The sequence below is a fragment of the Podarcis vaucheri genome (assembly GCF_965113315.1).
Source record: "Podarcis vaucheri genome assembly, chromosome: 9".
NCBI lineage: Eukaryota > Metazoa > Chordata > Lepidosauria > Squamata > Lacertidae > Podarcis > Podarcis vaucheri.
Genome location: NC_138767.1, coordinates 14,713,277 through 14,993,162, shown reverse-complemented (window position 1 = coordinate 14,993,162; position 279,886 = coordinate 14,713,277). Strand labels below are relative to the sequence as shown.

Here is a 279,886-nt window from a genome sequence, read left to right as displayed (position 1 = left end):
TATGGCTCTGAATTTCCTTTTCCCAACCTGTATTTATTGATCTTTCTTCTTCTTTTTGCAAGCCCAGTCACAGTCCCCCTCCCCCAGAAGTCAGGCCCCATAAATAAGAAGACACAGAGAGTGTTATGGGATTAAATTAGGCCACAACTTTATTAAAATTCAGGTGTAGGGGAACCTTGGCTTAGGCATTGGGCATGCATCCCTCTCAGCCCCCAGCTGAGAACTGAGGAGAAGAAGAGGAAGAAGAGGAGGAGGAGGAGGAGGAGGAGGAGGAGGAGGAGGAGGAGGAGGAAAGGAAGAGGAGGAGTTTGGATTTGATATCCCGCTTTATCACTACCCGAAGGAGTCTCAAAGCGGCTAACATTCTCCTTTTCCCTTCCTCCCCCACAACAAACACTCTGTGAGGTGAGTGAGGCTGAGAGACTTCAGAGAAGTGTGGCTGCCCCAAGGTCACCCAGCAGCTGCATGTGGAGGAGCAGGGAATCGAACCCAGTTCACCAGATTACGAGTCTATCACTCTTAACCACTACACCACACTGGCTCCCAGGAAGAGCAGGGATTGGAGGAGTTCAGGGGGACACCACAGGACATAAGTTTACGCGGCAGGCCCCTCCAACTCCTCCCGTTCTGGGCTTCTGACCATGTACCGAGCACTTATGGTCAGTGGTACCTAGTATAAAAAACCCCTCTAACAGGGCCCTGCTAACACTGCTGTGTGAGAAGTGTGCTACCGCGCTACTCCTCAGTTACATCAATGGATTAAAGGATTCCGCCCAAGGCGGAAAACACCAAAGTTGTGACAATTGCTACGGTGAAGGCAAAACCTGCAGAGCAGGGAAAATTCCTTCCCGGCTCTGAGAAACAACAACCATGGTACGACCGTAGCAACACCTGCGCCCTGTAAGGAAATGGCATGGTTGGCCTGCAAATAACATTACGCTTTAAAGGGAGTGATGGGTGGGTGACGTTCTGACCAGAATGGCTGACCAGCATTGCCAGCAGCCTCCTTTTCTAGTTCTCAGCTCCGCCCCCAGGGCCGCAACTGATTGGCTAATGGTGCAGGTCACCTGGGTGACCTACAGCCTATGGGGATGGCCCAGGGGTTGGTGCAATGGGCGGCCCCATGGGTCAGGGAAGCCCGCTCCGGGTCGCAAAAGCCGCCCACGTCATGACTGGTGAGGGGTCATTACTGATGCTTTTATCACTGTTTTCATTTCTTTTGTTGTAATTTTGCATGATGCACACTGCCTTGATGTATCTTTATGAATGTGCGGCTTAGAAATACTTAAGTAAATAAATAAATGGGCCTGACAAGCTTCAAAAAAAGGTCCATGAGGCATGTAGTGTCAATTCTGCCCTCCTACATCAAGAGGCAACTCAGAAGATACTTAACCAGACGAAATGAGTCAAGCAGTATTTTATTTTTTGTCAGCAGAAGCCAGGTGAGATATGACATCCAGTCTTCAGCTGCTATCTTGTCACATACTTTGCCCTAGGAAGAATAACAGGCTCTACTCTCCATTTTTCAAAACATGAGTTAATCTTGCCCCTGACAGCAAGCTTCTATAGCACTAGGTTTAACAACGGCACCTGGTTTGGCACGTTAGTAATGGATCAAAACGAGGCAGCCCTCTCCTACATTCAGAGTGTTTTGGTGCAAAGAAATATGAGCCTGTGGAACTGATGGTTGTCTGAATGCACTGGTTTTACAGCTACAGATATGCAGTAGATCAGGCAGTAGATATGCAGTATCAGGCAAACATTCACTGAGATTAGCAGCTTTTGTATTTGTTTCAGGAAACAAGGATGAGCTAAACAGCCCTACAGAGCCCATCTGATGTTCTGGACTACAACATAAGCTGCTGAGGAAGATCACCTTGTGGAGGTGCCCCTAATAAAAGAGTTTCCCAAACCATGGTTTGAAAAACTTCAATGTCATTCAGAATCTACACAGCTAAAAACAGCAACATGATGTTGCCGGCATGTCATTGGATCTGGGTTTGTGTTTACATATCTGTCAAGCAGTGGCATTTCAACACAGAAATTTTTGGAGGCAGGGATAGGGAACCTGTGGCTCTCCAAATTCTGTTGAACCACAACTCCCATCATCCCTGATCACAGGCTGATGGGAGTGGGCCTGCAACAATCCATGGAGAGCCGCAGGAACCACACATGGAGAGCTCTCCATCCATCTTCCGTGAGGATAGTATTGCAAAGGACTGATCTGGCCTCCAAGTACAACCTCAGTGTTAAATGAATTCATCCAGAACTGAACTGGCTCCTCCTTCTGCTTCTGGTTCAGAACAATATTTGTCCATTTTATATTCCTACTGGGTTGTATGAAATGTTTTATCTAACCCAGAAGACCTGTAGTAGAGCAGAGTTAATGTGCATGTCTGATTCTTATGATTCTTCTGAGACAAATAACTATTGTGACTTCATCTAAAATGAATTTCACGGGCTAATATAACAGCACTTGCTTTAGAAGTGGTCCAGGATAACTTCCCTATAAACTCTGGGTTAAAGCCAACGCTAATCCTGCTCAAAATATGCCCACTGATGTTAATGGACATGACTAACTTAGAGTAATTAATTTCAATGGGCCTGGGTGTAGAACTTAGATCATATCCACACCATACAATTAAAGCACATGTGTAAAGCACATGGGAACAGATTAAGGAATCCTGAGAACTGTAGTTTGTTGGGGGTGCTGAAAATTGTAGCTCTGCAGTGAGTAAACCACAGTTCCTAAGATTATTTGAAGGAAGCCTCTTGCTTTAAATGTGAGTTTATTTTGCTTTAAATATGTGGTGTGGGTGTGACATTAGTTGGATACAAACCTCCACAGTAGTAGCTGTAACACTGTGATCAATTTTAATTTCCTCTAGGTCATAATGGCTAGTAACCATATAGTTTCAACAACCTCTTATGAAAAGGTAAGTAGTGTCTTGTGCTTCTCTTCCTCCCCCCACTGCAATTGCAAAGAGGGGTCCAGACCACGAGAACGAGCAAAGGGCTAGTAGTGTTTGTGGTATGGACGAGGGGGTCAAGGAAAGCATCTAGGTCAACACAAACACATATAAAGCCAGGAGCTAGCATTGGGTTTGCACGTGCATGTTCCCCCCGGGTAGTGGAAGAATCACATGCTGAGATGCATTTGTACATGAAGAAATCACTGCTTTTCCTTTCACTCATTCAAAGCCCCACCTGGAAACGTGGTCCTGCCTCCCCTAACACACTGAAACCTTCTCTCCAAAACAAGTGCTGCTTGAAGTAGCTCAAAACTGCCAAGGAGCTCAATTGCATTGCATTTCAAAGGAAGCCCTCGTAGTTCGCTGTTCCCACTTTGTTTTGCAGGTTGCCATGGAAATAAACTTCACTGGACCTTGTTCCAGCCATTACATCAATGAAGCTGGTCTTCTGCTAACAGAATCAGACAAAAGGTGCTTTAAAACCTGGGCTGTTTTTAGCAATGCGGCACAATCCAACTAGGGACGCGGGTGGCGCTGTGGGTAAAACCTCAGTGCCTAGGGCTTGCCGATCGCATGGTCGACGGTTCAAATCCCCGCAGCGGAGTGAGCTCCTGTCTTTCGGTCCCAGCTCCTGCCCACCTAGCAGTTCGAAAGCACCCCTAAGTGCAAGTAGATAAATAGGTACCGCTTTATAGCGGGAAGGTAAACAGCGTTTCCGTGTGCTGCACTGGTGCTGGCTCGCCAGAGCAGCTTCGTCACGCTGGCCACGTGACCCGGAAGTGTCTCCAGACAGCGCTGACCCTCAGCCTCTTAAGTGAGATGGGCGCACAACCCTAGAGTCGGACACGACTGGCCCATATGGGCAGGGGTACCTTTACCTTTACAATCCAACTAGGATCAGGATGGTTGTGTGTGCTGGTGCGTGAATTAAATTATTATACCTGAGCTCTAAATCTTCACTAGTGGGTACACTAGTTTTAAGAACATGTTTAAACCCTGAAACATTCCTCTCCTTAGTAAAGTGGCTGACACATGTGTGAATGAGCTCAGTGGAGAAATTGGGTAAGAACAGACAAGGAACATTGTGTTGGAGCCTGGGGGACTGTGAATGTATGATGCTCTCATGCTACCTCGGACCACCGACAACAGAGACAAACACTCACAATATTAGCCTGCCAGGGCTAAGACTGCTACCTTGATCCAATGAAGAAGATATAGGAATGAAAGCAAGGTTGAAAGTATGATATGGTTCTTGATGGGGCAATGGAACCGTCCAACCACATGCAGATTATGTGGGAGTCTCGGTCCCATCTCGGCCAACACCAATCAGAATGAAGCCTGCTGTTCCTTGAGGAGTTGCCAACCTACTTGCATCAGACAAGCTCTTGCTCCCTGTCAAACTGTATGATATGTCTTTAGCGTGGGCACCAAGCAATGAGGGATACCATACCTGCTTCTCTTTCTTCTGTTTGCAGGAGGCCTGTTGGAGTGACTTGCTGACAAATCCAGACATTTATTTTTGCCTTTCATGATTCATCTCATCTGCATCTGTTGTTCCTCTGCTTGCCAGTGGTTGGGAGATAGCTAGATATCCCTTTCCCAAACCCATCGGCAACCAAGTCTTAGGCAGGAAGTGGGGCAGAGCAGCAGCCAACGTCACTTCTCCAGGTAGAGGGAAGGGACTGGCCCTGGTTAGGGGAGATGGGGTGTCATGTGTATGTGGCACCTTGCCTACCCAGTTCCCTCCTTGTCCATGCTCCTGGGCCAGCTGGAGTTGGCCTGCATTGAGGACAGGCATCTGTGGCAGCAAGCAGCTGCCAACACCTGCAAAAAAACCATTCAGCAGTGCCAGGTAAGCAGGAAAATTGAGGGGCAGGTGGTGACTGTACCTTCTACCCTGGAGGACACATGTCTCAACTGCTTTTGGAGTAATGTCAGTGTATAACAAACAGCATAGACGTTGTATGGCATATCTCATGCTAAAGACCCCATTGAATTGACTGGGTTCAAAACATAGTACTGGTACATCATGAAACTAAGTTTATTGTTGGAACACCAGAAAAGGCATACAGATATGAGAAGAGGGTATATAAATAGCTAGAAGACAGGTGGCTACACTCAGCTGCTGAGCCAGCGCGGCTGGCTGAGTCCTTAACTGTGGTTGCAGCTTCAAGGATATTCTGTTCAGAACCTTGGCCAGCTCCCAGTCTCTCACTTGCAGAATCAAATATGACTCTGGAGCCACTGCAAAGTTATGGCAGTCAAGTTTGCTGCACCTGCCAGTATTCTCCCACTGTTCCCGCAAACATGTATATTGCGAATGGCAAAAATTGTGTCATAAAGTTCATATGTGTTCAGTTGGGGATCCCAGTCAATCAGGGTTCTCAATCCAACGGGTAGGTTGAGATTCCCTAGTGTGAGTATACATAATGTATTATTATTTATTGGGCTTCACCATAAGGCTAAGAAATGGAATTTTAAAATGCAGAAGTTAAAAAATACAGTATTAAAAATACAGTATGCTATATGTGGGTGTTTAGGAACACGTGTCTGCTGTTCATACTTACGAGTTTGGTATTAAACCATGAGTTCTTTTAGCACTGTAGCCACAGAAGATGTGATTGCTTTAAAAATGTGAAATGGACTTTCTGACAGGCCGTCTCAAGATCTAAGAAGGAAATAAAACAAGATTATACCATCTTACACTTTTAATGTTAAAAACCACACAAGTATCACTTGGCTAGGAACTACTTTCACACGTAAAGGTAAAGGTACCCCTGCCCGTACGGGCCAGTCGTGTCCGACTCTGGGATTGCGCACCCATCTCGCTTAAGAGGCCGGGGGGTAACGCTGTCCGGAGACACTTCCAAGTCACGTGGCCAGCGTGACGAAGCTGCTCTGGCGAGCCAGCACTAGCGCAGCGCGCGGAAACGCCGTTTACCTTCCCGCTAGTAAGCGGTCCCTATTTATCTACTTGCACCCGGGGGTGCTTTCAAACTGCTTGGTTGGCAGGCGCTGGGCCCGAGCAACGGGAGCACACCCCGCCACGGGGATTCGAACCGCCAACCTGACGATCGGCAAGTCCTAGGCTCTGTGGTTTAAACCACAGAGCCACCCGCGTCCCTTACTTTCATACATAGTTTCCTATAAATTCAAGTCCATTGGATATCCTATGGATTCAAAGATCCAGTTAAATTCGCTTACTGCTGCCAAATCTAAAGTTTGATGTCCTACAGAAAATCTGAACTGACATATAAGAGTCTCAAAAAATGGAAAACGGGAGGGTTGGTTACGGGGTTGTTGTTTTTTAATGATCCTGAAGTTCGATCCTTGGTGTTCTGCACCAGCAGTTTCTCGTTCCTTGTTTGCAATTCCTAATTTCTTATTCAGTTCCACTGAGATTAAGTTGCCAGGATTCTCTGTTTAAAGTGGTTTGATGCTGCTTTAAATGGATAGTGCAGATGGGGCTTTGGTGTCTGATGCAGTGCCTCTTCCAATGTGACCTTGTTTATTTATGGATTTTCTATTTAAAGTGTTTCTGTGAATGCCTAGACAGTGACCATGTATTAAAATTATAACATTCCCAGGATGGATCCATGATCAGGATCATATTTGCTGAGAATGCCCCAGGAACTGTCAATTGAAGGATTATACAGAAATGTTTTGAATAAATATTGGGAGATCCAGACTGACCACTCTTCACACCACATTTCTATGCTTCTTTGATCCTTAAAAAAAGAAAGAGTAAGAAGCCAATCAAAGAACCAAAATATTACACAATGGAAATTGTCCTAACTTTCCTGCTAAGAAAACTAGAAGCAGAGTGGTGCTAACCAGGAGAAGACTTCTGGCAGAGATATGGACTGCACTAAATATATTTGTTACAATCTGTTAGAAAATGATGTGAAAAAATGCAAATATATTGCCAAGGGAATTGTAGAGTATGCCTTACAATGACCACTAGGGGTACTAAAGCATCAGGGATCCGGGATGCACATCTTTCTGAAGGAAGGGGTTTCTTCTGAAGGTAAAAGCTTTTTAGGAGTTTGCTGGGGAGGACTATAAGAGTCAAGGGTCAATTAAACATAGAATCCGTGCATTATGATTTCTGATTATTATGAGTACCGATGTAACTGGCGTAAATGCATCTTTTTTAATTTTTAGAAAGCTAGATCTTCATTTCACTGTCAGTGGAAGTTTTTACTGCCTCTAGAAAAGACTGGAAGACAACTGGTTTTGCCAAAATCGAATGTATTAGCATAAGCTCATTACTGGCCAGCGGCTTGGGGGCATCTTATAGGTATCGGCTGGATATGCAATAGTGGACTGGACAGTATAAGCCAGCAAGGCACTCTATGTTTGTATCATTCTCATTTAATAGCAAACTCAGCTAGCGAGTGCCAACAGGACTGGAGCAAAACGAGGCCACTGAGAAGCAATCGGAAGTGGAGGGAAGAATCAGCATGCTCAGAGGACCCCTGAAGTTATTATTTATTATTATTAAACTTGTATACTGCCCTTCATCTGAAGATCTCAGGGCAGTTAATAGCTTAAAAATACAAGATAAAAATAAAATACAAGCTAAAAACACAAGCAGTAGAGGAATCTCACCCCCTCAAAAGCAGCTCGTTGAGGGCTGAGCATTGTCAGTAGCCACATCCAGAAAATAAAAGTGAAAAACTGTTAGAGGAGAGAAATGGAATACCCTGTTTCAAGGGAATGTTGCTGGAACCCTGAAAGGGGGCTTTTCTCTTAGGAAGGAGGATACACTGCAACATTTATGTTATGTGTCCCAGTTTGGTTTTCCTGTTGTGACATGAGAGCACAACAGCTTACAAGGCACTTGAAAATACATGGCTGTTGCTCAGCTACCTCCTCTTCCAGGCAACCTGACACCAGGGGAAACGCAATTTGTTCAGAAAGATGGAAGTCAAATAGAAATGGAATGACTTGGTAGCTCCCATACTAATGTGTTTGCGTAGCTAAGGGTGGGCTTAGCGAGCTTCAGATCAGTGATTTCAGTGTGAAACATTGATTTAGTAGCTTATGCAGAGCTTTGTTGCTTGGAAAACCTAAAATATTCATCCCATTGCTCATATTCTGTGCTGATTCGCTTTGTAGCATCAGTTCAGGACATCGGTATCCAGCCCTTGCTGGATGGGGTTGCACTTCCCTTTGAAGACCAGCTCTGTATTCTGGGGCCACTGCTTGGTCCAGCTTTGCTACTGGGGCTTGGGTGAACTGGCATCAGCATGTGGCACTGTTGGAGAGCTGCTGCAAGATCCACCACCAACATCTGCCCTGGATCCCTGTCTCTTTCCCATATTCCTATTGGCACTGCATTGGCAGGGGCTGGCACTCAAGTTTTTAATTTTCCCATCATGCTTCCAAAGTATCTGTTCCAGGGCATTTCAGGAAGTTTATATGGTTAGTAGCCAGACACCCAATACTTTACCAGGCCTCAAATGATGCTGTTATTGCCACCGCCAAGTAACCCAGGGGTCAGCAAACTTTTTCAGCAGGGGGCCAGTCCACTTTCTCTCAGACCTTGTGGGGGGGCTGGACTATATTTTTTGGGGGGAAATGAACAAATTCCTATGCCCCCAAAATAACCCAGAGATGCATTTTAAATAAAAGGACACATACTACTCATGTAAAAACATTCTGATTCCCGGGCCCTCCATGGGCCGGATTTAGAAGGCGATTGGGCCGGATGCGGCCCCCGGGCCTTAATTTGCCTACCCATAAAATAACCCCACCCCTTCCTGCACACAAAGGAGGAAGCTGACCAGAGGGCACTTGAACAAGCCCCCCCCCAAAAAAAAAACCCAGCTGGAGCAAAGAGGTGTCGGGTGGCAGATTTAGGGTGTCAGTAAATTGTTAGCTGTTTAATTTACTTCAGTTACCAAAATAACTTGGCTCGTCCTTGAACGATACACCTTGAATTTGGGGGTGGGGAATCATGTGTTTCTCAGCCAGCAAAATGTCTTGGGGTGTCCCCTCCCAGAAACAACCTCAAGGATACCACACCCATTCATTAGTATTGGCAATTTCATATGTTCTCATTTCAACCCTTAACAAGATTAGGAAAACAGTAACATTGGTGGCAACATCAGAATAGGCCTTGTCAGTTGTGGCTTCCTGCTTGTAGAATCCTATATATATATATATATATATATATATATATATATATATATATATATATATATATATTATTAGGTTTTATCAATAGAAAAGTTTAGAAAAGTACAAAAAACGAAAAAGATACAGAGTTACAAAATACAAAAATACATACATTAAACACAAAAATAAAAAGAGAAAAAACACATATAAAAGAAAAACAAAAATTCCCTCTTTCTTAGTTTCTCATCTTTAGTTAACTTATTTTCCTGACTTCCTCGCGTCTCCCATTTTTGTATCCCTTTTAGAAATTGGTTCAGCAAGTTAATGTCCTATTAATTTATCTATTATTGATCCCATCTTACATTTTAGTAGAATCCTTAATTTGGAGGGTATTAGGGATATTTGTGGTCTCTTTTACTGGGGGTGGGTTGAGTTAGATCTGCCTGTGTGTGTGTGTGTTTAATTTTATTTTGGCTTTTATACTTTGTTTCAATGTTGGGATCCCTTTGTAAGAAAATTTGGGATTCGTGCAAAAGGCAATGAAAGAAAGAAAGAAAAAGGGAGAAGAAATGATGCAGCTGTAAAAAGAAGCAGGCAACCAACTCAACCGAGAAATGAAGATAAAATAAAGAAATCTTCCATAGCGTATATCTGTCAAATTAACTTATTCCACTAAGCTCCTTCAAACCCAGGAGCAATATGAACCTAAAAAGTTCCTTTCCCCTCCTGACAGGGCACCTACACCTAACTTCTAAAAGTTGAAATTCAATCCAGTTTTGGCTTTGTAGTCCACCCCCATAGGCAGAGGCATTAGCTTAATGCCATGTAAGATGCAGCTCTATAAAATGTGTCACTGCATGGTTTGGTCAGGCGAGGAATGATGGGAGGGGAAGAAAATTAGATTTCAGAAATGAACAAGAGCTAGCGGTGGGGGGAAGAAGCTGTCACTATAGTTCTCAATTTTAACGTGGATAACATTTAGAGCAGTGCAACCTTGAGCAGAAAGGCTGTTCCCAAGGAGCCAGCTGAACCAGGAGAATTGCCATGGGAAGGATGCAGAGAGTGAGCCCCATCTCAACTACTTTCAGGCATAAAGATCCACAGCAGGTTCTGAACTGCATTGCAGAGACTCTTATGCATGTTCTAACAAGGGCTGTCTTAAGCATATGCGGTGCCGGGGTGCAAAGATCCGCCTGACGCCTCCCCCCCCCCAGGTTGCCCAGTCCCAGGCGTGCAGGAGGGCGGAGCCAGCCGGACACCTCAGCATCTCACTGGCTCGGTCGCCCCCAAACTCGTGGCACAGAGCCGCCCGCAGCAGAAGAGCCCACCACGGCGCTTCAACTGACAGGTGAGCTCCTCCCCGGACTCAACTCTCAGGCCCCGGACTCTCGGCCTGACACCCCTGAGAGCCTAGCACCCGGGTGCCCCACACCCCTAGCGCCTATGGGCAAGACGGCCCTGGTTCTAATGCTTTTCCATATCTCAATCAGTGGAAATAAGGGGAACCATCTCTGGGCCAAGCTAGATGTGATGCTCATTGTGGGAGTGCAGTTAACATAACAATTCTTGTAAGGTGAATAGCAGTTGGGGTGGGGGCAACAGGAGGGAGGCAAACTCCTTTTGGGGGTGGCTTTCATGAGGACAATTGCAGGGTTAAACTCTTCACCCTCTTCCCATGCAGTCCTGATGCTGCTCTCTCTCTCTCTCTCTCTCTCTCTCTCTCTCTCTCACACACACACACACACACACACACACACACGTACCACTACTGCTGTTGGCACATCAATTGAGCCATCATGTCTAGTTGTCTAGACCTGCATTGGCTTCCCATCTGCTACTGGGCCAGGTTCAAGATTATTGTACTAGTCTACAACTTAGCTTCAGGGTGCCTTACCTGACATGTCCTAAGTCAATCACTGAGATCATATTGGAGAGCGCTATTAATGGTTCGCTGTGGACCAGAAGGATGACTCATGTCAGTGTGGAGTCATACCCTCTGTAGAAGGCCCAACAAAACTTTTTTTTTTAAATGAAGTTTTTGAGCTACTTTTAAGAAAATTCACCAAAATCTACACTTCCGATATGGGATTTCCCTGAACATTTCAGCAGTTTCCTCCCAGACACTGATTCAGGAAATTCTGGACATATGGCAGCACTACCAACCCTGTGGAACTCCTTCCCAGGAGAATTCAGACTGGCGCTGTCCCTAATTTCAGACATATGGTCAAAACTATTTTATTCTAGGATGCCTTTGCACCACAGGTGTTATGTTTTAATTTCTAGTGTTTATGTTCTGCATTATTATTAATTTTTTGGTAGGTTTTTATTTTGTAAATGGCTTTGGGGCCCCAAAGCGGGGTGTACATTTTTACAATAAATAAAAAGTTTGTCTCCTCTCCTGGGCCAGCCCAGAATAGTCTTTGATTTGCTGCTGTCTCTTTGTGTGTGCGTTGCCATTTACTGTACTGTCTTAAATTTCTTATTGACTGTTTTAAAAATTATTACACTGGCCATCTTGAGGTGGGATGGAAATCCTGCCGTAAGTAAATAAAAATGAATGAATAAATGAAAGATGCAGTGAAGGAAGGATCTGTATCAATGTCAGGAGTGGAGTCTACTCTTTATTACCCTTCCAGTTCTGCTCACCTCTCTCTTCACAAAGTCTTTCATACTAAGCAGGTGGATGGATATCTACAGATCAAAATGTAGCAGCAAAAGCAGTGATTTGACATCAAGATGCACCAAACAGGAAACTACTGTAGTTGCTAATTTGGGACAAATCATATTTTCTTAAGGACGGTTTGGTGTTTCTATGGCGATGTGAAGTGGGCCTTCTTGACTGGCCTCAGAAGGCTGAGGTCACCTGGCATTGGCAATGCAGCTAATTCCCACACTGCTGTCTGTATCAATGTGTGCGGAACTAAGTTAGGACATGTGACAAGAAGAGGAACGTAGTGACCCAGAAAGAAGGAACAGGTTAAGGGAACAAGGACCAGGAAGTGACTCAGCACAAAGAGTACAGAAGACAGAGCAGGAGGGACAGAGAGTTAGGAGTTGAAAGCAAGCTTATTTAAACCAAAGCTTTCCATTTTGCATTCCTCCTGCTTGATTCTTAATGATAACCTACACCGCTTGAAACACCATCATCTCATTTGGGAGTTGGGTCAACTCTAGTTGGCTATGGGTTGTGTTGTCAATTCCTCTCATACGACCTCAGGCTTCTGACAAACTGAAGAGTGGTGCAAGGGGAACATATTGTTATGAGTTTGGGGCATAGCCTTAACGTCTAGGTCCCCTTCTAATTCCTGGAATAGCCAAGCTAGCTTCCTGGTGAGGTGATGGGCCATTAAGGGTATTAGGAAGTATTACTGCTTTCATTACAGCTATGGAGACAAGTCATTGCGCATAGCGCTGTGGTCTAAACCACTGAGCCTCTTGGGCTTGCCAATTGAAAAGTTAGTGGTTTGAATCCCCGCAACGGCATGAGCTCCTGTTGCTCTGTCCCAGCTCCTGCCAACCTAGCCTTTTCAAAAGCACGCCTGTGCAAGTAGATAAATACATACCACTGTGACGGGGAAGGTAAATGGCGTTTCTGTGTGCTCTGATTTCCATCACAGTGCTCTGTTGTGCCAGAAGCGGTTTAGTCCTGCTGGCCACATGACCCAGAAACTGTCTGTGGACAAATGTTGACTCCCTTGACCTGAAAGTGAGATGAGCACTGCAACCCCCATAGTCGCCTTTGACTGGAATTAACCATCCAGGAGTCCTTTACCAGGTGCACAGCCTGGGAGTCATTTTGGACTCACAGCTGTCCATGGAGGCGCAGGCCAATTCTGTGTCCAGGGCAGCTGTTTACCAGCTCCATCTGGTACATAGGCTGAGACCCTATCTGCCCGCAGACTGCCCGCAGAGTGGTGCATGCTCTAGTTATCTCCCGCTTGGACTACTGCAATGCGCTCTATGTGGGGCTACCTTTGAAGGTAACCCAGAAACTGCAATTAATCCAGAATGTGGCAGCTAGACTGGTGACTGGGAGCGGCCACCAAGACCATATAACACCGGTCTTGAAAGACCCACATTGGCTCCCAGTATGTTTCTGAGCACAATTCAAAGTGTTGGTGCTGACCTTTAAAGCCCTAAATGGCCTCAGTCCAGTATATCTGAAGGAGTGTCTCCACCCCCATCATTCTGTCCGGACACTGAGGTCCAGCGCTGAGGGCCTTCTGGTGGCTCCCTCACTGTGAGAAGCCAAGTTACAGGGAACCAGGCAGAGGGCCTTCTCGGTAGTGGCACCCGCCCTGTGGAACGCCCTCCCACCAGATGTCAAAGAGAAGAACAACTACCAGACTTTTAAAAGACATCTGAAGGCAGCCCTGTTTAGGGAAGCTTTTAATGTTGAACAGACCACTGTATTTTAATACTCTGTTGGAAGCCGCCCAGGGTGGCTGGGGAAACCCAGCCAGATGGGTGGGGTATAAATAATAATTCTATTCTATTCTATTCTATTCTATTCTATTCTATTCTATTCTATTCTACCTTTTATCATGGCTACTAACCACTGATAGCCACTTTGTTAAATACTCCTTTAAAGCTGTTTTGAGTTGGTGGTCATCACTGCCTCCTTGTGAATGAGTTCCATAGTTTAACTAGCGCTGCCCCCATGGACAGAGGGAAGCAGACCTCTGTGGGTGAAGGGAGCAGGTGACACAAGCGTGTCTTAGGCAGAGACCGCAATCCTAAACCCATTTACCTGCGAGCTTGAACTGCTGGATTCAATGGGACTTGCATCTGGACAGACATAGTTAGGATGGCAACCAAAGGAACTGAGATGCTATGCCAATTGTCCCAGAACATGGTGCTTATCTCTTTCAGCTTCTGTCACACTATCAGTCTGCACAGCACCCCTGGAATGGAGGGTGAGCTATAAATAGCCTCGATAAATAAAATAAGCAAACATATTTTGCTGGATCTGCTGAAACGGGATGGGGGAAGCAGAGGCCTTGCCCCACAGTTCAGGAAGCAGCGTAATAACTGCATCAACTGCGATTGCTCCAGTGAAGCAGCTCTTGAGGCCACCCCTTTCTCGAATTGCCCGCTGTCCATTATGACAAATGGGTTACCTCGGAAAGTTGTTGTGAGGATTAATTAGATAGGGATTATGAAGCGCTTCACATGTTGGAAGTTCTTTAAAAATGATAAATAGCTGTGTTTAATCTCAGTAACGGCAAATCTCAGGGATTTGCTGCATGCGTACACACACACACACAGAGAGAGAGAGAGAGAGAGAGAGAGAGAGAGAGAGAGAGAGAGAACTAAGAATACTTGACATCTTATTTTCCTCCCAAAGAAGCCAAAGGAAGACTATAACACAAAAAGGATTATGTTTAGCTTCTCAACTGCCTCTAGGCTCCCCTCCCATCCAATATCTCCATATGTTTTCATTTTTATGTTAATTTTCTTTTCATTCATTCTGGTGCCTCAAGCTGTGCACATTCTTCAAGGAAATTCTGGTACTCACAGACGCCAGAAGCTCAGCAGCCAAGAATGCTATTAAAATGCAAGCCTTCTTATTTGGGTTTCTGTCACCCCCTCCTCACTACCGCCCTGCTTTGCCGCTTTTGCCCCAGGTGCTTCGCTATGGGTTTTCAAAACGGAGCTGCAATAGCTCAGCCGTAAGATCAGAGGCTATAAGTCAGGAGTCTTTGATCCTCCATTACTTGTTAAATATTCCTAGGAAACTGTGCGTGTATTTATAACTGAAATAAGAGCACGCTAAGAGTAACAATTGTGTATAATTCAGAAGCCAGCGTGCTGCCAGCTGAGGGGGGAGGCGTTGAGTTGATATCTTCATAGACTTCATAGACTTGTTCTCCCCTCCCAAACTATAGAAATGTGGAAGGTGCAGTTTGCATTAGACCAGTGCTATGATGACACTGTGGGACGCGGGTGGCGCTGTGGTCTAAACCACAGAGCCTAGGACTTGCCAATCAGAAGGTCGGCGGTTCAAATCCCCGCAACAGGATGAGCTCCCATTGCTCAGTCCCTGCACCTGCCAACCTAGCAGTTTGAAAGCACGTCAAAGTGCAAGTAGATAAATAGGTACCATTCCGGCGGGGAGGTAAACGGTGTTTCCATGCGCTGCTCTGGTTCGCCAGAAGCAGCTTAGTCATGCTGGCCACATGACCCGGAAGCTGTACGCTGGCTCCCTCAGCCAGTAAAGCGAGATGAGCGCCACAACCCCAGAGTTGGCCACAACTGGACCTAATGGTCAGGGGTCCCTTTACCTTTACCTTTTATGGTGACACTGTAAGGCACACTAACCTAGAGATGGGCAAATTTCTTATTTTCTCCACAGTTCTGCATCCGTTTTCTAATTTTGTTTTTAAAGTCGGCATGGAAATTTGTCAGCATTTTAGTGCAAATTTCTCCTGAGATACGAATTTTTGTATGCAATTTTGCCTCGTGTGCACACTTTTGGAAGCAATTCCCCCCCACCCAATCTAATGCTTATTTGTATGTTGCTTTCACTAATATATGCTTTTTAAAGCACACTTTATTATTTATGTACCACATAAGCAATCAAAACCACTTAACATAAAATAGTATGAAGTATTTGTAAGAAAATACAGATAAATTCAAATTTTAAAAACAAGTAGATACACATTTTTATTAAAATAGATACAATCAGCAGTTCTAGAATTTACATAAATTAATTACATATCTTATCTAAACAAAAATGGCTTTTGCAGGCAAAAACAACAACAACAGTGAAAGTACCTGCCTGCTATTATTCAGCAGGTGGTTTCAGAGATTAGGTGTTGCTGTCACGCTAAATGATGAATTCTTTGTTTTCATTTTGCCATCAGGTGAAAACATGTCTTTTTTGTCCAGGCTTTTAGGGAAGGCAGGTGTGTAGTGTGGATGCAAGCATCTGAATAATAATTATACATTTATTTATTTATTTATTTATTTATTTATTTATTTATTTATACCCCGCCCGTCTGGCTGGGTTTCCCCAACCACTCTGGGCGGCTCCCAATAGAATATTAAAAGCACGATAAATACATCAAACTTTAAAAACTTCCCTAAACAGGGCTGCCTTCAGATGTCTTCTAAAAGTCAGATAGTTCTTTATTTCCTTGCCATCTGATGGGAGGACATTCCACAGGGCGGGCACCACTACTGAGAAGGCCCTCTGCCTGATTCCCTGTAACCTCACTTCTCGCAGTGAGGGAACCGCCAGAAGGCCCTCGGCGTTGGACCTCAGTGTCTGGGCTGAACGATGGGGATGGAGATGCTCCTTCAGGTATACTGGACTGAGGCCATTTAGGGCTTTAAAGGTCAGCACCAACACTTTGAATTGTGCTCAGAAACGTACTGGTTGCCTGCTGTTACTGAACTGTATTTTCGTGATGTTTTGTTGATGGATGGCTTTAAATGATGCTATTAGCTTTGTTTCCCAATGTTTGTATTTTCCAGTCTGGGGCCTTCAGGCAAAGGGTGGGTGTCGCAGTATCCCAGTTTCCCTGGGTTGTGTTTTGTTATGTATTCAGTAGTCTGTGTTTGCCTGAGCTAGAGTCTGGACTGAGGAATCTGAGCTCCTGTGTTCTGATTTGATACATGATATCCAATCACAGAACATTTCAGGATCTGGGCCTCTGCCATTGGCCCTTAAACTCTGAGTCATGATTCGCAGCTTGTAGGTTTAGAAAGCCAATCACGGTGGGAGTGGGTGTGGCCCAGGTCTTCAGAAGTGTATATAAGCAGTTGCTTTGTGCCTGTTGTTCAGTCGTTCAATAAAGTTTCTTGTTGTCAACACTTCAGAGATCCAGCCAGAATGAAGTCTGCACCTCTCCTTGCCCACCCGCTCCCCATTTATGAACTTACTGCCACTGGGTGAAAGCAATTTATTTTTCTTCAAGCCTGCCCTCCACTAAAACCAAATTTTACCCTTATGTCTCCCCAAGAACAACTCAAAGTAGTGTGTGCCTTGGCTTCGGACGTCGGTGGGGTATAAATGGAGACCACAGGGGTTTTTGATGAAGCAAAGATAAAAGTTTACTGAGGAGCACAAGGTTCTGTGAAAGAAGAGGGTTAACAAGGAGGGGTCACTAGCATATGAGTGACTTCCCCTGTGGAGCAACAGATCTGTCAAAATGAACCTTGAGTGAAAGGCGATCCCCTTTCTGTATCTCTAAAGCCATTGTCTTACACAAACTCCAGCAGATGCTTCCTTTGTATACTGTACTGAGATCCTGTCTTGATTCTGATCGTCATTTGTATGAGATCGTCCTCTGATCAGCAAGCCAAAGCAAGTTGCTGACCAGAAATAATAATAATAATAATAATAATAATAATAATAATAATAATAATAATAATAAAAAATTTTATTTATATTCCGCCCTTCCCAGCCGAAGCTGGGCTCAGGGCGGCTAACAACAATCAAATAATCAAACAGTCAAATAGTCACACAATCTAAAAATATTTCCTTATAAAAATTAATTAAATCAAATTGATGGCAACCAATTAAGCAAAATTCTGTGTAGGTTGCCAGAGGAGGGAGTCAGGCTGCGCCCTGACCAAAGGCCTGGCAGAACAACTCTGTCTTGCAGGCCCTGCGGAAAGATGTCAGGTCCCGCAGGGCCCAGGTCTCTTGTGACAGAGCATTCCACCAGATTGGAGCCGCAGCCAAGAAGGCCCTGGCTCTAGTTGATAGCCTCTGGTCCATGACTTGCAACCCCCCAAATTAGAGGGTCTTAATTTTCAGCTACGAATAATATGCACAGTGCATGCACACACACACACACACAGAGAGAGAGAGAGAGAGAGAGAGATCAGGTTTAACAATCCCCAAAGGAGTATATAAACATTTTAGCTAATGCAAAGCAGTATATTTTAGTACTGTTGTGACCAGGCGTGGGGGGGGGGGGTAGGCTGTATGCATGAGACCTTTTCTAATTCCTGAATCCATCAATGGTTAAAATCTAATGCAATTTTACCCAAATTATGCAATTCAGTTGCTGGAATGCTAGGTCAGCTTCCTGGTTTAAGTATAGCTCTTTAAGGTAACAAAGACTGTAGTTCTGTACCAGAAGCCCAAGGAGTTGGCTGAGAGACAGAGCCATGCCAGATTTTTGCTTGAATCCAAGGCTATAGGAGAAGCAAGACATTACTGGATGTGTTAATGCTGTGAGCCCCTCCATCGCAGGCTCAAGTTGTATATATGTGTAAATAAACCATATATCCTGAAGATGCCAGAGACTAAACCGTGGGTAAGTTCCTGGAATCTGTGGAATTTCGCACTGCTGAGAGATTGGGAGGGAGGGGTGTGAAACAATATCAAATAGACCATTTCCTTCACGGCAGGTAATGGATGCTATAAATATATAAATTTGTTGCTAAGGTTGATAGTCATGATGTATCCTTTTCAAATATCGCCTCAAATGAAAGCACTGCTCTTTCAGTCTTACAGCACAAAACTAACCATCACTACTCAGAATTAAGTCCTACTGAATCCAGTGGGTCTTAAGGTAAAGGTAAAGGGACCGCTGACCATTAGGTCCAGTCGTGACCGACTCTGGGGTTGTGGCGCTCATCTCGCTATATTGGCTGAGGGAACCGGCATACAGCTTGTGAGTCATGTGGCCAGCATGACTAAGCCGCTTCTGGCGAACCAGAGCAGCGCACAGAAATGCCGTTTATCTTCCTGCCGGAACGGTACCTATTTATCTACTTGCACTTTGACGTGCTTTCAAACTCCTAGGTTGGCAGGAACAGGGACCGAGCAACGGGAGCTCACCCTCTCGCGGGGATTTGAACCGCCAACCTTCCGATCGGCAAGTCCTAGGCTCTGTGGTTTAACCCACAGCGCCACCCGCGTCCCCCAGTGGGTCTTACTCTAAAGTAAATGGAATTAGGGTTGTAGCCATAATCTGCCAGTGGCCCCCTTTTTGCAAAATACAGATAATAAAGCAGGCCTAACTTGCAAATAAAGATTACTACTGCCTCCCATAGTCCAAATTACGTTTTGGACAGGAATTCCAGTTTCCATGGCTATATTCGCTGGAGGTTCTGGGAGTTGTAACCCAAAACATATTGAGGGCACCAAGGTTGGGGATGGCTTGATTACTGAGATAATATATGTGGTCTCCTTGAACACTTGAAATCTACTTGGTATAAATGCAAAGTATTGTCATAATTAGCTATTTAAAGCCTGGTGCTACTAATAAGCATCCATGCCTGCTCATTCAGACTTGTTCCCTCTTCTTTAGAAAATGTTTCCTATATATATAAATATATTTGGATCATTAATAGATCTTCACAATATTAACACAACTGTGATTTCAGTCTGGTACATTGTGTTTCCCTGAGGGTGGGACAAAAAACAAAGCGTAACTAAATATAATGCCCTTGCAACTCTTTCCTACTCAGTGATGAATTCATGCACTGCTTCAAATTGAGGTTTTTGAACACTCATTTGTAAAAGATGCCAGAGAATTGTTTCTGTGCCTTTAATGTGCAGAGCTGATGAAATCCAAGCTTGTTTAGCAGAGTGAAGCGATAAATATTAGCCCTGTGCTTTTGCTGCCATAATGATCTAAGAAGAATGGTTTTTGTACAATTCTCTGCCTGCGCATGATGGACGTGATCAACATTTAAACTGCAGGGTGGCTTGAATTAGTTTCAGAGAGATGTGTGGGACAATTAACACCACTTGGCTTTTAGAAACAGCTACTGAGAGATTGTTTATATTGCTGCATGCCACCCCAATATCTGAGCGGTGCAGGAACCCAGGGTTTCCATGCACTTCCGCAGGGCTTGCATTTCATTTTGGAATGATGTGTGGCAGAGACTGGTGTCTTTTTGATATACGGTTTATTTACACATATATACAACTTGAGCCTACGATGGAGGCGTTCACAGCATTAACACCCCGAGGGCAGACCGAAGAAAGTAGTTCTTCACACTGTTTTTTTGTTTGTTTAGTAGTTTAGTCATGCCCAACTCTTCGTGACCCCATGGACCAGAGCATGCCAGGCACTCCTGTCTTCCACTGCTTCCTGCACTTTGGTCAAACTCATGCTGGTAGCTTCGAGATTACTGTCCAACCATCTCGTCCTCTGTCGTCTCCTTCTCCTTGTGCCCTCCATCTTTCCCAACATCAGGGTCTTTTCCAGGGAGTCTTCTCTTCTCATGAGGTGGCTAAAGTATTGGAGCCTCAGCTTCACGATCTGTCCTTCCAGTGAGCACTCAGGGCTGATTTCCTTCAGAATGGATAGCTTTGATCTTCTTGCAGTCCACGGGACTCTCAAGAGTCTCCTCCAGCACCATAATTGAAAAGCATCAGTTCTTTGGTGATCAGCCTTCTTTGGTGATCAGCTCTCACTGTTCTTCACACAGTAAACAGCTAAACTATGGAACTGGCTTCCATGAGAGGTAGAACGATTAGGGTTGCCATACGCCCAGAATTTCCACGGAATATGACATTTGGAAAGGATGCCCCAGCGGAAATTGCATCCAGATTTATGGCAGCCCATATCGGAAGTGTAGGTTTTGGTTAATTTTCTTTAAAATAGCTCAGAAACTTTGCCCAAATAAGAGCTCAATTCATAGAGGATAAGGAAATCAGTTTCTAGCAGTCATGATTGCTTTTCACTACCTCCACTGCCCAAAGCAGCATGTCTCTGAACACTGTGAGAAGTGAGGTTACAGGGAACCAGGCAGAGGGCCTTCTCGGTGGTGGCGCCCGCCCTGTGGAACGCCCTGCCATCAGATGTCAATGAAATAAAGAACTATCTGACTTTTAGAAGACAGCCCTGTTTAGGGAAGTTTTTAATGTTTGGTGTTTTTAATATTCTGTTGGGAGCCGCCCAGAGTGGCTGGGGAAACCCAGCCAGATGTGTGGGGTATACAGTGGTACCTCGGGTTACAGATGCTTCAGGTTACATAGGCTTCAGGTTACAGACTCCGCTAACCCAGAAATAGTACCTCGGGTTAAGAACTTTGCTTCAGGATGAGAACAGAAATCCTGCTCTGGCGGCGCGGCAGCAGTGGGAGGCCTCATTAGCTATAGTGGTGTTTCAGGTTAAGAACAGTTTCAGGTTAAGAACAGACCTCCGGAACAAATTAAGTACTTAACCCGAGGTACCACTGTAAATAAATAATGATAATAATGATAATGATAATGATAATAATAATAATAATAATAATAATAATAATAATAATGATTAGCTGCTGAGAGTCACAAGCGGGGAGAGTGCTGTTGCATTAAGGTCTTGCTTCCAATCCAGTCCTAATTTATACAGCTGAAACCTCAGGAGGTTATGGACTCTCCTTCCTTGGATGTTTTTAAGCAGAGGTTGGATGGACATCTGTCATGGATGCTTTAGCTGAGATGCCTGCACTGCAGGGGGTTGGACTAGATGACCCCTGGGTCCCTTCAAACTCTATGATTCGATTAAATGAAGAAGGCTGGGGCTAGAAGTGGGCTTTGGTGTTGAAGGACTATATGAGTTCTGTTCAGTTCTGGTGCTGGAAACCAATTCCTATGCTTGTTGTTGTTGTTGTTGTTGTTGTTGTTTAGTCATTTAGTCGTGTCCGACTCTTCTTGACCCCATGGACCAGAGCCCTTCATGGATCACTGCCTTGCCATGGCGAAGGGGCTTGAATAACTCAGAGAACCTATGAACTATGCCAAGCAGGGCATCCAAGATGGACAGGTCATAGTGGAGAGTTTTGACCAAACGTGATCCACCTGGAGGAGGAACCGGCAAGCCACTCCAGTATCCCTGCCAAGAAAACTCCATGGACAAAGACAACAGGCATATTCCTATGCTTAAAATTATTTAATTCACGATTTATGTGGTTTTTGCACAAGGCTCTGGTTGGTGAATCTTGGGCTTTTGGTACGAAAAAAATTTGGAAGTCTGCCTAACTACCCTGATGTATATGGCCCTCCAAGCAGGTTTTTCTGAAAGCTGCACATTTGAGATATATGAATAATTTCTTCATTATTTAAAAATGCCAGGAAATATGTTCCTCTGCATTGCTACACCACAGGGTATAATTTAAAATGTAATTAACTCGCACTGACTATTAAACATGCTGCCAAATAAACAGCAAGCACACCTTGCTTCCTTGCCCCCCACCCCTGGACCATGTGTTATTAATACAAATTATTTTCTAATTTGGTGTTTATCAGGGATACAATAGCAGCGCCTGACAGAAGACACTTTTTAATTAAACTTGACCTAACTAGGAACATATTTTGGTTAATAAAGTCCCTGATTTGGTTTACTAAGTCCCTGATTTGTTGCTAGAAGGAAAATCCCCTGTGAATATTTAACAACTAATTAGTTTTTGGACTTAAGAGCAAGAAATTTTTCGTTTTAATGGAGTTCTGTTTCTTAAAGTGCAGCAATGAAAACGCTTTGATCTTAGCAGCTTTCCAGAAATAACCGAAAAGCATACCCTAGAAGTTTAGAAGTTTACAATTTGATACAATTATGAATCTTCTCCTCTTTTGGAGAGATGTAAAAAAAAAGGTTTTGCTTTTAAGGGGGAAAGTACATTGTATTTAGGTAACTCCGTATCTGTGCAAAAACATGCCTATCAAAGCAGCAATTCTTCCACTTTATCTCACACATTTTCTAAATACATATTATTTTGGTTCAATTACGTTGTTTTGGCATGGGCTGCTCAGGAACGCTCCGTAACATTATCACGAGTTTCAGCAGCTGAATGTTTTCACTCTGGGCGTGAGAAATTACCCCTCTCAAAACTCCATCAATCTATACAACTGTTACAGTAATCATATTAATGTAAGCATTTACCTTGTACACTTTTGTTGCTTCACATACATCGGTAGTAAATTTTGCTTGACACACATCAGCGGTGGGCCTTGGGGTTTCAAATTTCAGTGGCACCTTGTGCAATGCCCAAATTTGGCTGACACCCCCTTCTCACCTTCCATTCTACATTATAGTTACTCCATCCCCAATGTGACCAAACCGGTTGTGGTCCCCTAAATCCTCCTATGCCTACATTATCTCAGAAAATCTCTTCTTTACTCACCTAGACACTTATAAGCTGCATTATCTGTTGAACCTTGACTGGTTAATTCAGGCATCACATGGGTAACTCGACTGGTTTTTCCACAGGGTTCTACAGTATATAGATTGCTGGTTGGCCATCTAAATGCAGGCCTTCAGCAGGGATTCTCAGAGGCCAAGCAATAGAGACTGGGTTACACTTAAGGGAACTATGTACAGATAATTCATTGCACCAAAATGCAACCCGGCACCAACAAAAGGCTTACTGTTTAATTAGATTAGCGCTTTTAAGAGTGTTAGCTTTAGAACATTAGCACTTTCGATAGAATGAGAAAGTGGGCTTACATGAAGGGTTGGAAACAAGCTGCCAGTTTTGTTTTTGTCTGTTGCAACCCTGGAAATCCCACTCCATGTGCTTCTAAAACAGGGGTCACCAATGCAGATACCAGAACGTGGTACTTCCTCCCCTCAGAGGTGTGTGTGGATTTTAAAACGTGTTTCTAAAAACCACCATTTAATTTAGAATGCTTTTCTTAGAAGCAAGAATCGGCAGGCAACATGGCACCCACAGGCCCCTGTGTACCCACCAGTACGTCCTATGTCACTTACAAAAAGAGTCGAAGAAGATATCCCCTCAAAATTCCACTACAGTGGTACCTCGGGTTACATACGCTTCAGGTTACATACGCTTCAGGTTACACACTCCGCTAACCTAGAAATAGTGCTTCAGGTTAAGAACTTTGCTTCAGGATAAGAACAGAAATCGGGCTCCGGCGGCGCGGCGGCAGCAGGAGGCCCCATTAGCTAAAGTGGTGCTTCAGGTTAAGAACAGTTTCAGGTTTAGTACGGACCTCCGGAACGAATTAAGTACTTAACCTGAGGTACCACTGTATTGTGATGGCCTGGGATTCGGACTCAGAGGCTGAACCTGAGGAATCCCAGCCTGCACAGGAGTCCCTGCTTCCAGAACCAGCTGAGCCGGGGCTGGGGCATGAGCCTGAAGGGTCCTCGCCTGTGCTGGATCCTCAGGTGCAGGCACCAGCTGAGTCTGCTCTGGCTCCTGAGGTGATGGAGGACCCATTGCCTGCAGGTGCCCCACTCTCAGCCCTGTCAGAGGAAGGTGAGGTTGCCTCTGGGTCCAGTAACCCTCCAGCCTCTCCTGAGCTGCAGAGGCTCAGGGCAGAGAGGCAGAGGGAACTAAGTTCCTGCAGGAGTCCTCGCCTCCAGGCCAGGAGAGACGATTCACTTGTGGACTGGGGCCGCCCTATGCCTCGGGGCAGATAAAAGCTAGCCAGCCCCAGTCCAAGGTTGCGGGAGCAACGTTGTTGGTAGCCTGTTCCTGCCTGCACCCTGTCCTGCTCTTCTGCCAGAGTTCCTGACCCCACCCGACTCCCCGCCTTGGACCCAGCTACAGCTTTGACGGACAGCCTCTATACCGCACCTTGCCTCTCGGTTAGCCCCCGGGACCAGCACAACTATGCTCAAGAGAATATTTGCTCTTCCCACTCAGTTCCTGTTTGCATTCAACACCTTTATGCTGAATATGCCCCTTTAAACATGCCCATATTTAACCGGATGCCAGGACTTGCCACCTAACGTACCTTCATTTATGTGCAGAATAAGGACAAACGCAAGAAGTCTTAATATTCAGCATGAAATGAAATGGCCTTTCAGGAGCATACCCCAAAGGAGACTTGACAATGTAATTTGAAGTTAAGAGGGCAGCCAAAGGCATCCACAAGCCTTTGCTGTTTTTTAAAAAAAGCAATTCCTATGACAAAGCTAATAATAGCAGTAAAAGCTTGCAGTTGGGCGATTTGCTTGTAGGCAAGGTACTGTCAGATATAATTGAATTTGCTTTCTCTGCTGTAAGTTATGTATCTATCAGAAAGAAACATACAGCTCTTGATGTCCATAAGGCAACACAGTTAGACTGAAGAATTGAAAAAGTGTTTTGTTTCCCCAACTCCCAACACAACATTATGTTACAGTACAGTGGATATGATCTACTTCCCTATGGAGAATTTTAAAGAACTCTGCATAGAAGGCTGCTTTAATAGTAGTAGGAGTAGTAGGAGTAGTACAGTGGTACCTCGGGTTAAGTACTTAATTCATTCTGGAGGTCCCTTCTTAACCTGAAACTGTTCTTAACCTGAGGTACCACTTTAGCTAATGGGGCCTCCCGCTGCCACCGCACCGCCAGAGCACGATTTCTGTTCTCATCCTGAAGCAGTTCTTAACCCGAGGTACTATTTCTGGGTTAGCAGAGTCTGTAACCTGAAGCATCTGTAACCTGAAGCGTCTGTAACCCGAGGTACCACTGTATACCCTTGCCAGTCTGGTGCCATTCAAGGGTTGGTAGACCACTTCTCCCATCAGCTGAGAATATTCGCAAATTCTTGAAGACCATTGTGATTTTGAGGAGCTTCAGGAGGTATACCTCAGTGCTCATTTTATGCCTAGAAATCCTGTGAGCCTGGGGCTTTTAAACTCTGTTTCTTTCTTTCACAAACTGTTTCTCACATCTAGTTATGGGCTAAGACAGCACTGTGTGGGGATTTTGCTTCTGCCATTCCCACGGTGACACCTGGAATAAGGAGTATTGGATAGACTCGGAAGTTATCTATATTGGCTGCCTGCCAAGTCTGAAGTAGACTTTCACTTTGGTGGGAATCGACTTGTCACCCAAACACCAGGTGCGGCCTAGGCAACCCTAGCACTACATAAGCCTCTCCACCAATTCTGCTGGAGAGTACCTTAGCATATGCACTAGACTGCAGAAAACGCATTATACCACCAGCCAAGCTCCAGCTCCAGCTTCTGTTGCTAATGGGGTTCCCAGAAACCACAGGGATGTAAACATAATCATGATGCTTTGCTGCTATTTAATAAGATCTTTATCCTTCATCCTATTGGTCTGTTCATTCTATTCTGGACCTCTCAGACCCTCCAAATGTCCCTGTTTTCCTGGGACAGTCCCGACTCCTGGATTTACAGAAGCCATCCCAGAATGTCCTGCTTTTCCTTAGGACGTCCCAGTCTTCATTGGAGAAATGATGGCGGGTATGAACCTCTGTCCCTTGGCAGAAAACTGGGGCTGACAGAACTTATTGGTGAATGCCCGCCACTGACTGCAGTGAGCCTCATCTGCAGTTTCAAAAAGGAATCTTTCCCATCTCTACCTTAAGATGCCAGGAAACCTATACATGCCTACTTAAAAGTTGAATTAAACAGGGCTCATCTCAAATAATTTGGCAAAGTATCAGAGCCCTCAGCAACTAAAAAGTTATACAGTGGTACCTCGGGTTACATACGCTTCAGGTTACATACCCTTTAGGTTACAGGCTCTGCTAACCCAGAAATAGTACCTCGGGTTAAGAACTTTGCTTCAGGATGAGAACAGAAATCAAGAGCCAGTGTGGTGTAGTGGTTAAGAGCAGTGGACTCGTAATCTGGGGAACTGGGTTCGCTTCCCCGCTCCTCCACATGCAGCTGCTGGGTGACCTTGGGCCAGTCACACTTCTCTGAAGTCTCTCAGCCTCACTCACCTCACAGAGTGTTTGTTGTGGGGGAGGAAGGGAAAGGAGAATGTTAGCCGCTTTGAGACTCCTTTGGGTAGTGATAAAGCAGGATATCAAATCCAAAGTCGTCGTCTTCTTCTTCTTCTTCTTCTTCTTCTTCTTCTTCTTCTTCTTCTTCTCCGGCAGTGCGGTGGCAGCAGGAGGCCCCATTAGCTAAAGTGGTGCTTCAGGTTAAGAACAGTTTCAGGTTAAGAAGGGACCTCCAGAATGAATTAAGTACTTAACCCGAGGTACCACTGTATTCTGAAACAGAATCAACCTGACATATTAGTGGATGGAAACCTTGGTCACATCCAGACCAAGCAAATGTCTTCCCCCAAATAATCCTGTAGCTTGTTAGTGGTGCTGGTAATTGGCAAATAAATAAATAAATAAATAAATAAAATCCTTTAAACGTGCTTCAAATGTGTGATGTGGATGTGACACAAGTTGGGGTCACTGGCTTTCCCTAGAGAAAGTCTTCTGTAATACAGATTCCCCAGTTCCAAGTTGGTTGGCAATGCATATGTATCCCATACTTGCTTATGGAAAGGAATGTGTGCATGACTGTACAGGGCTTTTGGACTGTGGGCATCGATTGCAGTTCTGTTCCTGCAAATGCTTTTTACTGACACATAATTATTAATGAATACTGCCAAATAAAAAATCTCTTATTAATGTTTAATAAACATATCTGCTTATAAGAATTCCAAATATTATAGAGACTATTTATAGGCTACAACAGATTGCTCAAGTACTAAAACCATCTCTGTTAAAAATTCATAGTGCAGGGCAATTTAGACGGCAATCATCCTACCACTGCTAAAACAAAGGCACTCAACACATTTTGGAAAAAGTATCCTCTTCCCCACGCTGGGGAAGCTTCTGTGTCATTGGGCTCAGAAAGTGATTCACACAGGTATGTCAACCTAAAGATCTGTGAAAATCGCATGCAAGAATTGAAAACAGAAGTAAACACAACTGGCAGATAATCCAACTGCTTACACTTTTTAAAAAGAATGTAGTATTAAGAAAATAAATCCGTTTTTATATTTTAATGCATGGTTGTGTTTCATGTTTCCTTGTAAGGCACTCTGGGTATTTAGTGAGAGAAGAGCAAGATATAAATATTAAACAATGACAACATAAGGATTTGAATGCTTAAAAACCAACCAGTTGACTTCAAACGCTTCCAGAGGACTTTTAAACTGACCTCTTATTGGACTACAGACACATGCTTATAACTTTTTTGGACTCGTTTGAATTCATTTCCACCACAGCTGCTTTCGTCCAAATGTAATCCTCCAGTCTGGGGAACCGAGCCCATGTTCCACAAGCTGCCTTGTGTCAGCACAACTGCGTCAGTGGAAGTGGGAGAGAAGAGCATGTGAATAATGGGATCAGGGCTATGCACACTTCATATCTTACACACACACACACACACACACACACACACCTGAAGAATATTGGCAACTGTAGTTTGTTAAGGGTCTGGCAATTCTAGTTCTGTGAGGATTCCTGCAGAAGTGCATTAAATGCATAGCTTTAAATGCATTAAATGCAAGAGCATTAAATGCATGGTCCCAGCCTTTGACAGTGCAGATGTCTGCAGCAGTGTGTGGATGTTTAGGACATGAAGTTGGGATGTGTTTGACATCAAAGTCTGGGCCAGTCAGTTCTAGATTTATGTATAAGCTAAACAAGCTATAGCTTAGGGCCCCATTCTCTCCCCCCCCCCATATATTCTTCTTTACTATTAATATACTTCTTCTTAATTGTATTTCAGTTCAACAATTACTTTGATAAAATACATATTTTGTTATGTGCAAATGGCTTTAGATACCTATTAGGTCCATAAATGACCATATAGCATATATTCAACACACACAAAACAGCGACAATTTGTTGTTGACAAAGGACAGCTGGACATATAAAGGGCCCCAATGCCTTCAGTAATGTAGGGCCTCATCAAACTTAAATCTGGCCCTGGGGCCAGTAGTTTAGCCCCGCCCCCTTTAGTCATCACATGAAGAGTGGGGAAACCCAATTAGATGGGCATATAAATTATATTATTATATTATTTATGAACAGTTCTTTTTTATTTGTAGTGGCTTATAGTAATATTAGTGATTAAGCACGCTACCTATTTGCTGAGCATTCACCCTGGATCTCTGCAGAAAGCAAAATAGGAACTCTGCCGGTCAGCTGATGGGCTGGGGATTCCATCCTGCTTGGTTTCTCTACAAACTCACTGACCACCTTTGACAGGTGAAGTCGGTCCACAGGGGTGGGGGGAGATAAAGATCTGGCCTGTAGAGTCAAAAAGGCTCCCCACCCCCACCCTGCAGGCATGCCCCAAAGAGAACAAGAACCACAGGCAGTTTGATCCATTACATGAACACACATCGATGGACAACAATGTGTGTCATAACACCTGGTGTATTTGAATCAGCTGAGTCACAGAATAGTGAGCTGGCAAGGGTGGTGTAGGGTTTAGCGTGCTGGACTTTGTTCTGAGTCCACATCCCTAATCAGTACATAGATTTTAATTACCGTATTTTTCACTCTATAAGACGCACCAGACCATAAGACACACCTAGTTTTTGGAGGAGGAAAACAAGAAAAAAAGTATTCTGAATCTCAGAAGCCAGAAGAGCAAGAGGGATCGCTGCGCAGTGAAAGCAGCTATCCCTCTTGCTGTTCTGGCTCCTGGGATAGCTGTGCAGCCTGCATTCACTCCATAAGACGCACACACATTTCCCCTTACTTTTTAGGAGGGAAAAAGTGAGTCTTATAGAGCAAAAAATACGGTATAAATGCAAAGAAGCTTGCAGCGAAATGTTACCATTTAAACAGCTCGCACGAAGGAGGAATCTCATCCAAGAAAAGTAACCAGCCACTAGTGATTATTTTCCACTTTCCTGCTTTTGCCTGTGCTAACCTTCCCTGTTTCATCCTCACAATAACCCTGTGAGCTAGGTTAGACTAAGAGACAGTGACTGACCCAAAGTCACACAGTGTGCTTCATGGAAGGGTGGGAATTTGAACCCTGGCCTCCCAGGTCCTAATCCATGGATCTAACCATTATACCAGGATGCGGGTGGCGCTGTGGGTTAAACCACAGAGCCTAGGACTTGCTGATCAGAAGGTCGGTGGTTTGAATCCCTGCGACGGGGTGAACTCCCGTTGCTCGGTCCCTGCTCCTGCCAACCTAGCAGTTCAAAAGCACGTCAAAGTGCAAGTAGATAAATAGGTACCACTCCAGCGGGAAGGTAAACGGTGTTTCCGTGTGCTGCTCTGGTTCGCCAGAAGCGGCTTAGTCATGCTGGCCACATGACCTGGAAGCTGTACGCCGGCTCCCTCGGTCAATAAAGCGAGATGAGCGCCGCAACCCCAGAGTCGGCCATGACTGGACCTAATGGTCAGGGGTCCCTTTACCTTAACCATTATACCACATTGAAGCATTATTTCGGCCTCCCTAACTGCCATCTCTACAGGCAGCCTCGTTGCTGTTTCCAATGGGGTTGAATCTGGCTCCTGGCCAAGTAAGTAGTTTGCCTGGTAGGTACCCCCAAAGTGCTCTTCATTATTTTCCTTATGTTTCCAGAGTAGATAGCATAAGCCAGCTGCTGAATAAATCACCTTCGGCTCAGCAGCAGGAGTTAAACAGGATGTTGCCAGCCCTAAGGGGCCAAAAGAAAAGCTCTCTGATGATCCCTGCCTCCTCCTAGGTCTTCTAAAATAAAATTTATTAGTTTCTTTTTACTGCAACTAAGCGTGTCACCAGGCCTAAGCACGTGCCACTGAAACAGAAAGATAGTCTTTCCCTGTGTACCCCTGCCTCTGCGCCCCCTTTCCTTCATCTATTGTTTCTGCTATGTCAGCTTTTAGTTTGCAATCTACTTGGGGCAGAGACCTGTCATTTTTGCACTCAATAAAATGTCATGCACACTGATGGCACTGTACAATGGCACTGACGGCACAATAATAATAAAACATTGAAGTTCACTTCTGCTATTATTTAATTTCTATTGTGGCAACAGACTTTGGAGTAGAAGTCATTGAACTGAATGCTGCTTATTGCTGAGTATACACAGTTGGAATCAGGGTAGCTGCTCATTATTCTGCTGCATGCCGCCCCAATCTCTGAGTGGTGAGAGATTCCAGGGTTTCCAGTTGCTTATCCTGGGTCTGTGTTTCCTTTTAGAAATGAGGCACAGAGGAGACTGTGGTGTCTTTAGGATATATGGTTTATTTACACATATGTATACAACCTGAGCGTATGACGGAGGGGTTCATGGCATCAACACCCCACAAGGTTATTGTTTCTCCCATAGCCACAACCTTGGGTGCAAATAGCGATGGAAGCCGCTTGGGTGCCTGGAGCTGCACATTCGGGGCAAAGTGAGCCTCCCATAGGGGCAGGGCGCACCGCGGGGCCTCTGGAGTCTGCCTGCCTCCTCCCATTCAGCCGCCCTACAGCTGAGGGGGAGGCAGCAGGTGGACCATTTGGGCAGTATGGAGCCTGCAGGCCCCGCGGTGAGTGCTGCCTGGCATTTTGTCACCCCCCCCAGTGGTGACACCTGGGGTGGCCCGCACCTACCGCGCCCCCTTTCCTCTGCCCCTGGGTGCAAATAAACATCAAACATTGTGCTCTGCCTATCTGGCCTTCCAGCCTACTGCTCCATGCCTCCAGCTTCTAGTCACATAATTCCTAATGCCTCTAACCTCTATACTCTCTCCTCTGGAGTGTGATGGCTTGATTAGCTTTTAACACTTGCTGGATAAATTGATTGAATTCTAACACTTACTGGATCCAGGAATGATAGGTGCCTTGCACTCACAAGCTCATAACAATACAAATATGTAAATAGTTTGTCCATGGTTTGAATATTTAAAAAAAAAAGTAGGTGCTTTTCTAAAGAGGCCATTATAGAATGTTGCTGTTTTGATAGTTAGAAACCTCTTGCTGCTTGCTGTCCAGCCTGAATTATGACAGCGCAATTTATATGGACAGCGCAATTTATATGAATTTATATTTATATGGACAGCGCAATTTATATGAAGGGACGCGGGTGGCGCTGTGGGCTAAAGCCTCAACGCCTAGGGCTTGCCGATCGAAAGGTCGGCGGTTCGAATCCCCGCGGCGGGGTGCGCTCCCGCTGCTCGGTCCCAGCGCCTGCCCACCTAGCAGTTCGAAAGCACCCCCGGGGGGCAAGTAGATAAATAGGTACCGCTTACCAGCGGGAAGGTAAACGGCGTTCCGTGTGCGGCTCTGGCTCGCCAGAGCAGCGTTGTCACGCTGGCCACGTGACCCGGAAGTGTCCCCGGACAGCGCTGGCCCCCGGCCAATAGATGTGAGATGGGCGCACAAACCCCAGAGTCTGTCAAGACTGGCCCGCCCGGGCAGGGGTACCTTTACCTTTACCTTTAATTTATATGGATGTATTTTTGTATATGTCATACAGCGCTGCTATCTGCAAATAAGAGAAACATACTGAGCAGCTTAATTGTTAACAGGGTTTTTTTATGCCATTGCTCTTGGACAGAGGCAAGTATTGTAAGGCCTCACTGAGTGAGTTAGATTCTGCGTGACAGGCTAAGCTATTGGCTTGCCTATTTTGCTGAATTAGGGCCAATTTTTCTTCCTGCCAGCTCAGTAAAAGGGAGCGGGGATGCTGGCAGGCATATTCCTAGTTAGAAGATTCCTGCTTACAAGGGCAAAATTATGCAGTATTCTCCAAGGGTTGTGTGTACTGGGCTTATGTTTTCAGCCCTGTAGGCCCTTCTTGGTGAAAAGCTTGCTAGACCTTCAAAGGAAACTGTATTGAGCTATTTAAAAGAAGCATGTCTTTGGAAAATATATGCATTTTATTTTGGGCAGTACTTCAAGGCCATGTCTCTAAAGTCTTGTCCATTCCCATTTCCTCTCCAGTCGAATTCCCAAGCAAGCGATATTGGATGTAAGTGGGTTTAACTCCATCAGTTTCAAGTTGATCCCATTTTGCATTATTTTGTATCCTTAGAAATCAAAACGGGAGAAAAATGATTAAACAGGGAATGGCAAAAACCACCCCAAAGAAATGTATATTGTTTTTAAAAGAGAAAGAATAATTGTACAAAGTGGCTCGCCTATGATCGGTTACTGGGACACCAGAAGCTGCATATACTGAATCAAAACCATTGGCGTATGAAGCTCAAAGTTGCCCACACTGACTAGCAGTGATGCTCCAGGGTTTCAGATAGGGAATTCTCAGCCCTATCCAGAAATGCCAAGAATGAACCTGAGAGCCTCAGGATGCAAGGCAAATGCTCTACTGCTGAGCTATGGACTCTTCTCAACATCTGTCTTCATGGGAGAAGATAGGGGGCAGATCCTTGTGCCTGAACTAAGTTTTGTGCCTGAACTAAGTTTTGCAGGAGGGGAATTTGAGGAACCGAGGCCAATAGTGGTGATGAGAAACGAAGTTCTAGGCCTAATAGACAAACTAGAGACTGACAAATGGCTGGGTCTAGGTGGCATCCACTTGAGAGATCTCAAAGACCTCAGATGTGAAATTGCTGATCTTCTAACAAAAATAGGGTTGTGAGTTGGGGGTGGGGGTGGTTTAGCTTGCATGGTTCCTGAGTTCCTTCTAATTCCTGGGGTCCTGGGTCCATTAACACCTTAAAGAGGATTCCACTGTTGAACCAACTAGGCAAGTTTCTTGGTGAGTTAATGGTCCTATATATGGTCATTAGTATAACAAAGGAGGGCAAATGGGTGGGCACCTCACCTGGTTGGTAATGAGAAAGACAAAGGCCAGGGCAGTTGAGTTCTGCTTGATTTCTGCTAGAAGCCAAGGGTGTGACTGGGAAAAGCAAGACCTTCTGGGCGTGATAATGCTGTGAGCTGCTCCATCGCCGGCTCAGATTGTATGTGTAAATAAACCATATATACTAGAGACACCACAGTGTCTGCTGTCCCTCATTCAGAGAAAGCAGAACCCTGGGTAAGTTCCTGGAACCTGTGGAATCTTGTACCGCTGAAAGATTGGGGTGCTGTGCAACAAATATGTAACTTGTCCATAGCCGTAGCTAGGTGATCTTGTGCCCCTGGCAAAACCGTCCAGATTGCGCCCCCTAGCCACGGAGAAATTAGCTCTTCTTTCCACCTCTCCTCGAACCCCTCCCCCTCCATTCAATTCACCCTCTATTAAAATAATGAGGCAATAATCAATATTTGTATTTATAGACATATTTATGTACGTATTTTGAAGACAATTTAGCATGTCCCCCACCTTGCCACCCCCTAGCTAGGGTCCTGAACTTGTCCCTCAGATCAACCTCCATACCTAAGGACTGGAAAGCACCCAGTGCAACACAACTTTTAAAACAGGAATCCAGGGGGATCCTAGAAATTACAGGCCAGTTAGCTTAATGTCTGTGCTAGGAAAACCTATGGAAAATATTGTTAAAGATAAAATAACCAAGCATAGAGAAGAACAAACTTTGCTGAAGCTGAACCAGCATGGCTTCTGCAAAGGTAAGCCCTGTCTCCCTAACCTATTAAGAGTCCTTTGAGAGTATCAAGAAGCATATATTTGGAGCTCAGAAGACATAGCTGTCCTGAACGTAGTCTTGGGCAAGTCACTTGTCTCCACATTGTCCAGTTTCCAAAAGTGACCCTAGGGAATGCCCCTAGGGACCTTACAAGCAGGGTATAAGTGCAAGAGAGTTCCCATGTTGCTTGTTCTAAGCACTTTTATTCAGAACTAAACTGTCCCTGAACTTAGAAATTCCATTTAGCTATAATGGCTGAGAAACATTGGCTTGCATGGGCAATGCAATTATAACCAGCTTGGAAATGGGAGCAGCTTGAAAGAGTTTGTAGCGCATCCCCATTCCTTGGATGCATCAATTTCTCTGCTTTTAATCAGGGGTAATGCTAATAATAATAATAATAATAATAATAATAATAATAATAAATAAAATAAAACTCATAATACATAATACATATTAGGGAACAAAAAGAAATCCACCCTGAAATTGCTTTCAACTCTGTGGAAGTTTTATCAGACAAACATTTCCAGGGGCGGGGGCAGGGGAGAACTCCCACTAAACCAAAACATAATAGGTGGGGTTTATTGTAGGAATTGCCTTAGAGGCCTGGAATAAAATGTAAAATATTGAAAACACAGACATAAAAATATGTTATAACTAGATACACATGTATTTTGCTGGCGTCTAATAACTTGAGTCAATTCCTAAAAGGCATTGTCTCCACACAGCTCATACCTATATATTTTGAATCAACACTAAAAGAAAATGGGTCACACAATGGTGACTCAAAAAGAGAACAATTTATCACAAACCAAGTAAGTGTCACAAGCAGAAGAGAAGCAGAAAACATGTGACCTTGTGATGTTAAAAAATCAGCTATATAAAAACTCAAGAAATAATATGCTAAAGCGCAAAATTACCGTACATGCTTGCTACGGTGACAGCGTAACTGTCTGTGGCCATGAACATGAACCCACACCCACACCACCTAAACATTTTATTTATTAATTTAACATATAATAGCTCAAAATCGTGATAAAAAAGTATTCCATCATGAGTCCTTGGTGATTTATGTCCAAGTTCTTCAGTCTAATCGTATTCAATAAAGTCAAACCAGATTTTCCTAAAGTTGTCCCTTTCCTTATGTTGTCATCTTTCTCATGTCCTATTTGTCAATCTTACCATTAATGCCAGATTCCTGCTTTGCCATTTGTTTCAGTTACAACAACATGTGGGAAACACCCTGAAAACGAAGAGTTTACAAGTTGAAGTTGTAGCTAGTAGCACTAAACCAAGTCTGGTCTAGTAGCAGAAGGCTTTGTTGCCTTTTCTCTCTCCCTCCAGAATTCCCACCCAAGATTTTATCAGGTTTCCAAAACCCAATAACATAGCAACATAAGGATGATCCTACTGGATCAGGCCAAAGGTTCATTGAGTGCAGAATCCTGTTCTCCTAGTGGACAATCAGAGGCATATGGGAAACCCCAAAACAGCAGCAGCAATTTCCCCAATTCTGATTCGCAGCAACTGATGCCCCCCAATTCAATACCTTGCATTTCCCCTGTTCAAAGAAGGCATCAGTTTGAGACATTCTTGTTTCACGTCTATTTACAGGAGGACTCAAGCCCGTGACACAAATGTGGCTATGTTAATTTATACGTACAGAAAAGTAAATTTAGGGTTCTGAGCAGATAAAGGTGGTGCGTGGCTGGGTTGTCACCCGGGGGCTGTTTGACATCATGCTCAGCAGCCCTATAAGCAAAGATGCTTTTTCTAAATAAAAAAGTGGGAAACAGCATCACCTTGCCATACACAACAGAGGTGGGCAGCAAGCAAAATAGCTCCCATCTGGAAGTAGAAGGGATGGAGAACAGCAGTCAGGAATGTTGCGTCCAAGGGATGAGGAGAGAGAGAAAAGAAGATGTGGGGAACAAGGGGGAGAAGTGAGACAAAGCAAGCCAGAAAAGGAAGTTGGTAGCACTGGCTGACCTGTGTAGACCATCTTTATGCCCACTTACACATATCTATCTATATATTATTACATATCATATAGACAAATGATCTGCTGGTGATCGATTTGATATTACTGAGGGCGTGCATGTGCATTTTTATTGGCTTTATGTCGTTTCATAGATGTTTTTGCCGTGCCTGTTAGCTGCCTTTGGGGGTCTCATTAGGGATGGAAATCTGCTGAAGAAAAAGCGCGTGCATTGCTTCAGAATCGGAGAATTGAAAGGGATCCCAGGGGTCATCTAGTCCAACCCCCTGCAAATCAGGAATCCCAGCTAAAGCATCCATGACAGGGAGTCTCTGAGATAGATAGATGGGTATGAAACCCAGCAGCGGCGCAGAAACAGAGCTTCCCTTTGCAAGAAACACAATCCCGAGCGAGTGCGGGACTCGCAACATCCATTCAGACGTGAGAGAAGTTACTCGGAACCCACCGCCCCACAACAGCCTGTTTTTCTGTCCCCTCTCAGGAGCTGGCCCCCTAAAAGTGTCGTGAGGAGAAGAAATTCCCTAAAATTGTTGGCGCTGAGGTTTTCTTTTTTGTGGTGAGGCGGACCTTCCTGGAGGAGCCTCGTCCGCCCGCCCGCCCGCCCGCCTCGGGGCGTCTCTGTGAGGGAAGCTGAGGAGGAGGCGGGCCGAAGGGAGCCGGCGAAGGGCGGCAGGGAGGAGCGCCGGAGGAAGGAGCCAGCGAGCGCTTGGGAAAGAGGGAACCGCGTCGGGCGGCGGCGGCACCCAGAGGAAAGGAGGCCGGAGCAGGCGAATTAAAATGGCCACCAGCCGCTGCGGGAGCAGCTGGGAGCGGAGCAGCAGCGGAGAAAGCAGCGCCTCCTCCTCCTCCTCCTCGTTTCCCGGGATTGCCCGCTCGGCCCAGGCCGGGCCTTGATTGATGGGGGAAGCGGGAAGCGGCGCTGGGAGCTGCCGGCTGAGGGGACGGCGGGCGGCGCTGCCTTGAAGCCCACCTCCCCTCCTCTCCCCGCCTGGGCTGCAGCCTCGCCGTAGGAATAAAGGGAGAGAGAGAGAGAAGGAAAGGAGGAGGAGGAGGCGGACGGCCGCCCCTCCCTCCCTCCTTCCCTCGGAGCCTCGTCGTTGCTGTTATTATTATTATTATTATTATCATCATTTTCAAAAAAACTGCAAGCCCTCTTTCCCAAAGCCCTCGCCGGTGGGGCGGATCCCGGACGCGTCTCCAGCCTCTCTCAGCAACCGCGCAGCGACCACCCCGGTGAGCAAGCGGAGCTCTGGGCATTAACCTCAGCTCCCCCCTTTCCCACCCCCATTTTCTGTCACCCTTCGGCTCCCGAGGACACTGAGGGGGTGTCTCTCTCCCCTCCCCCGGCTTCCCTCCCTCCCTCTTCCTTCCCTTCTCCCCCCCTCCCGCCTCGCTTCCTAGGCCGCAACGGCGGCTCCGAGCTCTCCTCCGCCTCCCCGGCCAGGGATGCTGCAGCGGGAGCCGTTTGCTTTCCCCCCTCCTTGCTGGCTTTTGGCTATACGTCGCTTTCCCCGCACCCGCCACCCTCTTCCCCCCTGCGCCTCGATTTGAAAGAGGGACGGGGTGGGGGGTGGCGGACAGTTACCCGCATTGCTTTAGCTCGTTTTTTTTATCTGTGCATGTTTATCCTAGGCTGCAATATTCAGGAGCAGCAGAAATCTCTTTTCTTCCTGGCGACGAGAACCCAGACTTCATGATTATTTTTTTCTTTCCAATGGTTTGCTTCGTTCTGGGTGGGTGGTTTTCTCTTATCTTCCCCCTCCTCCTTCACCCCAGATTTTTTGTGTCCCCCCCCCCTTTTGCTCCAGTTTTTGGGATCTGCATGGGATTGTGGGCCTTGTTTTCTCCAGCAAACGGTGTTTTGTGTGTGAGAGGTAAATAAACGAACCGCAACAACTACCAGACTTTTAGAAGACATCTGAAGGCAGCCCTGTTTAGAGAAGCTTTTAATGTTTGATGTATTACAGTATTTAAATATATATTTTTTGGAAGCCGCCCAGAGTGGCTGGGGAAGACCAGCCAGATGGGCAGAGTATAAATAATAAATTATTATTATTATTATTATTATTATTATTATTATTATTATTATTATTATTACTTGCCTTCACTTTAACCTATGCAGGCAGGTTGCAACACCCACTACCCCACCCCACCCCCTTGTCTCTGGAAGCTGCTTCTGCTTTCTGGGAGAGGGACAGAAGGGCCCACGGAAACGCTGGCAGCTTGTCCTCTTCCTGGCCCTGCAGTGATTGCCTTAAAAAAAATTAATAAATCCCTCTGTTTCTCTCTCCCCCCCCCCACACCCCAGTGTGCTGTCTTTACCTTTGTTAATGGGGTTTGTTGCTTTTAGCTGCTGGGAAGGGAGATGGGGGAAAAGATGGGCAAGCAGAACAGAACAGAAACAGGAAATACAGGGCTCCCCCCCACCCCACTTTTAAATCTCTCCCAACCTTCTGTGCCCTGCGGTAGGATGAAGGGAAAAGAACAAAAGGCATCCCATCCCTGTCCATTAGGGGTGGTTTGTTTTTGTTTTTATAAAGTGCTTTACGTGACAGGTCTGTAGGAAATGATAAAAGATGTATTTGTCTGAAAGGCTCTTAATGTTGGTTCAGGAGGATGAAGGAATATTTGCGTGTAGCTGAGGGGGCAAGGAAAGACTGGCTAGTCATTAGGAACTGTAGTCATTAGGAACAGATCTCTCCCCCCCCCCCCATGTTGAGTTACGTTAGGATAAATGACTCTGCTAGTTATAGTAGAGAATCTTTAATCTTTAAACCTGTCAATCTTGAAGCAGTTATTGCTGATAGAGATCTTTCCGAAGATTTCAGGAGTTCCTTCCCCTCTTTTAGCCTGGTTTACAGCTCTCTCTCTCTCTTTTTTTTTTACTACTGACGTAAATATAACAAAGAGTCTTGGGGCACCCTAAAGTCTTGACAGATTTATTATGGCACAAGCGTTCATGGACTACAGTCTACTTCATCAGATGCACAGTGTGTTATTCTGAGTTGCATATATACATGACTGGAATAGCATATTGTAAAAAGTGAGGTCAGAGGGAATTTAGGAATTGTATTGTGTACTTGTTTGTGTGTGTTAAGTGTATCCATAGAAGATTCCTGCAAGTTTGTTTTGCAGTATGTGTTTCATAAGCTAACTGAAATGTTTCATGGTCCTATGTAGACTGCAGTGACCCGAGTGCAGGATTCTGTTTAAAATCTTGCTTGGCTTAGTTCCATTTTATTTTATTTTATTTTTTGTATATAGTATATAGACTGATGGACTCCCCTCCCCCATGCCTCTGCTAATAACTGGTATTGGAAAGAAAAGAGATCAGTCATACATTATTCCCATGCTCACCATGCCTCTGAGATAAATACAACAGAGTTCACTCTTACAAATAATTGTTTCAGAACTTCAGCTGCTCATGTAGCGATAAGAAATGCATCTGCTATCCTTGACTGTTAGAACTGGAGGCTGTGATAAGCAAGTCAGCAGTTTTCAAAATTCGGTGCATGAATAAAAAGGAGAAACTATTTTTGAATGGTCTTCCATAATACAGCTCATAATACAGTCTTTGGGTATAGGTTTCTGGCATATTTTGGCATATGTGCTAATTTATTGAAAATTGACATTCTCCATGCTTATTTCTCAACTACTCTCAGACATAGGATTTTACTAATCATGTTGTTGTGCATGATAGTTTCCATCACTCAAAAATATGTGCCGTAAATTAAAGTTGCTTATCTACTCTAATAGATCTTCTTCTGCAGATATATTGACAATATTCCTAAGCTCAGTGCATGAAAAATTACTATTTCCCACCGAAACATTATTGACTACGCTTGATGGTGTTGAAAGAGGAAAGGCTTGGTTAAATATCAGGAAATGTGCATGAAGTTTATATTTAGGGTGGCAAATGATTACTAAGGGAAGTTTTGAAATTCTTATGTTCTGTAGCTATAGTAGCTTCCTACTTAAGGATTGGGTTGTTCCCTGTATGGTGGTTAACCAACACTGTTAAATGCTTCAGCGTAGGAAGAAGCATTTATGTTCGGTGTTTACTATCACAAAAATACAGATATCTATTTTTTCATGAATATGTGAGGAGAAGCTGTTGTGACATTCTACTGCAGGCACCCCCAACCTTCAGCCCGCCAGATGTTTTGGACTACAATTCCCATCATCCCTAACCACTGGTCCTGTTAGCTAGGGATCATGGGAGCTGTAGGCCAAAACATCTGGAGGGCCACAGGTTGGGGATACCTGTTCTACTGAGAGTACATATGAGTAAAATAGGCATGGGTGCATGCAAATGAAATTGGTGGAACTATCCCAGCATTCAGGAACAAGAGAGTAAGCTATAAAAAAAACAATGAGTGCCTTCCAAAGTGCTGCTGGAAAAGCTGGTCACTGTTGCACATGATTTTAAGCAATAGACAAGCAGCATTCTACAGCACACTACCTGATCGCTCCTGCTTTGTTCCTCCTACAGCAGAAGTGAGAGCAACAAACCACAGACTTTGGTTAGCCATGTCATTTGAACCCAGAATTGTGCTTTGTTTCTTGGCTTGATGATTGTGGTTTTCTTAAGGAGAAACAAACCATGATCCAAGTTCACGTGGCATGGTAAGCCACGTTTAATGGGTGTTGCTCTCATGCTAGGGGAGGAGTGAAACAGAAGCAATTGGGCCATGTGCACTACTTGTTCACAGTAGCTCATGGTTTATGGCTTAATGTAATGTGCAAATAATAAAAAATAAGAGGAGACTATAATTTAAACTCTATGTTGAACTAGAAAGTAAACAGACAAATACTTCTATGTATGAATATTTTGATTCCCCCCCCCCTGATTCTTGTATAGCACTATCCTACAATAATTTGGAATAAAACATCAACTCACTTTTGAAACATCAGAGCTGAGGTTTACGTGCCCAATTCATTACCCCAAGGCAGACCTTTGGCTTACCTTGCCTTAGGTCTTTCCCAACCCTGCTACTTTGGATTCTTTCAATCTTGCAGCCCTGGAGATCTTTAGAAGCTGAATTTGTAACCTTCTGCATGCAAAATGTTATTGTATCATTGCGGTGTGGCTCCTCACCTCATTCTAATACTGTGGTGCTAGCAGTTTGCTTTTGTTTACCAAAGTCAAGCGAATCTTTTCAAGCAAGGTATGTTAGTGCCTGGGTAACATAGATGTAGCAGCTTGTAGTATACGAAAGCCCACTTTGGGGCATGTGGTAGCTATATTGGAATCAGCATTCACCTGTGGGTGTATGTAGTCCCACGTCTCAACTTGGTTGCACAACAACAAGAGAAAAATATTTATAATGTAAAGGTAGTTCTTAGTGCCTGTTCTATGAAAAGTTGGAAGTATTTGTCAGCACATATTGACATGGTAATGCAAGCGGCATTCAAAACTCCTATTGTTCTAGGCACATTTTGTGACGGAATTTCATTGGCTTTTCTGCCTCCTCACTTCCAGCTACTCTCTGAAGACTGGAGAAGAGACCCTCCTAAGAGTATTAGGGGGGTGGGCGGGGGAAGGACTAGACCATGTGAAAATGAACATAATATTCTAGCTGCAGTTCATTCATTTTCAGCTTTGTATTCTTGTTATAAAAAAGTGCGCCTAGACATTCCGTTGTTGCTCCGATAACCTAGGTTTAAGGTGCCATTTAGCTCCTAGCTTTCATATCTCAGATTCTAACACTGAATGCAAGTGATTACTCCCACCTCCACAAATTTTTTTTCTCTTCATGCTTCATTCTAGATAGATTAGACTAGGAGTCCCTAAACTTCCTGTTCCTGTTGGCACATGTGGAATTGTGTGTGTTGTGGATCTTAGTTAGAAAATGGCTGTTCCAGAGCATGGAAAAAGAAGAATATAAAAGGTGGATCAGAATTGTTCCCCTTGCACTTGCACAATTTTTATATGAGATTTCCCCCATCAAATAACAGGCCACATTCGTCTTCATGGGCTGATCTGTAAAAAAAAAACCTGCAGATCCAGCATTTGTCAGCACTGTCATGGCACAGAACAAATCATCCTGGGTGGGATTCATCTAATGAGCTCTGTCACTGAAAGCCCGGCAAAGGGACTCTTGATTGCACAATGAAGCTTCTCCCCCTTTCCTCTCTCTGCATGGCCTTGTGCCCCCTGAAATTGGCTCGGGGTGGTGGGTGGAACTCTCAGAATAGTGCAGCGGGAAGGGAAGGAGAGAGAAATTGTTCTGTCTGGCAAGCCAAAAAGCTGATAGAAAGGTTGTTTTTTTTGGGGGGGGGTGATGCTTAATACCACCCCATGATTTTTACAAGGCATGTCCCCCAAGCCACCAACTGAATAAAGCTGGCGTTTATTTCTGTGGATAGCATTGGAACGGTGTTTACAGTGGTAAAGAAAACCTCACCTTAGACAGGGATCTTCATTGATTTTCATGGTTGTTACATGGGATCCCCCCCCCCACCACAGAATGCATCTGTGGACACAGATATGAACTGTGATTTGATTGTGGTTTTAGAGGGATTCCTTGTGAAAATCATGAGGATCCATGAGCATGAAGTTCTGTGACCTGAATCCATGTTTTTGTGCTATGGTGGCGCTGACAAGTGCTGGATTGGTGTTTTGTCTTTACAGTGCAAGCAATAGAAACTAATGTCAGTTTTAATTTGTGGTGAATGATTTGGTGGGCATGCCTTATATGGACCTGTGAGACTCCATACCTTGGATCAATGTTTTTCTGCCATGATGGTGCTAGTGCTGGTGATACTTAATTCCATGCACACACACATGTGATTGTAACTTCAGAGCACTAAATTTTTGCAGAACTGCAGTCTTTACCTGTACAGTTGTGAACTTCATTGCTTTAAACAGAATTTCCTCTGACACTTGAATATAATTGCGTCTGACTTTCTGACAGTTTGTTCTCAGATCTTCTGCTATAAATGTCACTTCTTTTGGGGCAGTGAGTGTTGGGCATGTGACTAATTTCTGTTTACATTTAAAGATTGAAATTGCACATATTGATAGAGAGAGATGAATAGTTTGGCATAAGACCCTTGCTTTTCTCCATTCTGTTAATTTAGCATCCACCTTCTCCCTCCTCCTCATTTCTGTCTCAGGAATAATTGTGAAATTGACACCACTGGGTTGTACAAGAAATCTGGAAATAAATGATGCAAGCAAGAGGTGTCTGTGCACGGCTGTTGGATGAACCTGCAGGCGTTTGGTTGCAGCTTTCTGCATTTGCTAATGATTAGTTCAGTGATAAAGGCTATTTTGTTTAAACTCTGCTCTTTAGGGTTCTTGGCACTGCTCACAGAGCCACATGATGTTTGTTGCTTTATTTCCATGACCAAATTGTGATTTCTAAGCAAATAATTTACAATGGAAAACCACACCACAGTTTATGAAATAATCTGTGTTTGGTTGCCCTAGCTATAATTTTACCAAAGTATGCTAACTTCAGTCTTTCTCTCCCCCCCCCTTCCTCGCTCCCCATTAATGGAGACTGGCAACTTTAAGGAAGTGTTCTCTGAAGTGTCATAATCACTATTTTAGCTGCCTCAGAATCTGGTGCCATTACAGATATTTGAAAATGAAGAAATAACCTTTAATGAGAAGCAACATAGGCAAGAGCTACACAGATAAGTGTTGCCTTTTTATGGCAGAGAGAGAGAGCTCAGATAGGACCACTTACCTCTATGCTATGTCCAAATTCTCATTCATATTTATATTGACTGTGGGAGGGGGTATGCATGGCCCCAGAGTTGCACCTGTGGCTCTCTGCATTAAAATTAGAATGGAGTGAACAGATGCCAAATTTGAAGACAGTTCTTTGAATGCATCCCAGAACAATTCTTCATATCCCTCTTAATTTTTTCAACTAGACCCTCCCGTGTTTTGTTTTTATGTGGCACATATGCTAATCAGGATATCAAGGGTTGGGACAGGGATTGATGCAAAGTTTGTAGTATATTATTTTGAAGCTAGTGTTCAAATCCCACTGAAAGGGGATTTGAGTGTGGCATTAGTTGGAACATGTTGGCTGTTTTATGTACAGTGCGGTGATATAGTATACTTAAACTTAGATACTGAAGCTAAAGGAAATTCAGTTTTGTTACTGTTAAGTTTTCCTCTTTTTCCTGCTACTAGGAAAGGTGCCTTTTTGCTAAGTTCTTAATATGAACTATGGAATGAATTCCTTACTATGGGTATAATTGTAGCATTGACATTGGATTTTAACTAATGTGTTGGTATGGTTCTTGCTCACTTAAACTTTTAATATGCTCCAAAAAATATTATGTGTCACTTGGGAAGACAGGCAAACTAATATCAGTGTAATGGATGAAACTAAGATCACCTGTGTTGAAGCAATGATTCTTCAACATCAACTTTGTTGGACTGATCATGCTGTGTGGATGCCTGATGGTTGTCTTCCAAAGCAACTACTCTATTCTGAACTTAAAAATGGAAAGCGTAATTCTGGTGGTCAACAAAAGAGGTTTAAAGACTGTCTCAAAGCAAATCTAAAAAATGTAGTATAAACACTGACAACTGGGAAACACTGGCCTGTGAGCGCTCCAGTTGGAGAATAGCCTTTACCATAGGTGTCATGGACTTTGAAGACTCTTGAACTCAGAATGCAAGGGATAAACGTGCTAAGAGGAAGGCATGCTTGGCAAATCCACACCATGATCAACTCCCGCCCGGGAACCAATGTCCACACTGTGGAAGGACGTGTGGGTCCAGAATTGGCCTCCACAGTCACTTACGGACTCATTGTTAAAACCGTGTTTATGGAAGACAATCTTACTCGGCTACGAGTGATCGCCAAAGAAGAAGAAGAAGAAGACTTTGTAGCGTATTCTTATTTGTTGTGGTCTTGTCCGAGAATTGCTTTGAGCACAATGTGTTTGTGGAAAATGCAGTTTATAAATAAACGGAATATGACTAGGAATACCATTATGCTCCTTTAAGCTCTTTCAGTTCTTGAAACAGGACAAGAAGCTGTTTACAGCCTTGTTCATTCAATCAGATTTCTGGATAAATTTTTATTTGGCTTCTCTTTGCTATAACTGTCTGCAGAGTTGAACACCTTTTTAGGATAAGATCATTACTTTGGACTTAGTTAGAATACCAGCATGGTCCTTGGTAATGCATTCCCTCTATATATTAATTATGGATATTTAAAGTATGCCCCATTGAACACCTCTATAAAAAGAGGGGCCAATTTGAAAAATAGTGGGTGAAGGGCCAGTGGTTAGCAAGAAAGCATCTTTACAATAATTTATTTTCACGCATGTAGAGAAAACAAGTGTATGAACCCCTTTGACTTTTTTTAATTTTTAGCTTAGTTAATACCTCTGGCTTACTCCCTCAGTATTTTAAAAAGCTACTTTGTACCATCCTTAAGTTGTATAGAGAAGAGAGAATTGAATCTGCATGTACAGTGTTTCAGTGTTAAGTAATCATTACTTCATTACGGAAATTCCAAAAATGTTCTGCAAGTTGGCTGTGAGTCCTGGAAGCCCTGCTGTGGAACTGTGGAAAGATGGAATACGCTTAAGATTATGTATGTATGTGACCTAATTCAGTTTTTAAGAGAGTCAGCAGAGCAGTTTTTGTGCTGCTTTTAAAGAATCTATAAATTATCAGAGCGAGTACACTTTCTGCATATCATTAAGACTCCCTTGGAGGACAAGGGGTCACATAGGTGTGCTATAGGATACTACAGAGAAGTGGAACAAATTCTTTGTATCTGCCTGCACTGCAGAATATGTAGGACAGATCCTTGTCCAGAACTAGCTTTCTCAGAAAGTGTTTGAAGATCTGAGGCAAGCGGATAAAGTCTAAAGTTTAGGCCTTATTGACAAATTTAAAAACCACAAACTTAATTGTGAAATTGCTGGTCGTAACAAAAATATGTAACCTGTCCTTCAAACAGCCTCCATACCTGAAGTCTGGAAAGTGTAACACCTTTTTATGATCCGGGGGGACCTGGGAATTAGCATGCTACTTAACATCTGTTTCTGGTGTAAACTATGGAAACTAAATATAACTCAGAGAAAAGAGTATCTAATTGATCAAATAAAAACAACTTGTGCCCTCGTAGTGGGGGTCATCACTCAAGAATATGCATAGAGTGGTACCTCAGGTTACATACTCTTCAGGTTACATACTCTTCAGGTTACAGACTCTGCTAACCCAGAAATAATGCTTCAGGTTAAGAACTTTGCTTCAGGATGAGAACAGAAATTGTGCTCCTGCGGCGCAGCGGCAGCAGGAGGCCCCATTGGCTAAAGTGGTGCTTCAGGTTAAGAACAGTTTCAGGTTAAGAACAGACCTCCGGAACGAATTAAGTACTTAACCCGAGGTACCACTGTACATGCTTATAGTCTATCAGAACCTAACATATAATTTCAGGGTTACATGATAAGTAAGAAAATAGTAATGGACCAGCTGAAATTTGCAATTCTGCTTGAAGAGTAATTTCTATCGCTACACTTTATGAGCCCCCCCCCCAGATGAATATGTGAGGCTTCCCCCCATGAAACAAACATTCCATGGGCACTTTTTAATCCTTATTCAAATGTATGTGTGTTGCTTCTTTATAGATAGCAGGTGCTGGAGGTGCAGACAGACTCGCTAATGGTATAGAAGGAATAACTTCTGTCTTTGTCTGTAACTGAAGGTGATGGTAAATGAAAACTGCTTCAAGGATTTGCAGTTGTGTCTGATTTATAGTTCTCCTTAGATGAAGGAAGCATGTGCAGGAAAGAAAATGAGTGGGAAAGGTGACATTGGATGATTAAACAGAAATTCTATTTTGGGATACATTAAAAAGGAAGGTGCTAGAGATGTAAGATACATGAATATTCTGTATTTGTGTATTTTTATATATAATCCTTTAGATGAATATTCTGTATTTGTGTATTTTTATGTATAATCCTTTTTAGTGGGTAGCTAGAAGATTAATGGCTTCTATAAATTGTTTGAATGCTTGGGGACGCGGGTGGCGCTGTGGGCTAATGCCTCAGCGCCTAGGGCTTGCCGATCGAAAGGTCGGCGGTTCGAATCCCCGCGGCGGGGTGCGCTCCCGCTGCTCGGTCCCAGCGCCTGCCAACCTAGCAGTTCGAAAGCACCCCCGGGGGCAAGTAGATAAATAGGTACCGCTTACCAGCGGGAAGGTAAACGGCGTTCCGTGTGCGGCTCTGGCTCGCCAGAGCAGCGTTGTCACGCTGGCCACGTGACCCGGAAGTGTCTCCGGACAGCGCTGGCCCCCGGCCAATAAATGTGAGATGGGCGCACAAACCCCAGAGTCTGGCAAGACTGGCCCGTTTGGGCAGGGGTACCTTTACCTTTACCTTTTATAAATTGTTTGAATGCTTGGGGAGGGGAACAACAATATGCACATGGGGAAGACTGGGACTGCTGTTGCCAACTCATCTTCTAGCTACCTTTGGTAAAAGTGGGGTGTCCATGGTTTTAATTTATTTAAGGTATTTTTGTTTCTTCTGAAGCTGACTTTTGAAATCAATTCTGTTTGGTAATTGGGAACTTCATAAGAATGCTTTGTCTTGATTAGCAGAAGGAAATCCCAATAAAGTGTGATATATTGAATTTCTTCAAACAAATATGAAAGAAACTGTCCTCTGGTTGATTAAGTAAGATTGAGCAGGCAATTAGATGATGCTGACTGTATTATCAAGATTGAAATTGCTCTTCAGTGCTACCAAAAAAGAAAACTGCTAGTGGTTTCTTCCTCTTTTCTCTCCTGGGAGAAAGTGAAAATACTATCCTGTGTATCTGCAAAATATATTTACTTATTGCCTAAAATTGCTGTCATTCTCTGCTGAGGCCAGTTTACATAATCACTTGTAGTAGTGCAGTAAGATTATCACTTGACAGTAGTTCTGGATTACCCAATAGGCAGACTAAACACATGGTTAGGGCACCAGCATATCAGGGGCAGAAAAATGATTTAGTTTTTGAAATAATTGACACTTGATATTTCAGAAAAAAACATGAAGTAGAGTATAAGGAAGTTTAACAAAGTTCTGGGAAATAACATAACTTTATTTAGCTGCCTTACTGAGCCTCTTGAGTTTGCCGATTAGAAGGTTGGTGGTTCGAATCCCCGCAACGAGGTGAGCTCCCGTTGTTGGGTCCCAGCTCCTGCCAACCTAGCAGTTCGAAAGCATGTCAAAGTGCAAGTAGATAAATAGGTACCGCTCTGGCGGGAGGGTAAACGGTGTTTCCATGCGCTGCTCTGGTTTCGGTGTTGTGATGCGCCAGAAGCAGCTTAGTCCTGCTGGCTACATGACTAGGAAAAACTGTCTGTGGACAAACGTTGGCTCCCTCTGCCTGTAAAGCGAGATGAGCACCACAACCCCAGAGTAATCTGTGACTGGACTTAACTGTCAGGGGTCCTTTACCTTTACATTTTTTTACATTCTACTACACTCTCTCCCCATTTCTCTGTTCTCTTTTTGTTACTTATCCCCCCTAAACCAGGGAACGTACTACTAATGTAGATCAGTATAATGAGAGGAAGTCAGATCCTCTTCAGATGTGATCCCTCCCCATAAATGTTCAGTGCATGTGACTTTAGGACTAGGCCCTTGGGCATAAAGGGTAATGTCTGGCAGGTATTTGAACTTAGCTTCCCTTTCCCCTTACATTGCACCCACATTTAAATAACTTTGTGTCTCATGCTGTGGACATTACCTTTCATGTGTAGGCAGGAGGAGGATGAGATGTCACCAACTTGAATATTGCTCCCAAAATCAACAACCAAGCCACAAAAACCCCCACTAACTCTCTGCCTCCCAGGGAGGCCTTTTCAGCCATGGTGTCTATTCTTGGAGCAAACATTGTTTTCTTTTAGGCACCAGGTAGGAACAAAATAATAATAATAATAATAATAATAATAATAATAATAATAATAATAATAATAATATCATCCATGCTTTTCAAAAAAATTAATCAATATAAAATGTTACTGACTATTCACTCTTTTTTACTGTGTATTTACACGATTGTATCTGTATAATCTTGTAAACTACCCTGAAATCAAATTTGGTGAAGGATGGTGAATCAGCCAGTCAACAAATGTATAGAGAGGTATGTGTTTAGATGGGGTCGTTATACTTGTTTATTGGACCAAGCAGAGCGATTTGGAAAATTTTATAGTCTAGTGTTTGCTGGACTATTGCATTTTAATCAGCAGATGTAGAATATGCAATTGCTTATCTCACTGGAAAGAAGTTTTCACAACTGTTTCTTACAATACCAAACTCTTAGGTTTATACTGACACAGGATGTGAATTAGGTGTAAATTGTGAGGTAGAGTTTGAAATAGATTAAGAAAACTGTTTAAACTTGAAAAATCGGTATATTTCACAAAAGCAGTTTCCAGCTTCAATTTTGTCTGATGTCCTTATGATGAGAAATAACTAACTGAACACATTCCATGTGCCATTTCTCAGTCTTTTTGAGTTTGTAACTGAGTTTGTGTGTGTGCATGCATGCTTGTGAGGCGCACACACACAAAAACAGAGGGAGAGAGTGTGCACATCCCTGTCTTTCCTTTATCATTGTACAGTGGGCCTGCCACTTATAATATGCAGTGCTTTTTTTCTAGAAAAACAGGTGTCAGTACTCACCATGAAGTTGTTACAGTAAGTGTCACACTTTTTCACCAAAAAGAGAGAGGTGCCAGTACTGTGTACTCTTGAGTACCCCCTGGAAAAAAAGCACTGCTTATATGTAATTTACTTTCGAAATTGCGACCTTAGGCACATGGCTGAAAAATATGTACATCGTAGGCTGCCTTTTCATAGTTCAAACCACGCTCAAGTCGGCTTGCAACAAGGCAAGTTCTACAACCAGCAAACACGAGGAAATATTCCGGTTGGAATGGTTCGGTCAGAGAGTGTAGTATAATGCTAGATTATCACTGCAGGAACGGGGATCAGGGAGTCGCATTGTTTATTGTTATACTCTGAATCCAAGGGGCTAAAGCAGTGCATAAGCAGCAGATCGATATGCATAAAGGAAACCTTAAATATATAATTCAAGAGCACATACACTTTGGCCTCTGCAATCATTCTTTGCATTCCGAGAATCCCATCCCCCCCAACAATCACACAGATAGAAAACTGAAATCAAATCTTGGGGCTAAAGCCCTGTTAACGCCCCTGAGATCTTATGATGAGGGGTAGTATATAAATCTAATATAGGGTTGCCATACGTCTGGAAATTCCTGGACATACCCAGAATACTGCTGTTGGAAGCAGTGTCCAGGCAGAAATCCAGGTGGAAAAAAAGCTCAACGACTTTTTTTGTCTGGATTTTCGCTTAATCTAAATTATTATTTATTAATAAAGCTAGCACACTGAAGAACATGACACCTAGTATAAGGGGGGAAGGAATGTATTTATACAATACACAGAAAAATTCCTTATCCCCAAGGTAAGAGTCACTACGTAAGGTGCAGAATATGGATTATGAAATCCCACTTTCCCCGGGAGGCAGTCTGGGTCAAACCAGTCTCCTGTGTAATGAGTTCCAAATGTGGCTGCTATAACTACAAAAGTCCTGTTCCCTATTTTTACTGCCCATGTTTCTCAGAGCAGAGGACATGCAGCAATGCCTCTGTTGTTATATTAATGATAATAGCACAACAGTGGAAATAGTTAACAAATTCAGTTATTGCAGAAAAACAATAGCATACTTTAAGTGTCTCTAAGGGACAAGAAGATTCTGCTCATTTCTACACAGTATGTTGGGATTTTATCTCATGTAGTTTAGTTTCTGATTTACATGTATCCCTCCCCCCACTGTCTAGAGAAATATGTATGTCATGATCTTTGATTGGGTGTTGTTATTTAATATGGCAAATGGGGAGCCATCCATAGGGATGCATGCTCCCAGCCTGTTGCAAATTCCCTTTTCTGTAATGTTAGGTCTCCCAAACACGGTGGATGATCAGGCGTTCCTTTCTGCTCCCCTTCATTTTTGATCAGGCATTCCCCACTCTTTGACATGTGTAACTGATCTGGACCGATTATATAATACAACTATTAAGGAATGTGTGTGGGCCCATGGCTGTGTTCCCTAAAAGTGGCCAGTGTTCTGTCTTCATCAAACTCTTGGTAATTTTTTTAATCATTGTGACAATTACATCTGCAACTTGGGTGGAATCTACACACACACAAACACTGCAAAAATGTTTTTTTAAAATTTTGTTTTGAAAAATACATTGAATTTTGCGTAGCTTGCTGTCACCATCTAGTGTCACATTTGTATATTGCTCTCTACAACACATTTGAAACGTTTTATTTGCAGCTGTGTAGCTAGCTGAGTCTTAGGACTGAAGGAGATTTGAATCAACTAAATGGAACCATTACTGTAGTCCATAATACATTGTAGTGCATGTCGGTAGTTTAGGCTCATGAACATGCAGTATTCCCTTCCTTGTTAACTTCAGTCTTTTGCATTATTAGTAATCAAAACCTTATTTACTACTATTTGATTCTTCAGCATCACTTACCTACTTTGACAGGGCGTTTGTGTTGCAGCCCCTGCTCAGAAATAGCATTTGCCTTGCAGTGTTGTTCTAGAAAATGTCCCTTACTCCAGAGTGCCTTGCATTGCTGTTCAGACCCCAAAAGCTTTTAAAGAAGCTGTCAAATTAGAAATGGCAGTGCCAGATGGAAATGCTGCACCTACTGTGACTTGCTAAATTCAATAAAAGGTTAATGGTACTTTTTGTATTGTATTGGCAGGTTTGGTGATGACAGTGTTGTCAACCCCACAGCATGAGAACAGTAGAGCCATTAATAAATTACATAGTACTGCCAGTGTGTAATACTTTACAGATATATTCTCATTCTTCCACTTGCTCTTATGTGGAGGTGGAATGTGTCATGAAACCTAAATTTGCGGTTGGTCACTATGCTTCCTTTAATAACAACACCATACATCATTTAACCCTACACTTTTCTGGACTTTGAAATCACTTCATACTTTCAGTTAACCACATAACAGTCCCATAGGGCAGGGATTGCCAACCTTTTGGGGCAGATTTGCAGACTGCATGGTGACCCTAACTTCAGTGGTGGGAACGGACCATTTGGGCGGCACGAAAGGCCTTTGCTTGAGTCTGTTAAGCCCACCTAGTATCTTCATTTGGGGGATTTGAATTGGGAACTTCCTGCGTTGCATTAAAAATCAAATAGAGTCTTATATAGGCCGTTCATGCCAAAGCTCATTGTTCAGAATTCAATAACTATTACCATTTGGGTACAGATTCTCACATTATCTGAATCACATAAACAAGGATCCCCTGGGATTTTCTGCTCGCTTATTGATTGATTGATTGAATCAGGATTGTTAAATAAGATGGAAGGAAAACTGGTGTAGAAAGAACTTTTGACATAACCTGGAGTGTAGCAAATTTTAATGCAAGTTTGGAGCGAAGGGGGCTTGTGATTTTAGATGGTAAGAGAGCCTGTTCTAGCTAATACTTTCTCATCCTTCCATCCTGGAAGTACTTGATTAAAAGGTACCTTTGCTTGGGATGCCTTCCTCAAAGAGCATTTGCTTGTTGTGGTTATTCAGAGTCATGGAGAGCAATTGCACATGATCTTACCCATTGTTCTTGTTGCTGTTACTACTACATCATATCTTCGATAGTTGGCTGCTAGTATTGAAAGAGGTCCTAGAGTTGTGCTCTGGGAAACGGTTTTCCATTAGATCCTTCATCCTTGGCAGGCTTTTAAGGGAAAAGGAAAGTGATGAGCACAAAGAAGAAATGTGTATAAGAAAGGGGAGATGCACTTGGAAGAGGAAAAATAAGAACTAAGGCAATAAGGGGAGGAGACTGGGTCCTACCCACACCATGTATAATTGGTGATGCACATGCTATTTCTGCCCTTTTCAGCAGTTTGTATTTCTGGATGCCTAGAATTTAGCAATCCCTGTCATAACTCTGAATAGTCACCATAGCAGTTGTAGATTTTGTTATTACAAAAATAGGAAATTGCTTCATTGTGTGCCTAAAATCCCTCATTAGTCATCGTCACATTGATTTTGAGAGATAACTTCTTCATTCTTTTGCCCAAGTAATGACAGAAATGTTTCTCTTACTTTCAGGCTAAAATAACTTTTTGACTGAAGGGGTAGCTTTACATTGGAGTAGTGATATTTCAGTAAATTGCTGGGATAATTTTTTTTAACTCCATGCTGAATTGTACCCTTTTAAAAATTAAATTTAGCTATTTTTCTTTCTAAATTATTTTGCTTTGTTTAAATGTCAGTGGAAGACCCAGTTAATCTGTCAGGAACAAGTAATGTTTGAAACATCTCTGAAAGTCTCATTGTGAGATATCTGAGCAACTACATATTTTCCAGTTGGCCCAATAGAATGCACCTGGAATTCTTCTAAATGCTTTTTCTAACTTTGCACAAATGTTCTACATTAGCAATAACTTTTATGTTGGTCTAAGTCTATTACTTTTTTTTTACTGAGGGGAGAGAGTTAGTGAGCCTATTGCAGCTTCAAATATTGTAACTTTAATAAGTGCTACTGTGATATGGTATATCCTGTGAGCCGGTTGTTGTCTCTAAAGTTTTATTATACATCTTTTCAATAATTTGACTCTTAACTTTTGAGAAGAAAGCATTTTGCTGCACTTTATCCCTGCAAATTTTACTAAACTTGTTTCTTCTAACCATGTACTAACCATTCCAACCATGTTGGAATGTGAAAAAAATAAGTTGAGAGAAGGCAAACAACAACAACAAAATTTAGAAGAAAAGTTATATGGACTTGACTAATCTTATTCAAAATTTCTTGGCAGCAGAGCACCAGGAAATAGTGTCATCATAAATGCTGTTTCATAGACTCTACCACCAGAAAGTGAGCACCTGCCAATCTCTGTCATGCCCCCTAATGTAACCCCCCTTTTTTTTTAGTCTGGAAAAGAGTGTGCTTTGTAATGAATGTCTTACGTTTACTTGTTGATATGTTACTGATTATACATCATTTGTGCTAGCAAAGCTAAGTCTTCATATAGCCTTATTTTTCTGAAGATGACAACAGTTCTGGAAGCAACTTTCTTTGTTTACAATACTGTGGTTACTAATAATCTAGCCTTTTTTGTAGTACCTAACCCAGTGAAAGTACCCCCACCCCCAATAAAATCCTGGGAAGGAAATGATTTCATTCTCTTGAGGTTGGCAACTAGAATTTGAAATGATATAAAAGTCAGTGGCACAACTAACACAGCACACTGTCAGAATCCAGAAGGACTCCCACTGTGCCACCCACACAAACCCCATCCACTCTGGAGAGTCAAGAGAACCCCTAGAACAGCATTCAGTGGGGGGGGGGCATTGTTCCATCTGGCAACCAGAAATGCTTGTGCTAATTGAGCCATCAGTGATAGCAGTTTTGCTGTGGATACAGAAAGTGAAATTTTAGATTGCAACACTCGCTGGCCCTTCACCACAGTTGAGCAATGGGAATTGGGCCACTAGATTGCTCATGCCCTTGCTGTCTTTAGTCATCATTTGGCATTTCATTTGTCTCAGTATGCATGTGGCTGCTTTTTATTTATTTTATTACATTTACACTCTTTGTTTCTTTAGTCATGGCACCTGAGGCAGTGTTTAGTGTGGCACACATGCATTTGTGGGGAGCTGAATTTTGGCACAGTTCAGTGCATGAATAATGCCCTGTCTTTATTCTGGAATTGTTTGGCTGCTCAAAAGAAATAATACCTAATACAAGTGTAATTTGTGCTCTTGATGTAAGTCCTTGCTGGGCAAGATCTATAAGAACAAATAGGTTTCTCTAAAGGTTGCTCTACATTAGACCACTGCCTTATACTTATGCATTTGGTTGAAAAATATAGATCCCAAAGGCAATCTAAGATATATGCTGCTTTTGTAGATTTTCGTGGTGCATTCGACTCAATTGACCGCCCAAAGCTGTGGAGGAAACTCGCAGAACTAAAAATTGATCAGCGCTTATTGATTCTAATACAAAATCTATACTCTTCCAATGTCTGTCAAGTCAAACTTAACACCATAGGTCATCTTTCATCAGACATCCCAATCTCGAAAGGGGTAAAACAAGGATGTATTCTTGCCCCCTTTCTATTTAACTTATTCTTATCAGACTTGCCAGATCACCTTCAAAAAATAGAATCACATGCCCCTAAACTTAATCAGAAACCAGTTCCTCTCTTATTATACGCAGACGATGCAGTCCTACTATCATTAACGAGCTTGGGTCTGAAACGTCTTATATCTTCTCTGACCCTTTACTGCGAATGTAATAAACTCTCTATAAATTACGAGAAGACAAAAATTTTGGTCTTCTCAAATGGTTGGAAACTAGAGAAATGGAAAATAAGAGGGCAAGAAATCCAACAAGTAAAAATCTATAGGTATCTGGGAATCTTATTCCAGAGCAATCTAGGGTGGGCAAGTCATCGCACAAATGCCATAAAACAGGCAAAGTGCACCTCATCAGCAGTTGCCCGTTTTTATTATCAGAAAGGTAATCAATTTATTCCTGCGGCCAATCAGATTTTTCAAACAAAAGTGCAAGCCCAGATATTCTATGGAATCCCGCTATGGATTCAAGCATATAACAGTGATTTAAATAAGATTCACTCCAGCTTTCTGAGACGTATTCTTGGACTCCCAGCTGCGATCAAATATGAAACAATGTGTGCAGAAATAGGCATACACACAATGGAATACTGGGCCTGGTCCACCTCAATAAAGTACTGGTTACGCTGCCATTTTCGCTGCTCTCCATCAAGCCTGCTCGCTGATCTGCTCAAAGACCCCTATAAATCAAGATGGTATCAGTACCTCGAAAAAAAGATTGAATCTTTAGGCATCGAGCTGGAGCCCCTGTATAATTCCAATGAGCAATACATTTTCCATAATATCCTAGCTAGACTAAGGATGTGGAGAGACAAAATATTATGGCAGCTGTAAATAAAATTTGCTCCCCCATATTCTATGATTTAAATATCTTAGATAGCAGAGTCAATTACGTCACTAAATTAATAATCCCAGCCCAACGTAGGGCTTTTATGCTGGCCCGGTTGAATGTCTTTCCCTCAGCATTTGTCTGGGGAAGATATCAAAACATCCCAAGAAACAAGAGATTCTGCAGATGCTCTATGAATGTCCCGGACACTGTAGAGCATATTCTCTTTCATTGCCCATTGTACAGTACGCTCCGTCAACGCGTGCTGTCCCCTCTTTTGGGTGGTCTGGAACCCCAGCAAGGTGAATGTGCGGGATTCTGCCTATCCGACGTTGACCAAAGGGTAACGGCGGGGGTAGCCGAGTTTTTGGCTGCAGTCCTCCAAGGAGCAGGATAACAAGGAAAACCACTGATTTTATATGTATGTATATATATGTGATTGTGGCCAACTGCTGCCTTTTTGTATATGTTTCAAGGCTTTTGCATGTTGTTTTCCTTCTTGCTGTTTTTGTTTGCATGATGCCTAATAAAGGTTTGATTTCATAAGTCCTTGTTTATCGCGTTACTTTGGAAGTTAGGAATCCTAGAACTTTGGGTTCTGCAAACACAGCATCTCCACAGTGTTCGAAATTAGCCAGGCACCAGGCACATTTTGCACCAGGCTTTTGATCACTTGCGACCAAGTCTAGTTGCCTAGGCACCAAGATGGCGCCTGACATCTGCACCATTTGGAGGTACATGCCTAGGGATCATTGGATCTGGTTTGTTTTCACACAAATGCCCTATCCTGTAGAATTCTTTCAGTTATATTTTATCTACACAATTGGAAAGAATTTCTGGAACCAAAATGCTTTTTCTGTTCAGCCTGAGCAGGTGAACTCGCCATTAAGAAAAAGAGGTTGGAATAGGCCAATATATATGTGGACTGTCCCTGGATCAGTGACGCTTCTTCTTTGAGTTCTCAAAGCTCTTAACCAAGCTCAAGGTGGCCATCTGAACTAACCAGATGTTCAGTTGAGAATCACAGTCAGCCCATCCTTTGGAAAACAAGACTTTAGAGCCGCCTTGCCAAAAAATGGCAACTAGGCATTCTGTTTTGGTGACTGTAACTTTGGTTTAAGCAGCCATTTGGCACCTAGCTTATACATCTGAAGTTTCCAGCATTGCATCTGCCATAATGCCAGAGCTATCGTTTAGACTAGGGCTGGGGAACCTACAGCCCTCCAGATGTTATTAGACTCCAGAGCCCATTAGCTGCGGGCTGTGTCCAATGCTTTGGTACGATGGCTGTTGTAGCCCAACAGTGTCTGCAGGGCCAGAGATTTCCTGCGCCTCTTTCTAGACTGTAAAATTCTAATAAAGCACATTACTCCTGTGTGTTGGTACAGTGCCATAGACACTCTTGACACAAGTGAAGTACAAACTGTAATGACACATGAAGAATGCATAAGTCAGGCATTTCTAAATGGCCCTATATGTGAATTTGAGTGGCTTTTCTCCTCCCACACTTTGTCCCCCCCTGTTCTTTCTAAAGGCTACATTAATCAGCATATGTTAGTTGACACAGGCAGGGAGGGGGGACCTTGCCTGAAGCAGAACGGGTTCATCATCCTATGACAAACAAGTCCGGCAGTACTGCTGGATAGAACAGCAACCCTTTGCCTCTGTCGTCAAGCCAGCTTGCACACTGGTACAGCAAGCTCCAGGAGACTCCAGTGCAAAGCTCTGAGTTTCGCCTGGATTGCCTGAAGTATTTTTGCTGCATGTGGGGCTACCAGCAGTAGATAATAACAAGAAACAGGCTGCTGCTGTTATTTTCTTTCAAAAAGAGAAGATTTAAAACTTAAAGATGCCTGCAAAGAACCTGAAAAGCACCAGGTGGGATAATTATTTTGTCTCCTTTTGGTTTGGAAAATTTAATGTCAGATGATCATTGTGTGAAATTGTGACAAACATGTTGCCAGTGTAACATTTTGGAATTTGTTAGACAGTGCAAAACAAACACAGCACAGGTAAGATGGCAAACATTTATGTAGGAGGCAAAACGCGTAGCTGATTTCATGCTTCTTTTGATGACAGAGCAATCATTTTTACGCCGTAAAATATCCCTGCAACAAATGCTTCCTTCTGTTTGATCTTGTGCTGAACATGAGTAATGTTTTGTTTCATTGCAATGAAAATGGTGTTAAATGTTGCCAAGGTTTTTCTGCTTTGCATTTTTGCCCGGGAAATGAAAATTGGGTCATGGGGGAAATGAACATGGTGGGGTGTTTCAACAAACTATTTAATACAGAGTATATGCTAATAATATTTAAAAATAAAACTTGATAGATAGCTTTCTAGTTCTCATGTTTCATTCCTTTTAATTGAATGTTTTACACTTGGAGCAGTGATTCATTACATTGTTTACAAGTGGTACAGCATTCTTGTCTTCAGAAATACACCGCTGCAAGTGGTCTGTGAATTACTTTGCATTTTGATTTAACAATCTTATTAATATAGTTGTACACTGTTATGAAAAAATAAATATTTTTAAAAGCTATATAAAGTGAATAGCTTATGATTGATTAGCGTTCTTTTTAGATTCCTAGAATATGCCTGTTGTGAATGAATGCCTTGTGTGGAGCTGTTTATAAATCACACAGTTTCTCTGTGAAAGTAATCTTTTGTGAGAAACAGCTGGAGAAACATGGGTCAGATGTTTACTGCAGTAGATGTCTTGGTGCAAGTGGTGGTGGTACTTCTGATTTGTATTGATCCTCTCTCTTCATTGTTGAAAACATAACAGGGAATGCCAAATCAGAATTTAACGCTACACAGGCTTAGTGTTTGTTTATCACAAACTGGATAAAGTGTGCTCAATTTGTAGAAATGTTAAATGTGAAATATCCTGTCGGATCACTGCTGGATCTCTTCCAGATTTTTTGATCCACTGTGACCAGCTTGTTTATAGAATCTATAAAGCTGCTTGGCGACAGTTCCGTTGTACATCCTAAAATCCTAATTGGTAGCTTAGAATTCTGTGAATCCTAGACACAGCACAGATGTTTCAGTTTGTTTTTTAATGAAGGTTACATAGTTGTAATGCATCAGTTGAAACGGATACACATCTTCCCTCCAGATTGCAGTAACACTATTGGGAGCCCATCCCTTGTATCTGGTAATTGTTGGTGAAATGTGATGCTTTCTCGCTGTCTAGTGCTGCCTCCCCCAAAGTGGTTCTGCCCAGATGTTTTGGACTGCAACTCCTGTCATCCTTGAACATTGACCATGCTGACTGAAGCAGATTAGTTACCGTCCCAAACATATGGAGGGCAATAGATTGGGGAATGCTGGTCTAGAGCCATTGTTATTATTGAAGCTTTTCTCCCTGTGAAGAGAATCCAGTGTGGATTATCTTGCATTTTAGAAAGTTACAGCAGAACCTCGACTTAAGTTACCCTCGGGTAACGTAAATTTCGGGTTGCGAAAGCGGCAAACCCAGAAGTATTTTTCTGGGTTTCGCCACTTGGCATGCGAAGAAGCACTCCATGTGCCATGCGCATGCGCAGAACATGCACCTCCGGTTGTGGAAACCTTGGGATCTGACTGGAGCTCCAGAACGGATCCTGTCCGCAACCGGAGGTACCACTGTATTACAGCCATTGAGTGCCTTCTATCAGAAGTCGCTTAATCAGGAAAATGAGAATTTTTGTATGTTTTTCTCCCAAATGTAAGGTGATATCCCACAAAGTCATTTTTAGTGCAGACCCATTGAAATAAATGACCTTAAGTCCATATATTGCAATGGGTCTAGTTTGACGTAACATTGGAGATCATGCAGACTGACCATGTCTGTAGTAAAATGGAGTGGGATTTTTAAAAAAATGATAGCCTAAGTTTGTAAGTTTTTCATATGAGCATTGCTCTGGGTCCTTTGCAGCACAACTATAAATTTTGGCTTGGCCTTTGCAGTTCAACATAATTACTGAAATTATATGTTTAAGGAAGAAATACTTTGGGCATGCACATCTGTTTACTTGAAGCATTTGGCACTTTTATCGAAATAGTTTTGATGGTTTGTGTTTTCGTGCTGTGTACTACCTGTGAATTATGGATTCTTAGGTATTATATATATATATTCATTCTTTAAGCCATCCCTACAACAACATTTTGGAACAATTAGTTTCTAGACATCTGTTTTTCAAATTCAACATCTGCTAAATGCAGTTAAACTGTTAAATCTTTTGAGATTCCAGTTTCCATATTTGGTCTAAAGAAGAGAACACTGAAAATTTCAACAAGCTTATTTGAAGGCCATCTTTTATAGTTATGTGAGATGCAAGGTGGACCCTGTTCTCATTCTACATAGTATGGGGTCTGAATTTGTGTTAAAGGGACACTTCTGAAGTACTTGGGACAGCAGTGAGAATAAATATTTGCTTCTACTGTTACTGTTATAAAATCCAAGAAATATATGTTTGTTTCATGTTATCGTATTACTAATGTGTTTTGAAATGCCTGAGTTATTTCTGTATGCCGGCTAAAAAGCTGGGGAAAGTCTCCTGATGAATGTTTGGATAATTATCTGCTTGCTTGCTTAAATAACACCCTTTGAAAGTAACAAACCAATTCTGTAGTCCTATAATAGGTATTGTTAAACTAAATACAGTGTGTGCTGTTTAGTCGTTTCCTAGCCGTTTTTGTTTTTAACAAATGTTTTGAAAGCAGCAGTATTATTTACCCCTAAATTATCATATATCGTAATGATTCATGATGAATGTATATTAATCTCCTACATTCCTGCCCATGTATCTGCATTATTTAATATAGCCTGGAGGTACTTTATCTGAACTAACTGCTTGCCATATGTGTTAAACCTTTCCAGTGACAACTTTTGTTTGTTTGGGTATATATTGTGAGAGATTTGCATACAGGTATTCTAGGGAAGCGTGTTTCTATCTGGGACAAGTTCAAATCTTGATATGCAGTGAGCTCCATATTTTTTGACAGGGATGTCAAAAAGGACACTCATACACCATTACACAGATTCTGATTGAACTAAGCAAAAAACGAAGTGCCTGAACTTCTGACTTCATTTCTCTGAACTCTGTGGGTGCCCTTTGCTCTATTGGACAGTTTCTTATTGATGTCCAGTTGTAACATCCAGTCACAGTACAGTGAGGTGTTGAAAATTACATATCCTCCATGTTTCTTTTTATGTAAGAGGAATTGAGCGACACTTTCGTAACAAACAGTAACTTGGGATCTGTGTGCGTATCACAAATGTGTGAACGCTCAGAATATGTGTTCCTTTTGTAGAATTCAACATGGTAAGAATCTTGGCTTCCATTCTAAAGTAAACAACCGTTTATCTTCCACTTAAGCTTGAAAGCATGTGGCTAAATGCCTTGTAGTCCCAGAAGCCAGAGCAGGGCTTAATAGCTTTTCCAGTTCTTATGAGAGTTTCAGTGTTCCACATAGCTTGGTGCCCTTTCACATGAATACTGGAGGCACAATAAATTGGCAACCTAAGTAAGCAGTGGTGCAGGATAGAACTCAATGGTGAAGAATTTTGTGACGGAACTTTTTGGGTTTACCCATATATATACATGGCATATGCCCCACAATGTATCTTATCCTTTGTTAACTTCAAACTAGGAATTAGGTCCTAGCAAATATTTTGTCCTGTCCACCACCACCCCACTGGGATTCCCAAAGTAGAATGGATAGTTTTTTTCAGCTTGGCTTGTGATGATTAATCACTTGCAATAACCTAGTACTTGAAGACAGTTTCAAATGACTAGGTTGCTGTAAATAGAAACAGTATACATAACTGGGCTACTCAGTCTTTAATTGGTGGCCTCTGTCTAGTAACTGTAATCTGTGTGTGTTCGTGCACATTAAGTAAGCCTTCTTTCAGCCAACCAAGATAAATGGGTTAGGTAGGGATATGTGCTTGATAGACCTACAGTTATGTGAGCTCAAACTCAGTAAAGCTTGGTGTCTTGAATCTGGAACGCTCAGTTTAGTGTATACAGAGCGCTTAACTCTTTCAGGACTAAAGTTTTGTAGTCTCATCCCCCTTCCAGAAATAGGATAGGCATTTCTAGTTCTGTGTTTTTTGGACATACAGGCAATGATTGCTTTACGTGCATCCAATTGATGTGTGACCATGCACATGTGCATTGTGGTGACCTGGAAGTGGCTGGAAAAGGGGGTGTAATGGGCTTATGCACACTCCATCATTGCACACCATGACCCAGAAAGCAAACCCCCATCCCCCAAATTGGGGGTTGCATGTATACATGAAAAACAACTCTAGCCAATTTTGAAGGGATAAGAGATGTGTGGGCTACTGATTTGGGACCAAGCTGCTGTTCCTCTCAGGAGGAGCAATATATAGGCACTCATATATTTTTTATCTCTAGGCAAAAAGTAGCTTTGGGATGAGAGTTTTCCATTGGAGGAAATGGCACAAGGGGAAAGGATTAAAGCCCATCCCCTGGATTGGGCCTACTCACACAGGCTACTATTGTTGCTGAGTTGTTGTTTTTTTAAAAAAAGTTCAGAAAAACAGATGCAACCATCTGCAATATAAACATTGCATATCGCCATATTTCTTCTAGAATGGCCCCAAATATGACTCTGGTTTGGGGCTGTGATCAGCTTACTTTCAGGTTCCTTTCCAGGTTTACAAGGATATGGTCTTGCTTTATTGCCACATATGCAGCTCCCACAATGGCTGTGAAAGGAATACTTAGTCATAAGTGAGATAAGATTTGTCTCATTTTTTCTTGTTCTTTTTGGTATTTGGATTTTGTTTTTCCTCTCTTTGAGGGATAGTGGCATATGGAGGAAGACCCAAGTTTCAGGTTTTGACTTAAAATCTCCTTTGGAGGAATTCGTGGTGTTTAAAAATCACTTGCTTTTAGAACATTGAAAGAAACTTGGGTTGTAAATTTATTTTGGGAAGTTCATGCAAAGGCAGCATTGCTGCTGAGGGCATCCTCATATATATTTGCATGCTCCACAATGGGATTAATATTGGTGGATCCACATTGCCCAAAGACATTTTGAGCTTAATGGTGTAAAAAGCCTTAAAAAGTGGAGATGTTACCTAATTATTGCATGTGCATTTTTTATATTGCTGTTTCTCTCAATTGGAAGCCATACTTCAGAATTATGCTTTGTAATTTTTGGCCAGTTATTCATGGCCAGTGCCATATGTAGGAGGAAGTCATAATGTATATCAGGGCTGTCCAACAGGTCGATTGCGGGGTGTCCCTGGTCGATCCTGGTCGATCTTTGAACCCCCAGCAAAAAGCCCCCCCCCAATACAACTCTGACAATGGGTAGGTCACTGACAGTTTTTTAATACTGTGAGTAGATCGCAGGCTCTTGGAAGTTGGACACCCCTGATGTATATGTAGCTGACTTCAATATATAATAATGATCCAGATTCTTCCCCCCTTCCCCCTCTTTATTTTTGACCACACATAAATTATCTATAGCTAAGTGTGTTGTTTTCTTGTTTAGTTTGCATTTTTTTTTTCAAATTCTGTTACTCTGTTTCCCCCCTGAACAGAATAAAAGGGGTCTTTCAGAAACCAGCAAAGATGAATATGGTGAAAAGGATAATGGGTCGACCCCGGCAGGAGGAATGTAGCCCTCAGGATAATGCACTTGGATTGATGCATCTGCGACGACTCTTCACGGAATTGTGTCATCCACCTCGGCACATGACCCAGAAAGAACAGGAAGAGAAGCTTTACATGATGCTCCCCGTTTTTAATAGGGTAAGCCCATCTGAATTCAGATCTGCTTATTGGCTCTTATTATGTGGGTTCTAAACAAGCTGGGTTTTTTTTTTTAATGGAAGATGGAGAACATGGGGTAGGGAGAGGGGCAGGAGGGAATGGATTAAAAGTTAAGTAATGGAATGCCAGTTTTTGCCTTCTCTGCATCTAAATCAGTGTAATATCACAACGTGTACATTGCCTGCCTCTGCAGCCATAACAACTTAACTTCCTTATGCTTGGATCAAAATTCCCCAGTGGCCACCTCCAAGTTTGTTACGTCCAGGACAAATTATATGTGGAAGTGATCTAACAGCAATGTCATGATTTTTTAGTAGATTTGAGTTTTCCCATGAATACAGAGAATTTGAAAGTGGGTGTATGGGACAGATACTGGGCTGAGAATGACTGAAATTTAAGTCATCACTGTTTCTGAATTGGGGTTGAACCTTTTGAACCTAAATCAAACCCTCGCATAATAGAGGTGGAGGGTACCTCAGAGGTCATTTAGTCCAACCCACTGCCCACCTGGAAACAAATTGCTTCGGCATCTATGATCATCCAGACTTTGCTTGCAAATCCTAATCACAGATTGTCCGCACCACCTGGGCCATTCTGTTCCACTTTAAATATGAAAGTCAGCTTAAATACTATGACCATTTCCCCCCCAGAAGAGGATTTTGTATCAAATATTGCTCACAAGTCTAAGCTCCTTTGTAATAGTCCTGAATACAGTTCTGAATTCCCCCCCCCAAGAGTTTTCTACAAAAATATGTATTGATTATGGGTGTGTGTATGTTGCTTATCAGGTTTATGTGGTTCAAGGTTTCCTGTAATAACCACTGAAGAGTCCCTCCTGCAGCAGCTCCACAGTTGCTGGCATTGAATTTCATGCACTTATCTGCATGCAGTTCCTTGTCCCTAGGGCTGCCAGGTTAGTGCTTAAATACAAGGCTTAGATGAAGCCGTTTATGTATTGTGATAAGATCAGGTCTTGTATTTAAGTAGTTGAGTGATAGCTTTATGGCAGAGGAGAATCGCAGTGCTCCATTTCCTTTCTGCATGTGCCATAGAAACTGAGTGGGCTGCCATAGTGCCATAGCAGGGTGGATCTCTCTGTCTCTCTTCTTACCAGCCCTTGGCAGAGTAGTAATTTTTGTTTCAGGCTAGTAACTTCCATGGATTTATTTAAAAGGCCGTTGTAACAGGGTGGATTGAGTTTTGCTTTGCTTTTTAAATCAAGGGCATTTTAGCTCCACAAGGAAAGAAGCTGATGTAAATCATAAATTTTAAATCGAGTTTCCAACTTCATAATTCATATATTTTATGAATGACCATGTATACCATGTAATAATTAAAGTGTATCTGCTTGCAACTACTAGGGACATAACCCCAAATATTTGTTCATGCAGCCCATGAACTTTCTGCATGCATCTTCTTAGGAGAGCAAATTTGAAATTAAGGATTACTGTTTGGTTTTCCTCTATACATCTTTAAGGACACCAAATATGAGTTTGAAGATTAATCCACAGAACGTTGTACAGGAAAGGACTGGTTTACTGAGCAGCACGTTGTTGATATTAACTTTGGTTTCATTGTCAATTTATTCATAATCTTCATTAAAAAAAATCTGTTTGTGGCTTGCCACTTGTGGTTTTACTGTGGGGAGACAAATCCTGAACTATGGCTAAGACGTAATGCTGAGCCAAACAATGGCGTAGCTCCGGGTCGTGTGGCAGTTGCAGGACTGGAGGAGGACTGAAGTGGTTCTGATTTTTATCTTGCTCATTCACACATGGGTATTGTTTACCTTCATGCTACATGTGACCTGGGTCCTTGTCAAACTGCGTAATGCATGGAAAGGTCTCAGGAGGCTTGTCATCAAACAATCCATGTTGCATCTTTAGTAAAATTGTTGTGTTTCTGAACTCTTCTAAAACCGTTCCATTTATGTAATTGTAGATTATTTTTCTCTGACAGAGCCTTTCATACAGTTGGGTGCTCTATGGGGTGATTTTGGATTGAATAGCAATGAGCTAAAGCGGCAAGGATTTGTGTGTGTGTGTGTGTGTGCGTAAGTGTAAAATGTGGACATTGTACTGAAAAGGTCTCTGCCAGTAAACAATGCTTTGGTTCATAACGTGTTGTGTTTTCTTGTCACTGCTTTACTTGCACAATCCTGAATACTTAATGATGCATTTTAATGTTCCTGAAGAGTGGCATAATTGTGCGCATAGTATGAGGGTGCCGAAATGATAGGCTTGCGGGTTTTTTTGTTTTTATTAAAAAATAAAAGCCTCAAAGTTTCTTAAGTGATTAGCTTCAAATATATGGCATGTGTTTACTCTCTTACTGTAAGAACTGCAGCAAAGTGCTTTTGATTTAAAGATAGAGAAGATCAATATGATGAAATATGGAAAATAAGCATGCCCTTCGGCTGCAAATGAGTGAGGAGGAGGAAGACTATTTCAAAGCCCAGACTTCCATTTTTGTTGGATCATGTTTCAGACAGATCTAGGTGGTTGCTTCTGTTATAACAAAGTTATTTTCCAAATTACTGTGGTGTATTTATTACATTTTGCTGTTCAGTATATTGGTTTTCTCTGAGTGGTGCATGATCAAAAGCCATAGACAGCCTTAGTGTAAGTGTAGGAACACTTGTATTTGTTGGTTCCTGTAAAAAAATTTTTTTTGTTCCTAGCTATATGGAATGTATTTTCCACAACCACCAAGTATAACCAAGTTCAGCTGCAGGTTTTACTGGATAATATGTTTTATTTTATTTTTTCCAATAATGTTTATTAAGTTTCTTACACATATAACATATACTGTAAAACAAATGAAACAAAAATAAAAAAGAACAAGAGAGAAATAAAACAAATACAACAAATGACAACAAAGAAATATAAACAATACGAATTGATTAATTAAACTTCCAACCTCATAAACATATTGCTTGACTTCCTCTATTCCTTCCCATCTGAATTTCCTTGTAACTGGATGTAGCAGTTTTCCAATATCATTTTCAAAAAACAATATTCTAATTATAATCAAATTTATTAACTTTTCTTAACATCATAGATCTCATTTATTTAATGAAATCTTAATTTAATCCTAGGCCTAATTGGTACTTTCAAGTAATTTCTAATTTTTAATATTACAATATTTATTCAAATAGTCTTTAAATTTCTTCCAATCTTCTTGATATTCCTCTTCTTTCTGGTCACAGATTCTTCCAGTGAGGGATAATATGTTTTATTAGGCATTATGACAGGACAGTGAATGATCCTTGAATGGAGCAAGGATGCAGGAACACAAAGGAGTGGGATAAGTGGCAGAAGTGAGTCCCATTGAAGTTGATGGGGTTTACTTAGAAGCAAGTGGGTATAGGATTGCAGCCTTAATCTTCAGTATACCCCCTAGGTCTTTGCACTCCCCACATATGCATAGGACCAAACTAAATAAGACATAATTCATTTTATTTATTAGAGTATTTATAACCTACCAACTCATTAAAAATTATTGTAGTGGTATACAATAAACTAATTATAAAGTTAGAAGCTAATAATAAAACCATAAAGTATAGAACAAATGACCTACACTGAATCAACCAGATTCTCTAAAAATGCTTAGCAAGCTAAACTTTTCAGCAGGTCATGAAATATCAGAATTGTAGGTGTCTGTCTGATTTCAATAGGGGCAGTGTTCCAAAGGACTGGTGCCGCTAAGCTAAAAATGCTTTAGTTTGCACAGAAATTAAACACGTAGTAGCGAAGAGATAGTCAGGCCCTCCCCAGATGATCTCAGTATGCTGGTCAGTGTATAAGGGACAGGGTGGTCCTTCAGGTATGCCGTTTTGGATTTCATACACTAACAGTAATAGTGTTTACCTTGAACTTAGCAGATTTATATGGCAAGGAACTGTACAGTGGTGGCATTGCATATGTGCTGTATGGCACCCGTGAATGCATGGTATCTAACCATGATACTAACACCAGCAAAATTACCTTTTCTCAGATGCTTAAAGATCTGGGGAAGTGGAGCAGTAGTATTGCTGAACTGTAGACCCGGGGTACAAGATACACTCATTAGGTGTTCATATTGTGTTTTCTAAACTTACCTTTACTTGTTTATTGTACTGTTTTCAAAACTATTTTTAGCTATAATAATAATAATTTATATGCCATCCATCTGACTGGGTTACCCCAGCCACTCTGGACAACTTCCAACAAATTAAAACACAGTATGACATAAAACATTAAAAACCTCCCCATATAAACATTCCTATGGTATGTTTGTAAATCACTTTGGGATGTGTGTCAAAGGCAATTCATGAATTAATAAATAATCAAGTAATAATAATTGTGTGAAATGTAAGCATGTGTTGCCTTTATCTAGAAATTTTGGAAGCCAAGCAGATAATACACACACACAGAGGGGCAGCTAATGGCTCCTACTTCTGTATATGTTCGCTTGCTGTTTCCTCTAGCTTTTTCTGCCTTTCTCCAGGGAAGCTTTTAGGATTCTTGCCAGGCAGAGCTTGACTAGATGTGGCTACTTTCTAAACTTACGAGTAAATCATGACATCGCATCTTACACAGGAGTAAACTCATAAATCGCGACTTACGCAGGGGTTCGGTTCCAAGGGCTCTGTGTATACTTGGACTGCCACCACGTGGGCATCCTTACCGTTCCAGAACCGGCATCCTGAGTAGACCTTAAACCAGGGGTCAGCAACTTTTTTCAGCCGTGGGCCGGTCCACTGTCCCTCAGACCCTGGGGTGGGCTGGACTGTTTTTTTTTTGGGGGGGGGAATGAATGAATGAATTCCTATGCCCCACAAATAACCCAGAGATGCATTTTAAATAAAAGCACACATTCTACTCATGTAAAAACACCAGGTAGACCCCACAAATAACCCAGAGATGCATTTTAAATAAAAGGACTTTTGTAAAACAGGCTGATTCCCGGACCATCTGGGGGCCGGATTGAGAAGGCAATTGGGCCGCATCTGGCCCACGGGTTGCCTACCCCTGCCTTGTTGTTGTTTAGTCGTTTAGTCGTGTCTGACTCTTCGTGACCCCATGGACCAGAGCACGCCAGGCACTTCTGTCTTCCACTGCCTCCCGCAGTTTGGTCAAACTCATGCTGGTAGCATCGAGAACACTACCCTTGCCTTAAACACACATATACCCCCAGCAAGGCAGAGAGCTTAAAAGCTCTTTCTGCACTGAGTACGCTTGGGCTAGACTGGGAAAAGGCTCCTGCCAGCAACCCCAGAGACCGGCTTCCAGTCATTGTAGTCAGTACTGAGCTTGATGGACCAGGGGTCAGAGCCAGTGCAAAACAGCTCTCTTTCTTCCTGTGACCCACAGATACAGACCCCTCCCTCACCCCTCCAACATGCAGTTGCAGCAGTCATGCTGTGGGCTTTTGGTCACTTGAATGTTACATGGTTTTATTGTATTAAGCTGCATGTGACGTCTAACACCCCTAAAGGTCTGTGACAAGAAGGTTTCTCTTGAGACCCAGTGTTGAATTGGATACAAGGGAGAAGCCCAATTGCATCTCTGAGGGGAAGGTATTCAACAATCAAAGTTCTGTACAATGACTTTGCACTCTAAACATCTAATGCTCCAATTTAAAGAGGTGACTGGACTTGTATGTCTGCAAAAACTTATCTTCTGGGGAGAAATTCAACACTGTACTAAGATTATCGTTCTACCAGCATATTGATGGAATGGTGCCCCCTCTCCTCCCTTGCTGTTCCAGGGATTCTCACAACACCCCTCAAGCCAGTATTGGGAGGTGTAAGAGGTGGCAAGAAGCTCTGTTGCACTTGCAGAAGTCCTTCTCCAGGGCTTCTACTGACGGGTCACTTTAGTTGAATCCTGCCATAAATTCTGTGGTGTTCATAGTATTTTCTTATCTGCAGGTATTTGGAAATGCACCCCCTAGTACAATGATAGAAAAATTCTCAGATCTCCTTCAGTTTACAACACAAGTGTCACGATTGATGGTGACTGAAATTCGGCGGAGAGCCTCTAACAAGTCTACAGGTAAATTCATACCATAGCACCTAGTTTATCTTTGTCCAATCAGAAGTTGAATATTCACATAACAACATTCTTCGTGAGATGACTGACTCTTGGCTGTCACTGAAGATAGTAAATGATTCTCACCTGCCTTCATCAAAGTATGAATGGGACAAGCGTGTAATTAGACATGAAAGGAAAGTGAGACTTGATTGTCTTCATGCTGATTATGCACTTCATAGCAAAACTGGATTCAAGATGGGAGTTCTTAAGCAGCTGGAACATGAGAAGGAACAATTTGCCTATATATGGTATAAGTAGAAACTGGCTTTAATATTGTATAAGTAGAAACTGGTTTTAACATTGTGTTTGCTTATCTTCTTCTATTGTTGTTGTTTTTGTTTGTAATTAACTCCAGAGGCTGCAAGTCGTGCCATAGTCCAGTTTCTGGAGATCAATCAGAGTGAAGAAGCCAGTAGAGGTTGGATGTTGCTTACTACAATTAACTTGTTAGCTTCATCTGGACAGGTTAGTTATGCATGAACAGAATCTGGTACTATGTAGCGTGTACCTATAAATACTCTTAGAGGTATTTGTATTTAGCAAATGAGGATTTTGAAACACAAGAGATATATATTGTTTGCCATTTTTCTAAGCAGTTGTGAGCGAAGTCATCCAGTGATAAAAAGAAGAAGAAATACCTTGTAAAGTCCTGTTAGGCGTCTCTGTAGGTTGGAGGTCAAAAGGTTATGGTCTGATCTAGAATCCTCTGTTGTGTCTTATGTGCACATAACTTTAGGCCAAACCATTCGTTTTAGGAAATATGTTTGGAGTTCTGACATTCTATATAGAGTATGCAATATATGTGAAAACAGTATATATGTGAAAACATTGCACACATGAAACTGCATACTCTATATAGCATGTCAGAACTCCAAAGCTTGGGGCTAGAGCGTCATCATGCATGGAAGGTGAAAGCTGATGTAGACAGCAAAGGTGGAATGATATTCACTGAGCTTCATTGAGTAGCATGTGACAGGGAAAGCTAGTGCTGGTGTTGGGAGTTCTTCAACAGACTAGGCAACAGAACACATGGAAAATGGCCAGTGATTAATGAATATAATCTGTACATGATCACATTGATTATTATTATTGGGGGGATTATTTTCCCAAACGCATTAATGATTTTAGCCTGAGATGGTAGGCTAAAAGACAGCAAAGAGAAGGCTTTAGTAGCGTAGATGAGATATGGTCAGATCATGCATTTTACAAAGAAGAAAGGGAAGCTTCTAGGTGTAGAATCTGACTATGGCGGGAGAGGACAAGGATGACTCAAAATATTACCTCAGTGGTGTGCAGATCTTAACGTCAAACTGGGAGAAGCTCGTTTATCATTGTGTGCAATTGTTAACGCAATGATTCAGGGGCTTGTTGGGTTCTTTGCGATATTTAAGATAATAGGGCACACTGTGTGCACTAGATTTTGACGGACGTTGTATACCATCTCTTGTATACCCTATCTCAAGATGAGATGGGGGTGAGCATTCAGAACAAGAGTGCTCTACTGTGTGATTTCTCCTACTCAAATTACAACCAGCAGAAGCAGGGTGAGCATAGCATACCTCAAGTGGGCCCCTGTTTCGGTCAAGATCATCCCATTCCCATTGCCTTCTGTCGTACTCTCCTCTAAGGGAAGAAAAAAACTAAAATATGATGAATGAAACAGGTGCCAGAGTGCTCCATTGAGGGGAAAAATGATGCTCTGTGTGTATTCTCCATCTAGTTAGAAGTGCACTAAGCTTCTCCCATTGGTACTCTTTCCTGGGTTGAAGCTCTTTTTCCACTTGGGAAATGGGATGGGGCTGCTCAGCTTGTTCCTCTGTGTGCGTGTGTGTGCACACAGTTTATCAATGTTGCTAAAAGCTTTCCTTTTTTGATAATGATAATGGTTTTTTCTTCTGAAAATTTTCAGAGTAACTTGCTTCAAGAATAGTATTCTACGACTTCCACATAAAGGTTCTAGAAGCTGTATAGCTGGATAATTTCTAACAGAGTAGGTGGAATTCAGAACAAACTGCATTGTGCTAGGAATGCTACGCTAACATTTTGTCTCTACTCTTTTTCTTCCCTCAGAAAACAGTGGACTGCATGACGACTATGTCAGTGCCTTCCACGCTTGTGAAATGTCTCTATCTGTTTTTTGACCTTCCACATGTGCCTGAGGTGGCTGGAGGAGCCCAGAATGAGCTGCCTCTAGCAGAACGTAGAATGCTATTGCAGAAAGTGTTTGTGCAGGTAAATGAGTTGTAACCACAATACTACATTTCAAATTCTGTTTCATCTCCTAAAGGATTGGGAAAAAAGGTTCTTGCATTGAATTCTTTTACACTCACGCTTATACACTCTACAATTCCTAGGCCAAATCAAGGTGTTATATTATCCTGCTATTCTATATTACTTTTTCTCTGTTACCTACCTTTTTTTTTTTTTTGGCGTCTACATGTTTTTCCTTGTTGCAACCCCCCCCCCCAATTTTATTTTTATTTTTTAAAAATAAAGCTGGTTACTGATGAGAGAAACTTCCATAAGTGCATGATGGTGGCATTTGGAAAATTAATATTGTTACACTGAACTGATTCCAAGGAGCTGCTTAACTCTACCTACTTTCTCCACAGCTTAAATGAAAATTACAATAAACAGAATGCTTATGGTAACAATTATATGAGCTTCTTATAATGGCCTTTTGTTTCAGATCTTGGTGAAACTCTGCAGTTTTGTGTCTCCGGCGGAAGAACTTGCTCAAAAGGATGATCTTCAGCTTCTATTCAGTGCAATAACCTCATGGTGCCCTCCCTATAACCTGCCTTGGAGAAAGAGTGCAGGCGAAGTCCTAATGACCATATCACGTCATGGCCTTAGTGTCAATGTAGTGAAATACATTCACGGTTGGTATATCTTGGTGCTGTATTATGATTTTGTTTTTCTCTCAATATAGTCATGTAATAATTTCTATCATCGCTAGATTCTCTCTCTCTGTCTGGGTGACCACGCTCCGGTCTTAATCCCTAATTTTAAATTCTCATTTGTGAAATAAGAATATTGATGTGTTAACTCATGTGCACATAACTGAGGTGGTGGTGCCTATCCTGAAAACAGTGGGGACACGACTGAAAAAATTATAGGACGGGCCTAACGCTCAATCAGGGCCATCGAACCTGCTGTCCCCTTTGTGACATGTCTAGCATTCATTGCCATCCCACCAGATGTTTCATAAACCCTCCTATTTCTGTTGCTTGAACAAGGTGACAGAAATAGATGATGTGCTTTCAGTAAACCAGCAGAGCACATTGATCAACTGCATATTGTGTACATGCTGGGGAAACTGAATTTGGTTTAAACTGGTAGTAGTGATGACGTAAAAGGGATTGTAGGAAGAAGAACCTATTTTTTGTACCTCAGTATTGGCTAGCAAAATGCACAGTTGTTTCTTACATGAATGATTGTGGGCTTGCCACTTCCACTGATGTTGAAAGCTCCCAAGAGTAGTTCCTGTTCCTTATCTACGTGTAATAGAGCATTAGATTCTTGCAGAGACAGCTCTGGGTAGTTGCTTCTGTTTTACTGCTTCCTGTCTCTTCCGTGGAACATTTGTAACAGATTGAAGGGAATTATGCCACTGCCTTATGCCATTATAGTTTTGTAGTTAGTATACCATACAGAGTTCTGCTCAAATACATCCACTCATGCTTAAAATAAAGTCCAGGAATTGTAATTTAGTTCTGCTGTAACATGGATATATGGCACCCAAATTATATTCATGCTTTGAATAAGAGCACACTTGTTGCAAATAAAAGCATTCAGATTATCCAAGGCTTTTCGTTTTCCCAAATGTAGACTCTTCAAGCGATAAGGAGCTACACACACACAGCAGATTTCCTTCTGATAAGTAACACAGTCAGAAGCCATTATCTTTTATAGTGCAAATTGCACTTATGCTAGGACATTCCCGCTATTTCTGTATGTATTTGTTTGTGGAGTTCTTGTATTCAATATGCGTATGGCATGGTTGCCTTTGATTTGGCCTCGTCTTTTGTTGCTCTGGGAGTAACAGTACCAGAGATGTCATGGGCAGGGTGAATTGCATGGTTACTTTCTAAGCCAGAATGGTTGGCCACTGGTGCTTATGCTTGGAACTCTGTTCAAATGTTGGGTAGAGTGTTCAGGGTGTTTTCTTTTTCAACATGTTGTTATAATTATTTCTTAGTTATAATCATAATTTCTACAATTATATAGACAGCAGTTTTTAAATGCAGTTTTTAAATGAAGAGTAGTTTACGGGGGGGGGGGAGACAGAGAGAGAGAGAGGTAATAATAATTATAATATAATATTTTATGGGACATGGGTGGCGCTGTGGTATAGATACCACAGAGCCTAGGGCTTGCCGATCAGAAGGTCGCGGTTCGAATCCCGTTCCTCAGTCCCTGCTCCTGCCAACCTAGCAATTCAGAAGCACGTCAAAGTGCAAGTAGATAAATAAGTACCGCTCCGGCGGGAAGGTAAACGGCGTTTCTGTGAGCTGCGGGAAGGTAAACGGCGTTTCTGTGAGCTGCTCTGTGAGCTGCTCCGGAAGCTGTACGCCGGCTCCCTCGGCCAATAAAGCGAGATGAGCACCGCAACCCCAGAGTTGTCCACGACTGGACCTAACGGTCAGGGGTCCCTTTACCTATTATAATATAATATAATATAATATAATATAATATAATATAATATAATAATAACATTTTATCTTGCCTTGCCAGTTTTCACATTTTGCAAGATATAGTCAGACACTCAAAGATGCATAGTGAAGAAAATGTGTTTTCTTAAGAGATACGATTGAGGTTCTTATTTGTGAGTTATTTTGCACATCCTGACAAATGGCAAGAAGTGGATGTGATTTGTAGCTCTGTGTAACATGGTGAAAGGGGAAATTGCACATCTGCTCTAGTATAGTGTGAGCTTTGCAAATGTATGTAGAATATGTGCAGGTGTCAAAGTTCCCGTTTTGTACATTTCCTAGACATGTATAATATAGGTGTCCCAACCATCTGTTTTTATTTTCTTGCAATGTGTGAAATAGCTCTTAGTTCAGTACATAAGATCATTCTTGAAAATGGATTGATACCAACTAGTTGATAATCATGTATGAGAACACTTGTGCTTGGTAATTTTTGTATAATATGAAAAATGCTGGGGGTTTTTTATTGTCTTTACAGAAAAAGAATGCCTGTCAACATGTGTTCAAAACATGCAACAATCGGATGACCTTTCTCCCTTAGAAATAGTTGAGATGTTTGCTGGCCTTTCTTGCTTCCTCAAAGATTCCAGTGATGTCTCCCAAACACTCTTAGATGATTTTAGGATATGGCAAGGATACAACTTCCTCTTTGATCTCTTACTCAGGTATGCAAACCAGGTTTGCAAATTTATTTTATTGCTTCAAATGCAATTTTCATCCTAGCAAGATCTGTGTTGACATATCATTTTTGGAGCTGAAAAATTGAATGCCACCAATTCAGTAGATTCTTACAAGTTACAATGCAAGGAGGGGTATGTCACAAATTGAAACGACACTTTATTTTAGGGTTTTGGTTTTAGTCTTGCTAGTCTAGTAATTAATCTTTTGATGTGGTGTAGTGTTGGCTATTGTAGGTTGTTATTTTAAGTAAGAACCAAGTTTTATGGAGAACTTCAACACATGAAATTGGATGTGATTTTTTAAAAAATGTTCCAAATTTTGATTTGAATGAATGAGTGGCCTTGTTTTGAGATGAGTGTGCATTTCATCCCTGCAGGTTAGAACAAGCAAAAGAAGCAGAATCTAAGGATGCTCTGAAGGACTTGGTGAATTTGATAACCTCATTAACAACATATGGTGTCAATGAATTAAAGCCAACTGGTGTTACTACGGGGGCACCTTTTCTGTTGCCTGGATTTGCCGTCCCACAACCTGCAGGCAAAGGTGAGCTTTCTCTTCTTTTTAAGAAGTCCTTTACATGCAAAATTTAATCTGACATTTAATAGTCCTGAATTTGCTTGCAGTGGCTTGATCTGGAATTGATGGTGATCTCAGATTCTTAACAGTGTAGAATTAGGAAGGATCAGAAACTTTCTCAGACCTCCGGTCCATAATGTAGTGTGAGCCACTTGACCCTTTACTTTACCACAAGCTCACCTTTGCTTCTTGAGGCAACCCATAAACCGATATTCAGTTACTATTTTATATTGCTTAGCACTGTAAAATAAAATACAATGATGGTGGTATTGATTGGATCTGTCTATGCGTAGCCTACATAGGATACCATACTCTGTAAGAACAATACATTATGTTCTTTCCCACCATTCTTTGCCACTGGAACCCTCCAACACATCCTAATCATCCTAGGGGCTGCCTCCTGTCCACTCCCCCTTCTGGGAATGGTGTGGCTATTCTTAAAAAAGAGGCACCTCCACTACTATCATCTGCAGGCTCTGTTCACATGCAGTTATTTGCATTAGAGAATAAAGTGTGACGAACTGTATGCTTGAAGAATAATCTTTATGTAAAGATCTGTAAAGTTTCCCTTCTTCCTGTTGTAGGTCACAATGTGAGGAATATCCAAGCCTTCTCTGTCCTACAGAATGCTTTCCTGAAGGCAAAAACCAGCTACCTTGCACAAATTATCCTTGATGCCATCTTAAATATCTACATTGCCGACAATGCCAACTATTTCATCTTGGAATCCCAGCACACTCTGTCCCAGTTTGCAGAGAAAATTTCCAAGCTTCCAGAAGTACAGGCCAAATACTTTGAGATGCTTGAGTTTGTTGTGTTTAGCTTGAATTACATACCTTGCAAAGAACTGATCAGCGTCAGCATCCTCTTAAAATCCAGCACCTCTTACCCATGTAGCATCATTGCAATGAAGACACTACTTAAGTTCACACGGCATGACTACATCTTTAAGGACGTCTTCAGGGAGGTGGGACTCCTGGAGGTGATGGTGAACCTTTTACATAAGTATGCAGCTCTTCTGAAAGAGCCTACACAGTCTCTGAATGATCAAGGTAATTATCTTCTCTTCCTCCCCCACCCCTGACCAAGGTTTCTTTCAAATCCTGCTTTTATCTTGTTCTTTTTTATCACCTCTTTTTATACTATTGGAAATGCTTACCTGTCTTGCATTACCTTGCAAAAAATATGCTATTGCCCATAAAACCTATGTAGGTTCAGATTTATCTTATTCCTCAAATCATCAGCCCTCCTCCAAAACCACCTTTTGAATTCTCCCCAAAGGAGGCATTTAGTTTTCAGCAGAATCTCACGAGACATTGGTATTGCTTACAAGAGTAAAACAACCTGCTAGAACCTTTTAAACTCTCACTTAGTTTTGAAACCAAAATGCACATGAGTGACATAGTGATGCACTATAGACTTGCCGCTGAGTTGTATCCCAATACTTCACACTGGATGCAAAGTATAGGCAGGCTCAGTGTACCAAAGTGGAACGCCCCCTTCTTCTGCTGTACCATGATTAAGCATTTTTAAAAAGTGATTGTTGTACACCAGCCAGCACATATAATATAGGAGCGATACTCTGAATTAATAAGCAGTTTGGTAATAGCATGGGCATATATACACTGCATTTTCTTTCATTGTAGCTTTTCGAAATTGTTTTCTAGGGGACTCAAGAAACAACAGTTCATTTGAAGACCAAAAGCAGCTTGCTTTGCTGGTTATGGAGACCTTGACAGTACTGCTTCAAGGATCGAACACAAATGCAGGTATTTGGCAAATGGCTGTTACAACGAATGAGCCTATGTCTCTTAATGCTGACAGCTGCCCTTGAAATGCACTTAAATCATAAAGACCAATATAGAGTTATGTAATCTGTTTAGATGTGGAAATGCTGTGTCAAGCAGGTTTTTTGACCTTCTTGGAAGGAGGATACATTAATAGAATACTGAATTTGTTTAATTTGCTTGGCCAGATTTGCTTGAATTTCCCTTAGCAGAGGATAAGATTATTCTAGAATGGTGCCTTTCAGATATTTAAATTTGTAGTTTTAAGATGCATTTATTTGAATAAAATATATTTAGTGATGAATTATTACTTTCACCTGCGTCTCCTGATAACTGCAGTCTATCAAAAGTTAAATCAATAGCCTTTTCCTATAAATGGTTGCTTCTTAGTGTGGGGTAGGTTTGTATTAGCCTGCTCTTGACAATAGGAAGAATATGATTACTGGCATGTTACTGCAGTCTAGCAACTTCTGTCCCCTGACAAAACATGACCTTATCACGGATCATGATCTTCGTCCACGCCTGAAATACAGTGGTACCTCCGTCTACGAACTTAATTCGTTCCAGAGGTCCATTCTTAAGCCGAAGCGTCCTTAAGCCAAGGCGTATGCTTTCCCTAATGGAGCCTCCCTCCACCGGCGCCCTTCCCCCGTTCGGCTTCTTTTCCAGGGCAAAGTTTACTGGCCGGAACACCTACTTCCAGTTTTGCGGAGTTCTTTGCCCGAAAAGTTCATTAGGAGGACTGTTCGTAGATGGGAGGTACCACTGTAATTGCTTCAACATTTCTCCTTTCCCCTTTCTTGGATGTGTTTTGAGAGTGTGCATGAGTGCCTCCTTCCCCAATGGAGCCTACTGTAGCTTCACCTGAGCTCATTCAGTTCTAGTTTTGCAATACTGTCTTCTAAGGTGGGGCCAAGTGCTTGAACAAGGGCAAGAAGAGATATGGCAAAACTGGACACATCACTGGAATAAAATGGCCATCTTTGCTGGGGCTAATGGGAGTTGTAGTCAAAAACATAGGATGTCAGCAGATTGTCAAAGGCTGGGGTAGAACTTTGGAATGAAACTGAAATAAGAGTCTGGTAGGACAGGGGCATGTAGCTGAAACTGGGCTGTAAGTATCTGTTGGCTTCTGGAGTTTTAACTGGTGCTGCTTACTCTGATCACATCATCCCAGTTTTGGTCTTTTTTTTAGAGACTTCCCGGACTGACTATTCATTTAGAGTTCAAATTCAAAGCCCTAAGTGGATTGGGACCAAGCACATAAGGGAATACCACCACACGTACCTACCTGCATAGTGAGATCATTGGCAGATTCCCTGTTTTCAGCTACCATCTGTTAGAAGAAAATTTCCTTTTAATAAGAGAAGTCTTTTTTTGGTGGCAGCACCCCATTTGTGGAATGTCCTCCTTGAGGAGATTTGCCTGCTACCAGCCCTTAACTTCAAGGCACCAGGCAAAATCTCTTTTCATCAGCCAGGCATTCTGAGCACCTTGATTATTTTAAGCTGTGATTGTTGTTTCTGCTTTTATATGCTGTTAGGTTATTTTTAGGTTTCTGGCGGTTTAATTTTTGCATGGTTTTAACTTTTGTAAGCTGCCAAGGTGCATATTGGATTTGAGAGGATATAGAATGTACTGTATAAATGTATTAAACAAATAATAAATATTTGCACTGTAGAATATCTCAAGCTTGAATGAAGTTGCAGAATTACCAAGAACATGCAGATCCTATTTTATGTTTGCTTGTATTACAGCTATTTAGTGCTTATCCTCTTGAGTGGCAAGCTAAGTAAGACCCTTTATATCCAATTTTAAATGTTTTCAGTCATCTCTGAGATCCCAGAAATTGCAAGCATTTGTGCCAGTGTGGTTCATTAGAAAGTGCTGCCTAGATCTACCTGGTGGCATCATACCTATTCCACTGTCTTTGTTTTCATTGTAGGCATTTTCAGGGAGTTTGGTGGAGCGAGGTGTGTACATAACATAGTAAAATATCCACAATGCAGGCAACATGCACTGATGATAATCCAGCAGTTGGTGTTATCACCAAGTGGCGACGATGACATGGGGACTCTCTTGGGATTAATGCACTCTGCTCCACCTACAGAATTACAGTTGAAGACTGACATATTAAGGGTAAGTACATTAATGAAAAATGTATGGATGTTTTAACACTTCTTATTAAATTACTGTTTCAGATGCAATTATATCTCACTTCACATCACTGATCTCAAACTTTCTTTTTTGTGGGGGCAGATAAATTGAACTGATCTTATTCATGTACTCAGGCAGCACAAATGAACATGAAAATAAATACTGAAAAGTTATTTGAGAGGAAAATAATAATAATTATCAAATAAATAAGAAATCCACTTCTTTCACCTTCTCTGTAAAATATAATTCACATTTATGAACCTTCGAGAATTCACTTAGCCAACATCTTTTTTTGCTTAAGTGATTCCCCAATTAAGATTCTGACAGTCAGCAGAACTGACTTGCAGCCATTTTCCACCGTTGTTGCAGTTCTGGACATCTTTCATATTGCATTTTCTTTCAGTCTACAACCTGGGATGGTTCACAGAACTGCAACTGTTTTACTTTTTCACAATTGTTATTAAAATGAAAAGCTTCCTTCAGCCTGGTTTTTGCATTCATTGGAGAGGTGTGTGTGTGTGTGTGTGTGTGAGAGAGAGAGAGAGAGAGAGATAGAGAGATAGAGAGAAATTCGTGTTTCTGTTGAATCTTGAAGCTGATTTACAAGTTCATCACTCGAAAAAGCGCTTTGTATTGATGAGGCAAGGCTGACTTTTACTCACTGTTTGGGGAAATTTAAAAACTTCTCTGTGTGCATATGCTTCAAATTAATCTCGGAAGCCTTTGTCACTGCAGTGTTTAGAACAATTGACCTTCATGACATCCTGTTTGTTCTGTCTTGTTTAAATATCCGTGTAGGCCCTGCTGTCCGTGCTGAAAGAGAGTCATCGCACGAGAACGGTTTTCAGAAAAGTTGGTGGATTTGTGTATGTCACATCTTTACTTGTTGCCATGGAAAGATCCTTGTGCTCTCCACCTAAGAATGGCTGGGAGAAAGTGAACCAGAACCAAGTGTTTGAGCTGCTCCACACTGTGCTCTGTACCTTGACTGCAGCAATGCGCTACGAGCCAGCCAACTCACACTTCTTCAGAACGGAGATCCAGTACGAAAAGTTGGCCGATGCTGTGAGGTTACTTGGCTGCTTCTCAGACTCCAGGAAAATAAGCCCTTTTAACATCTTCCCCTCAAACACTCAGCCCTTTCAAAGACTGTTGGAAGATGACCTCATAGCCATGGATTCGGTGTCACCCACATTAAGGCATTGCAGCAAACTCTTTATTTACCTCTACAAAGTAGCTACAGACTCTTTCGACAGGTATGATTGGTGAGGTTTGGGGTGGAGTCGGAAACACAGTTATGTCTGGGAATCGCATCATTCATTTTTACCTGATGTTCCCTAAGGGGGTTGTATGCTATTATTTTCTTCTGAGATTGAGAATTGGCAGCTATTTTTAAGTGCCTGTCGTGTAGACAATGATTTATTGCTGGTGCATCCCTACTTTGAGGTTGTGCATGTGGAAATTATGATTCATAGAAGGGGTTGGGGTAGGACCGAAGGTCTAACTTTTGGCAGTAATGACTGTTAATGACCTGTCCTCTTTGCAAGCAAAAGTAGATAGGGCTGCTGTACTTCCATTAGTTTACAGAAGAGAGGATTTTGGCAAGTTGAGCAGAAGTTGCTTCTGCCAAAATTCTGTCTCCTCTGCAACTCTCAGAGGCAACAGGTGTTTTATCAACTTTGGTATTGTAAAGTAACCTGTATAGTTAGCTAACCATTTTAAAAAAGATAGCACCATTCCCTGGCCTTAAACTTTGGATAGCTGTTTTGTTGGAACAGTTTCCCCTTTGTTTGTTAGTAAGTTTTGAGACTCCTAAGAAAAGTTGTAGGTTTATTTTAAGGTATTTTGTTTAAGGGCAGTAGTTGGTTCTTCATTCTGTTGTATAAGGCAAATCAAAACAGAGCCCATTTTAATACAGGCTCAAATAAAATATGGGACATTTTTTTAAAAAAATATGTACGCTTTTAAATGATACTTTGAATTCAATGAATTTTAAAAGAGTTAATACCTTATTTGTATCTTAAAATATTCAGTAGCATTGGGTCTCTGGGATTGTTGCTTTTGATATATAGTGGCTAGTACTAGGATTATATAATCAGTATATTTAAAGTTAACACTCCATAACATAGACCCATTTCCTTTTGCTGAGCTTGTTTACTACTTCTGTCTTGGAAAATAATAGGTTAGGCTGGTAACTTCCTGAGCCTTGATGCTTCTTGTGTAGTATGTAACACTAATAGCTCTGTTGCTTTTGATGGAGAGGGGCACAGGCATGGAACATCCTTCACCCATTATTCCTTATTTTATTTAATTGCAAACACATTTTGTGACTTTAAAACTTCATGCAGTTTTGAAATTCAGCCTTAAAATTAGCTGTACTCTGGGTTTCTCTTTGTTAAATATTGCCAATTGATTTTAATGTTTTTATAAGGTATTACTGGCATGATCTTTAATTGCTCAGTAAAATAGTAATTTCAGATTTCTAGTGGATAGAATTGGGGGCACTCCATCTGATACTGGTTAATACTGGAAGTTAAGAAATCTGGGTAGGCTTTGTTGTTACATAAGTATTTCTAATCCATTTTGTCTTTCCCATTCCTCATTATCTGTCTTCCCTTCATCCCCTTTGTTCTTAAAACTCATTAATTTTTGCAGACTTGCTTGGGATATTATGTTAGTCCTGATGAAATTTTAATCATATCTGGTTATCAGTATGTATTCAAACTTGGTCTTCTGTTAACAGTCCCTGATCTGCATCAGTTTGTTTCAAGATATTAGGCTGTTTAGAAGCAGATAACTCAAAATATAAACAAACAAATGAAAAGGAAAATCTATTCCTTTAAAAAAAAAACCTATCTGTTTTGTATGTCTTAGTTTTTACTTTGTGTGCTCTTCGTCCTTTGCTCTGGCTAATTCTGCAGTATGTATTTCTACTGGTGAAACTGTAGGACTAACAAAGCTTCTAGCCTCTTGTTTTCTTTTCTAACCTCTCTATCCCCTCCACGTTTGTTTTGTCTGTAGTCGTGCTGAACAGATTCCTCCTTGCCTGACAAATGAGACTTCTCTCCCCTCTCCTTGGGGCACACCAGCTTTGTCGAGGAAAAGGTACTGATCCTTTTAAAGAGAAGTTGTGCTTTCTACCGTCTTCACACCTGTGTTCTCTGTGTTTCGTTAACTTCCTCAGAGTGAGGTCTGTTACTGTGCTTCTCTGTTCTTCCAAGAATTGTCAATTGGCTGGCAAGTTAGTAAATTCACATGTAATGAAGCCCCATTTTGAAATATTTGGGCAAATACAGTGGTACCTTGGGTTACATATTCAGGATACAGGCTCCGCTAACCCAGAAATAGTGCTTCAGGTTAAGAACTTTGCTTCAGGATAAGAACAGAAATCGGGCTCTGGCGGCGCGGCATCAGCAGGAGACCCCATTAGCTAAAGTGGTGCTTCAAGTTAAGAACAGTTTCAGGTTAAGAACGGACCTCCGAAACGAATTAAGTACTTAACCCGAGGTACCATTGTACTTGGTGCAGAATAAAGGAAATCAAGAAAGTCAAGGTTCACAACATTTTGAGTGAATTTGTTGCCCTGAGACAGCATACAGGGTGGTTTTTAAGGCATGGTCTATGTGCTGTAGAATTACGTTAGTGGTGGTAGAATGGACTATACCAGTTTGAACTTCAGCCTGGGGCATCAAAATGTTGAATTCTGTTCTGATAACGAAATTCGCTGTAAGTAGAAAACTAAGCACAGCGGGGAGCAGCTAGGGCCGGAACTTTTTTCTTGATGTGCTATGGTGTTTTCTTTTTGGGTACTTCTAAGGATCATTTGATGTGGTGGAGCATTCAAAAACTTTCAGTATATTTTTGAGTCACTGATTTAAAAATTGTATACTGCCTCGAGTTTTCTTTTTAAATAGCAGCAAAAAGCAGTTAGGTATAATTTTTTTTCTTAATGTTTGATCTAAGCTACAGAGTCAACCAGTGCACAGGGAGTTAAAGTCCTTTGTAAACCTGGCATTTCCCAGGATATAATTTCCCTTTTGCTCTCTCGATCTTTTACTACACTCTTGATACACTGTTCCTTCCTGCTTCCTTAGTCCTTGAATGAATTCCCCTCATTGTGTTCTTTTTTTTGATTACCTTATTATATAATGCATTTGTAGTATAATCCTAACTTGGAAGTTCTGCTGACTGGAAGGGGCTTCTGGGAAATCCTGAACCCTCGCTTCCTGTGTTGACTGGCGTGGGCCTGCCAGGTTTTGGAAGTGGTATAATTCATTCCCCCTTCCGTAGGATTACTCTGACTTTCAGTCAATTGAAGCAAACATTTAGCTTCTAGATTCTTCTTATTTTCTTTGTGTTGAGAGTAGTTTAAAACATGCTTGAATGTCTTTAGAAAGTTTTAACAATTTCTGCTGTTGTGCTTTTTTCTGCTACATTGTTTGTGTTTAGTGTGTGTTACTGTATAGGGGCTCAATCTGCTTTGTAATAATTCCCTTGGATGATATTACAATATATCCCATCAACAATATGTTTTTGTAGACTTGAACGTTTCAGCAATACAGTTCATCATCTGTCTTGCATGCTTTACTTAAGATTTCTGCATTGCAGGGGGTTGCACTAGATGGCCCTTCTATGGTTCTGTGATGGTTGTGAAACTTTGTGGCATGGGTTTTTCCATTGGCTTGGAAACAAAGAACTATGAATAAAAGGAAGGCATGTGATGGCATACTTCCATACTTGTGAAAGACATGTTTTAATGCAGCACCATCCTTTATTGGCAATGATTCAGGCTGTGACATATAAATTATAGTGGGCATATGGAAAGGTCTTTTCTGTGCAGTGTTTTGAGCAACAGCTTGAACAAACGAAACTTGCAGATAAACCATTTCCCGTCTCCTAACAGTGGTTAGCCGGTTGGGAGAGGGCTGTGTTTTTGGGCCTCATCCCTCTTCCTGTGCGCGAACTTTTCTTTCCCTTTCTGATTTGAAATTGGATAGGATTCAGCATGCTTAGTGCCGATGGGGGATGTGAGACTGCTTCATGGTTACACTGGGTGGTGGAAGGGAGAGGAAATTCACATGGGAGATGGTGGGAGTGGGTGAATGCATGATTCCACAGCATTCTTCCGTTCTGGTCACGCTTAGTAGATTAGGAATGTTACTTATGTGCTGAACGTATGAACGGACTGTAGGATTTTCCATTCTTTGCTCACACGGCTATCGCACAAGCCAAGCTTGACTTGTTATTTGCCGGTAAGATCATCCTCACCTAAAATATTACATAAAGATTTATAGACAGCTGGAGTAAACATGTTTAAAAAAATGCAAGCATGTCTCTAATAGATCAGGGGAAAATATATCAAATGTAATAAGAGGTTATTAAAAATCTCTTCCTGGGGAGCTGCATGGGTTTGTGTTTGGAAACAGATTATATATTGGAATATATATATTAATCTGTTTGGAAACAGATTATATATACTGTTCCTTGGGGGTGGGGTGGTTGTTGTTGTTTTTCTTCATTCATGTTACTGTGGTATTTATTAATTCCAATAAATTATAGATGACTACTGCAAAACAAAATATTACCAGCGATATTTAAAAGCACAGTTGGAGAGGTAGAGAGCTGAGGCAACAAAATCATCCGTGAAGAATCTTTAGTTAAGATTTGTATGAAACCGTTGCAGAATCCTCTTGGGGTCTTTAAAAACTCTTCTTTCAGTGCACAAAGCTCTTATCCATTGGTAATTACAGTTGCGAAGTGTTCTGAGTCCCTTTTGGCTGGGCTGGCTTCTGCTGTTTAGTCAGAACAACCCCCCCCTTAGGAAAGACATTTCCTTGTTTATGGGGAAAGTTGTGATCCACAAAAGTAACAACTAAAAAAAATGTATGCGTGCTTGTATTAAGCCTCTTTGGTTATTACCAGAGTATCATTATCTGCTGCGCTTTGCAATTCCATTCAAAGTGCTGTGTGCCGATTTGTAATTTTCCCCAAGACTGAGCAAACGTCACAGTCTTGATGACAGAGAAAGGGTGTGCAGGTAACCCTGCCAAGAGCTGTTCATGCTCGAATGAGAAGTGGTGTGTGGAGAGATGATGTAGGAGGGGACAAGTTTGCGCTAAATCCTTTTACAAGTGGTCGATTCCAGAGCACCTTTTGAGGAGGCAGGGTTATGGGGCTTTTCTGAGAGAGTATTTTAAAGCAGACTTGAGCTAACTAGTTATGAAGAAAGGCACACATCTCCTGTAATTAGAAAGACATAAGGGGACTCTCTAACAGATGCAAGTTTATGTTTCAATCCAGATTGGCCACTTGACCCAATGTTTTCTTGGAAATTTCACCTCCTTAGGCCTAAACCTATTTTGATGCATGAGAAGTTACCAGTTAAGTTTACAGTTCATCAGGGCTGCCAAATATCTCAGAGTCATACGGCTGAGAAACCTAATTTGTGGTTCTTCTTGTTTGCTATCTGGTTTTTGCCATAATGCCTGCAGGCTTTATCTCTATATCCACAAATGCTACTGGTGTAATTTTCCATTAAGCTGGTATTCTAGGAAGAGCTAGCAAGCAACATCTATGCATGTGCCACATCTGAAAAGAAGATACCACCTGGAGCACATATTATGGAAAGTGAATACTAGAAAAGCCTTGGCATATTTAATCCAAATGCTGTATTTTGAGAAAAGCTTAATGTTGCATGTGTGTTAAAGCCCTATTATTTTTCCTCCTTACCTTTAGGCACGCATATCATTCTACTTCAACACCTCCAGTATTTCCTCCCAAAAACCCTACTGATTTGAAACTGCACAAAGGAACTGTGTCTCTGCAGAGTTCAGATGCTGTCATCATCCATCCTGGAGCTATGCTTTCCATGTTGGACCTCTTAGTCTCTGTTGGGTCGAATACACAGCCAGAAGTGAGAACCTTTTCAAATATACTGCTTACCCTATAGGGTTAAGTTAAGAAAGCTTATAAAGGAATACATTGGGGGAGTTTAAGATCTGTTTTAACCTAATTCATTGCTTTACCTTAAAATTAACTCTTGAGCTTTACTAGGAAGCAGTGAATTTGAATCTTAGACACTGTACAGTTATTGGCTTGAATCAAAAAGAACAGCACAACCAACTAGTTCCATCTGATCAAAGAAGCTCTGGATTTTTCATCTTCTAGAACAGTAGCTCCCTGTGCTACATAGCAGACAAAGCACTTTTGAAATGGGAAGCTAGGGTGTTTCCAAAGTTTATGGCATGACATGAGGACCTGCTGGGCAGTTTGAAATATTTGAGAATTCCTAAAGAAGCTAATTGGATTCCAGCTGTTACCTACAAAATACATGCCAACTTGAGAACTCTGCCTTATGAGATTGAAAGGTGCTCATCATTTGTTAGTCCCTGATAGCTATATTTCAAAAAGCCAAAATCAGTAGTAGCAGAAATCTGACTTTTCTAACAAAATTGTTTGTTTGTTTGTTTTAAAAATATAACAAGCATCTACACTAAGCATAGGTGAGTAAAGTATAGGACAGAATGCTTTTGTCAGCTGATAGTATGAAAATATGTGAGTTGGACATTATTTCTATTTATAAAACACTACCATAGTTCTTGTTCTTGGCGAATTTGATCAGTAAAATGTCAAATAAAAGCAATCTGGGTTTAGCAACCAGAATCCCAAAGGCTATTTTAAGTGCTCTTAAGAGTTTGTGGTTATCCTGAGGTTGTTGTTTTGTTTAACCTTTTCTTTGTTTGAGCAGCAGACCACTGTGCAATATCCTAAATTTCACACACACACACACACACACACACACACACTTGCTGGAAATGGCGAGTGACACAGTTTTCGTGAGTGTTTTCTTACAGATTTGTTTTGTCTTTGTCTCATTTATGCTTGTGCAAAATTTGCAGCATGCCCTAGATCTTCAGCTAGCAGTGGCCAACATCTTGCAGTCTCTAGTGCACACCGAAAGAAATCAGCAAGTCATGTGTGAAGCTGGACTCCATGCACGACTTCTGCAGAGATGCAGCGCAGCTCTTGCTGATGAGGACCACTCTTTGCACCCCCCACTCCAGAGGATGTTTGAAAGGTTGGCCTCTCAGGCGTTGGAACCAATGGTGCTGAGGTAAGTAGAAGAGGGGGTTTACTTCAAATTCTTATAATTTGATTTGATTATTTGATTTCTAGACTGCTTAATATTTTAAAAAATCTCTAAGCGGTATACAGAAAGCTGAAGCAACAACAGGCAACTTAAACAAGAAATTTCAAAAACACACAGCTACATATAAAAATGTTACATTAATACAAAGTTGCTAATAGAGACGAATCAATATCCATTCATTTTCCTTTGACACACACCCCACTCAGCCTCCAGGTTCTTGCCCAGAGTCCAAACTAGCTCTCAGCTCACCCACAAAAGTCTCACAATTAGAACAGTTCCTGGAAACAGCAGACAGCAGGTATTTTGAGTTTCCCAGGAGGTCCAGAGGACGGGGACCCCTCACAGCTCTTTCTTCACCCTCTGTCCTCTCCTCCTCCTCCTGCTGCTGCTGGTTGATCATGGACATTAATGTATTTTATTGAACTGACACATGGAGGTTGGGCTTAGGATTATTTAAAGAGAGAGAAGAATGAATCTGGTATTAAACTTCCTGTTTAAGTACGTTCTCTGTTGCTGTTTATCATAGCTCCGAGACAGTGAGAGAGTTCTTTTGCACGGTGCGAAACATATTTAAATAGGTCAGCATTCTTCACACATGACATGGGAACAATCTCCACATTTTTTAAAAAAGTATTATACACTGTCACTTTCACAAACACTTGTTTTGCTTTAAGCACCTTGATAATGAAGTTGGTGATTTGTGAACAGGAGAAGCTTCACGAACTGAAGCAGCTGCTGTCGTGCTTTACTGTTCTACCCTTTAGGGTGAGGGAGAGCGGGGGAAGCTAAAAGAAGCACTACAAAGTTGAACTATGATGCACTGAAAACTATTTTAATATTTCAAATGTGGCCCTGTAAAATGCATATATGGGAATATGTTCATAAATGTTAGGTAAACTGAGCTTGTAATATGTATGCAGTCTTAGTTTGTCTAAATTGATAGCATTTGAAATCAAGCACTTGAGGGCAATGTGTCTGTATCTTCATCTGTTTCTGCACCTGTACCTACTTCCTAATACGAAAAACCCCACATAATTACGCCAAGAGGATTTTGGCTCCTCTGAGACATAATGCCTAAGACCACATGGACATTGGTGAAGTAGGTGTGGATTTCTACAGTTCTGTTTTATATTTAAATAAAATTTAGGGTTCTTTTGGCCTGTATTTTGCTTTGTTTACTTTCTAAATAGTTTTTGATGAAGCACATTTTAATGTATGTACATGTTCAAGTGGCAGCTGTTGCACTTAATCAAATAAAAAGGAATGCAAATAACTTTGAAACCTTTCTTATTTTCCCTCTCCATTTTTCTCTAGGGAATTTTTACGTTTGGGAAATCCTCTGAATTGTGGAGCCTGGGATAAGAAGCTGTTGAAACGATACAGAGTGCATAAACCAAGCTCACTCAGTTATGAGCCGGAGCTGAGAAGTAAGTGTTTTTATGTTTGAAATAGTTTTGAGGCACTCATTAGTAACCGCCAGACTGACATCTGGCCATGCTTCAACAATGTTTCAGAGAGCTAACAAGTGAGATTTAATTAATGCTTGTAGGTAATGACAAGGAGTGAGGATTTCCCTTATAGAGCCTAACGATGGTTAGCAGTTGGCAGCAATTCTGACCCTAGATGTGGCCAGCTAGGACACTGGATCTGAAACAACTGTACAGCCCTGCTTTTAAAGCAGCTTTTTCTTTCCTGATTAAAGATCTGGTGCTGTATGCACAGGTGCATGGCGGTTTCGAAACTTGGCTTTTCTCACAAGGAAAAAGCTTTCCACCCATGGATATAAAGTTGTAAATTTGAGCAAACGTCTCTTCCCTGCCAGTTAGATGATTCAATCACTACCAAATTTTCCCTCTATAGGACGCACTTTTTCCCCTCCAAAAATTAAGGGGAAATGTGTATGTGTCCTATGGGGCAAATGCAGGCTCCCTGGCTTCAGCAATAGCAACGCGAAGCCTCTGAAGCTTGCACTTTTGCTGAAGCCAGGAGATTCTGGTCTTTGAGGCTGGTGGTGGGGGAAAGCAGCGCTCCCCCCCCACCAGCTCCACAGGCTCGGGGGGCAGTGGGAAGGCGCACGATGCTGGAGGGAGTACTGGCCGAGTCAGTCCCTTCTCCCTCCTGTGGGCTTTTGCGGGAGATGGGGGAATTCCCCCACCTCCCGCAATAGCAGGGAGAAAGTCTGGGAGAAGTGCACAGGCTGTGTGTGTGGGGAGGGGATCATATTTTTTCCCTTGATTTCCCCCTCTGAAAACTAGGTGCGCCCTATGGTCAGGTGCGCCCTATAGAGTGAAAAATATGGTATTTTGTGGATGTACGCAAAGCTCAGGCTGTGTGAGGCAACTGCCTTACTGTTACAGAATGATGGACTCATTGCTAGATACACTGGTTCTTAAGGAGAAAGAGGGGTGATGCTTTTGGTTCTGTCACACACGACAGTGGTGAAGAGGAGCAAATCATGCTAATGGGGGGGGGGTTGGGGGTTGGGGCTGAGCTGTAAGGATTTGCTCCTCCAGCTGTTCCTGATCTCTTAACAAAGGTTAAAGGGCAGGCTGCACTACACTTGTGACAGCCTGCTGTCTTGAACTGCTAAGGTACGGTTATTACAACCTGCCTTTTAATGCTTTTCTGTTTCCATTTACTGCAAAGTAGGATAGTTATTATTTCATATAGGTAAACCTCTGGCCTCAAATAGTGAATGGTATATGCTACTGGGTGCTCCCAAATTTCCATTGGTTTTACTGATATTACAGCAATTAAGACCTACTGTTTTAATTGCAAAGAAGAAAGGAAGGATTTTATTTTCTCTGGTCACAGCCCAGTTAATCTGGCATAGCAGAAGACTGCTTCACTATGTTGAGCTCATTAGGACTTGGTTGATTTAATTTTAAATACTTCCATTTATGTCAGCTACGTTGTAGTTAATTAACCCGTGTTTAGAAAACCTTGCATTTGTGTAGATAAAGCTTCTGTTACAGAAGTTTCACAAGCAGTTAATTTTGATGCACATTGTTTGCAACCACCTGGAGTCCATTGGTGGCTGCACCATGTAAACTGGTAGTCGTGTGAATCAACAGTGGGTTGAATGGCAAACATATTTTGGGACTTTGTAGTAAAAGACAAAATGTACTTTTGTCCCTTTTATTGTATTAGGATTCTCTTACTAACAGTACTAATCTCATGTGGATCTTCTATTTTTTTTTTAATTTAAAAAAGTATTTCGTTTTTTAACTTCTGCTATAGATAGCATGATTACATCATTGGAAGGCCTGGGTACCGACTGTGTGTTCAGTTTACATGAAGATAACCACTACAGGATAAGCAAGAGCCTTTTAAAACCAGCAGAAGGAAGCACAGTACCCCTGACGAGGGTGAAATGTTTGGTTTCCATGACAACCCCACATGATATTAGACTTCATGGCTCAGCAGTTACTCCTGCATTTATTGAATTTGACACGTCTCTTGAAGGGTTTGGGTAAGGTCTCGTGAAGGCTCTTTTCTTACTCTCTTCTTGTTTCAGAATAATGTTTGCAGTTCCTAATTAACTTCTTTGATTTTCAAAACCATTAGTTGTGCCATGGAAGACTGCCTCTGATATAATAATGCACCCAATTCAGATGATGAGTTCTTTGAGTATAGATGATCCCACCAAGCAAATGTGGGTTATGTAGGTTAGGTGTTTTGTGTGTATTTAAAAAACCCTTTCTTAGCAAAGAAGTGGCACCAAAATCCAGTTCTCAAAAAAAAAAACCAAAAAAAAAACACCTTCGTTCCCTAGAAAATTTTTGTCAGAGGAAGTGGAATGTAATCAGGCTTGGAGAAATATAATTAATAATTAAAGTAGCAGCTTTGGAAAGGCAGTTCAGTGATCATGGAATAATCTCAGCATATTTGATTATTGTAGATTAAATATACACCTTAGCTTTCTTGAGCAACTTGTCTGTTTTACTCAGTTTTTGATTCTTCTAATCTGTAAAGAGGCTTAATCTGCAAAGTTGATATCTTAAAAGTATGCATTAATATTAAATTCTGTAATTCACTTATTGAAGTATTTATACAAGGAATTATCTTCATAAAATGAATTCTCGTTCATGCTCTTGAGAAAAGGAGCCATGCTCCTAATGCTGGCTTGATCATTAAGGGATCAAGAGCATGTTGCACAATCTGTATTTTCCTTCTTTTACACACCCCTTTGCTTAAAAGAGAGGGACGCGGGTGGCGCTGTGGGTTAAACCACAGAGCCTAGGACTTGCCGATCAGAAGGTTGGCGGTTCAAATCCCCGTCACGGGGTGAGCTCCCGTTGCTCGGTCCCTGATCCTGCCAACCTAGCAGTTCGAAAGCACATCAAAGTGCAAGTAGATACATAGGTACCACTCTGGCGGGAAGGTAAACGGCGTTTCCGTGCACTGCTCTGGTTCGCCAGAAGCGGCTTAGTCATGCTGGCCACATGACCTGGAAGCTGTACGCCGGCTCCCTCGGCCAATAAAGCGAGATGAGCACCGCAACCCCAGAGTCGGCCACAACTGGCCCTAATGGTCAGGGCTCCCTTTACCTTTACCAAGACACTAAGTACATCTAAAATTGGTATAGTTAAAATTTGTTTCAATGCTTATAATTTGACTCTATAGCCACTTACATTGTTATAGTGCTCAACTAATCATATTTTGTTTTTAAAAAATGTCACACACAGTATTTTATAACACTCTTTTTGGAATTAAATGCTTCAGATTAGACACAATAAGTTTAGAGACATCTTCACTGATCATTTCTTGAGTCAACCACGACTGGACGTAATGGTCAGGGGTGCCTTTACCTTTACCTTGCTTAAAAGACTCTCTCTGTTCCCTGCCATGGACTAAGTGATAACATCTGATGGATATTGACTGGAAGTACTGTTCCTAACTCATTGATCTTTATTTAACAGCTGTCTGTTCTTACCAAGTTTGGCCCCTCATAATGCACCTACCAACAATGTGGTCACAACTGGGCTTATTGATGGCACTGTGGTCAGTGGAATTGGAACCGGTAAGTCCCATTGCCATAGCCAAAAGGGATGGATTTGGTGCGTCTGTCATCTTCTGAAATCAGCCCTATAACTACTCTTGACTCAGTTTACTTTTAATTTATGTAAATAAATCCTCTTGAATGCACTAGGAATCCATGAGATTGCGACAGGGAAAAAAGCTATGTTTATTGTAATGGAGCTCCATCAGACTACTGCAAAATGTTTCCTGCAGCCAAAATTGTGGAGGACTTTTTGATATGATGAAAAGTAATGCTAAGCATAGGCACAGAAAAAAATAACCCAGTGGCAGAAGAGCCACTTAGTTCTTACATGGAGCTGGTTGCCAGGGGCGATTAACCTTTTACATCCCAGGGCTACTTTGGTGATCAGCAGTGGACATGGCTATTTATTATATGCACACACTCCCTTGCCACACTGGTAGCACGCATACTCACTACACCTGTACATAGAGCTGTGTCTACCAAGGCAGGATGAGCGCTCTTGCAAAACCACTGCCATCCTAATTCATCCCCCTCCCCCTTTGTGGGTGGAGGGAGACACTGCCTTTTTACATTTTGCAGAAGGTTCAGTAAAGAGTAAAATACAGGACTTCCAGCCCCCTCAACCCTGTCGCTGAGCCAGCAGAGGAATTTTATTTCCTGATCATAGCACAGAGCATCACCAATGCCAAGATAGAGAAGTAAGGCTGTGGGGGCTGGTTTGGCATTAATTAATTAATTTCCCAGCTACTCTGGGCGGCTGCCATGTGGCATGCTGGCTGCATCTAGCTCTACCTGTGCGTTAGCTGCCTTTGCATTAAGCCATAGTTAAAAATAAGCTAACGCAAATGAGCAGCATGCTCAACTGTACCTGTTATTCCCCTGCTTTCCCCCAACTAGGTAGAAAGAATCCAGAGTTGTGCATTTATCTGATTATTAGAGCTGAGCTGAACTGGGGTCACGAGGTGCGTGAACATTTTCTTGCTCCTCACAAAGCAGCCCCCCTTGTGGAAAATGGTGGGGGAGACTTGAAACAGTGTGTAGAAGGAGGGAAAGCATCCTTGCTATAACTAGGATGATGCTCCCTGTTTTGCCACACCATAACAAAGGAAGTGCAAAAGCAGAGCACAGCAAGACGTGGTGTTAGCTAGATGCAGATCTGAATACCACGGCAAGGGAAGTGAAAGGGAGTACATTTCTCAGTTTCCAAGGCAACCGGGCAACTGTATTCTTTGAATTTCTATAGGGAATATGTCTTCATATTGCCAAAACAATAAAGCAACTTGTCCTGCCCTGACTTATTGTGCTAGGGGAACAGGCAGTGTAGGAGACATGCACATGCTAGGGGAAAATGCCACTTCATTTGTCTTCATTGGCATTGCTTCATAACCAAATCTGATTGGCTACATAGTATGATACCATCTCACTCACAGTCTGATCCCTGGTTGGCTGTGATCTGAGACGGTGAGAGAGAGCTGGAATATTGTCTTGTGGGGTTGGGGGGACTTTATATTGTAAAATCCAAAAACATAAAGAAAAGGAAAAAGAAAACAGATTAGCCGCCCTGTTCTATAGCATTCTTGGTGTGAGCACGTAGAAAAGGTTTAATAAAATGTGACCTTTTGTTTTAATTGATATATACTACTGTAGAAACAGAAGGGACGTGGGTGGCGCTGTGGTCTAAACCACAGAGCCTAGAGCTTGCTGATCGGAAGGTTGGCGGTTCAAATCCCCGCGACAGGGTGAGCTCCCATTGTTGCATCCAAGCTCCTGCCCACCTAGCAGTTCGAAAGCACGTCAAAGTGCAAGTAGATAAATAGGTACATCTCTGGCACATGACCTGGAAGCTGTCTATGGACAAATGCCGGCTCCCTCGGCCTATAGAGCGAGATGAGTGCCACAACCTCTACCACCTTTTCAGAATTCTCACTTCACTCCTACACAAACAGCTACAAATTTGGAGAAACTGTATTCAAAGTTTTTGAAGAACTGTAATGTTTAGGCTTTTTCTACTGTGATTTCATACTTGACCCAATTGGGTTTTGCTCTTCCAAGTGCTTGAAGGCAGGAATGTGGTCATCCCACAGGAAACTTCTGTCTGCCTCCATTGCCTTGGAGGGGCTCCAGTTTCATTTCTATCTTTCGCTCAAGGTGGTAGCTTTAGAATTATTCCCTGATACAAGACTGTGTTTCAGGGTCAATTTCATTGTCTGTTCTCCTTGTGTTCATTTGCCTTCACATCTAGCTCCCCCCCCCTTCTTCTTACAGGAGAGAGACTTTTCCCACCCCCATCTGGATTGAGCTATTCAAGTTGGTTTTGCATAGAACATTTCAGTACAGCTCCAAATCATCACCCAGTCAGGTTACTTACAGTTGTAAGACGGGCAAACAGCTCCGAGCAGCACTATATATGCCTTGCCATTGTCCTTTCTGCAAAAGACCGGTCACTGATTGTTTCAACTAAAGAAGAACTACTTCAGAACTATGGTAAGAAGCACACTGTGCAGCATATATTCCTCATCATTCTGTGTTATTGTGACAATAAGGCATAAAGCCCATGCTCCCCCCACCAACCAGAATGGAGTGATGAGCTTGGGCGGTCCTTTCCCCGCTTATGTGCCCAGTTTCAGCATTAGATTTCCTGATTTGTTAAACCACATTTCCCCCTGTGACATCTGAACTGGGAAACGTTGATTCCAGGGTTTTCTTCAAACCAGGATTGCAGTTTTTCCTCCCTTCTATCAACAGTTACTTTAAGAAAAGTTTTAACTGCCGCATTTCTGAATGCAAATAACTTGCCCAAATCATAACATTCTTAATATTAAAAAAGGGGGTGGGGTGGGGAGCGGATAGGTCTGAATGTACAGTACTAAATCTTAATTTAGTTGGCACTGAATTGAATGCTTTATTGATGCACTAAAACTAAAGATTGTGCTACATAACATTTTTACTCTGTTAGTTGCAACTCCTCACCTTGAGGCTATAGCACTGTGCTGGATGTCTGGCTGCTTTTGATGAAGACTGCAAGTGATGCAGAATGCAACGACTGTTCAATTAATGTATATATTTATATGGCAATAGGAGCTGCCATTTAATTTTCTTTTGTCCTCAGTTGATGACTTCAGTGAAGAATCTTCCTGCTATGAAATCCTCCCTTGTTGCGCTCGTTTTCGTTGCGGCGACCATATAGTGGAAGGCCAGTGGCATCATATGGTTCTGGTTATGAGCAAAGGCATGCTGAAAAACAGCACCGCTGCACTCTACATTGATGGGCAGCTGATAAATACTGTGAAGGCAAGTTGAATACAATGACATTCTGATTCTGACTTGAGATAATGTATGTGAAGGACTACAAGCACTCTGAAGTGTTACCACCTTTGCATGTTTTGTGTTTGAGGTTTGAGAGCAACCTGGAGTGGTTGCCTTGAGTTGCTGATGGGGTTGGCTTTGAACTCATGGTGCAGCTGTTAAAGAGAAGTGGGTGTTTTCTTCTGGACCAGATTGTGCATTGTGGGTGCATGTGAGATCAGTGTTAATCAGTGATCAGAGATCAAAGCACAGTTTTTGCTGCCATGATCAGGACCTTCTTTCCAGGTATTCTGTCACCATGGGGTCCATACTACTGTTTTTTTGAAATCTTCTTTTAAAGGCCTAGAGTTAGCTTGCTTCCCTTGGGGACTTTCTTCCAGATGACTAGCCTTGAATAGCTGGTTAGCAGAGGGAGTAGGCTGTCTCTCTCAATCACAAACGCAGTGAACCATCCAACACCACAAACCCAATTCTGTACCTGAGACAAAAAGCTATTAAGAAAACAGCACAGGAGAAGCATGTGGGAAAATAAATGATTACTTAGCAGTATATAGTCCCCTCTGCATTATTTAAATCAGTGATGTCAAAAGTCAGGTTCGATGGATGATACAGCATCTCTGATCTTTCAGCCGAAAGCTTTCAGCAGTTTGCAGAAGCCTATCATTGTAGCAGCCGTCCCAGTCTGTGTGACATTAGCCACAACCAGTTCTGTGTGGCGTTCTTTTGCAGAACTAATATGTCACTCAAGCCCGGAAATGTGCTGCTGAGGTATCTATCATGTTTCCTTAAAATTGACTAGTGGATCCCTCCTCTTTAAAGTGGGCTAGGTATTGTTGTGATTAATTCAGCTGACTGAAACTAATGAGAGGTTTCCCAGCCCTTCTTTCAGCTAGTTAATAGGACAGCATTCTCACACCTTTCCGGCTAAAAGCTTATCAGAACATTTCCATTTGCAGAGTGATTAAGCTTCTATTCTGTATTCGTATCTTCTTCCTATAACAGTTGGCATCATAAATTGATGGCTGGTATATAGATACTTCCAGTAACAATAGTTTACCTTTTTGCATATTTCATTATGTATCTCAAATTTACCTTCTGGTATTCAATGTAACATGGTATTATTGAAAGAAGCATGAAAGTTTCCTTTCTGGTGATATAACTCTTTAATGCCAATCAACAAGCAAAATAGGATGAATCAAGTGAAGTGGCATTTTGGTTGCTGAAATGAAGCAGAGTGTGCATTTCAAGTAGATTAACCTTTTGTAATTTTAATAATAATAATTAATATAATTTTATTATTTATACCCCATCCATCTGGCTGGGTGTCCATTCTAGGTGCATTTTAGGTTTATCTCTGTTGCGTGTGATTTATGGAACCTTTCCCTTGAGTTTCATGTTTTGCTGCTTCTCAGTTGCCTTCACCTCTCTCTTTTTCTTCCCTGTGGTAGGCGCTTGTGCAAAAAATGACTGAGAAAGTCTCAAGACCAGCCCCAGTTGTTGCTTATTTTTCTTTTTTAGTCAGAGAATGATGGAGGAGGAGGAGGTTGAAAGTTGTTGAGAACTTGATTAATCCTCCTTGTGCATTTTTGGGTTATGGATTCTTGGGCAGGGAGGTACCACGCAAGTACATAGAGCAGCAGCAAATCACCACCACAACCCTATCCAGAGACAAAGAGGAGACCCCGCTCTTTCTGTCCCTCCTTGAGTGAGTGACTGCTTCTGCACCTTTCCTGCCAAAGAACCCTAGTGTGTTCTGAAGTAGGCAATACTTCACTTTGATCATGTGAGACTTGTTTCATTTGCTACTGCTTCTGTTCCTGCTGGCACTAGCCAGCCATCACCAGGAGAGAAGGATGGAGTCATGTTGGAGAAGATATGAAATGATGACTTTAATTGGAGGCAGGGAAAAGCAGGGAGTGTGAAGGAATTATATGATTTTGGGTTTTGTGTTGGTTGTGTTTTGAAGGAGATCAATTCCAACATTTTAAGTGTTTGGGAAGGACATTGTTTTATGCCTTGGATTGCAGGTTAGAGGGGTTATGTGTCTGGTCCTACCTCTGAGTGATTTGTGACAGGGGAGATGATGGATTGATTTATTTGAACCATTTGTTTATATCAGGACATGTACGTGATTTGGAGAATATTCAGATTGGATGGACTTGGAAAAGAATTAATCTTTTTATTTTATGTTTGAGCATCTGTGTGTATTTTTAAACACAAATATCGCATGTGTTCTTACTGCCAGAGGTGTTCTTAGCTCTCTTGTCAGAGAGGAATTTCCTTGTTTAAATATTTCATTGAATGGATGGTGCATTCACTAAAGATGCAGTTGTTCTGTGCACTCCTGTGCATGCTTACTCAGATGTTAGCTGTTCAGTGAAGCTTATCTCCAGTAAGTGTGCATAGGATTGCAGCATTAAATGATTAACACGTGCTGCTAAATTTTCAAGGTTGTTTTCCTCATTTTTTGTACCTTTTTCTGATACTGTAAAAACCTTTAAAAAGCAGCCTTTCTTCCCTGAAAGTATGCCTGGAAAGACAGTTTCATGCTGAAATACTTTATATACATATGCAAATATATGCAAATTTAACCAGATTAAATTCCCTCTGGAGGGAATGTTCAAAATGTTTGCCATCAGCACATGTGGTCCAATCATAGTCAGCTTGTGTAGCTTCTTATTCTGTTACAGACTTCCATTAATGTTTAAATGAATTTATGTACCGTATGCTAAAAATATTGTGTTGTTTTTTTCTGATCAGCATTGGTATTTATTTTACAGCTTCATTATATTCACAGTAGTCCTGGTGGTTCAAGTTGTGCTAATCCACCAGTAGTCAGCACAGTTTACACCTATATAGGCTCGCCACCTGCTCAACGCCAGCTCTCATCCCTTGTTTGGCGCCTGGGGCCAACCCATTTCTTAGAAGAGGTCTTGCCTCCATCAAGTGTTAGCACGATTTATGAACTAGGACCAAACTATGTTGGAAGCTTTCAAGCTGTATATATGCCATGTAAGTAAAAGTTCTTCTGGTGTGGTGTTTTTTGTTTGTTTGCTTCTCTTTTGCTTTAGGTTGGAGTAGGATTAATTTATTCACATATGCAGAAAGCATGCGTGTGTGTGTGTGTGTGTGTATATATATATTTTGTGTGTGTGTGTGTATATATATATATGCAGGTTTTGGTGTCTTCGGGTGTATATATATATAATAGTATATATACTATTGTAACTTGGCACCTGCAAAGAAACAAAAGGGGACAAGACCTCAAAGGTGCACAAAATACAATTTAGCTACTTCGTGATAATCTTAGTGCAATCTTAAAATGAGATATAATACTTTAAACTGAGAATTTATTAATTTGGCTCGAGATAGTAAAAGCTTGGAGTTTAGCTAGTAGAAATTGCCCCCACCCCCGCAATATAGTTTTTTTGAACCACCTTTTCCACAGAATTAATTAACATTGTTCTTTAGCATTTACACATTGCACTTTGCACACTGGCTTACATGCCTTTACAAGAGAGTTAGACAAATTCATAGTGAATAGGCCTCTATAGTAATGGTGACTATACATGCCATCCAGTTTCAGGGGCCATTATTGCTTGAGTACCAGTTGCTGCGGAACTGCAGCAAGGAGATGGCTGTTGAATTCCTGCCACTGTTTGTGCCCTTACCAGGTCTGGGTGGTCACTGTGGGAGACAAAACACTGGGCAAGGCAGGGCATTGTCTTATCCACCATGTTGCATCAGCTCATAGTGAAATGTGTTTCTCTCATTCTGAAGGCAAGGATTCAAAACCAGAAGGAGTCAGCCTGTCTCCAGTATCGTTGGTCCCAGAAGAGAAAGTTTCTTTTGGCCTCTATGCACTCTCTGTTTCGTCACTGACAGTGGCAAGGATTAGAAAAGTTTATAACAAACTGGACAGTAAGGCCATAGCCAAGCAGGTAAGCTGGAACACTCAGGTTGAAGAAGACTACGATCTGGCTAGTTTTATGATTTTAACTCAGGAAGTGCCATGTTATGTAATTGTGGATGTCACACACATTAACAGAGAGCATGCACCAGCACTATTAATACTGGAAGCTATGCATGTGTGCTGGGGCTGCTGAATTGAGACTAAGGCGTTAACCTTTTATTCGTGTATTTTATTTATCAAAATATTTATATATGGCTATTTATTTATTTTTAAATAAAAAAATCAAAGCAGTTTGCAGCAATATTACATAAAACCACACAGTAAAAGCTATATAAAAAGTTTAAATCAAACATCAATTAGCTGTTGTGGAAATATGTGTTCTTAAGTGTCTGCAGATGTCTGGCGGAAGAGAAAAGTTTGCAGCAAGCATTTAAAGCTGAAACAGAGAAAACAGTTGGAACTAATTTCCTTAGTTGTTAATAGCTTGTGTGTAGATACCTTTATTTTAATTTATTAAACAAAATTCATATACTCCTTGATGGTAATAAAACCTCTTTACAAAAATATATATAAAATATTAGTAAAAACAGTTAATAACTATGATTTTCTTTTGAATGGTTTTGGATAGTAAAACATATCTAGGTTTCTGGATAGGCTTGCCTAAAGAAAATGTTTTAAGCCGGCACCAAAAAGAGTATAATGAAGGTGCCAGCCCGATGTCAGAAGTAATAATAATTATCTTTACTGATCATTTTATTTATTATAGTAATTAATGATAATATAGCAGTGATCGTTTAGTAGCTAGTAAAGTGTGTTCTTATGACAATACAATATTGCGGAGTAGGAAAGCTATTAGACTTTTTGTAGACATATTTGGGTATTTCTAGCACTAATTTAACCTCCCTCTCTTGGGTCTGCCACTGCTAAAGTGTGATATGAAAAAATCACGTAAGTGCAAAGTGGGAGATGACCATGAGAAATTGGGCTTTGTAAGATCAGCTGTTTGTTTGTTTTTCATTTTGATTTCCATACAGGTTTATCATCTGCTTTTACTTCAAAATTTTAGAGAGTCATACTCTGACAGAACTGGAGAACGTTGGGTTTAATGAAATTCAGGACCCACTATGTGCTTAGCATTTTTACAGAAGCCACCTCTGGTCTCCTTTTATGATGCCTCTATCTATATGGACCCACAAAGAGTTGACTCAAATCTGTAAATTAATTGCGGATTAAACCATATCTGCTAACCTGTTCTTTAAAACTTCCAAGAGAAATACTTCCACTGCCTCTTTAGGCCGCTAGTCCTGCTACCTCACAGCTCAGCCTGCACTAATCCTTGAATCAAAATTCAGGTGTTCAGAATTGACCTAACCTTAACCTTTGGGGGGGACTAAGCATTATTCTGCCACTTCATGAAAATGTATTAACCACTTTGTGTTGCTGAAGAAACCCTCTAAATGATCACTTTTCCTTGTTTTAATTAGTTGGCTGTTTCATCTCATGAGAATGCCACTCCAGTGAAGCTGCTTCACAATTCAGGAGGACATCTGAATGGACCTGCACGGACCATTGGTGCAGCTCTGATAGGATATCTGGGTGAGATGAGTTGCAGTTCTTTCACTTTTTTAGTTCCAGTGCTTAGTTGCAATATAGACTTTAAGGTGCTTTTTACACATTGACCATGGTACTAGAGGCTCAGATCGGAGCTTAGGAGTCCTCTAAATGCAGGTGCTTCTTTTCCCCCTAAGTAGAGGAACACCCAGCCCATGAGATGGGGAATCCTGATCTCTGCCCCTGTATCACAAACTCTAGGCATTGACTCATGCTCTTAGGTTTTGCCTTGCGGTGTTGGCACCCTCTGCACAATGAAAGAATAACTGAACATGATTGGCAGCATCCTGCTGTCCCTTGGAATACATATCTGGAATCTTGCCATTCTTATTTCTGCCTCGTTTACCAAGCAGTCTGCTCCTAGGAAATTCTCACAAGTTTTCTATCAATTCCTGGCCTCTAGGCATCTGGTTTGTAGTCCCTCCTCATATATCAAGATTTGTAATCTCTGAAAATTATTATGTCCATGATTTATTTTGATATTTTTTTTGGTGGCCCATGCTTCCAAATCTATGATTCTTAAAACAGTCAAAAGTTTGTGGTCTTCGCTTTTGTAGAGTTTGGATAAAACGTATGGGCCTTCTTATTGCTCGCTTGGCCGACTAGTCATATGCGAGGTGGTCACTATTAGTGCCTTGGACACTTTTAAAAATGAAAAGGCAGGATAAAAATCTGCTTCAGCAAATGAGCATTAGTGGTGGAAATGGGTGGTTTTTTACTTTAGACTCGTGCATGCTTTGCCATGGGGGAATGTTATGAGAGCAGGAAGGATTACGGCTCAGTGACAGCTTTGCATTTATAATGAAATAAATTTATGAAAACAAAATATGCATGCAGAAGGTTCTAGTTTCAGTCCCCAGCATCTTCAGGTGTGGATTGGAAAAGAGATTGCCTGAAATCCTGGAGGACTGCTGTTGATCAGTATAAACAATAGTGAGTTAGATGGGCTGTTTAGGGGAGAGATTTGATGCAAGGGATGGATGACCCTGGCTTGACCAGAAACCAACACTGAAAAAATCTCAGTAGCTTTTTGTTTCTTCAAGTAGTTTAAGTTGCACACTTGAGCACCCCATTTCCCCCTCACATCTTATAGTCCCGTCCACCTACCCAAGAAAAACAAACAAACCTTGGATAGAGATGGCGAACTGGCAGCAGGGAGTGGAGTAAGTAGCCAACGGCAAGGGTATGGTTTGTGGCCAAAGTCCACAGAGCTCACTCGACTCTCTCGCTGCCCTGCAAGTTGCCAGTGGTGGAGGAGAGGTACAAGCAGTAGCGGACAGGGCGATAGCGCTGAATCACTGCAGCATCCTGGGATGGAGAGAAGGAATGCAATGGTGGCGAGGTTGGTGTGGTGTAGCCACCAAGGCAGGAGCATTGGGTTGCAATTTACATTGCACCAACCTTGCCACCACTGCGCCCCTCCCCCGCTCCATAGAGAAGTAAAAAAGGAAAAAATTACTTCCCTGGGTGGCAGTCAGTGCTAATTACAGTCCTGTTATCTGCGGAGCTCCTAAGCCTGCTTGCTAAGCCGTCGCCATCCTGGACCCGCCTCCGGATGTGAGGGCGATCTGGCTGCGACATCTGTTACCCCATTGATCGCCAGGGCTGATTCGGCTGATCTGGCTGGCTAGGCGGATGTCCCCTTCCTCCCTCACCGCTCCATGTGCGTCCCTCCCGAAGCTGCGCGCTCGGTGGAAGAGGACGACCATCCCAGATAGAAGGAGTGTACCGTTCTTCGGTCAAGGGTATACGATAGCTGCGCTCCCCAGCTAGAACCTCCACTATGCCATCCTCTCCTGGGCACACCACCAGTTTGAGGGCGGGCAAGCTTGAAGGATGGTTGTGCCTGCCTTGAGTTGTGGCTGTACTAATTAGGCCAGCATTGTTAGCACGTGTTTGAGCACCCCATATAATTGAGTAATTGCCCCATCTCTAATTTCAGTTAAACTCCATTGTCTTATTTGCATGTAATTGTTCAGCAAATGGATTGTGAGTCTCCTTTGAAAGCAAAATGCGCTAGAAGTCATGTTAATTTTATATAGTTTACGTTTACTACAAATGGGCTAATTTCCCGTCTGCTCATTAAGGGCTTTTGTTTGGTCTTGTTTGTTTCTGTTTCTGATGTTGTAGATTCTTGGGAAATGGGAAATGCATACACTGTTTTTGAATCACAGTAGAAGTTTTTGGTTGTACAGCAATCCATTAAACGCACTAATGCCAATTGGTTTATTTTTTGCCACCTTATGCTCAGGTGTAAGAACATTTGTCCCAAAGCCTGTTGCCACTACGTTACAGTACATTGGTGGAGCAGCTGCTATTCTGGGTCTGGTAGCCATGGCTTCGGATGTCGAGGGGCTGTATGCTGCTGTGAAGGCCCTTGTGTGTGTGGTAAAGAGCAACCCTCTGGCTAGCAAAGAAATGGAAAGAATCAAAGGTTATCAGGTGCGTGCGATTTGAATTCTTACATGATTTTGCACTTCAAGCATTGATGCATCAACACATTTCATTACTACCTTGCCTTTGAAGTCAATTGCATTGTTTAGCTCTGTTTCCTTGGGTACTGTAAAGGCTTTCAGTCAGTGACAGCTCTGCGGTTAAAGTGAAGCACCATCAGAATATGGTCATCGTGTCAGATCTGTGACATCTGCTAGCTCAGCAGAGACTCTTATCTGCTGCCAAATCAAAGGAAGAACACGCAGGAGCCTGAAGAGAAATACATGAGGAGGAGCTTCTATTGTTGTTACCGTAATCAAGGGCAGTGCACCATCTGTGTCAGTTGAAGGGCATTTGAAGCCAGTAGTGAGGTTGATTTATCTGTCTATTTGGAAACATAGTAATTTGTTTGGACAAATGGATGGAGCTTCTCCTACGAGTTGGGAATGACTTTCCATCAAAGGAGATGAGACCCTTGTTCTAATTTCATCACGTCCAAGATGACTTCCCTTACCTTCAACGTGCCATACGATTTAGAAGGGGCCGTTTTGTGTATGAGGCCCATCTATCACTTAGCCCCTGAACTGAATTTGCCAGTAGGAGTCCTGTTTAATCAGTACTGCATTGAATGAACTAGATAATCATCACTGTGAGGCTTCTTTATTAGCCATTCTGCCTGCATTTGATTTGCTTTCAATAGGCACCAAATATTATTGTCTTCTGAAAACTAGTCACGGCCCAGATGAGCTATGATCCATACCGAGGTAGGAACACTTACACTGGGCAGTAAAACGTGCTTTAGAAATTGCTTCCTTCTAAGCACATTTTTGAAAAATCACAGAAAACGTTTTGGAATTCAAAGGTAATGGATTCAGAAATGGCTGATAACTTGTATTTCAAAATGCAGCTGCCTGTCCTTTGCAGGATTCCTGTTATATCCACCTGGATAATCAAATATTAAATTACAAAAGGCTGCAAATGCTACCCCCAATCTTTTGCCCACCATGATGATTTTCTTTTGTTTCCTTTTGACAAGTAGTTCTGTGTAGGACTAGTCACTAGCAACCCCATCCCTGAGAACAGCCTCTTCATTTCAGAATGCCTGCTGTTTTGTTGGTTAATGTCAACTTTACCTCTTTCTGCTTTTCCATTGTAATTCTTGGTATTATCAATAGTTTACGACAAAGAAATGTACACTATACCTGATCTTTGAATTTACAAAAGCATGGCTCTGCGAATGGCTCTGCCCTGCTGTGATACTTTTTATTATGCTTGGAATAAGATGATATTTCCTTTGTCTGCAAAAGGCTGTAAGAATTATAAAAGGAGGGGGAAAACCCACTTTGCCACTCAGTGTCCATGTTGCTTACTTGTATTTCAGTTATTGGCAATGCTGTTAAAGAAGAAACGCTCTCTCCTGAATAGCCACATTCTTCATTTGACCTTTTCCTTGGTGGGGACTGTTGACAGCGGTCATGAAACATCCATTATTCCAAATTCAACTGCCTTCCAGGACCTGCTTTGCGACTTCGAGGTACATAGGGCACCCCTGGAAGCTAGAAATTATTACAATCATTAGGAAACCTGGGGCAAGTGTTTTCTGAAACAGAAAGCACGCCAGTGAAAGAGATTGGTTTTGAGGATCTCATGAAACTACATATCTAATGCAGTACATTATGCAGTTGCAGTGCAGAGAGACTATAATCTATCAGCAATGTTGACTGATTGTAACGCAGCCCTCTTAAAATATATTACATTATTCTGTTTCGTGAAGGAGGTAAGTTTTGAAGCTAAACTCAAGAGTTGGTGTCAGAAATGCCTTTTGAAATAACACATGATCAATCATGAACGGCCTCTAACGTAATCGTTTTGCCACAGGATAGCACTTTGCAGTTACTCTGCTAGGGTAGCACACAGTGTGGAAAACTATGTTGCAGGTGAAAATTAATATGGAGTCTGACATGTATTTATTTGAATGAAATATTCAGTGTCAGGCTTGGCTCCCTTAAATTGAGAGCAAGATTAAATGAAGGCTTAAAGGGGAGGGGAGGCGAATAGTTGCCAGTATGGAGCATCAAGATCAGTCTACTGTTTGTCTACTGTTTGCTCAGACCAGCAAAGCACCTAGAAACCTTTTCACAAGTCAGGCATTATGATATAACCTGCTAAGGTTGTTGGTGTAAAGCAGAGACAGGGGACCTTTTTCAGCCAGAGGGCCACATTCCCTTCTGGGGCCCACATGCCAATGGTGGGCAGGGACAGAGTCAAAAGTGGGCAGAGCATTGAATGGTAATTGTTTTCCTTTGTGCAGTAGGCCAGTTCCTACACACATCCACACACCACTTTCTATCCTCCATCCAGGCCAGTAAGAAGGATTGTCAGAGTTTAGGTAGGCAGAAACATAGAATCGCAGAGTTGGAAGGGATCCTGAGTTTCATCTGGTCCAACCCCCTGCAATGCAGGAATCTCAGCTAAAGCATCTGTTAGGGAACTGCCATCGGCTCAGGGGGGAGAGGGGAAAAGCTGGATGGATTACAAAGAGCCCCTGAAGATCGTGGGAAGCAGCTCCTCCTCAGCAGAGGAGAGTAACCACGCCTCCAGTGGAAAGGAGCTTCAGGGCTTGGAGGAGGCGAGGCGGTGCCAGGACACCTTGCCTGGGCAAAGCGGGGAGGAGAGAGGTCCTCCGTTACCCACGCCCTCCTTGCGCAGTAAGCTTCCACGCTGAGAGGGGAGGCGCAGATTGGGCGTCAAGAAACTACTCTGCTGGGGAAGGTTTAAGGACCGCCCACTCACGGTTTCTGCCAGTGAATGAGCCAGCCATGGGAGAGTGGTGCTCTGGGCAGATGGTTTATCTTGGCATCAAAAGCAAGGCTTCACACCCGAGCAGGGAGGCATTTGCCTGTTTGCTCTCGAGCAACCCCTTGGAACCTTAACTGCATCCCTGACAGATGCCCATCCAACTTCTGCTTCAAAACCTCCAAGGAAGGAGAGTCCACCACCTCTTGTGGGAGTCTGTTCCACTGTCAAACAGCTCTTACTATCAGAAAGTTATTCTGGGTGTTTAGTCGGAATCTCCTTTCTTGTAACCTGAATCTATTGTTTCAGGTCCTACCCTCCAGAGCAGGAAAAAACAAGCTTGCTCCATCTTCCACGTGACAGCTGTTTAGATATTTGAAGATGGATATCAGTCTCCTCTTTTGCACACTAAACATACCCAATCCCTCAACCGTTCCTCCTAAGGCTTGGCTTCCAGACCCTTTATCATCACTCAGGTGCAAAGCAGGGCTAGTAAGAGGATGTAGCCTTGGGTGAGATGGTGTGGCTTTGGAGTGCCCCGTGGGTCAGACAGAGAGGCCTGGACGGCTGCATTCTGAGCATCCCCATCCATGGTGTCAAGAAACTGCCGTACCACTGTAGCTGGTCTCACTGCAGTTCCCTTCATTAGCCCAAACTCAGTGGCTTCCCCTAGACAGAATCCTCACCTGACATCAGTTAAGTTGTCCGCTCAAGGTCCACACGCTTTGGCATGTCTCAGTGTGCACAAAATGGCAGTGGCAACACTGGCAATAGATACTGGATGGTGTGGGTGGATGCCACAGGTCCTGTGAATGGAATATGGGTCGAGTGACCATTTTCTGAATTTGTGTTGTGCACGACGAGCAAATAATGACCCATGGCAGATTCTGGTTTCCCGCCTTTGTGTTTAAACTGAAAATCCAAACGCACAGTATTTGTAGTTTTAAGTAATGCCAGCGGAACTGAGGGACAAGATTTGATAAAGGGCAGGACTAGCTGATAGCAAACAGCAAAAGACAGGTTAGACTGATGACCAGAAAATGAGAATTTTAAAAAAATGAAAGGGAGTTTGTATATCCTTGGGAAGTAGGATTTTTGAGGCTGTTGCAGAACGGAGAGAACGATATCACAGAAGAAATAAAATCGGAAATGAAGAAATCGGGGGCGGGGGGGGGGAGAAGAAGCAGCACATTACCTTAAGCGAAGTCAAGGGTATGAGAAAGGGAAACGATTAGACAGGCAAGTTAAGTTTGGAGATTTAAATGAAAATACTTTTGACTATGTAGTTTGATTTGCGGTAGCTTTTCACATCGCTGTTAACTGAAGGAGGTCTGCACGCTGATTATAACAAGAGGAGAAAGGTATTATTTTTGCAGTGACAGAAGGCTAGCAGGAAGCGGCCTTTGAAGAAGAGATTTAAGTTATAGAGAATAGAGGTGTCTAGGCCACAAATAAAGGCTTTAGCAACAGCAGAAGCAAATAACCAAGATGGAGAAAATGACTTGTATTCTTCTATGAAGATTTTCTTATCACTATCTCATTCTGATTCATTTTTTAACAGATTAATTAGACTTCCCCCTTTTTGTTCTCTTCCTTAATAACAATGTCAATTTTTATCATAGTTAAGTAAAACCCAAGTCACATTCACACACTTGTATGTGGCAGGTGGAAGTCGATCAACTTACTTCTACGGCATTGATGAATTCGCTGTATTAGCGCTGTTTGTTGTTTAGTTTTCAGATTGTAATCTTCCCCTGTTAGATTCTCAATCTTTTATAAATGGAAGATGAAGAGGCTAAATCTTGTCTTTTTATACCTGCAGATCAAGTAGAATATGAATTTACGTGTTCTTCACTTGTTTAATCCATGGGCTTTATTGTTTGATTGGTGGGCTGACAATTGCAATCTGGTATGGAAAGAAAAGAATAATTGTTTATGATAACTTCATTTAGACTCTATTTATTTCCAACGGGAAAAAGCAACACCTGGGACAAAAACAGCAATGTTGTTGTTTAGTCGTTTAGTCGTGTCCGACTCTTCGTGACCCCATGGACCAGAGCACGCCAGGCACTTCTGTCCTCCACTGCCTCCCGCAGTTTGATCAAACTCAAGCTAGTAGCTTCAAGAACACCATCCAACCATCTCATTCTCTGTCGTCCCCTTCTCCTTGTGCCCTCCATCTTTCCCAACATCAGGGTCTTTTCCAGGGAGTCCTCTCTTCTCATGAGGTGGCCAAAGTATTGGAGCCTCAGTTTCACGATCTGTCCTTCCAGTGAGCACTCAGGGCTGATTTCCTTCAGAATGGAGAGGTTTGATCTTCTTGCAGTCCATGGGACTCTCAAGAGTCTTCTCCAGCACCATAATTCAAAAGCATCAATTCTTCGGCGATCAGCCTTCTTTATGGTCCAGCTCTCACTTCCATACATCACTACTGGGAAAACCATGGCTTTGGTTGTCTAGATTAACTCTACTAAGCAGAATAGCACATGCCAGCTATAAATCAGCTGTATATTTTGTATTTCAGGTCTGGCTGCATGCACCCTATGAACTTCACCTTTCCTTATTCGAACATTTCATTGAGCTTCTTACTGAATCCAGGTAACGTCTGATATAATTTGTCTTGTAAACAAAACAGCATTATGTACAATCCAGATTTTGCTTCCCAGTCTCTCTCCCCTTTGCTTGCTTTAATGCTGTGTCATGATTTTGATTTGATATGATTTGAAAGGTTTTTTATTATGATGGGAGAATAAGAAAGGAAAGGTGGAACTTGCGGAAAAATACCGAAAGACAGACAAGTGAGTTAAGAGAGCTGGACTGAATTGAACGCTAAGCACCTAGTCTTAACTATTGGAAGTTACATCTAGATAGTTATGAAGACTACAATATAAAATGCAAACATGAAGTCATGGTTTTTTATGTCATTGGCCATGCTGGCAGGCTGTTTTCCAGAACATTTGGCAGTGGGATAGGGAAGATTGCATTGGACCCATGTCCTGTCACCAGATCTTTTGTGGGCAAGCCCAAGAGACTAGGCTTTTTCTGTAGTCAGAAACTTAGACTTCCTCTGGAAAGGAGATTCAGTCTGGCCCCACATCTGCTATTTTCCACAGCAGTTGGCCTACTTGTTTCAACAGCATTTGGCTGTTTTAACCATCTTATATACATTTGGATTTTAATAGCAAAGATGGTCAGCAAACAATAAGAGTGGGCGAAGGTATTTCCAAACCAATCTGTTTATATAAATTAGTTTTTGTTTGCTCTTATTCTTGGCTGCTACCAATTTTACCTATGTTCTTATCTATCATGATGACTGATGTTATGATTTATTTGTGTGTGGGTTTGTAAGCAACCTTGGAATGAATGTATCTGATGTAAAGCCAGGTTAAAGAAACTAATTGAAGTAAATGGGGAAAAATACGTTCCCACGTTTGACATTATATTCTCGTTACATGGCATGAACATAAGTCAAGTGGATTGCTAGATCCATCTTTTTTTTTTAAAAAAAAAAGAGCTGTAGTGCATGCGCTACTCAGATCAACGAGAATTGCTTATTATTTAAGCTGTTCTTTTCATTTCAGTGAAGCAGCAAAGAATGCGAAACTGATGAGGGAGTTCCAGCTTATCCCAAAACTTCTGCTGACACTTCGAGATATGTCTTTGTCTCAGCCAACTATTGCCGCTATTAGCAACGTACTGAGCTATTTGCTTCAAGGATTCCCTAGCAGCAATGACTTGCTCAGGTACCAAATAGAGTTATCCTTTGATTTCCTCCTTTCATAAATAAATAAATAAATAAATAAAAATAGATCGCATGTTTCTCTGTGAGGCTACATTTATCTTCCGTTGCTCTGAATCTACCAGCCTGGGAACATAAAACATTCCTTATGTACACAGTTTTTTCATGCTTGGTAAATTTAATAATCTTTTACAGTGGCTTTCCAGAATCCATTTCAAAATACCTTGAAGATGATGTTCTTTCCCCTCCTTATGCTTCAAAATGTCCTATTTATAGTAATTTTGCACACATGGAATGAGAGAGAGAGTGTGAGTGAGTGTTATCCAGGACAATTTGTTTCAGAGTGTGTGCGTACGTGTGTGACTGGGTCAACTTTATTCAATCCTAATAAATGTCAGGATCTGATTTTAAAGAAAATAATTGCTGCTTAGTGTTACTTTGCAGCCAATGTTAATTAATGACAAATTAAACTCCACCTGTCAAACGGAGTGCATGCTGTTTTTCCCCCTCTTATCCACCAAGGTTTGGGCAGTTCATCTCTTCTACTTTGCCTACATTTGCAGTCTGTGAGAAATTTGTAGTCATGGAGATGAACAATGAAGAAAAGCTTGACACTGGTAAGTAGTTCCAGTTCTAGTGGAACCGAAGAAATCACTCGAGAGATGTTTTCTCATTACCACGGATGATGATCTCTTTGTTTTCAGTGCTACAATACCTTCACTTTTCTTCTCTAGAAAGATAACCTTTTAATTAGGATGGCCCTTTTAAAGTTAATTTCCCAAGGTTGCACTCTACAAACTTCAGCACCCAAGAAACTCTCATTTAAGTCAAAGAGGCTGGCATGGAAATAAATTCCACTGGCTTGTGTTGCAAAAAGTGCAGGAAGTTAAGAGAAAAGTCCTTTTCACAGAAATAAAAGTAAAAGAAAACTTACTACATGGCCCTAAGATGTTAAATCTCCTGCCATAGATCCTCTGTGATATTTACATGTAAAAGCAGTGGTTGCGACCAGGTGTGTGGGACTTGGCCACACAGAGTTGCAAGTGATTAGTCTCATTGATTTTGGTTTTCTTTTCATGTAAAAGGAATTAGGTTTAATTGAACATTCAAGCCATCTAAATGGAAATGAAGTGGAAGAAATGTTTACATTGGCACTTTTTGAAGTGTAGCCTACAAGAAAAGTAATGAAATTCCAGGTGGCCTGCATGGACCACGGCTCTTCAATTGTTCTGAACCACAAATTGCATGAAAAAGCAGGAGTAAACAGTTTCTAGCATATACTTTTAAAGGTAGCAGAGCTTGTATTTCTTGGCTACACTGTACCATTAAACATCAGCTGGAAGTTCTTCCCCTCTTCGCTTCCCTTTGTGTGAAAAGGAAAAAGTAACGAAGTCTGAAACGGAAAAAAAACACAACTGAGCCTTTATGAGCTTTAAAACCCTCTTAACTTTATGCCCTCTACCATTCTGCTCTTTAGTTCAGAAATTCCGAGTATTTTCCCTCCACCCTTTATTGCCCTAAACATGATGGGAACTTTTATAGTGCTTCTGCATATGCTCCTTGAGCACATAGAGTAGAAGAAAGAAACTGAAGAAACGAAAATGGTTAATTTGAAGTGCTTGTCGTATTTTCCTTGCCTAGGCAATTTTCCCACCATTCAAGTTGGTTAAATGTTTCAGTCTTGATTAGTAGGTTCATCTTCACTCACTTGCAGAACTTGGAATCTGTTTTATGGTATACTAGTAACAATAATTTAAATTCACACTCTTGCTGCATGAAATTCATTTGGGCATAGTTTGTTCTTAACTGTGGGTGCAATCACAGTGAATTTACTGCCGATTTCCCCCTTTTCTGTTTGTGGTGACTGCCATTCTGTAACCTGCAACTGTTATTTTCAGTCAGCAGTCTAGTGTATTTTCAGCTCAAGCAGGTTTTAGTCATACACTGTTTGTTACAATAGCAGAAAACTATTTACAAACCAGTTATATTTTGAGGGGGCAGGAGGCAACTGATGTTATTTTAGAAGATACAATACTTGCAAGAAGCATTCCATTGACGTGTTTCAAAGTTAACTATGCATTTTGTGTTTTAGGAACGGAAGAAGACTTTGGAGGTCTTGTTTCTGCAAATCTTATCCTTCTGAGGAACCGATTGCTGGACATACTGCTTAAGCTTGTGTATACGTCTAAAGAAAAAAACAGTGTCAACTTGCAGTGAGTACAAGTAGCCTAACTTTTGCTAGAAAATGTGACTGCGTCAAAAACCCACAACACCTTAATGGACAAAAACAAGGCTTAGCCAAGCTCTACTTGAGAGTTCCACGGATGGTGTTAGCTGCTTTCAGCATATCCCTGTAATTGGCATTGTGTTGCACCCCTGTGCCATAGCAAAGGCAGGGGGCATTTGCAGTCATTATTATGGTGGAATTACCGCCACATGTTTCTGTGCACAGCTGTGTACACCTGGAATTGGGCAAGTAGATGGTTAATTAATAGTGAAATGCTAATAAGGCAAACATCTATTGACGGCATTTATTTAAAGAGACTGCAGGTTTTTTTGTATTTATCAATTCATTTATTTCAGAGCCACGCTGTTCCAAAGTTTGGGGTCAGCCTATTTGTATAAAGACACCCTTCCAAAGACATCTGGAATGGAATTTGGGTGACCCTGCAGGGGAATTGAGTTCCACAGTTGAGAAGCATCCTCGAAAAATGCTTCTCAGTTCCCCTGTGTGGCCCTTGGTTGGTTCATGGTTCAGTAATAATAGTAATTATTATTATTATTATTATTATTATTATTATTATTATTATTATTATTAAAAGTAACTGAAGTGATGAACCAGTTTTTCATATATTCTCATTCATTAGATAGCTTTATAGACTGAAGGAAATTTTCCATTGATGAAAAATCGTTTCACAGGAAAGTAAATAGGAACTTATCTAAGACTATTAGAGTTTAAAGGGACCGCAAGGGTCATCTACTCCAACCCCATGCAAGGCAGGAATCTTTTGCCCAACATGGGGCTTGAACCCGCAACCCTGAGATTAAGAGTCTCATGCTCTACCGACTGAGCTACCCAGCAGAGATTATTCGGAATGCTCTTAAGGAGAGTTAGCGAATTCTCAATTGTGTATGCTCAACCTTGCAAAATGCAAACAGAGTTAAAGTTACATATCAAACAGAATGAAAAGCACCTAACATTTTTATCCTATAAGGCTTGCCCATTTTGTCTGGCTTTAGTCCATTAATTCTGTAGCATTCCCCCTACTTTTTATTCAGGGCTTGTGAAGAACTGGTCCGGACCCTGGGGTTTGACTGGATTATGCTGTTTATGGAAGAGCACTTGCACCCTACCACAGTGACAGCAGCCATGAGGATTCTGGTGGTCCTGTTGAGCAACCCGGCCATTCTCATCAAGTTCAAAGAAGGCCTCACTGGCGGAGGCTGGCTTGAGCAAACAGATTCTGTGTTGACTAATAAGATTGGAACGGTGCTTGGTATGAATATTTTAAAATGTCCTAATTTTTGAACCCCTTTTCTCCCCACCCTCACTTTTATTTTATTTTTAATATGAATGTTGTGGCTAATACAGAATTGATCTAGTACCAGGAAGGCTAGTTTCAATGTAGCATTCTTAATGGCTGTGAGATGGTCTCTAGAGGCATGCACCCAGAAAGCATTGTGACTGAATGGGTCATTCTGTGGAATGAACTCCTCTTAGCCTAAGGTTGTAGGCGTGGGTGATTTGAGCTCACACCTTTATGGGTGAGCACATTTCACAGATAGTTCATTAAGGCAAAACAGTTTTAGTCTGTTTGTGATTATGGCTGTAAAACACCCATGTAAATCAACCCCAGCCATGTACAGGATCATAGACTAGACTAGTTTGTGACATTATCAGATACCGTATTGGCCCGCATATAAGCTGCACCTTTAAAATTGGGGGGGGGGGGAGAAAAAATACCGTTCTGTGTTGCTGGTGGCCTTTCTCCTTCCTTGCTCTCTCCGTTCCTGGGGGAGATGACAGGGGACTATGCGTGGGGTGGACGCTGTTTGCCCCACGCTCCTGGCGCTGTTTGCCCCATGCTCCTGGCTGCATACCGTAAATTCGCGAATATAAGCTGCACTATAACTTTTCACCGTTGGAATTGGGGGGGGGGGGAGTGAGGCTTATATTCAGGCCAATACGGTACAAAGCATCCCAGTGAATCTGACAAACTCAGAGGTTTCCGCGAAACAGTACTGCATAGGAGCACAGTGACATCTGAGGAATATGGAAGATCGTTCACAGCACAATGCTATGTTTGTTTACTCAGAAATAAGTCCCACCCAGTGGGGTTTACTCCCTAGTAAGGGCACTTAGGAGTACAGCCTTAGTCACCTTTCAATGAACGTTGAAGCTAGAATCCAAATCCATTGTGTCCCAGCTTCCTCCCATGTGTGGGGAGGGTGATGTGTGGGTTGTTGTACACAAGCAATCTTCGTGTTTGCACTTCCCAAATTATCTCTTGACGTTATTGGAACAGCAATTGCAGCTGTTGCTGTAATATAAGAATAGGTCCAAAATAAAATATTTGGAAAGTACTGAGATGACTAAACCTTTGAAACTGGAAGAGAGAGTTGAGAAACCATCTATGAACCTGAGTTGTACCTGACGAACAATACATTGAGCATCTCTAGATTAGGGCATAGTGCATTACTTAGCAAGAGAGTATACTAAAATTTGAATCTTTGTAACAGAAGCAAAATAATTAAATTACAAACCTTGAATGGTAGATGACATTCTTTATGCCAGATGTCTTTTTATACGAGAAACTTATTTATCAGGGATGACAGGTAGAGGGCACAGAACAAAAGATAGTGAACATTTTTGGATGATGTTGAGATTATGGAATTTATGTGAAATTGGATTCCAATTTGAGTTCCATATGGAAATGAGAATATAATGTATTTTAAAATAAATTAGGTCCTATTTCAATGCCACTGTCTTGTGTTCTCATAGGAGAATCCTTTTGATTATGAAGAATAATGACAAGCATTTTGTACCAGTGTTATTTATTATTACATTTTTATGGCAACTTTTTTCTTCTTCATGTACTTAAAACAATGGTATTTCAGAGTTCCTCCTTAAACTGAATCACCTTATTCCTTGGATATAGCCTGTGTTTGAAAACAGTAATATTGTTCTGGGTTCCTGCCCCACCTCCCACCCCATCTGTGTTCAGTTCTCCTATGTTCATAATTTTTGACAAATCCAAACCAATAACATTCTGGTGCTTGGGAACCCTGCACAGTGGATTTTGACAGGTGGGCAGGACAACCTACCTGTCCATCATGAGATACCATGTTGATGTTATGTGATTGGCAGATGGGTTATCCTGTCCACCTGTCAAAAGTTGGCCCACAGGATGAGGCCAGGTAAAGATCTGGCCCTTGGATCCAGCAGGGTTCCTGATTTTAAGAGATGTTAACTTTTTTATTGGTAGTAGCAAGAAAGGAGGATGGATGTATGATGCAAGATGGTCTATGGCAGGCATAGACAAATACGGTCCTCCAGATGTTTTGAGACTACAATTCCCATCATCCCTGACCACTGGTCCTGTTAGCTAGGGATGATAGGAGTTGTAGTCCCAAAACATCTGGAGGGCCGAATTTGCCTATGCCTGGTTTATGGGTTGTATCCAGTTTTAGCCATACTTGGAGTACACCCATCAAAACTAATAGACATGGGTAACTTAGTTACATTAATTTTAGTCGGTCTGTTGTAAATAAAATTCACTTGGATGCAACCCTGTGCCTGGAATAATGCTCTTGCTGAGAAGGTGACCGAACAGTTTTGAGCACTGAGGTAACTGGAATATGAGGATGGTTTTGTTGCCCAGTGGCATGGCTTTGTTCCATGGGTAAAGAGGCCAAATGAGACTTTTAACACTATGACCCAATCTTTTGGGGTGAAGAAGGAAAATAGCTTTATGAGGATATTATTTTTAACCATCCCTTAAACCTGAAAGTATAATGTGCCACAATACATTCTGCACTGCTTCAAAAATTGTGCTTTTTTCCTGTTTCCTACACAATTTTTTTTATTAAGCATGAAAGTAGATACCAGACAAAACTGTTGTATCTTGAAACTCTGAAGAAACACGAGTAATTTGCACATTCCTCTGCACAATCCCAAAACATTTTGACAGGGCAGGCAAATAAAATGCCATAGCAGAAAAGCATCCATATTGGGGGTTTTTTACCATTGAATTAATTGTGGCCTGGTTTTTTTGCAACCTGTTGCTCTGACTACCCTATTTATTGTTGATACTAGTTACGCACAGGTGTTAACAACGGTGCTCTGTTCCATTACGTTGATGTTGTGAATCGGACCCACTGTTGTTGCTTTTTGGCTTTTAATTTTACTTTCCCCCTCTCAGGTTTCAACGTTGGCAGGAGTGCTGGCGGCAGATCGACTGTCAGGGAAATTAACCGGGAGGCTTGTCATTTCCCAGGCTTTCCGGTTCTTCAGTCATTTCTTCCTAAGCACACGAATGTGCCTGCGCTCTATTTCCTCCTAATGGCACTTTTCCTGCAGCAGCCAGTCACTGAACTGCCTGAAAACCTGCAGGTCAGTGCACCTGTCATCACCAGCCGATGTAATCAGGGAGGCCAGGTAGGGATTATCTAGCAAGATACCAATTTTGTTAAGTGTGACTCAAAAAAGCAAAGGGGGGGGGGAGTGATGCTTTGAAGCCCCCTTCACAGTAGAGTACTTAAATCCCTCAATGAAAGTTGTGATGAAGCATTCTGTATCTGAGAGGGACTTGGCCTTAGAATCATGCTTAATAGAAATATAAAGGACATAAGAAGATGCAGCCTTCATTCCCTTGCATTGTGTGGACAAATCTTCTCTTGCGCTCTTCTAGAATTCCACTGAATTCAGTAGAGGTCCCAGTGTTTAACAGGCACAGGTCATTCTAATGTCAAGTTTAATTTTGTGTGAATGATGGGGAATGCTCTTCAGAAGGCTTTATAATTTGAAAATGAATGCATGACTAAAGAAGGGTCAGGACTGCCAAGGAGTGTGGTGGAGTCTCCTTCTTTGGAGGTCTTTAAGCAGAGGCTTGACAACCATATGTCAGGAGTGCTCTGATGGTGTTTCCTGCTTGGCAGGGGGTTGGACTCGGTGGCCCTTGTGGTCTATTCCAACTCGTGATTCTATGATTCTATTCTATCATTCTAGGGCAGTGTGCTGTTTGAGAAACAATAATGAGGAGCTGCATATATAGGCATGATATTGTATTTCTCCCAAGTTTTTGTTTCTTCGTGGAACTCAATTAAAAAAGCAAACAGTTTGTATGGCTGGACTGGAGTCCGAAAGGTGCCCTGATAGACTCCTCTTTTGTAATTCACAAGTAGCAACTTGAGCATATGTTAAAGCTGCCCCAAGGCCAGGAGCAGTGGGCAGATAGATAATACGCCTCAACGCCATCTGGAGGTGTATAGTATTGTACTTTTGAAGTACACAAGCAGATAATGAGAGGTCTTTAAAGGCTGCATGCTGAGTTTACTGGAAATTGCTTGATGGGAGCTTTTAGAGCTTCAGTAAGGCTGCTGCGTTTCCGTGCACTGCTGTGGTTCGCCAGAAGTGGCTTAGTCATGCTGGCCACATGACCCGGAAGCTGTACGCCGGCTCCCTCGGCCAATATAGCAAGATGAGTGCCGCAACCCCAGAGTCGTCCATGACTGGACCTAATGGTCAGGAGTCCCTTTACCTTTAAGGATGCTGCTATATTCCAGAAAAACCTGAGATACAGAGAGACTTGGGGTAGGGGGACCGCTGTGGTATTTAGCAGTGGATGGGACTTGCTAGTGGAAGTTCCATCTGAATCTCCAGTAACAGAAGACGAAAGCACTTGGGTTGCCCAGAGGCTTCAGTGCGCACCAACATTGTTAGCGTTCCTAGTGCCAAAAATCTTAGTTGCATCCTTTATAAATATGGGCTTTGCTAGATCCCCTGCATTTAGTGGAACAATCAGCTCCCCAGATTCCATGGGACATAATACACCTCAGAATCCTCTTGGGTAGCTTCCTCCATTTCTAGGGTTCATCACTGAAAACCAACAGAGATTGATGGAAAACCAACAGAGACCTACAATTCCTGTTGTGTTCATTTGGCAGTACCTCTACATAGGAGCTTCTAATTGTCTTGACTTGTCACTTGAGCACTAAATTGGAACTTCATGAACAAGTGCCCCTACCCCCAGTAAAACAAATTGTAGTATGACAAGACATATCCCAAGTTAATGTTGCCCTTTTCTATGGAAGCCAATAATAATAATAATAATAATAATAATAATAATAATAATAATAATAATTTTATTTATAGCCCGCCCTCCCCAGCCAAAGCCGGGCTCAGAGCGGCTAACATCAATTATAGTGATACTTTTAAATTGGGTTGTGTGTTGACTATTTTCCCATCCCCCTATTCTCAATTTTCTTTCCAATCAACAGTTTGACTTGGATTCCATTTGGACATTTATATTTGGTGTTCCTGCATCAAGTGGCACTGTGGTTGCTTCAGTTCACAATCTTTGCACAGAAGCTGCATTTCTGCTGCTGGGGATGCTTAGGAGCATGTTGAATTCAGTAAGTATGAACACTGTTCAGATGTCAATAGACATCCAGCTTCCTAATTATGTGTTACCATTTGCTTTTGAAAGCTCAGAGAGGCTTACCTGGGGCTATGAGGCAGAGTTCCCCCCATATCCTAATAGGGCTGATACATGCTTAGCTTTAATATGTTACTTATTATCTTTATGATGCCATTGGTGGACGTGATTGTTTAGAGAGCAGCATAAGCAAAAAACATATCTCCATGTCCCAGTGAATGTATCTTCAACCGTTTTCATATTAAACACAAATTAACAAAATGATGAGATGATGATATCTTACTCTCCATACAATGTGTTTTTCTTTTATTTCATCAGTAGTAATCTTATTAATATATTGGATTTTGTTTTATATTAAGATCCCAGTGCAGGTTATGGCTACACACACACACACAATTAGCTTTGTTTTTGCCTTTTGTTACAGCCTTGGCAGTCCGAAGAAGAGGGTTCTTGGCTTCGGGAATATCCAGTCACCTTGATGCAGTTTTTCCGCTACTTGTATCACAATGTTCCTGATCTGGCTTCAATGTGGATGAGCCCCGAGTTTCTTTGTGCACTGGCAGCCACTGTATTCCCTTTCAACATCCGGCCATACTCAGAAATGGTAGGAGAAGAAAACAACACACACACACACACACACACACACACAGTAGAAACCAGCTTTTTTCTCTGTCTCTCTTTTACTTCTTGTCCATATGGCATTTTCTGTTGGGATCTGGGATTTTATTTGGTGAAGTTTTGCATTTACATACCACCTTTCCATACAATAGGACATGCTAGTTTTACACACACACACACACACACACACACTACACATAATGGGCAGTGTGTTGGACAAGGACCTTGGAGATGAGGGTTCAAATCCCTGCTCAGCCATTAAACACACTGGCTGACCAGTCGCTATGTCTCAGCCTAAGCTACTTCACAGGGTGGTTGTGAGGATAAAATGGGGAAGGCGGAAAAGCATGTGCTCCACTTGGGCTTCTTGCAGAAAAGGTGGAGTGCAAATGCAATTAATAAATACAACAAAAACAAATTTAGATGGTGTGTGTGTTACGGAAAAGCAGCAATGCGGGAGCGAGCTGCAGGTGGCTGGAAAGCAAAACAGGATGTGAATGTTTGGGACTGTACCGGGGAAACAAAGGGGCAGTCTATTCACTGTACTGAGCACCGGATGTTAGCTCAGAGTGTCATCTGACCTGTACTGGAAGTACAGGGGTGGAGTTTATCTCTCTGCTGTTGGAGTCTGATGAGTACAGACGCGTTTCTCTGTACTGCTGAAAGACAGAAATAAAGACATGTAAATACATTTCTGTCTGTCTCTTTCCCTTCCCTGGGGGAGGCATGGAGGAGGGAAGAGTGGTGTGTTCTTCTCACGCTTGAGGAGGATCGCCGATAGTGACCTAGCCTGTATCCTGCCGGGAGACGCAGACGGGGAGGTCAACAAGGAGCTCAAGCCGAGTGCATGGAGAGTGGCCAGTTTCCTCTGATAAGGCTTGAGAATCCAACAGTGTGTTGGTACGGTATAACTGGAAATGGGATGTTCTAGACCAGGGGTAGGCAACCTAAGGCCTGGGGGCCGGATGCAGCCCAATCACATTCTCAATCCGCCCCACAGATGGCCCGGGAATCAGCGTGTTTTTACATGAGTAGAATGTGCCCTTTTATTTAAAATGCATCTCTGGGTTATTTGTGGGGCATAGGAGTTCTTTCATTCCCCCCCCCCCGCAAAAAAAATATAGTCCAGCCCACCACATGGACTGGCCCATGGCTGAAAAAGGTTGCTGACCCCTGGAAATACTTTTTTATCCAGCTGGGGAAAACCTTTCAGAAGAAAATTGTATTCAATTGTTTCCTGAACAGTCCAGGAAACAGTCCAAAAAGCAACAATCCCTAAAGTTTATACTTGTAGAAAAGCAACACTAAAATAAGTGAATAACTGCAAACTGCTCCCTTCCGTGCCTTGGCAAAGATAGTTTTGGTTCTAGTAAATCACTTGACTTGCATTATTGGTTGTTCTTTTTTAAAGGTTACGGATTTGGATGATGAAGTTGGATCTCCAGCAGAGGAGTTCAAAGCATTTGCCTCTGACACAGGAATGAACCGAAGCCAGTCAGAATACTGCAATGTTGGATCCAAGACCTATTTGACCAACCACCCCGCTAAGAAGTTTGTGTTTGACTTCATGCGTGTGCTGATAATTGATAACCTCTGCCTTACACCTGCTAGCAAGCAAACTCCTTTAATAGACCTTCTCTTGGAGGTAGAGTTGGCCTTCTGCCGTTGTTCCTTTAAGCAGGACCAGAGGTTGTAGCGAGTAGTTTTCATGATCTGTTGTTTGTTAAGAGTACCGGTTATACCAAATTGTGAGCGATGGTAAGTTGCAAAGTTGCAGCCCTTGGATTGTATCCAGCCCTGTGAAAGGGCTAGCTGGCCTGTGAGTTGCCACCGCTTTCTCTTTTCACTCCTTTTCCTCTGAAAAATCCCTGAAACTGTTCTAGAGGAAAGGGATGAAAGGAGAGCCAAACATACGGGTGGGCCAAAGAAAGAAAGAACGCTTCTTGTATGACCTTGGGTGGATCTAGACAGGGGGAGGGGGGTCGCCGCCACTATAAATAAGTCAGAAATTATATCGTTATAACAAAAGAAAGAAATCCCTATGGAAAACTGTGTTTTAAAATTTCCTGCTCTCTGCCGCCATCTGGTGTCGCTTGTTTATAGCGCATTAAAATCATCGTTTCTTTACTAATGTAGCTGAGTCTCCTCTGATTGTCTTGCCTTGTGTATTTTCTGGTCAGCCTCTAGCTCAGAAAGAAAGGAAGGTGATAAGGAATATACTTCAATGTGCATCACTCTGTATGCCTCCCTCCTTAGCTTTTTGAACCAGAAAGCAGCTCAGAAAAATGTGAGAGAGCGGAGGTAGGGAGATTCCCACCCCCCAGTGCTCACATTTGCTTCTGTCTTGTCCAGAGCTAGGGAGCAGCTTGGGAAATGAAGTAGAGCAGCATGTGAGCAACAAAAAGGAGGCTGCATCATACTCTTGTGATCCATGTCACCCTCATCCACTTCTCACAAAGTGGTATTTTTATAAGGACCTGCTCCCCATCCCACCCCAATGAAGAGTAGAATTAAAAAGGCATCTGTTGCCATCATTAAACAACAAAAAAGTATGTGGGTGTGTTCTATCAATTTAGCAGGTAGCTTGTATTCAGGACATTTGTTTCTCATTTAAGAAGGAAAGTATATTTTAATTGACAGTATTGACCACAGTTGTTGTACATGGAGCACATTCAATTTGTGTTGAGTGCCAGACAATACAAAGCCTGGGGTTGTCCTAAATTTGCCCGTTTACAAGAAGCCCTTACGGTAAATGCTTCTGTGCTTTTGTTTTATTTTCCAGGCCTCTCCCGAGAGATCGACGAGAGCACAGCAAAAAGAATTTCAGACCTATATTTTGGACAGTGTGATGGACCATTTGCTTGCTGCTGATGTTTTATTGGGTAATTAACTTATTTTGATTGACTCTCTTTCAGTATCACTTAAAAACACACTAAAACGGACAAGCTCAGGTCGAAAGGAAAAAATTCAATATCCGGGAACGTTTCGAAAAGAATTGGGTGAAAACCCTGAAAGTATCCTAAGAGCAATTATACAAGTCCTTTGGTGTGGTTGCACTTGGAATTCTGCGTACAAGTCCCACTTTTGAGCTTCTAATAAGCATCTGGTTGAACACTGTAGGAAGTAAAATGCTGGACTAGATAGGACTGTTGTCTGATCCAGCTCTTACATTCTTAGAAGCTCAGGCTTAATGTGTGGAAGCTCGGGCTCTATGTGTCTATACTAAGAGACAGCCAAGATAAGTCTCTGGTCTCTTTCAGCAGCTTCAGCTTCTGTAAGGTAAAGGTAAAGGGACCCCTGACCATTAGGTTCAGTCGTGGCCAACTCTGGGGTTGCGGCGCTCATCTCGCTTTATTGGCCGAGGGAGCCGGCGTACGGCTTCCGGGTCATGTGGCCAGTATGACAAAGCCGCTTCTGGCGAACCAGAGCAGCGCACAGAAATGCCATTTACCTTCCTGCCGGAGTGGTACCTATTTATCTACTTGCACTTTGACGTGCTTTCCAACTGCTAGGTTGGCAGGAGCAGGGACCGAGCAACGGGAGCTCACCCCGTCGCGGGGATTCGAACCGCCTACCTTCTGATCGGCAAGTCCTAGGCTCTCTGGTTTAACCCACAACGCCACCTGCATCAGCTTCTGTAGCTGGTGTCAATCAGAGCTCCACTGTTCCAGGCGAGGTGGAAAAAGGCAGGGAGCAAGTCTTCCAGGACTTGCAGCCAAGGTGGTCTTTTAACCCATCTAATGTTGTGAGACCAGGGTATCTTTCCACCTGTTCCCACCTTCCTCCCTCTGAAGTTCTGCTGTGGTCCTCCACTGTTTGAGGTCTGAAGGATGGGCATACGAGGCAGGGCCTTCATGGCCCAGGCACAGGAAATGCCCTCCATCTGCACTAAACCTTTTAGCACGTGGCAAAGACATGTCCCTGTCACCAGTCCTGCTGGCTGGTGTGGTGGTGTTGGGAGTGATTGATTCCTCAGCAACTGGTAATGTTTGCATGTTAATCTGTCTTCCGGTTCATAATTTAGCTTGGTTTCATTCTTAATGCTGTGCCTGTTTGACTGAAGGATGGGATGGGATTATTTGGGTAAAACGCTTTTTAATACTATCATTGTCATTTAGGGGAGGACGCATCTCTGCCTATAACAAGTGGAGGAAGCTATCAGGTGCTTGTAAACAATGTGTTCTATTTCACCCAGCGTGTGGTGGATAAACTTTGGCAAGGCATGTTCAACAAGGAATCCAAGCTGCTTATAGAGTTCATAATCCAGTTAATTGCACAGGTATGCTTCTCTTCTTCTTCCTCATCCTCCTATTATTATTTTGGCCTGCTTAACTTTATAAGGTAAAGGGACCCCTGACCATTAAGTCCAGTCGTGACCGACTCTGGGGTTGCAGCGCTCATCTCGCTTTATTGGCCGAGGGAGCCAATGTACAGCTTCCAGGTCATGTGGCCAGCATGACTAAGCCGCTTCTGGCAAACCAGAGCAGCGCACGGAAACGCCGTTTACCTTCCCGCCAGAGCGGTACCTATTTATCTACTTGAACGTTGACGTGTTTTCGAACTGTTAGGTTGGCAGGAGCAGGGACCAATCAACGGGAGCTCACCCTGTCGCGGGGATTCAAACCACCGACCTTCTGATCTGCAAGTCCTAGGCTCTGTGGTTTAACCCACAGCGCCACCCGCGTCCCGCCTAACTTTATACATTGCAATATATACAAAGATAGGGAACCTCGTAGCCAGAGGCACTTTCCTTGCATGTTTTTGCCTGATTGGAATCTGTCCTTGTACTCTGATGATGCCTCCTGCTTGCCTGGATGGAGAACAGAGGGTGGGTGGGTGAGTGTGTAGCAACTAGTCTACTGTACAAAAGTAAAATTTCCCTGTGTTGTCTTGCCTTCTTTTGCCTCTGGCTCCGCCCACCACAGGCATGTCACCCTTGGAAAGATTACCCAGAAAGCAATACAGCCCCCTGGCTGTATGAATGTACAGATCATCAGATGGTTCTGTCTTTTAATGAACTCTCTAGATATCTACCTCCTACTTTATTATGCTAAAATTGCAAGTGTTTCATGGTCCTTCCCTGCAATTGAGGCCAATTCCTACAGAAACAAAATTGGAAGCTATTTTTACAACTTAATACTTGGCTATTTCCTTACATCTCAATACCGCAGTATGGTTTACTCTGATTTGAGCGGAAGAAGTATCTTTAAAAACATGCTAATAAACTTGGGGTAATACAGAGATTCCATGTTTAAACGTGTTCATTTGCATTTTTTTGTTGCTTCAGTCAAAAAGAAGATCTCAGGGATTATCACTGGATGCCGTTTATCACTGCCTGAACAGGACCATCTTATACCAATTCTCGAGACCACACAAAACAGTTCCTCAGCAAGTTGCTCTCCTTGATTCTCTAAGGACACTTACTGTCAATCGAACTCTGATCTTGGGTCCTGGGAATCACGACCAAGAGTTCTTCAGCTGCCTGGCTCATTGCTTGATGAATCTGCATGCTGGGAGGTGAGCTCCTCACCAAGTGTGCATACACCAGTTTGTTTAGAAAACTGTTTACTCTGTAAAATCGCCAGGTTCATTGTAATTGCCCCCCTCCCTTTTCCTAGTGGACATATTTCTGTAGCTTATAAGCTAGAAACAGTCACACATATTTCCATTTATCTTGCTTGCCAGTGAAGGGCCAACGTACAGGAAATGTAGAAATAAAATGCCAGTCATGCAAGGACACACAATTTAGGTAAAGACAGTTGTAAAATTTCAAGAGAAGTCACAGTACGTTCTTGACGCAGCCTTAGGTCTTACACGACCAAGTGAGCCATCAGTCTTGCCCTCTATCTCACACACACTTCAGGTGAGGGAGTCTTTATGTTATGATGCTTATGTATTAATTTTGTCCAAATGTTGAAACTCCTGAACAGAAATACATGAAGCAGCCATGGTCATAATTTTCCTCATCTTCCTTCCTTGTCATGTGTAAACTAGGTTAACCTCAAGGGGTGGTGGGAATGTCATCTACTGAGCCCATGGAGATAGATACACATTTTTTTTACTCTTCACCTTTTAGGAAGGCCCAGTGCTTTTTTTCTTAAAAAATATTTAGAGGTGTGGCGATCACACAGGGTCCCTAGACATTTCACCGTCTATTGATCCCTGTGCCACCACTTTATTTCTCGCTGCCACCACCCAGGCCCTACCTGGGACAACACTGAGTCCAGTCAGGGTTAAATTGGAACATAAACTTTTGTTTATTTATTTCAGTTTAACAAGCGTGTGGTTTCATAAACAGTATCGGTCAATTACAATCGTAGGGTACCTATCCAGACCTGTAACTTCTGCTCCTGCTCTCATTCACTAAATCACCTCTCAGATATTTACTTGTCTACCTAGCTCCTAACTGTTCCTGACTCAACTTATTTCACTACACTAACTCAACCTACCCACAGACTCTATCCCAATTCACTCCCTTCCACCAACCACCCAACTCCCAACAAACTCCCCTTTTGCCCCTCCCAGAGCTGGTTTTATAGTCCCTCTGACTCCACCCCCTGGGTTCTGATTGGGTAACTTGTTTAACTAATTCACCTCCAGCACACTCATATGTTAACGTCACAAGAGGTACTCTCATTTTCCTACTCATATTGAAATACTGCCCCTCAATGAGGCCAAACTTAGATTCACAAAATGTTTAGGGGTATGCGTACCCCCAGGAAAAAAGCACTGGGAAGGCCAGTCTAGATAAACATACAGACACACACATACACCTCTCTACTCCTAGCTAATGTAATGGAGACAGATACTGATCTAGCTTACTCCCTGAGGCGTTAGCTGTTTTTGTATGTGTTTGGAGGGTGAGTGAGAGGGGGGGAGCATTCAAATATGCAGCCCCCCACCTCCTTTAGAAAGTGGTATAATTAGGAAACTTCATTCATTCATTTATTTGATTTCTTACCCACCCTTCACTGTGAAAGTCAAGAGGATGGCTTATAACAAGTTTTTAAAGACAGTATTTAAAACAGTTTTTTATGTGATGGAGCCTGTTTGTTTAGGTCAGGCTTCACTCAGGTGGTGGTGAGAAATGGAGACCTCGGGCAGATCTTATGTATACTTTTTGTCCTGCATACAGTGTAACTCCTTCACTTCCATCTAACATTGTTGGATAATATTTGCAGCAGCGTAGATGGGTTTGGCCTGGAAGCAGAAGCCAGGATGACTACTTGGCATGTTATGATCCCTTCTGATGTCGAGCCAGATGGAGTCTACAATCAAGATGTTAGTGAAGGTAATTATGCAGCTGGAGTCCATCCGTCTTAAATGTCAGTTAGTACGTTAGCTAATGTATTCCTCATGTCTTCCCTTAATCTTTCGGCTGTTTCATTTAAGAGTGGGGGTATGAGTTGTTTCCCAAGGAGCTATGAAGAAAAGATTGATGATAAACACCAGAATATAAAAGAAGCCATTTCGAAGTATAGGCCAAGCCTATACAGAGGTTAATTTTGAACAGAGGACCAGTAATACAGAATACAGGCTGCATATCTACCTTAAACAGATCCTTCCCAAACAGCAGTTAGGAATAATTAGGATTAGGTTTAATCCCTCTCACTCAGCAGGACCTGCCTCTCATGGAAAATGGCTAACAATTCAGAACTCGGGAGAAAGCAAGATTTATTACAGATCTGTTTTGCAAATCATTGAAGTAGGTAGTTAAAATGGAGTTAGGATGCTGAAAGAGAAAAAATAAGGAAGCCTCCAAATGACTGTCAGCAATTCCAGCATTGTCACAGCACAGACTTTCTACTTCACTGGAAACCCTTCCGTTAAAAATTTCACCAGCATCATTGCTGTTTCGTCCTTGACACTGAAGAATTTGGGAACGCCATTGTATATTGGCTCAAAATGGAGGAATACTAGTATTTGATACAGTGGTGCCTCGCAAGACAAAATTAATTCGTTCTGCGAGTTTTTTCGTCTTGCGAATTTTTTGTCTTGCGAAGCACGGTTTCCCATAGGAATGCATTGAAAATCAATTAATGCGTTCCTATGGTAAAAAAAATCCAAACAAAGCCAAATTTGGTACAAAAAGAGTTTATTAAGTGCTCTTTAAAGTCACACATACTGTAAAGAGCATTTCAAAAATTGAAGGAACAATAATTTAAGTTTCTAAACATGACAGAAAAGCATTTAAAAATCACCAAAGTGTACTGTACATAAATTTTCTAAGACTCTGGGGGACAACTCGAAGAAGGTTCCTCTTCCACTCTTTGCTTCTTGCTGAAGAACCTGTCTATGGTCTGCTGCTTCATCCGCCTTTTCAGCACCTCCCTGAAAGACGACATGACCCTTGTATCAAAAGTGTTCGCAAGGTCATGTGTCAGGTCCTTGTCAGGGTGGTGCCGCTGTGCAAAAACCTGCACATCTTTCCACTTCTGGCTACCACACCGCATGCTATGAGTTGCTCCTCGAAGTCAAGTCGCAACTGCACCTCTTCAAGCAATGCACCCTGGGTATTAACGGTTTTAAGAAAAAGGAAACAAACTTGCAAGACGTTTTCGTCTTGCGAAGCAAGCCCATAGGGAAATTCGTCTTGCGAAGCAACTCAAAAAACGAAAAACTCTTTCGTCTTGCAAATTTTTTGTCTTCCGAGGCATTCGTCTTGCAAGGTACCACTGTACTATGAATCCCAATCAGCACAAGATATTGTGTGACCTTCGGGTAAACAAGGATGCACCATACCGGCACCTTATTTTTTCTAGAAGAAAAGCACTGCTTATAAATCCAAATGAATAGACTCAGGTTAATATAAATCATAGGAAAAGCTAACACTAGTTTCATACAGTGTCCTAATCACATGAGGAGTGGGGTGAATATTTAAAAGAGAGAATCCAAAAGTGAATCTCCATTGTCTGGACCAGGCTCAAAATAAACTTGCTATCCGCCTGCTCCCTGCCAGTTCTAAAAGGTTTTTTCCTCCTCTACAATTCTATGATTCTGAACAAGGTAGTTTTTTGATTCAAGAATACTCACAAACCCCAGGTGCTTTTCTGAGGCAAGCACAGGTGGTTTGCTCCAAACTTAATTTTAGTCACACATTTGTTTTTTTGATCTCTCTCTATCTCCCCCCCTCTCCCTCCCCCTCTCCCTCACTCCCTCATTCTTGTCTCTCATCCATTCTGCAGCTGACAGGTGCCTAGCTTTATCTTAGAGCAATTTGATTTTACCATCTGTTTAAACTGACGCGGTTATTACTTGTTTTTAATTTGCTGCACTAGCTTGCATGATGTTGTTGTTGTTGTTTTACTATTTATTAAATTGTACTCTTTGTTTCGTGCTACTCTGTTAGCCACTCTAGAGCGATAAATCTATGCTGAAGTTACAGGATATCAATTATTGAAATAAATACCCATTTGTTCACTTTTGTGCCCTCTTCATGCATTTAGGTCGCCAGCTTCTTTTAAAAGCTGTAAATCGTGTGTGGACAGAACTGTTCTACAGCAAGAAACAGGCTTTGGAGGAGGTATTCAAAGTATCTCTCCCCGTCAATGACAGGGGCCATGTGGATATTGCCCTTGTAAAGCCCCTTGTGGAAGAAGCCAGTTTAAAATGTTGGCAAAATCACTTGGGTAAGAGCAGCTGTGCAGATTATTATTGTGTGGTATATAATTCTTTGGCTGCTTAGGCAGATTTAAAACCCCTTAAATGTAGGGAGGAAGATGGGAGCAAAATGACATTGTCCTTGATTCCATCTGATGTTGGATAATTCGCCTTCCGTTCTACCCATCCCAAAGGGCACCACTTCATCCCCTGCTTTTCATCCTAGGGAACAAGGGTTTCCTGTTCATCACCCACAGACAGTGTTACAAATGTGGAATGTGGTCTTTGAGGGCTTTCTAATATAACGTTGTAATATCTACCTGTTTAAAAGTATGTAGGATGGGAGTGTGTTTGTGGGAGAATGCTACCATCTAGATTAGCCTGTAGCTTTTCTGGGTATCGTTTTTGGTTTGTAGCAGGGTGGATTTGATTTAAATCACTAATTAGTAAGACTTGATTTTTACAGAAAGACTCAATCTTGCTGGTATAATCTTAATACTTACAACCATATGAAGGTTTCATTTTGGAATAATAAATTTTCAGAGTAGTTTTTAGTTATATCAAAAAATACTGATTTGGTTATACTATTATAAATACATAGACAGATAATTATGAAATTATGGTGAGGTTTAAGAAGTTAACTGTACTTTATTGGAAGGAGAAAAATAATCATTTCCTTAATAACCATTTAAACAATTTATTTAACTAAAACAATAACATTATAGCATATGTATCCATGTTTGTTAACTGATGTGGTTAATTTTATTTATTTTTTAAATTAGACTGAGTTTTAGCACACATGAAAAACTTAAAACAAATCCTTATTTCCTGATGAATAGCCTTTGGACTATAATGTAACTTAAATAGAAGACTATATTTAGAAAGATTTTTCCTCTGAAAGCATTTTATTTTAAAAATCCAATTTAATTTTTTTAAAAATCTGATTTAAATTAAAAAAAACTGATTTCTTTAATATATTTTTTTTAATCATTGATTTTTATCCACCCTGGTTTGTAGATGTGCTAGTAGGGTCCAGTAAATACACTTTGAAAACCCCTAACTCTTCTTGGCATTCTAGCTCATGAAAAGAAAAGCATCAGCAGAGGAGAAGCCTTGGCTCCGACTACCCAGTCCAAGCTCTCCCGGGTCAGCAGTGGATTCGGTCTTTCCAAGCTAACAGGATCGAGAAGAAACCGAAAAGAAAGCGGTCTTAACAAACATAATCTATCCACGCAGGTATTGCATAGCATTTAAAGACAAACAGATAATACAAAGGAAAAAAATAGTCATTCCTTATATGTACAGTATAACAAATTGATTGATGATTTAGCCTGTCTTAATAAATCCCCCCTTCACTATATTCTGTTACTTAGATTTTAAACGGCCTGAATGTTAAGTACTGTGGCCTTAATCCACCATAGCAGTTTCAAGTAGAGGAGACCGTTGAAATACTTTGCTAGATTAGAGGTATTGTTTTATTGTAAAAATTGCAGCATAACTACTATCTACCGTAATTCCATACGTAATCCACACTACTTGAAGTTTTCAGGGTTATTTTATATGTAAGTTGTTTTAAGGACAAGATCTTTTCTGCACACATTAATATATTCATTATTTTTCTGTTAGGAGATCTCTCAATGGATGTTTACTCACATAGCAGTGGTTCGAGACTTGGTAGATATGCAGTATAAAGAATACCAAGAGGTAAATGAGAGCAGTAATCAAACCAAATGCTTTTATCAAATTTGCATGAGCATTGTATTTAAAAGTGGTTTCTTTATTTTGTTTTATTTTATTTATATAAAAATCTTTTATTTTGCTTTTCTGTTTTAAATTTGTAAGTACCAAAGTCGTTTGTGATATACATAAAGCAGCCAAAGTAAAACATAACAGCTATAACATTTTGATGTAGTCATGCAATTTAAACTATACCATCCAGAACCAAAGAAGAACTCTGTATCAGTAGTCAGGAAATGCCAGAATAGAAAGATCTTTTTCTGTCTGCAAAAGTACCACATTGTCTATTTTCTCCAGGTCTCCATGGGGGGCTCATTCCACAAATGGGGCATCACAATGAAAAAGGCCTTATTCAAACTTTTCAGTACAATCAGAAGATCCCCACCCATAGATAGTTCTCACTAAGAAACATACACCATGCAGAGATAAGATAATGACCATATCCTTTTGATAGGAGATTTCAGTATTTTCAGAATCTGTTGAAATTGTCATGTAATTCATGAATCTACCCTAAGACTGTGTTCCTTAGCATCATAGATGGAATATGAATAAGGCTAGTCCTTCTCAACCAGCCATCTCCTAAATTAAAGAGAGTTCTTTATGTTGCTGCCCTTCAGCTGGAGAGAAGGCCCTGTCAGCAGTTAAGAGGGGAGCACCCATAACTCAGTGGTATATATGCTTTGCATGAAGATGTCTCAGATAAAATCCCTGGCATCTCCAGTTAGGTAGCAAGTCATAGGAGAGAATTCTTTCAGAAACTCTTCTTAAGAGTGGACTGTACTGGGATAAAGCAGCTTCATATGTTTATAGAAGGATTTGTGGTGCTGGCAGCCTAGGAGCAGTGCTAGAGCTGCTTAAGGAACAGGTACAGATTTAAGTACAAGTACACCCTTTTTATACACAACACACTTTATAATTATGAAATTATGAACTATGTAAATAACAAATCCCATGCAAGGACAGTTCACAACTTGAATTTCTAAGCTCTGAAATTGAGGAAAACAGCGTGAATATCCAACTTTGCACCTTGAACCTTTTAAAAGAGTTTGTTTTATTTTCATTTATTAAATTTATATACCATCCTTCCGAGGATCACAGGGCAGTTTAAAATGCCTTGGGATTCTTTGCTGCCGTGCCTCATGAGAATGTATGTCAGTTAGAATCACGGTACAAGGGAGCTTACTTGATTCTGCATGCCATTTATGACACGTGATTTTGCACACCATGGCAGTTAACCTGTAGTGTCCCTTCCAGCGTCAGCAGAATGCGTTGAAGTATGTGACAGAAGAGTGGTCTCAGATTGAATACGAGTTGTTACGGGAGAGAGGACTGTGGGGCCCTCCTATTGGCTCTCACCTGGACAAGTGGATGCTGGAGATGACAGAAGGTCCCTGTCGAATGAGGAAGAAGATGGTTCGAAATGACATGTTTTATATTCAGTATCCTTACATGCCGGATACTGAACATGAGACAAATATGCTGGTAAGTGCAGTTACAGGACGGCAGTAGCTTTTAGCCGTAGCAATGCATTGGCTTATTTCTTGCATCATTGCCAAGAATGTCCATTGCCGATTGGATAATGTGTTTCTGGTGGTGCTCAGCTATGGGTTTATGGATGGGCGTTGATTCCCCTTCAAGTGCTGTCAGGGAACTGCCATCAGAGGGAAGAGGAAAGGTAAGATGCTCCAGTGATGCAGGGGAGGGAACTAGCAAGGAGAGAGAGAGAGCTTCCTCGGGGGAAGGAAATCCAGGGGACACCAGGGAGAAAGGGGAGGCTGAGAGTACTGCGGAGGGGAGGCTCCGAGACTCTTCCAGTGAAATCAGCGGAGAGAGCACAGGACCTCCGCTTGGCACGCCCACGCTGCGCAGAAGGCTTCCACGCAGAGAATCTAGGAGGAGACTTGGAGTCAAGCAACTTTTATGTTGGAAGAAATTTAGGTCACGCCCACTGACGGATTCTGCCAGTGACTAAGACAGTCGCGTTTCAAGGGCTGTCAAACCAGGGAAAGTTTTAGCTATATGACTAGCTTGGAGCAGTTTGCAGTTTACGCACAAGCAACCCCAATTCCCATTACAAGTGCACATCAGCAAATATTTGCACTAGCTCCCTGAACCATGCAGCCATGGCCGTTGTTTTTTTGCAGCCTCTAGATTCTTGTTGATTAATTTTCCAGTTGGAGGATAGCAGAAGTAAAGTGGGCTGTGGCTTCGCTCTGCCCTAACAGGAAGGCCAGACTATACCACCTACAATGTACCAAGCCAAGTACAGCCCACCTATCATGTATTGTGACCTACCAGGTGCTTCATAGCTCCCTTGTATTTGCAGTCCTAGACAGGTAGCAAAAACATGAGGTTAATTGAGTCCCTGGTGGGCTGTCCTACATGGATGATGGGCTGCATTGAGCTTGGGGGGGTTGTACAGGCCTGTGCAAGTCTGTTCAAAGATACCTGGGAAGTTAGAAAAAGGTAAATGCATTGTCAGGTAGCTGTGACTTGTACAAATGTGATGCTGCTGTTGAGGTGCATCTCTTAACAGTGTTCAGAACTCTCATTGTTCTGGGCGCATTTTGCAGCAGGGAATTTCATTAGCGCAAGCAGTTTCTGAGCTCTGGGTGCAGTACTGTGCCTAAGATTTCAGATTAAAACTGCAGAGTGGAAGGAAAAGAGGACCTTTTTCAGCCTCCCTACTTCCAGCTACTCTCTGAAGACTGGCGAAGAGACCCTCTTAAGAATATTAGGGAGGTGGGCAGGGGAAGGACTAGACCATGTGAAAAATGAACATAATATTTTAGCTGCAGTTCATTTTCAGCTTTGTATTCTTGTTATAAAAAACACACCTAGACATTCCATTGTTGCGCCCATAACCTAGGTTTAGGGTGCCATTTATCTCCTAGCTTTCATATCTCAGTTTCTCACATTGTCTCTTCATAGTCCATCATATTTGAAGATTGAGTTTGTAGGCAAGTGCAGAATCAAAGCAGCAGTGTGAGATGTTAATTTGATCCACTGATAATCAACAGTATTTTAATTGAATTGCTAAAATATTGCGTATGCCTCCCGTGCAAGAACTTTGTGATTAAATTGAGCTTTACCTTGTGCTAGTTTTAGCAAATTTTAAGGTTCAAGCTTCTATGTTGTTATTTTTCCTGCTTTGCATTTCCTGGTGTGGAGAAAATTAGAAGTTCAGTCATTACCTTTTTGCCCACTAATGCTCTGACAGTTTTAGTCGCATCATGCATTCTTCCTCAACATGATATTTCCCCTGATGTTTCTATACTTAATACCCTATTTTCAGTCTGACTTCTCAAGTAAGCCTCCTGAGACATCTGACGATACCATTCCTCAAAAGGTAAAGAGAGAAAACTCTCCACGGGTGGCAAAACAGATAGAAACCTCTCTGTGCATGTTAGGCAACCTTAACAAGGCTTCTCTGGTTGGCTTTCAACGTGCTTCCTCAGTAACTCTGTCGTAGGGTTAATGATATACTAAGAGGATGTGGCTGTGTTCTCTTCAGTCTTCACCTAATACAATGTCTATGTAGCTCTTTCTGTCTGTGTTGCACACTAACAAGCTGTGATGGGCTGTGCTGTCACTATTCTCACTGTATAAACATGTACCAGCTCGAAATTAGAACTAATGGACTATGATGTGTTTAGTGATGGGCAGTTTGAACATTCATGCACTTAGCCTAATCAGTATTTCAGGGCTGGCATAATGTTTTTGCACTGTTAAGACAATCTCACCTGTTCAGGGCACTGTGCTGGCAAAGCAGTTGACTCACCTTGACCCATACCTGTATTTGGGACCATTAATTGCTGCTTTCTGCCCCCTTGTTAACATAAACATTTTCTATGTGCTTCTAATGAGGAACATGGGATGTATGTCCTGGAATCCATCCCTTTCTGTTCACGAACAACTATCCTGCATTCCACTGATATTTAATTCTCAAAATACGTTTGCGAAGAAAGCTCCAACATTATATTGCCTTTGCAAATAGTCCTATCTAGGTCACAAAAAATAGAGATCAAAACATTTTTTAAAATTTGCTCATCACTAAGTACAATATGCCTTCACTCATTTTGAATTACTTGTCAAACCAACATTTTGGAAGGTGATGCATTAATATATATTTTGGCTCTTGGTGGACTTGCTAAAAATGTGTCTGTTCTCTAGGTAGCTTATCTCTTATGTCCACAGGACTAGGTTAACAAATCTTTATCATATAAATGAACTGTTCTTTTAAAAAACCTCAAGCATAATTGGAGATTTTAGGGAGCATCTAGAGAAGAACTTTGGCTGAATTCTTAATCTTTTCCAATAGGCTCCAGAATGAAGTGCAGTGTTTATTACCTTCCTAACCTTTTACAGTGGGTTTGCGATCTACATGTTAAGTGTATTATTAACTAATTAATTCCAGGCATAAGTATTTGGACTTGAATACAACCATCAGTCTACATTATTAACATAGTTTCCTCTTTGTCCCCTGAATTTTCTTCAGAGAGTTTGGGGACAACTTTGGGAGTCATGCGAGGGGAGGAGAATTTCCATTGCACAAGCACAAATAAGACAACTTCATTGGATGTGACCTAGTATACTAATGTGTACATCATACACCTGTGGGAGGGAGCCTCCATCCCACGATCCTAATTTGGCCCACCAGACCTCTGAATTTGGCCCATGAGGCTTTTTGCGCAAAACACACCCACCTGTCAGTCACTTGACATCACGTGACCTCAGGTGTGGAGCTCTCTTATCTCCAATCTGAGCTTATTTTTATCTTAGTGCTGTCACACGCTTTGCCCCTTGTGCCTCTGCCTGCTCTTAGACAGGGAAAGGCATCAGGCAGAGGCTTACCTTCAGTCTTAGTGCTGTGCTCCCAAGCTCTGAGATTGGAGATAAGAAAAATGCGGCTTGTTCTTTGACAGTAAAAGGCAGCATTTCCACCCACCCAAAAGAGTCTCCCTTTGCATTCCCAATTTGAATTCAAGGAATGAGAATGAGAATTGATTAGTTTCAGTCACAGACCACTTCCAGCTCACATACAATATCAAGGAAGTCATAAAACACGATAGGGATACATTTGAATTTGCCTTTGGGTATAACAGGGGCTAGGGACGCGGGTGGCGCTGTGGGTTAAAGCCTCAGCGCCTAGGGCTTGCCGATCGAAAGGTCGGCAGTTCGAATCCCCGCGGCGGGGTGCGCTCCCGTCGTTCGGTCCCAGCGCCTGCCAACCTAGCAGTTCGAAAGCACCCCCGGGTGCAAGTAGATAAATAGGTACCGCTTACCAGCGGGAAGGTAAACGGCGTTCCGTGTGCTGCGCTGGCTCGCCAGATGCAGCTTTGTCACGCTGGCCACGTGACCCGGAAGTGTCTTCGGACAGCGCTGGCCCCCGGCCAATAGATGTGAGATGGGCGCACAAACCCCAGAGTCTGTCAAGACTGGCCCGTTCGGGCAGGGGTACCTTTACCTTTACCTATAACAGGGGCAATACAGGTATAGCAGCAGTTAAAAATATATAAGATATATCTTAATCACTAAAATATAACCTAAAATTGTCATTTAAGGCCTTGGTCATTATGGTAGCACAGCTTGTTCCCTAAGTTTTGTGGCAGTCGTACAGAATTTGGCCACCCTTAGCATGATCTCTGGATCCTTGTCCTCTACCAGGGATTTTAGACGTTGAAGTTTGGACCCATGTGGAGATTTATGTATAGCAGGGATGATAAATGCCAAGCGTATATCCCCATAGAAACAACAGCGTAACAAGGCATGAGAGACAGTTTCTACCTCCTTCAAGCCACAGGGGCAGACTTGTTCCATGTATGGTTTACCCTCAAATCTGCCCTGCAATAAGGCAGGTGGCAGCCCGTTGAATCTAGCGAGGGTAAACAACCATCTGTATTTAGGTATTTGTAATTTTGACAGATATTTTGCTGAGGTGAACCCTCTCTCATTATCTTTTATTGTTGGGTGTTTATTTATCTCGCTCACGTGACATTGCAGTTCCACATCCCAAATTCGTTGGTGGATTATTGCTCTAGCTTTCTCATAACCTACAGCTACCAAGGCTTGTGGGGTAACCCCAAGCCTTTTAGCTTTTTGTGCAGTATAGCTTTCCATTTGGATTCGTAGGAATCCAGTAGGGTTACCAGAGCCAAGCCAAGAGGGGGGGAAACAAGTTTTAGCCAATAATGGATCTTCAGGGTCCGTATCCAAGCGCTGACAGGCATTTGCCTGAACTCAAATGAAGAGCAAGTGCAGCAAAGGAAAAACATAAAATTGACATGCTGGGGCTAATGCACCAACCTTATCAAAATGACCCACAGAGGGTGAGACCGGCCCTCTGCCTGATCCACTTCTCTGTATTACCCATTACTGCTACTAAAATAAATGGAGGTTCGAGTCGATTCGCCCTACCCAGTTGGCATGTTAGTAACACTTGTTGCTTGGATCTCTGTAGAATTTGGCATGGGGTGATGTGATTTTTATGAATGTTGCCTCACTTGCAGTTCTTCACCACGCTAGCGTAAAGATGATAAACGCTGGTTACTCAACAGTTGTGGGGTGGTAAGTGCTCTGAGCCCACGGAGAAGCAGTCGCATCATTGTTCTCTGCAGAAAGAAACTCCACAGATGTATTTCACTAGTAATAAGAATGAAGAGAAGTGGACTAAAATAGAACATTATAGCGTTCCAGAAAACATTTCTTCTTCTTTGATGAACTCTGAAGTTCCTGTAAAACATGATTGGAGCTTTGGCAAAAATGCAAAATCCCTCCCTCCCCCCCCCAAAAAAAAATCCACTTTTACCATTGCACTCAACATTTAGTTTTGGTCGTGAGACCTTGGCCATTAGGGAGCATGCAGCTGTGTTTGATTGCAGCCCAACAAATAGAAAAAGAAACATAGCATGTATATTGTGTGAGCTAACACCAAACAGCACTTTGGTTCTTGAGCACCACATCCATATGAACAAATTACGATAGCTTTCCTGCCTCCCCCATTCTCTGCGCATAATCATAAAATCATAGAATTGTAATATCATAATTAAAGTAATAGTGTGGGAGTTAATAATAGGTCTAAATTAATCCCCATCAGTTTCTCTACATCCTTGCACTTTGGTTAACATTTCAGGGTTTAAAGAAAATACCTGAATTGGCTGGGTGCAATATTGGAAATATAAACGGCGTTCCGTGTGCTGTGCTGGCTCGCCAAATGCAGCTTGTCACACTGGCCACGTGACCCGGAAGTGTCTGTGGACAGCGCTGGCTCCCGGCCTATAGAGTGAGATGAGCGCACAACCCTAGAGTCTGGCAAGACTGGCCCGTACGGGCAGGGGTACCTTTACCTTTACCTTTTAATATTGGAAATGATGAGATGCCAGTTCTTTTGTGATGATTCACAAAGCACCGAACACATTTTGCTAACTTTTACGTTCATCAAGCAGCATTTAATTTTTGATCATCTTTCCAGCAACAATGGGTTCATTCCAAATCTAGCTGATTTGCCTGTTGGAAACTTAATCAGTTTACAGTTGGCTGCCTCCAGCTACAACACTTAGCAGGTTCTGAACATAGATATATATTGAGGGTATGTTTGAGCTGGTTTTGCCAAACGTTTTTATTCTGTTCTTGTTTAAAGAAACCTGCGCGCTACCGCAGAGCTATAAGCTACGACAGCAAAGAATACTACATGCGCCTGGCTTCTGGAAACCCTGCTGTCTTCCAAGACACTGTCGAAGAGAGCTCTGAAGGAGAAACTGCTCAGCAGGAGCCAGAACACGGGGAAGATACTATTGCACGAGTTAAAGGTGGGTGTTTTCGCACATACCTCTGTAGGCATAGGCATGCTTGACAAGTTGAAGTTATTTATGCTGTACAGTGGTACCTCGGGTTACATACACTTCAGGTTACATACGCTTAGGTTACAGACCCCGCTAACCCAGAAATATTACCTCGGGTTAAGAACTTTGCTTCAGAATGAGAACAGAAATCGTGCTCCAGTGGTGCGGCGGCAGCAGGAGGCCCCATTAGCTAAAGTGGTGCTTCAGGTTAAGAACAGTTTCAGGTTAAGAACAGACCTCCGGAACGAATTAAGTACTTAACCCGAGGTACCACTGTATTTCCCTATAGGGAAGAATGCACAAGCAGCAAGCTGTTCTTGAGTGTGATGGCAGACATTCACAAATTTTACATTCATAGGTTATTTAGGACAAGGCAGAAGTCTTCAGCAGACCCGACTTCTGCTGATATGTGAATTGTGACCATTGTAATACTTTAGTGGCCTCCCTAAATGTGTGAATCACCCCAAAGATGCTAAAACTATTGCTTAAGAAAGATTCGAATCTGTCTTGTCTAGTAGTCCTTCCCTATCAGTAGGGAATTGGTCAACTTCCAGTCACTTTTGCATCTAGAATTCTTTGTTGTTGTAGGAAAAAAGATGCATAAAATTGCATTTAAATGTTTTACATTTTTTTTTAATATAATTCCTGCAAAACATGAATTTTAAAACATACTTTGATAGTTTAGTGTGCTGAGAATTGTATTGCAGCATTCAGAGGAATGCAAAACTAAGTTCTGTTAGTGTATTTAGTCCACTAGGTCACTTCATATTGACCAGGTCACTTCACATTGGAATTTGTAAAGATCAGATTCACTAATTATCCCTAAGTATCAGTGTGTTTGTAAAAGTGGGCATGCTTTTCCCATTCCCCTTGACTACATAGCATGTGAACAGCCTGTATGACCTAAACATGCATTAAGATTCTCAGTCCCCACCTCCAGGAGCTTGGGGGGTTATCCCGTTTTAGCCCCACAGCAAACAATGAGAGTGTGTGACTTATCTGAGATCACCCACTGACCTTTATGCCTGAGCAAGGACCATGGATCCGTCGACTGCCCTTGGCCTGCAAGTTCTCAGACTCAGCTGGTCCTGCATAAATTCTACCAGTTTTTAGCTGTGGGATTTAGGATGGGCTTTGAACCTTAAGTAGAGTGAAACAGTTCTTTACTGGCATGGACTTGTTAATATTCAGCCATGCTCACGCACCACACAAAGTTCAGTGACTTACAGACAAATGTGCTGCTGGTTTGATTGCTTCATGCAGGTCTTGTTAAACCGCCACTGAAGAGATCTCGTTCCGCGCCTGATGGTGGTGATGAGGAGAATCAGGAGCAGCTTCAGGATCAAATAGCTGAGAGCAGCTCTATAGATGAAGAGGAGAAAACCGATAACACAACTTTGCTTCGATTGCTCGAAGAAGGGGAGAAGGTATAAGCCAGCATTTAATGCTCTTTTTGGTCTCTCAGTTGCTGAACCTAGTGAGCTGTTGTGTGGAGGCTTCTCGAACATATTGTGCCTCTAGTCTCCGAAGCAGTTCATCCATCATTCAAAATGAACCTGGCATAGAGGGGTTGTGGAGTACGCGTGTGTGATATCTCACAAAATGTCATGCATTGTATCCAACTAAGTTGTCTCGTTCACACAAGGACTTCCAACTTACGCAGTGGAATTCCCTCTCCTCTTGTCTTCTATCCTTGCCCAGTGTCCCCCCCAAAAAAAATCATTTCTGAAGAGGGGAACCCTGAAAACAGATGGGGGGAAGGGGAGGAGAGAGGGGAAGTTCCATTACGCAAGTGGAAGTCCTTGCATGAACATGCTGACCTGTTGGATACAACCCGCAGTTTCCTAACTCAAACGCAGAATTGTTAATTACATGGTGACAGAGCCCCTCTGTAGATTTAACCTTCAGTTAAGCTCTTCTTCTTTTTATACCTTTGATATAAGAATGATTCTTTTTTTCACCTGGCAAACACTTTTAAATTGGAACTCAGCCTTAAAATTCAGTGAATTACTAGAGTACCTTTGTTCCTTAAGTTTGCATGAGCACGTTTAATTGTGGTTGGGAAACAGTTTTTATGAAACATTGACATAATAGGTTCTGAAGTGCTGTTGAGAATGCTCATAATAATAGGCTTACCTTGGAAAATGTCTGTTGCTTTCAGTGATGAGTGTCCTCATTTAAAACAAATGTCATATTGTTGTTGGCATAGTTTAGAAACAAAGAAAAATATACAAATTCAGCTTTGATATTGTATGAACCTGTTTTGGTTTTCGTTGGAACAAAAATGCATCCACATAGAGTCCTATCTTTCCAAGGTGTGCAATCCTGTAGCGCAGGTGTGTGGAACCTCTGGCCCTTGAACTGGCCCTCAGAACTGCACCCCTTCTGAGACCCTTCTCTGCACCCTGTTCAAATGCTTTTTGATAAAGCTGTCATGATGCCTCTTGCTTGCCTATCACAACCAGCTGCATAAATATCACTCTATGGAAGGCAGTAGACTATTTCCTTAATTCTATGTGTACGCAGTTTTAATATTCTGAAGCATTATAAATAAAGCATTATGTAATAGTTCTTTAGGGATGCAGGTAGCGCTGTGGGTTAAACCACAGAGGCTAGGGCTTGCCGATCAGAAGGTCAGTGGTTTGAATCCCTGCGATGGGGTGAGCTCCTGTTGCTCGGTCCCTGCTCCTGCCAACCTAGCAGTTCAAAATCACGTCAAAGTGCAAGCAGATAAATAGGTACCGCTCTGGCGGGAAGGTAAATGGCGTTTCCATGCACTGCTCTGGTTCGCCAGAAGCGGCTTAGTCATGCTGGCCACATGACCCAGAAGCTGTACGCCGGCTCCCTCGGCCAGTAAAGTGAAATGAGCGCCGCAACCCCAGAGTCGGTCACGACTGGACCTAACAGTCAGGGGTCCCTTTACCTAATAGTTCTTTGTACAATTTCAAATCCTTATCTTCTGGTGTGCAGAAAGGGAGGATCCAAATGCCTTTGACTGGCAGATGAAAACTTAGTATATGCCGTATAATCAACATGACAATGGCTGGGAAAGTTTTCACATTGCCTCCTCTCGAATGTCAGATTATGCGTGGAATAAATAGACCTCTCGAGGTGATTTGTTGTCTTTGCATTCATCCTCACTCAGTGTCATTGTGGCTTCCTAGTTTATAAGGACATGAAGGGCAGATTCCCCAGGCACCACTGACGCAAGAAAATAACAACTGGGAAGTATTGCTTGTACTGCAATAATCACTTCCATTTTTTCATTCTGTCTTGGCTATAAACAGGACCCTCTGCTCCTATAATTTAATCAAAAAGAACATTATAGGGCAGAGGTTATTTATATGCTGATGCTTGCATTTCAAAATTAAATCAATGGGTTGCTCTTTATATTTTTACCATTCCTTGTCCTTTGGTATGCCTTTTTCCTTTATCATATCTGAGGAGCAGAAAGGGGAGGGATAAGTCACAATCTACCCAGAATTAAACACATTCAAGTCCTGTTGATACTGCCTTACTTCATCCTCTTCAAGCATCTTATTTTCAGGTAGTCCCCATAACACGTTGCAGTTATAGTAGCTTAGCACTGATTTTCCTATGTTGGATTTTTATGCCTATCCACCTGTCAAATTCATGGATCCAAGGGCAGGTTATTCAGATCCATAGTATCATGCAAAGCTTTTGACACAACCATTGCTCAACTATTCTCTTTTACACGAAACTCTTTTCGTCAAGACAAGGATCTCCAATTTCAACTCTAGGACCAGATTAGTTTTCTTCAGGGTTGCCATACAAGCCTAACCTCCAAGAAGACACAACTGGCCTTGGTTTTATTTCATTCCGTATAAATAGTTATCCCTCTTAAAGACTTCACAACTGGCCTTGGTTTTATTTCATTCCGTATAAATAGTTATCCCTCTTAAAGACTTCAAGTTTCCCTTGGACTAAATGGTCCTTTGAGGGCTCTCCTTTCTTCTCATTGAATCTTCTGTTGCAGTCATTTTTTTCTCAGGTTGAGTTTTAAATGCTGTTTGTGAGTGTTGATATGGCCTGCAGGGTGGGGCTGTGGTCTAAACCACTGAGCCTCTTGGGCTTGCTGATTGGAAGGTCGGCGGTTTGAATCCCTGCTCTGTCCCAGGTCCTGCCAGCCTAGCAGTTCGAAAGTACACCAGTGCAAGTAGATAAATAGGTATCGCTGCGGCGGGAAGGTAAATGGCATTTATGGATTCTGTCACGGTGTCCTGTTATGCCAGAAGCAATTTAGTCATGCTGGCCACATGACCCAGAAAGCTGTCTGTGGACAAACGCTGGCTCCCTCGGCCTGAAAGCAAGATGAGCATCTCAACCCTGTAGTCGCCTTTGACTGGGCTTAACTGTCCAGGGGTCCTTTAGCTTTTACCTTACCAGTGTCATTACTCCCCCCCCCAAGGGCCTATAAGCATAGTCATGTACATATCCTTATTTATTCATCATGTTTTCATTAAATATGTGCTTATATTACAGATTCAACACATGTACCGCTGTGCTCGGGTTCAAGGCCTAGACACCAGTGAGGGGCTCCTCCTCTTTGGCAAAGAGCACTTTTATGTGATTGATGGCTATACCATGACCGCCACCAGAGAAATACGGGACATTGAAACCCTGCCTCTAAAGTGAGTTAGGCGTGACATTCTTTGAAATTGTAAGAGAAAAAAATGTCTCCCTGTTAGAAAGTATGACAGCATCAGGACTATAAGAAACCCTCCTGAATATAGCGCTTAAAAACGATCTCCAAAAACAACACTGCACCTAAAATAGAAATATGCAAAATCTGTACGTGACTCTATAGCTATTGTATCATAGTTTTTACAATTCTCGTAATGGTTTATGAAGCCAAACATGACCATAGAATATGAGTGGGTGAAATCAGATTTGCTATGTATAGTCTTATATTTATAGTTTCTCTCCTACCTTTTACTCTCTACAGTATGCATGAGCCAATTATACCCAGAGGAGCCCGACAGGGTCCAAGTCAACTCAAAAGGACATGCAGTATTTTTGCATACGAGGATATTAAGGAAGTGCACAAAAGAAGATACCTGTTACAGGTATTGCTTCTAGTGGGGAACAGCAGGGTTTCGTAAATATTTTATTTATTTATTATTTATTATCTGGGTAGGCTTGTCTAAACCAGAATGTTTTTAGCAGGCCCCAAAAAGATTATAGTGATGGCACCTGCTTGATCTCAACAGGCCAGGAGTTCCAAAGTGTAGGTTTTGCCACACTAAACAATCAAGTTCTTACAGATGTGGAACAGGCATTATGTGGCACTTGTATTAGCGCCTGTTCCGCCAATCAAAGCAGTCAGGTGGGCACATGTACAGTAAGGCGATCTCATAGGTAAACTGGTTCCAAGTTGTTAAGAGCTTTATATTTTATAGGCACTGGCGTCACCCTGCCACTTGCTTAAGGTGGGATAAAACCCTACACATAATATATATTGTAGTCTTTTTATTAAAAATTTTAGTCTGGAAGCTTCAGTGCATTGTAAACCCTGACAAAGGGATTAGGGGTGATTTTTAAAGCACAGTTTGCCAGGAGTAAGTTGACTTCATACCTAGGTAAAAAAGGTCTGACTTAGGCTTCATGAAAGTCCACAGCAATTACTCTTCTGTGCTTTGACAACATTTTTAAAACCTGCCATTTCTTTGCAGCCAATTGCTGTTGAAGTATTCTCTGGAGATGGACGCAACTATCTTCTTGCTTTTCAGAAAGGAGTGAGGAATAAAGTCTACCAAAGGTATTTCCATTCATACTATTTATAATAAGAGTACTTATAACAAGCGTATTGGCGAGGCAGCCATGGCAAAGGCTTGCCTCTTCAAAAGGGCTTGGGAGAATGTGATGTTTATGACCAATACCAATAGGGTCTATTAGGCTTGTGTGTTGAGCATGCTGTCCTATTGATATTAGGCAAGAATATTAATAGAGGAGAAAATTGTAGACATTTGACCACAAATGAGAAACAATTCCATATTGAGTTTTTATTGACCACGAGGAAATGTTAACATTTAACACTGCATTATCCCCTGCCCTTCTGCTGCCCATTCATCCATTGTGGGAATTCCTCTTAACAGGGAGTGAGATGAAAATTAGGCCGCCGCAGCAGCTAGCCTATATTATACTAAACATAGTCTTATTACAAAGACGAGACAATTATTTCATCTCAACTTGCTCCCAATAATCCAGCCTGCCTTAGAAAGAGGGCAGCCAGCCAGTAGAGCTCGAGAATGTCAAGATCAACCAAGAAGTGAGCTCAGTAGGCAGAAAGGCATGTTGCATTTGCTGAAAATCTCAGACACCCCAGCGACACATGTAAGGGGGACACTACACAGCATGAATATAGGTGGGGTCTCCTCTGTCCTCTTATAGATCTTCAGTCTGGGATTTTACTAACCAGAGTAATTCAGTGCCACCTCCAGATCTTGACCACCTCTTTAGTCACCCTTGACTCGAGATCACAGGATCAATGCATATCTTTGAATTGACTCTACTGTTCACTTCCCTTTGTGGACACCTGCAGAAACTGTTCATTCCTGCCTTATGCCTTCTAGTTTTATGAACAAAAGTGGATTTGCTTGCTATGTTTTCCAGCTGAGTGGACACATATTGGGGGGTAAAGTGATCCTTAAATAAACTGTTCCCAGCTATTAAGGGCTTTATGTGCTAACAGTAACACTTTGAATGCCTTCCTTCCTCTCCATCCCATCCCCACAAAAATCTCTTTTAGAACTGAGGTGTACTTTTCTTTTTACTGTTTTTTCATTGCAATGTATACTTTTAATAAAAATAGACACAGCAGCCTAATTAATTCATTAACAGTCTGGCAGTAGGTGCCACCTGAATCTTAATTGAAACGCACTTTTGTTGATTACATTATCCTATTATTATTTTTAAGGTTTCTGGCTGTCGTTCCATCTTTAACTGATAGTTCAGAGTCTGTGTCTGGACAGCGACCCAACACCAGTGTGGAACAAGGGTGAGTGTCTGTGTTTTTTTAATTCCACACGATAGATTTGGAAGTGAAGGAATTTACAGTATTCGTTTTGACTGCTTTCTACTCATCCCGCTATTTTAAAAGTTGAACCTCCTCGTGACTTTCACTGTCTTTAATGTGTTACCCAGTGTAAGTAGAGGAGATTTGGAGTATAAGAAAAAGCAGAAATGCAAATAAAATATTGTGAACAGCAATGAAAATAAAATAGCAAGGGGCTTCTCTCTTGAAATTGACTGTGCTCGCACATCATAGTAAAGGTAAAGGGTAAAGGGACCCCTGACCATTAGGTCCAGTCGTGACCGACTCTGGGGTTGTGGCGCTCATCTCACTTTATTGGCCAAGGGAGCCAGCATACAGCTTCCGGGTCATGTGGCCAGCATGACTAAGCCGCTTCTGGCGAACCAGAGCAGCGCACAGAAACGCCATTTACCTTCCCGCTGGAGCGGTACCTATTTATCTACTTGCACTTTGACGTGCTTTCGAACTGCTAGGTTGGCAGGACCAGGGACCGAACAACAGGAGCTCACCCCATCATGGGGATTCGAACCGCCAACCTTCCGATTGGCAAGTTCTAGGCTCTGTGGTTTAGCCCACAGCACCACCCGCGTCCCTCACACATCATAGTAAACCATAGCTACAGGTTCATCATGAATATTTAGATGTCTCCCGCTTTGCTCCTCTCCTAGCCAGAGTAAGAGCTGCAAACCACAATCCCTGGCTTAGTATCATGTCAGAATCATGGGTCATGGTGGTTGGCTTGCTCCAAGCAAGCCATGACTGGGAAACCAAAGCGTGTTCTTGATGCACTCAGACAGCTACACTACACGAGCTCTAACATCAAAGCATGTTAGACTGTTGGGGGTGACCGTTCCTTGTTGGCATGTTCATGACATTGATAGTGATCCATAGATACTAGGATGGTACAACTGTTGATTCTTTAATAGTTTAAAATCAGTTATAATTAATATGGTAGCATGGATTACGAGGAAAAAGTTGCTCCGTGTTACATGAAGTTGCTAACATTGCTCTCATATACCACTGCTAAATGGCAAGAGTACTGACCCTTTCTGCTTCTCCTTAGGTCTGGCTTGCTGAGCACCCTAGTGGGGGAGAAATCTGTTACACAAAGGTGGGAGGTAAGTATAAAAAGTAGTTTAGTTGATAACAACAACAACAACAATTTATTATTGATACCCTGCTCATCTGGCTGGGTTTCCCCAGCCACTCTGAGCAGCTCCCAACAGAATATTATAAACACAATAAAACATCAAACATTAAAAACTTCCCTGAGCAGGGCTGCCTTCAGGTGTCTTCTAAAAGTCAGATAGTTGTTTATTTCCTTTACATCTGATGGGAGGGCATTTCATATGGGGGGCGCCACTGCCAAGAAGGCTCTCTGCCTGGTTCCCTGTAACCTCACTTCTCACAGGGAGGGAAACACCAGAAGGCCCTCAGAGCTGGATCTCAGTGTCCAGACTGAACGATGGGGGTGTATACTGGGCCAAGGCCATTTAGGGCTTCCTTTTCATAGTGGATTGAAATAGAATATTTGGACATGTAATATTGGGGCCAAAATGCTTTGTCACATTTAAGTTTCTGTATTTTATAAAGTGGTGGACAACCGAAACATTTTTGGTTTTGTTACTGGGAAATTAACATCAGTGCTGTTTTGTTTTGTTCTGTTTTGTGTGCTATCTCTACAAAGAGAGGTGAAATTAGTAATTTCCAGTATCTGATGCACTTAAACACTTTGGCTGGCCGATCCTACAATGACCTCATGCAGTATCCTGTTTTCCCGTGGATCCTTGCAGACTATGATTCAGAGGTAAACATAAAAATCTTACATTTCATAAAAGAAAAGCCTGTTCTTGGAAGCCTAAAACCCTGCACTTAAAAGTAACTCAGATTAGGGCTGGAAGCCTTGCTTCTTCAAACATTACTGTTTGTTAACAAATCTGTGAAGTAAGTTGTGGTGTTTCAAGGCAGAGGCTTGAGTAATGTTGCAGTGATTTGTAGAGAATTAATAAAAGACATATCTGCACTTCAAATGAGAGAAAGGGACAATTGTTTTAAATCAGGCCTGCGCAGCTAAATATTTAGAGTAGCTGCCAACATTTTTAGAAACCTCAATATATTGAATAGAAATCTCAATATATTGAATAGAGGAGCCAGAAATAGTTGCACGTGAATGTATTCAATTAGTCAGAGAAACAAATTTCTGAAGAATGGACTTTACTACTTGTTTGCTTTTAAAGGAATTGGATCTTACGAACCCAAAGACATTTAGAAACTTGGCCAAACCTATGGGAGCCCAGACTGATGAGAGGTTAGCTCAGTATAAGAAGCGCTACAAAGACTGGGAAGACCCTAATGGTAAGTGCAATAAAACATCTATCATCCACAATCTGAGATGGATGTAATGGAATAAACGGTACTGTGGCTTTTCCTTTAATCTGATTTTCTGAGGGCTGGAGAGTCCACCAGACACTGTCAGTTTTACCAGCTAAGAAGCTGAGGACAGGTTTATCGTTAGGAAATTTGCTATGATTCAGTTGAGCCCCTGTGCTAAATTAATATAATAATCGTATAAAATCCTGCTTGTCTCCATCAGTTCTTGGAAATGTTTCCGCTCATAAAAACATTCAAGAAATGATCAGTGAAGATGTCTCTAAACTTATTGTGTCTAATCTGAAGCATTTAATTCCAAAAAGAGTGTTATAAAATACTGTGTGTGACATTTTAAAAAAATGAAATATGATTAGTTGAGCACTATAACAATGTAAGTGGCTATAGTGTCAAATTATAAGCATTGAAACAAATTTTAACTATACTAATTTTAGATGTACTTAGTGTCTTGGTAAAGGTAAAGGGAGCCCTGACCATTAGGGCCAGTTGTGGCCGACTCTGGGGTTGCGGTGCTCATCTCACTTTATTGGCTGAGGGAGCCAGCGTACAGCTTCCAGGTCATGTGGCCAGCATGACTAAGCCGCTTCTGGCGAACCAGAGCAGTGCACGGAAACGCCGTTTACCTTCCCGCCGGAGTGGTACCTATTTATCTACTTGCACTTTGATGTGCTTTCGAACTGCAGGAGCAGGGACCGAGCAACAGGAGCTCACCCCGTCATGGGGATTCAAACCACCGACCTTCGGATCGGCAAGTCCTAGGCTCTGTGGTTTAACCCACAGCACCACCCTTAGTGTCTTGGTACTAGCAAGCTAATACCATCTAAGCCTAGTAATTTAACACAGACTTCCTCATTTCCTTCCTATTTCCTTTTCCTGTTATTTATTCCCCCCCTCCCCCATTTTCTTTCAGGTGAAACTCCAGCTTATCATTACGGCACCCATTATTCATCAGCGATGATAGTAGCCTCATATCTTGTGAGAATGGAACCCTTTACACAGATATTCTTAAGGCTACAGGTAAGCTATTTACTTCTGCCATTTGCTTCCAAGGTGTAACAAGCAGTGTAGGGAATGCCTTAATTGCCATGCAAATACTTCTCTTTTTCCTTCCTCAGGGCGGCCACTTTGACTTGGCTGACAGAATGTTCCACAGTGTGCGTGAAGCCTGGTACTCTGCATCTAAGCACAATATGGCAGATGTCAAGGAGCTTATCCCAGAATTCTTCTACCTCCCAGAGTTGCTACTCAATTCCAACAACTTTGATCTAGGTGAGAAAAGCCACTTTTGATGGCACGGCTCTATTTCCTACAGAGACACCGTCGAAAGATGAACATAAAGCGGATTTTGATGTGTATTAAATAAAGATAAGAGCAGTGTATGTTTTAGTCTTAATTTCGGAGATTGGTCATTTTAAACTGCTCATTTGCGCTATGGAGCTCATTCAGGTGTCCTGTTAAACTTTCTCAAGAAGCACACTTCATTGCGGAAAAACCCTCTTTATCCTTGTTTTTGCCTTGTAGGTTGCAAGCAGAATGGCACTAAACTTGGGGATGTAATACTCCCCCCATGGGCTAAAGGGGATCCCCGCGAATTCATCAGAGTGCATCGGGAGGTAATGTATGTTCTTATACCTTCATAGAATCATAGAGTTGGAAGAGACCACAAGGGCCATCGAGTCCAACCCCCTTTTGGCCTCCCATCCGAATCTTGCTATTCTTTTTGGAAGAAAACATTTTTGGCTGGTAGTTTTGCTCTTTATATCTTTTGTACATGTTGAGCACACTGGGATTATCAAACATGTTGGTTGACGTAGTGAGTCCATTTGATAAGTTCTCATCTTCCTTCGTATTAGAACTCCGTAATGAAGTTTTTTTGTTTTTTAAAGTTGCAATGTTTTTAGAGCAGGCTATAAATTGAAGGAAAATAAGTAAAGCAGTTTTAAAAAAAGAAAGAAACTTGGTCATGGTGTTGACTAACGACGCCATCTGTTTCAGCAAACAAGCCTTAGCCCACCTGTAAGCAGGTTGTGCTCCATTTAACATGCACATTTTGAATTGCAGGCTTTGGAATGCGATTTTGTGAGTTCTCACCTGCACGAGTGGATAGACTTGATATTTGGCTACAAACAGCAAGGGCCGCCTGCAGTAGAAGCTGTAAATGTTTTCCATCATCTTTTCTATGAGGGCCAAGTGGACATATATAACATAAACGACCCATTAAAAGAAACGGCTACTATAGGATTCATTAACAACTTTGGACAGATACCGAAACAGGTAATGAATGATATTTGAGTATGGTGCATATGTGGTTCAAGACAAAGTTGGTATATTCTATTCTATTTGCTTTGTCCTTTCGGAGATTTAATTCCTTCTGTTCAAGACTTGGAGACCCTTGGCCCTTTGGGGGAGGATGGAGCAATCAGGAGTTTGAATCTCATTTCCATGGGCTTTATTCTTGTTTTAAAAGGCAAGTCTCTGTTGCTTTGATTTCATAGTAAAAGTAAAAGCTGGTCATGCAAATGTAACGTATTTGAATGACAATCCTTGGTATCAGTCTGGGACAGGGTGTGGGACTTCAGCTCATGCCATCTTTGTAATATTGCATATTAATGTCACCACATGACAGCATGACCCAAATGGGAATGAACTGGATGGTCTTGGAATGACTCCAAGAATAAACAAAAATGTCCATCCTCAGTATGTTGGTGCGATCTTGTTTCACGGAGAAGCAAGCATACAGGTTTAGACACATAGCAGTGAATATACTCATGTTTGAATGGGATCTGGGTAGACCTTAAGCAAAGGAGGAGGGGGGGTGTAGTTCATCAGGAAGATCTTCTGTGCAAGGCCCATTTAAACGAATGCGAAATACGCAAAATCTTGATTTTGGTTGTGCTTGCCCAAGAGAACTTCCCAGTGGATCGTGCCCTTGATCCTTTCCAGAAGTAAAATGTAATTTCCAGATGTAAAATATAAATATATGGAGTCCCAAGGCCTTGCACAGATTTTGACAAAGAACAAACAGCCACACAGCCAAAACATAAAGTGATTAACATTTTCTCCAAAATTAAAATTAAAATTGCTTGCTTAGGGTTTCGTTTATGGGATCCCACATAGCTCTCAGCATCGAAGCTGGTGGTAAAAATGAAAATCCTAAAAACCTGAAACATAATAGTACTAAGACAGAACTTGATTAAAATTAACTTCTTCTGTCCCTTCAATACCTGCATATTAAAAATAAAGATACTTTTTACTACTACCTTACTACCAGCTGACCTGTCCCTTCATCATGGAGAACATTCCACTGCTAAAACGTCCCTCACTAACAATGAAATTATGTGAACAGTTAGATTTAAAAGGAGTGTTTTAAAATGTTATTAAATGTTTAGGATGAAGCCTGCCAAATCTTAATAATGCTCTGTTTATGATTGCCACTTATCTGCTAAGGTTGACAGTATTTACACTAGCATCCTGTTTTGATAAACACCAGCATTCCATCTGCCCCTCTGACGGTCCCTTTAAAAGCACCAGCGTGGTTGATTAACATGGCTTTGTGTGCATATCAGGAGTGGCGAATACTGGTATTTCACTGACTCATCGTCACATGGTGGGCCGAGGCAACTGAAAACAGCTTGTGTGTTTCCTGTGGCTGTGAAATCCATCTCTGTTAGGGAATTTATTTGCAACAAGTCTCATGGATGGTGCTGACATGTTTTGAGAGGTGTTGCTGCAAATTATTTGCAGGCCTGCTGCTAAGCCTGTAATGTTTTCTGTCTTGCTGCAGTTGTTTAAGAAACCTCACCCTCCAAAGCGAGTGAGAAGCCGAATTAATGGAGAAATAAGTGGGGTTTCTATCCCACCAGGTATTGCCAGTGGCAAGATTTTTTTCCATCATTTAGACAACCTGAGGCCTTCTCTTGCACCAGTAAAAGGTAAATGCTGCAATCAGTTTACTTTTCTTCTTTTTTTTTTAGAACTACGCTCATAGTTCCAGGCATTTTTATTAAAACATATACTGTTGTTTGCCCCAGAAGAAAAAGACTTCCAAGGTCGTCTATATCAATTAAAATGTTTTTTTTTTAATCTATTAAAAATGTGAAGTGTCCTTCATTGCATCTACCGTATTTTTCGCTCTATAAGACGCACCAGACCACAAGATGCACCTAGTTTTTGGAGGAGGAAAACAAGAAAAAAATATTCTGAATCTCAGAAGCCAGAACAGCAAGAGGGATCGCTGCGCAGTGAAAGCAGCGATCCCTCTTGCTGTTCTGGCTTCTGTGATAGCTGTGCAGCCTGCATTCGCTCCATAAGATGCACACACATTTCCCCTTACTTTTTAGGAGGGGAAAAGTGAGTCTTACAGAGCAAAAAATACGGTATGTTATGGCATGAGCAGAACAGAATATGCCAAAAATTCAGTGCACTAGAAACAACAGAACATGTCATGGCAGGTGAAGAAACGAGTGAAAACAAACCAAGCAATATATATATATGAAGCCAATCTTTAAACTAGAGAGCGTTTTAAACAAGCTGATATTAAAATAAAGAAAACAAAACAAAGGCCAATGTGCCTCAAAGATTTCACTTGATGTGGGATAAGGATTGTCAATTGCATCTGTGCATTAGACACCTTGTTTGAACAGGGCTTGTGCTCACAGAGTGAAATGTGTAAGCAAAACCCACAAATCCTGATCCCTCGGAGTTGTGAAGAGTGGATAGTCGGCACAGATCCAGATTACATATTGGACTGTTTGCATAGAGACCTATATGACTGTGGTGTCCAGTGCCTGCACCTTGGGTGGCAAAGACCACGCTAATCCCCCGCACCCCACAATAGCCTTTCTTTACAGTTAAGGCTGTGTTGGGATGGGGATGGCTCTAAGGGAACATTGCCTAGAAACTGGCTTTAATTGTCCTGTCCTCTCTGGAGATGGTAGGTGTGTGCACTAGCGACATTCAGAGAGTTGTCCAGGCTGCAACCCCAAGTTAATTTCCATGCTTCCTGACTTCGCTGGAAATTATGAGAGCACCAAAGAGCCTTCTGGACTGGGAGCCAGCCTTACATTGTGCCTCCACTACAGATCTTCCCTTAGGCTTTGTGCTGTTCGGATTTGCCTTGCTTCTAGCACACTGAACCATGAACAAGATTCATGTCGCTAGACTGCTAGAGGACTGAACAGAAGTCTTCTTACAATGGAATGGTTGTGTTTGAATTTATACAAAGTTATTTTGATACTCGCCAGCCACTTTTCTCACTGCTCTGCTGAAACGTAAGACTCATTTGAGCATTAACGAATTCCTGAAGCATTCTCAGTAGCTCTATGCCCTTGAAAGTCTCTTATCCAGTTTCTTACACTTCTGTGTCATGGGAGTTGATAAGAATTTAACATCACTGGTCACTGTTTAAATTCTTTCAGAGCTTTCAGTAGTGTAAGCAGGTTTCTCAGAAAGATAACAAAGTTCTGAAATATCCTCACTTTCTACTGTGATTGGGTATAGCTTTCACCTAATCTTGGAACAGTGAATGTTTTTATGAGCTCTTGTTTGTGAGTGCTGCTATCTTTTCTTTCTCTCTTTTCTTTCTCTCTTTGAGCAGAGCTCAAGGAGCGTGTAGGACAGATCGTGTACACGGACAAAGGAATTTTAGCAGTGGAGCAGAATAAAGTGCTAATTCCGCCAGCCTGGAATAAAACCTTTGCTTGGGGTTATGCAGATCTCAGCTGCAGGCTGGGAACCTATGAGTCAGACAAGGTTTGTCTCTCAGATTTTTGTGGCTCTTTAACTTGCATGCTTGATGATGGAAAACAATGACTGAACAAGCTGCCTCAGGCAGGTGTCTTAACTGTACCCTTTTAGAAACCTGCTGAACACATTTTTGTTCAGACAAGCCTATCCAGGTACTTAGAAAGTTGGTGCAGGTTTTAGTCTGTTCTTAGTTAATATTTTTTTGAAATCATTGCTGTTAATTTTTATTGATAATTTTATTGTTTTTATCTTTTTTTAAAAAACTGCTTTGAGGTTTGTTGGTTTTTAACAATCAAGCGGTGCATTTTGTGAAAGCTTGTAACATAAATAAATAAATTCGATATCTAAGCAGGCCGTGGGGCAAGTTAACACTTGGCAGAAAGTTGTTTCTTCTTATGAAATCTGTCTGTTAAATGTACATATGTTTTAATTAACAAGTATAATTTGCATGAGCACCATCCTTTTGTGCAGGATGGGCTATGGTAATGACTTTAAGATTGGCCAAAATACAGAGTGAATTATGTTCCGGGGGTAGAGGATTCCAGGCTTTCTTCTCCTATTACTTGTATCCTTTCCACACTTCCCTTGCTTTGCCCCTGCCCATGAAACCAAGGAGCCGGCTCCTGAACGCAGCTTCCGAACCCAGCTCTTTGGTTGTGCATGGGAGTTTTAGAAATCCTTTGCCTCTCCCCTGGAACTGCTTTTGGAAGTGTGAGCTGGTTTTCTTCCAGGATGCAAGGTTGGGTGGAAGGAAATGTATCTTCCCCAACCAACCAACACAGTGATAGGATGCCGGAAACTGGCCACAGTTTGTAAATTGATGGGTGCGCTGTTTTACTTTTCCACCTTTCTAGGCCGTGATCGTTTATGAATGCTTATCGGAATGGGGACAGGTTCTCAGTGCCATCTGTCCAAATCCCAAGCTGGTCATCACCGGAGGAACCAGCACAGTTGTTTGTGTATGGGAGATGGGCACCTCCAAGGAAAAAGCCAGAACGCTCACTCTTAAGCAGGTAAATCTGGATTTCTGTGTGAGAAAACTGGGCCCAAGCATAGTTCATCGGTACTGATTAAATCCGGGAAGTTGGGAGTGAACTAAGTCAGAAGGTTTTGCCCTCCTCAACTGTTGGCACTTGGATAGATCACCAAAAGTTGTGTTGTTTTTTCTGGGGAAAAGAAGAAATTCACTGTGGATTCTGTCAGAGCTCTGAACAAAATCTGCTTATTACCCTGCGCAACCATAGCCTTACGTCCATGTGACTGCATGGACAATTTACTAAAACCATTGAAATACACCCCTGCTCTATGTCCTGCCACTGTCTTTTGTCCCCATAGGGGTCTGCCTATATCAGCAAAGGGTGAGCAAAAGGCAAGGAAGGGGCTGAGAATGAGAATTTGTTCTTGTTGTCAGCTAATTCTCCCCTGGTCTCCTCGCTGGCCCAAATAGGACTAATTTAGCCAGCTAGCCCTGGTGATCATCTAATGTTTATTGGATGGATTTTCCCCCTAAATTGATGAATTCTGAATTTATTGTTATTCACGTTTTATACTATATTTTATGCTGTTTTTTGTTGCATCAATTAAGTGTTTTAAATTCGTTGTTAGCCACCCTGACCCTGGTTTTCTGAACCAGGAAGGGCGGGGTATAAATAATAATAATAATAATAATAATAATTATTATTATTATTATTTGCTTAGGCACAGTTCACCAGTGCTATCGCAGAGTCTCCATTCATTTCAATGAGGCTCACCTAGGAAATGGCTACAAACCCCACTTAAGTGGTTTGAGGTTATTCAGCAAGAAACCACACTGTTCAGTTTCCGTAGCATTGTGTTTCTTAGATTTTAATTCGTCTTCTGCAACCTAGTAATAGTGTCATACACCCACATTGTCCCTCTCTCCGAAGGAAAACTATTCCAATATCTGTATTTGCAGCACTTTGCAGCAAATGCTTTATGTGTTTTCTTCTGTCTTCCTCTGCTTTTAGGCGCTGCTCGGCCACACCGAAGCAGTCACGTGTTTGACCGCCTCTCTGGCCTATCACATCATTGTGAGCGGGTCTCGGGACCGCACCTGCATCATCTGGGATTTGAACAAGCTCTCCTTTTTAACGCAGCTTCGTGGCCACCGGGCTCCCGTGTCAGCCCTCTGCATCAACGAACTGACGGTACAGATCAGAACCTCGACTGCTTCTCTTAGAGGAGAGACAAATATAGAAAATCACTCTTGAGCTGGTTGTGCCCATTTCAGCTCCAGATTGCATATGTCCCCTAGTTAGTGACGTTTTCCAAGTTATTAAATGAAAACATCATGGAGCCCCTTTTGGGGTTTCAACTGTGTGATTTATTGCTGACAGAAAGCAGCTTGCTGGGTACTTAGAAAACTTACTATAGGGGGTCAACCAGAGATTCCCTTCTCTTCTTCCAAAACCATTGTTTATCATATTTTCACCTGACCATCATGTTGGCCCAGTAACTAGGCAAGTTGACTCTGGAGTAGGGGGAGACCTATCATAAATTTTTGGCACTGTCACTAGAAGAGCAGGCATTGGGGGGTACCAGAGATCCTACAATACTTTAAGCTGCTTCCTTGTGGCTTCATCCTGCTGTAATACAGTGGTACCTCGGGTTAAGTACTTAATTCGTTCCGGAGGTCCGTTCTTAACCTGAAACACCACTTTAGCTAATGGGGCCTCCCGCTGCCACTGCGCCGCCGGAGCATGATTTCTGTTCTCATCCTGAAGCAAAGTTCTTAACCTGAGGTACTATTTCTGGGTTAGCAGAGACTGTAACCTGAAGCGTATGTAACCCGAGGTACCACTGTAATGGAAAGCATGTCATCATGTAGGATTGTTATGGTCTTTCCCGAATGATGGCAGTTGGGTTGAAAGGAGCTGTGCTCTTGACCCCACCCAAATGATAACAGTTGCTATTGCAGGGACATTGTTTTTGTGCCACAGCAGTAGCATATTACAGGGCCTTTCAGTTTGTCTTTAACTAGATTGTAGCCTCTTATCTATGTAGATCAGTTCCTGATGGGGTCAGTTTCAAGTCATCAGTTCTTGGAGTTTCCAGCCAGACCACGCCTTTGTTCTTCATATTAAATCGTGATGCGTTTCTCCTCCGGGATGGCAAAGAATGGCAACGTTGAGATCTCAGTGTGCCTAAAACATTTATCCTTTTTTTCAGGGAGACATTGTGTCCTGCGCTGGCACTTACATCCACGTGTGGAGCATTAATGGGAACCCCATAGTGAGTGTGAACACTTTCACCGGGCGCAGCCAGCAAATCCTGTGCTGTTGCATGTCAGAAATGAACGAATGGGATACCCAGAACGTGATTGTGACGGGGCATTCGGACGGAGTGGTCCGAGTAAGTACCAGCAGTTGTGTAGAAATAAAACTGGGGGTCGGCAGCATGCCTCATGGTGCAGAGGAAGTTGATAGAGAAGGGGATTTAGATAGATTCACGGACAATAAGGCCATCAGTGGCTACTAGGTGTGATAGCCATATACTCTACATCTAAAATTGCTAATTGGGAGAGGGCTATTGCACTCCTGTCCTCTTTGTGGTCTTCCCATGGGCATCTATTGTGGGAAATAGGATGACAGGACTTATATAGGATTTCCAGGTTCATTCCTAATTGCAGCTCCTATCTATTCTGAATTCTTCAATGGCAGTTGAATAGCCCATCCGCTAGTTTTGGGGCACACAGTTAGAAACCTAGTTCGATTGTAATTTAAATGTGCCTTGATTTTTGTGTCTCCTTGAGTGCTTTCAATGTTACTTTGCTCCATGTCTTGTTATCGTATCAGGTTGAAAGCCAGGTTATACGGCAAGGGATGTATGCATTCAGACTCACACTTTCATCTCTCCTTCTCCTAGTTCTGGCGAATGGAGTTTCTGCAGGTCCCGGAAACTCCAGCTCCTGAACCTGTGGAGGCGCTCGAGATGCAGGAAGAGTGTCCGGAAACCCAAATAGGTGCTGTTTCTTTTTGGCTTTGTGTTCAGCTTTGAATTATTCAAGGTGTAGCTCAGGAGTCGGAAACCTTTGCTTGGGGCTATACCTTAGTTGGGGCTATACTTTTATTTATTTCATACATTTATATACCATTTGATTGCTTTAAAATAAATAAATCTCAAAACAGCGAATGAGAAGAGTAAAACAATAACATTATTAGTTTTTAATAACTTATTTTTAACTCCCACCATCCCTGATCATTTTCCTTGCTGGCTTGGTATCTGACCACTTCGGCTGCCCCCTGGCATGGAAGGCATACTGTATTTTTCACTCCATAAGATGCACCCGACCACAAGGCGCACCCGACCATAAGACGCACCTAGTTTTTAGAGGGGGAATGCAAGAAAAAAATTTTTTTTAAGGGAGTGTTGAGCAGAGCCTGTATGCATCCCAGGCACTGCTCAGCGCTCCCTTTCACGAGCTGCGAGGAGCGTGTGTGCGGCGCTTGTGGGCTTTTCCCTGAGGAGGGAGAAGGGCAGCCCGTCACTGATAGGCTTGCCCTTTTCCCTCCTCGGGGAAAAGCCTCCAAGAGCCGCACACATGCTCCACACGGCTCTTTAAAGGGAGCGCGGCTATTCCTGGCTTTTGCGGGAGGTGGGGGAAGGGACAGAGCCTCCGCAGGGCAGCGGGATGAAGGCTTCCCATGCCCTGCAGAGGCTTTGCGTGGCTAAGCCAGAAGCTGGAACAGCAAGAGGGAGCGCTCCCTCTAGCTGTTTTGGCTTCTGGGATAGCCCACGAAGCCTGCATTTGCTCCATAAGACGCGCACACATTTCCCCTTACTTTTTTAGGAGGGAAAAGGTGCGTCTTATAGAGTGAAAAATGCGGTACTAATGTCCCTAATGGGCTTTGTATGCATCTGGGCCTAGGTTTTATGTCAGAGTTACGGAGGAGCGGGTCTAGTGAGGGAAAGCGAATCATGGCTGGCTTTGTTTGTTTTTTAACGCCTTGCATGTAACAGGAGAGGAAGCCCCGGATGAGGACACCAGCGATTCGGAAGCAGAAGACCAGGGCCTTGGCCAGGACCCGAAGTTGCAGGAAAGCCGGAGCCAGCCAGGCAGCGCCAGCCACAGGCCTCGCTCGTCCTCAGCCCGAGCAGCAGCTGCGTGGTCGGCAGACAGCAGCTCTGACGACTCGAGGCGCTGGTCCGACCAGCTCAGCTTGGATGAGAAGGACGGCTTCATCTTCGTGAACTACTCCGAGGGGCAAGCGAAAGTCCACCCCCAGGTTCAAGCTAACCACCCACACCCTAATCCAGGGGAACTACGACATTACAGCAAGCTCAAGCCAGGTAGGGAAACGCCTCTTGGTGACATGCCAAAGTAGAAGTGTGTTGCCTGGGCAGGTTTCCAGGTGCCCAGATAAATCCTGTACTCAGAGCCAGTGTGGTGTAGTGGTTAAGAGCGGTAGACTTGTAATCTGGTGAACTGAGTTCGCTTCCCCGCTCCTCCACATGCAGCTGCTGGGTGACCTTGGGCCAGTCACACTTCTCTGAAGTCTCTCAGCCCCACTCACCTCAGAGTGTTTGTTGTGGGGGAGGAAGGGAAAGGAGATTGTTAGCCACTTTGAGACTCCTTCGGGTAGTGATAAAGCAGGATATCAAATCCAAACTCCAACTCCAACTCCAACTCCTCCTCCTCCTCCTCCTCCTCCTCCTCTTCTCCTCCTCCTCCTCCTCCTCTTTGGGGCAAGTGGGCCAAGATCCTGAGCAGCATTTTCCTTCCTGAGCAGGCACCATGCAGATGTGTTTCCCGCCCTCCACATCTGCTTACATTGTGACCCGTTTTCCTTTCTTAGGCTACAGATGGGAGCGGCAGCTAGTGTTCCGGAGCAAACTAACTATGCACACGGCCTTTGATCGCAAGGACAACGCACATCCTGCAGACATCACGGCATTGGGCATCTCCAAGTGAGTGGCCGGCTTTCTGTGTGTCCTCAGTATATCAGCTGAAGGCACAGTAGTGGTTTCAGCTTTAGATCGGCTAGAACAAAACAAACAACTTTGGAACTGAAAATTGCTTTGAAATGGTTAGACTGGGCATCCCCAAACTCAGCCCTCCAGCTGTTTGGGAACTACAATTCCCATCATCCCTGACCACTGGTCCGGTTAGCTAGGGATGATGGGAGTTGTAGTCCCAAAACAACTGGAGGGCTGAGTTTGGGGGTGCCTGGGTTAGACATATGGGAGATGCAACTACAGTGGTACCTCTGGTTACATACTCTTCAGGTTACAGACTCTGCTAACCCGGAAATAGTACCTCGGTGTAGTGGTTCTAGGGGTTGCTCGTGTGTAAGCCGGTGCAATCACCTGGCTGGGTTGCCTGAGTGAACCTTTTCTGTCCGGACAGCCACTCGCCCGTGGCTGTCTCAATCGCTGGCAGAATCCGTCAGTGGGCGTTTCTTGAACTTCTTCCAGCAAAGAAGCTCTTTGACACCTAGTCTCCTCCTACTCTCTCTGCGCAAAAGCCTTCTGCGCAAGGAGGGCGCAGGCAGCGGAGGACCTCTACTCTCCCCGCTGGTTCCCGGCAAGGAGTCATGGGACCGCCTCGCCGCTTCCCCATCTGCCCCCCTTCTCCACTGGTGCTACGCTGATTCTCTTCCCCAGAAGATGGGCTTCCTCTCCCACTCCCGGGACGCTCTCCGGAATCCCTCTGGATTTTGCTCTCTCCCTCTGGCACTGATGGCAGTTCCCTGACACTCGGGTTAAGAACTTTGCTTCAGGATGAGAACAGAAATCGTGCTCCGGTGGTGCGACGGCAGCAGGAGGCCCCATTAGCTAAAGTGGTGCTTCAGGTTAAGAACAGTTTCAGGTCAAGAACGGACCTCCGGAACGAATTAAGTACTTAACCCGAGGTACCACTGTATAAGCCATGATACCTAGGTAAAGCTACTGTGTTCAGTTACCCTTCGTCAGAGTATCAGGTGCCATGAACACATTTGAGGCCTTTAATGAAATGCTTTGGGCATTCTTATTCTTCTTTACAATTTTTGTATTTTTTTGGGTTACCATTCTGACACTCCCCCCCCCCTCTTTTTTCTCATTTGTCTTTGGTGCTCCCCTACCTTTTTTCAAAGTTGGTAGAAAGTAAGTCTGACCTGGTAGACCTTACTTTGATTCAGCAATTCGCGGGGGGGGGGGGCAGGATGTGGAGCAAAGCTGCTACCTTTGGCCTAGTATTTTCTGGCTTTAAAAATGTGTTTCTCTCTAGCCTTGAGGCTACTTCCTAATGCTTAAATCAAGTGCTAATTTGTCTTTGCGTATCCGTTTGTTTCTCTTTTCAGGGATCACAGCAGGATTCTCGTAGGCGACAGCAGAGGCAGAGTGTTCAGCTGGTCAGTGAGTGACCAGCCCGGCCGCTCTGCAGCTGACCACTGGGTGAAAGATGAGGGAGGAGACTGTTGTTCCAGCTGCTCCGTCCGTTTCTCTCTTACTGAAAGGCGCCACCATTGCAGAAACTGCGGGCAGCTCTTCTGTCAGAAGTAAGAAAGATGGTCTGTCCTGTAAATTCTTTACAGACTGGTTCTCGCAAAGAAGTGCTAGCATCTGAAGAGCTGCTTCTTTTTAATTTTGTATTCTTTATTGAAAAATAAAAAGTACAGAATTACAAGTGCACGGAATAAGACACAAAAAAAGAAGCAACAAGAAATAGTACCCATGTAGAAAACAAAACAGAAAAAAGGTATTGTGCACATTACAAAAAAAGGAGAAAAACTTGTTATTGTAGTTAACCAGACCTTAATCTGCTTTTTAAAATGAATTCCAAATATCATTAAACTTTCCTCTGGCAAGTCTACGTTTGTAAACAACTTGTCTGAAGAGCTGCTTCTTGATAACAACAGGCACCCTATTTATTTCGCTAGCAAATCTGATACCCCCACCAAAAATAAATAAATTCTCCTACTCTAGATAAGTTGGTGCTATATTATTTTGAGAAAGGTAGGATAGAGCTCATTAATTGGCCTAGAGCGGAAATTAAACCCACAATAGCGTAAGTGGAATACCCTGTTTCCAGGAGCTCCTGTAAACATTAGTGCTGGTTCTCAGAACAGCCGATCCTTTATAAGCCCATTGCCAGCCACTTTAACACTAGTTACCCCGGAAATTCCATTTGTTTCAGTAGTACTGTCACTATACCATGACCCCTTGGATTCTGTTGATCGATTGCTGGTTTTTCCCTTGCTCAAGATGACCGGGTGCCCCAAGAACACCCCTGCCCCTAGAGCAAGGTTCTTCTAACAGCAGAACCATGTGATTCTGAGCAAAAATGCAGGAGGGAAACAGTCTACCTCCCACAATTCTTTGCTCCTGACCGAGTCTCGTGTAAGAGAAATAGCCCAGTCCGAAGGCTTCATCATCCACCGTAATAAACTGCGGGTGCAGAGAGAGAAATAACAACTCACATTTTTGTGTGCCTCCCCCCCCCTCCGCCAGGTGCAGCCGCTTCCAGTCGGAAATCAAGCGTTTGAAAATCTCCTCCCCGGTGCGGGTTTGCCAGAACTGTTACTACAACCTTCAGCACGAGCGAGGCCCGGAGGAGGGATCCTGGAATTAACAAGGCGGAGGCAAGCCACACAAAACACCAGGCTGAGCACTGCAGGGCCCACAGGAACTCGGTAAATGTAATTCATTGGCAGGAAGGAACACGCAGCACATCTAGAAAGGATTGCAACGCTAGCCCTGGACACTTCGTCTTTGTACTGCGCAGCGAAGCACTTGCGAGCAAAAGGGATCATTCATTTTCCATGTACATTTTCAGAGAAGGGGCTGAAAGCGTTCATGCGGCCGGCGAGTGTCAGGCGGAGAGACGAGCAGTTGCCGCAACTGCAGCGAGGACCCACAAGACCCAGCCTTCCCTGCTAACGTGGCTGGGAAGGAAAACCCATCATTAACCACCCCTTGTTCTGTCTTTGGTTTTGTAGAGCTAGTCACCTTATTTGTGTTGCAGGAAGGAGAAGGCTTTTTAGAAGATAGTTGTAAATCTGCCTTCTTCGCAAGCAAACTGTGGATATTGTAAATAGATATAATGGCCTTTTTATTGAAATATGAACTTAACTGCCTGTTACATGGGACATCAGACCAACCACTATACCTTGTGTCTCATTTTTAGCTCATCCATCTACTTAAATATGAATGTGGTGTTTTTTTAAAAAAAAGCATTGAGGCATTATCTGTATTTTATTTTCAAAACCCGGGCTGCATGTTTGTTCTTTGGTTACTCGCAATATCTTAACTTTAAACCAGGTCATTCAGAGAGTTTTGAAAGGCGCGGCGAACCACCCTCAACTTGTCTGCGGCAATAGGACTCGGAATCTTTCATTCTCAACTGTAAGATAAGGACCCTCTTTTTGTTTCATTTTTTAAAAAAATACAGAAGCTATTTAGCACCTATCTTCATATTTAATATGGTCTCTTTTTATACAATGTGGACCTTGGCTTGTGCTCATTCTTTGCAGTTTCTGGATCAGCTGGTTCCTACAACAGTAAAGGCCAGATCTTACTTCGGACAGTAGTAAATGCCTTGCATGAAACTCAGAATTACCCTACCCCAGAGAAGAAAATAACAGACTTGGGACCCTTGCTGGTACAACTGGATGCTAATACCAATATATTGAGGGGGATTCTCTTGCACAGAGCCTATTGAAGTGAATGGGAGTTGCACAAGAACAATTGCCCACCTTTTATTCCCCTTAACTGGGCTTTTCTGCTGGGGTTGTCTTTAACTCATTATTATTATTATTTAGGCTGCCTTTATCATTCATTGGCGTACCATCAACTTGGGGGATGTTACTCAAACTTTCATTGAAGAAGGGCATTTCATACATTAGTGGTTTAAGATCTTATGTTTCTCACTTCTTTCTCGGGTCACTTTTTCTCCAGTCCATCTTGTCTGTAGAGATGGGGGAATACACAGATCAGGCACAATCCATGGGCATCCTTTTTGGAACATGGCCTTGGAAAGTGGTGGTTTGTTTTTATTTTATTGTGCTGTTTGTTTTCGTTTCACTGTAACGTATACCAAGTTGTAAACAGGTGATGAGATGAATTGGCCTTGTTCAGTTTCCCAGATCACCGCTGCTGTTTCGCAGCAGATGAGTTGACGGTCACGTTAGCAACAGAACCAAAACCCTGGCACACTACCAAGTGAAAAGGAACAGGGCACAACACTAAGGCAAAAACGCAGACATTCTCAGATCTGTACCACTTCAGTTGGGAAAGACGAAGCATTTACAGTGGTCTGAGTATCTTGCAGCGTTACACAAGATTAAATGGGACACACACACACACACACACACTCCACACTGCTTATATTGATTAAGTACTTTCTTTTGACAGTAAATCAAGCTCACTGACCATTTTTGTCCACTTAAACATCCCCGGTGATAGAGATGTATGCACTGATTGGAAGATTAACTGTCTGTTTTGATGATGATGTTTTTAATGGTTATGAACTGCAAGAATTAGATCAGTTTGTGGATTTGTGTTCAAGTCCCCAAGGAAATCATTCCACACACGCATGCATGCAAATTTATTAATATAACTTCACCCACTCTGTGGTTTTGGATACAAATGGCACTGATCCAGCAGCCTCGCCTACTTTGCCCTGCAAGGAAAGTCAGTTTTCACACTTAGTTGCTTTTTACTTTGTTGTTACAGCCTAACAATATGATCTCCAAGTCACTTAAGTCCCAGCATACATTCTGACCTGTCAAACTAAATAGCCTTAAGTATGGGTAAACATAAGTGGTTTATAGATCTTGACCTGATAAAACTAGTTTCCAAATTACAGATATTTAAATATTTTTAAAAAACGTGTTTGAATTCTCTGAAAGCACTTTCACACCACCGAATTTTTGTTTCTCTTATTAAGGAAAGACTGAACATTAGAAGAACAGCTTAACTTGAAGTCTCTCTAGCTTGAGAATTTGGGTTTCTTACTTTAAAAAAAAAACCCACCACCCTAAATTATTGAAAATCAAATTCTAAGCACTGGATAGCACAGTTACAACTATTGCTGGGTTGTTAGAAGACAGCAGGATGTGTAGAGATGTTTACTCCTTTTTTAGCATGTTTAACTACATAGACATGTTGTACCAGTGTTATTCTACACTTTTTACATTTGCCACTCCTCAAGATGGAAGGTGATTTTTTTTTCTTTTGTGTGGTTGATTGCGTCAAACTTGCGTAGTAATAGGTATATTTAAGGTTCTGTGGGCTGAACTTCTCAGCTGCCTACTTTGGGATGAGTTTTTTTCCAGAACTCATTTGTGTAGCCAGATGATGGATAGAAGAGGTTTGTGTATTCTGTTTGTGTGAAAAGGGAAAATGGGGGCTCAGCTGCACCACGAAACAGGCACTGCATAACCTCCATTCATTCTGGTGGCCCCTGACATGGAAGTCCTACACAAGCTCCACTGGAGTGAATGGCTGGATTCTTGGCCCAGTTGAGCACTGAGAGTCCCCCTGCAGCTGCTGCTCTAATGACCTAAACAATGTCTAGTATAGTTCCATAGACTTATCAGAGCATTCTGGACTGAATAGCTCTGTTTCCCCAAATTTGTGGTTTTGCATTTAATTTCATTGAGCAGAGCAGCACCTCTAGCTTATTGCACTGTCCCATAGCTCCCATCTCTCCTCCTGCCTCGTTCTTTGATGTGATCCTCATTTTTGATGCATTCATGTGCTCTACCTTTGTTTGTACTGTGCGGTTGTAGTGTTCACGCATAGGAAGTGGAGAGTGGCTAACTCCACCCCCTTCATCCATCAGTCCAATAGCAAAAACACCTTAGAGACATTATTTTGCACTTTCTTGTGTATAAAAATCAGTAGAAACTTCTTCTTTTTTTGGTATCATTTAAGACTCCTTTTTGTTTTGGTAAGTGAACTGTGTATAAAAAATATTTATGCAGTTAAAACTGTTTTTAGAAAATATTTTTAATTTCAGCAAGTTTGGTTACTTGTTGCATGACTTAACACAACTGACTTTTTGTGTCAGTACAATGTATATTTTTTGTCCTGTTATTAATTTGTAAACTCTAGGTAAATGGCCATTTATTTGTACAGCAACCGGAGTAAATTGAAGATAACTGGCTACGACTGGAGGGGTGGAATTTTGTACTATATTAAGGACTCCAATTTCTGGGTTTTTTTGGTGGATATGTAAAAGGCCAGAAGAATTACTATCTAGTGTGCAATCTGTGATATTTGAATGTTTATTGTATATTTGTCTCCAATGCAAAAAGGTAGAGTAACACAATTACAATACATGATTAAATGCAATAGTTCAGGTACTTTTTGTTTTGTTTTCATTTCAAATAAATACTTGCTATTTACCACCAAATTATTCTGTGTATATCTCTTTTGGGAGAAAAAAATACATTGGTAAATGTACAGCTTTCAACAACTATGGTAAGTCTAGTGTTTGTGCCAAAAAAATATATCCCCGGGCAATTCTCCAAGTTCTGCTGACTTTCATGTCAATTTAAATTAATAAGAATGGCACTCATGGTGTGAGGCAAGAAGATTAATTGAAATGCTGCTTCTATTCTGGCTAGGTACACTTTTTATTTTAAATAAAAATTGACATTTTAGGAAGCTTGTCTTTCATGTGGTAGCGTGAATCATGGCAGGCCTTTGTCCTTGCTTTTTAATACAAGATTGATTTTATACTTTGGTGTGGTTCCGCTGCTACAAAAGGACACGTCAACTAAAGAAACAAGTTCTAGTGCTCTTGTTGGTGACATCTGGCAACAGACATGACATTCTTCCTCCTTTCTCTACCCCAAAAAAGTGTCTGATGTAGAGATTCTCTCCATAGTTGTGGTGCTTTTCAGAAGGGAAAATGAGGAAGAAGCAGTGCTTCTGGGGGGACACAAGGGTACGCATAGCCCTAAACATTTTGTGAATCTAAGTTTGGCTTCATTGAGGGGCAGTATTTCAATATGAGTAGGAAAATGAGAGTACTCCTAAACATTTTTTTAAAGAACATAAATATCACATCATGGTCACATATTCATTAGTCTTCAGGTGGAGGCTGTGAGAATTTAGTCAAAAGGTTAAGACTCAGAGAGTTGCAGATTACTAGAGAGACAGCTCTCTGTGACATCACTTCCTTTAGTTCTCTGGCGGGAAAATAGATGGCCATCTTTCATGGATGCTTTAGTTGAGATTCCTACATTGTATGGGGTTGGACTAGATAGTCTTTGGTCCATTCCAACTCCATGAATCTATGAAAAGGACACAAGGGTTTAATCCTTTCTACTGCCTTCTGCCTTTGAACTCGGCTTTTCTTCTTCACCATGCTTCTGAGACAGTCACCTGATCTCTGCTCAAGCAGAGACTCCTTTTTAATAATAATAATAATAATAATAATAATAATAATAATAATAATATATTATTTATGCCCCACCCATCTGGCTGGGTTTCCCCAGCCACTCTGGGCGGCTTCCAACAAAGTATTAAAATACAGTGGTCTGTTAAACATTAAAAGCTTCTCTAAACAGGGCTGTCTTCAGATGTCTTCTAAAAGCCTGGTCATCGTCGTTCTCTTTGACATCTGGTGGGAGGGCGTTCCACAGGGCGGGCGCCACTACCGAGAAGGCCCTCTGCCTGGTTCCCTGTAACTTTGCTTCTCGCAGAGAGGGAACCGCCAGAAGGCCCTCGGCGCTTGACCTCAGTGTCCAGACAGAACGGTGGGGGTGGAGACGCTCCTTCAGGTATACTGAACTGAGGCCATTTAGGGCTTTAAAGGTCAGCACCAACACTTTGAATTGTGTTTGGAAACGTACTAGATCTTTCAAGACTGATGTTATGTGGTCTCGGTGGCCACTCCCAGTCACCAGTCTAGCTGCCGCGTTCTGGATTAGTTGTATGTGTTTTGTATCTAGAGGTAAAAATGTCTGCCTTGTTTTTCATTACTGCTATTGCTGATTCAAGTGCAAGACCTTATGTAAGTAAACACTGCTTTTAATGCTATGTCTACAGTCTCTTACGTGATTCTTTAAATGAAGAGGGGAAAGGGAATGATCCAGTCTGCCACCACAGCCTGGATCAATATATAAAGAGGCTATACAACCTAGTCCCAAAAGTTTAACGTTGCATGGAATTGTTTTAAAACTCTGCTAATAGATTGTTTTTAAGTTTTTTAGTTCTGCTCACACGTGTAACAGGGAGGGTAAATTGTGAAAATAATATAGCCTATCCTGACCTCAAATCCATCCAACAGAGGCAACATTTCTGTTGTCCTGGGTGAAGAAGAATCTTGGCTCTGATAGCAGAGCACACATACAGAGTCTACACTGATGCAGACTGACTTGAGTTGACAGACCCTGATGCCCAGGGAAATCAACAGCTCAGCAACACAGTCATCAGGAAAGTTCTATGTCAGTTCAGGAAACTACACATAGACTTCCTCTTGTCTGATGTCAACCACCAACTCAGGTGGTGTTATACCAGGTTTTCATAGCTTGTGGGTTGCACGGACTTGATTTGACACGGCCTCTGGGCTTGCTATATGCTTTCCCTCCCATTCTTTTGCTTCCTTGAGTGTTCAAGACTGTGTATCAGGAGAGGGCAACCATCATGTTTATGGCTCTTTTCTGGCCAAGGAGGCATGGGTTTTCCAAAATGGTTTCAGGATCTTCAGACTCGGGGCCCTCACTTTCATTCTGGTCCTGACTGGCCAGGGATGTTGAACAGAGATGCCTGCTAAGTTGTACCGACACTCCAAGCATCACAGTAAACTTCCATGCAACAGATCTAGCAATTGACTTGGGATGCTGCACTCTCAAGAATACATCTCTTCAAGACATGTGCCAGACAGTAACTTGGACCAATCCAAGTTCTTTGATGAGGCATTAAAAGCTGGACTTACATGTATGCTTGGAGACTGCCTTTGGCTGGCCTGTCCTTCAGCAGGTGCTTCCAGATTATTAGTGTGCCAGTTCCCACCTTGGGAATAGCAGGAATAGCTTCAGAACATCCCACCTGGTGGTATCCTAGTGCCCACTCAAGATACCACTGGTACGCAGCACCAAACTGCCACAAAATAGTGTCGGTTAAGAATTAGGCATTTGGTCCACCCTCCTGGAGGTGTTGTCCTTTACCTATGACAAAACTAGATGATGAAGTGTTGTGGGCAAGCAGCAACAATGGCAACAACTTGCCAAGTATTCATTTTAAGCCCACCTATTCTATCTTCATACTGTTACAAAAACCCGGCACCTGTCCCTCTTTCTTGCCAAGCCTTGGCAAGAGCGTATGGGATCTCAGGCTCCCACACAGGGTCTGTGTCCCTTTGGCTAATAGAAGACACGGTGGAGGCTGTCGTGCTTTAAGAAATCAGGTATGTTTGCCGATTTACACCTTCCAGCTGCATGGAGGGGGTCCAGTTCTTACAGCATGGTCCACAGCAGTGCAGGCAGTCCTTTCTTCACCCTTGCCAAGATGGATCTCAGCCTTTCTTCTTCCCAGACGCCCCTTGTCCTACCCCAGCAGTTACTCTGGCAACCTTCCCAATCTCTAGTCTCTGGTCACACCTGGTACAAGGAGTTGTCGATGACCCTCAATGGCTCTCTGTTTACAGGCAGGTATCCGTGTTGGTCTCCCATAGTCGAAACAAAATAAATTCCTTCCAGTAGCACCTTAGAGACTAGCTAAGTTAGTTATTGGTATGAGCTTTCGTGTGAATGCACACTTCTTCAGATACACTGGTTGATGGACTTCAATGTGGGCTCTCTATTGTAATGCTAACAGCTCTGCTCTGCCCCCAGCCAGCCAGACTGGTTTGCGTAAGGCAGCCCAGGGATCCCCTTGCAGCTTATATTATCCTTTCACATCACAAAGAACCCAAAATCCTAGCATTTATTAATTTCTAGGGTTTACCCCAAATATCTAACAATATTGACCATTTTAAAGCAAACCTTAGTATTTCCTTAACAGCACAGTAGCACAGTGACTCCCAGCAACCTTTATTTTACCATATTAAAGTATGTTAAGCTTCTATACTCATCTAATGCTATTTTAAAATTTATGTATGGATGAATCTAGCTGCTTTTTCTTTTTTGAAACATCTATGTATTCCTGTCAAGTGCAATAAAAGCTAGTACAGTGGTACCTCGGGTTAAGAACTTAATTTGGTCTGGAGGTCCGTTCTTAACCTGAAACTGTTCTTAACCTGAAGCATCACTTTAGCTAATGGGGCCTCCCGCTGCTGCACAATTTCTGTTCTCATCCTGAAGCAAAGTTCTTAACCCGAGGTAATATTTCTGGGTTAGCGGAGTCTATAACCTGAAGCGTCTGTAACCTGAAGTGTAGGTAACCTGAGGTACCACTGTAATCTGTTTACTACTTAGAGCTTTTTTCTTTTTTGGGAATTAAACTGATGTTTTTATAGAAAGCACATGAGGAACTGAGGAAACACATAGTGAAACTCATCTGCAAACTTCAAACATCTGCAAAAAGAACAAGTCATGAGCAAAGACAGGATATCAAGGTTTTGATCAGGGCTTTATTTTCCCCATTCCAGCTCTACAAAATGGTCAACTAAAACATTTTGAATACACATTTACAGTATTGAATGCTCAACATTTACAGTATATACACACAATTTTCTAAAGTTTTGCTAAACAAGGCAGAGTGTCTCACCCAAGAGAAGTGCAAATGAAAAAGTATAGGGGTTGGGGATGTTTCCTTTTGATCACACAGTTTGCTTGAACTAATAAAAAACAGGTCGTTGAAGAAAATGTTCCGGCATGTAATTAAAAAAACCCCTTAAAAGCTAAAGCAGCAAGACATCTTCACCTTCCCTGAAAAGATTATGCTCATTAAGAATTTACTGTCCCAGGTACAGTTCAGCAAGCTTTAACCTTTAGTTATTTTAAGTTTACATGACAACAACCAGACTTGGCACTGCTGCAGATATCCCGTGATGGCCATGGGTGTGGGTTTTTGCATCCTTGAGTATGTCTGGTCATTTCTGCTAATATACTTAGGCTGTTCCTGAAAAGCACACTGGGAGAACCTTTTCAACTGTGTCCTAAACAAAAACAATCAGATTCTAAAGTGATCAGAGCACATCCAAAGTGACCAGGAGGCATTTCACTTTTTAATGAGCAGCAAACATTCTACATGTTTCTTAACAGTGCAAACAGAGCTGGCAGATCCAGCTCTTCTCCTGCATTCAATGGCTTAAATACAGTCTTATTTCAATACAAATGCTATAAAAAGTACACCAAAGTAACCCAAAAGTTACACCTTTACATTAAAGTTAAGTTTTACATTTTTATATGAGTCACCTTCAGGATGAAATAAGTAATTAGGCAGAAAATTTCCTAAGAAAAAATATATTTAAGTCTCAAATTTCAAAGGCCTACAAGTGACTACTGACTTCAGTGCAAATTTTCCTAGTGATGCTTCTAAACTTGAAAGTCTAGGCCATTTCTTCAGATTAAGCTCTTTTTAGAGCTTAACCATCACCCCCATGGGGTCATTGCTGTGATTAGTTTGAAAGCTGAGATCTCTAAAAGTAGTTATTGATCCACAAATAAATTCTGGATGGGGGAAAAATTCTGGATGGTGGAAAGTAATTATATTTTCAAATAAACATTACCCACATGCGTTCGTTGAATGCTGTGCACCCCAGTGTCTGAAAGGATACCTATAGACAGAGCTGTACACATGTAGACACTCCATATGATCAGGAGTCCAGACCATGCCAAATGTACGAGCAACAGCTTGTTAGGAGGAAGGTAGTTGCCAAACTTTCTTTGCAAGGTACTTCAGAGTACTCAGTTCCATTAGGATCTCAAGATATGGCAAATACAGAAGTCACTGCATTGTTTTGTTTCTTTTAAAGAAATATCTAATCCAGCTTCAAGGCACCTCTTCTGATGTTATCTCGGCATCATGGGTGCTAGTGCATAGTGTGTCTGCCCCAGAGTAAGAGGTAGGAACCTACAATACGGCTCCTTCTCACACTAGTTATTGCTCCAGTTCCCAGTGGGCCAACTTTTTCCACAGTACCAGCATTTCCTATGCATTTCCTATGCTATTTTCAATTTATGTTATCACAGGAGAAGCATCGAAAGGACAAACACCATAGCTACTCCTGCACCACCAAGGTAATTTTAGAAGAAGCCTGTAAATATTTAGGTATTACTGGTGATGTTGTTTCATTGATTTTGATAGAATCAAAGGTTTCCAGCTTGTTCAGTCACCCTGTCATAATGATTTGATATATACCATCCTAAACCAAAACACACACTGAACTCAAGTAGTACAATGATGTAAACGGATTTCATTTTTCTAGAAGTCAGACGTTAATAACACGTGTTGAGTTTCACTACACAGTTTAGTCAAGCAGCACCAAGCAGGGCAAGAAATATGAAACCTTGAAAGCTCACAGAAGAAAGCTCACTCACACCAAGTTCATAGGGTAGAATCCTCCAGAAGGTTCTGTTGCACAAGCCTCACTGAAATGAATGGAAATAGATGTGCTGTTGTGCAAATATCCTTTGTTTCAGTGAGACTTCTGTAGAAAGAAACTTCCATGAGGATTACACTCCTAATGCCTTAAATCCTGTTTAATCACTCCTCACCATACCATGTTTTTGGCATTCGTGTGCTTTAGGTTTATTACTTTCATTTGCTTTAAAAATATTTTTTATTATCGCATGATAAAAAGAAACCACACAGAAGCATTTAAAAAGCAACTCATGCCTTGAATATTAGAAATGTCACATTTCATGCAGACTTCAGTAAGGAATCTCAAAAGTGCAAATCATATGGAGCACATCTATCAATAGAAGTGCTGGTCCTCCCCACAGGGCAAGAAGTAGTAATCTCCAACTCCGTTACTGACTAAACACCCTTGAGACTCCATTAGCGGTGGAAGCACTAGATTAATCTCACAGCATAGGACTCCAACTAACATTGTTACGAAAGTGATCTAAATATTGCTGAGTTACCACTTTTATTGCACTTACCATAAAGGAAGGGGGAGTTTCTATTTAACACGTCCAAACATTGGAGACACAAATGAGCACATTCCAGAGACTAATTAGTCATTTCAACCCCAAAGCCCTGGACAGAGTTTGCTGGTAGAGAAGAGGCTTGCAACTCAAGTAGGCGTTTTGTGCTTTAAACTGGTCTTTAGGATGCTATGAGGAAAAGCCCCACCCTCCCAAAGAACATTTCCCTTTTACAAGAAGCCATTCCTTTATTTTTATTTTTCACCTGCCTCTTAGGCTTTTTAACTAAAAGCAAAACCAGCCTCCGGCATCCATTTACAGGCACGCTTTTCCTGTAAGGCTTCCTCCATTACAGGCCCCTTTCCTATTTTGGGGAAGTAATGCAACAGGATAAAACAGATGCCATTTGGTCAAAGTTTAGTGATACTGTCAGCTAAAATGCAGCACGGCAAAATGTCATTAATTGAGCTGGAGTCATTAATATCATTGCACTAAAATGTATTTTGATGAACTGCATACTCCCAATCATTTGTTGAATTCCTGTTCCAGAAGGAGTGTGCCCACCGTTGTTTAAAAATAGTTATTTTTAAAAAACTGTAGCTGGGAACCAAGGGAGAAGGTTCATCTTATCAACCCAAGGAACTAAACTAGACAGCAAAAACATGCAGTTAGAAGGAACTTAAATCTTGCATGGCCTCCTAGATATTCACAGTAATCTTAGTAAACAAACATTCATATCTTCAGACACACAGTCTGACTTCGGTCCAACATGTCATGCTCATCTAAGCAAAACCTGTAGTTCCAGCTGCACTTCTCTTTGTAGTCCACAGTTTGGTCTGCCTATCCTCTCAGCGATGGCTGAAGAATCCCCTTTTCAATGAGATGCGTCTTCAGAGTTTTGTAGACATTTAATTGCTGCTCTGGCTGAAGCACCAATAGCTGTTGCAGGAGCTTGCTGGGATTGGGGCCTCTGGCAATTAAATTGAAGGAGACAAGGTATCAATCTGCAATACCACTTGTAATCAAATGTTTGCTTATAAAGAGCTCATCCAAATGAAATTTTCGCTCTACTGGGGACAGTACAGCATCAAAAGCATGCCAACCAGAACATATGCAAACACCTTAATGAGGTCACAAAAATTCAACATGAATAACCAGATCTACTGAGAGACACATTTCCTCATTATGAACATCCACCCAAGCACTCATTACTATAGGGAGGGAAATTTAAGAATGTCAGAACAAAGCTAGGTGTATAACCTACCAGTCACAAAAACTGGTTCTGCAGTACAGCAGGATAAGTATTTAATGGTTTTTGTATTGGTTTTTGTTTAAAAACCAATAAAAATTGTTGTTGTTTTTTTAAAAAAAATAGTTCTGCATGTGAGGAAATATGAAATGCTGCTCCCTGCACCACTACAGAATTGGGGCCCTATTATTTCCCCTTGCATAAGCCCATTAATGGACCTATACCTTTGCATCTGAGTCTCCAGCAACTCAGAACAGTAATGTCAGATAACAAGATGATGCCAATTGCCACTGGCACTTTCTGAGAGGTTTTACACATAAAACAATGTAGAGTACTGGGACAAGCAACCAGCAACTCTGTCCTGACATGCATCTAATGTAAGCTTCTATTAAGTTAAAGCAACCATTCACATTGCTACCTACATCCATTACTTCCATTTGGAGCCATTTCCTTAGCCCCGACAATGAGTTCTCTTCTGTTATGAGCCAGTGTAAATGACTGAGCACTTTTCAAAGGCAGCAACACATAGAGCAGGTTACAGTAGTATCTGAAATGAAGACTCATGTAACGACTTCATGTCAATTCTCTGCAATGAATTATTAATAGAGAACATACCTTATGAAACTGGTGATATAGACATGAACAAATGTAGACATCAGATACTGACAGTCACAACGATCCATTATTCCGCCATGGCCAGGAATGGTGTCAGCAAAATCCTTTAGAAAAAAGGAAACTCAATTTATTGTTTGAAGACAGCTGCCCTAATTAATACTAATTATATATTTAATGTAACATTTCTAAACTGCTTTTAAATCAATTTATCAATTATATTTAAGTTACAGGTGCAATATTTAGTCAATTAATCCATAACATGTTTTCAATTTAAAAAGATACCCCTAGGTAACTGGGGCAGCAGATTTCTATTTCTACATGTACTTACAAAAGCGACACAGAAGTCTCGGTACAGGGGAGATTCATACGTCCAGATTCATACACACCTTGATTTTGAAAGCCCTTTTGAATCCACTTGCAAAGAAGCCTCCGAATGGTCCAATTAAGGATGCAAATGTTGACAAAGCAATGCTGTGCATCTGGAACGGGCACAAATTCACTGTTTCCTACAAGAAATTATGGTCATTAATTTTCCTTATAAGAAACTTAAGTTTTCTCCATATCCACAGCCCCCCCTTAAGGACAACCTGGAGCATTAAATGCTTAAAAGGATGGGCACCTTACTCAAGAAAACAGACCAGCTTTACCTCTTCTTCATCTTGACCTCATCAGTGAAAGAAGAGTATCCAGCCTTCTCAGACCAGCGTGAGGTCGGGGTTCAAGCAAAGTTCCAGAGAGGTCTGTACACTTTAATTAAAGCCTCCCTCTCATTTTCTTCTTTTCTTAAAATTAATTTCTCCCTGTCCCTCTTCCCTAGTTATGGACCGGCAAGGGACATCAGAAAAAGGTTGTTGGGGAAACAGCCTTAGGTCTAGATACATGGGGGAGCTTTCCCTGGCTGCCATCTTCTGCAGAGAGGCACAAAGTGGGCATAGAGCAAACCACATGGTGCCATTTCCTTCTGGAAGACAATGAATGATTAGAAGAAGGCAGGTGGATTGGCCTGGCCTGCCTATTTCTACGCAGCAGCAGCACAAAGCAGGAGTTACTTCAGGCAACTAAAGGATGTTTGTTCCCTCCTCCTCACGCAGTTGCTATTTAACTTACTCAAAAGGAAGAAGGGAGAGAGAATTGGGCTTTTAAAAAAGCATTTCATTCAGAATGCCAACTTTGAAAGATTCAGCTTTGTCTTAAAGATTTTGCCTTACTTACCTTTCCCAGCACAACCTGAAGCAAAGGTGGTATGGAGTACTTTTGAAACTGGAATAGTTCTGATGGTTCACACTCTGTGACAAATCTGTTGGTTTCACTGTTGTATTCCACTGGGCATACAAAATACTGATATTGAGCCAGAAGGGTGGCAACCTGAAAAGCACAGTAGGCGTCCATAAGATCTTTGTGACAAGTTGAGGGCATCTTGGACTTCTTCAGTACAAGGAAAAGGAGCACTGGTCTTACCTGTGATGGGCTCACTGTAGGAGGATAGCCTTCCTCTGGGTTGCTTCTCCCATTCAATCCAAAAGGCAAGGTTTAGGTCCCAGCCTTTCTCAACCTGTGGGGCCCCAAATGTTGTTGAACTACAACTCCCATCACCCCTAGCTAGCAAGGCCAGAGCTCAGGGATGATGGGAGTTGTAGTCCAACAACATCTGGGGACCCACAGGTTGAGAACTGCTGGTTTAGGCAAATCAAGCTTTTGCTATTCTCTGCATGGGAGAGAGCCCCCCCTCCCACTTTGGACAGCTTCACAAGTGAGAGGAAGAACTAGTAAGACACAGAAAAGAAAACCAAAGGAAAGGAGTTCTGCCCAAGCTCATCTCCAGTCTGGAAAAAAAAGGGGAAGGGAGCTTCCTCCCAAGCAGAGCAGAGCAACAGCCTGATATGAACAAGTCCTACCTTCTGGAATGAATGGGAAGAACAATCCCAGAGAAGGATATCTACCTCCACCAAGAAAAAATGGTTCACTCCTCCCATTGTGCCCTAAGGCACTTTTGAAATGTTTTCTGCAGAAATGAGGCTACTGTTGGAATGGCTGTTCCCGTGCCACTCCAGGTGATTTGTAGATCTCCATTCTTCTCCTGAGGCCCTACCCACCATCTGAAGTCAGGCAGCTGGTGACTGAATACAGGGTTTTCACGCCTGTGGAATCCTTTATGTGGGATGACCTCCCCAGAAAAGTTTATCTGGTGCCAAACATGATGTCTTTTCAGTGCCCGGTAAATGATTGTCTTAAAAGTGCATTCTGCCCTAGTCAAGACAAAGGATTAAAAAGTCCTGCCTGCTCTTAGGACAGAAGGCAAATCCAGCAGCAGTCGCTCTTTCATGGTTTCACATCCAGATGGGTGTTGCTCCAATTTATGCAACCAGGCAAAATCACCCCCTTTTCCAAGGCTGTCCCTTCTTCCAAGGAGGAGCAAAAGAATTTTACTCCACACCAAACCACTTTCCCCATCCCCATCAGCAGCAGGAACAGCTACTCAACTGGGGAGAAGACTCTGAGGCACAGGTGTTCTCTCCAGCATCACACTCTGTTGCTACTGTCTTTAAAACATGAGAGTGTGGCACTTCGTAATACTTGTAGAAACCAAATAGAATCCTGGTATTGAAGATATGTCACTGCAAAGGCAGCACCGGCAGCCTGGAAATCACATTTTAATAGGGTGAATAATTTTGAGGACCATTATGGCCGATAAGCATAATACCCTGTATTGTAAAATGCATACAATTTAGCAATGTTTTGTATATAGATGCTTTTTTGTGAAATGCTGGACTTCGCTGACTTATGAGTTACTGCTCTGTGATATACCTCATATACCACCCAACGATTCTTATACTGAAGGGTGGTCTATACAGGGACCAAGTGAAGATATGTTCACCCAAGTGGCTAGGGAAGGTGGTATAGTCACATGGCATGCTGTCACTCAACCAGCTCTCTTCTGCTGCAGCAAAGAAAGCTGTCTGCAATTGTGATTACAATCACAAGTCAGCCTGCCATCCACAACTTCTAGACACAAAGTGGTATTCCAAGCCTTAACTTGTCAAGAGCCTGACGCTTGAAAGCTTCAACAGACGGGCCACATTTCAGAGCGTTTCACGCCAGCTTCAAATCAAATGCAATGAACAACACCACATTAATATGAGAAGGGCACATCCACTTACAAGGAATCCAAACACAACTGTGCTAAAGAAACCGCCAATGAAGCCTTCCCAGGTCTTTTTGGGAGACAGCTAATCAGAGAGAGAAATGAAGAAGTTACAACAATTTTTGCATTTCTGTCCAAGCAAAACACACACGCGTAACATAAGCAGAACTTAGATCTAGTATAATCAGTTGATGTTCCAGTGCTGTACTACTTCTAGAGTAGTATGCGTAGATATGTGTATATTATAACGGGTAAGAATGCTCACCCTTTAAAAAGTACACCTCCATTTTCAATTATTTTTCAAATAAGGTAGTGGGATTGTGTCTGAGGGCAGCAGTGACTTCAAAGACACATTCAAATAGGAGCCTGTAAATTACTAATGCAGATTTTGTCTTTGACAAAATGACTGCTAATGCTACTGGGGACTAGGATCATGTTTTCTCAGAAATCAAAATCTGAGGTTAAGAGTGCTAGAAATACAACTAATGCACTCTGATCACCAACAAAAGCCAACACTGTAGACCCATCCATAGCCCTAATTTTTTTCCTCCAACAGTAAGAGGTCCTCTGACAAGTTAACGAAACATTCAAGTATAGAAAATAGCAAAGAATATAACAAAGAAAGCAATCTGTATGTGTACATAAGAAGCATGTGAAGAATCCGAGAACACAACTAGCAAGCCATACTGTAAAATTGGTCAAAATTATAGTTAGCCTAGTTGCTGGACAAAACAATCCCTTCCAAAATAGCCATAATATGTTGAATAAATGTGCAACCAGGATGTGCCATATTCTGCAGTTCCCCAGGAAAGTGTTAAACCTCCACAGAGTAAACAGAAGCCAAACATGAGCCAAACCTATAAAAAGTTATTTGATTATTTACTGAACCAATTTTGTACCTTAATTAACGGAGTTCTCCCAAAGAAGAATCCAAAGATATAAGCAGCAATATCATTGCAAACAACACTTGAGATAGGAACAAGAAACCTGAGCAGTAAAAAGAAAAAATGTTTTATAGTTTAGAGTCAACCCAGAGGTATTATTATGAAGAACAGTAACTTTGAAAAAAAATCCTGGTCAACTTGCAAAGGCAAATTCATAGGACAGCAACAGTATACTTTTTAAATAAAATAATAATAATAAAATAATAATAATTTAAATGCAAATGTTTACAGAATGATCACTTTGAGATGGCTCTACAATATGAGGAAATTCTGTACACTGTAAATATATGCCAAACACTTTGAAAGTTATGAAATGAATCAGAAAAAATGAATCAGAAATATGTCTGGAAAAGAGATGGATACAAAGCACATGCTTAAAGAGACAAACACTTCCTGTAAATTAAAATAAATCCAGGCTATGCATCAGCAACACCCCCTCACCACAAATAATTAGATTCATAATTTATGTTTGAGTCTCTTCTTGCAATAGGAGACCTGCTTTCCATTGGCAACTGCTAGACAACAGGAAAACAGAGTGGGAATCAACTAACTGCCTGAATTCATTCAAAGGCTTGTGCTAACTGGCAGAACCGTTGAACATCATTCTTTGAACTGCTGACACTCATTCCATATCACAAATTCCCTCAGTTTCAAAAGCAGTTTGCCACAGAGATGGAAGGTTGCTGTTGAACAACCAGAAGTCCCCTTTAGTTCACAAAACTAGCGTCACAATATTTTGGATCGTGGTCCTTGCCCATTTGTAAGGAAGAGGGAAGCTTTTCCTGAACACTGGGCAATCACACTCACCAGCAATGCAATTTACTCAGGATTTAACCATAAAGCTAATGAAATTTACTGAGACATTTGCATGACTTCTTGAGGTATACCCATCCATACTCCTTATAGTTAATTCTGGCCTTTCATCATAATCCTAAAGGCTCTGGAAGAAAGTTTTGCAGTTACCCACAAGACCTCCAAGGCAATGTATTTAGAACTGGCACTTATTTTCTATGACCTACATTCAGCTGCCCTTAATGCTAGTTGAAAATTAGATTACAGTGGTGTTGACCAATATTTTAAGACTACTCAGAGGGTGAACGTTTCAATTTTGAATTGAATTTTAACCATTTTATTGTTTATTCCAGATATTTTAAGGCCTAGACAAGGCCTCATGGACTATCTGCAGACAAACTTGTGAAAGAGAAAACAATTACCAGACTCTAGAAACATACTATTTAAACAATTGAGACATATGTATAGATTTGCAAGAATTACTGTCCCCTTACCAGATCATGCCTTCAAACAGATTTTGGATGACAAGATGGGATTGTGTTACAATGATCAGCAAAGTGACATGAGTCCATGCGAACTGTTAACAGTGCAATAACACAACAGTTAGTGACACTACAACAGATCAATACATCTAAATAAAAATGGTAGTTTAGCTGAAGGAGTTGCACAGACATTCTAAGAAATTAGAGGTGTACACAAACAGTATCACAATCTAATTGTATTAATTTTGAAGACAAGACACTTATAAAAAGAGATTTCTATTAAAACTCCTATAATTTTCCTATTTGGGAATTAAAATACTTTTAACCATGTATCTTAATGGGAATGAGGAAGAACGAAGGTGGAAAATAATAGGATAGTCAGCATATACATATAAGACAATTTAGAATTAGAACATTAAAGATGTTAGTGGCAAAGTTATGGTGATGGCATGCAATATAATGATGAAAAATTGTCCAGACAGATGTTAGTTCCTACAAGTTATTGATGAACAAAGGATCAAAACTACACTACCTGCAGACGTACTAAAGAAGAAGAATCCCTTCTTAAACAAACTGTGATTTGTCATGTGGCAACTCTAGAGAGGTTTCATACAATTAAATTACCATTTCAAATGTAGCTAATAATTGGTAGGCTACTAGGGACTAGACGTTAATGTCTGGTTCAAATATGAATCCCACTGATTAATATTCTCCATATGACCTATTCTGACACTTGCATATGTGTACTATGATGTGTGCTTTTTGTGTGTGCTAAGTAGATACTCTCAATTTACATTTACATTCAGCATGGATGCTATACATTTCCAAACTTCTAAAGTCTCTTGTTCTGATCTGTGATGAAGAGTTGTTTTAGCTGTATACACATTTGTACTGTACATATTTGACTGTGCACAAAGTACTAGTGCACACTTTTGTAAATCTACATTTCTGTGTTTTAATCACTCAGGACAACTGCAAGCACATCTGCAACCATTCCACAAAGCAGTACTATGTAGAGGCATTCAAAAACACATGTTGGATTAAAGTGCAGCCACTGAAAAATGCAAAATACTGACAGCCTTGAGGTAAGTCAATAATTTTAAAATAGTTACTGGTTTCTTACTGTTAACTTAGGCAGAGGTGAGAACATAAATGTTAAAGGTTTAATGTGCATTTAAATTTCAAACAATTTTCTTTATGTTCATGCTGAAGATTTTGAATACCCCAACAGTTTTGCTGGCTGATTAGTATAGAAAATAACAAATTCACTTTTTCCAAAGTGTAGTCAGTCTAGATTGGCAGATTGAATTAAGCCTTATAGCAATAGTCTTCAACAAAGAACCCATAATTATTACACGTTGAGCTGGTTTCAACCCCACTAGGCCATGTGCACAATCTGAAATGAGCCTAAGCAAAACAAAAACTTGTGTTATGCACCCTGTCCTATTCCCACACAACTGGGAAGAGGGAATTCACAAACTTCTACTGCTGCTTTTGGTTAACCACAGCTAGCTATGTCTTCTGGAGCCAGAACATGGTTAATATATAACTATGGTTACTTCAAACCATCATTTCAGAAGGTGGTTTGCTTTCAGTTAACACAGGTTATGTCAACCAGCTTGTTGTTCTGGAAGTGAAATCTTTCAACCTCCTCCTCCCAGTCATGTGGGGTGAGAAATGGGAATGGGGAAAGGAGAAGAATGAGAGCCCAAAGCTGCATTGGACACATTCTGGTCTATGCATATCACAAGAAACTGTGATTTAGCCTAAACATGTCAACACAGTCATTGACAAAGGTATCACTTCCATATCTCAAATCCAGATTTGTATTAACAGTGCAGGTTAATAACTTGTATTCATAAGGCTTTAAAATCTACTTTGGACATTAAACTTCAAAAACACAAAAAGCAAGAGATTTAATACTGCTAATTATTTTGACAACAAATTTAGCAGCTAAAGGATAGATACGCACCATGTAAAATTGCAGGCGATAGTGCCTCTTCACCAAGCTCAATACAAACAAACAGAAACCTATGCAAAAAAACAGAAAGCAGGTGCATGTTTTCCAGCCTTTCAGTAAACAGAAGCTAGCCAGTTGCATTGTTGGGCTTGCCCCCTCCACTTTGGTTTTCAATTGTATCAGTCTTAACCTCCATACCATAACTGTAAATACTACTAGTAGTAGATAGGTAGCCGTGTTGGTCTGTCATAGTTAAAATAAAAAAATTCCTTCCAGTAGCACCTTAAAGACCAACTAAGTTAGTTCTTGGTATGAGCTTTCGTGTGCATGCACACTTCTTCAGATACTTCTTCAGATGGTGTATCTGAAGAAGTGTGCATGCACATGAAAGCTCATACCAAGAACTAACTTAGTTGGTCTTTAAGGTGCTACTGGAAGGAATTTTTTTTATTTTGTAAATACTACTGTTTTCTTTAGAGATTAAAATTGTTTCCATTGTACCTCCTGATTATAGGGCCAATTTAAGCAGTGCATTGAACAAGATTGTCCAGATTCTTATATACAGGTACAGTGGTACCTCTAGTTGTGGACTTAATCCATTTCGGAGTGCCGTTCGCACCCCGAAAAGTCCGCAACTAGAGCGCCTCTTCCATGCATGTGTGAGGGCCAATCGAGCGTTTCTGCGCATGTGCGAAATGTGCAGATCGTTTCTGCATGCACGCGTGGTGAACCCGGAAGTAAACACTTCCAGGTTTCCTGCGTTCGTAAGCTGAAAGTCCGTAACAAGAGCGGAACGCAACTAGAGGTACCACTGTACTGTAAGGAAACTGATGGCAAGGACTCAGTTTCCAAAGCTCCCACTGTTCATTTCAACTGTAAGCAGGCCAAATATTTAAAATTATAATTACAGATGAGTATTTAAAGACTGATTTGGAAAAAAACAACCCTAAGATTTATAGAGTGCCTTTCAACAGAATCTCCAAGGCACTTAAAACTCAACATGCAATCTCCCAACAAAGACAATATGAATAGCTAAAAGCCTGAGAAATCACCCTAGGAGCTGAATGCTCCAACTGCCAAATGCCTAATGGATAGGAGTACCTTCAATGCTCTCTTAGAAAGCAGTGTAGAGAGGAAGTCTGGCAGGGTTCTCATAGGAACATGCTCCAATAATTGTGAGTACTACCCCGAGAACGTGTATGTATTATGCATCATTACAAATCTGACTTCCTGCACACAAGCAGGGTGTAAGGCTTCTTACTAAGGATGGGTCAATTTCAGTTTCTTATTTTTCAAATCTTAAATTCAGTTTGCCATATCTCTGCATCAATTCGTAATTTTTAAAATAAATCTTTATTTCCCCTAATATAATGTGTTCTTGTATGTTATTTCACCAATATATCCATTTTTATGCACACATTTCTCTAACAGCATATTTGGTGTACTTCTTTTGTTTGGAGAACCGCAGGACAAAATTCAGAGAACTGTGAGTTTTGAACAATAGCTGTGTTTAAGACATCTTAAGGCAGCCCTGTTCAGGGAAGTTTTTAACGTGTGATATTTTACTGTATTTTTGGTTTTTATGGAAGCCGCCCAGAGTGGCTGGGGAGGCCCAGCCAGATGGGCGGGGTATAAAGAATAAATTATTATTATTATTATTTTGCTTTTTATACTGTTTAGACGTACCAGTTAAGAAAGTTCACATTAAAATGTGAACCGTATCTAAAATCTACCCCGCTCTGAGTTATTGTTGTATATAATAAGGTCTGCATCCAACAGAGCATTTTTCATAATAGCTTTCAAGCAACACTGATGCACAGTTATTTGACAAAAGCGAAAAAGATGGCTGGTAACTTCTAAGCACAAATTTCAAAATTTGGGCATGTCACATGTACTCAGTCTGGTGCCTGCCTTTATTAAAAATGCAATACCAATGGGATAATCATTATATGCCCTCCCTTGTGCTTTACAACAAATGATTAGATTAGGCAGCACCACTCCCTTGATAACCTCATCTACATCTAGGTTTTAAAAGAAAGAGGGCACAAAAGTGCAGCCTCAGTAATTGTTTCACAGTTGTGAAAATCCTTTCCCTGGATGGCAACTTCTAGAGGATTTTCTGGAAGTGTTATTTGGTTTACATAAAGTATGGCCCAACCTCGGTATTGTATAATGAACCAATAAAAAACAAAAACAGCCCACAGCTTCCTATACAAGGGCCACATGACTGGGACTGATGGAGCTGTAGTCTGCAACACCTGGAAAGCATGTTGGAAAGTCTTGACCTAGAACTTTCACGGCCCACCAAGGCATATTATATTTTCAAAGCAAGAATACACACTTTGGATTGCTTAAGAGTTGCAATACACTTAGCTGTTAAGTGATACTAATTATGCATTTTTGCTTAACAATGTTAAGTGCCTTGCAGAATCAGATCAAGATCAGGCCATTCCAGATTCTATGCAAGAATGCCCATTCCCAGACTTATTCAACACTGAAGCTATTCATTAAAAATAATTCTGGAGCTATGACATGGGAGATGACTGCCAAAATGCCTTTACCAAGTTACTCAGTGTTTACTGCAACCCATGAGTGTGGTTTTCAAAGGTTGCATATAGTTAATTCTGTAATTTCTGTGAACGCTCTCTTTTTGTCTATTAGCACAGAAAGGGAGAACACTGGAATCTGACATCAAGTAGTAAATAACTGCAATGGCAAGTAACAAGTTGGACCAAGTTACCTGCCAGATAAAGTGTAAAAGATATAAACCGGTGATAGCGAATTAGGAACTGAAGTTGCTCTCTTCTTTGAACAAATGTAGCAAAGTAATCTGCTACAGTCTCTCCATAAAAGAAGTAGTTCACACACAGCAAGAAATACCTGCAACATATAAAGCAACTTTAGATACTTTCTAAGAAGGGTGCCCCCTTTTCTCTCTCTTCATATCGTTCTATATCTTTAAAGATGAAAGTATCAAAGTAAGAAAACTCTAACATTTTGCATACTTAGGAGTCTTCCAATGGAGGCTCGTCGAAGCAAGCAAATACAACATGATTTGGAGGGGTATTTTGCAGGGGATACCAAAAAGTAATCGTTTTAAATTGTTACATTTCTTTTAACTATGTCCATTATTGAAGCATTTGATGTATCACTTATTTTAATTCAAGTACAGAAGTGAAGCACCACAAAGCCAGCAGTTAGAAGCAGTCAGTAAATCCTCAGCCTGTGCTTCCACTAAAAGTCACCCCTATGGATGTAATGGGGAAAGGCTGGAAACAGCTAGAACTGAAATTACTTACCAGCTCTGTGTTCGAAACCACGGCAACTCGTAAGAACGATAGACTCTGTAACCTATAGTGATGATTTCATGGAAACACTTTACTTGTATGCTCATGACCTGAAATCAAGGTAAAAGGTGAATGCGAGTCCAAATTTTAATACAGGATAGAAATGCATCATATTCATATGCTGGTGTTCCTAGATAATTGGAACTGGAAGCTAATCTTAGGTGAGTCATAGTATTTTGATATGGCATAGCTCATTTCACAGATGCCTTTAGCAGGTTCATAGGCACTCCAGAAATTCAGTGCACAGGCTTCCTGGTTCATACAACATCAAGGGAAACTCTCAACGCACATTACATTGTGTATAAAGGCCTGTGTTCAATATTGCTCCAGAGACAGGAATTCACTTGGCATTTCAGATTTCAACTACAAGTTTCTAGCTTCTACATCTTAACTGAAACCTCAAGTAGTGCTGGATTATAAAAGCAAAGGAGACTTCCAGTCTATATGGCTATGCTACTCAATTAGACTGGTTTCACAACGGACTAATTGAGAAAAGGCAGGCTGAAGTGATTAACAAATTGGTTTTCATTTATGCTAAAACAAAGCAAATAAATTTTAACAGTTCAGGAAACTTACAAGCAGCATCAGCATAAATGATCCCATGTAAATAATCAGCGAAAAAGCTGCAATCATAGCTAAAGTTAAAATCCCACGAATCCACCAATTCTTCCATCTGCAAAAGAAAAAAATTCCATAATGTTACAACTACTTGCCACCTCATAACAAGAGAAACAAAACTGAGTATTAAGCTACATTAACACTCAGCAACTGAGCAAAAGAATACTGATGAGTCTAATGTAACTTTTTCATGTTTGAAACCAAATTCAATGTCGAGGTCAGAACACCACTGACAATGTGATCTTTTTAATTAGAAATAAGTCCCACTAGGTTCAATGAGGTTCAAAATGTCTGGCACCTATAAACTCATAACACTAGGAAGAGATAATGAGATAAAAACAATAGGCCATTTTTTTGAATAATTGTCTCCATTCAAATGGCTCCCTGAATGCATCTCCAAGCAACTAATTCCAAGAATAAAGCTTTAGCTTACATACAATCTGCTTAATTTATTTTACAGTAATATGTTCAGTTTTATTTTTCCATACCTGGAAGACAACCCAGAAAGGGCCTTCTTAAAAATTTCTGGAGTGCGGTCTGTTGGTGGAACAACTTCAGGAATGTCTGAATCGGTCCTGAGGTCTAGCTCCGCAAATCTATCTTCTCCATCTACATCCTAAAACAAAGCACATGATGCAAATACGCTTAAGAAGCTAAGAACACACATAACACCAGCATATTGTTTCAACATTCAACGTACTGTAATATAGAAATTTATTATAATTTATTATTATTCCATTATTCGAAATCAGTGGCAAAGCATGATTTCATGAGAAGTCAAATACTAGAAATTCTCAACATTGTGAACAAATTTATCTTTACAGATACAGCTTTTCAAAAACAAATAAGAAAGCTGTTTTTTAAAAAAAATATGGAAAGTAAGATCCCGCCAAACTCAATGTGCTTGAACACTGGAAGAAGTCAACACCAACACAACAACAGATTTAACAAATTGTACTCCCTATCCTTATTTGAGCTGACAAGGTACCAACGTGAGAACACAGAAAATAAATGAGAGAACATTTTGGTCAGTTTTTTTTGAGGCATGCATCATGCTCAGCAGTCCAGTATATTTGTATTAACAATTTATGGTCAAAATAATCCATGACCTTCTTTCCTAATTTGACTCTTTTTATTTTGTTAGTATGTTACTTTAATTGTATTGTTCAAAACAGCAATTAATTCAAAAACTGTAAAATAAAAATAAAATAAAAGACAGGATAGAAATTATACCTGTACTCATACTTCACAGGGGTGGGGAAAATGTTCTTGACTGGACACCAATAAATTTGATGCTGGTGCCTAAGAATGTGAGATGTTTTCCATCCTTGGCTCTTTCTACATTTACTGCCATATCATTTATCAAAGATAAATAGGAATTAATTTCATTATGCATGAACACTGTATCTTACAACTGCCGATCAGAGCACAGTATGAATAGTCATTCTGAAAGACTTACAGTAGTGTCAGCTAAAAAAAAGCAAGAGAGGAAACCCAAATCTGCTGAGAGGAGTTTAATAGCAATCACAAGATTTTAAGGATAGTTATCAGCTGAAAGAAATTTGTTGTAAAATAAAACAGTTAAGGGAGAGGAGAGGTTTTTCTTCTTACCAAGAAAATGGGCAGTATTTTCTTCTCCTATTTTCAGTATAGACTTGAATTAAACTTTGGCAAGCTGAAGCCTGCAGTTTGGAGCCTGCTTAAGGGCAGCACTGAGGATAGGGACTGGTCCCCAGCCCACAAGGCTATCTAGTGACGGTGAGGCACCCAAAGGGCAAAATCAGGCTACCTCCTGGCCCTGTGTGCATAAGTGAAATAGAGCTAAGTGGGGAAACCCACTAAACGCCCACTAAAAACACTCTCTACCACTCTAACTTCAATCCATACTAAAAATACTGTATCCAAAAACATCCACAACTAAAATTGAAGCTATGGGGTTGGCAGAAGGATGTGCAGGAAAGCAGCTGCCGCTGCTGCACTACCCCACACAGCAGCTGTTTGGCAGGGAGGCTGAGCAGCCTAAACAAAGCTTCCTCTGCCCTTACAGACATCCTCTTTGGGCTCTGGGGAGGGTCTCCTTGCAAGCCATGAGGATGCCTGTACTGTAAACATGTAAAGCTCAAATGTAATTCTGTTAAACAAAGAGACACTTCTTTTTACAAGAGTAGGAAGAAGTTTAAAAGAGGGGGGGATTGTAACTCATTTCTTCCATTTCTGAATATTGCAGGTTGAAGAGACAGTTTCTGAACCGAAATAATTAAAACTTCATTTTATCTACTATAAGATTGATGACTACTGCTTTTACCTTTCCTCCTCCTTCCCTCCATTTTCTCAACTGTGGGCAAAACAACAGAGTAGACCCACTGAAATTAATAAAACATGACTAAGTTAGGTCCATATATTTCAATGGGACTACTTTGAGTAAAACCCAAGGTATGCCTGATATCTTTAGAGTGCAGCCTGCTGCTCCATCTCTAAGACTGGGCATATAAGAGATTTGTACCTTAAAATTTAAGAATTGTAGAAAACTCAACAATTTTATATGCCAAGTTACACATAATGCTTTCCACAAGCTTAATAATAAAGTATTGAAAATAAATATTGTATATAATTTCAGTTTTCCCATCCTTTCTGTTTTTTTCCATGAGAAAGGGGGCTGCAGAAAAAGATCATCCACCCCGGTTTCAATATTTCCAAAATGTTTAGGTTTCTAGCCTGGCTCCCCCCCCCCCCAAAGAATACCGTTCTCACATTACTGCAATTCTTCTCTCCTTCCACAGGGTTGATACCTTTCCATGAAAAAGAATGGGGCATTTTATGAATTGTCAATCTCTGCAGGAAAAGGCCAGATTCCCAGTCCTACTACATAGTAGTTACCCATTCAAGCTTTTCCAGAATAGAGGTTAAGTCTTTATAGTCCCCAAAATAAAAAAAGTGAAGAGCTCAAACCCTGGCAATTTTAAGTCAGAATGTTTCATCCCAAGAAGGCATCCACCCTGAAACAGACTCAGGTAGAGGAATTAACCTCATGAACTAGACCATCAAAGTAGCGTACAATGCAAAGTGCAGACATATGACCATCCTGAAAACTACAGCTTGGTACTCCATAGAACTATGGATATCAGGAATTAGTAGTCTCTCTCTTAAAGAGACTGTACCTAAAATCCACAATGTTTTTTAAATGTCCTAATATGTGACAAAGACAGCAGACCTTCTCACAGAACACTTGCATGGCTACAGAAAACCAAACCATTCTCTGCAATTTCAGCAGCTAAATCAAATCCAACCAATAATTTGTGAAATATTTTAGTAATATTATTGTTCAAATAATCCACCTGCCACTCTACAATTATCTGAGCTACATCCCAAAAACAAATGAGAACTTTTGGTTTGAGTTTCTGCTTGATTATTTTAGACTGAATTTTTTGAGGTCACAATGCTGTTGCTATCTTAGCTGTTCGCTTCTATTTTTTCCCCTTGTACCACAGCATACCTCTAGCTTCCAGATGCATCACAAAGCCAGAGATTGGAAGTTTGGATTCTGAAAGCAACTGCCCTAGTTTAAAGTTCCAAGTATTTACTTATTCCAGAGGGGTAGCCTGTAGAACAAAAAGAGTCTTGCTGTGGCTCCTTCAAGACTAACAAATATATTGTTACATAAGAACTAGAGCCCACTTCATGAAATGTTCATATATCTCAACTGAAATATAGTCCACTTAAGCTTACACCATAATACATCTGTTAGAATTTAAAAGGTGTCACATCTAAGTAACTTCCTAGTTTATTCCAGGGTTCTAGTTATGCCCTTCTCAAGTACAGTTAGCTGTCATACAGTCCAATGCTATGAATATTTACTCAAAGTGAAGTCTCAGTGAGTTCAGCTAGGTTTACAAATAAGGAAAGCATGCACAGGGTTGAAACTTGAACTACTCTATGACTTTGATAATTCTAGAAAGCTGGAAGGTTTAAAGCAGGCATAGGCAAACTCAGCCCTCCAGATGTTTTAGGACTACAACTCCCATCATCCCTGACCAGTGGTCCTGTTAGCTCGGGATGATGGGAGTTGTAGTCCCAAACCATCTGGAGGGCTGAGTTTGCCTATGCCTGGTTTAAGGACATAAGGTGCTCCTTCAACAGCCAGTGGAGTACTATTAAAAAGTATGCTAAGGCTATTAAAAAGAAAGAAAGAAAGAAAGAAAGAAAGAAAGAAAGAAAGAAAGAAAGAAAGAGAAATAAGAGTGCAAAGTAATATTTCTAAAGCAATTTTAAGCATGAAAGGATTCAAATGTCTGCCAAAATAATTGGCTGCATGAGTATTCTAACCATTTTGGTCCGTTTTCCCATTCTTGGTTTAACATAAATCAGTACAAAAAGCTTGGACACATTATGGCCAATAATCTGTTCCCAGAACACATCATAATCATAATCATACACTATTACTTATTTTAGCTGCAAAATTTCCTGTACAAAACTAACCTATGAAACTTCAGTAAACAGACTAGTTTTATGCTTAAGATCAAATTCATATTCCAATTAGAAGTTTAGAAAACTATGTGGCACTTTTCATTTTTATAGAGAAATCTGGTAGTAGTACAGTTCCTAGTAGTACGAGCCAGGAAGTCCCTGGTTCAAAACTCACCTTAGGCACAAACTCACTAGGTAGACTTGAGCAAACTACTATTCTTTATCACCTCAAGTCCTCATCTGCAACATGCAGCTAACACTAACCTATTTTAAAGGGCTGCTATATGGAAAGGTAGCATACAAATAAAATGACTGATGAATGCATATTGATATACATGTGAAATGCTTCGAACACTAAGGGTGACAGCCAACTGTGGCCATCTGTGAGTGGATCGGACTGCAGGGGGAAGGAAGGGGAGGAAGTGAAAATCACCTCACATAATGTTGCATGTCACTCCATGTGCACTGTATAAATTGTTAGTATTATTAGTTTAAGCTTTCCATGCAGTATGGCTTACTTGCATGAGTCATCTGGATTTCTTACCCTGCAGAGAAGGCACTTGTAGCATGGTACATTTTGCTCACTTGTGCCTGATGCTTTGGTACCCTGCAGTATAGTATGTGGCAGAATGCAAAATAATATGTTAGGAGCCTTTTAAGTGTGCAGCCCTGTTTTTGTGCTGTGCCACCATTTTTTTTGCCTCTGCTGTTCTCAGCCCCTTCGCCTTTCCCTCACTTGTGTCACAACCTGATGGAAGGTGGAGTCCAAGACATGTGGAGGGCAATAGTTTGGGGAGGGCTGCCTTGTTTTATGTCCCACTGCTTCTCCATAAGCTGTCATTGTTCGTGAAACACTCTCCCGAGGAGAGGCTCACCTTGTACCATCGTTTTATATATTTAAGCACCAGGCAGAAACTTTATAACCAGGCCTTTAACAATTAGTCTGAAGATGATTAAAAGAGTCATTGATCAGGGGCAGAGGGCATGTTGTGTGACTAAAGCTCCAGATTTAACTCCCAGCCCTACCGCTTCCAAGAATTTGAAGAGCTGCACACTGCCAGGCTCATAGGTTTAAGATAACTTATTTATACAAAATAAAGCAAGAGACTCCAATGGATTATAATAAGCAGCAAGTAAATATTTCCTTTGTCTTTCCTTCACACAAACTGGAATGGTAAGCCCTTCTAAGAACAAATTGTACCTCCACATCTAACACTGTCACAATTTTAGAGTTGGGCAGCAACACTTAGCTTTTTTATTCTGTTGAGATGTCATTTGCTAGCTGCTTGCTCATTAAACAAGGGATTCCTAGCAGTCAAGGGCAAACCCAGTAGCCCAGCAAAACTTTGCTTGCCAAGCACCTGCTACAACTGCAAACATCATCAAACAGTAGCAATGGTAACTGTCCAGGACAACATATGACTGCCCAGGACAACATTGTTCGCTACTGCCATGCTGTTATAACTGCTCAGCTGCAAATTTCTCCTTCCCAGGCTCACAGGATTGCTCACTAATTTGTTTTTGTAATTAGATCAAACATTACAACATGTTGTTTAACAACACACATTACCCTCTAGGAGCTCTAGAGCCACAACTACACCAGAGCATTTCATAGAATTTTTATTTTTTTAAATTTATTTTATTAAAGATTTTCTTGTTTTACAGAAGTAAGTGTAATGTCTCTCGTGTTTTTTCCATGTAACATTTTTACAAATCCGTTTCTTTTCTTTTTAAAGCATTTCATAGAATTGTAGAGTTGGAAGGGACCCTGCGGGTCATCTAGTCCAACCCCCTGCAATGCAGGAATCTCAGCATCCATGACAGACGGCCATCAAACCTCTGCTCAAAACCCTCCAATGAAGGCGAGTCCACCACCTTCTGAAGGACTCCATTCCACTGTAGAACAGCTCTTAGCTGTAGTCCAACAATTTTTTTTTTTTGGGGGGGGGGGCACAGCTAGCAACTCCAACTCAAAATGGATCGGGGTGAATGGTCCCAGCTGCTGCAACCTAAATGCTCACAGTATCTCCCTCCCCACTGCCACACCAAGTCAGCACAACAGAAGGGAACAGCCCTGACCCTGAGCTTCATAGTCCCTTGCCCTACTCTGCCGAGGGCTGGCTGCGACTGCATAATAATTCTGGGGGAAGGCACTCTGCACATGCTCAGATACAGGGCATGCTTTTCAATTCTGATAGAGTACTGGCCCACCTCCTGACACACCAAGGCTACGTTCCTCCACATCCCCCCACCCCTACCCCTGGTGGCCAGAAGCCCCTGGCCTGGACAAGGCTACCCTCACTCAACAGAGGTCTTAGCAGGTAGCTCACCCATGAGAGCCCCTCAGAGGGACCTTTAAGTGGCAGCAAGAAAGAGAAGTGGGGAGAAACCAGACCATTGTCAGAGGAGTCACCGATGACAACAAGGTTGGCAGCTTCCACTATAAGAATTTAATAATAATAATTTATTATTTATACCCCGCCCATCTGGCTGGGTTTCCACCAGGAATGGGAATTCCAGGAATGGGAATTCCAGGAAATCCCTTCCACTAGGAATCCCTTGTGAGCAAGCAGCTAACAAATGATATCTCAACAGAATGAAAAAGCTAAGTGTTGCTGCTCAACTCTAAAATTGTGACAGTGTCAGATGTGGAGGTACAATTTGTACTTAGAAGGGCTTACCGCTGGGTTTCCCCAGCCACTAGGGCACCCACAGCTCCTTTTCTTTTTCTGCCACACGTCAAAAGTGCCTGTGGCACTCATAGACTTTAAAATATTAAGACTGATGATTCCATTGGTTACATGTCGGGATTTCCCCCGGATGCTTTTGATTGATTTTTAATGTTGTTATCCTTGCCTGCGGTGGTGAAAGCCCACAGTAAGAAACCCAGGATTTTAAAGTGCACTAACAGCGTGTTTTTCACAACGCTACCCAAAGGCAGGAGCAAAGGGCAGAAGCTCATGCTATATTTTGTTGTTGTTTTTAAAACTACTCCAAGAAGCAATTCTTGAAGGTTGGGAGACTCTACAGAACAACTTTCAACAGGGGTTTGAACTAGGAGAAATTAGCATCCCCTTCATGAACACAAATAAGCATACAAGATTCTCGCTTAGTTCATAGAAGATGGCAAAAATCAAGCAGCAGATTTGATGGCAAGCCTATTAGCTTGTTAGCTTGGCTATACCACTTCAGATTGCAGGTCAAGATTCACATGACTGAATACTCCATTTTTTTATTTAAAAAAGGCATGCACATAAGGCAACAGGAGATGCACCAAAGGATCAGGGATTGCCAGCCCAGTGTTACAGAGATTATGGCGCCAATGAAGGACTTCTTTGCTGCCCCCAGGATGCATGCAGTGTGCTCTTTCCAACATCAGGCGTACATGCAAACAAGTTTACAATAAAGTTAACACACAATTACCATACAGTTTTGTTTATGATAGATGAAGGTTCTTGTGTTGGAGAGTGGTGGGTAACGTCAAACAGGGGTCGCCAACCTTTTTTGACCAGCAGTCAAAAAGTGGTGCAGGCAGAAGTCAGAACATGGCTGCCATGACAGGCATGGCATAATACAAAATTCGAGAGAGTATAATCACTGCTACTTCTCTCCACCACCACCCCTGTCCCATGAACCTGGGACTGCAGAGCTGAAAGGCAGGATACACTGCCTTCTGTCATCAGGTATGAGACCAGGAGCCATGAGGAAGCTGCCCCTTATGCATCCCAAGAAGATCATTATGGCAAGGAGCAGACCATCTTGGCCCCATTCAGTGGCCAGAAACAGAACAGCTACAGGGAACCTGTATTCCCCCCACCCCCTGAAAGAACACTCTGCTCCAACTGTCCGTTGCCCTGGAGATGTAGAAAAAAAGCAAGGGGAAAGGCAACTCCAGCCTCATCCTTCAGCCAAAGGAAGAAGAGCAAGCAACTGCTATTCAAGCAAGAACAGGGAAGATCAGCCCAATATGGGAAGATCAGCCTGACTGATACAATTTTGTTTCATCTTTGAAGAAGTGATCTTATTCTACCTTTTCCCTCCAGTCCCCTTCTCTTGTATGCCTTCTGTTTTAAGTTTATGAGCTTGAAAACAGGATCCATTTCTCTCTCTCTCTCTTTATTCCATCACTTCCTGAAGTTAGAAAGTTTGAAAAACTGGCTTGCTTGCTCAGGTATATTCAGCACCCTAAAACAACTGAGTTTACTGACAACACCACTACAATACCAATAGCTTTCATTTCCAAGTTCTGCTAGAATTTAAAAGGCAAAAAAAACAACAACCCTGGGCTCACCCATTTCCATTTCTTTCCTAGCACTAAAAGAATGGTGCATTTTTTGGCAAAGCATACATACACAGTCTAGACATAATTAAAATCTTGGCATCATTATTTCATTAAGATGCCTCTATTATGCTTTATATAGTGTCAGCTTTAATATTCAGTCATAGGAATGACACTTACTTCTAAAAGCCTATGTTTCAGTATTTAAAATCACATACAGTTTACGTAAGGCAGAAACACAACTGCTAATGAATTGTTTCATCCCCTCTGCCTAAGGGCTAATAGGCACAAAACCAATGCACAGATATCCATGAAGGGGGGGGGGGTGTTAAGCGAACAACAACAGCTTCTCCTCTTGAAATACTATATCTGAGCCCAGAGTCAAATGTCTGTCAGTTAGGAAACCATAAATATATAACCTGACATGGGTGTCGAAACAAGCTAACAAGAACAAATTCAGCAATTTATTTTTTACTTCCTTCCAATGCACAGGGTCAATGTATTAGTGAACCGTCTGTTTACATCCTATAGTTAGTGAAAACGTAGAACAAGGGGAGGAGTGATGCAAAGAACAACCTTCTGCACAGAGTGCAAACTGCAGGTAGAGAGAACGGCCTCTTACTGCAGAACTGGAACGGTGCACAATATCCACATTTTTAAGCTTTACCAATTCACCTCGAATACTCTCAACCTTGTTAAGTAATGAACATGTTAAAAATGCAGAGGTGTGGGGAAGGGAGAATGACTTTCATTTTCCCGCACCTTCACCGCAGGATAAAGGACGGTCAAGTGTCACTGACACGGAAGAGTGACTTCCTAAGAGAGAGGTGAAGAAAGCAAACACCTGCCCCAAATTTCATTACTCAGGCATATCCCCAGAGGTGAAATGATAACCGAGTGAAAGAGGAGACAGCAAAGAAGCGTCTCTCTTTCAAATCTTAATCCTCCGTGGGGAACAAGAACTGCTTACATCATACCCCAAGCAGAAAGGGTGGTGGAATCTGCTGGGAGGAAATGGTATGCGAAGTATCCTCCTCGGAAACTGACAGGGCTCACACCTTCCATGTCCCCACACCTGGAAACAGGTAAAACGAAAAAGAGGCCCATTCAACCTTACCTTGTCAATTAGGTTTGCAGTTTCATGATCTCTACCAGCTCCTCTCTTCCTCAGCTCCGACATTTCCCTGGTGTGAGGTCAATAAAACAGCAGCAGGAGCAGGAAGTAGAATGTGTGTGTGCAGGGGACAAACCTACCGTATAATAATGGGGAGAATCACAGGTTTTAACTGCAAAAGCCTAGGCCTCTGGAACCCTCCTACATCCCAGCTAGCTCCTTGCAAGAAAGCAGAGAACTGGGGGGGAAAACAACCCCAAAATCAGCTCCCCACTGCAAAAAAAGACACAGACCAGAAGTCTCTCTCTCTCTCTCTCTTTCAAAGACTCTGCGAGGATAACCCCAAACAGAAGGGACCCACGAGGGCCCTCAAGAGTTTTCCATGATGCTCCTTATAGCAGGGACCCCCCAAAAACAGATGCCCTTCAAAAAGATCTCTGTCAAAAGGACTTCTTTGGCTACGCGTCCCGCCCCCTCTCTCCCCAAATAAATGGGCTCTGAGATAAGATTTGCTTTTTTCCTAGGCAAAGTATGGGGGGACCCTCCCTCAAATAAAATAAAATAAGCAGGTGGGGAGGGGGGTCTCTTACTCCAGAGACGTATACACACACATAAGGTGCCTTGTCTAATCCCCTCTCCCCGAAATAAAGCTCAGCTCTGTTCCTCAGAAGACTTAAATGATTGGGGGGGGGGGCGTTATGCGCAACCCACAATTAAGACTCCCGCCCAAAAATGCGCTGCTCGGCCCCACGTAAAAAAATAAAAAAATCACAAAGGCCCCCCTGAAAACCCTTTCGAGTGTGGTTTTTTTTTTTTTGGGGGGGGGAGATCTCCCCTTCCCCTCACGACCAACTACAGAGGGCACCCAAGGGATCTAACACCCCCACCACCCACCCGTCACCCGCTCGCTCGCTTCTCCCGCCTACACTCTCTGCCCACACACCCCCTGGAAGAACGGGGAAGGTGAGGGGGGGGCCACAGCGGAGCCCCTATGAGACCCCCTACGGCGCCTGCCTCCCTCCGACCCACAGCGCCACCCGCGAGAGGCGGCGCCGCAGCGTTGCTACTGCCGCGCGAGCCGCCGCCGCCACACACACACACACACACACACACACACAAGGACGGACGTTCGCTCGCTCCCGCGCTTTCCCGCTCGCTCCCTCCCTCCCTCAGAAGCCCCTTTCTCCCTCCTCGCGCCTGGCCGGCCGTTCTTGCCCCTCGCGCGGCGCCCGGGCCACGCCCCCTGGGGTGATGCGTTCGGCCCCGCCCCCTTTCTCCCCCCCCCCTCTCTCTCCCTCCTCCTCCTCCTGGTCGGAACTGAATCCTGCAGAGGCGGGCGCGCGGGAGAGAGAGGGAAGCGACGCCGCTTGCAGTTGCGTAGGCGAGCCGGGAGGGGGAGCGGGAGTTCCCCATAGAGGAATGTTGGCAGGGATGGGGAGGAGGGAGAATCTCCGGTTCGAGTACCGAGCGCCTTTTTTTTCCCCGGGGGGGGAGTTGGGGTGGATATTTGTGTGTAAGGTAAAGGTAAATATGTTCCAGCATTCCTACATTGTGGGGAGGGTTGGACTAGATGACCCTTGGGGATCTCTTCCAACTCTACAATTCTATGTTGGTCAGGGTTGTCTTAATAATAATAATAATAATAATAATTTATTTATACCCCACCCATCTGGCTGGGCTTCCCCAGCCACTCTGGGCGGCTTCCAACAAAATATTAAAATACTATAATGCATCAAACATTAAAAGCTTCCCTAAACAGGGCTGCCTTCAGATGTCTTCTAAAAGTCTGGTAGTAGCTGTTCTCTTTGACATCTGGAGGGAGGGTGTTCCACAGCGCGGGTGCCACTACCGAGAAGGCCCTCTGCCTGGTTCCCTGTAACTTGGCTTCTCGCAGTGAAGGAACTGCCAGAAGGTCCTCGGCGCTGGACCTTAGCATCCGGACAGAATGATGGGGGTGAAGACGCTCCTTCAGGTATACTGGACCAAGGCCGTTTAGGGATTTAAAGGTCAGCACCAACACTTTGAATTTGTGCTCGGAAATGTACTGGGAGCCAATGTAGGTCTTTCAAGACCGGTGTTATATGGCCTCAGCGGCCACTGCCAGTCACCAGTCTAGCTGCCGCATTCTGGATTAGTTGTAGTTTCCAGGTCACCTTCAAAAGCAGCCCCACATAGAGCCGGGGTGCACAGATCTGCCCGGCGCCCCCCTGTCCCCAGGTTGCCCAGTCCCAGGCGTGCAGGAGGGCAGAGCCGGCCGGCCGCCTCAGCGTCTTGCTGGCTCGGTCACCACCGAACCCGTGGCACAGAGCCGCCCGCAGCAGAAGAGCCCACCACAGCGCTCCAACCAACAGGCAGGCTCTTCCCCGGACTCTACTCTCGGACTCTCAGCCTGGCGCCCCCGAGAGCCTAGCACCCGGGTGCCCCACACCCCTAGCGCCTATGGGCAAGAAGGCCCTGATGCTGGTGTGTGTACATGTGTGTGTGTGTGTGTGTGTGTGTGTGTGTGGTTTTTTGGAATGTTGTTTTGTCACACTCTGCATTGAAAGCACACAGCTCCCCCTGGAATCCTGGGAACTGTAGAATGAGCACCGAGAATTGTAGTTCTGTGAGGAGGAGGGGGTAAACTACAGCACTCAGGATTCGTGGGAGCAAGGGAAGCCACATGCTGTTGTTATCTGGAAACGGTTGCAAAGTTCTGTTGCTGATTGCCTTCTAAGATGATGAACCTAATACCAAAGACGTTCCTCTTAGGCAGTTTTGTACCAAAATACCCTTTGCTAAAAGCACTGCCAAGAACACTGCGGGCTCTCCAAAAACTCTGTTTTCTGCTTCCTCCTATTCTCCATTCTCCAGAGAAGTGTTTGAAATGGGTTTCATTTGAAGGCAAATTGCTATTACTTTGGTAAGGAGACTGGTATGTTGAAAGGGGGGGGTGTCATTTCCATGCATTTAAGTCTCTACCCTGCAACTCTTTTTTTTTTACTTCTTGGGTGCATGCTTGAAACTTTTGAAAGCTGCTTTCCTTTGCCAAAATAAACCCTTTTGTTCTGAGTGTGTGTACGTGAGATTTGCTGCAATTTATTGTTGCTTAACCTCAAAAATACATGCTCCCATCTTGCAGTCATTGCTCAACAGAACTCCAGCCAAACTAAGGTGTGGCTGTGCAAAGGTGACTATCATGAAGGGATCTTGCACTTCTGAATTTGCCACTAACACTAGGACTGCCATACATCCGGAATTAGAATCATAGAATCATAGAATCATAGAGTTGGAAGAGACCACAAGGGCTATCGAGTCCAACCCCCTGCCAAGCAGGAAACACCATCAGAGCACTCCTGACATATGGTTGTCAAGCCTCTGCTTAAAGACCTCCAAAGTAGGAGACTCCACCACACTCCTTGGCAGCAAATTCCACTGTCAAACAGCTCTTACTGTCAGGAAGTTCTTCCTAATGTTTAGGTGGAATCTTCTTTCTTGTAGTTTGGATCCATTGCTCCGTGTCCGCTTCTCTGGAGCAGCAGAAAACAACCTTTCTCCCTCTTCTATGTGACATCCTTTTATATATTTGAACATGGCTATCATATCACCCCTTAACCTCCTCTTCTCCAGGCTAAACATGCCCAGCTCCCTTAGCCGTTCCTCATAAGGCATCGTTTCCAGGCCTTTGACCATTTTGGTTGCCCTCCTCTGGACACGTTCCAGTTTGTCAGTGTCCTTCTTGAATTGTGGTGCCCAGAACTGGACACAGTACTCCAGGTGAGGTCTGACCAGAGCAGAATACAGTGGCACTATTACTTCCCTTGATCTAGATGCTATACTATTGATGCAGCCCAGAATTGCATTGGCTTTTTTAGCTGCCGCGTCACACTGTTGACTCATGTCAAGTTTGTGGTCAACCAAGACTCCTAGATCCTTTTCACATGTACTGCTCTCAAGCCAGGTGTCACCCATCTTGTATTTGTGCCTCTCATTTTTTTTGCCCAAGTGCAATACTTTACATTTCTCCCTGTTAAAATTCATCTTGTTTGTTTTTGCCCAGTTCTCTAATCTGTCAAGGTCGTTTTGAAGTGTGATCCTGTCCTCTGGGGTGTTAGCCACCCCTCCCAGTTTGGTGTCATCTGCAAATTTGATCAGGATGCCCTTGAGTCCATCATCCAAGTCGTTGATAAAGATGTTGAATAAGACCGGGCCTAAGACAGAACCCTATGGCACCCCACTAGTCACTCTTCTCCAGGATGAAGAGGAACCATTGATGAGCACCCTTTGGGTTCGGTCAGTCAGCCAGTTACAAATCCACTGAGTGGTAGCATAGTCAAGACCGCATTTTACCAGCTTCTTTACAAGAATATCATGGGGCAGCTTGTCAAATGCCTTGCTGAAATCAAGGTAGGCTACATCCACTGCGTTCCCTTCATCTACCAGGCTTGTAATTCTGTCAAAAAACGAGATCATGTTAGTCTGACATGACTTATTTTTCAGAAATCCATGCTGACTATTGGTGATCACAGCATTCCTTTCTAGGTGCCCACAGACTGTTTGCTTAATGATCTGATCCAGAATCTTCCCTGGTATTGATGTCAGACTGACTGGGCGGTAATTATTTGGGTCCTCTCTTTTCCCCTTTTAGAAAATAGGGACAACATTTGCCCTTCTCCAGTCTGCCGGGACTTCGCCTGTTCTCCAGGAATTCTCAAAGATGACTGCCAGTGGTTCTGAGATCACATCTGCCAGTTCTTTTAATACTCTTGGATGCAGTTCATCTGGCCCTGGAGACTTGAATACATCTAAACTAGTCAAGTATTCTTGTACTAGCTCCTTAGTTATTCTGGGCTGTGTTTCCTTTACTGAATCATTTGCTCCAAATTCTTCAGGTCGGGCATTGTTTTCTTTATCGGAGAAGACTGAGGCAAAGAAGGCATTGAGGAGTTCAGCCCTTTCTGTGTCCCCTGTTTGCATTTCACCATCTTCTCCTCTGAGTGACCCCACTGTTTCTTGGTTCTTCCTTTTGCTACGAACATACCCATAAAAGCCTTTTTTGTTGCTTTTAACCTCTCTAGCAAGCCTGAGTTCATTCTGTGCTTTAGCTTTTCTGACTTTGTGTCTACACGTGCTGGCTATTTGTTTGAATTCCTCTTTGGTGGTTTCCCCCCCTTTCCATTTTTTGTACACATCCTTTTTTAATCTTAACTCAGTTAAAAGTTCTTTAGCTAGCCACCCTGGCTTCTTTAAGCACCTTCCATGTTTCCGTCTCATTGGTATTGCCTGAAGTTGTGCTTTTACTATCTCCCTCTTAACAAACTCCCAGCCATCATGAACTCCCTTTCCTTTTAGTATTACTGTCCATGGGATCTCACCCAGCACTTCCCTAAGTTTTATGAAGTCGGCTTTCTTAAAGTCAAGAAATTGAGTCCTAGTATGCTTGGCTGCTCCTTTCCGCTGTATAGTAAACTTCAGAAGAGCATGATCACTCACGCCTAATGATCCTTCCACTTCTACCCCACTAACCAGGTCATCAACATTGGTTAGGACCAGATCTAAAATTGTTGTTCCTCTTGTTGCTTCTCCCACTTTCTGGACAATGAAGTTGTCTGCAAGGCCAGTGAGGAATCTATTTGACCTTATGCTCTTGGCTGAGTTTGACATCCAACAAATATCCGGGTAATTGAAGTCCCCCATTACTACTATCTCCCTTCCTTTTGCATGCTTGGCCATCTGTTCCAGGAAGGCATCATCTATGTCCTCCGTTTGGCTTGGGGATCTATAGTAAACTCCCACAATGAGGTCTCTGTTATTCTTCTCTCCCTTAATTTTGACCCAAATGCTCTCACTTTGGCTTTGAGGTTCTAAATCTCGGATCTCTTCACAGGTATACACATCCCTGACATATAACGCCACTCCTCCTCCTTTCTTGTCTGGTCTGTTTCTCTGAAATAGATTGTATCCCCCCATTATTACATTCCAATTGTGGGACGTATCCCACCAGGTTTCAGTGATGCCTATTATGTCATATTTAGTTTGCTGTACCAAGAGCTCAAGCTCATCTTGTTTATTTCCCATGCTTTGCACATTAGTGTACAGACATTGAAGTCCATTAATCATTCCCCCGTGTCTCTTATTTAAGGATTTTTTCCTCCCACCACTAGGTCTGCGTGCTGTTTGCTCCATTTGGCCTATGACATTTGGATGATCATCTTCATCAATTGATAGACTCCTACCTTCAGGAGCACTGTCTCCCTCCCCCACATTAGTCAGTTTAAAGCCCTCCTGATGAGGTTTCTGAGATTTTTGGCAAAAACATTTCTCCCAACCGTTGTGAGGTGCAGCCCATCGCTTGCCAGAAGTCCATCTTCAAGAAACTGCAGTCCGTGATCTAAGAATCCAAACCGTTTCTGTTTACACCATTTGCGAAGCCAGCTGTTCACTTCCACTATTTTTCCCTCTCTCCCTGGGCCACGTCGTTCAACTGGGAGGACAGATGAGATGACAATTTGTGCATTTAGTTGCTTCAATTTCCTGCCGAGAGCCTCGTAGTCTCTTTTGATCTTCTGGAGGCTATTGCTTGCAGTGTCATTGGTTCCCACATGAACCAAGAGGAAGGGGTATTTGTCAGTGGGTTTTATGATTCCTTGCAGTCGTTCAGTTACATCTTGGATCTTAGCCCTGGGGAGACAGCACACTTACCGAGACATCTTGTCAGGCCCACAGATCACTGCTTCTGTTCCCCTCAGTAGGGAATCCCCTATCACAACTACACGCCTCCTCTTAGGTTTGGTCGGGGTTCTTCCGTGAGCTGCCCGTTCCAAGGTCGCCTGCACATTCCCTGAGGACTGACTTTGCTGCTCGTCTTCATATACCTGGAGGAAGGTGGAAGACAGCGGTTTGTCCTGGTTCTTTGGCAATTAAAATCACAGTGGTTTTCTGGCATTTCTGTAAAAAAAAAAAAAAAGCTCAACAACTGTTTGTTGATCACTTGCCTTACTGATTATATAGGGGATAGGGGGAGATTACTTGTGGCACCCCACCCTGTGGAATGTCACAAGCTGGTGATCCAAAAAAATTCTGCCATTGCCCCTGTTCTCTGAAACGCAGTTCTCTCTGTCAAAACATAGCTGTTTCAGATATCTACCAAAGACTTCTTGGGGGCAGGCTTTGCTTGACCCAAGACTGAGTTCTTCTATTCCTGAATTCCTGTTTTCCGGCTTCCTGTTTTTATTATATTCTTCCCCCTGCCCCATAAATTTTTATTATTTTCCTTTAAACAGCATTTCCAACATTACAATAACAAACACAAAACAACCTTTTGCTCTGCCGAGCTTACGACTTCCTTCCTTCCCTTCAACAGGTATCCCATCCAATCACACAATTTATATCTCTGTTTTTATTATATTCTTCTATGGTTTCTATGTTATTTTTTCTACATCTCTTAGCCATTTTGTCAATATTAAATGCTTTAAAATCAATCAATCAAACAAGCTGCTCCTGGTTGGCAGGGGCACTGTAAACCTTGGTTTTCTGCCCTCCCATTGACTCCTACAGGGTGAATTTTAGTGACAGCTGCATTTCTGGTGGCATAAGATGCCACCGAGCTAGTTTGGCAGCATCAGTAATTGAAGGAAGTTAGGATGCAGCATAACTTTCTTTTTCCCTTCTCCCGCACAATGACTCACCCCTGTTTCTGGATGGGCAATAAATCTGGAGGTTAAACTGAACTGGAGTCTCTGCGATTGCATTCGTGAAAAGGCCTATAAATTTGCAGTTGCAAATTTTATGCCAGTTCCTGCCTACAGGCCTATGTCCCAAGTAGGCTAAATGCCTAACAACACCCCTGGACTCCTCCCCAACAGATATAAATGCATGCACAACTAGTCGTTTTACATTGTGAACTGCTAAGTATGATAACATAAAGGTAAAGGGACCCCTGACCATTAGGTCCAGTCGTGGCCGACTCTGGGGTTGCGGCACTCATCTCGCTTTATTGGCCGAGGGAGCTGGCGTACAGCTTCCGGGTCATGTGGCCAGCATGACTAAACCGCTTCTGGCAAACCAGAGCAGCGCACGGAAACGCCGTTTACCTTCCCGCCGGAGTGATACCTATTTATCTACTTGCGCGGTAGTCTCCTAATCTGGTGAACCAGGTTTGCGTCTCCGCTCCTTCACATGCAGCTGCTTGGTGACCTTGGGCTAGTCACACTTCTCTGAAGTCTCTCAACCCCACTCACCTCACAGAGTGTTTGTTGTGGGGGAGGAAGGGAAAGGAGAAGGTTAGCCGCTTTGAGACTCCTTTAGACAGTGTTAAAGCGGGATATCAAATCCAAACTCTTCTCTTCTTCTTCTTCTTCTTCTTCTTCTTCTTCTTCTTCTTCTTCTTCTTCTCTTTCGAACTGCTAGGTTGGCAGGAGCAGGGTCCAAGCAACGGGAGCTCACCCCGTCGTGGGGATTCAAACCGCCAACCTTCTGATCAGCAAGTCCTATGCTCTGTGGTTTAACCCACAGCGCCACCCGCGTCCCAGATAATGATAACATATTGCAGGACAATTACGGTTTTTGTTCCTCTGGCTATAACACTTTTTATTTCCCCTTCTAACCATATGACAAGATATAGGCAGTGGCCCAGATCATTCTTTCTTTCTTGTCAAAGCACAATGTGCCAACACACAGTTTCCCCCTGAACTGTCTCTCTCAAGATACTAAACACTGCTGAATTTGCTGAGTTGCAACAGTGCTACACACAACCCTCAGCATAACCGTTATCTGTTGTGAGGTCAATCAGTCTATTAAGCATCATTACACTGTTCTTTTTTTAAAGAAACTGCTATGGTCGGTTTATATAAACCCACCTGCTTCAGATACCAGCGTAGAAGAAACGTTCGGTGTATAAATGAATAAATTGTACAGCTGGCAAAACACTATGATAGCAGTTTAAGAGTCATGGCTTCTCCCCAAAGGGGGAAATGTAGTTTGTTAGGGGTGCTGAGAGGTGCAATTCACAGAGTGGCTTAACAGACAATCACTCTTCCCAGAGAACTCTGGGAACTGTAGCTCTGTCCTAACAACTCCCAACAGAAACTTGGAATCATTCATTGTCCTAACCCTGACCCAAAAATAAAGCTTCTATTGATCTTTACATTCAGGAAGTTTAAGGCTTTCTGGCACCCACTTTTTAATTTGTTGTTGTTGTTGTTGTTGTTGTTGTTTAGTCGTGTCCCACTCTTTGTGACCCCCTGGACCAGAGCACGCCAGGCACTCCTGTCTTCCACTGCCTCCCGCAGTTTGGTCAAACTCATGCTGGTAGCTTCCAGAACACTGTCCAACCATCTCGTCCTCTGTCGTCCCCTTCTCCTTGTGCCCTTCATCTTTCCCAGCACCAGGGTCTTTTCCAGGGAGTCTTCTCTTCTCATGAGGTGGCCAAAGTATTGGAGCCTCAGCTTCAGGATCTGTCCTTCCAGTGAGCACTCAGGGCTGATTTCCTTCAGAATGGAGAGGTTTGATCTTCTTGCAGTCCATGGGACTCTCAAGAGTCTCCTCCAGCACCATAATTCAAAAGCATCAATTCTTTGGCAATCAGCCTTCTTTATGGTTCAGCTCTCACTTCCATACATCACTACTGGGAAAACCATAGCTTTAACAATACGGACCTTTGTCGGCAAGGTGATGTCTCTGCTTTTTAAGATGCTGTTTAGGTTTGTCATTGCTTTTCTCCCAAGAAGCAGGTGTCTTTTAATTTCGTGGCTGCTGTCACCATCTACAGTGATCATGGAGTCCAAGAAAGTAAAATCTCCAATTGCCTCCATTTCTTCCCCTTCTATTTGCCAGGAGGTGATGGGACCAGTGGCCATGAGCCCTAAAACTCTGTTGGGCTCCTGGACCAAAAGCTGGAGAGATCACTAAAAATTAGGACTGTGCTACATTTTCATGTGTAAACATTTTCACTGCAAAAAGAGGGGGTGAGTTTGGAGGGGTACTGCATATTTTGCAAAAGATCCTTCCCAAACTCGCTTGTTTCACACCATTTCTGCTCTACTTGGCTCCTGTTTAATGCTCTTCTCATCAGCTGCTTGGGTGTATTTTTCTTCATCCTGGTGATGTGGTTGAGCCAATCAGGGATCACCTCGTGAGCAAGACAATGGCATGGCAGCACCTAGCTAATCAGATCTGGCTTTGCAACTGCTTCACAGAGCCAAATCAGAGGGAGAATAATGCTTCTTGCCCTCACTCTGAATGAGAAAACATTTGTAGCCTATTTTGCAACCCTTGTTTATTGCCATTTCCAAGGTGGATCAGATGAAGACTTTCAGTAGTTCCAGAAGGGGGCACAGGAAATCCTTTAAAAGCCACTTCCTGTTATGTTACATTCCAGCTACCTTTATGATAATTCAATGAAGTACAGTGGTACCTCTGGTTACGTACTTAATTCGTTCCAGAGGTCCATTATTAACCTGAAACTGTTCTTAACCTGAAGCACCACTTTAGCTAATGGGGCCTCCCACTGCTGCCGGTCCGCCACCGCGTGATTTCTGTTCTCATCCTGAAGCAAAGTTCTTAACACGAGGTATTATTTCTGGGTTAGCAGAGTCTGTAACCTGAAGCGCATGTAGCCCAAGGTACCACTGTATACATTTTGTGGCTCCTGAATAACAGAAGGGTGCTCCTTTTGGGGATTCCAGTTTGACCAATCCTATAAGGGCCCAGTGATAAGATCTAAAGCTTCCCAGAACTTCTCATCAAAAGGAGAAACTTAGAACTTGCCGTGATTATTCTAGCTTTCTGTTGTCTCCTATTTCTTCTCTCATCCCACCTAATCTCTTTTCATAGCTTCATTAACATGTGACCCCAAAATTCCAGATCCCAACCCCAACAGATGCCAAAATTTTGTACAGTGGTACCTTGGGTTACATACGCTTCAGGTTAAAGACTCTTCAGGTTACAGACTCCGCTAACCCGGAAGTAGTACCTCGGATTAAGAATTTTGCTTCAGGATGAGAACAGAAATCGCACAGCAGCGGTGCAGCGGCAGCAGGAGGCCCCATTAGCTAAAGTGGTGCTTCAGGTTAAGAACAGTTTCAGGTTAAGAACGGACCTCCGGGATGAATTAAGTTCTTAACCTGAGGTACCACTGTACTAGTTTTGTGCTGTGAACCTCACATTTTGTGTGCCCTCTCCCCCCAAACTTAGTAATCGAGGTCATCATCACCATCATCATTTTATTTGTATGCTGCCTCTCCACAGTTAAAAACAATGCTCAAGGTGGCAAGATTTACATAATTACCAAAGTCATAAGCAATAAATAAACCACAGCAAAAAAATACACAGCCAAATGGAAAACAATTTCCACATGAATCAAGATCTAAAACTAAGAATACGGCATTAATATCACAGTTTAAAAGGACATAGGTAGAAAAATAACAAGGGGGGGTGTGAAATCCCCAAAAAGGATGTTACTTTTTTTCTGTATGCCACAACAGCTGTGAGAATATTACTAGCAAAGAATTGGAAGAAACAAGATTTACCAACTATCGAAGAATGGCAGATGAAGCTGATGGATTATATGGAATTTGCAGAACTGACTGGGAGACTCCGGGACCAGAGAGAAGAGATGGTGGAAGAAGATTGGGAGAAGTTTAAAGAATATTTGAAAAAATATGTTAATATTTAAATCTTAGAATAGCTTTGGAAGTGGATATAGCGTTAGAAGTGGATGTAGCGTTAGAAGTAGAAGATAGTGTATTTTAAAATAGTATTATATATAAGGGATAAAATGTGAAGATTTATATGGTAAAAGTATGTGAGATAAAAAAATGGTTAAAAATTATGATATATGTAAACTGCTAAAGATGAGGTAAAATGAAAATCAGATGGGGGGACTTGGGGAAGCTCACCTAACAATGTTTAGAAAAAATAAGGACAAGACAAGAATTTGTTTGTATTGTTTGTTTTTTCTGTTTGTGTTGTTTATTTGTGTTATAAAATGAATATTTTTTTGGGAAAAATAAAAAAATAACAGCAATTAAAATAAAACAAAAACCCGGAGCCCTCTCTGCCCAGCAACAGCAGCAGCGGCTGCAGTCCTTTTTGGAGCCAGGTGGTGAGTGGCAGGACTGGGGCCCTCAGGTGCTGAGCAGGGGAGTCCTCCTCACAACTTAATGCCAAAAAAATCCAACCTTGTTGGATGGACTACAAACAGGTGCCAAAGTTTTGTGCTGGTTTCCTGCCATTTTGTGCCGCAAACGCCATATTTTGTGTGCAGCCCCACAAACTGAGCAACTGACCCTCAATTACTCAACTAGGGGCCACAGGGACACTCAACCTACCTAGATAGGAGGAAACGAGTAACTTAGCCTTGAAGAATGCTTCCTAAAGTTCCCATTGGTGCTGTTACACCCCTGGGGATTTTGTGTTGTGTGGAGCAATCCCTGAATATTTTGTACAGTAGTACCTCAGGTTAAGAACTTAATTCATTCTGGAGGTCTGTTCTTAACCTGAAACTGTTCTTAACCTGAGGTACCACTTTAGCTAATGGGGCCTGCTGCTGCGCCGCTGCCACACAATTTATGTTCTCATCCTGAAGCAAAGTTCTTAACCCGAGGTACTATTTCTGGGTTAGAAATTTCATCACCATACTATTTCATAGTGTGGTGATGGGTTAGAAATTTCATCACCATACTATTTCTGAAGCATCTGTAACCTGAGAGGTCTGTAATCCGAGGTACCACTGTATTGGTCCCAGATATCCTGCCCCATTTCTGCCCTCCTTTTCTAATTTTTTTGAGGAACAGGGCAGCTGGGCATGTGGTCATGCCACTCACCAATGCCTAGAATTGTGCCTATTGCAAGCACACACACACACATGCTCCAAGAATCCTGGGAACTGTAGTTTGTCAAGCATGCTGGGAATTGTAGCTCTGTGTGGGTAAAATACAGTTCTGTATATTCTTGGGAGGGGTGTGTGCTTAAACATATGCTGTGTACACAGCGGAAGTCAATGAAAAGGTCCATTTTGTGTGCAAAGCAACTGGTAGTGCAAACTAGCTGGAAAGGTAAAAGGTAAAAGGTGAAGGGACCCTTGACCTTTAAGTCCAGTTGCAGATGTCTCTGGGGTTGCGATGCTCATCTCGCTCTATAGACCGAGGAAGCCGGCGTTTGTCCACAGACAGCTTCTGGGTCATGTGGCTAGCATGACTAGCTGCTTCTGGCGAACCAGAACAGCTCGCGGAAACACCGTTTACCTCCCCGCCGGAGCAGTACCTATTTATCTACTTGCATTAGTATGCTTTCAAACTGCTAGGTTGGCAGGAGCAGGGACCGAGCAACGGGAGCTCACCCCGTCGCGGGGATTTGAACCGCCCACCTCCTGATCGGCACACCCTAGGCTCTGTGGTTTAGACCACAGCACCATGCACGTCCTGGAAAGGTAAAAAGGTGAAGAGACCCCTGACCATTAGGTCCAGTCATGACCGACTCTGGGGTTGTGGCGCTCATCTCGCTTTACTGGCCGACGGAGCCGGCGTCCAGCTTTCGGGTCATGTGGCCATCATGACTAAGCCACTTCTGGCGAACCAGAGCAGCGCACGGAAACGCCGTTTACCTTCCTGCCGGAGCGGTACCTATTTATCTACTTGCACTTTGACGTGCTTTCAAACTGCTAGGTTGGCAGGAGCAGGGACTGAGCAATGGGAGCTCACCCCATCGCAGGGATTCGAACCGCCGACCTTCTGATCAGCACACCCTAGGCTCTGTGGTTTAGACCACAGCGCCACCCGCGTCCTGGAAAGGAGATGGAAATAAAACAGTCTGTATAACAATGCTTTTAAATAAATCCTGTGGTGTGGCCACATTTGGGAAACAGTGCGCAGTTCTGGTGCCCCATCTAACAAAACGGTCTATCACAGCACTGCAAAAGGGGTGACAAAAAGGATGATCAAGGAATTGGCGCCCCCTCCCTATGAGGTTGTTAACTAAGTGGAACCTCCAAATTCAGCAGCAGTATACCTTTAAACACTCCGCACTGGGGACAGTGAACAGGGGAGAGATGCCCTGTTTTCTACCTTCCCCAAGGTGTCTGAGTGACTAATGATGGTGAGGTAGGAAAACGTGAAGCTTTGTAGGCCTTTGTTCTCAACCAGCAGGGCCTCCATATGTTCCTAACAAGGAAATGTCATCCAATATTGTGCAATTACCTGATTACCTCTAATTATTTCTCTCTGCTCTCTCTGAGTGTGCTATTAACCCGTTCAAGAAAATTACTTCATCGTATTTGTTAGTGTGTGGCCGGAGTTTCATAACCCGGCTGGTCTTTCAGCATAATTGCTACAAAATTGTTTCTTGAGGTTGCTTAAGCAATCCAATGAATTCATAACACACCCACATGGCAGGTTTCTACATGCCTTGCTTATATTATTCCTACACAGTAAGCTGCCTTCTACATAGTCAGAACGCTGATTCGCAATGCATCTGGTTATGTGCTATATTCACTGCAATCTACAGATCAGCCACTAAGAGACCATCAAACCAACACAATTTAGAGGCCAGCGAACGGCTATTAGGAATTAACAGCACAGCAGAGGACTAGGTGTGTTGTTGCTGCACATTCACAGTCATACTTTGCACAAGAACCTAGGTGTGAACCAGGAGCGTGTCACCAATGCCTCGAGCATGCCCTATCTGTAACTCAAAGGAGCTAGGGAAGGATTGCAACAGCCGTGGAGAAAGCGGTTATATTGCTTAACAGAAAGTAGAACAGTTGCTGGTCATCCAAAAGCATGGGTAGGCATAGTAAGGCCCCGGGGGTCGGATCTGGCCCAATCGCCTTATAAATCCGGCCAACGGACGGTCCGGGAATCAGCGTGTTTTTACATAAGTAGAATGTGTGCTTTTATTTAAAATGCATCTCTGGGTTATTTGTGGGGCCTGCCTGGTGTTTTCACATGAGTAGAATGTGTGCTTTTATTTATTTGTGGGGCATAGGAATTCATTCATATTTTCCCCAAAAAATATAGTCCGCCCCCCACAAGATCTGAGGAACAGTGGACCGGCCCCCAGCTGAAAAAGTTTGCTGATCCCTGTCCTAGTAATAATAATAATAAATAATAATAAATTTTATTTATATCCTGCCCTCCCCAGCCGAAGTCGGGCTGAGGGCGGCTAACAACAATAAAACAGTACAACAGTACAACACAACACTCTAAAATCATTCATTATAAAATTAATTCAAATCAAACCAATGGCAACCATTGGGCCAGAGCTCCACGAAGATTGCCGAAGGAGGGAGTCAGGCTGTGCCCTGACCAAAGGACTGGTGGAACAGCTCTGTCTTGCAGGCCCTGCGGAAAGATGTCAAGTCCCGCAGGGCCCTAGTCTCTTGTGACAGAGCATTCCACCAGATCGGAGCCACAGCCGAAAAAGCCCTGGCTCTAGTTGAGGCCAGCCTAACCTCTCTGAGGCCTGGGACCTTCAAGATGTTTTTATTTGAAGACCGTAAGTTTCTCTGTGGGACATACCAGGAGAGGCGATCCCGTAGGTACGAGGGTCCTAGGCCATATAGGGCTTTAAAGGTTAAAACCAGCACCTTAAACCTGATCCTGTACTCCACTGGGAGCCAGTGCAGCTGGTATAGCACCGGGTGAATGTGATCTCACAGCGAGGACCCCGTAAGGAGTCTCGCTGCAGCATTCTGCACCCGCTGGAGTTTCTGGGTCAGTCTCAAGGGCAGCCCCACGTAGAGCGAGTTACAATAATCCAGTCTGGAGGTGACTGTTGCGTGGATCACAGTGGCTAGGTCAGGGCGAGAGAGGTAAGGAGCCAACTGCTTAGCTTGGCGGAGATGGAAAAATGCCGCCTTTGCTACAGCTGCAATCTGCACCTCCATGGAAAGGGAGGTGTCGAAGATTACACCCAAACTCTTAATGGACGGTGCTGGCACTAATTGCACCCCCGCAAGAGATGGGAGTTGCCCCCTCAATCCCATATCGTCCCGTCCCAGCTTCAACCGGCTTCCACGTACCATCCAGCCACAGGTTCCAAATATCTGGTCAGTGCGTCTGGGGCCAAGTCAGGATGGCCATCCATCAACAGATAGAGTTGGGTGTCATCAGCATACTGATGGCAACCCAGCCCAAAACTCCGGACAAGCTGGGCGAGGGGGCGCATAAAGATGTTGAAAAGCATTGGGGAGAGTATCGCACCCTGAGGTACTCCACACACAAGGAGTGGCGCGATTACAATTCCCCCCCCAAGCGCCACCCTCTGTCCCCGACCAGAGAGAAATGAGCGCAGCCATTGAAGGACTGTGCCCTGGATCCCCACGGCGGCAAGGCGGTGGTCCAGGAGTTCGTGATCAACCATGTAGAAGGCTGCTGACAGATCTAGAAGAATCAGCAGCCCCAACCCGCCTCGATCCAGCTGTCTACGAAGATCATCTGTTAGGGCAACCAGAGCCATCTTGGTCCCATGACCAGCGCGGAAGCCGGACTGGAATGGATCTGATGTTTCATCCAGAAACCCACCAAGCTGTTCAACAACCGCTCTCTCAATCACCTTACCCAGGAATGGAAGATTCAAAACTGGGTGGTAATTGGTTAGATCTAAGGGATCTAATCATGTTTTCTTTAAGAGCGAGCGCACCACTGCCTCCTTCAGTTTCCCTGGGAATGTCCCCGTACCAAGGGACCTCGTCTGGACATGCTCTAATCAGCCAAGACGGGCACGGGTCGAGAGGACAGGTGGTGGGCTTTCCAGCTCGGAAGAGTCTGTCCACATTGGCTGGGGATATCCGGTCGAAGTGGTCCAATACTGGACCCAAGGACAGTTGAGGGGCCTCCAGTTCCTTTATTGTATCCAAATTGGCAGGGAGGTCATGGTGGAGCAACAAGACCTTCACCGCAGAAAAGCTCACAAATGCCTCACAGCTGTGTGTCAAATTGTTATTTAAATTTGGCTGTCCTTCAAGGGACGTTAAAGACCTATTTAGCGGATGCAATGGAGGCCAAGAAGTAAGACTTCTTAGTAGCCTTCACTGCCATCTCGTAGGTTTTCATAAAAGCCCTATAAGATGTTCTTGAGGCTCCATCATGGACACCCCGCCATACTCGCTCTAGCCGTCTGAGGTCCCACTTCATTTTCCGGAGCTCCTCGGTAAACCAGGGAGCCCAGTTTCTGCGGGGTCTCAGAGGGCGCTTAGGTGCGATCTCATCGATGGCTGCCAAGAGCTGGGTATTCCAGCCCTCAACATGCTCAGTCAATGAGTCTCCAGGAGGAACAAGGTCCCGCAAGGCTTGACGGAATCTATCAGGGTCCATCAGCCTCTGCAGGCGAGCCCAAATCGGCTTGCCACCTAAGCAGGGTGGGGATGGAAAGTCAATCCTGGCTTTCAGAGCGTAGTGATCAGACCACGGCACCTTCATCAAAGGAGACATGATTACATCTATACCTACGCCAAAGATCAAATCCAGCGTGTGGCCTGCTTGATGTGTGGGGCCCGAAACAAACTGAGAGAGCCCTAGTGTCGCCATGGAAGACACCAGGTCCAGAGCCTGTGAGGAGGGAGTGGCATCAGCATGGATGTTGAAGTCCCCCAATACCAATACCAATACCAATACCAAGGCCCAGCCGGCCACCGCCTCCAGTAGGCCTGACAGGGTGGCTGCTGGTGCGCTAGGTGGCCGGTACACCAGCCAGACAGCCAAGCTCTCCTCGGAGCCCCACACTAGGCCAACACATTCAATGCCGGGGATTGATGGCGATGGTAGAGCCCTGAAAGGACAATCTTCACGGATTAATAATGCCACCCCTCCCCCCCCGGCCCACAGTCCGTGACTGGTGGAGGACGGAGAAACCCGGGGGCGCCATCTCTCATAAGGTAGCTGAGCAAATGTTTTGAATAATTTCTTTTATGTAACAGGAATTTTGAATAATTTATTTTATGTAACTGACAGATAGAAAATCAAGGTGCTTCCCTTCCTTCCTTCCTTCCTTCCTTCCTTCCTTCCTTCCTTCCTTCCTTCCTTCCTTCTTTCTCTTTCCTCTTTTCTTTCATTCTTTTCTTCTCATTCTTCTTTCATCCCCCCCTTGATCTCTGCTCTGAGCCATTATTGGGGTCTGAAGATTGTACTCACATGACGTTGGTGGGTGGTTGCCCCATCAACCTCACTCTGCCCTCAGCCAGCACACCCCCCCCCCTCAGTCTTTCTTACAGCCAGTTATAGGGTGACTCTGCCTGTCGTTGTACCGACACCTCCTCCTGCTCCACAGGTCTCAACCGTTTCCAGCCTCCGCTGTGTTAGCTGCCAAACATCCGATTTATAAAGGGTGAACAGTAAAGAGAAGTGATTCACAGTGGAACGGCAGCGTTCTGGTGCCCAGTTGTTTAGCAACAGCAACAGGAACAACGGGAGGCCTTCTTAATTACGCTGCTTGCTGAAATGAAGAAAGCTTGGGTAGAAAATTTGGAGAGGATTTCTGTGTGGTTGCAACCTCAGCTGACCCTTCATTCTAAGGCAATGCTATCCCTGCAGGAACCATTTTGCTTCAGCTGCTGACTCCTGAGTTTTATGGGGGGCACACTTATTTATTACACACACACACACACACAAAGTTGTTGTTGTACCCCACTGAGCCACTCTGGATGGCTTACAGCATATATACAGTGGTGCCTCACAAGACGAAATTAATTCGTTCCGCAAGTTTTTTCTTCTTGCGAGTTTTTCGTCTTGCGAAGCACGGTTTCCCATAGGAATGCATTGAAAATCAATTAATGCGTTCCTAGGGAAACCGCCTTCAGACCAGGTCCGGGGACAGTCTGTCCCCCGACCTCTTCTGAAGGCTGGTGGGGGGGGGACAAGGGCTTTTCTTCCCACTGCCAGCCTTCAGAAGGCTGTTCTGAAGGCTGGCGGTGGGAAGAAAAGCCCTTCTTCCCACCTCCCGCCCCGCAAGCTCCGGGGACAGGAGGGCTTTGCTGCCGACCGCCAGCATTTTAAAAGCCCCTGCTGTCCCGGGGCGATTTTAAAATGCTGGCGGCTGGGAGCGAAGCCTCCGCTGTCCCGGGGAGATTTTAAAATGCTGGGGGTCGGCAGCGAACGCTTCGCTCCCGCCCGCCAGCATTTTAAGATCGCCCGGGGCAGCGGAGAAGTCTCCGCTGTCCCGGGAAGGCAGGCGGGGGGGAGCAAAGACTTTTGCCCCCCGCCGGCCTTCAGAAGAGGTCCAGGACCTCTTCTGAAGGCCGGCTGTGGGCGAAAGTCTTTGCTCCCGACCGCCAGCAATTTAAAACAGGTCCCCGGAGATTTCCCTATGGGCTTTCGTCTTGCGAAGCAAGCCCATAGGGAAATTCGTCTTGCGAAGCGCCTCCAAAACAGAAAACCCTTTCGTCTTGCGGGTTTTCCGTCTTGCGAGGCATTCGTCTTGCGGGGTACCACTGTAATAACATAGTAAAACACCAAACACCAAAAACTTCCTGGTACAAGGCTGCCTTCAGATGTCTTCTAAAAGTTACGTAGTTCTTTATCTCCTTGACATCTAAAGGGAGGATGTTCCTCGGGGAGGGTGCCACTACCGAGAAGTCCCTCTGCCTGGTTTCATGTAACTTCACTTCTCATAGTAATAGTAATAATAAGAATAAGAATAATAATAATATATTATTTATACTCAGCCCATCTGGCTGGGTTTCCCCAGCCACTCTGGGCAGCTTCCAGCAGAATATTAAAATACAATGATTCATCAAATGTTTAAAGTTTCCCTAAATAGGGCTGCCTTCAGGCGTCTTCTAAAGATCAGATAGTTGCTTATTGCCTTGAAATCTGCTGGGAGGGCGTTCCACGGGGGGGGGGGGAGTTGCCACTACCAAGAAGGCCTTCTGCCTGGTTCCCTGTAACCTCACATCTCACAGTGAGGGAACTGCCAGAAGGCCCTCGGAGCTGGACCTCAGTGTCTGGGCAGAATGATGGGGGTGGAGATGCTCCTTCAGGTATACTGGGCTGAGGCTGTTTAGGGCTTTCAAGGTCAGCACCAACACTTTGAATTGTGCCTGGAAACTGGGAGTGAAGGAACCAGCACTTAATAATAACAATAAGTTATTATTTGATTATTATTACTGGTATTTGATTATGATGATGATGATGCTTTGTTTATTATTATATATTTGTTTATTACATGTTTAGCCTGGAAAAAAAGGAGACTGAGAGGAGATATGATAGCCATCTTCAAATACAGCGGAACCTCGGGTTAAGTACTTAATTTGTTCCGGAGGTCCGTACTTAACCTGAAACTGTTCTTAACCTGAAGCACCACTTTAGCTAATGGGGCCTCCTGCTGCTGCTGTGCTACCGGAGCATGATTTCTGTTCTCATCCTGAAGCAAAGTTCTTAACCTGAAGCACTATTTCTGGGTTAGCGGAGTCTGTAACCTGAAGCGTATGTAACCTGAAGCGTATGTAACCCGAGGTACCACTGTATCATAAGGGCTGTCACATGGAAGAGGGAACACACTTGTTTTCTCCTGCTCTGGAGGGTAGGACTCAAACCAATGGCTCCAAGATTCAAGAAAGGAGATTCTGACTAAACATCAGGAAGTACCTTCTGACAGTAAAAACTGTTCAGCAGTGGAACATATTCCTACTGGACTCTCCATCCTTGGAGGTACCGTATTTAAGCAGAGGTTTGGTGGCCATCTCTCATGGATGCTTTAGCTGAAATTCCTGCATTGCAGGGAGTTGGACTACAGTGGTGCCCCGCAAGACGAATGCCTCGCAAGACGGAAAACTCGCTAGACGAAAGAGCTTTCCGTTTTGGAGGTGCTTCGCAAAACGAATCTCCTATGGGCTTGCTTCGCAAGATGACAATGTCTTGCGAGTTCCTGCGGGTTTTTTTTCCTCCTCCCCCTTTTTCTAAGCCGCTAAGCCGCTTATCAGCTGATCCGATAAGCCTCTAAAAGCCGCTAATAGCGCTAATCCGCTAATCCGTCAATGGGCTTGCTTCGCAAGACGAAAAAACCGCTAGACGAAGAGAATCACAGAACGGATTCTTTTCGTCTTGCGAGGCACCACTGTAAATGATCCTTGGGTCCCTTCCAACTCTACAATTCTATGATTCTATATTGTCTTCCCCCCTAGCTGGATTCAAGGGAGCGATCCACAAAGCAGACCCCAAAAGAGTCTAAAATCGACTCACCCCTGTTGCAGAGTATATTTCTTTAGACCTGCATGTTGCACATTGCTGACTAGAATGTCTATCCAGATTTCAGCGTTGTCAGGCATAAATCAGGGCTGACATTTCCCCTGTAGTAATGATTCTCACAAACAGCAAATGTGATGGTAAAGCTGTGGCTGGGCCACTCTGCTTCAGATTACAGATGACGGAATATCCCAACTGCATTCTGAAGTCAGATTGCAGATGAATATTATTATATTATTATAAACAGCCTTGATCCAGTATATCTGAAGGAGTGTTTCTACCCCCATTGTTCTACCTGGACACTGAGGTCTGGCTCCGAGGGCCTTCTGGCGGTTCCCTCACTGCCAGAAGCCCAGTTACAGGGAACCAGGCAGAGGGCCTTCTCGGTAGTGGCACCTGCCCTGTGGAACGCCCTCCCACCAGATGTCAAAGAGAACAACAACTACCAGACTTTTAGACGACATCTGAAGGCAGCCTTGTTTAGGGAAGCTTTTAATGTTTGATGCATTACACTGGTACCTCAGGTTAAGTACTTAATTTGTTGCGGAGGTCCGTTCTTAACCTGAAACTGTTCTTAACCTGAAGCACCACTTTAGCTAATGGGGCCTCCCGCTGCCGCCGCGCCGCTGGAGCACGATTTCTGTTCTCATCCTGAAACAAAGTTCTTAACCTGAAGCACTATTTCTGGGTTAGCGGAGTCTGTAACCTGAAGCGTATGTAACCTGAGGTACCACTATACTGTATTGTAATATTGTGTTGGAAGCCACCCAGAGTTGTTGGGGAAACCCAGCCAGATGAGCGGGGTATAAATAAATAAATTGTTGCTGTTGTTGTTATTGTTATTAAGAAACAATTCCCCACACATAGAAAGCTAGGGTGTCAGGGAATACAGGCAAGAAACTTACTTTCCCCTGATGTGCTAACTTTCCAGGTGCAGAGATTTTGTTTCTTGGCTTTGATGTCTTCAGCGTCGGAGGAAGCTGCTTGGATGCCTGGGGCAGCACATCCATGGGCGGGGCGAGCCATCCATAGGGCAGGGTGCACTGTGGGGCTGCTGGAGTCTGCCTGCCTCCTCCCACTCGACACCCCACAGTTGGTGGGGGGAGGCAGCAGGCGGACTGTTTGGGTCAGCGTGGAGCCTGCGGGCCCCCAAGCCACAGCGTCACTCCAAGGGATCTCAGCAGGAAGCACCTGGGGTGTCTCAGAAGACAAGCCCATGTGGAAATGGTTCTCTAAGCTAGAAAGAACCAAGCTTACATGATGACCTTGTAAGCAGCATTAAAAAGATCGGCAAGGAAAATGGCCAGTAGATGGCCCCATTGCAACACATTACATAGCATCCTATTACACTCTTAAGTTCAAGAAAGTGCAACCAGTCATTTCCAAGTGATGCTTTTCATGGAAATGGTAATTACATTTCATAGATTTTTTATTTTATTTTTGCAATTAAAAATTAGCACTCTTTTCCTTGAGGACAAAATCATATATTTTGAGAAAGGCATTTTAAGTGCAAGAAATAAACACATGTATTAAAAATAATCATATTTAATACCTATGCACCCAACATCTCAATTTTATTTGGATGAACCTTCGTGCCTTTTGCAAGGCGTTCCATAAACTGCAAATATATTTGACTCATTGAGGGTGAAAGTCACTCCAGGGTGCTATTAAATGTTTATTCATTTATCAATAAAGATTTAACAAATACAGAAATAAGAGTTGTGTCATATTCTTCTCTCAATATATAACAGATATTTTATAGAAATACTCGATAAACTTGAATTATCCCCATCCCCATACTTCTCTTCTACTTTATGTAAACTTTTATACCCTGAACGGCCTCCATCTGGAATTAAACACATGGTTGACCTAATCCAGTTTATATACCATATGTGAATAATAATAATAATAATAATAATAATAATAATACCCCACCCATCTGCCCATCTGGCTGGGTTTCCCAAGCCACTCTGGACGGCTCCCAACAGAATATTAAAAACACGATAAAACATTAAAAACTTCCCTAAACAGGGTTGCCTTCAGGTGTCTTCTAAAAGTCAGATAGTTGTTTATTTCCTTGACATCTGATGGGAGGGCATCAGGGACGCGGACTTATAAAAAATATTGGGGGGGCCCGGGAAAGCTCATGAATAATAAATAAGCTCATGAATATGCAAATAAAGTGGCGCCGCCCCCTCGTGAGCAAATAGGGGAGAGCGTGCTGCGCCTATTAATCAGCTCCGGAACAGCTGATATGCGGGAAACGTGGGGCTAGCCGGAGGAGAGAGGCCGAGCCCCCTCCGCTCGGGCCCTAAATAGGGCAAGCCACGCCCCCCCCAGCCAGTGTGGCCGGTCGGGATTCCCCTGTTCTCGCGGGGGCTGAAACCGGCAGTGCCTTGGGAGTGGCGGTGGTGCTGCGAAGCAGCGAGGCAGGAGCCCCTGCCCCCGGGGATTCCCTAATCTCGCGGGGGACGGCCGGGGCTCTCCGACTAGGGCGCGCGGCTGACTGGCTGGCTGGCAAGGGAGCAGGTGGGGAGGAGGCGGGGGACGGCGGCGGCGCTCTGCTGGAAGGGCGCCCGAGATTATTGGGGGGGCTGAGCCCCCCCAAAAAATTTTTTGAGGGGGCTCAAGCCCCCTCAGGCCCCATGGAGTCGGCGCCTATGGAGGGCATTCCACAGGGCGGGTGCCACCACCAAGAAGGCCCTCTGCCTGCTTCCCTGTAACCTCACTTCTCACAGAGAGGGAACTGCCAGAAGGCCCTCGGCGCTGGACCTCAGTGTCCGGGCTGAACAACGGGGGTGTAGACGCTCCTTCATTTGGAAACCTTGGAGGTGCCGCACCAGTGCTAAGTACATGCCAGTGGTGACAGCAAATCCTACCTTTGTGCAGTAAGCGAGTTCCTACACATTTATGCATTCCCCTCTATTCTCTACCCAGACAAGCAAAAACCACTGACAGAGTTCAAGGCATAGCTGTCAACTTACAGATTTGAAAATAAGGGACCAGCAGCCTCACCTGTTCCAGGCACTCCAGTCTTCCTGTCCTCCTGCAGTCTGGTCAAACTCATGCTGGTAGCTTCAAGAACACTGTCCAACTGAATAGAATCTGAACTCAAATACAATTAAGAAGAAGCATATTAATAGTGAAATACAATTAAGAAGAAGTATATTAATAATGAAATAATTATTGAGGTCTAACTTAAAATGATATTTTTATTCATAACAAACTTAATAATGCAAACACATTGGCATTTGGTAATAACAAAAGTTCCTTTAGAAACACAATTTACAAAGACTTGTAATCTAGTCTCCAGAAACTTGATATAACATGAAATAATAATAGGTGTAAATATATGATGCAAACTACTAATAATTATAAATAGCAGAATGTAGGCACTCTGTATATAGAAAACCAGTGATATTTTAGGGAGCAGGCTGGCAGCCGGGGCCCATTAATTACATCCTAGGAGCCTACATAACACAAAACACTGTTGCTGTATGTAGGTTTTATTTGTTTTTTATCTTATATTTTGGAAATGTATATCCATTTTTTCCCCTTTAAATATTTTTTTTGGCCCCCAAGAGAGTGTGGCCCTAAGCTATAGCTTGTTTAGCTTATACGTAAATCCGGCACTGGCGGAGAGGGCTGAGGGCCAAACAAGAGAGTCTGAGTTCTGCTTTCGGACCCAAGGCCTGAGGTTCCCCATACCTCTGTTGGGCAATAGACAAGGGAATGCACCTCCGCTGGTTCTCCTTGACCTCATTAACCATTGTGCTCTTCTGGAGAGACTCGGGGAGGTGGGGTGTGGAGGTCCTGTGTTGCTATGGTTCTGCTCTTACCTGCAGGGTCACTACCAGAAAGTAGCACTAGGAGCAGAGGCGCCCACTTGACCAGAAGACCAGGGGACAGACGGACCAATGATGTGCTTGTGACACAGGAACACCTGGAGGAACCAGGGGGTGGAGCCGAATGTGGCGGCAGCATGGCTTCAAGGTCTGGAGGTTCCTCTCTAGCTCCACAGCTCCGCGCTCGCCCTCTTCTGCCCCTTGATCGTTCTCAACATTACCCCTCCCCAATATTTTATTGGGGGCCCCCGAAGGGACCTCAGCCCCTTAAAGTTGGTGCTTATGGCTAGGAGAATATTGTTGGCTCTATGGTTTGGGGGCTATGGAGTCCCCACAGGGTCCATTATGTCTCCTGTGCTATTTAACATAACATTTCAAATTGTGCAGGCAAAAACAGGTCGCCTGATATCCTTGTGACAACAGCTGCTGGACTGCTGGACAGCCCTGTCCACCTCTCAAACTGTTGCGATGCGCTCAAGGGATGGGGGCAATTGGCAGGCCCCCAGCTGGCTCCAGCCCACTGGCCTATTACCAGTCAAACTCCAGTCCTCGGTTCTGCATCAATCAGCAACTCAGAGCTTCAGAAGCCTTTCAGAAGCTGAGCACGCAAGCCAGCAGAGATAACAAGCTCTTCGCGATGGAAGGGCGGACAAAGGCATATGTAAAGCATTTGGTGTTGTTTAGTCATTTAGTCATGTCCGACTCTTCGTGACCCCATGGACCAGAGCACGCCAGGCACTCCTGTCTTCCACTGCCTCCCCCAGTTTGGTCAAACTCATGCTGGTAGTTTCAAGAACACTGTCCAACCATCTCATCCTCTGTCGTCCCCTTCTCCTTGTGCCCTCCATCTTTCCCAACATCAGGGTCTTTTCCAGGGAGTCTTCTCTTGTAATGAGGTGGCCAAAGTATTGGAGTCTCAACTTCAGGATCTGTCCTTCCAGTAGTGATGTATGGAAGTGAGAGCTGGACCATAAAGAAGGCTGATCGCGGAAGAATTGATGCTTTTGAATTATGGTGCTGGAGGAGACTAATGAGAGTCCCATGGACTGCAAGAAGATCAAACCTATCCATTCTTAAAGCATATTTACAAGCAGTTTATTCAGCATAGATCAGGACAAAGAAAACATGTCTGCTCTCCTTCATGTCCAAGAGCAAGAAGCAGCATAAGGCAAAAGCTATACACAAATGGAAGTTCCCAGCAAGCTGTGCTGGAATGTAAACAGACATGTGACATGCAACAGCTCCACACATCTGTTTAGGTGGAACGGAACATCAATATCCTAACACAAACTTGGCCTACAAGGGGTAGTAGAGATAAGGATCTGGACTGTACCATATATCAACACCACTGTTTGAGATTTGGGGCAGGGGAATCTGGAAAGAAGTCTCTGGATCCTCTGAGACATTTGAAAAACAAGCTTAAGTAAAGCAGAGCTGAAATTAATGTTCTTTTTTTTTTGCCAGCATTTTGATTGTGTTGCTGAAATTTTGAAAGTGGAGAAAAAGGTGACACTGCCCTTTGAATGTGGAATTTCCATCTTAAAAATCTAAATTTGAATACCTTAGATCAGGCAATATCTTTTGATTGCTTTGATTTTGGCAAGCTTCAGTAAGGGGGTCGGTCCTGTTTTATTACAATACTGTGAAAATCCTAATAAATTGTTGATTAAAAAATGGACTCTCCATGTGCTGTTGAATAACAAATGTGACAGGATATTATTGTCTGTCAAATACCATAGCACGTCAGCTTTTGAATTCAGTCAAATACAAAGGCTGGAAACCTGTGTTTATCGCTTGTTTTCATGCTACATCTGAATATTCCAGAAAAGGATTAGTACCTCTAACTAACTCTCCAGTTCTAAATGCTGATGAACAACTATTGTAATATAAATAGTTAAACGGGCCTATGTCCTACCTCTGTAGAACTCCCCTTAAAAATGGCTTTTTGATTTGTGCTGGTGACATTGCTATAATTTTTATAAGAATTACAATTCTGAACAAAAATCTCCGCACAAAATGCTCTTAAATTATTCTGGTTTTTGCAGTTTCAGCATGTCCTCCTTTTTTGCAATTGAATCTTGAATGCATCATACAAAGGAACTTTGCAATGAAAAGTTGAAGGCCATGCTCACTGCCCAAATGAAAATTCTAAAATGGTGGCCACTGGTGGGTTTACTTGGAAGTAAGTCCCCACTGAGCATAGTAGGACTTAGTAAGAATGCAGAGTGAGCTGGTTTTTACTTAAGATGGGCTATTCTGTCCCCTGCGTGCTCCTGGACACATAAAATAAAATATGACCCGGTTGACATTCTTTAATATATTGCTCTTAATGTGAAACTAACGTCTCAAGCTCTTTGCTTCTTTTTTTAAAAAAATCATCTGTAACAAGCAAAATGTGCTACACTTTATGATTGAGTCTGAAAGTGCTAATCAATGCCTGTTCCTCCCCTCCCCCTGTCGGAGACCTTGATCGGAAGGAAAATGCTGAAATATGATTTTTTAAAAAATCATAAAAATGTACACATAATATTCACATTTTTTCCTGCATACCACTTAGAGCATCAATTTAATGATTCCCTGTTGCTTGACACTGGGCCTTGGCATGCCAGCTCGCTCTAAGAAGGAGGCCTCTGCATTGATTTCAGTGTAGGGGTCTGCTGAAAGATTGATGATGTGAGATGGCTCGCTATATTTTCATCAAATATCCAAAGAATGTATATAATTCTCCGGCTAAGTTAGTTAAATTCCAGTATATTTGGCTGTGAAACTGAAACCAATCTTAAATCCACATGCTAAAATCCCCCCCCCCTTTTACTAAAAGAATGGTATACAGTGGATGCTCGGGTTGCAAAGTTATCCGTGCGGGATGCACGTAAGCAACCCGCAGCGTCCGCAACCTGCAACGGCACGTCTGCGTGCGCGCAGGTTGCGATTCGGCACTTCTGCACATGTGCAAAGCACGATTTAGCATTTCTGCACATGCACGACCGCCAAAACCCGGAAGTAACCCGTTCTGGTACTTCTGGTACCTCCGGGTTTTGGTGGTCCATAACCCGAAAAAACACAACCTGAAGCTTCTGTAACCCGAGGTATGACTGTATAGAAAAAAGGCTTTAGTTGGCGCCTTAACCTTGGTTGACATAGGTCCCTGTAACTTGGCTTCTCGCAGAGAGGGAACTACCAGAAAGCCCTCAGCGCTAGACTTCAGTGTCCGGGGAGAACGATGGGGGTGGAGACGCTCCTTCAGGTATACTGGACCGAGGCCGTTTAGGGCTTTAAAGGTCAGCACCAACACTTTGAATTGTGCTCGGAAACATACTGGGAGCCAATGCAGGTCTTTCAAGACTGGTGTTATGTGGTCTCGGCGGCCACTCCCAGTCACCAGTCTAGCTGCCGCATTCTGGATTAATTGTCGTTTCCAGGTCACCTTCAAAGGTAGCCCCACATAGAGTGCATTGCAGTAGTCCAAGCGAGAGATAACTAGAGCATGCACCACTCTGGCGAGACAGTCCGCAGGCAGGTAGGGTCTCAGCCTACAGTCTAGGAACCTTGAGGTCCCCAACTCTACTTGTCTTAACCCACGCAAACTCCTCTTCTGCAAGTTGTGTTGCAGGCAAGCTTCTAACAGTGGTTTTCTGTGACTCCCGTTTTCATCTTTTGCCGTTCTTCAGCCATGCAAAATGTTTGCGGTTCCTCCTCCATTCCTTTTCTTGTATTTTCTTTTTCTTATTTTTAGAAAGAGCAGCAGCAGAGAAGAACTTGGTGTCCCTGGATCTTTGAAAGCTTTCGAAAGCCAGCCTGTGGCCTTAGACAGATCGTTAGAACTGGCAGGCATCCTCCCATTGCGATAATTACAAAATAAAATAAAATCCGATTTCCCTACCACATGGCATGCCATAATGGGCCCCTCCGAAGTGTGAATTATGGATGAGAGTGAACATTTTAAAACCTTTCTCGGATTTTTATGTCCCATCTTCCTTCTTGGTAATCAGATCTTGATTAAGTGTTGGAATTAGCACCCGGGAGAATATTTCGGGTTTCCGGTCTTGGCTCCTCTTGTAGGATTCTCTTCTCTGTGTAGGTCAGACAGTCAAAATGATTCACAGGCAATAGAGTTCTGCTGCTCCAAGAGTGGAGGAGTGGAGGGGAAGAAGATGTCTAAATGCCCATTGATCAAATGTAAGTGACTTCTTGCTGCCTTTGGTGATACCAAAAAAAAAAAAAAAGAAGAAGAAGGAAGGAAGGAAGGAAGGAAAGAAAAAGCTACTGAGTATATTATTTGCTAGCAACCCAGTTCTCTGTGCTGGGATTAGGGTGATACAAAGGGGGGTGGGAATCCCCATTCCTTGAACAGATATAGACCCTGGATCCATTCATCAGCATACGATATGATAGTCTTTATTGTCATTGTCTCATACAGGAAAATGAAATTGAAAAAATCTACATAAGAGATTCAAAAACCAACAAGCCTGCTATCCCAACTATCCCAGCCTGGTTAGCCCCTAAAAACTCTGATATCCCATAATTGAATACAATATACTCACATAGAGACTACCTTAAAGGTAAAGGGACCCCTGACCATTAGGTCCAGTCGTGGCCGACTCTGGAGTTGCGGCGCTCATCTTGCTTTATTGGCCAAGGGAGCCAGCGTACAGCTTCCGGGTCATGTGGCCAGCATGACTAAGCCACTTCTGGTGAACCAGAGCAGTGCATGGAAACGCCGTTTACCTTCCCGCCAGAGAGATATCTATATATTTACTTGCACTTTGAGGTGCTTTTGAACTGCTAGGTTGGCAGGAGCAGGGACTGAGCAATGGGAGCTCACCCCATCACGGGGATTTGAACTGCCAACCTTCTGATTGGCAAGTCCTAGGCTCTGTGGTTTAACCCACAGCGCCACCCGCGTCCCAACCACTTGTCTGCACTGGTCAAAAAGTCATTTGTGTCCTATAGTTGTAGAAAGGGTGTGACAATAGGGGCTTGTCATGAAAACCACCTGCAGGTTATCACATTTCTCACTAGAAATCATAGTACGTGTTTATCCACCCTGGATAAATTCTGGACCAGGCAACTGTACGGCCAGATTCTCACTCAGTATCTATGCAATGCCAGTTCATTGGTATGAGGCTGCCTAAATATATTTCTAACCCTCTATTACGTTGGCTTATTTATCAGTTTCTTTCCTTTAAAGCATTTCCCTCCAACACGTTCACTGAAAAAGGCTCCCAGAACAGCTTACAACTTACAATCAAAAGCTTACAATCAAAAGCTTACAATCAAAAGCTTACAATCAATAGAAAGCCAGTCTTTGCCCTCAAGCTCTCAATCTGACATACATGTCATAAAAGGAAAATGAATCTGGAGGGAGGATGAAAATGACAAATTCTAGCTGAATTTAACTCTGTGCAAGATTACAACCAGGGATTACAACCAGCTGTGTCTCATTGCTTTCTATGGAAGGGTTATACACCTTTCTAAATTGATTGGATTGTGCTCATTGCTCACATATATGGTCTTAATTCCAAGTCTGGTTCCCCAGCCTTATTCTGAAATTAAGAAATTAAACACTCCTGGCAGCTTTAAATCCTTTTGGATAATTTATTGGAATACAGTGTGACGACTTCCTCTGACACTCCACCAGCTAACGTTTTTCAAGCCTCTTTGTTGACTAACTGCCAGCCCAGCTAAACGGAGCTATTTAAGAGCTAAAGTGCTGCTTAAAAATTTAATCCAGGCGATTTTTTTTATTTAAAGGCGGCGGCTTGCTGGCTCTAAATACATCTTTTTCTCCGGTTCACCACAAGGGGGCGTCCGCAGCTCAAATATCTCTTGGTTGCGATACATCCTCTTCCTAACGCAGCGGCTACTGATATTTCTGCAGGCAAAAAAACCCAACACCTCCTTTTCTGCCCAAACAGCTAAACGTTTTGCACACCCACATATCGTCCTTTTAAAAAAACGGTATCAACAAAACAACCACAAGAACCGAGTGCCAACGCCTGAATATATATTTGGATATACATTTTTCTCCTGGGCAAGAGTGGGGAACCAGCCATGCTGGAGAGGAAAGAATGCTTAGACCAGCATTCCCCAACCAGGTGCCCCCCCCAGGAGTTTAGAACTACACTTCCCATCACGTTGATTGTGACTGAAACTTGGCTGCGCCCCCATTCACTTCCGTAGGACTGATGCAGCCCAGCTCGTTCCATGGCTTTCAATGGGACGCGCTGCCCGATCCTGTACAGGCAACTTTCAAATCCTGTACTGGCACTTTCAAATAAGACTTACAGTACTTCCAAAGGAAGCATAGGATCGGATTGTGGTTGTTTGTTTGTTTGTTTGTTTGTTTGTTGTGGGTCTCCCTCACCCGTGAGACTTGTTGCTCAGCCTCTATTTCCGTTGTCAGCAAAGGGGATACATAACAGGACTCGGGATCACAGAACTGCAAAGTGGGCAGGGTCAACTAGTCGGACCCGCTGCATTGCAGGAATTTTTTTACCCATTGTGGGTCTTGAACCTGCAAGCCTTAGATTGAGTTTTATGCTCTACCGACTGAGGAGCTCCTCGACTTTTTCATTCGAGTTGATCCTTTGTGGGAGGGGGGGGGAACGAGGAATCATATGGAGACAAGGGAAAAAATGCCTTACAATGCCATCTAGAGAAGGCTGATAAAGGACCATAAAGAAGGCTGATCGCCGAAGAATTGATGCTTTTGAATTATGGTGCTGGAGGAGACTCTTGAGAGTCCCATGGACTGCAAGAAGATCAAACCTCTCCATTTTGAAGGAAATCACCCCTGAGTGCTCACTGGAAGGACAGATCCTGAAGCTGAGGCTCCAATACTTTGGCCACCTCATGAGAAAAGAAGATTCCCTGGAAAAGACCCTGATGTTGGGAAAGATGGAGGGCACAAGGAGAAGGGGACGACAGAGGACGAGATGGTGGGACAGTGTTCTCAAAGCTACCAGCATGAGTTTGACCAAATTGCGGGAGGCAGTGGAAGACAGGAGTGCTTGGCGTGCTCTGGTCCAGGGGGTCACGAAGAGTCGGACACGACTAAACAACAACAGAGAAGGCTGCGAAATGAAAATACCCATGTGGCCTGTGAGCTGGATACACCAGCATAGCGATGGGACGAGCAGAGCTATGGCCACAGGTTCCAATTCTGCCCAGTCTCGGGGACTCTTCGTGAAAGTCATACTTTTCTCAACCTCAGAATGAAGAGGGATGCTCCTATTTCTGCCACTGAGAAGAGTCGAGGATGTTCTCTGCGCTAGAGATTTCAGCCGCGACCTCTCTGAGAGCGATTTGGGTATCATTTCTGTTCAGATCAGCTGAGGATGCAATTCTGTAGTCAGTTTCCTAGGAATAAGCCCCACTGAAATCAGTGGAAATTAGTTTTGAATAGAAACCTATTGGATTGCTCCGTAACACTCCCCACCCCCGACATATCGATTTCACAAATAAAATTAAACATTGGGCGCAAAGTTTATCTATCCTTCTAACTGCTCCTGAGCGAACCTCCTTGGACAAAGTTCGAAAGAGGTTTGCAACATGTCGAAAAGCAATTGCAGAGACCGTTTACAAAACAGGCAGAAGAAACCTAGGCTGCAGGAGTGGCTTTGTTGTTGCTGTTTAACTAAAAATAAAACTCACCGCCTCTGGCAAATTAGCTCATCAGGAAGAAAGGCTTAGTATTCCACCCTCGACGGTGAGCTAGTTTGCTACGTGCAGTGTGACGCGGGAAAGCCCAGAAATCGTTCTCTTGCTCAGGGTTGAGACTCAGACCTGAACCAGTCATGGCGTTTGATCGCGTTGTCTACTTAACCGGATTATGTAATCCCTTCCTTCGAAATGAAAGCGGAGTCCATGGGCCGCTTCACACGAGTTTTCCGGTTCACACGTTTGTCAGGGAGCTGCATTCAATCCCAGCTCTTGACGCGCGTGTCCTTATGACAGGCGTGCTTGCAAGATTGAAACTGACACTTTTATGTGTTTAGGCCTGCGTTTAAAAATGCCATGTGTGGTTTAGCCTTCCGGCATGGATGGAAAATTTCTCTCTCTCTCTCTCTCTCTCTCTCTCTCTCTCTCTCTCTGTGAGATCTATTATATATTTATCTCTCTATCTAATCAGTCTTTATTTACTCACTGGTTTCAGCAACTGTTCAGCCTCCAGGTCTCCCCCCCCCAAAAAAACCCCCACACACCCTCATTTTCATTTTCTTCTCCAATTAAAATGCAAATCAGTTGCTTTAACATGCAAACTGCCGCCCTTCGGAAATCTGTCGGCCCAACCACCTGCTAGCAAATACTCAACTCGTCTGCTGGCGTCTTGTTAAACTTTTCCTCCGCACTATCCCTCTCTGTCGTATGAACAAGGCCTCTGAATATGAGCAAGCAGTAACCGTGCAGATCCAGAAAGGAGAGGTGGGGGGAAAACTCGGATCTGTCCGATTATTATGATTATTACTATTATTTTATCCCGGGCAATTCTGAGACTCGGGAGGAATGGAAATTATTCCCTCCCCCTCATGCTTAACAAAAAGGAGAAGCAAGGAGTCACTGGACTTCGTGCTGTAGCCACGGAGCTCAACGGGATGTCGTGTGTATCTTTTCTTGGAGACCCGAGCCTGAGCTGAAGATCTTGCCCTGGGATGAGCCCGCTCTAGTAATTGTGATAATAGTAATAACCTTTCTCCTCCTCAGTCTGGTGAGTGGGAGCCTCGCCATTCAGACGCCCACGTACAGACACACACATACACCCACCCGGAGCGCAGCGTTTTGCAATACATTTTGCTTAAAATTGCGCCTCCGACATTTGCGTTTTCTCGCGCGCCCGGCTGCTGCTTCCTCGATATATCCGTGCTTTAGTTTCCGACCCCTTCCAAAACCGGATTAGGATCGAAACATCCCCCTCCTCCGTCCACACAGATAGAGGGAAGGAGGGAGGGAGTACCCAAAACTCCAAATTGCGACACTTTGCCTATCCATAGCAAATGGTGAGCCAAGGGGGAAAGTCGACGCTCTTCGACGTCTCTGCACTCGCTGCGGTGGGCGGTGGGGAGGGGGGAGGCGGAGGGAGAAGCAGAGACCCCCGCTTGGAGTTTACCACCCCCAGTCCCTGGCAGATGTGGGGAGAATAAAAGGTTTTAGATCTTAACCTCTTCCCTCCTAAACACCCTTGCCACTGGAGGAAATAGGGTTTTGGATGGAATCAGGCTACGGTTGAAGCGAGAGAGGCAATGCAAGGCTGGGGGGAGAGTGGCAGATAAGACCACCTCGCTGCTCTAGGGAACAGAGGTTGACCAGCGAGGGCGAGAGGTTTTTCTGGAAGCAAATGCACACACGCGCAATTTCCGCGTCGGGACTGCGACCCTTAAATAGGAAGTGAGTTCTTTCTGCACCCCGGAAGGAAAGAACGTGGCCTCCATATGCCTGAATTAAAGGGGGTGTTTGTTTGTTTGTTTGTTTGTTTGTTTGTTTGTTTGTTTCAGTGCCCGCCTCCATGGGCGTAGCCATGATTTATGTTAAGGCAGGGGCAGGACACGCATCTGTCATCACCCTCTGTTTATCTCTGTCTAGGAGATTCGGAATGAAATATCTCAGCAAGAGTTGTTTGAGATTATTATTCCTTTGACCCCCAAGTGCTCAGAAAAATCAAAATCTTTCTACTTTTAGTGAAGTATTTTTATTTATTTACTTGATTTGAGGTATAATCAAGCGCATGCCCACCTCAATACCGAAAACTGAACTCTTGCACTGAAAAATAGATGCCATTCAACTTTCTCCCACGAAGACCAGCGCCAGCCCCCAAACAACCCGTTTCTTATACGCGGCGCTTTCGGAGCGTTCAGCGCGCTTTCCATAAGACGCCTTGTAGGCAGGTTAGTAGCTCCTCCATCTCAGAATTGACTTCCCCGGGGCCTCGGGTTTTCCCTGTATCCGGCTGCTGCTGCTACTTGCTCCTTTTGGAACAGTAGGCGCCGGGAATCGAACCGGGGACCTTACCGCATGCAAGGCACGTGCTCTGCCACTGAGCTATTCTGATCCCACCCCCGCCTCCGACCCTATAGGTGGGTCGGCGTTACTGTTTCAGACAGCGACGGGGTGAGGTTGCGAGAAGTCACGGCCAACACTTCTGCCTCGGATCCTCTGCGCGTGGTAACGAAGAGGATAACGTGCCTTTCTTGTGACAGGACTTTATAGCTGGGCAGAAATTCCACAGGTGGGGGGATTTTTCCCAGGATGGAGGGATGGGAACATGGAAGCATCACCTGTTGAATTTTTGCTGCAGCTGTTTAAAGAGAGGGGAAGCATGTCAATGAGTTGAGTGGGGAGGCGGCAATCCTAGAAAGATTGGGTGCGTTTTCTGTCGCCCAGAGCTCCTTTACGGAAAGGCGCCGGGATAAGAATGGAAGCAATAAACAGAAATATATCTGCCTGATCAGGAACAAACAGCCGTTGCTCCACCAAAAGGCAAGTTTGCGTAAAGAGCGCAAAGTTTTTGCCAAGTTTCCCAAACGCCCTTAAATTCCTGCTTTAGCGAGTCTCCAGGACAATGTTAAGCTTAGGAGCTGGCCCCCATGTTACTCTAAACACGAGCGGGGGTTGTTCGTTTAAACTGGCCACTACTACCAGGCCTAGCTGGCGACGAAAAAAGAAAAGCAATAAAACGACCCCCAAGGCACAGCCCGGTCCACGTCCACCTCTAAGTCCTTTTCGCTACTGGTCCGCACTTTCCCGAGCGTGTTTGCAGTCAGCTCATCCTTTCCTGTACTGTTGGGGAGCTAAAGGGACATTTTAGCAAGGGACGTGTTTCTTCGACCAGGGAAATATATCAGGAGGGATGAAACGCGCTCACGAAACGACCCAAAAGCAAGCATAAAATCCAGCACACACACACATACATTCCGCTAAGATCACTGGTAAAACAGTGTCGCGTTCTCAAATCGAGTACTACGCCTATTCATGTGGGGCGAAGCTCCTAAACGCTTTTTGATCGGGATAGCGTCGCTTTCTCCGGCTGGCTTTTGAAAGTTGGAAAAGCTCGAACAGCAGCAGCAGCAACGACAACAACAATAGCAACAAACAACCCGTGCAATTTATACAACCCTCGGAATATATATTTGCTAAGAACCAAGGCCACACCATCCTCAGATGAAAGTCGAGGCGCTCGTGAACTGAAAAAGGCGCAATCCTCGCGTAGTTCTGCGCGTCGCTTCCATTGAGAACGCGGAATGCTGCTGCTGCTGTTTATAAACTCTTCCCCTTTGAAACCAACGCGGCTTCCCAAAGAAGCGAACGTGGACAGGAGGCCTCAAGTTTTATAGCACGCACCGTATTAGTTTCTATAGGCGTTTCTGGGGTGGCGGCAGGGATTTGTTTTAGGGCATGGGATGAGGAATTGATTGACATGGTGACTTGTTCACTGTGGGTTTAAAAAATAATCCCCCAGCCCAAATGAGGTATTTTATTATTCAGATTCTTTGGTGAGATCTTCATATTCTGGGGTGACCTTAGCAAGCGTTCTCGTGTGTGTGAACGATTGTGGGGTTTTTTTTTGGGGGGGGTGTCCGTCATGTTAAATATATACAAATATTCCAGTGATATCTCCATATTCCGTTCTGATCCGCGCGTGTCTTGGGGGGCGGGGGCGGGGTTCGTCATATTAAAAATATACGGTTCTTCCCACACACAAGTGATATCTTCATATTCTGGTGGGATCCAAGTAGATGTGTGTGTGAATCGGGGAGAGGGGAGTCGCCAAGTTAAAGAAATAATAATAATCAGTCACCAAAGCAGCGTTTGAGTCTCTAACCCAGGTAACTAACGCTTCTTTGCAAAAGGGCTGGTTTGACTTTCAAAAACCTCCTCGCCCTTCTTAGGCTGGGTTCCAGTTCGGGAAAACGTGTAGAAAGGAAATGGTGCCGTTGAGGAGCGGGTGGGGAGAAAGGAGACTTGGAGAGCAACAAGGATCCACACACACCCCTAATTAAAAAAAACCAACTAATTTACGCCTGCCTTTGCCTTACTGCAACCCGTCAATATACGACCAGGCAAGTTGGCTTCCAATTAGGATTGGACGAGCTGGTTTTAATATGACACACACACACACATACCCCGACAGACAGACAGACGGACGGACACAACCCATTTAAACAGACGAGAAGTAAAACAAGAGAGCGGGGAAAGGGCTGGCAGAAGGAGGGGGTTGCTTTACTGCCCGGCTCAGCCGAGAAAGAGAGAGAGAGAGAGGCGGAGCGGGGTTTCCAGCATCTCTATAGGTTTGTTTAAGGAGCATCACATTCATTTACACAATACTCGGGACGATGGTCCATATGGCACTTAATCAGCCTTTCAAAAGAGGTCCCCGAGAACCAGACGCGGGCCTCCTTGGGATCTGATGCGTGACTTTTTTATTTTTAAGAAAGCAAAGGATCGACACAGGTTCTTCTTCTTCTTTTTTTTTTTAAAAAAATATTTTTTCACGCGCTGCAAATCCTCAGATTTATTTGACGCGGACGCGCTTTCTTCTCCTCTTTTTCCTCCCCAACCAATCAACCCGCCCACCCCCTGCGCGCGCTTTCCTTCTGAGTCTCCTCCGGCGCTCCAACTTAACAGGGTCCGCGCTCAATATGCAAATGAGCGCCTTTGGCCGGCGCCGCCCCTTATGGAGGGAGGGGGGCTGGGCTGCCCGCATCTCCTTGCCTCTCTCTCCAGATTCCTCCCCCAATCCCCACCCCCCATAAAGAAGGCAGGTCCTATAGGGAGGAGGCTGGTGCCCGCCTCTGCCCCTCCTTCCGCTGCCTCTTTTATTGACGCCTCTCCAAAGTTCTTGTCTTGCCCCCTTTATAGCGAAAGCAGACCGGGAGAGTGATGAAAATGTTTTATTGCCTTGGAGGGGCTGCGTCTTGATCTGTCAGACCGGAGGAAGAGAGATTGAGAAGCGAGGAGAAGCGACGAGAGCAAGACGCGCCGAAATCCCAGCCCGGCAAAAGCAGATTCAAGAAGGGAGAGAAGGTGGTCGCGATTTTTATTTTTTAAAAAGGATGAGGCGGCCGAGGAGTAAAAGCTAGACCCAGTCCAGCGATGCTCGGGGAGCGACGAGGAAAGAAGAGCGCATCCGGACCTTCTCCTGGCGTTTAGACGGCCAGAGGAGCGAAGCGAAGCTACAAAATCCGTCCATGTCCCGGGAACAGAGAGCTCTTCTCCGCAGGCAGCCGCGCTCGGAGCCCCAGGCCGGGCGGGAGGAGAGAGCCAGCAGGAGATCCCTTTCGGACTCGGAGGCAGGAGCATGCCGAGGCCAAGAGGACCGGCTCCCAGCATCCACTGAAGTTCTGCTCCTCCTCGTCCTCCAGCCGCCGAGAGGCGAAGGCCGGGAGTCCCCGCCGTCCAGCTCGCCCGCCGGCCTGCAAGCGCCGGGAACCACAGCCTTCGCCTCGGCCGGAACTGCAGCCGCGTCTTGATCTGTTCCTTGCAAGTGAATGTGCATTTCTTCCTTCCTCCCCGCCTCCTTCTCTCCCACCCCCGCTCCTGGACGGTGATTTTTGATTTGTTTTGTGGCGGCAAAAGACTTGGAGGTTCTTCTTCTCCACCCCGCTCCCACCGACCCTCATTTTTTAATTTTTTAAAAGCTCAGTTCAGCGCAATTCTCCAGCCCCCTCCCCGACGAAGCAGCGAAAGAAGGACTTTCAATACTGAAGGACTTTTACCTTTCCCAGCAGGCGTCGTAGCATCCCTGAACTCCCCCCTAAAAAAAACTTCTGCAGTCTCCCAGCTCCCCAAAGCAAGACACTCTCTCTCTCTGCGCACCCGCCCCACCCCCGCTCCTAAAAGGGGGCCGCTTACAAACACCCACCCTCTTAAGAGAGGACACCAGTCATTAGATACCCTTAGATCAGGATAGACCCCCCCCTCCCACTTAGGGCTACTGTTCGCAGTAGCCTGAGATTTTGTGCTCTCCAATCCTTCCTCTGTTTTTTATCAGCATAATCTTCTTTGGCTGGGGTTTAGTTTCATTTTTCAGAACAGTGGCCCCCAACACTGCTCTCCACCAGTGGCTGTACCACAGGGCACCCCGAATCTCCCCACTTTCGGAAGAAACAAGGCTGGAATCTCTGTCTCAGCTCCTGAACGACCCCGAGATCTAAACCTTGGGCGCCCACAGACAACCCACTCTCCGCTCTGAGACCCCAGATTCTGGAGACCTCCCAGTGTATTTCTCGAGCGTGTTGTCTCTACGCTTCCCAGCTCTCCCAAGCCTTCCAGAGCAGGGAACCCCCTTTTCAAAGCGCCCACACACCAGGGACCTCTCTCTCCACCCCTAGCAGAAGGAAGACTCATCCTGCTTTCGCAGAACTAGGACTGCTCCCCGCGCCGCCTTCTGCCTTTTCTGAAAACCCTAGAAGGCGGCCTGAACCCCCAAATTGGGACGCTGCTCAGACCCAGAGCAGGGAACACCCACAGTCCAGACAGCCTCCCTTCCTTGTACCCGAATCTCAAGGAACAAATTGCCCCTGCACCCCAACACCAGGGCGTCCTCGCGTCCACAGTACCCCGAGAATCAGGCCCTCTTCCTTCTCCCCTTCCCTTCCAACAGCGGAGCATCCCCCTCCCTTCCCGCAGTTTTAGGGGGGCTGGTCAGTCCCACCCCCTTCTCCCTGGTTCCCTCCTACGCCCCCAGTAGGAGGAACCCCCTGTTCTGTCCCCACCTCTGCCGTTCGAATCCCAGACGTCCGGCCTTCCGAGAGCGCAGGGGGTCGTCTCGGTGTAGCCCCTGGGAGGCCGCCCGGCCCGGGGATGCTGGCGGTGGGGCAAATGGATGGCACCCCCCGGCAGAGCGCCTTCCTGCTCAGCAGCCCCCCCTTGGCCGCCTTGCACAGCATGGCCGAGATGAAGACCCCTCTGTACCCCGCCGCGGCCTACCCGCTGCCACCCCCCACAGCAGGCTCGGCTGTTCCCAGTGGACCCTCGTCCTTGTCCTGTTCCTCCTCTTCCTCGCCGTCGTCTTCCTCGGCCTCGGCCTCTCCCTCGCCGCCGCTAGTCTCCCCGACGCCGGCCGGCCTCAAGCCCCACAGCGCGGGGGCCCTGTCGGCGCTGGGCTCCCCCCCGCAGCAGCTCTCCGCCGCCACCCCGCACGGCATCAACGACATCCTCAGCCGGCCGTCCATGCCCGCCCTCGCCGTCTCCTCGGCCGCCGCCTCCTCCTCCTCGGTGGCCTCCTCGACGTCCGCCTCGCCGGCCGCCGGCCTCCTGGCGGGGCTGCCTCGCTTCAGCAGCCTCAGCCCCCCGCCGCCCCCGCCGGGCCTCTACTTCAGCCCCAGCGCCGCCGCCGCCGTGGCCGCCGTGGGGCGCTACCCCAAGCCCCTGGCCGAGCTGCCCGGCAGGACCCCCATCTTTTGGCCAGGGGTGATGCAGAGCCCGCCTTGGAGGGACGCGAGACTCGCCTGCACGCCGCGTAAGTAGCTCCGAGGGGTTCAAGGGGCTTTCCTGCCCACGGGGACCCTCTTTCCCCAACGCCAGAACCATTTCACAAAACTGCGCGCAGTGCGCACCCCGAGCTAGCCGTCTCCGCCAGCTGCAGCCCTTACCACTAGGCACTGTGGCCTCCCGGGCACGGGGATACTAAGTCTCTATGTGGTTCCGTGGACAGCGCAGCCCTCACAACCCCGACCCCCAGGCAGGGGCCCCCCGGATGCGATGGGGACAAAGTCACAGGGAGAGAGAGTCGCTCCATCAAAATCTCCAGGGTTACCCACAGTGGCTGTTACGCGCAAAATATGCCCATTGAAGGACTCCGTTGACCTCTAGGGCCTCCTTTCGCCGCCCATCAATTTCCTCTAGCCCTTCCCAGATGTCTCCATTGGGTACCGAGACCCTCAGTCATTTGGCCTTCAACCCAGTCATCTCCAAAGGTCCTCTTCCTTGGGCAACGGGCTGTTGTGCTCTGGCCACCAGTCTTTGCGCCTGGCATTGGAGAGCTGGGCTGGATAAGCAGCGACGGGGTAGTTTAACCCGGGAGGATATGGTGCACTGCCTCTCCACTTCCCATCTGCTCCCACACACTCATCCATGCAGTGTTTGAGACCCATGCTTCCTTGACACGGCCTTGTCCCTAAACTACAAAACGCCACGCACTTGTTTACAAGGTCCCGGGGACAGTTCAGGTAAGGGGCACCTGCTGCTCTCATCCCTGGCATGTTCTCTGCGGGGTTACAGGAGTTTGAGACACACTTGCTCTACATAGTTGCTACCGGGACAAACAGGTTTTAAGTAGCAAATAAATGCCCTCTAGTCCATTTCCACTCCAGCAGTACTTTAGAGGGAAACTTCGGTTTTGCAAGGCAATCCGCTTAACTGATACCGCAACCTCGGAGCCACAAGAATAACTCTTCTGCGCTTTTGAGGGATGGCTTTTTAAAACTGCAGGGTGGGTGTTTTTTTCTTTTGTTTTTGCACCAAGTAAACATGCACGCACAGGGCCGTGCTGCAAGAGCGAGGTTTTGGACGCTCCTGCCCTGCCCCCCCCTGCAGAAATAGTAGCTGTTCAAGGGAGCTTTGCCCGCCGCGGTGATTTTTGTCTACTTTTGCAGTAGTAATTGACTAGCCGCGTTGCTTCTCTGTTTACCCCCAGCGGTTCTGAGGATGGGTCCGTCCTGCCTCTGCTGACGCGATAGACATTTTTGCTTCTTGCAAAATAAATCAACAATTTGGTTTATTTTTTAAAAAGATACATTTGCCGCAAACACGATCGTTTCCCCTTTCCGCACTTTAAACTCCAGCCTAGCGGCTTGTTTTCCCTGCGCGCCCCAATCCTACTCGGAAGTAACTCCCAGAATGTTTAGCGGGTCTTACTCCCAGGTTAGGCGCATAGGATCTCAGCAACAGGGTTAAAGGCGACCTGTCACCCCATTCCCCCCTAAATCTAGACTGCAAGGAAGAAAAAAAAGCGTGGAAAGTTTTAGTTATTCGTTTTGGCCCTTTCTCAGAGGAAATGCGAGTGGCGGTGTGGCAAATTAAGCCCCCTTGTTTCTTAAACAAACGACTTGAGCTGCAGTTGTATGCAGAGCTACTGGGGAGTAAATCTAATTCAAAACAGTAGGGTTTACTCTTGAGTAAACAAGGTTAACTCAGCTGTGTAAGACTGCTACTTGCTTGTTTGGGTTTCCCTTTCTTTCATGGCTTTGAGGAGCTTGCGCTATTGAAAATAGGCGGCTTGATTTTTTAAAAAAATATAAAATTCTCTGCTTTTTGGGAGGCATCTTTGATACAGGAGCGAACCTTCTGGTTTCGCAAGCAAGGGCAAAATCTTTTAACTAAACGCTTGTTGTTCTGTGGAGTCCTTCAGATGCCCTATCCTCCTGATCTTTTAAAGTTAATCGTTTTGAGTTAACGTTTAATTTCTTTGGAGGACTTTCGAAACCTAAATACCAGTCTTGGACGTTGTTTTCAGAAAGGTGAACAACGATAAATTGCGTCTCCCTTTGTGTGTGTCTGCAAAACTTTCTCCGAAGCAGATTCGATGCCTAAACCATTATTTGCACCTGTTTGTAAAATCCAGGATGCCCCAAACCGTCGCAGTTTCTTCAAAGAGGGCAGTTTTTAATTGCGGAAATTCCCCATAGTAGGATTTTAAATACATATGTGCCGCACCACTCAGAGGGACTGCCAAGCGCGCGTATACATTTATGGCCATTGCTTTTAAAAGAACAAATAATAATAAATATCTCCATATATACCTTCCTCCCTTCCCTCCCCTCCTGCGGACCCTTCCCTCTAGATCAAGGCTCGATTTTGCTGGATAAAGACGGCAAAAGGAAGCACACAAGACCGACGTTTTCCGGCCAGCAGATTTTCGCTTTGGAAAAGACTTTTGAGCAAACGAAATACTTAGCCGGGCCGGAACGGGCGAGGCTCGCCTATTCGCTGGGGATGACCGAAAGCCAAGTCAAGGTGAGTGTAGCAGGTCAGATAAGAGCCGATCTCTGAGCCCCCCCCACCCGCTCCTCCCTACTCCCTCCCCGTCTCCCCCCCCCCCCGCCCGCCGGCCTTAGTCACTGCTCAGTCTGGGCGGGAGAGTGTTAAAATGCGGCCGATAAGAGGGAGATATGGATGAACAAAAGGGATCGGGCGCGTGCCCTCCATATCGCTTTCATCTTGCAATGGACAGAGGGGCCGCGCGCGTGCCTTTCGTTACCGCATTACTGCTGCCGCACGGATTTTGAAAGACAGGGGAAAATATAAATATAAATTCTAAGCTGTTTTTCCTAATTTGTAGCTTTAGATAATTATATATAAGAGTAAGGTACAGCTTTTTCGTTAATGATTTATTATTATTATTATTACTATTATTATTATTTAAAATACTTACTAATTATAATTATAGCATTGTTGAGTTTACAAACTGGCCCACAACTACATTTTTTACCTATTTGTTTGCAGTTAGTGCTATTCCAGTACCCCCCCCCCCCAAAATGAAGGAAATAGAAATGTTCTTAGATTCCAATGATCCTCTGCCTCCTCAGCTTGTAAACATTCTTGCCCATCTCTTACTTCGGAAATAAGTTGTAATAAAATGGAAGAACTTCTGCCCTTCCGAAAAATAAAATCAAAGTTGTTCTGGATCGTGTTATGATTTGGGAGAAAAGGCCAACTAAATATTTTTATGGAAATATATTTATTACTTGGGGAGAAGTGGGGTTAGTATCCTACCGTTAAGGGGAGAATTTCTTTTTTTTTAAGGACCACGATCCCAAACACCGTTGAGAACTATTGAAAAGAGTATAGGCGTCCCGCTCTTGAATGCATTTACTCGTGAGTAGATGCCACCGTGGATAAAGGGGTCGGGTCTTCAAGGGAGCTGAAAGGAGACTTCTTTAGAAAAAGGGATTTCGATAGAGTGACCTTCCACCGGAAGGCGACTATTTAAGTGAGGAGGTCATTAAGAGGAACAATTTTTGGGCACTAAGTTTCGCCCAAGTCTAATGAATCTCACGTCACTCGCGGTGGGAGTCCACGGGGCTGCTCCGGTGTGTGGATTGCAGCAGCTAATTTAGTACTGCTTTCAATACAGCATTAATGACTGCAGTCATATAAGGCGATCACTTTGGATTCGGAGCTCCGTCCAGGGGTATTAAATCAAAGGGTAGTTTTGCCACTGACATCACTTGGACGGTGGTGGTTTTTGCACCTAACACGTATTTATTAGACAGGGGTAGCCGTGTGAAGTCTTTTCCAGGAGAAACAACCAAAGAGTATTGGGACGCCTTGGACTTTATTATAGGATATGCTTTCCTGGATCAAAGTCCACTTCAATCAGATGCATAGATGGACTCCAGAAACCCCAAGCTGATGCCATAATAAATGGGTTATTCTATATTATTAGATTAATTAGGTCCGTGGGCCAGAAGTCCCCCCCCCAACGGTCTATTTGGAGCCACAAAACTATATTAAAGTACCAGCAACATCTAGTATTCAGCTGTAAGGCAACAGATTTAAATGCTGAGTGATTGGGTTGTGGTTCTTATAGGAAAAAAGTGACCCTGAGACTGCATTCAAAAGCCTGTATTTTATACATAATTATACATTTATACGTAGCATTCTATGTAGCTGCATAAAAGGAACAGGAAAATGAAACGAGTGCTCCAGTAAAATGACAATCCTGTATTTTCGGATGAACCCTCATAGGGATTTATTTCCTGGTAAACATTTTTAGGATTGTACTGGAGGACTATTAAAGCTACAATCCTATAGTCCGTTGAACTGGGTGGGGCTTACTTCTGAGTAGACACGTGTAGGGCCGTACTGTAATGGTCGCAAAGTTTTGGTTACGTGTGGCTTCTCTCCCAGGCTAATTTTGATTTTTAGAATTATTTTTAGCACGTGTCTGGAACCCCAGAGCCCTTCGTTTGAGCCGCAGAGATCCATTCCTTAGAATGAGGAGACAGCAGAATTAGCAGGCCGAAAAAGTAGATTGAGAGCCCACGAAGGCCGCCCTCCACCGCTCCCTTGATTGTGGTTAAATCAAGGGAAAACGAGGAGATGCCTTGTCGCAGAGGGGGAATGTAATGCGAGTACAGTGTATCTGTAGGGTTCCACTCCCCCTCAACTCTCGCCACCCCTTTTTCCAAAGGGAAAATTCTCCAGGCAGCGTTTGGAACAAATGTAGCTTAACAGATTGGATGTGTGTGTGTGTGTGTGTTCCTTTATAGATTGTCTCTTCTTCCTGAAGTTATCTAGAGACCCTCATTTGTCACTGTAAATATATGGGAAAGAACGTGAATAAATTACTTAAGTACTTGTATATACTAGGAGCAGAAGCCCCAGCTACTTATTGCAGTGAGTTTCGGGAGGGGGAAATGTGTATTGTGCATCAGAGGTGTATTGTGAACATGACCTTGCAGTTATGGGGAATTATTATTATTATTATTATTATTATTATTATTATTATTATTATTATTATTATTATTATTATTACAAAAATATTTTTCTCTTGCCATATATCTTTCTTAAGGCTACTTTCCTAATTTTCTGAGAAGATAGATGTATTATTAGAGAGATGTCTTATTAGAATGTATTTGTTGTACCCCATAGCTCTTATGGACCCATTCTTCCCAGAGAAAAACTTGCAGGACTCATTTAAATCTCATTGATTCGAACAGAAGTTGAGCAGCACTAACTTTTTCTCAGCCAAATATGTTTATAATCTCCTGGACTAGATAAAAGTGTCCCATTGATTTCAGAGAGACGTGGATCCCAATCCTATACATATCTAATCCGAAGGAGATAATATTAGGTCTTATGAGGCTTGCTCCCAAGTAAGGCTATCATTTTATGCACTTTCACCTGGAAACAAGTTCCATTGCAATCAGCTGGGCTTACTTCTGAGTTCATGCACAGAACATATGTGCATAGGATTGTAAGATTTACTCCCAAGTAACCCTTCACAACATAGTGTGAGCAATTCTTTCTGGACTGGAAACGGAGGCAGCCTCATTGAGTTCAATCCACAGACGTTCCCTTAAGACAGGGTCATTTGTACAAATGTAGTTAGGTCTAAAAGAACAACAGTCCTGCCTTGGGGGGGGGGAGTGTAAAGATATTAATTGTAGAGCGGGGGTGTCAGGGGGAGTTGCAATGGTTACTTTTAGCACAGTCTACTTGAGTACCCTTCTTTCAAACCACCCGGTGCCAGGGATTTATAGACCTAAGAAGGAGGAGAGCTTTCCCTTTGAATTACCCTTAAGGAAAGCAATAACAAATGAGGGTGCGCATATTTTGGTGTGACAGATTGGGGAGAGGGGAGTGCAGTGCAGCTTGGTATATTTTCATTTTAGTCTGGAGGGGAGGGAAAGCAAATAATCAAAAAGATAGAGAGACAGTAGTAAAACAAATAAGGGAGAAGAAAGAAGAAGTGGTGTGTGGATGTAGAGACTTTAGCAGAAAATAAAAAGTACAAAAATGAGAGGCAACCTACATACTATTATGCAAAAGCTTGTTTTAGTGCACAGATCAACATTTGCTTGTTTATGACAATCCTGCCGCAGCTGGACTGCTTAACTCCCGCTGTCTTCAACAGGAGTTAAGCATCATTTGTGCAGGGAGTCAGCCCACCTCTGGGTGCTCCTTTGGACAAAATGTCAAAGAATGAAACAAAGGTATAGGGAGCAGAGACTTTAATTAAGATGTTAGTGCATCAGGGTGGGGAAAAGCTCCTTAGCTCCAGACATAAACATGCTATTTCTGGGCACCATCCAGCCACGGTTAAATACTTTTGCATGCCATTGATTTGAATAGAAGAGAGTCAAGCAAATCCTCACCTCTGCTATTCAAATCAGTGGCACTTAAAGGTCCTCAGAACGTCAGCTAGATTATGTTAATGGTTGTTGTCACAATTTACATACAGCACAACCAATGCTCAGGGCACTTTACAGGGCAAGTAGGCCAAAGAAAAAATTGGCAGTGCAGTTCTCTGCCCCGAGAGGCCTACAGTTTAAATTTTGCCAGGAGGGTGGTGTGGGGTGAGAGGAATGGAAGGAATGAGGCAGGCAAAATAAGGAAAGAATGTAGTGTGACTCAGAAGTAAATCACAGTAGTAGTAGTAATGCATAGGACTGCAGGATTGCAGAAGGGTACAAAAATTAGGAGGTTAATCTGGCCTCCCTAACATAACCACAATGAAAGCACTGAGAAGTACTTATATTAAGCACTCACACCGTTTTATGCAATAAATCACTCCAACACATCAACATGACTTCTGCTGTAACTGCATTGGCGATCACATTATGCTAATATTTGCCTTCTTAATAATAACTCTATCTTGCGAAAGCTCCTTGGTCTTTGAAGAAGCAATTGTTCTTATGCAGAACAGCAACAATAAATGAATATGTCTGTCCTGATTGCTAAGTGAGTAAGTAAGCGAATGCTATAATTTCCGTGGCAGCAATTACAATAGTTTGCGGTGGTCACAATAATCATGGAACGGATAGCAATTATTGATATAATTGTTAACACTGATGGGAATCATATGCTGATGGTTTTGAAAGCTGGCAGTGAGAGTAACTATGCTGCAGCTATCAAAATTACTATTATTCATTTGTGTTTTTAATAGGGGATTTATTTGCAGCGGTAGGAACGCCAATAATTAAAGAATGCTAAAATATCAGTGCACACTGTGATATGGATATGGAAAGTCAATTTGGACTATTACTCCAAAATATCACTCGTGGCAGCAATAAAACTGGGATGCCCGGTGGCATCTTGACCTCATTTACTTGGGAAGTTCCATTGATTCCAACGGGACTCCCAGGACTACTCGGTTTTAAAGTTAGTAGCTCTGAATGGGGACCCACACGGATATCAGAAGACATCCAGTGAATTCACACTGTGATGCACATGAGGATAGTCATGCAGAGGGACATCTGCTCTGTACTGCTCATGCATGCCTAAGAATCCTTCTGCAAACGGATCTGCCTTGTTGGATGGAGGAAGTGCATTTAGACTGCAGGATTGCTGCTCTAACAGTACTAGCCATGCAATCATGACACTGGGTGAGACCTAACAGCGGTTGCTTGGTAGTGTTAGTTCACAGTGCCACTTACAACTGGCAGGAAAAGGGGCACAGTCCTGTCTACTGGCAAACTCCCTTGGGCAAACCTCGCTGAAATGAATGGGAGGCAGTAGTGCAATTGGGAAGGTAATGCTAGACTCTGGACTGAATTGTCTTATTGGGTGGGAAGTGGATGGACTCCTGAGAATCTAAGGTTTAGAGGATGATGTGTGTTTTTCCATTTATTTTAAAAATGTGATAATTCAGACCATCTGCGTGTTTGACTTTCTGGCTGCTTCTGCTAAGTGGGACTCTGGGCTTGTTACTGTATTTGTACCCTCATCTACTGCAGTAAGTTTGCAGATGATCTTAAAATAACAGATTAGTTAATAGTAAGTTCATGAACATGACCAAGAGCTGCTTGGTTGTTTGTTTGTTTTTTAAAAAAGGCATAATAATAATAATAATAATAATAATAATAATAATAATAATAATTTATTTATACCCCACCCATCTAGCTGAGTTTCCCCAACCACTCTGGGTGCGTCCAATCGAGTGTTAAAAACAATACAGAATTAAATATTAAAAACTTCCCTAAACAGGGCTGCCTTCAGATGTCTTTTAAAGATAAGATAGCTACTTATTTCCTTCACATCTGAAGGGAGGGCGTTCCACAGGGCAGGCGCCACTACCAAGAAGGCCCTCTGCCTGGTTCCCTGTAACCTCACTTCTCGCAATGAGGGAACCGGCAGAAGGCCCTTGGCGCTGGATTTCAGTGTCCGGGCTGAACGATGGGGGTGGAGACGCTCCTTCAGGTATACTGGACCGAGGCCGTTTAGGGCTTTAAAGGTCAGCACCAACACTTTGAATTGTGCTCGGGAATGTACTGGGAGCCAATGCAGATCTCCCAGGGATATTGCTCAACAAATTATTGTCATAAGGGTAATGTAGCCAATTCATAGTTGGTCATCAAGTTTTAGAGTGATGTATGTCTGTTCTGGAAACTGCACATCATTCACAAGCGTCCCATTTCGGCTGCCTAAATCCGTTGCAAAGTGTTCACCACTAGAGGCATCATAGTCAACTTACTACAACACGTTGTATGTCCAACCTGCATGGCTGCCCCTCAAACCTTGCCCAGATGCCACCTCCAATAGAAGATGCCATTCGTTGTCCTCCCATTCATTTTTACAAGGTCTTCCAGAGAAGCAGGTGTGAGTGGATCATGTCCAAATCATCTGGAAGTGAGAGCTAAATGTAGCATCTCCAGCAAAGAGATATATTAAGACCTGACTCAATCGCTTTAAAGAATGCTTGCAAATGTTGTAGCCGGTAACAGAAGAGCGGTTTCCTTCAAATGTGTGTTTGTGTGTGAGAGGGTGGAGAAGGCCTCTCCTAGTATCACACATGCCACACACGGTTTCTGTAATATTTGTTTTGACAATCATTTTTTTTAAAGAATCTCCTTTCTTTTAAACCGACCAAGGGAAATTAATGGACTTGAAAAAAGAGACTTTATTTGTACTATTGTTACCCAAGAATATTATTTAATAAAAAAAAATTCAGAACCAAAACATAGACAAATGAATTTAACCAAGTGCACCAGTAACAATTGAAATGGGGGTAGGCAAAATGATGCTAACTTTTCATCATAACTTTATGATGAAAGATTGCACAATTAAACAACAGCAAAAGCAACTTTGGGTTACCGCATAAGAAGGTTCCTTATAACAAGTCAGGCCACTGGGCCTTATGACTCAGGGCTGTCTACAATGAGTAGAACATCTCTCCAGTGTTTCAGGCATCAAGTATTTCCCAGTCCTCCCTGAAGACACTGGGAATTGAACATGGGACCTTGTATATGTAGAACATGGTCTCTACCTCTCCCCAGTTTAAGTTGATTTGTTCAAAGGGGCAGGGTCATCCCTAGGGGTTGGCTAGGTTGGCACCCACCAGGGCACAGGCCCAGGGGGTGCAAAAATCGTGCCCCTCCACTCTGACTCAGAGGGGCTAGGAACTGCCCCGCCACCTGCCTGCTGCCTGGAATATTCCTCTACTGTTCTGAGTTGGCAAGGCATACAGGCTTCTCTGAGCACCTTTGGTGGAGGACCTCAAGAGATGGGGTAGGGGGCATTGATACAGCCAAGGGCACAAGGCAGCCTTGGTATGCCTCTGCAAATGGGACGTTTTTCTCCTGAAGTCCTTCTGCACAAATCCCATGGTGCATGGGAATGAATGAGAACCAGGCAAAGGCCCTGCTCTTCACAGCTCCCATTCATTTCAGCAAGGCTCACACAGGAGAACTTCTAGTGCATGGGTAGGCAAACTAAGGCCTGGGGGCTGGATCCGGCCCAATCACATTCTAAATCTGGGCCACGAACGGTCCGGGAATCAGCGTGTTTTTACATGAGTAGAATGTGTGCTTTTATTTAAAATGCACCTCTGAGTTATTTGTGGGGCATAGGAATTCGTTCATTTCCCCCCAAATATATAGTCGGGCCCCCCCACATGGTCTGAGGGACAGTGGACCTGCCCCCTGCTGAAAAGGTTTGCTGACCTCTGTTCTAGTGGCTTGGACTCTTGGGCAGGGATCACTTATGACTGCAAGTAACAAACTCAAGAGTAAACCCTATCACTTTCACTAGCGCTGACTCCCAAGGCAGTGGATTTATGATCCTGGTGTGGAGGGTTGCCTTGCTTTCTTTTAACTAGGTTGGTTATTGGCCCTACAGATAATGATTATTAATTTTTAACCAAATCGGCTTCAGATGGTCTTTACTGAGATACCGGTCGTTTGGAAGCTAATAGTTTGTAGAAGCAGCTGTTGCCTGTGCTATAGGGTAGCTAATACAATGCCCTCCAGTCATTGAGGGACTATGGAATTATTAAAACTAATACAAAATAATTTCAAGAAGGAGGTATATTTGAGGGGAGCACAGATCTATGGGCACAACCCGTTATTTAAACCCCTTTACCAGTTTGCCAGGTACAGGCAGGGTATTCCTGTAGAATCTAGATGAAATAGAATTCTAATCTCAATGTCCACTACATACAAAACCAGGGGAGCATACACTACTTCACTTTGCATATAAATGTTGGTACTTAATTTCCTTTAATCAGGATGCATATGCTGGGGTTTTTTTCCCCACATGTGCTTTTTAGTACAATGGGGATACTCGTATGCACTGGTGGTTTTTAGCATGGAATCTTAAATTATTTGGATTAATTAACAAGGTCGCAGGTGGCAAACGACTGAAAGCAATATTGTCACGATCGTCTGAAGGCAATATGGTCTTGCTGGAGCTAAGGAGAGCTGGAGGGAGCCCTGTGTAGGACTTCGGGGCAGAAGTTCTGGGTGCCACTCCGGATGAGTACGTCTACACAATTGACTTGCCACATTTCGAAGTAACGCAGACTGGACAGCTCAGTCGGTAGAGTTTGAGACTTAATCTCAGGGTTGTGGTTTGAGCCCCACATTGGCCATTGCAGGGGTTTGGACTAGATGACCCTCGACCCTCCCTTCCAACTCTACAATGCTATAATTCTATTTTACCATCTAAATAGGTCCCCGTGAGACCATCAAGTTCAAAGTGTAAACTTGCCTAACTGCGCCATTGATGCAAACTAGTTGAATTAGCCATTCCATAATTAGAGGCTGCAGTTTTATGCAGATGATGCTCCGTCAGGAATTTCTAAAGCGAGGTGTTGTGTGTGGTTTAGAGAGAAGCCAGGCAAGTTTCACACTCACCCTTCCTTTCTCAAGTCTATTCGAATTAAGTTCCACTGAGTTGAATGGGGCTTGTTCCCAGGAATTTAGGTATTACCACTTTAACCTGTTGACAGGTGAGCACAGAACTCAGAGTTGCGAGTCACCCCGGATTAATGGATTAATCCGGATTAAGAGTGCATATGACGGAGTCTTTGTTGAGGCCAGATCCCCTCCTTCCTGCCTGGTTTGTGTTTGGGAACGTGAGAAGCAGGTTTGAATCCGCATCAGCGGGTGACGGAGGAGCCACCGAGCCGATCACTCCGGATTCGTTAATCCGGATCGAATGAAAAACTGCGTCTAAACGGAACTCGGGTGGCCTCGCGAGGGGAAAAAATTGGGTCTCTTGCTTTACCTCGTTTTTCTCTTGCTCTCTCCTCGCCCTTGTGCAGGTTTGGTTCCAGAACCGGAGGACCAAATGGCGGAAGAAGCACGCGGCCGAGATGGCTACGGCCAAGAAGAAGCAAGACTCCGAGACGGAGCGGCTTAAGGGCGCCTCGGAGAACGAGGAAGACGACGACGACTACAACAAGCCCCTGGACCCCAATTCGGACGACGAGAAGATCACGCAGCTGCTGAAGAAGCACAAGACCGGGGGCGCCAGCGCCAGCCTCCTCCTTCACACCTCGGAGAACGAGGGATCCTCCTAGACGGCAGAGATCCCGCCTAGATCCCGCCCGGTAGAAGGAGAGCGAGGGGCCCCGATCTCACCATCCATCTATCCACCCCCGACGGCTGCTTCTTCCACGACCCTGCACCCCCTCCAGACAGATGTACAGATCTATTTTTCTACCCAGAGAAGGAGAAGAGGTTCCCCGACGTGTTTCAGTTTTGTTTGCTGCTGGTGGTGGTGGTGGGGAATGACTGTCGGCGGGCCGGCTGTGCGGCCCCCGCTTCCCTCCCTGATTCCGCAAAGGGGATCGGCGCCGCTCGACGGCCAACTTCGTTCTCTCCTCTCTGCCCCCTGCTGGCCAGACTCAGAACTACATCCGTGGGCGACTCTGTAAATAATGGGGGGGAGGGGGAGCGAGCGGACTTCTTTGACTGTGAATATTTAACGTGTACAATACTTTGGTTTCTTGTTCGTTTGAGTGTCTGTGTGTGAGCGCGCGCGCCTAGAAAGAGTGCGTTGGCTGTTTGCATTTCCTTTACTCCTCCGTGTGGCTTTATTGGGGGAAAGCTCGCTTCTAAAAGTCCTTCTCGTTCGGTTTCAGTAGTGAGATTTGTGGCATATGAAAGCAGGTAGGGATTTATTTTCTGAAATAGCTCATAACTGTTCTCTTGTCCCTCTCCTTCGCTGGCTGCGCAATATTTCTAATCGGTGCCAGAGTTGGGGCTCCGAAAAGGGAGACGGAAGGAAATATAACCAGTTTCGTTTCAGCGAATCGTCTTCTGTCAGTGTAAGACTAGGCAAGTTTGAGGGTCACACAGGAGTCTTCATCAGACAGAAGCAGAATTTGGTGTAAGGTTGGCATTTGCACAGTTGGCTACAGCCTCAGATTTGAATTTAGTCGCTCTGCTCCCCTGCACACTTCCTTGGAAGCGAGTTCCTTTGAATTCATCTAGATATTCTTCCAAGTGAATGGCTACAAATTTTTCTTTATTTCCCCTCAGTTTTAATTGAGTCCTAGAAAATGAAGCTAATGATCTCTTTTGCTGTTTGCCAAGCATAAAATGTTCCTTACGCCAGATGCCAATAAGGCTATTTAATTACTAGCATCTGATTTAATTTAAATTTAATTTTTTTGTTTGGTTTTTGGTTTTTGGTTTTTTGGAAGCAGGCCTGGGAGAGATGAATATTTTTAAATGGTTGACCTTACCTGTTCCTAGAAAAAAAACGTATTGAATTTGCTGTGGAGATATGTTCCAACTTCTTCCTGCTCAAAAAGAAATTCCCCCATTCGTTTTAGTTACTGTAATTGACTTTGAAAAATGTGGAGTACAGTATTGGTCTCCCCCTTCTGTATAATAACGAACACTGTAGACTGCCCATTCCCCCCCTTCTTTTAAAAGCTAATGATAACATTGTATTAGCATCTTAACCTTTTATTAATTTATATGAAAACCGTTCGGTTTGTAAAGAGAACAGCAGTAACAACATCCTTTGCAAGACCAGTACAATGCCATTGCACTTTGTTTTTTGTTTTTTTAAAAAAAGATAAAACAATTAAAATCAGCGACAAAACAAGACGTCTCTTGCCTGGAAAAAAGAGAAGGGGAAGGGGTGTGTGAATATAATGCGATCTCTTCTGAGATTAAATAATAAAATTGGTCGTGCAGAATCTGATAAATTATTTTTGTGGCTTTCTACACTTTGCAAAAGCAATTAAAAAAAAGAAGCCAAGCATCCTTTAAAAGAGAAAACATGATAATGAAATGCATATTGGAAGAGGTGGTTGCAATATGTAACTTTCTGGGGAAGGAAAAGTTTCGAAGTTTCCGTGTTTCTTCGCTGCTGGGTCGTTTGTAAACCAATACATTGCTGGGCATTTTTCAGTTGGATGAAAGAAGGATATCGCTTAATTCCCATGCGGAGTTCGGGAAAGAGTAAATGTTGCAATGATACAGGAGAAGAGAGAAATGATTTGCTGCTGTTAGATATTTCCTATACTGTATCTATTTAGAAGGATAAAGGTAAAGGTAAAGGTACCCCTGCCCATTTAGAAGGATAGATATTTCCTATACTGTATCTATTTAGAAAGATAGAATTTCCTACTGAATCTATAACACCAGCTCCTTATTTCTGATCAATACGATTTCAAAGTTTGTGCCCACTCCCGTCCCAAAACGAATTAGAGAACGACTTACAAGAAGGATGGGAAACATATGAGGCCTTATATATGCCCACAGAATCATAGAATTGGAAGGGACCTAAGGGTCATCTAGTCCAACCCCCTGCAGTCACAACTAAAGCATCCATGGCAGATGGACGTCCAACTTCTGCTTAGAAACCTCCACGGAGGTAGAGTCCACCACCTCTGGAGGGAGACTGTTCCGCTATCAAACAACTTTAACTGTCAGAAAGTTTTTCATCAGCCTCCTAGGGGCTGATGGGAGTTGTAGTCCAACATATGGCAGGCTGCAAGTTCTCCACCCACATCTAGTTAAGCGTTCAAGAACCTAAGTGTGAAGGAGCAAGACGTCCCCAAAGCCTATCAAACACACTAACCAGAAACTAACCGTGACGGAAGCCAGAGCGCACGAAAACGCCATTTACCTTCCCACCGCAGCGGTACCTATTTATCTACCTGCACAGGCGTGCTTTGGAACTGCTAGGTTGGCAGGAGCTGGGGCACAGCAACGGGAAGTCACCACCGTGGTGCGGATTGGAACCGCGGAACTTCCAATCAGCAAGCCCAAGCGGCTCAGTGGTTTAGACCACAGCGCCACCCTGTACCTCTTCCTACACAGCCCCAGAGTAGGAGAAGACTTCCTCGAAAGGTGGTGGGCAGTCTCCTTCGTTGGAGGGTTGGCTGGGCCATCTTTTAAGGATTATTTAGGGTTTGACTAGATGGCCTTTGCGGGTCTCTTTCAACTCTTATGATTCTCCGTGGTTACCACCTTACCTTACCTTACCTTACCTTACCTTACCTTACCTTACCTTACCACCTTGCTGGAGAGAAACAGGTCTGGGTCTAGGTCAGAGCTTGGGTGAAAGAGACCTCTTTTGGGTCCACGACAGAGGAAATGAGAGATTGCGATGTAAGCCTTTTAATATGATTTTAAATCTCAGAACCAACACGACAAATTGAGACGGGAGAGTGATGGGTTTAGTGGAAAGAGCAGATCTCCGCGTTCCCACCTGTCCCACGTGTTGTGTGGATGAGCTCCTAGCTTAAGATTTCCACAAGGGATGGTTTAGACGGAGGCAAACGACCAGAGGGATCAGGGGCGTAGGTTAGCTAATTTTAGATGCTGGGGCCTCGGTTGATACTTCACTTTTTCCAAACTCTGGATCAGGTCAGCCTTGCTGGAGGCGGGTGCTGCTGCTCATTCTGCTGGTGGACCTCCGGGAGAGCTAGACTTCTTTTTGATCAATGACAGTCCGACGGGACGGGATGATATAGAGTCTTGGCTCAGTGGAAGCGCATTTGCTTTGCGCGCAGACTGTGCCCGGTTCAATCCGCGGCGTCTCTAGGTAGCAAAGCGCATTTCTCTGAAGCCTTGGCGAGAGCTGCGCTGAACACGTGCGTTTCTCTGCACCGAAACCCTGCTGACGATTCTGCCGGGCAATCGACGCGCGCGGGGGCATTCCTCGCGAGTAAGGAAGATGCTTCCTTTAGATGAGAGTTGGAGCGCTGGATGCCGGCGAGCGAGGGAAGCTTGCTTGGAAGAAAGGAAACGCAGACAAGCGCCACTCCACGCTCTCCGCTCCGGAGTCGCATTTTAAAATGCTGGAAATCGAAATCAGGGCTTTTCCCTCCTGAAAGTGGCTTCCTAGAAGAATAATAGAATTATAGAGTTGGAAGGGACCCCGAGGGTCATCTAGTCCAACCCGCCCCCCCCAATGCAGGGATCTCAACACGCGGCCGCCCCCCCCCATCAAATTTGAAACCATACCAGCTCGACGCAGGTGCAGAGCATGTCAAATGATCACAATACCAGCTATAATCATAATAAGCGAAAATGATAGTTTTTAGCAACGTTATTATCACAGCAAAGAACCACAGACTTTTAACACAAAAAGAGCAGCAGCAACAAAGCAACAATGAATAATGATCATCATCATCATCATCATTATGACATCAAAACATCCCAAACTTTAACCACGAGTTAGGAACCTTTGTCCTCAAATAACACTACAGGGGTAGTTTCTCTTTGAACCAGAAAAAGGAAAGTTTGAATAATGAGGGCAGACGTTTGGTTCGATCCCTCTGCATATTTCTTTGAGCGTCAATGTTCTGTCCTTCTAGGGTAAATATACCACCCAAGGTTACTTACAACATAATTAAAAAACAAAACACATACAAACCAACACCATATAAACAGTACATAACAATGAGGGCAGTGACAGACCTGGCACTTTAAAAAGCAGGAACCATTTTTACGCGGGTGTAAGGGCAAGGAGCCTTCATTGATCAACCATGAAATTTACGGGGTGACCCTGGGCCCGTTAGTTGCTCAGCATAACCTCATGAGAACCACGCTCGCCTAGTTCTCTGCAGGAAAGGTGGGCTATTACTGTAACGATAAAACAACAGAATAAATAAACAATGGGGCTTACTCCTAGGTAAGCGAGTAAAAGATTGTACCCATACTTGGATGTGAGTTCCAGGAGAGCCAACTGAATTCCTAAATGCTGCACATCTCTTGTCAAGCGTTTATTCTGGTTCAAAAAGAGCCATTTGGAATCCTTTCTACCCCCAAATTCTGCACGGAGCCCGTCCCTTCCCACTTGACCTGGTTCTAAATTGCAGTTTTGACCAGCAATTTCTCACCTGCAGTTTCTGACCCCTAGATTTCTGCACCAGAGAGTAAGAGTGGGAAACTAACTCTAGAGCATAGGGGGAAATAATAGGCACATCTAACTTTTGGCTGCTTTTGCCTTCATCTTTCCAATTCTCTGTTTTTACAGACAAAGGGGAATGTGCACATAAAGCAAATTTATTTATACGAATAAAATTTTATCCTGCCTTTTGGCCTTCTCAAGGACTTCCAAGATGAGTAACAATAACAATGAATTATAATTAACAATAAAAACAGGAAAACGAAGAACAGAGCCAGATAAGATCTAAATACATGAAATTTAAAATCTAACGTTTTCCACATTCCCAGTCACTTTTTGGTTGTCTGATACGACAACAGCTGGTCTGTGTTGATGCACATTTTATAGGTTTTGCAGCTTTTGTATTTACTAGAAGTGTTGCCCCAATCTCCTTAAAAGAATCCCAAGTTGTGTACTGCCATTGATGTCCCAGATGCTATAAATCATTCCATCTATTTCCAATGCTCCGACTTGAATGCCGTTAGTTATCTAGTCAAATTGGCAACACCCATGTGTGAGGAACCAGCAGGTCTGGGGGAACCCATAGCTTTGGAGAAATGCAACAAATATTGGTGGGTGTTTTTTTTGGGTGGAGTGTGACTTTAGGACAGGAAGAGCCCAGTGCAGACTGAATCTACCATGATGCATTTTATCCTTTCCAGAAGGTCTTTGTGCAAGCTAATATCTGCTTAACATGCACAAAAGAGAAAGAGCTTATTTCGAATGTCTGTTAACACCCTCTCTAATATTTGCTGGGGCACAATGATTCCAAACAGACTTCAGAACCAGCCCAACAATGCTTAGACCAAATAACACTGGCTTTGTGTGTGTGTGTATAAAAATATATATAAAATCACTAGTGAACCATGGCAGTAAAAGCCACAAAAGATTATAAGCACGAAGAGCACTGGCCAGCTTATGCTTGCCTGGAATGCTTAAAAGGGAGATAAAGTAAGTTGTGTCCTGTAAGAATATTCTACATCCATGGGGCAACTGCAAAAAAGACCCTTCTCCTCCTCCTCCTCCTTCTTCTCCCACCTTCATCAGGAGTATTTTTAAACAGATCCAAACAGAAGATCTTCACACATGAGGGTTAGGCCTAGAAGTGTACACCTGAACATGGCACTTGCCTTTTCAAACAAAGACATAAATGTAAACATATCCCCCCAACATCCCTTCACTACGATCTGGGAAGACACAGTAAAAAAGAAAGAAAAGCAAGCTTTGAAAACTTCAATACTTACAGCCTCTGGTGGTACCTAGCTTACCTCACAGGCTTCTTGTGAGGATAAAGTGGAGGGGAGGAGTTATGTATACCACCTGGAGCTTTTTGAAGGAGAAGTGATATATAAATTCATAAAAAATGGGGAAGGACTCTTGGTGCGAGAATTCGGGTGTGTAACATGTCTCCCCTTGTTTTTGCTTGTGAAACGATGAAGTGTGTGTCCCTTAGGTTGGCAAACTTGATTTGACTGAGGTTAGAGGAGGGGTAGAACCTCTGGTGGGGAACATGTCATGGCCGTTCTGCGATAGTTTGTCCACCTTTGGTCCCCACCCTGAACTCAGCTTTCATCAGTGGCTCCTAGTGTGGAAAATTATTGCAGTCAAACCAGCAATTCATGTTTTGCCAGATGGGCACATGAAGGGGCTGAGACTCAGAGCTTTCCTGCAAAATCTGCTAGAGAGAACTCTGTGAGATCACTTCCTTTGTCTGCCTCGGCAGGAAGTGGCAACACTACATCCTTCCTACCTGGGCAAAGTCCTCTCCTTTTTTCATCATGCTTTCAAGCTGACCACATGTGCATGTATGCGTTCTGCAGCTCAGACATCATTTTTGACCTTCCGTTTTGTACTTTTGTAACTTAAATCGTTATAAACCTGTCTTCATTTTGTTACTGTAATTGCTGCTTCAAGACCTGGATTATGTAAGTAAATACTACTTTTATTTCTTCACAAAAAAGTTTCTTCACAAAGTTGTTTTTAAAGAGGAGAAAAGGGGTCACACCTTCGTCCTCTTTTCTTCCAGTTGACTGCAAAAGCTGAGTTTTGGCTTTCCAGTTAATTTATTTCTGCACAGAGGTCCAGCTGGTCACAGGTTGGAGTTGGCTCTGTAAAAGTAGAGTTACAGTGGGGGGTGGGGAGTTGAGCTCAGATCTCTTGATTCATTTGATTTTGTTTAGAGTGTTTGAGGAAGGCAAAGCTTTTCTTGTTTCTTTATTCCAGTATCTTCACTCTGTGTCCCAGGCTTTTTGTGTGTGTGTGTGTGTGTGTGTGTGTGTGTGTGAAAGAGAGTTCAACCTCAAATTCAGTTTAGGCATCTTTCACATAGACTATCCATAATAAAGCTTTTATCAAGAAAGCTCATAAATAATGTCTCCATCACCGGCTTTAGAAAAACCGACGGAGTGATAAAATGTCAGTGATTTTTATAAGGTTGGGAGTTCACATGCTGATATTTGAGACTTTTTCAAGTGCTCTCTACGATGCATCTAGGGGAAATACGACACAGCGGGAAAGTTCAAGCTAGGATAATTGGCTTCAGAACTTTACAATGATAATTTAAAAGTCACTGTGGTTTGGATGTATTGGGGATGCTTGCATCCTGATCCTAAACATGTTTACACTTGCCTGGGAGTAAGCCCCAATGAACTCTGTGGGATTTAACATCTGAGTAGCAGCAGTAGTTATTGTTGATCCTCAGGTGACAAACACATCAGCAATAAAAAATTAAAAAATAAAAATAAATAAAAGACACAGTAACTTATAAACAAAACTAAACACATAAAAATCATCTGAAAACATCTAAAAACAACCGCAAACTCTCAACGTTAAAACTTTCATGGTTGCCAGTAATGGTATCCTTCAGCCTTTATATGCATGGCTTAACAGGAATGCTTTAAAATTCCTCCTGTAAGCCAATAATGGAGGGAGACTGATGCATTTTGACAAGGAGGACACTCCACAAATAAGGAACCACCACCAAGAAAGCCCTGTTATAGTTACACTCAGGCTATTAGGTTGTGATGTCCCCCCCCCCCTGGAGTTGTTAAGAATGTTGCAGATTTTCGCTAGGACTGATTCTCTGGGACGTTTTTAAGATGGCAAGGAATTTTGTAATTCACACATTCGCATACTCTACTCTCCATGCAGGCAAGCAAGAGCCATGATCAGAAATCAAGGGCATATTCCAGACAGGCAAAAACACTCAAGGACAGTGCGAGGCAAGGTTGGTGGGGTAGGTGGCCTGGAGAGAGTCTCAAGGCCAAGGCCATCTGCCAGGCCTTAGTGGTAGTTTGTGAGCTGTGTTTGAAGGGGGAGAGAGAACGTGGGTCACCATATTTTGAGGACTACTCCTATCCTAGAACAGTCTGTGAAAATTTGTATCATACCTGAAGGAGTGTATCCACCCCCGTCATTCAGCTCAGACACTGATATGCCCTCCAACTTTTCTCCATTGAAAATAGGGATGTCCCATTCCATAGTGATAGTTTTACTATTTATACCCCACATATCTGACTGGGTTGCCCCAGCCACTCTGCACAGCTTCCAACATATATAAAGACATCACAAAACATTAAACATTGAAAAAAAGATCCCTATACAGGATTGCCTTCAGACGGCTCGGGGGTCGGATAACTCTATACCCTCCAACATTTCTCCAATGAAAATAGGAACAACCTAAGAATCAAATTCTGGGATCAGACTTGGAGGGTCTGCTCTGAGGTCCAGCTCTGAGGGTCTTCTGCTGGTTCCCTCTCTGCAAGAAGTGAAGCTACAGTGGTACCTCGGGTTAAGAACTTAATTCGTTCTGGAGGTCTGTTCTTAACCTGAAACTGTTCTTAACCTGAGGTACCACTTTAGCTAATGGGGCCTCCCGTCACTGCTCCGCCACCGCCGTGCGATTTCTGTTCTCATCCTGAAGCAAAGTTCTTAACCTGAGGTACTATTTCTGGGTTAGCGGAGTCTGCAACCTGAAGCACCTGTAACCTGAAGCTTCTGTAACCCGAGGTACCACTGTACAAGGAACCAGGCAGAAGGCCTTCTTGGTAGTGGCGCCCTCCCTCCCATCAGATGTCAAGGCAATAAATAACTCTTCGACTTTTAGAAGACAACTGAAGGCGACCCTGTATCAGAAAGTTTTTAATGTTTGATGTTACATTATGTTTTTATATGTGTTGGAAGCCGCCCAGCGTGGCTGGGTAAAAATAATAACATTATTATTTGATTGAGGATCGGTGGCAGAGCCTCATCAAACTGGACATCTGCTACACTGGCTTGATCCAGAAGGCTCTTATTGTGATCTTACCTTTTTTCACTGCTTATGATGGCTTGGGGGCCACATGAGTATTGCATGAGTATTGCACTGAGAATGATAACCTGCTCCTAAAAAATGCACCTTGAGATGGTGGCTCTAATTCACACCACCCAGCTTGGGATATAGTCGACTCCTTTGCTAGCGGCACCAACTTATTTTCAGGGACTGCTTGTGTAGAGGAGCTACTCCATTTAAGTAATGGGCCATCACTGTCTGACCTTAAGCTTGGGCAGGATAACTACTCAGTTAATGCTCAAGTGGAGTTAATAAAATTGTAGCCATTTGGTTAAACTGAAGGTGACAGGAGTCCAAACCCTTATTTCAGAAATGGCTTGCTCTTCTCAGTAGCAAGTGGCTCAGTGGAGAGACAGGGAGAGAGGGGGAGGAAAGGGGGAGGGAAGGAAACACTGGGGCAGCTTGAAACTGGGTGTATGGAAGGAAGCAAGACGTTTCTTTATTATTTATCTAAAAGCGTTTCGGAGTGGTTTAATATTTCAAGTCTCCAAGCCGTGTATGAAGCTGCAGACATTAAAACGGTACCGTAAACAGAGAGATAAGATTCTGCACACAGGCCATACAGTTAAAGAGCATGTCTTCTCCCAAAGAATTCTGGGAACTCTAGTTTGTTAAGGGTGCTGGGAACTGTAGTTCTGTGAGGGGGGAAAACTGCATTTCCCAGGATTCTTTGGGGGAAGTTGTCTGCTTTAAAAGCCTGTTGGATGTGCTTTAAACATGTGGTGTGGATCTGCCTCAGGGATGCTGTGCTGAGGATCATCACCCTAGATCAAGACATTGTATAATGATTAATTTGGAACAGCAAGCATGGTCCAGTCTTCCCCTCTCCTGTTGCTTGATAAATGTTTTACCAATATGCTTGTGAAAATTAAGAAGAAAAATCACACAAAAGTTTCACAGTGTCCTTGAACAGCTTATTTCATAAGCTGGTGGGGTTTTTAAAAAATAGTACAGAAGGATTTTTGTTGCTCCTATCCCATGTCCATATGGCAAGTGCTATGCCTAATTACTCGGTCCCCTTCCTATACTGATAGCTGATTTACACCTGGCATATAATTGATACTGGATTATTACCATTCAAATTACAAGTGGTGTGTGTGTGTGTGTTTGAATGCCATCACATGGAGGAATGCCTTTTTTTGCAAATAGAAAATTAATATGTACGGGTAAGTGTTCTGCAGTTGCTCCTAACCTCCTCCTGGTTTTCTGTATCCAGAGCATTTTATATTAATGGAGGAATGTTCAAACATGTGGGACGCATCCTGCAATATGATGCACTACAGCCCAAGGAAAGCTGGATCATGTGACTGTGCGGCATTCAAAGATTGGCTCCAAGTCACTCTTGAGGCTGAGTGGAGGAGCCGGAATAGTATCAAATGCCCTGTTTATCATATAAGAATAATACTGTGTCTCTCATCCCTCAACAGCAGGCTGCACTGAGGTCAATGTGATCTGACATCTGTGAGACCGGCTGCCTCAACATCCAATTGCTTTTTAAAATACTCTATAATAGTATCTTACCTCAACCACCTCTCCTTCCTGAATTAACTTTCGTTGACAAACATTGAAATGCTGGAGCTGATCTTGCCCATCAGATCGCTGTGACAAGCAGCTCTGCGGAATTATCCCATAAACTGGCTCCCCAAGGGGTTGAGAGGATGGCTGGCTGGTCTCTGAAGTATTTCTCACCAATTGCAAGGCTGAAATGAAACGAGAGGTGTGGAGAGGTTGCTTCAGGGAAAAGGTTTGCATTTGGAGTCCAAGGGAGAAATGGTAGCATTAGATGTGTCGTATGTCTCCCTCCCCACCGCCCATCAGATTACAGTGCTAGTAACATTTAAAAACACTGAAGAATTGATGCTTTTGAATTCTGGTGCTGGAGGAGACTCTTGAGAGTCCCATGGACTGCAAGAAGATCAAACCTATCCATTCTGAAGGAAATCAGTCCTGAGTGCTCACTGGAAGGATAGATCCTGAAGCTGAGGCTCCAATACTTTGGCCACCTCATGAGAAGAGAAGACTCCCTGGAAAAGACCCTGATGTTGGGAAAGATGGAGGGCACAAGGAGAAGGTGATGACAGAGGACGAGATGGTGGGACAGTGTTCTTGAAGCTACTAACATGAGTTTGACGAAACTGTGGGAGGCAGTGGAAGACAGGAGTGCCTGGCGTGCTCTGGTCCATGGGGTCACGAAGAGTCGGACATGACTAAACGACTAAACAACAGCAACAACAATTAAAAATGACGTCTGTCTTGATAGCAAGTCCTTTTGGCAGGTGTGTGGCCAAGAGTTCACCTGCAACTCTTTAAAGTCACAATTGTTACATTCTGGGTTCCTAGGATCCTCAGGCCAGCATGCCAAAGTTTCCTGTTATTTTACGATTACAACAATGATGCAACGTTAGCTGAGACGTAGCGATTTGCCCAAGCTACCCAGAAAATCCATGCCTCAGCAGAATGAAGGAGAAGTTCTTTTGATACAGCGCAGCACAGATACATTCCATTAAGTTCCACCCACTGGTGTGGGCAGCCAATGACTGGATAGCAATGAAATTCAAATAGTCAGTGTGGAAACTAATGTGTCAGTCACGCACACACAAAACCTGGATATGAATATAAAACCCGTACCTGGAAGCATCCTAAGAGGAACCAAAGCTGACAGATTTGACTATTTTTGGAAGGAATGAACAAAACCTGTTTGTGTTGGTTTCTCTCAGCCAGGGCTGGATTTAGGTTTGATGAGGCCCTAAGCTACTGAAGGTAATGGGGCCCTTTATACATCTAGCTGTCAACAAAAAAATGTTGCTTTTATGTATTGAATATATGCTATATGGTAATTTATGGATCTAATAGGTATCTAAAGCCATTTTATTTGTTTTTTATCTTACCATATATTTTAGAGATGTACATCCAGTTTTTCCCCTTTTAATTTTTTTTGGGGGTCCCAAAGAGAGTGGGGCCCTAAGCTATAGCTTGTTTAGCTTATACATAAATCTGGCACTGCTCTCAGCTTCTATTTTCCCCCTGACTTAAACTCAGTGCTCTACATTCCCTCAGCAATTTGTGTGTGCATGATCTTAGAACAACAACAACAAAACCCTCATGTCATTTTGGCAGCCATTTAATGTGAATTTCTCCTAAGAAACACATTTTTGTTGGCAGTTTTGATTAACATACACATTCCACAAGCAATTTCCTCATAATGTGATGCATTTTTTCACCAATATATGCATTTTTTCCACACTTTCTCCTGGTATGTTGCATTTATATCCCAAGATTTTCTCTGAGGAGGCTGTACATGGTTCTCCCCCTCCTCATTTAATTCCCACAACAACCCTGAGAAGTAGGTCAGGCTAAGAGGCAGTGATGTGCTCAAGGCCACCCAGGGACCTTCATAGCTGAGAGGCTATTTGAACCGTGATCTCCCAGATCTTCATCTGACACATTTTATTTACATACTTTATTGCTGGAGAAGCGTATCACAAAATTTCGAGAAGTGTGAATTTTGAAGGATAACTATGTTTCGTTTTACGTGAAGTGTGAATTAGGTAGCTGCTTCTTAAAATGCAAGCATTCCTCACACCCCATCCCTAATCTTTAGCAGGGATTTGAATCTAGGTTCGTGAGCCATGTTCCATCTGCCCCACTGTTTTAAACAGATCTTGAACAGAGTCAAATCCAAATGCAACAAGAAGCAGAAAATATTAGCAGTGGTGGTTGTTGGGCTGAAATAGAAACCAGTGATTCTCCAACCTGCTAGTGACTTCTGTCTGTGAGATTTACTTCTGAATATACATGGGATGGGCCATAGGTCAGTCATTGAACATCTCCTTTACATGCAGAGGGTCTCAGATTCCATCTTCAGCATCTCCAGGTAGAAATGGGAATGTCCCCCATCTGAATTCCTAGAGCCAGTCAGGCTAGTGAATACTGAGTTAGATGGAATTTGTTGTAGTCATTTAGTCGTGTCTGACTTTTTGTGACCCCATGGACCAGAGCACGCCAGGCACTCCTGTCTTCCACTGCCTCCCGCAGTTTGGTCAAACTCATGCTGGTAGCTTCAAGAACACTGTCCCACCATCTCGTCCTCTGTCTTCCCCTTCTCCTTATGTCCTCAATGGACATTATCTCTTAGCATGTTAGCTATAAGTGGAAGGAGATGGGTGCTAAGAAGCCAATCTTATGTATGTTTACTTGGGAATAAATTTCACTATGGGTTTTACTTACCCCCCAGCAAGTCTCAGATTGCCACCTAGATAAGACTTAGTTTCACGTGGCTCTTCAGCTGAAGTTCACTGCCTAGAAATCACCCAGTGATGACAAAATGGCCCTCTGAATCCACTCTTATTTAAGGTCAACCCCATGATTGAAAATTGACATGAGCTATGTGGCCAGCTCAATGCACAATACAGCTGGTTACATCAGCTGCTCATCTGCTGCATTGATTTTCAGTAGGGATAGGTGAACCCCATCAGTTCTGGTTCAGAAATCATTCAGATTTACGGGATTGTTTCCCTTGATATCCACAGTGCCTGGTTGGTTTGCTTTATTTGTCCAATTAGCTTGCCTAGACCCTGGAACTGCCTGATAACATTTTTAAAGCATGGCATGGTCCCCGGCCACTCATTGAACAGGAGACCTAAGCTGGTGGTCTCTCTTAAAATCCGGAGTGGGCCAGAGTGTGGAATTTCTTGAGTTGGGTTGCAATCCATGGTGGGGTTTGTGAAAAACGTTGCTTGCCTTCTTGTGGTAAAGGTAAAGGGACCCCTGACCATTAGGTCCAGTCGTGACCGACTCTGGGGTTGCGGCGCTCATCTCACTTTAGTGGCCGAGGGAGCTGGCGTACAGCTTCTGGGTCATGTGGGCAGCATGACTAAGCCGCTTCTGGTGAACCAGAGCAGTGCACGGAAACGCCGTTTACCTTCCCACTGGAGCGGTACCTATTTATCTACTTGCACTTTGACGTGCTTTCAAACTGCTAGGTTGGCAGGAGCAGGGACCGAGCAATGGGAGCTCACCCCGTCGCTGGGATTCGAACCGCCGACCTTCTGATCGGCAGGTCCTAGGCTCTGTGGTTTAACCTTCTCCCGCCTTCTTGTGGAGTGGGAAATAAATTTAGCATCATAAGAACGTAACAGCAGACCAACATTCCGTTTTCGCAGTGGCCAACCAGACATCTCTGGGAAACTTGCAAGTGGGAACTGATTCCCAGCAACCATGTGTCATCCCCATTCCAAGAACAAGGGCTTTAGGTCCATATCTCTGGAGGCTTCCTAAATTACCACATGTGTTATCCAATGGCGAATGAGTGCCTATGTAATAGGAGTGCATGAAGCAGAGGTGGCACAAGAGCTCACATCTCTTCATAACGCATCTTCCTTGCTCTCCCTCCCACCTCCCAAAGCACACAACGTCTGCCTTCCTTCTCAATCATTTATTAAAAGTCATGTCAAGCAAGCCCGTCTCATTCATCTTTATGCAAATCCATCACTGTCAAGCCATTAGCGTATTGCCGGGGGCCAGTATTAAAGTGCCTTCTTTTTAATTCAGCACAGCCGAAAGTGAGCTCCATTGCTCAAGAATTATAGCAACTATTAGAGTAAAGTATGGGCAACAGGCTCCTGAAAAATAAAAGCCAACAGATAAAGTGGCAGGGTCATGGGAGAGATCAAACACTTAACAAAATAGCATTGTGCGGGCTGGGGTGGGGGCAGGAGACTGTGTCTTTCCTTCCGCATCCTTAAGGGAGAGGGAAAACCCAGGAAGTCAAGAGGAGAGAGGCTGGATGGGCAGATGGAACAGCCTGCTGCACGACCCCCGTGCTCCTTTTGAGTTTTCTCTCACGTGCCCTTTCTTATTTTGCAATAATGAGCCGTGAGAGCAAAAAGAGGTGGTGGAATTCTGGACTGCACCACCGATTGCACATAAGGATGGACAAATCTGTTTCTTCTCATGTTTTAGTTTTTCAATCTTAAGTTCTCCCCAGTTCCATAGAGTTTGCATTTTAAAAAATCAAATCAAATAACGCTAGCATTTTCGTATTCCAGTTGTGTTTTAGTGTGCTAGTGTCCCAATAGAATATTCACATTTTTGCAGGCATGCATGACAAGGTACAACTGTTAAAGGTGCAGGAGACCCCCTTTCACGAAAAACTATTAAAGATGTAGGAGACCTGCAAAAATGCCCTTTTATATACAACCAACAAAGGTTGTATATGCATCAAATATGCATCTTTGTATCAAACCACTCTATGTTCTTGTTTGGAGCACATTTCTACCAAAAGTGCTTTTGAGTACTCAAGTTGAGTCTTCAGCTGGTGGATTGGGGTTGACCACTGGTCTAACCTGGGTCACAACCACAATCTTACCATCATACAAATATATGGCAAAAAAATAAGAAATTGGTCCCCAAATGCGTATGCTTGGGTTAAAAGCAGGTTCCAGGTCTGAAAAAAGATAAAAGGTTGAAGATTACTGTTCTAAAGAACTATGCAAATTCTCTCTCTCTCTCTCTCTCTCTCTCTCTCTAACTGTTCACCCTTATTTTTCAGAATGGATGCATGTTAGTCTATTGTAGCAAAATGAACTATACATCTAAGAATAATCGAATAATAGAATCTTAGAGCTGGAAGGGACCCAAAAGTCATTGATACGGAAAGGAAGGGGGGGGCTCCTTTCCCCCTTCCTTCTAGGAACATCCGAGGCCCCGCTTATTCCTATGGCCCCGCTTTAGCCAATCACAGCCATGCATTCGTCCTGCAGAAGCTAGCTCAGGGAGCTCCTGCACGCCTCATTTCACCCCTGACAAGCTGCTGACGGCCCCCCCACGGCGAGAACAGTGGATCCGAAACCAGGGACCTCCTGTTACAATGTATCCATTCTGTTTCTGCTTTTGCCCTATAGTACAGAAGGGGTTTGAAATCATTGAAATCTTTAGAAATTGATATAAAATCAACCGTAACTCCGATTTCTTCGCTCTCAGTGTCATTCAACTCAGTTCCCCGTGGACTCCATGATGCTATCCCTACTTCCATAATCCCCAAAGCGGCAGGTCACGTACGCAGGAACTTCTTAATTCGCCAAACCTTCCCTTTAGGCAATATTAGGTGGCAGACGATGCATATCTCTGACCCATTGTCTTGCCACCACCGGTACTCAATAAATGTGTATCTATGTATATTTGCCGCTCCGCATATCCCCCCTCCCTCATCCGAAAATGCTAATTAATGTAATCCCACCTTTTCATAATGTATTCATGACGTGTAAAGTATATTCATGATGTAACTTGTGAAACCCAACCTTCCCATAATGTATTCGTGACGTTTCATGCACTGTATTCTGGGATATGGAGGGAAATTTCAAAAGTTCATGTCACCCCTTTCTCTGGGTTCAATCTCGCCTTGAACCTGTTGTGCAATAAACTTGGATCTTCTGCAGTTTGCTCCTGCGTCCGGCTGAGCTCATTTTCTTCCGCAGGGACCCACGGACTTAGTCCGATGAGCTGGGTGGCAGAGTAACCCCACACCCAGATTTTAGCCGTAACAGTTGGCTGCCCAACGTGGGGCTTGCGGTTCTCCCGAGCTGCTGACTGGGAGCCCCGAAATCTTCAGCCGGCTCCGGGCCATTTTGCCTGGGAAGATCCTTTTGGACCCCCAGCCATCTTCTGGGCGGTAATCGAAAGCCCTAGGAGTTCAGCCGGGGAGCAAAGAGGGATCCAGCCGGCTTATTCATCGATCCCGGGATCATCATAGAAGACGCGTGAGTATAAGGAAAAAGGAAAATCCAGTGCACTGGTGGGAAGGGGGTGGAAGTCTCCTGGCAACTGAATTCTCTGCCCTCCTCTCTATCGCTCCTTCTTGCCTTTCTCTTGGTCCGGTTAGTGAGAGAGACCGTGGACCGCTGCTCAACCCGAAAGGGGGGTTCTGAGCTCTATCTCTTTTCCTTAAAATCTCCAGCCAGCCGCACCAATTGGGAGTCCGAAAGTAAGACGGTGAGACCCGGCTTGGAAAGACAGCCGACTTTCCGCAACGGGCATCCCAGTTGAAAGCAAGGGGTTGGAGCTCTCTTTCCGAACTTCCCGAGCGCCCTTACGGAGGGGGCAGGAAGGGGTCTGGCTTTCTATCCCAATCCCAGCCGCACTGGTCGGTGCCACGTAACCGTGCGTGAGCCCGCTTCCAAAAGCAAGGGGGATTTTCAGTTCGAAATTCTATCCAGGGACCACCTGATCTGGCACTGCATGGCGCGGGCGTCCAGTAGGGCCCCTTTTCCTGAGATGTGACGATAGGTAGGAGGTTGCCAGGAGGGATAGCCCATGAGGAATTGGGCAGGACCGGCAGAGTGGAAAGAGACCCCAGGTTATAGGAAATAAGGAAATAAGGAAATAGGAAATGGAACGCAAGGAACCGGATAGCTAGAGCTCTCTAAAACCCACTAAGGAAGTTGCCAGGCAACTAGAAGCCCCTTCTCCTCTTTACTATACGTTCCTGTACTAAGCGTACCAAACCCCTAGACATACCAATCCTAATCAACCCCTCTTTTTTCCCCTTCTCTATCCCAGACACCCCCCCCCAAAAAAAGGAAAAAGCAAAAAAGCAACAACAGCAACGCATGCATCTATAAAGGGGTACCCAGTCAACCAAGCGTTGTGAGCCCTACCAGTCTGATTACCTGGTGGTGTGTTTGAAGAGGCAAGGAGGCTCATAAAACCATGTGGGACCTTCCTACTAATTTCACTTAATGAAGCCAAAGGTAGTGGCCCATCTCCTTGCAATAACCAACTAAAGGATGAGAATATATATGTTTACATGTTGTCTGTTATGTGTGTTGTCTGTTAATACATATATGAGAATATGTATGTTTACATGTTGTCCGTTATGTGTGTTGTCTGTTCCTTCTGTCTCTGGCAGACTGCCTTTCTTAAGTGTGCATAGTTTAAACTGCAAGCTTGCTTCAAAATTTAAATCTAAGGAAGTCATGCTGGATCTTAGCAGTCCTAAATAAGAGAAAATGAGAATGAAGTGTGCAAATGTTTACCCCACCTCTTGCTTTGCCCCAACTTTTGAGATTGCGAGTCTACAGTCTTATTTTGGAAGGTGCTGATAACCTAATGTTTCTGCTGCAAAAGCCTAGTTGAGCCAACTGCTCTCAAGCTAAAATGCAGTGTATGTATTTCATTAAGCATATGCCTATGAAAGTATGGTGTTCCTTCTAAGAAAATATCTGAGTCCAGTTTTAACTTTGATTTGGTTGGACAGAAGAGTTATTGTAAGGCTCCTGATATCAGTCTCTATAAGACTTCCTGGCCTCTTTTCTTAGAAAATGCCCCCCCCCCTGTTTCATTCTGTCTCTTTCAGGGTTTTTTTTTTCCCCTCCTTCTCCTTCTTATTCTGTGCCAGTCACTACTGTTACGGCTAAAATCTGGGTGCGGGGTTACTCTGCCACCCAGCTCATCGGACTAAGTCCGTGGGTCCCTGCGGAAGAAAATGAGCTCAGCCGGACGCAGGAGCAAACTGCAGAAGATCCAAGTTTATTGCGCAACAGGTTCAAGGCGAGATTGAACCCAGAGAAAGGGGTGACATGAACTTTTGAAATTTCCCTCCATATCCCAGAATACAGTGCATGAAACGTCACGAATACATTATGGGAAGGTTGGGTTTCACAAGTTACATCATGAATATACTTTACATGTCATGAATACATTATGAAAAGGTGGGATTACATTAATTAGCATTTTCGGATGAGGGAGGGGGGATATGCGGAGCGGCAAATATACATAGATACACATTTATTGAGTACCGGTGGTGGCAAGACAATGGGTCAGAGATATGCATCGTCTGCCACCTAATATTGCCTAAAGGGAAGGTTTGGCGAATTAAGAAGTTCCTGCGTACGTGACCTGCCGCTTTGGGGATTATGGAAGTAGGGATAGCATCATGGAGTCCACGGGGAACTGAGTTGAATGACACTGAGAGCGAAGAAATCGGAGTTACGGTTGATTTTATATCAATTTCTAAAGATTTCAATGATTTCAAACCCCTTCTGTACTATAGGGCAAAAGCAGAAACAGAATGGATACATTGTAACAGGAGGTCCCTGGTTTCGGATCCACTGTTCTCGCCGTGGGGGGGCCGTCAGCAGCTTGTCAGGGGTGAAATGAGGCGTGCAGGAGCTCCCTGAGCTAGCTTCTGCAGGACGAATGCATGGCTGTGATTGGCTAAAGCGGGGCCATAGGAATAAGCGGGGCCTCGGATGTTCCTAGAAGGAAGGGGGAAAGGAGCCCCCCCCTTCCTTTCCGTATCATCATCTATACAAGAACTTCAGCTAAAACAAATACAATACTGTACCTTGTTACGCAGATGCAATAGTTCCAACATACAGAGCGCAACAGGATGAATGGTAATGTTTGTAACAAATTTCTTTACCGGTTACTTCCTAACATACGAGTCAAGTCCAGGATGTAGACCATATTCAATCCTTAAGCAAGGTATATAACCTATTTAATTCAATCCAATGCAGATATATTTCTTCCTTTCTTAATACATTCTTGTTTGAGTTCATATACGACACAGTCCTCAAATGTGGTTAAGTATCCCAGAATGTCATGGACAATACCCCTGGGATAGCTCAGCTGGTAGAGCACGAGACTCAGAATCTTAGGGTTGTGGGTTTGAGTTCCATGTTGAGCAAAAAGATTGGACTAGATGACTAGATGACTTTAAGCAGAGGCTTGGCAACCATATATCAGGAGTGCTCTGATGGTGTTTCCTGCTTGGCAGGGGGTTGGACTCGATGGCCCTTGTGGTCTCTTCCAACTCTATGATTCTGTGAATACAGCTGATGAGTTTGGACAGCATAGGTAGCCGCCACAGGCAGGCTGGCTCAGGCAGCTGGGTTGGGTGGAACAAGGTTTCCGGATATTTCCTTGTTGGTGCTGACCTTAAGCCCTATACCTTCCAAATATTTCCATGTTGGTGCTGACCTTTAAAGCCCTAAACGGCCTCGGTCCAGTATACCTGAGGGAGTGTCTCCACCCCCATTGTTCAGCCCGGACATTGAGGTCCAGCGCCGAGGGCCTTCTGGCAGTTCCCTCACTGTGAGATGTGGGGGTACAGGGAACCAGGCAGAGGGCCTTCTCGGTAGTGGCGCCTGCCCTGTGGAACGCCCTCCCAGCAGATGTCAAGGCGATAAACAACTATTTTACTTTTAAAAGACAACTGAAGGCGGCCCTGTTTAGGGAAGTTTTTAATGTCTGATGCTGTATTGTTTTTAATATTTGGTTGGAAGCCGCCCAGAGTGGCTGGGGTAAACCCAGCATGATGGGTGGGGCATAAATAAATAAATAAATAAATATATTATTATTATTATTATTATTATTATTATTATTATTGTTGTTGTTGTTATTATTGTTGTTATTATTATTATTGCCCCGAAGGGCCTTTCAGCTGAGGAACCACATTCGAGGACTCTATAATATATGAACTCAAACAAGATTTCCCCATTTTCACATCAGTTTGTAAACTTTATTATCTTTATATAAAAAAGCACTTATGAAACGTCACAGGCCATTTTGTTCCTATTTCTCTTTACAGATGCAATTTGCGAGCAAACTCCCCCACTATAATGCATTTTAAAACACAATTTTCACTAATGTACACATTTGTGTGCACCCTCCCCCATGGTATACGCTTTTTGGGGCACACATTTTTTAATTTATTTATTTTTTAAGTTGGAGCAATGTGTCACAAAATTCAGAGATGTGCAAATTTCATAGGACAGGAAAGGGTGGATCTTATGTAGGTTTGCATTAAAACACGAACTGAAAAAAAAAATCCTTCCCAATCTCTAAACAACCATTCCCTATTCTTTATCAAGTTAGAGACCAAACAGGTACAAGTAAAGAACAGAGTGACTCATTCACATAGCAGCTCCGCCGATAATACCTCCCCCCCTTTTTAGTAATTATTAACTTGGAATTATTTTCATTATAGATCCATCACAAAGTTTCTTCCTCCCTTCCTTCCCTCTTTTAATATGTAAGTGTTCCACGCTGACAAGTTGCCACCATCAAATCTGTGTTTTTTAATTAATTGCCAGGCTAGCAATCAAGTTCCAGAGGTGTGTGTGTGTGTGTGTGTGTGTGTGTGTGTGTGTATATATATATATATATATATATATATATATATATATATATATGCAGGTTTTGGTGTCTTCGGGTGTCTTCCCGTGTAAGAGTCGGGGTGTCTGGGCGACGTTTCGACGAGGTCTCACCCGTCATCTTCAGGCTGGTGCTTTCAGCTTCTTGTTACTGGAACAAGAAGCCGAAAGCACCAGCCTGAAGATGACGAGTGAGACCTCGTCGAAACGTCGCCCAGACACCCCGACTCTTACACGGGAAGACACCCGAAGACACCAAAACCTGCATTCCTGTACCCGTGAAAATCTACGAAAGCATATATATATATATATATATATAGGCACCTACATACAGAAAACACTCTACAACAATCTCCCAGGTTTAATGACTGTGTTGCCCACATCCTCACCACACCAGCATGGTAATTGAGCAGATCTATTAACTTGTTACACTAGATTTGTTTAAAGAGACTATTACACAGTCATTTAATCAATTTGTTACACTGAAGGTCCTGACTTATGAGACACTTGCCGTATGATTCCTTAATGACTGAATTAATTTGTTTTAATAAAAACCAACATTGTGTACAAGCGCATTTCGAGAAATGAAATTTGGGGAGCAGGAGAGTCCAATGCTTCATCTGATTAGGTTCCCCCCACCGCCCCACCCCTTCCTGCGGTCTCTCTAAGGCTAGAGTCGCCTTCCTGAGCTGCGTGGTATAGGGGGGCATTTTTCTTTTTTATAGCGTCATTAATTTAATATGGATCATTAGTTCTTTATACACATGCATGTTCTGACAAATGTACCCAATGAATAATGCACCTAATGTGCTCGGGCCTCGAATGCATCACATCATAAACAGAAACGGCTTGGAAAATAAATAATTATCATAAATAATCATCGGCGTTAACAGCAATTAATATAAGACCGTGCCTGTTCTTTCACGCCTTGGTGAGCTAAAGGCTTGTTTTACACACCCAAGACCCCAATGCTTACAGCAGCAGAACAAACTGGGGGGCTAAAAAGAGCACAAATAGATTTAGGGGGGAATTAGAGGTTGTCTGGAGAGCGCATGTAGGGCAAGAAAATCGGTTTTGCTCCTGATGGAATCTGACATCTCTGGCATAAATGTAAATAACCACCAAGGGGGTCCCAAGAAAAGGGACTTGATGGTATTGATTATGCAAAATAATTACCACATTACCAATGTGAATGCACTGGGTTAATGTAGTACATCAGAATCGGGTTTTTTCCTCCTTTTTTTGGAAGGCGAAACAGCACAGAGCGGGGCTATATGAGCAGCTCATGAAAGAAAAGTACCTTTGGCACTGCAGGAAGAAAGGAAAAGGGAACGCTCAGCCTGCTGAGTTCATCATAACTGATATAAATGATTAAGCCAAATGAAGCTAATAGTGAGACGGATGTAAACAGTTCAGCTAAAATCAGCACACTGATGACCCATGCGCCGTTCGTGGGGTGCATTAAGGGATTCTGAATAATGCGACTGAAAACTCCCTAAGAGCCAAATATGCACTCAATAGTGCATGATAAAAAAGAGAGAGAAGGGAAGTCTAGGTGCATATCTTATTGGCGGGTACTGCAAGCGAAAGGGTTGCTTTCATTAAAGCTAGTAGTGTAACGATGGACAGTGACTATCCTGACCCCTAATAGTAGCAGAGATCAGCCCGCTAACCCTTGTGCCTGTCAGGAAGACCTGTTTACCAGTCTCCTGTAAGCAGGAACTGAACCTCAATCAGACAATGACCGTCACTTTAACAGAGTACATTTATGATTCAGGAACTGTAAAGGCAACAATTTGGTTTTTCCAAAATTAAGGCTGTGTTTGCACTATTTCAAGGGACGCAGGTGGCTTAAACCACAGAGCCTAGAACCTGCCGATCAGAAGATCGGTAGTTCGAATCCCCGCCAGGGGGTGAGCTCCCGTTGCTCGGTCCCTGCTCCTGCCCACCTAGTAGTTCGAAAGCATGCCAGTGTGAGTAGATAAATAGGTACCGCTCCAGCAGGAAGGTAAATGGCGTTTCCGTGCGCTGCTCTGGTTCACCAGAAGCGGCTTAGTCATGCTGGCCACATGACCCAGAAGCTGTACGCCGGCTCCCTTGGCCTATAGAGCGAGATGAGCGCCGCAACCCCAGAGTCGGCCATGACTGGACCTAATGGTCAGGGGTCCCTTTACCTTTCACCTTTTGCAGTATTTCAGACTTGCTGCAGAAACACAGAGATGCAAACCAGGGGGAATAAATATCAGTTTCAAGGACTTGGCGTCACATGATTCACTCGCTAAGGAAGCCTTGTGCTTAAACCTTTGGTTTTTAATAGTGAGTCAATGCAGCTGTAACTGGACCCTCTCTTGGCTGGTGAGTGATCTCAAGGACCACCTCTATGGGGTGAGAGACCCCTGTTGCCACAGGATTTGAAAGGGGTGAGCTAAAATCTCACAGAAGGCACCAATCTCCATTTGTGTAAAGACATTTCAGCCAATTAACCTTCTCGCTTCGAGCCAATTAGATTAGAATCAGAACAAGAATTGAAGAAGAGCCCTGCTGGATCAGTTCAAAGGCTTATCTACAGTAGATCAATATTCTGCTTCTCTAGTCCAGTGTTTCCCAACCGGTGTTCCGCGGCACACGAGTGTGCCGTGAGACATCGGCTGGTGTGCCGCGAGATACCTGGAGGGAGGCGGGCGAGTCGGGCGGCGAGAGGCGGGGTGGCGGCGGCGAGGAGAGGCCGCGCCTCCTGCTGCTGCCTGGCGCTCCTCCTCGCAGCCGGCAGCGCTGCCTGGGCGCCTCCGCGCGACTCTGCCTCGCTGGGTTTGGTCTCCCAGCAGAGACGGGTCACACGCACCCCTCCCTCCCTCCCTCAGCCTGCGCGGAGGGAGAGCCAGAGAGAGGCATCGCTCCTGCGCTCCGAGGCGGATTGAGCGCAGCTGAGAGGAGCTGCCGAGGGAAAAAACTTTCACTTTTGTGCGTCCCTCCCGGCGTGACGCTGCGCGCTGACGTCACGGGGCGGGGCTTTAATGGTGGTGTGCCGCGAGATTTTTTTTCAGTAAACAGGTGTGCCGTTGCCCAAAAACGTTTGGGAAACACTGCTCTAGTCCACAGTGACCAAGAAGATGCACATGGGAAGCTATAATGAGCTTCATCCTCTATTACACTATACCAGTGTAGGTAATTTTTGAAGATAAAATTTTGCTTTTCTTACTGAACAACAAAGCTGGTTTAAAATTGTGCCCTGAGCCGTCTTCTAAGGACGCTCAGGTTTCATTAGGCTTCTCTGACTTCTGTTTTTTTTTTTTACATAACGACTTCATGACTGGCAGAAATCGGACACATGATGGCTTTTCCCCCAATGCATCTCCATACAAATATCTCAAGGGCTGTCACGTTGAAAGATGGAGCAAATGATATATAATGAATTGAAGAAAATGTTTAAAACCAGAAGCATTTTTGTTAGGGATTGTAGGACAAGACTTGCCAAGGAAAATAAAGAATCTATTTATGTATGCAACAACAGCGACAAGAGTCTTGATAGCACAAGGATGGAAGAATGAGGAAACCCCGACACAAGAACAGTGGCAAGAGAAATTGATGAACTACGCAGAACTGGCTAAATTGACATACAGGCTTTGAGATAAGGACAACTGTGACTTCAAAGAAGAATAGGAACTTTTTACAAATTACTTACAACAAAATGAATTGGACTCCTTGGCAGCTTTTGAATAAACATACACAAATTTATTGATTGTTAACATAGTAGACAGATAATATAAGGATTTATACAATTTTACTGTATGCAGAGAACAATATGTGTTGAGAAATCAGAGAGAGGAGCTGAGGGAAGTCTTAGGGGGGAGGGAGGCAGGGTTTGATGGGGAGGTGGGGGGTAAAGGAAAAAAAATAATGAATATGATATGTCTTGATATTTTGTTACGTTGAAATTGATAATAAAAAAACTTTTTTTAAAAAAAAGAAACAAAAAGCAAGCTTGTTTTCACCTTCTGCGGAAGGTAGGACTAGAACCGATGGCTTCTAGTTGCAAGAAAGGAGATTCTGAGTAAAGATCAGAAATAACTTTCTGGCAGTGACAGCTGCTCAACAGTGGAACGGACTTCCTCAGAAGGTGGTTGACTCTTTGTCAGGGGACTGCCATCGGAACAGGGAAGGGAGGCAGAGGGGCAGTTGGGTTACAGGGAACCTCTGAAAATCTTGCGAAGCAGTTCCTCTTCCTGTGGTGGGGAAAGCCACACCTCCAGTGGAGAAGAGGTGAAGGGACCAGAGGATGCTGCTGGGAGCCCCAGCACCACACCTCATCAGTCTGAGGGTGGGGAAAGCCACACCTCCTGGGTAAAGGAGGGGAAAGGGCTAGAGGATGCTGCTGTGAGCCTCAGCACCGTTCCTGGCCAAGCCGGCCAGGAGGGAAGTATGCCTCTTCCATCGCCCACCTTGCACAGAGGTGCAAAACGCAAAGAAGGAAGGAAAAGGCTGGGGGTGACTAAGCTCTTATGCTGGGAAATGACCACTCCTGAATTCTGCTAGTGATTGAGGCAGACATGACCTTGTGGCTCTGCGCTGTAAATAGTTTTGCACCAAGAAGAAGAAGAAGAAGAGTTTGGATTTGATATCCCGCCTTTCACTCCCCTTCAGGAGTCTCAAAGCGGCTAACAATCTCCTTTCCCTTCCTCCCCCACAACAAACACTCTGTGAGGTGAGTGGGGCTGAGAGACTTCACAGAAGTGTGACTGGCCCAAGGTCACCCACCAAAATAAAACCTGTAAAAGACAGGTCGGAGTCCTGCCTGGTTACTCATGAGCAACCACCATTGCCATCTGACGCTCTTGTTCATTGGAGATTTTGAAGCAGAGGTTGGGTGGCCACTTGCCATGGCTGCTTTATCTGAGATTCCTGCATTACAAGGGGGCTGGACTAGATGAAACTTGGGGTCCCTTCCAACTTTACAGTTCTACGATTCTATGATTCGTGGGGGTTTTTGGGCAGCGACAATAATGATGTTGTTATTGTTAAATCTGTTTTTATTACATGTATGTGATATTTATAATTTTTTAAAATTTATTTTTTTACTTTGTTGCAAGTGGTTTTTCTCCCAGCCCTAACTGGACATGGTGAGGATTAAAAAATCAGATGCTCAACCACTGAGCTATGGTGCTTCCCCAAGGGAGCAACAAAGTTGGAATGATCAGGCTGTATGCATGAGTTTGCATCATGCGCACAGCATGATTGATTAAGCCTAGAACCCTGGCTTACCACTATGTGTGGATGTGGCGAATAGTATAGTTCCTTCCTTCCTTCCTTCCTTCCTTCCTTCCTTCCTTCCTTCCTTCCTTCCTTCCTTCCTTCTTCCCTTTTGCCACCATCAGCAATGCCTGGGCTGGCTATTTTTAATGGATTTGACCTTTTGCCGGATTTAACAGATGTTGTGCACGGCCATCTCCAAAAGCTTGTTTAAAGTTAACAACATGAAGCATTTGAGGTCACTGGGCCAACTCAAGGTCATTTTAATTCTGCCAAAAGGTTAATTAGATCACTGCATTAAAACAAGAATAGAGTACACTTAGCTATGCCTTAATGAGCTTGGGCAGTTTTGTCCTCTTTCACTTTTAACTGCCCCTCCTAACAAGAAAACCAATCCATAAATATTAGGCACATATTTATATTTGCACAGAATTAGTAGAATTATTTTGCCTTTGATTCAACGTGAGTCTGAAGATGAGGCTTGTGTTCTTGTTTCGTGATTAATTTTTGAGTGGCACAACATTTCTGCATGGGCTGTTGTTGCCGTTGCTGCTGTTGTCATTTTGTTATGCTATGCTTTTGTACTTGGTACTTTAAAGAGCGAGATTAGAAAGCAACAGCTCCCTTCTCGTAGGAGCTTACAGTCAAACATCTGACACAGGAAGACAGCAGAGGAGGGAGAGGACAAGGACAATGACCATACAATGATAATGAAAGGAGAATGACAGAGGTAAGGACTACACACCCCAAAGTTTAACTTTAGAGCAGCAAGCATCAATCAATGTACAAAACAAATTCCATATGGTGTCCATGTTTATTCAAAAGTAGGTTCCACTGAGATACTTCTGGGTCTTAATCCCAGCTGAGTTTAGGATTCAACCTTAGAAAAAGAATACTCTGTGATTTTGTTTTGTTTTGTTTTTTGAGGGGCAGGAGAATCTGAGAAATTTCAGCCTAGTTCTACACACAGAGGTCAGAAGTGCCTCTTGAATGCCAATGATAAGGCCTATGAAATGTGAAGCAGTAAGGATGAAAGTATCTCTAAGCACATGCAGAGTTGATTTTCGTTAACTACTGAATAGCCAAATTTGCCCCCATAAATATTAGAGGCCAGGGTATTCCAATCCCAGGAGCTCTCTTTTTAGAAAATAATTAGTCTAGCTTGCAAACTATTAGATAACACGACATATCTTATGGCCTGGTTTATGATCTTAATCACAGGTTCTTAACTCCCCCTCCCCCAATCCTTACTCTTTGCTCATGCTGGTGCAATTTTATTTTGAATGCTAAATAGTGCAAATTCCCCCCCCCTTGCACTTGGGTGTTTTCTAAAGACACATAAACTCACTGCGTTGTTCCTCTCTAATCTAGTAGCACTGATGAAATGGAGCCAAAGCTTTCTTTGCAATTTCATTAACATATGCATGAGTTGCACTTTTGCAGTGTTGCAGAAACAACACAAATTGGTTTGTGAATTGTAAGCTCCCTGTTCTTCCCCTGCTAGCTGTCTGACCCCCAAGCTTGTGAAATCACAAATCCACCATTTTGGGGTGTTCCATGGTGCTCTTAAATGTTATTGGCACTTCCCCCTTTTTTCCTTATGCTGCTTTGTGTGCGCTAAGTTCACTCTGGCATCCTGGTTTTCACTGAGTGAGGTGGGTCTCCATACAGAGGTAGCTTCTACGTGTAGTATCTCCTCTCTGGTCCCCACCTTCTTCCAGTCAGTGAATGCTGGTGGAGAAGTGGGGAAGAAGCAGGACCTTGCACTTTTCATAACTGTCCACCCTTCTTTTTTAGGAGGCGTTTTGCTTCTCATGCTATCTTCTTCGTTTTACCCACTGAGAAGCAGAACGACATGCTCAACAGCTTCTCTTTCCAAAATATCCAACAGGAAAGCCTCTGCAGCATCCCTTAAGAAGCAGCAGATATTGGCCCTGCCTTTCAGCCAAGCCATACCTACCTCCACAAGTCCTCCTTTGCTTTCTTGTGATAGAGAAGAATCCTTCTAGGCAGTGCAAGTTTAGTATGTACAATTGCCTTCCGTTTTGAAAGTGCTTCCTCTAGACCAGCGGTTTTCAACCTGTGGGTCCCCAGATGTTGTCGGACTACAACTCCCATCGTCCCTGAGCTCTGGCCTTGCTAGCTAGGGAAGATGGGAGTTGTAGTTCAACAGCATCTGGGGACCCACAGGTTGAGAAAGGCTGCTCTAGACCAAGAGTAACAATGTGATGTTCTGTAGATGTTGGAGTCCAAATCCTATCGTCCACAGCTGGCATGCCACCCTGTATGATGACCTCTGTTGGGAGTGAGACAGGGGAAATGTGTCCTTGTTAATTCTTCTCAACCTTGTAGCAGCTTTTGATATCATCAACCGTGGTCTCTTTCTGGAGCCGCACGCCAAGTTAGGAGTGGGTAGCACCACTTTGTGATGGTTCCTGTGCAACTTGAATGGTCGCTCCCAGAGGGCGATACTTGTGGAGTGTTCTTCAGCCCATGGAGCCTTCAATGTGGGGTTCCTCAGGGTCTGACTTTACCCACCCATCCCACATGAAACCACTGAGTAGGGTCATCTGGAGTTTTGGAGTATGTTGTCAGCAATATGCTGATGACACACAACTCTACTTCTCCTTTACATCTGCAGCCCAGGCAGTGAATGTGTCAACACGTTATAAGTAGGGCTGCCTCAGAAGATGGTTCGGAAACTTCAACTGGTGCAGAATTTGGTGGCCATGCTGCTTCCCGGGGCATATGACCCCAATCCTGGCACAACTGTAAAGGTAAAGGGACCCCTGACCATTAGGTCCAGTCGTGGCTGACTCTGGGGTTGTGGCGCTTATCTCGCTTTATTGGCCGAGGGAGCTGGCGTACAGCTTCCGGGTCATGTGGCCAGTATGACTAAGCCACTTCTGGCGAACCAGAGCAGCACACAGAAACGCCATTTACCTTCCTGCCAGAGCGGTACCTATTTATCTACTTGCACTTTGACGTGCTTTCGAACTGCTAGGTTGGCAGGAGCTGGGACCGAGCAACGGGAGTTCACTCCGTCGCAGGGATTTGAACCGCTGACCTTCTGATTGGCAAGTCCTAGGCTCTGTGGTTTAACCCACAGCGCCACCTGTACAGGCTGCCAATTAGTTTTGGGGCCTGATTCAAAGTGCTAGTTTTGACACATAAAGCAACACAAGAATGGGCCTTTTCGATGGTGGCTCCCTGTTTGTGGAATGTTCTCCCTATGGAGGCTCGTTTGGTGCCTTCTCTACATATCTTTAGTTGCCAGGCAAAAACATTCCTCTTCTCCCAGACCTTTGGCTAATTAAACTATCTTTGACTTTTTAATCTCTCTCTCTCTCTCTCTCTCTCTCTCTCTCTCTCTCTCTCTCTCTCTCTCTCTGTGTGTGTGTGTGTGTGATACTTTTTGTATTAGAAAGCCTGTAAACCGGTAGGTGCCTACAACCTACTCGAATGTGGCTCATTCCCAGTGGGCATGGGCAATAACAATAAAAAAGATTGAAGCCTAGACAGATAGATGTGAACAAATGCAATGTTCTGTTAGTTAATTCCCCAAGCTAATGAACTTTTGTGTTAAGTCATGAATATCATTGTAAAAATTAACGCATCCTGCTATACCACAATTATCCACCACTGACAAGCCCTAAGAAGGCGGTCTTTGTGCATTTGCTTTAGATTGCACTCCTGTAATTAAATATGAAAATAAGGGGATTTATTAACTTAGCAGATCACTTAACTGAAGCCACACTAGAAGTGAATGGCCTTTTCTGTGCTCCCGCCTTGCAGAAGAATGTATTCTAATGCAAAATGAAGATTTTGGAATTCTATATTTGGGGAGATTCTCCCTCTTCCATTGACACCATTATGAAGAGAATAAAAGCTGTTATAAACATTTGATGTGGAAATGCATTGGGAATAGCAGACGTCTCACACCAAGCTTAATTTAATTTTTCCTTGTGGAAATGATCACTTTTGACTCGCATTGTTCGCGGGAAATAAAGGAACCTTTGCTGATTTAATTAGAACTCAGTTTTCTTCCAGGTTTCACATTCTGGAAAGTCTTGAAATTGCTTTGAGTGTGGGACAAAACCATCAATAGATAAAGCAATTTTTAAAAGGCGCCATTGTGGCATACGTTCGCTCTCCCCCTCTCTTTCCCTTTTGCCAGTTTCAATTCATTGCTCAATTTAAGTATGGAAATAACGTTTGTCA

General features: G+C 43.2%; 3 protein-coding genes across 8 annotated transcripts; 2 read left to right on the top strand and 1 right to left on the bottom strand.

Moving 5' to 3' along the window:
• The first annotated feature begins 37,356 nt into the window (after positions 1 to 37,356).
• On the top strand, positions 37,357 to 167,004 carry WDFY3 (WD repeat and FYVE domain containing 3). Of its 5 annotated transcripts, none has more exons than XM_082236234.1 (66): positions 37,357 to 37,480; positions 63,830 to 64,040; positions 69,976 to 70,099; positions 70,494 to 70,603; positions 72,209 to 72,370; positions 72,828 to 73,020; positions 75,332 to 75,518; positions 75,911 to 76,077; positions 76,695 to 77,162; positions 77,778 to 77,879; positions 79,843 to 80,036; positions 80,853 to 81,310; positions 83,076 to 83,159; positions 86,790 to 86,967; positions 87,953 to 88,167; positions 89,518 to 89,630; positions 91,444 to 91,675; positions 93,126 to 93,226; positions 95,474 to 95,692; positions 96,318 to 96,499; positions 99,295 to 99,526; positions 100,295 to 100,455; positions 101,912 to 102,023; positions 104,290 to 104,480; positions 105,853 to 106,005; positions 109,792 to 109,865; positions 110,849 to 111,010; positions 111,529 to 111,623; positions 113,099 to 113,219; positions 114,286 to 114,503; positions 117,429 to 117,664; positions 119,506 to 119,640; positions 120,088 to 120,267; positions 121,693 to 121,926; positions 123,064 to 123,163; positions 124,400 to 124,560; positions 125,569 to 125,798; positions 127,463 to 127,572; positions 129,728 to 129,910; positions 130,960 to 131,117; positions 131,508 to 131,585; positions 132,873 to 133,100; positions 134,914 to 134,967; positions 139,258 to 139,426; positions 140,723 to 140,886; positions 143,963 to 144,111; positions 144,426 to 144,546; positions 145,153 to 145,238; positions 146,397 to 146,477; positions 147,577 to 147,631; positions 148,201 to 148,320; positions 148,751 to 148,868; positions 149,812 to 149,918; positions 150,017 to 150,170; positions 150,423 to 150,514; positions 150,963 to 151,175; positions 152,686 to 152,833; positions 154,498 to 154,652; positions 155,501 to 155,659; positions 156,635 to 156,814; positions 157,836 to 158,018; positions 158,532 to 158,628; positions 159,627 to 159,956; positions 160,463 to 160,574; positions 161,948 to 162,145; positions 163,098 to 167,004. In XM_082236234.1, the coding sequence occupies exons 2-66, from the start codon at positions 63,861 to 63,863 to the stop codon at positions 163,216 to 163,218; spliced, it is 10,587 nt and encodes a 3,528-aa protein (XP_082092360.1). In that variant the 5' UTR covers positions 37,357 to 37,480; positions 63,830 to 63,860; the 3' UTR covers positions 163,219 to 167,004. The 5 variants fall into 5 exon arrangements, with proteins under 5 accessions (XP_082092360.1, XP_082092358.1, XP_082092357.1 ...); XM_082236232.1 differs by lacking the exon at positions 37,357 to 37,480 and adding an exon at positions 58,124 to 58,140 and having other exon boundaries at positions 117,429 to 117,619; XM_082236231.1 differs by lacking the exon at positions 37,357 to 37,480 and adding an exon at positions 58,124 to 58,140.
• Positions 167,005 to 171,151: 4,147 nt separating this feature from the next.
• On the bottom strand, positions 171,152 to 197,744 carry CDS1 (CDP-diacylglycerol synthase 1). 2 transcript variants are annotated; one of them, XM_082236552.1, is made up of 13 exons: positions 196,642 to 197,744; positions 187,270 to 187,397; positions 186,740 to 186,836; positions 186,116 to 186,213; positions 185,557 to 185,696; positions 182,829 to 182,887; positions 180,869 to 180,951; positions 179,538 to 179,625; positions 178,655 to 178,723; positions 176,709 to 176,861; positions 175,883 to 176,002; positions 175,497 to 175,600; positions 171,152 to 174,602 (listed from the first exon to the last, which is right to left on the bottom strand). In XM_082236552.1, the coding sequence occupies exons 1-13, from the start codon at positions 196,702 to 196,704 to the stop codon at positions 174,473 to 174,475; spliced, it is 1,332 nt and encodes a 443-aa protein (XP_082092678.1). In that variant the 5' UTR covers positions 196,705 to 197,744; the 3' UTR covers positions 171,152 to 174,472. The 2 variants fall into 2 exon arrangements, with proteins under 2 accessions (XP_082092678.1, XP_082092679.1); XM_082236553.1 differs by lacking the exon at positions 196,642 to 197,744 and adding an exon at positions 194,669 to 194,688.
• A 36,738-nt stretch (positions 197,745 to 234,482) lies between these two features.
• Positions 234,483 to 250,711, top strand: NKX6-1 (NK6 homeobox 1). The gene is made up of 3 exons (XM_082236607.1): positions 234,483 to 237,095; positions 239,418 to 239,590; positions 248,844 to 250,711. Exons 1-3 carry the CDS (start codon positions 236,438 to 236,440, stop codon positions 249,099 to 249,101), a joined length of 1,089 nt encoding a protein of 362 aa, XP_082092733.1. The 5' UTR covers positions 234,483 to 236,437; the 3' UTR covers positions 249,102 to 250,711.
• Positions 250,712 to 279,886: the final 29,175 nt, after the last annotated feature.

Bases quoted from the DNA above. Each gene is read 5' to 3' on its own strand.
- NKX6-1 (XM_082236607.1), top strand. From the start codon at position 236,438: ATGCTGGCGGTGGGGCAAATGGATGGCACCCCCCGGCAGAGCGCCTTC. The intron at 237,096-239,417 runs GTAAGTAGCTCC...CCTTCCCTCTAG, and splicing joins GAGACTCGCCTGCACGCCGC to ATCAAGGCTCGATTTTGCTG. The intron at 239,591-248,843 runs GTGAGTGTAGCA...GCCCTTGTGCAG, and splicing joins TGACCGAAAGCCAAGTCAAG to GTTTGGTTCCAGAACCGGAG.
- CDS1 (XM_082236552.1), bottom strand. From the start codon at position 196,704: ATGTCGGAGCTGAGGAAGAGAGGAGCTGGTAGAGATCATGAAACTGCA. The intron at 182,888-185,556 runs GTAACTTGGTCC...TTTTTTGCATAG, and splicing joins TTTTACACTTTATCTGGCAG to GTTTCTGTTTGTTTGTATTG. The intron at 180,952-182,828 runs GTGCGTATCTAT...CACTGTTAACAG, and splicing joins ATCGCCTGCAATTTTACATG to TTCGCATGGACTCATGTCAC.
- WDFY3 (XM_082236234.1), top strand. From the start codon at position 63,861: ATGAATATGGTGAAAAGGATAATGGGTCGACCCCGGCAGGAGGAATGT. The intron at 131,586-132,872 runs GTAAATGAGAGC...TGTCCCTTCCAG, and splicing joins AGTATAAAGAATACCAAGAG to CGTCAGCAGAATGCGTTGAA. The intron at 160,575-161,947 runs GTGAGTGGCCGG...TTCTCTTTTCAG, and splicing joins ACGGCATTGGGCATCTCCAA to GGATCACAGCAGGATTCTCG.